This window comes from Tinamus guttatus, unplaced genomic scaffold (genome assembly GCF_059628265.1).
Source record: "Tinamus guttatus ecotype Peru unplaced genomic scaffold, ASM5962826v1 Tinamus_guttatus_pri_ptg000065l, whole genome shotgun sequence".
In the NCBI taxonomy this organism is placed as follows: domain Eukaryota; kingdom Metazoa; phylum Chordata; class Aves; order Tinamiformes; family Tinamidae; genus Tinamus; species Tinamus guttatus.
This window is the reverse complement of record NW_028288599.1, coordinates 913,476-1,190,000: the sequence shown is the minus strand read 5'-3', so window position 1 is coordinate 1,190,000 and position 276,525 is coordinate 913,476. Positions and strand designations below refer to the sequence as shown.

At 39.7% G+C, this 276,525-nt stretch overlaps 2 protein-coding genes and 1 pseudogene across 2 annotated transcripts; 2 read left to right on the top strand and 1 right to left on the bottom strand.

Moving 5' to 3' along the window:
- The first annotated feature begins 50,179 nt into the window (after positions 1-50,179).
- LOC148595767 (uncharacterized) lies at positions 50,180-181,372 on the top strand (annotated as a pseudogene).
- A 71,661-nt stretch (positions 181,373-253,033) lies between these two features.
- Positions 253,034-268,391, top strand: LOC104573480 (uncharacterized). Its single transcript, XM_088519633.1, has 22 exons — positions 253,034-253,135; positions 253,230-253,288; positions 253,434-253,526; positions 255,218-255,345; positions 256,747-256,893; positions 257,561-257,632; positions 258,503-258,670; positions 258,772-258,868; positions 259,471-259,688; positions 261,208-261,361; positions 262,239-262,447; positions 263,687-263,804; positions 264,664-264,869; positions 265,523-265,640; positions 265,718-265,884; positions 266,006-266,106; positions 266,196-266,323; positions 266,440-266,490; positions 266,592-266,775; positions 266,858-266,981; positions 268,017-268,113; positions 268,309-268,391. Exons 1-22 carry the CDS (start codon positions 253,107-253,109, stop codon positions 268,389-268,391), a joined length of 2,751 nt encoding a protein of 916 aa, XP_088375759.1. The 5' UTR covers positions 253,034-253,106.
- Positions 268,392-274,043: 5,652 nt separating this feature from the next.
- TTC32 (tetratricopeptide repeat domain 32) lies at positions 274,044-275,528 on the bottom strand. The gene is made up of 3 exons (XM_088519625.1): positions 275,413-275,528; positions 275,162-275,322; positions 274,044-274,173 (listed from the first exon to the last, which is right to left on the bottom strand). The coding sequence occupies exons 1-3, from the start codon at positions 275,526-275,528 to the stop codon at positions 274,046-274,048; spliced, it is 405 nt and encodes a 134-aa protein (XP_088375751.1). The 3' UTR covers positions 274,044-274,045.
- Positions 275,529-276,525: the final 997 nt, after the last annotated feature.

Genomic DNA, 276,525 nt, shown 5'->3' with positions numbered 1-276,525 from the left:
AATGATAAGAGAAAGGGCACTTAATGGTTATGCATAGCAACTCTCTGTTGAATGTATAAAATAAGTCATGAGGCAGTAGGCCAAAAGGAATGCTGGATAGAAATGGAGTTTAAGAATACGAAAGAAAGGCTCTTTTATATTCTTAAAGAAATAAAGGAACTTTTTGATGTAGAAAGGGATTTAAAGCAGAATAAGAGCTGCCACTTTGAGGTTCTCTCTTTACTTATCAAAGTAAAGTCATTTTAATAAGTGTCCAAGTGCTAAGTGAATCTTGAGGGAGTAAACCAGGGGTTATTCATACATTGCATGGCACATACATATGAAGTCTTCAAAGTAATTAATGATCAAGCAAGGGATTTTTGGGGGGCAGCTAGCATATAAAAGCATTAGGGCTCTCTAGCTTAAAGTCTATGAGCAATTTTGAGGATAACTGGATAGTCAAGAGACTTTTTCCAATGAAGGGTCTATTCCCATCTCTGTTAGAGATGCCCATGCTACTGAGTACCTTCTTGTCGCTATGTTCCAGATTTCCCTCCTGTTAAAGAGATAATAAAACCAGTAGGTTTCATGAGGTTTAAAGTATTAAGGTTGTGAAATCCTTGGAAAGCTTAAAGGGTGAAGGTCTATAGATGTGCAAAATATTCTTATACAGAAAGATATATATGTGGCATATTAGGCACAGCAGGAGCCCTCATTTGTTGTGAATCAGAGGAACTATAAATCTACTTGTGTCAGGTCATAAATCTTTTTGACTAGACTTTGATAATAATGTGTCCTTGGATGTATTTGATCTCTTACTCCTCTGACATCACAAAGAAGGTTGTTCCTGAATAGGGATGTATTAAGTAGGACTGGGCGAAAGAAAACCCACTACGTTTGACTCCTTGTATTGATTCTGTCCACCTTGCCTTAGGTAGCTGGGATATCTTCATTAGAAACATAGTCACATCATCTACACTTTCCTAAAAAGAAAATAGATGCTCTAGTAATAGGGAAGTCAGAGACACAGCCAGAGATTTTATCTGTAATTTTTTCTCTGGGCATATCTACTTACGGTGACTAACATATCAGACCAGTGCCCAAAGTTACGTGTGATGAATCCAAGATATAGACCTTTTTACCCAACTCCCTGAGGACAGTGTTGGTGGGATTCATCTTCAGGTGTAGAAACTTCAATGTAGACATCTAGAGAAAAAGATGTTAAGGAAAACACCCTTCACAATGAGATTAGTCAGGAACAGGCTTTTAGGCTAACATGAGGCATACAGGGCAAGGTATTTTTCTCACTGAAGAGATTTGTTTTGGCATGATCAGAGTTGGTTGGCATTTCCATATTTCCCGTGGAAAGAAAAAAATGAAAATCCAACTTTTAATGAAAAAAAAGTAAAATTTCTGTAAAATTTCTGCTGTGATGCTTCAGGCAATTTGCAGTCCTGGAGTCCTTTGCTCTTCCTTTTAGCAAAAGTTCAGATTTTCTGACTGAGCTGGGCCTCCTGAAGGGTAGGATGGGATAAAGATGAGGTGATATATTATCAGAGCCTCCAGTATGTGCCACTATGATCTGTGGCGCTGCAGGACTTGGAAATTCATTCGTGTTTGGTTGAGCTTAAATCAGCATTGCAGCAGCAAATCCAAGTAAAATATTGTGACTGTCTCAAATACAGTTTCAGAGGAATATTTGATCAAAATGAAACAAGCAGACAACCCCTCAAATCCTCAAAACACCACGCACAGGCAGGGCATTTTTCACCAACAATAAAATGTTTAATCCAAAGTTTAGACAATAATTTAGACAGACTGTTTTAGTCAGCTTCTGGATATAGTATAATAAAAATGCACAAATCGTAACTAAAATTTTTATTTTTTATAGATGATTATCAGTGAGTCAAAAGAGCTTGATTATCCTCACATTTTCCATTTTCACTTGAATAATCAGCTCTCTGAAATGGAATTATTTCTGTTTTACACAAGTACCAGATGTATAAAAATGCATAAACATACCCACAGAGCTGAAGCATTGTAGGTTGAAGTTTGTCCTTCTGATTGCCTCTCCGTTGTTCCAAAAAAAAAAAAAGAAAAAAAAAAGAAAACTATATCTAGTTTAGTGTATCATTTAATCTCTGAGATAGATAGCTGAATTAATTCTGGTTCAGGAGTGGCAAACAGTGAATGTGGAGGATGAGAATGAAGAGCAACTCTGTGGGATAAGCCTCTTCCCTCCTTCTGCAGCCTGATTTTCAAGACAAACTACTTTTAGAAAGCTGGCTTCCTCTAAAAGAGAAGATGGCACAGCAGCAGACCTAACCTATCAAAGTTTTCTGAAGGTATAAAATACATATAGGGATTCTTCCTCGCCTTTTGTAAATAAACAAAGTCCTAAGTGAAAATCTGACCCAACATTTAAAGTTTATGACTAGCTAGGCAATATTCTGCAAAGCAATGACTGCTGAGTGGGGAAGCCTTAGGAGTCCAATAAATTGATTTCCCTGCCTACCTAATAGATCATGCCTAGTACCCTCTCCATAATGCAGTGCTTTTGAAATAGAGACTAATCAGGATTTGGGCTGGGAAAGTTTTACATTTCTGCATTAAAGCAAGATGTCAGCTAATATGCAGGAAGCTGTTCAGCTTCTGGTCATTCAATATTTCTTAAAAACAATCAATGGAAAAAGATCAGAGGTTTAAAAGCTAGACTGCTAAATTTCCTGAAGACTTTCTGCCAAATATCCAATGAAATAATCACAGCAATGAGCATTACCTTACCAATCTGCATTTTGTTAAATAGCCAAATAATGAAAATTTGATAAAACACATTTTTTAAGAAAAAAAAACTCATTTTACATTCCAGATGTCAAAATTGGGGAAAATGGGCAATGAAATGCTAGAAAAGGGCCAAAGACTTGCTTGTTTTTCCAAGACTGGGTTAGGTTTTAAAAAAGCATGGCTCAATCCCTTGTAATCAAAGAAATATACCACCAGAATTAAAGTTTCTCAGATCTCGCAAGTCACTAAGCAGACATTAAGTGTATAAATAACAGCCAGACATTTTACTAGTTTTTCTCCAAATTCTTCAGTTTTCAGGAATCATAAACTGAGATTTGTTTTTTAGGTGTTTGGGTGCTTGTAAAATATTAGTTCTGAACATTTCTTTAGAAGGTATTAAGAGCATTACAATTATAACTAAGGCCAAAGTTTGTTCTTGTAAACATCCTACTCAGCCCCACTGAAGGATACAAATCAGAGAAGAATTAGGTCTTTTAATTCATGATGTTCAAAAAAAAAAAAAAAAAAGATTGCTTGCAGGAAGGGGAACTAACTGGCATACTTAAAGGTTGGGGAATCATTAAATGTCTGAAGGGAGTCTGTCATGAGCTGTTCCAGACAGCACTTATTCCATGGCATTTCCATATGGTTTACAGGGAAACCAGAACAGCATGATAGTAAGGCAACACTTGACCTAAAACACATGGCAGACTTAGGAGATGGCAAGTGCAGGTCAACATGGACAAAAAACCTTGTTTGCATGGAACCAGGGATCCAAGCAGCAACATGGTGACAGAAAACCACTGTCTTTGGGAGACAGGAAGGGCAATTAAGATTACACTTCCATTTTCTGCATCCCATGGTTAGGGAGATGTGACAGAAGTTTAAAACTCAAGCTGCAGCCCACTGTTGTAAGGATCCCATGCAAGATCTCAAGCAAGTGAACTAATCTAGGGAATTTGGAGAGAAGCAGCTATCCTCATCAAGCAGACCGCTAAAGAGAGGCTGGTTGTCCAGGAGCGTACGCACCTACTCTTAATTCATCTATGAGCACAAGTTATAGTAGGACACAGGAACATAAATTAAGATCATCTGAACAAAACTCTTTGCTTGCTGCACATGAAAATTTAGACTAGTAAATATACGATAGGTCCATTCCTGTTTTGACAGTTCTGCGAGTCTAGCAGTAAATTTTAGACCAGATTTTATTTGATCCTCGCATTGTCTAACGATAAATTTGTGCCAGCACAAACTCTCAAAGTAAGGATTATATGCTTCCCTTTCACATCAAGAGACATTAAAGTCCACATATATCACACATTTATAGCAGATGTTCCTAAACAGACAAACCAGGTGCTAAACATATTTTATTCTGATGGGTAATTTTTGAAATTATTGCAATCAATGAGCTAATAATACTGGTGGTAATGATGAAGTCAAGTTATTATTACCCATTACATTTAATCATTGACAGCAAGTTAATTGGACCTAATTGGAGAAATCATCATAAATAACATAGAGCAGATGGTAGATGTTTGTTTTTCCACTTCCAAATCTATGTAGCAGCTATAGATAAAGTTCTGATGAACCAAGGTAAAAGGGCAGACAACATATATATTCTCCTGTGAAGTTATGGTTCACATTGGCAGTGCTGCAAGTCTAACACGCACAGACATCTCTGACAAGGCTGGGTAGATAAACACAGCTTCTTAGCTGTTAACTGTCTCTCAGCACTTTTTAAACACTGAAATCTTGTGTGTTTTCTCCGTTATAGCAACAAAGTTCAGGAATTACTGATGTAAAAGGGTGAAAATTAACAAAGCAGGAAAGGGCAATATGATCTGCCCAAACAGATGTGTTTAAAATACAGACCTCTGCATCTGCCTTCAGCACTGGAGAATCCCTTTGGAGAAAAATAGGTGCTTCCTTGGTGTGATGTGACTGATCTTATCCTAACATAGATTTCTTAAAGAGGCTAGACCAGCAAGACAAATGATCTATTACTCCCTAGCAAGTGTAAATGGTGCCAAATGCAAATGTCTACACACAGATGCCTAGGTGAGAGGATTGCATGCAGCTTGCATACAAACCAAGTCAAAGGCTAGGGAGCAAAGCAATGAATTATGCTCCTCTTCTTGCAGTGTGTCTACACAGGGCGAGGAGCAGTGACTGCAGGAATGAGATGGACCTGGTACAGCTACAGTAGGACTGGATTTCAGCACAGCCTGGGTTTGCACTCATAAGTATATCTTCATTACTAAGGACAAGGAAGCTTAGTCCAGTTAAAATGCTTGAATGGTCCATTGCACGTTCAGGGCCAAATAATGCTCTCCCAGATGATGTCCGGGCATGGCATAAGAGTTAGAGCAAAGACATTAAGTAGCTGGGGGTAGGCACCCAGTTTTGTAGGGCAGCACAGTTTACAAGTGTAGAAGCAGACAGACCAGTGCAGTTGGCCTTAGGGCCAGAAAACAGACCCTGCCACTATTTGCTTTGCTAGTTCAACAATGCCCACAGACTTTTTTTTTTTTTTTTTCTGAAGTTCATGTTATTCATTGTTGGTGTTGTCCTTGATCCTGGAAGAGGAAATAGATATGAAAGTGTGATACAACTTCCCTTTTATGGGGTCACTCATCCTTTTGTTCCACCTGGTCAGCTTCATTATATTCATGTGTATTTCAGGCTTTCTCCCTGTCTAATAACTATTTGCCAATTGCCAGATTTAAATGGGAAGCATTTTACCTACTTATTTATACTGCATCTAACCCTGCAAGCAAATGAGGCATGCAAAATGTAGAGGAGCACTGAGGGGTGACAGAGTCATAAATCTAGAACCATTACTCCACTTTTTACAGCATGGCTTTTATTCATTTCTGCATGCTCCCAAGCTGTTAGTAGGGCACTTGACAGCAGCGTAACAATTATCTTCTCTCAGATGCATTTTGTGACCAGTGCACAAGTCACTGTCTTGCTTAAGAAGTCAGTAATTCATGCTTGGCTATCCTCTTGTGCTTCTAGTTCAATCTTCATTTTATCTTATTCATTAGTCTTTATTCATATATTCATGGATACTCAATTTATATCTTACAGAAGAGGCCTTCCAAACCAAAATGAATTTTAAGAAAACTCATTTTGACTCATTAAGATTCTGAGTCTTAATAAGAAATTAAATGTATGCAGGCTTATCTTTTCCCAACCCAAATTCAAATTATATCTGTCCTGTTATTTCATGACTCTATTTAGCTCAGGTACCAGCACATCAGAAAAATACAGTGTGTGAAGAAGTGCATGAGAAATCTTCCTCTCTTCTTGTTTTCTCATTTGTTTTTGTTTGCTTTTTTTTTTACTGCAATATCTTTTAAAATATCATAGATGAAAATCCTGATCTCTAATTTCAGCCATCTAAAGTTAGAAATCTTGTCTAATTAAGAGTTTAGACTGTCTTCAAAAAGTTGATTTATCCCATCCTTCATGGGTTGTGCAAATCTTTCCAGAAATTTCTAGTAATTCAGTGTGTGAACTAATCCTTATGCTTGATACAAGGGATTTTTCTTTCCTTTTTTTGTCTTTTATTACAAACAACCGAGGTGAATTAGATTAGACACCACCCTGAAAATAGTTATTCCTCAACCATCAATGCAGAAAGAATGTTAATGACTGATTTAGACTAACCCTGGATGATCCACCCAGTTTCATGTTTTGCAAGGCGAATTTTGTATTTATAGTCATTTCCCATAATGGAAAGCTAAAGAAGATGCTGACGTCAACAACCTAGAAAACATTTCAACATAGACGGAGTTACTTCACCAGTCATGAAACCTGACAGAGAGACAGAGGTGGTAAAATAGGGGGATCTACCTTGGAGATATGCAAGTTAACTGTGCCCAAATGTACTTTTTATTTTTGTTAGCAACATAAGGATAACCGAGCTTTGGAAATGGGTGCCCACAAAGACTGTGCAGTCCCCAGTCTCAGAGGTGTCCAAGACACAAGAAGGGAAAGTCCTGGGCAACCTGATCTAAGCCCATAGCCGACCTTGCAGTGAGTAGGAGGTTGGACTAGAGACCATCCAAAGTCCCTTGCAACCTGAATCATTCTAGTATTCTAGGATTAGAACTAAATAAAAATTACCAGAAGACATTCCCAATTCCATAGAAGTGATTTCCAATAGCATATCTGTATTGTTTATAGACGCAACTGTTGCTTTATTTGTACAGTTGCGGTAGGATCACAAGAATTTTTTTCAATAAAGTAAGAACCCATTCAAACACTTGGCATTCACTGACTGAATTACCAAATTTAGTCAACACATTTTTGAGATTTTAATACTTGGGGAAGAGTTTTCCTACCAGAACAAGCTAGGGAACCTCAGCTCCTGCAAGTACACTCTCTCCATAGACCACATAAAATAGTAAAAAATCTTATTACTGAGACCAAAATTTTATCTGCCCCAGCGACCAAGAGCCATTCTCTATGAAAGGTTATAAGAATAGAGCTGGTTGGCACACAGTAATAATTTCTATCATGTTCTCTCCCAGCCTCCGGTATTTTGCGGCTTGAAGTCTTCCAGCATGTTCATAACGTCCATTAAGATGCCTCAATTCAACTTCTGTACTCACTTGAGAACCTGAAGTTACAAGGATGAACCTGGGCCCTGTTCATTTCATAAACTATAATGGTTTCCAGTGAGCAATGCTCATCTTTCTGAGAAGCATGAGAGTGGTAGAGACCAAATAAATGAGCTCAGTCATAAGCATGTTCTCTGGGCTAGTTTTTCAGTGGGCAACAGCAGCAAACCATGAACAAGAAGAGCTGGACAAAGTACAGAAGGAACACTGCCAAGGTGAGTGGCAGTGAAGTGAAGGTCATCTATATAAAGCAAGGAACATAAACCAGGTAGTTATTATGCAGCAATAAACTTTGATCAGGACCTATTTACATCCAAAATATATTTTAGGAAAAAAAGGCTTTGTATTTCATTCATCTTACACTTCTGATATCTTTAGTTTCCTTACTTTGCTGAGTAGGAGGATTTTTGTTAAACTCAAGAAGCATTAACTCAGGTGAAACTTTCAATAACACCCCAGCTACACTTGCAGACATTTTTACTTTATTGTTTTTAAGAAGAATGCGAAGTGGAAACCTTTAATCAATTGCCAATTTATTATTTTCTTAAGAAAAACTAAAGCTGTTCTAATGTCCACCGGTAAAAATTCTGCTATTAGTCAGTATGGAGGAAAGGAATCCAAAGACTGAAGAGGTTTTGGAAGCATAAAACTGCTGGGAATCCTAGACTAATAGAAATCAGATACAAAAAAGATCGATCAAGTCCTCTAATCAGTTTTCAATCTAATATAAAACTGTTCCCAACAACACCGTTTCTAGTGCTTTGTCCAAATTGGGTTTAAATGATATGAGCAATGAGGTTTTTGCCACTTCCACACATTCCTGTAGGTCACTGCCAGGATTTTTCCCCTGTTATTCTGCTTTTCCCACTGTTCTATGTATGTTAATGCTCCTAAAGTATTTCCTTTTCTTTTCTTTACCATCAAATATTTTTACAAGATTTTCATTAATTTTAATTAACCAATCTGCTTATTTTTATTTTAATGTTCTAAGAAGAAAAAATAATAAAAAAGAGAGAGTTAACCACTTCTGAATTATGGGTTATTTGGAACATCCACTGAGTTTTTGATCCAAATGTCACAGCTAGTCAGTAACAGTTTGAAACTCTTTAATCTTCAAAGTATTTGTGATGTTTTGTTTTTTAGTTGGACATATATTTTTCAGGTAAAAAGTTTTTTCAGGTAAAAAGTATTTTATTGGAATCGATCATTTCTCCTTCTTTATCTGATAATTCAGGCTTTCTCTGACACTTCTGGGGAAATAACTTCATAAAAAGCATAAGCTTTCCTGCTGCTCATTACCATTTTTTTGCATAAAAATGTAACCAATAATAAGTGAGTTTGAGGGACAATTAACATTTGCATATATCTGAAGATTCGCCTAGGACAGACAGCAGTCACCTCCACTGAGGCAGAAAATGATAAATGTAGCCTTTATATTTTATCAATATATCATGCCGTGACAGTCTGAACCACTTGATTCTTCCAAGTGCTTTCCTTCCAAGATCTTTCCAGGACGGATCTCCTCCATTAAAAAAAAAAAAAAAAAGTAGATCACTAGTGTTTTTAGAAATTCAGAAATGGAAAAACAAACAAACAACAACAAAAAAACCTGATCCAGTACTGTGAAAATGTGTATTATGCCTGAGAAAAACTAAATTTTGATCGCCATGCACAAGATAAAATGGAAGTCAAATAATATCCTCCCCCCGGATAGTTTTAAAGGATTTTAAGAGAGTTTATTGGCTTCTGACTGACTCTTTTAAGTTTAGAACCATTGTGGTTTTAGTCTAAAGGTGAGACTGAGGTTAAACTTGCCTATTTAATAGACAAGACTAACTTCCTGACTGACAGCCTTTAATTATTAATATTGAAGTAATGTGATTAACATTTTTTTGACAAGGAAAAAAGGGTCTGGTTAAGATACTAAGTGGAATTCAAATTAATTTCCTGCCCTGGTACATATTCTCTGTCCAACTTTGACTATACATTCTTACCTGTAAGCATTCATTCAGATTATCTAATTAAATTCCCTCTAACATTAAACTAATGAGGTAGGTTTTTTTTCCTAGGTATTTGAAATCTCCTTCAGTCTCCACTGCCTGTAGAAGAAGTTAAGGTATCTAAATTTGTTGGTGTGAGGACATGTCACCTTCTCTTTAGTGATTTCCCTACCTGTAATAAGTACCAAGAATATGTCTCATACTCTACTTACAATGGTACTGGGCTTTGAGCACCATCAGAGAGAAATTTAAACTACTCACAGTTCATTATAACTTCTTTCTAGATATTCTTGAAATCAATCATTGCCTTTGTTTTAGGCCACACTGCTTCCTTACGAACCAATGCGAATTCCGGTGAAAAAGAGTATTGATACTAACAGCAAAAATATCTAATTTCAAGAGAACTTACCAGAATAGAAGTAAATCATAATAATTCTTTTGAGCAATGCATTATTTGGATAGAAATCCAAGGACACTCTTGCAGAAGCAAAAGTCAGAGCTCTCCAAATATGTCTCATTTAGCAACAGAGGCTCTTGCTGCATCTGTTACCTCAGAGTCTGCATATAGGCTCTATAGCCCACAGAGTATTTTTTCATTCAATTTCCAGTGCCACAGTATTTGCTGGTCTGTACCTACTATACCACTATAATTCACAGTTTAACAAAATTCCCATTAATTCTGAATGCTGCCAGAAAATATTGTATCATACCTTAGGATTTTGGTATGGTATTTTTCATGATAGTAAATAGGTAAGCTTTCAGTGAGTAGACAAGTAATAACAAGTGAAGTATTGCTGCAGTCCTGTCTATTATTTCACTTAAACATAAGTAAGTGTCTAAAATTCTCAGGCTCATCTGTTCACTTTTCTGGCTTTGGTTACAGCACTGAAGAAAATGACTTGTCAGTAACACACAGAAAATCATGGGAAGTTTTCAGAAATGTTCTTCTGCATGAGTGAAGATAGATGGTGTTTTTTAGCTGTGTAAAACATAGGCATTTTGTCAAAGCTAGTCATCCGCATTTTCTTTATAGTCAGTGCAGAGAGAGCGCCATCCCCACAGGAAGACTCATCCTATTCTAAAACAAATTATTAAGAGTTAACTTTATTTTCAGAAGTGCTTTTGTTTCCACTGACTACACAGAAATAATAGCCAGGGCTAAGGCTAGATGCCTTACAGCAGAGATTAGCTCAGATGAATCCCACCTGGTTACTGGTTTTGTCTTTTAAGGCCTGTGTACTTAGGAACCTAATTATCTTGTTAGTTATAATCATGGAACTCTGATTAAAGCCAATAAAAGCTCAACAGAAACAATGGATTGAACAGTGTAACCTCAGAGGAACTCCTGGCTCTAGGTGACATTGTGATTGGAAAAATAAATCCTTCTAAACAATCTCATGCTAGAGGGGATATGTATAATGCACATTTCCTCTTATCTGAATGCTGAACTACAGCTTGGGAATGCTCAGGATCCAAACAGGGTGTTTTCATGTGGCAGAAATGCCTATAAACTCTCCCAGCTCTTGTTTCAAAATCAGTAAAGCTTTCCTTCTGGATGAAATGATAATCAAGGTAGCTTGTACCAGCCAGATTGTGGCGGTCTAACCCTTGTTATCTTGTTCTTTGGCACCCTCCCTCCAGGGATTCAGGTCAGCAAAGCTGGGAACCGTGCCTGGGATGTTCTGCTGCAGAGCAGCTCCCATGCACATCTTAAGCTGGTGAGTTTCAGAGTGTGCTTTGCAGACCGCACGTTTCCCTCAGCCTCTCCATTCATCGGAGAGGATAACATAGCCTAGTTGTGACGTGACTAAAGCTGTGCATGTCCATAAATCATGTGTGTTCTTCCTCATCAAACTGGGGGCCTTGGACTGTGTTAATTTCATCTGGGATTCTCTGTTTTGCCAATATGTTTTTCAGCTGATTTATGACACTTGCACTAAAAAGTGTGTATCTCTAAATATCTGGAAGGGAAGCCAACCGCAACCAAGTACCTTCCCCTTTAACTCACAGATGTCAGTCCCTATGCTTTTGAGGGTGTGAGTTGTTATTAATGGCCTCTTATGCTGGCTTTCTTAACAAAACTCACACTGGCTACAATCACAGAATAAATAATATGTCTGTGTTTCCTAACCTCTGGCTGCAAAACAGTGCTGTTTCACAAATGTTAGGAAGGCCCAAATACCCCATCTTGCTCCCTGGAAAAGGATCTATATGAAAGTTCTGTTGGAAAAAATAAACTTACAACACAAAGTAACTTTTATTTCTTTTATTTTTGGCTCTCTGAACTATTTATTTTCAAGAAAGAAAAAAAAAAGAAAGAAAGAAAAAGGATTCTCTTGGGCATGTTTTAATATTCCCTAAGAAAGAACTTTGAACTTTTTACATAACAATGGCCTTCTGCCTTTCTGCAGAGTTCTTCAGTAGCAGGCAGCTTCATATTTGTAATCATCCTTTACGAGCAGTCCCTGTGTTTTACACATTGCTTTGAAAGTTATGAATCATCATGCAATGGCAAATTTCATGCAATTCCAAATTTGTATACTGGCATGCACAATTAACGTGTCCTCACCAGGCATTTCATCCACCTTTATTTCATATTTCATCATGCATTGAAATCCTAGTTACTTCTCAGGTATACATAAGCATACTCTACAGTAAGACGAACAACCTGTATCTTTCTTATTTTAACTTATTGTAGCTTTCTTCATGACATGTTAGTTACTTTCAGCGGATCATCATCATTATAAATTTCTCTGTGGTATCTGCATTTGCAAGAAGAGCCGCACAAGCTTGAATTAAGAGAGAACTGAGGCCACATGTTAAGATGTCATTTGCACACCTTGCTGCTATCTTCTGCATTAGTATCATCAGTTTCCCTTGGAATTACTTCTGTGCAATGATAATAGAAATTCTGCAGCACCAGAATTATCCTAGAAGTGATATTCACAGTTATCTTGGCCTTGCTTGAGTGCAGAAATTGATTTGCTATGAAACACGTGTGGTATTTTTGAGGTAAAAATAGCTGGTCACTGAGTAGCCTTGGAATGCTGCCATCTTTGGTAGATGAGATGTATTCCACCACTGGAATGAGCATACTTGGTTGTTTCAGTGGAGTGTATTTTTTCTGAGATTCATAAATATGCATGCACAGAAAGCACTAGACTGTGATTCCTTTTGCAGCCCCTCTATATGTTCATTTGGTCTGCCTTTCTGCTGCCATTTCATTTACCTAATTGAGCATGTCCTCTGGACTTGGAATTCTTTTAATTGAATTTGTGCCATAAAGTTTTCAAAATCTTAATTAAGAGAAATGATCACAATCATGAGTGTTATTGCACCAACATATTTTTCTTTTTCTGTCTTTCAGTGATAAAGATTGCAATGCTACTTGGTATATTGGAATACTGAAGATAGAGAAAAGTAGCATAATAAACAAAATAGCCTTATTTTAAAGGTGTTATCTAAGAGTTTCTTTACTGGCCAACTAGTTCAAAATATCCACATGCAGTTGCTCCTCTCAGAGTATTGTGGTCTTAAGTAACAGCAGCCATGAAACAAAATATAATGTGATTGTATTTATAGTCCAGATAACTATATCTTTACAGAATTACATCAATTCCAGTCAAGACTCAAACTACACATTCAACTACCTCAGGTTTAAAACATCTTTGATACAAACCACAGAGCCTTGTCTGTGAATAGAAGTCAGTGTAGAGTCTGCATCAAAATTTTTACCTTGTCATTGCAGAGAAGGTAAGATACCTGGGTGTACTCCAAAGCTACCTTGGGGAACATGGATGACCACACAAATGGCATTGAGAGTTTTTACTGTATTTAAAAAAAATATTATTCATATCTTTTCTCCTGGCTGATACAGTTCGAGTTAAGATCACTATTTTCAGATTCCAAAGATGGTGCCTAAGGCAGGGAGGGGAGAATGAGGACTAATAATCAAAATGCTGTAGAGAAGTGAAGAGAAAATTTTTGCACTCACAAAATAAGCAAAAATGAGCACTCCATGAAAATATCACATAGAAAGTTTAACAAACATTTTTATTATTTTTCCAGAGAATGAAATTGCACTGTTGTTTATCTCCACAGAAAATTTTGGAGGCTGGAAGCACAGATTAGCTGAAAAGGGAGATAAGCAAATTCAAGGGAATTCAGAGAGAACTATTATAAATAATGGGCCAAAGGCAAATTCTTTCAGGACATCCCAAACCTGATGATAGCAGGATGCTGGAATGGGGTGAAAGAGAAAGTTCTCTCTCCCTGGCAGTTTCCCTGTGCATTAACAATCACTGTCACAGGGAGATTGCAGGGCAAGATGGAAATCATTCTGCAAAACTATTATAAGCCTTTCCCAGTAGCGAAAAGTGTGTATCTGAGAGTTATCTAATTGTGACAGACCACATCCATGTAGGTCAGTAGTAGATTTTTATTAAAAATAAAATATTTTCAGGTCCTTTCATTTGGGAGAAAACCTCAAAACAGCTTGCAACATAGAAATGGTCTCATTATGTGCAGCACTGCTTGATGTTTAGGCCCCTTCCCTTCATCAAAATCATTATGTCTCGTTATGATTCGTTGATGATAAAGATTTGTTATGAATCATTATCCAAGGGTGATACCACAACTTGCTATCAGAAAAGACAGTGTTCTAGCACAACAGACAACGAAAAGCTATAAAACTGCCTTTTCCTACCTGAAACTCTTTGAGAATCTAATCCAAAATGGCTTTGCCAGAGAGAACTTCATGGTTCTGGAATGGGGTTTGTACCTGAAGAGTAACTGTAGGTTGGAACTGGCAGAGGGATGGGTTGAGTTTGCTCATCGGAAGTACAGTATCTAATTTAATGGTGTAAGGGAATAGTACCATATATATAACACCCATACTCTTGCAAAACATGCATAAAGAAGTCAGTCAAAACCTCAGATTCAATTCCTCTTCAGCAGGAATGTAGCCACTGCTACTAGTTCCTTTCTAAAGTCATTGAAATGTTATAAAATTAATCTATGTGGTAACAAACTCTATGATTTTGCCATATTTTGCATGAAGTCACTGCTTTAGCTTTACTATAGGTTTGAAGTGTTTCACCTAAGTTTGAACCTCAGCCTATCACAATTACAGTATTAGAGCTGATCTGACTTCTCCCCAAAGTCTTGGTGGGCTACTTTAATTTTTTTTGCCTGATGAAAGTGCGGAAATATCATTCTGTTGCTGCTGCTGACCTAATGTTCATGTATTTGATTGGGTGGCACTGAAAAGCTCATATCACATTCAGGAAAAGGACAACCATAAAAATTAACCTTGTGTTGCTTATCCAGAAAAAAAAAAGTTTAAATAGCTAGCCTTGGCATGCCCCAGAGGAACTGTGAAATGGATTTGGAGTCAGCCTCTTCATCAGTTAAACTATGTGTGAAATCCAAATAAAGGAACCTGGGTGAAAGGTGAAAAAAGAAAACAGCTAATTAAGTATTAGAAAAAAAAGGGGAAAATAAATTTGATTTATACTTCTTTTAATGTTCTTTGGCTAAAACAAAATTCATGGAACATGTAATTGAGTTGACAAATATAACAGGAGACAGAGGTTAAATAAATAATCTCTGGTGAAAACTATATAGAGTAACTTAGCATAATAAATTGTTTCATGAAGCAGAAAATTCTATGACAGTTTGGTACACAGGGTATTCCCTCTCCTTCAGTTATAGGGCATTTATTACCCAATAACTGTGTCTTGATGCTCAAGCAAGACAGATGATGTGGTGACAGATATTTAAGGTTGTGAACTAATGTTCCATCTTTTAGACAGAACAAGAGAAGGCAGTAGAAAGTTTGGGGTGTGGCTTGTTTTGTTTTTTTTTGTTTGTTTGTTTATTTTTGCTAGCAGCTTGCCTTCTTATTGCTTGAGCAATAAATGGAATTTAGCAATGGTTCCTCCAGGGCTGGAATGCGTCTTAGGGATGAGGACACAAGAGATTCCAATACACTCTCTTCAGTTTTTGTTTTACACCCTGTGTGTCTTTAAACCTCTAACAACCCAGGGCTGTGACTGTTTTCCAGTGTTTTTAAAAACAGCTTTTAAAGAGCTGCATATCTTCCATTTCAGTGTAACACAGGATAAGAGCATGTTGTGTTCTTTTAAAATGATAGCATTTGTGAGGCAGGACTCTATTTTAAAGGAAATCATTAAACTGCACATGGGATTTATTCCTAGACTGTAAGTAGCTGAATAACTTGGCTGAGCAGTAAGGAACTCTATTTAGAGTCCATCTAGGTAACTCTGGTCTTGCAATAAAGCAAAGGCTACAATTATATTAACACTGATTTACAGCTTTTCATCTGATCATCTGAGGGTATATTAGCGTGAGATGAATCATTCAGTGTATTCCTTAAGATATATTGAATAATTGTCTTAATTATGTCCATATGTAGGCATCTAATTCTTGAGATCCTCTAAATTATCTCATTTGGTGTCCAGCAATTTCAGAAGAGCATAGGTCTTCTATATTCATGTGTTATCTTCAGTCAGACTTCTCAGTTATCTTAGGTATCACAGGGAGTGCAGAGGACGGTCATGGTCTCTTTTCAGTGGTGGCCACTGATAGGACTAGAGGAAATGGCCGGAAACTGAAACATCAAAAATTCCATAGGAATTTAAGGAAAAATTTCTTAACAGTGAGGGTGACAGAGCACTGGAACAGGCTGCCCAGAGAGGTTGTGGAGTCTCCTTCTCTGGAGATCTTCAAAACCCGCTTGGATGCAGTCCTGCGCCACGTGCTTTAGGTGTCCCTGCGTGTGCAGGGGGGTTGGACTAGATGATCTCTAGAGGTCCCTTCCAACCCTAAGCATTCTATGATTCTATGATTCTATGAAAAAATATTGGCTGTTTTGTGATCATCTGAAGATAATCTGAATCCCTATGTCCCTGCTGATTGCAATGGGGTCTTAGATACCCAGCTCACATGCAGCATCCTAATTTGTAGATACTTAGATCTTGAAACTAATCCTGCTCTAGATTTTACTCTCCCCCCAGAGAAATAAAATAAGAAGTAATTTTGTTACATATTTCTCTAACTTTGATGTATTCTACAAAACCTTGGGATAAGTTGTATGAATTCATTACTCACACACAAATTGAGTGTGATTAAATCGATCCTTTTGAGTAGGTAGCGCACTTAAGACTAAGTTCTCCTGTTGACTTCAAACAGTTTTGGATCATTTGCCTAAGGCTATTCATGCAAATCATGAATGAGTATCAACATGGTTCTATAACCTTGTAGGGATGCAGAATTGCCTTCCCACTAACCTCAATAACTGTTTCCAGGTTCATTTTATATGGCAGTCCAGCATAGGCAAAATGCTGAGAAGGATATCCCTGAAGTTACAGGTGATTTTTTTTTTACTTTTTATCACTACATAAACCATTTCAAAACTGTCAAAAGTCTACACTAGTTCTACCTTCTATGTCATTCAACTCTTGGCAGTCAGAATATCACATGCGGTACACATGAGGGGAAGTAAGAGGACTGGTTTTACAGCCTTGTTCTTTGAAACTACCCATGGGATTAGTGATATCTATCATGGTTTTCTTTCCAGGATACCTCGCTAACCACTTAAATTAGGATCACTTCCCAGAGCCATTCTGCCAGGCAAAATAAAAAGTCACGTAAAAAGGAATCTCAGGCTCTGGAACATCCTAATCTAGAATATTTTGATAATATCACAAGATTCTTGGAGCTGAATCTTAAAGAGAGAAATTCTTCAGGCCTGTTGCCTCACTATAAATAAATAGTATTGCAACCAGATTCAACCCAATACTAGAATAAAAAATATTTTCACATATTGTGCCTAAAGCCTGCAGTTTGAGTACATCCAAGAAACAATTCTGTCTTTCAAACAGTGCTCTCCTTTCATGGTACTGTTAGCCTAGGAATTTTTCTCCAAGTAGTAATCATTCCCTCCTTTGAGAAGCATGAAGCATTCATCCTGTTACCTCCTAATAGTGAAACAAAGATAATTAATTCCCCCAACAAAGACATCTAAAGCTATTCTTCCTTCCCCAATTGCTCTTTCTGAGCCATGATGTATATATAAAAAGTCCAGAAACTGCATTTCTGTTGAGAGCATAAGTTTGGAAACTCCTTGTGTCATCTCCAACTCCTTAAAAGCCTAAAGCAGCAGCCCAGACCTGACCCTATTGATCAGAAGGGCAGCAAAGAGACTACTCATCCCACAGTCCTCAACCACAGGATAGATGACCTGCGAGAAACAAGGGAGGCCCTGATCTTAAGCCTTTGGATCACACAAAACAACGCACAGAGCAAACCTTCGTGCCAGAAATTCCCCTCTCTCTAACTGAGATTATCTTAACGAACTGACTTTTGCAAACAGTGTTTGCAAACCCCCTTAGGCAGACTCTCCCCTCTTCAAGCTTCCCAAGGGTATTGTCTGCCTCTCTGAGACACTTTAAAGGCATAGAAATAGCCTTGGGGAACAAAAATTTGGCTGTATGACCATTACGGGAAAAAATAAAAGCTGATCATTCAATCTCCACTATCAAACACTTCTAAGAGTGAAGAAGATGAAATGATCAGTTAATAGCTTCAGCAACTTGTCTTTGAGCCTTGCCTGAGATCCTGCAAAATAATGCACATTGTAGACAGCATAAGCAAACATAAGTGAACTGCCATTTTTTTTAAGTTCTCCATGACTTCAGAAGAAGTAGAAATAGATAAAAAAAAATAGACACAGTGAGGGCTTATGAGCCAACACATCCTAGTTGACATGTCAACCATCATGCAGGGAACAGGAAAAAAGCTTATATTAATATAACCAAGGCAAGTGTCTTTAATTTTGCTAACTGTCCCTTCACTTCTTAAGCATTCCTCTAAATGTTTGATATCAGCCTCTGTTGGAGATGTGAGGCTGGCCTAGCTTGAACACAGATTTAAACCACCGTGGGAGCTCCAGTGTTGCCACAACTGTAAGACAACGGAATCAACTGAAGCCAAGGAAATGATTAACAGCTGAGCCCGTCTCCAACCAAAACTAAGCTATACCAATCTGAAATAAGAAGACTTGGATTTTCACCTATTTTCTTTCTCTGATATAAGTTTTTCATTGTTCTCTGCTCTTAAGGAGATTTGTGGTTTGGATTGAAATAATTCACAAAAGATTATGCTATAACTTCAAATCTTTCCTGTGATGCCCACTATTGTTTAAGGTGCTTCTAAAGATTTTTTTTTTTTTTGTAACATAGAAGTAAAAAATTCCACTCAATTGTATAGACATTTTTGAGAGCTATTTTTGTGGTTACTTTTGCTGTCACGCATCTTCCACCCCTTGATGGCCACAAATAACAAGGAATGACCTTTGAAACAAAGTTTCCCTGAATATGCATCTCAGAGGGTTTGCAATCTGAAAATCATTGCCTACGGACCAAAACAAAGAAAGTAGAAGCATATGGATGGCTTGGGCCCCCTATTCCATTCTGTGAGATCTAAACAGCTGATACATTACCATGAAAGAACAGAATGTTTGAACACCTGTGCCAATGGAGTACCCGTCCAAGATGTTTCATAATCATGCTTATTTATGGAATCTGAATAGGATGCCAAGTCAGGTGGGAAAATAGGAGACGGCACTTAAGTCATAGTAAATATTACCCAGTAAGGGGCAGGGGGAAGTAGTGCTGTTGTCAAGTTGAGACGAGGGGGTGAGAGGGAGCAGGAAATTACAGAGGGAGATTAGATCCCATATATAGCCAGAGGAGTCATCAGGGAGAGGTATGCGGTAGAAGAAAAATGGAAGGTTTTCTGAAAGCCAGGGGTAAAGGAAATAAACCGAACGCCATAAAAACAGCTTACAGAGTCCCAGGCTCTGAAAGCTGCACCAGCAGTTAGAGAAAACAGTCAGACAGTGTTAGCCTCCCCAAGCATGGATGGATGCCACAAGACTGAATGCAAAAGAAAACACTAACCTGGACTAAGGGAAAATGATGAGGTATCCTATCTGCTCCCTGGCTTTCAGGGGATGTTATTCAAAGGTAGGAGAGAGGAAGCACCTGGGCACCTGGTTGACTTAAGCCTTGGAATGTCATTTCACAGGAAAAAAAAAGTCACTAGAGAGGCAAACCACCAGAGTAACAAATGATGAGTAAACGAGAAGCTGAAATAAGAGAAGAACAGACTTGAAATGGTTGATAGGGATGCTTTCAAACACAGCCGGTCACCTCATATATTCTCCACAAAACTTTCAGTTTCCCCCTTGAGTCCTGCGCATTCAGTCTTTGTTTGACACTCTTACCAATCTATGTTTCCTAACAGCTTTTCCAACTCCCATTCCCTTTTCTGACATCCTTGCCAAATCCAGGCAGTATCTTTCACTTGTTCCCTTCCCCACATCACATACCAGAACATAATTTTCACAACCTGAGGGTGCCAGCTCTGTGCCGTGCATTAAAAGGACATTAAGCATTATGTGGATCAACAGAAGCTAGAATATTTTTTCTGATGGACTGAGGGTGGAGGGATGGGAGAGAAGGAAGAGGCCTTGTGAATGGGCCTTCCTTAGCAGAACATCCTATAAGAAACATATGATAATGTAATCATCACAGATATTTGACAAATGCTATTCTGTTCATTTTTTTCCCCTACTGATGACATATCCCAGGCTTTACTCTGAGTTTCCCAAAGATAGATTGTGCATACAGGAAGTATCTAGAGGAATGCAAAAGCGAAAAACAGAAACACTACATTCAGATTCCTTCACACTGTCTTCTTCAGCAAGTTCTTTAAAAGAAGTTACTAAAATAGTTAACACAATCCAAGGTCCTCTGAAAGCAAATAAGTATTTTATCATGAATACTAGCATTGCTAAGTGTTAGAAATTAAGTCACAATCCATAGAATGGCTGGTGGCATTATTTACCCTTAATTTGACTGACTGGGAAAATCTAAAGGAAATCCTTGCATTCAAAAAAAATATTGAAAAGAAAAATCTACTGAAAATTGCATCATGCCATTTTTGATTAGCATTGTATTAATTGTTTATGATTAATATTGTACTGATTTGTAGCAATAAGTGCTTTAAAAAAATGGATAGTCGCGAAGCTGCAAATGAAAAAGCCTTAGAAGCTGCAAATTAAAAAAAATGCAGAGTACTTTTCAAGACAAAACTAGGAATAATGCTCATTTCAGTTGGTGATTATTAACATTTTAAAGTGTTTTAGCAGTAAATAAGGTAAATTTGGAAATGTCATTTTGACTTCCTGGGTTTTTAAAATAAATATGAATAAATATGAATAGAAAATTCTGGAGAATTTCCACAGAAAAAAAAATCTGTTTTAAGTTATTTTCTGCTGCTTTCTTCCTGATTTACACCTTTTGTTGAACGGGAACCAGTTACAAAGTGTGAAAGGCATTTTCCCACATTTTCAACTTGTTACCCAACTGGAAAGAATAGAAAACAAAGAATCACAGGAAGTGCATATGATAGAAGACAAGGAAGGACTGCCATTTCTCAGAATTTCATCAGGTAAAGCGGCTTTTTCTGAGGGGAAAAAGTAAAAAAAAAAAAAAAAAAAAAAAATTATCAAAATAATCTGCTTTTCCAAACAGATTTTCATGTTACTTCTACCTCAGGTTACTTCTGAACTTTAATTTGTCTCCCTTGGCAGCAGGAGCTAATAGGACTATACCCTTAAAACCGTCATCTTGTTGAGTCATCTTGTTGAGTTAAATTTGCTTGGGCAATACTCAGAGAGAGACCAAAGCCTCACATTCCCCTAATTCTCTACCCAGACTGAGAAAGCCACATTTCAATGCCTGGACTTTGTTGCTGAAAAGATTTTAGAATCTCTCCTTAAGATGTCTTACTCCTTACAATTTTACATTTTTAGCCCTACTTAACAATGCATGAGTTTTATCTTTGGACCCCCAAATGCCAGAGGAGAGGGAGGATATTCAGAAAGTCCCTGTGTTTATTTGACATTCCAGAATGAATACATGTTGTGTGGACAAAGGCAATGTTTTACAAGTTTTCACATCACATTCTGAAAGGAGTGTTTTCTTTATAATCTATGTATCTTTACATAGGCTGTAGGCCAGGCTAAGCAGTGTGATGCAAAGCCTGGGCAGAGGGCCTCTATTCACAAAGGAGCACTTATTTCACTTCATTTTACATGGCTATCTGTACCGCTAAGATCACTCTGAGGGATATTTTATACACATCACACAGTGTGTGTTGTGCTCCTGTATCAGGCCTATATTTTAATCTCAATTGTGAAAACTAGTTGGTGGGACCAACATATCAAACCAACAATAGCAATAATGGGCCAGAAGACAACCTTTAAAGGAAGCCTGCAATCTTCACTGTTTGACATATCTTGCCAACAACCCTTGTCGTTGTCAAACATAATTTCTCTAGTTTCACAGTGCTGTGCTCTGAAAGAGATCATTTGAAAAGTGGTAGCAGAGCAGACCATTCTGGAAGGATGATATAGTGATGCTAACAGCCATAACATGGCATAATGCCATGCTCTCTCTTTGAAATGTGCACTGAGAAATGGCCTGTACTTCCACGGAAATATATTATCTGCCTGAGAAGCAAATGTTGCAAAACACAGAAATTCAACCCTTATCCATCACTAACACAGATATTTTAGCATAAAAAAGGGTTACTGATATAGTAGAGACATTTAACAGAAAGATAGTTACTGGTAGCGATCCCAATATCCTTAATGAGGGCTGTATAAGATGCTGTTCAACAAAAGGTTCTTTTGTAGTGCTTCAGCTTTCTCATTTAGAATTAAAGAATGAGTAAAAGGAGGATTCCTGAGGGCTCTGGGGTATTTCTTTTAAGATGCATGTTCAACACCTTGCTGGCCCTTTGGTTTCTTAGGTAGCTTTGAATGAGTTGGTAAACATCTAGATAAAAATGCAAGGGTCTAAAGCAAAACTAAAGTAGATTTGCAGAATTAAGGCCCAACATTTTGATCCCAAACCTACCTCCTGCATTGCTATTCCTGCAAGGTTTTAAAGTCACATAATGTTTACTTTCTAGACTTTTAATGCTATATTTCTGTGTGTCCTCCATGCAGCTGTCTTGGTACACCTCCCCCATATGCCTTTGACTTATCAGTAAAATACAACATTGATGCACAAGCTCAGAGCATGCCTTATTTGCCTACTGATTGACTTGAGCTTTACATCAAAGCCAATACAGCCACTTCCAAAAATATTTGAAGAGGTTCTTCCTCCACCTTTGCTATGCGATATCTCACCAACTACAGCAGCTGCTTGGGCTGTGGGAGACACCAGGATAAGCCTCATAGCACCTCAGCTACTTGAGTCAAGTGAGGAAGCAAAAGTGAGTGGACATCCATGACCCCACAGAGAGAGGCAGGATGAAACAGGGCACAACCCAATGGTCTAGTGACTAAGGTTGCCAAAGGCTACTTGGCTGAGGGATAGGCAGGATTTTGTTTCTTGTTCCTAGACATTTTTTGAATGAAAGAGACATTGCACAATGGGCGTAATTATATGTAATTACACATAATTGCAGTGTTGGAAGTAGGGCTGGAAGGTAAATTCCCCATAAAGTCCCCAGTGGAGTAGTCAAGTTTCCTGCATCTTTCTCCCTATAGATCTCATACTCCCTTCTGCATAGCAGCATGGTCTTTACAGGAGCAAAAGAAACTACCTGCAGTCCCAGTTTCATTTACTTATAGCTCAGCATGGTAAGACTGGCCTAAACCGTCTCTGACAGAGGAGCCCCTGATACCCCACTCTCTTCTTCTTTGGCAGCTGCTTGACTATCACATAAGACCCGCAGGCAGGCTGATCTGTTACCGCCACTGCTGGCAATGGCTGAACAGCTTGAAGTCAGCTAATGAGCCTCCCTGAAGGAATATTAGCTACATGCCTCTAAAAAAAGGGCAGGATTTAAAAATGTAGCCCTTCAGCATTTCCTGTTGAGTAAGTTTGACATTCATATGGCACTGATGTTGCATACAGCCAGGGAGTACTTCTAACAGCATCTGCAGATAAAAGTTAATTCCTGCTTAGTTTAGAAATTAGTGGGGATGGTGAAGATTTGTCCTTTCTCACAGTGTCACTTGGAGAAGAACCATCTCTGCGCAACCACAATAACCAAGTCTGATGTAATCATGATAGCATTACTTAGCTTTGAAAGGCTGCCACTGAAATGGGGCTATGGAGGATACATCCACAGCACCAAGCAAAACAAGCAGATTGAATGACCCTGCTACAGTCCATCTCTACTACTAACTAAAAACAAACCTAATGAGCTGCATGCAGGACTCTCCAAATTAAATTACATAATACATTTCCTCTATGCTTCATAAACTATCTTATAGTATGCAATTTTCTTTTCTGGATGATATATTTCAGGTATTACATGAAATTTTTTAAAAAGAACACTAATTTTATTAATGTGCAAAATATTCTTCTGCCAAGCAGCATATTTATTTTTACAATTAGGCTCATACGCATTTACCACATGCACTCTGTGGTTAGATTTCAGGACAGTTACAGAAGAAGTCATTCCTGATCAGTTAAAAGGAATTCAATCCAAAGCCAAGGGAAGAAAGGCAGAAAGAGAGGGAACTAACACGCACAGCAGGCTGCAGTGAACTGGAACCAGGTGGACTCTCAGACATTTTGCACTTAGAACCTGAAATAACTTTTCTGAAATTTTTATCACTATGACCAAAGCTGGAGCTTAAGATGGCAGGAGTAATTCTGATGCTGAACTATGAAATAGTGAAGCCCTCACACTTTCTCTATTTCTTTTATGGTCAGGGTGCCTTGAAGTCCATAATTCTAGAAGACAGAGCGTTCCCCTGACAAGAAAGATAGTTTTAAGGACATGTTTCAAGCCCCAGTTTCAACTCTTGGCTCTAGTTTCATTGGGTTTATCTGCATGCTTGAGGTTTATACATTAAAAACGTTTTAGAGTACTGACAACTTTGCAATAGAGAAGTTTTTCAGTGTATTGGAGGACAGTAATACTAGAGCTGTTTTTTATTAAATTCACTGATTGTTCCATTTTTTTTTCTTCTTTTCCTTCCAGTGGGAATTTCACTGAGAACAGGTAAGCCTGTGAATTTTACTTCATTTTGTTTGTAAACATGTTGTCACCTTCATGCAACAATGTTCAAAACGAGGAAATACAGGCAAATATTTCTCCTTATTGTGGGAAAAAAAAAGGAAAACAAGGAAATTTTAAAGCTTCAGACATTTCACAGGGCAAGTGAAATGAAGCATTAATTTCACCTTTATTTTTAATGGAAATGTTAAAAACAATAAAAATAAAGTGCCAAACTATGACATCTCGCATCAGAACTTTGTTATTGCTGTCGAGGACAGGATAAGTCTTTGGTCTCTTACAGGCAGACAGCTTCACAATGTGCACATAGACAATGAAGTTTTTGTCATCATCTAGCACTGCTGAAATTGTCTTCTTACTGATTTCACTAGTCAGATCAATAATGAGCACTTATAAAATTCCACTCAAGTTACTTACATTAAAAATGTGTGCTATAAATCACTTCCTGTTTAATGTTCTGAGCTCTACTAATTAAGAAAGAGGCAGAAGGGAAGTGAAACTACTGCTGAAAGCTGGGCAGACCAAATAAGTATATATTTACTCACTGATGCAAAGAGAAAAAGGCCAGCTGAGATCCAAAGTCAGAAGAGTTACACTGTCTGTGTCTGAAATTTTAGGAGACCAGTTCTATTAGAATGAAGAAAATGTCCTTCAGAAGATCAGTCCTTCTACAGGTTTGTTTTGCCGAACAGTCTAAAAAACTGCCTCTTCCCACAAGAAAGGAGCAAGTTTGGGCGTAAGAATTCATAGTTCCTACCACCTCACCTGGAAAAACATTTTGATCTGTTTCAGTAGATATTCGTGAGATTTAATTGTGATAATCACTTTGAAATAACAGTGTGAAGTACTTCAGTACCTTCACTACTGAAATTACTCTGTGTCTTAAAAGCTTGGCTATTACAAAGAAGTAAGAGACTTGTTACATTTATCTCTTTTGAGTCAAATGACAGTTTCTGTCCTGGAACAATGATTTTCAGATTATGACCTGTAGACCCCTGTGATGTCCATGAACTACTTCAAAAGAATCTGTGCAAGGTAAGAATGAAAAGCTGGGGCTTAAATTCAGTGCGTAGGGAAACATACATTTACAGAAATTTTTCTGGGTGGGTCCAGCAATCAAAAGGACAAAACCCACTGTACTGAGATATATCTGCTCCAGTCCACCCTGTGGGGGTTAATGGTTTATACAGGAGTTCTGCTAAATGTCACAGTAGTTACTATGTTCTAATCCTGATCCCCAACCTACTGTAGCTGCTGTAAAATATATAGTAATAATTTCCTGAGGCAGGGTAATGTATAAGGAATGTCAGACCAGGCTCTGGACATATTTGCCTTAGCTCTGTTTTATTAAAGTGAAACTTTTATTAAGGCATGTGGTGAATTGAGCAATCTGCATGATTCATGCAGTTATAAACCTATTGCTACACTCACAATAAATCAATGAGCCATTGTTGTATGTTCACTGTACAGTAGATTAAATAATAAGGGGAAAAATCAATGTGGAAGTATTATTTGGCCATATGAAAGTATTAAAAATGTACTCTAGATGTATTAAATGCACCAAACTGTAGTTCAGTTAAGCTTTATTCAATAAACATATTTCCTTGTACACAGGGTATTTATTTACTCATGGCCTATATAAGAGTCAATATAATTAAGCAAGTTAAATTATGCCTTTCACTGAGTTATTTCTGGTTAGAGCATTCTCTTATGATTCACACAGTAAAACTGTGGGCCAAGGCTCCAGCCTGACCTCTGCATACCCTCAGCTGCACTGCTCAAGGGAAACGTGAGAAGGAACTACTCTATCAGGACTACACTGTCATAGGAAGATGCTGATTCATCATTCAGAGTTGCAAAGGGTCATTTTGGGTTGGGGCTACATGAAATGGTTGTGGCTTCTCTGATTCTATCCACATTCCTCTGATTTTCTTCTTTCTTCCTTCCTTTCCTCCTTCTTTCCTTCTTTTCTTTTTTTTCCTTCCTTCCTTCTTTTCTTTTTCTTCCTTCCTTCCTTCCTTCCTTCCTTCCTTCCTTCCTTCCTTCCTTCCTTCCTTCCTTCCTTCCTTCCTTCCTTCCTTCCTTCCTTCCTTCCTTCCTTCCTTCCTTCCTTCCTTCCTTCCTTCCTTCCTTCCTTCCTTCCTTCCTTCCTTCCTTCCTTCCTTCCTTTCCTCCCTCCTTCCCTCCCTCCTTCCTTTCCTCCTTCCTTCCCTCCTTCCTTCCCTCCTTCCCTTCTCTCTTTTTGGGCACAAGAAGGCTCTGCCCAAACGGAACACCTGAGATTGAAACACATTGAATGAGAGGAAACGGATGAAAGACTTTCACCAGTTGCGGCCTGAAGCTGAGGTCCCCATTAATTCAAAGCAGTAATACAGGAGTGCACACCTTCCATCGACATCTATGCAGCATAAAGAAAGAAATCAACACCTTCATGATCAGAATCTGCACACAGCTCATATTATTTCCTAATAAGAAGTATATGTTTCAATCATAAAACTAAATGTTTCTTACCAACTGTCTATAATACCCACTTGCTGTGCTGTGTATTTAGTTTATTTTAAAGCTTATTCTAATTCCATCTGTATAATCACTATTTGTTTCCATTATATTTCAAAAATCTCCATCAGCAGAAGTTTGTATATTCACTGTTTAAGAATGTAATGCTGAAAGGAGTCTAAAATTACAAATTTAATCAATGCAGATTCATTTTCTTTCCAATCTTTCATGCAACTTGTCTCCATTACCATGCTTAAATTTCGGATTGGTTGAATGGATTCCTCATCTTACCTCAGGGACAACCATTCACCATCCAGGAGTGGAAAGATCTGTGTGTCCTAGGGACTAACAGCTTCCTACATGTCAACTATAGCTCTCCAAATTCATAACCAAAATTTTCTTTAAAATCCATAGACTCTTTACTTAATAACCCCCTTAAGGATGAATGGTCAGGAGGTAAATGTGAGAGCTGAGTCTTGGTTCTGATTAATCATCTTTAATCATCTCAAACAGCCATTCTCAGGAGTATGTTTCCTGATTGTAAATTGGAGCAAAGACAAACTCTCCTCAGATGGGTGAGCAGCTGGGACCTGCTCTGTATGACATTTTGTACATCCTTCAGCAAAAGCAGAAAGTCAAATGCAGCATCCAATGCTATGGGCATGATATGGATATGGGCATGATACTGGCTCTTTCCTCAGAAGAACATGGAATCCACAAATCAGTGCATGTTCTACTCACAGTCATCTGTGCTTCCTTATTGTTGGCTTTGAGAATTAGGGTAAGATTTTTGATTTATGTAATAATTGAATCTGCTCTTAAAAACAGTTTATTAAAAACAACAACAACAACAACAACAACAAAGTAATTCCACTTAGTAATTAATTTGCTCTATATATCCAAGGGAACCCAATGTATGGTCACTTGCTAGCTGTAACTTAAAAAAACTGTGATAGACATTCCTCAACTCCAATCCCACTCACAAACAAAAACATTTCACTCTTTCTCACAAAAGGCCCAGGTCTTTCTTTGAAAAGAGCAGCTTGAACTACAAGAAAGGTTGAATGAACATTTGAATTGCTATCACCCCCAGATGAGGACCCCATGGCCTTGTTTTTGGGATGCACTTATTAGCTGTGGCATATTGGACCAGTTAAAGAACTGGACAACATCTTCAGTCTCCTTTCAAGCTAATAGACTAGTGACATTTACAAAGCCATATTTAAAATTTTCAGGACACACACAACGACACTTGACTATGGAATAAATGTCACTTAAATTGGTTAAAGCTGAAAAGGTCAGTCCCACTGGTTTGCAGGCTACAAAGATGAGCTTGCAAACTCTGTGAATTCTGACAGATTTATGATTATTTGGCACTGAGTTTCTCTAATTTTTGAGAAAAGATAGAAAAAAATAAACCATCTATTTTTCCCCACTAAAAAAGTTAATTAATAGGGAGACAAGAATCTGAGGCTGCACTGATACTCTGGCTCTACAGACACAACCATTGGCACCAATTTCTTCACAGTTAACTAAAAATACTCATGGACCTGAACCAAAAGTCATTATATCAATTTACTGAACCTTTAAAGTCATGATTCCACCCTCAAATACTTCAAAGCTTCATATTTTAAGGAAATTTTATTGATTTCTAAGTGATTAAGCTTTCAGTGAGACTCAGTCTTTTCAAAACTTAAGCCACTTTTTAAAATTCCACAAAAACAAGCAAGTTTCCTCCAAGGAACTATGGGACCTAAGTATGGAATGGCATTCCTGATACATATTCCCATTGGGCACTTACTGGATGTTCCAAATGAAAGACAAAAGCAAGAATAGGAGCAATTACTAATAATTCTGAGATAGTGGCATTCTAATTGCATGATGACCTGATTTTCTCACATGCCCATGAAAGAAGAGTGTGTAACTTAGTCTGAGCAAGTTAGCACTGTAATGAAAAATAGTATGATTAAATACTTGTAGATTTGTGCCACGTATAATAGTTTCTCTCAAGGAACCATGAGTGCTCTCATGGTGCCCTCAGTGTGCTGCACTCAACCTCCTGCATCAATTTGGAGAAAAGGCTGGTATTTGGGGATGGCAACGCATGGTGTCCTGTAGATATTTCAGCTGTGAGGTATCACAGGAATCAATACGCCACACTAACACACTGTTTAATTGCATTGAACGGATGTGCTAAAAATGTTTTATTCTGGAGCATTTCTCAGATATGGAAACACAGGGCCAAAAAAGTTCACTCTGCTATTCAAGATGAGATAACTAGTCAGTTGTCTGAGTACATGCAGAATTCACCTCCTGACTCCATCATCAGTGGCTTCTTTATTAGAGAAATGCTTACATATTTGTGCTGCACTTTTATTTAAATGACCAGGAAATGTAGAAACAGACTTAATTTCAACGCATCAAGTATTAACCAAATATTTACAAATACAAATAATCAAGAGAAGGCCAAAGTGTGGACTCATAACTATTGATGAAATATTCGCCTACACAGGTTTGCAGCTTTTTACTGCTGATTACTCTGGTTCCCAAAAGCTTATGAAACTCATCTCCTTTTTTCCCTTTTCAAGGACTTACTCCCTTTTAACCTAAACCAGTGGATTTTATCTGGTTGGGGGTCAAACCACTGCATTTTCCCTGGCTTGCACCTGAAACCATAACTCAGCATAGACTTGCTTCCTCTAACCTCAATTCTTCAGAGCTCTGAACTTTGACGAACCTTTTAGGGAACCTGTTGTGCTTTTCACGTTTGTAATGAAACTCAAGCCTGGGCGGGTTTTGGGTTTCATTACAAAAGTTTTGCACAGCTGCACTAAAAACTCAAACCAGGTTTCATAAAAGTACCTGTTGTATTTAAGCCAAGGAGTCGCACTGGGAACTATATTTAATAAGTAAGAAGTTGTAGGAGTGTTGATGTAACTGTGTAAAAATGGTTTTTAAAATGTAGGAGATTTGACATGGAAGCCCCTTTTAAAAGATGTGGAATACACGATCCAGGAGTGTTGTCCCTCTAAAACCAGCACCGTTTTAGCCCCCTGCAGAGTCACTCCCTAGAGGAAGGACTGTAGGCCCTGCAAAATTCAGCTTTTGAATTCACTATTATCCTTCATTTCCTAATTGCCACCAAACAAACAGAGGAGATTTATAGCAACTATGGTGGGTAAGCTGCTTCTATCACAACTGATTGCAAAACCCCCAGAGGAGACACTGTCACAGCTTTTCTCTGGGCCAAAATAGTGTTGTTCTGCACGACTATCTGCTGGGTTACATAGGCTAATTTTTTTTGCAAGAAAATCCAGATGCAGCCAAATTACCTAGCCCAGCTCTGGTTAGTAATAGTTTCTACCCTGTGCAAGATAACTAAATTCTTTCACTTCCTGGTCTGTTGTCCACGTATGCTGTGAAGCGGCTAGAAGAGGCTACATGCTCTTCAGCCCAGCTCTGTGCCTGGAGTTCTCAGAGGAGAAATAACATTGAGTCTTTTAACTCTGTTTTTGTGTCATATTAAGTGCCACAGGTTGCTAGTCTATGACTGGAATTATTATGTTTTACATAATAATAGTAATAATGACAATGGCAATAAGTAGCAACTTGTTGCTACTTATTGCAGCTGCTCCAAGATTGAAAGAGATTGCTAGAGCTTAGATACCCCAAGCTGCTTTAAGCATCTGGATAGGTCAGTTCATTTAATTAAAAGCTAGTTGAGCACACATTTAGACTGATTGACAACCTGAGGCCCCAAAAGGGAGGTGCAAAAAGCAGATGACATCCTTTTGTAATCTAGGCAGTGAGAGCACGCATATGGTGAGATCCAGGCTCTGATAATGATCTGGGTCCACTCTCCACATGCGGAGACTGATTTGTTAGGAGATTCAAGTACAGAGAGAATTACTGGAGGATTTAAAGAGAAGCTGAAGTCATGAATAGCATTTTTGGGTGGGGAGAAAGAATGTGAGTGAGGGAGTTAAGACAGGGAACATCTAGCAAGAGAATAGCATCCTCAAAGCACAGACTGTGCAAAACTGAACTTAGTTGCATTAAGAATTTCAAAAGTAACCTGGGAAGTGTTTTTCTTTTAAAAGAAAAAAAAAAATGCTGCCTATTGTCCACCAGGTTACCTAGGTTTAAGTTGCAACCCTGTGAGTGTTTTGTTTATTTGAAATGGGGGACATTATGGGGCTATTCTAGTCTAAAACATTTTTCAATGGATCAGCACAAATATTCAGCAAGGCTGTTTCTGCAATTGTGTGACACTGAGAAAATCCAGTACTTAATGACTCTCTGATGAATACTTACACCTCTGAAGTGGTACAGTGATGTAGTTGACTAATGTTATTGCACTGCGCAAAAACATTAAAAGAGTTGGAAAATTGGCTGGTTCAACACTTGTTGAGCGTTTTTTTTCTTTTGACACTGTCAGTAATTATGAATCTGGATATGAGGTTTTTTTAAGTTTTACATTTATTTTAAAAACACTTATTTAAAAAAAAAAATTAAATAAGCATCTGACCAAACATCTGCCAAAATTTCTTCATGACATGACATGAAGATTAACTCACATGATCTACAACAGTTTCTTCTGCTAGAGGTATGGTATGCCATACCTTAATGATCAAAAGGTATGACATAAAGGTACGACATTTGCAAGCAATTTCTCTTGCTCTCGTTTTATATCCCGATTTTCAAACTCTACTTCTCTTTTCTTTATATAGGTTATAAATTCTTCAGACCTGACACTTTTTATTTCTGAAACATTCAGTGTATTTCATCATATATTCCCATTCTTAAGTGTCTTTGTCTTGGAGCAAATAATACATAAAATAATTAAAAAAAAGTATTAGATGAGAATCCATTCATGAGTACTTGAATACTCCATTCATGAGTATTAAAATTCATGGCAGTGAAAATGGCTACCATTCTTCACATACACAAGTTAAATATTTAGTCAGCTCTACCTCTACTGACCTGTTCTATTGAACAGAAATTCTTGAAACATTTTGCTGCTGTAAACTTAACTATTATGCTGCAAACACTTAGAATATGCATGTTTATATATGTATATATATAAATAGATAGATATAGATATCTATCTATATAGATATATCTAGATATAGATACATAAATAGATGCATATGTAACACATTTATATGTGTATAGAACATCCCATTGACAGGAGTCTAAGATCAGGCTCTGTGTTGGTTGACAGCTTCCACAATTCAGTACTTACAATATAGATCGGCACATATTTCATGGGCCCTTGTTTCTTCGTCCATCTGTACATAGGCTTAGACTTTTCTCCAGTAACTGTGTTTGTTCTTGAATATAAGACTGTCAACTGCCAAGAATATTGTGAATTAAATCATCCATCAATTTAGGCCATAGTACATCAGATTTTGAGGTGAGACCTACGAAGTTAACAGAAGTAGCTCCTTTAAAGTCCAAGATGTCACACTGTGCCACGTGCTCTAGGTGTCCCTGCTGGAGCAGGGGGGTTGGACTAGATGATCTCTAGAGGTCCCTTTCAACCTTAACCATTCTGTGATTCTGTGTGGTCTCTGCATTGAAAAGCAAGAGTTGTACCTGATAAGATATAAAGCCTTCCTTGTTTTTCACTACTCCCACATGAAAATAAAAGCCTTAGTGAAGACATAGGGGTTTTCACTTAAGATCTTCTACTCCCTTTGTACAGGTTAATTAGAAGTGGAGGAGGAGTCAAGCAACACCAGCCTCCATCTGTTCTGCAGCTGCCACAACCGAGGCTAAAGGTGCTGATTTTTTTCCAGTGTCATGCTAAACAGTAGGTGTGTGGGTTGGGAAGCATTATGTTGCTACTAGTATGAGACCTACTGCTCCCTTTAAAAATTTTGAGAAAAAGCCCAAGAGGTTTATTTGGCTCTAGAAGATAAATAACTTTCCATTTATTCTCTTCTGCATTGTAAATTTGATCATGTTAACTGTTTAGTTTACTGCCTTATTCAGTAGTTCTGATTTCAGCATAGCTTCACAGAGAGATAAGCCACTGAAAACTCTGATGCATGATAGGGTTAACGTGACACCCAGTTTTGGGGCACAAGCAGAGTTACACCACGTTATTGTAGTCAGATTTTTTAGTCCTTTTTCTCTATTGTTGGAATACGAATTTTACTTTGCACTTGCTACAAGCTAAAAGCAGACAAATATGGGGATTTGTCCTACAACTGTAGGCATCCATGCCTGAGCAGTCACTATAAACATTGGAGATCTAGTTAATGTAGTCACTGCAAGGCACAAATCATCTTGTCCTATAGTAAATGTCCAATATAAGTTAGGTGACTAACCCTGAAACTTTCTATTTCTCTCTATTGACAATAAAAGGAACTGAGAATGACTAGTTCAAATGTAGTTGTTCCCATTGCACACACCAAAGGTTAAGTAAAATTACTTTTCCCTTCATTCACTTATTAAGACATAACAGTTTAATTTTGTTTGACAGACTTAGTGCAATCATTGCAATTGCTATTATTTGCATTGCAATAACCTCTAGAGGCTAGGTCCAGGACCTACTTGTAATGAGCCCTATACGGACAATTTTTTTTTGTCTTAGTTACAGATAAGGTCATCCTCCAAGTCTGTATGCCAAGAAGGAACAACACAGAGTCTGTACATGTTGGAAACATGCACGTTTAGGACGGGATAGGATGCATCCAAGTGTAATAAAAGTGTTGACTGACATTATCCCAAAGACACTCTACCATTTTTTTGTAGAGCCATGAAGGTCATGAAGATCAGAGGAAGTCCCAGATGACTAGAAAAGTACAAATATTATTTCCATCTACATTAACGAAAAACAAAAAGATTTAGGAAACTGCAAACAAGTAAGCCTTGTTTCAGTCTCTGAGAAAAGTACGGAAAAGAACCTAATGGAAGCTATTTCCAGGCATATGAAGTGCTTAAAGAAAATGAATAGGAAAGCCAGCATGGATTTACCAAGAATAATTCATAGTGGACCAATATATTTGCCTTCCGTAATGAAACAATTTGCTCAGTCAACAGGAGCACAGCTATGGATGTCATCTACCTCTATTTTAGCTTAAACTTTTGGCATATTGTCCCACAACATCATAGTTGACCACCTGGTCAGATGTGGATTGGGAAAGAGGACAATAAATTGAATGGAAAACTGGCTAAAATACCACACTTAGTAGGTATGAATGCTCCCTCACCAGCCCCATGGATAAAATGTGCCAGCATACAGAGAGATCTCAGCAGGCTAAAAGATTGGGCAAACAAAATTGTTTGAGGTTTAAGAAAGATAAACACAAAGTCCTACACTTTCTATGGAATAATCCCAAGCAGCTGTACAGACTGGGGTCTTACAAGCTGAGGAGCAGTTCTGCTCATAAATCCTTGGAGGTACCAGCAAACTAAGCATAGACCAGCAACATGTATAGGAAGTGGTGAGGGCTAATAACCACCTTCCCTGCACCCACAAGCGTGTAGCCTGCAGATGTGATTTTTAAACTCTGTTCAGAACTCATTAAGCCATATCAAAACTGTCCGGTTTTGGTCCCTGCAGTATAACAGACATTGAAAAAATAGAGAAGGTCCATGAGAGGTCCACCAAGAGGAATGGAGAATTTGACGTACGAAGACAGGTTGAAGGAATTATATTTACTCAGTCCAGAGAGAAGATTGAAGGGCAATCTATCACAGCCTTCTAACTCATAAAAGATAGAGAATATGGAACTACCCTCTTCATAAGGACTAACCATGACAAGACTGAAGGTAAAAAGCATAAATTGCTTGAGGGGAAATTCTACTGGATATAGGAGAAAGAAAAGTTTTCTAAATGAGAATGGAAAAGACAGGCCAGAGCAGTGTTGGAGCCTCCTTCTCTGAAAATGTCGGGGATTGCAGCGGGTCTGCCGGTGGGCTCAGAGACTGGCGCCCCCGGAGGCGGCCATGACCTCTGCGGGGCGGAGCGCATGCCCGGAGCCCTGCGCAGACCGCCCCCTCTCTCGGGGCGGGTACATAAGATGGCGGCAGGCAGCCGGCGGCCCACCCAGATGGCACCGGCAGAACAGCCTGCAGCACCGGCCGGGCCTCCCTCCACGGCAGCCCGGCGGTACCAGCGGGAGAGGCAGGGGCTGGCCAGGGGCAGGGGCTGGCCAGGGCAGCAACCATCTACTGCATGACCGAGGCAGAGATGGTGGACGTGGCACTGGGGGTTCTGGCCGAGGTCAGAAGCTGCAGCGCGAGGAAGCGCAGAAGAAGACCTGCAGCACAGCCAGCATAGAGGAGCGCAGCAACTGCGACATGAAAACACTGAAAAACTGGTTTTGCTCTGAGTAATCTAACTCAAGGTCCTGCTTTCAATAGGAGGTTGGGCCACATGATCTCCAGATGATACCTCTGCCCTGGATTTTTCTGTGGTTCTGTGATTCTAAAATATTTTCCTTTCCCCCATCAGCAGATCCTGGATAATTAAAATCTAAGCCTAAATGAGTTACTTACACTTAACTAGGCAAATTTTTAGTTGGGAATCCTTTGCCTTAGAGCTGCATTGACAGTCATGGGGATAAAAATTTCTGGGACATGTATAGACCTCCACATGGAGACCAGAGAAAGAAAGGCTAGGAAAAACAGAGTAAAGGGGCAGAAATCTCTTAAAACAAATATACTGAGAGAGCAAATATCACTGGAGAATTTTCCTATTCACTGATGGCTGCTGTGCTTCACCAGCTGCTCCTATCACTCCCACAGAGAAATAGAGAGGTCTCTACTCTATTGTCCATGCCAAGTTCTAGATCAGTTCTGTGTTTTGCCTTATTCTAACTGAAGAAATGGAAATCTCCTGTGGGATCTGTGATTTCATGGAAACCTTACAAACTTTGGTGTGTGTATGTATATATGTATGTATATATATATGTGTGTGTGTATATATATATATATATATACATAAAACCCTAATAAACCATTTGTGGAACATTAATTAGTAAATCAGTTACCATCTAATGAGTCAAAAAATGAGACAAGATACCAATAGGACAGGAAATAAAAGATTGGAATAACTCAGAGAGGTATTACAAGCACTGGATAAATACTTTGTATTAAGAGGAGTGCTGGTGATATAGTTAAGTAATTTTTCACTGAAATACCTCCATAGTCACACATCAGTCTTCCCCTCAGGATTTACAATGGTGTGAATGGAAGCTGCAGCCACAGCTCTAAGGCACTATGTTACCTCTAAATCAAGGTGCAATATGTTACAAAAGGTACTACTTTTCACATGGGACCTAAAGTGCAAAGTCCAGAGTTTGACTGTTCATCATTAAAGATTGAATGACACTTTTCATAAGAAGAAAGGTGTCAAACTTAAAGTTCAAGCCAAATTCCAAAATTTGAAATATGGGTGATTTTTAATGGCTTGTAACTCAGGTGCAGTTTGGTGGCTTTTCAGCAAACTCCACAGAAGAATTCTGCTTTGCCCTCAGAGTAAAAACAGTCATTATCAAACCAAATCTCACCCCCACCTCCCCGAGTGAAAGTTATAAAGTGGCAAAAATAAAGCCTTGGAATGGAAGGCAATGGCCAGTGTAATTATGGAGAGCCCATTATTTCTTAATAATACGTTCATAAATCTGTTTATGTCCTTTAGGGCAAACGAAACTGCCTAAAAGTAAGTTGTTATTAATTACACTAAGTGGAAAAAATATACACAATATAAATGTCTTATAACCCTAGGTGGAGTGAAAAATTATTTGGCTAAACACATAAGCTAGCACTTCCCAGATAGGTCAGATGTGTGTTTTAATTCTGAAAGCTAAGTCTTTTTAGATCAAAATAGAGCAAATCAATCCTTATGGTTGGAAAAGACCTTCAAGATCATCAGGTCCAACTGTAAACCCATCACCACCATGCCTACTAAACCATTTCCCTAAGTGCCTCATCTACATGTTTCTTGAACACTGCCAGGGATGGTGACTTCCCCACTTCCCTGGGCAACCTGTTCCAATGCTTACCACTCTTTCCATGTAGAAATTTTTCCTAATATCTAGCCTGAACCTCCCCTGGCGCAACTTGAGTCCATTTCCTCTTGTCCTATTTTCAGTTGTTATTTTGGAGAAGAGACTGATCCCCAACTCACTACAACCTTGTTTCAGGTAGTTGTAGAGAGCAATAAGGGTCACCCCGATCCTCCTCTTCTCCAGACTAAACAACCCCAGCTCCCTCGGGTGCTCCTCATAAGGTCTGTGCCATGAGTCTTGCAGCTCCTTGGTGCAGCCTCAGCTCAATGGGCACCTGGGCCAGCCACCCAGGATTTGGGACTTCAGGATAAAACAGGAAAGGGGCTCGGTAGTGGCAAGCTGGCACCAGCTCCCACCCAGTCCACGATCACAGCGCTTCCTGGATTGCAAACAGCCTTCTGTGTGGGGAGTGGGACTACCAAAGGGGATCACACTCCAGTTTCTCATCTTTCCACGCCTACATGTTTCCTTTCCTGCCTGCATCCCTGTCGCTTCGGAACATGGAAATGGACAGCTAGGATGGGGCCAGTGGGGCTGTAAGGCAGATAACCACTAAGCGCCTGGTGCAAAAACGCCAGGGCCGTTGCAGCATGGAGGCCCTGATATCCCCCGGGGCTCAAATCTGGGGCCAAGGTGCCCCTGTGGGAGCACGGTACATGGGATGCCCCACAGGTATCTCACGGCCTCCACTCACCTGGCCTGTGTTGCCATCCAGCACGCACGTCTGCCCCGGGAGCCAGCAACTGGTTAAGCCACATTACAGCAAAATAAGAAAAAAATAAAGAAGGAAAAGAGAAGCCTGCAGTACTTTCCAAAAGCAAAACTGCTACATCACTGTCTTCTTTGCACATAAAACGCCCGAGTCACCACAGGGATGTGTCATACTTTTTATAGAGTCCAAAGTGTCTTAATGGGCCTAGAGTTTAACAACTGTCTTTTCAGGGGCTTTGATTTATTCTATCTTTACTCACAGAGGCTGGTGCTGCTAACACATTCCCATCCTGGCCTGCCCACATAAGGATCCCTGTGCCATCACCATCAGTCAGGGTTACAAACAGTTCTTCAAAGCCATCGGCCTCCGGGGTAAATCCGATGTTTGTTTTCCCTCAATGTCCTGAAACGAGACCTAATAGACTCGTGGTACTGAAGCCTGAGCGCTCCCTCTGCCTCACCAGGTAGTAGCAGCCAGTGTTGGACATCACGCAGGCCAGGGAAGATGTGCACAGACTGACTCTCTCCACACCAGTGGCCTTATTCATGCTTCGCTAAATATTTTTTTGGAATGTAAAAATAGCAATGGCCCCATTGGGATGAGGCAGCCATGAGTGAGCAGGTTGTGATATTGATTCAAAAGAGCTATGGAAATAAATGGTGGGATTCGGAGTAAAATTAGGTTTCACACAACCTTAAAATGAACAGGAAAGGTGGAAAAGCTCAGCCAGCCATGGGTTGGAGAGTGTGCAGAGAGATGGCATCTCCCACTGTGATCCTGTTCTTACATGCAGAAAGACTGGGGCGTTTCCAAGAGTGAAAATAAGCAGCCAGCACAGAGGTTTCTCTGATCCTGGATGGCTTGTGAGAAAAAAGGAACAACATTTTGCAGGGCAAGAAGCAGGGACATTGAACATGATGAGTAGCACAAAGTTCTGCACCTCCAAAAATCCTTACTGCAGGACAAGCTGGAGGCTGAAAGATGATGAGAAAGGGCTAGGAGTAAAAATGGGGGAAAAAAGTCTAAAAAATCCAGAATGGGCAATTAAACCCTCCCTGCCACCACCTTCTACTGGCCAGGGCTGCAAAAGGGAATGTGGCTGCATCCTCACTGAGGGTCATCCCTTCCTGTCTTGGCTTCATCCACCAGCTCCATTTGGAGCCAGGATTTGGAGTTGAGAGGCTCTGGTCCCACTGTGCTCACATGAGGGTGACCACACTCCTCTGGACCCAGAGGAGATGGGAAAATCCTCGACACAGCGACTGTGCTGTAGCAAGGACATGGCCAGGTCTTGTCTGGAGATGACACTTGCCAAAATTAAAGAATCATGGCATCTGGCACCTGCTGCGGGGACAGAGCTGGCACAACGCTCTCCCATGAAGCAGTCTCTCCATCAAGATACGCAAAACCAAGAACATGCTGCTTGCCCTTGTGCAAAGCCCAGCAGGCTGTGCTGCTGGTGTTGGCAGGAACCACAGCGAGCCGTGAGTCCCCTCTCATCCTGCCAGCTGTCAGGGATTGCAGCGGGTCTGCCGGTGGGCTCGGGGACTGGCGCCCCCGGAGGCGGCCATGACCTCTGCGGGGCGGAGCGCATGCCCGGAGCCCTGCGCAGACCGCCCCCTCTCTCGGGGCGGGTACATAAGATGGCGGCAGGCAGCCAGCAGTGGCGGCCCGCCCAGATGGCACCGGCAGAACAGCCTGCAGCACCGGCCGGGCCTCCCCCCACGGCAGCCCGGCGGTGCCAGGGCCAGGGCCAGGGCCAGGGCCAGGGCCAGGGGCAGGGCCAGGGGCAGGGGCTGGCCAGGGCAGCAACCATCTACTGCATGACCGAGGCAGAGATGGTGGACGTGGCACTGGGGGTTCTGGCCGAGGTCAGAAGCTGCAGCGCGAGGAAGCGCAGGAGAAGACCTGCAGCACAGCCAGCATAGAGGAGCGCAGCAACTGTGACAGCCAGCAGATGCCCGGTTTCATCCGGGTTTCTCTCTCTCCCTTTAGGGGTCCTTATTTCTTTTCAGCCATTGGAGGATCACTCTTTGCTGCTGCTGGTTGGGACTTGCAATCCCATCTTCCCCACGGAGGTTGCATGCTCTGGCTCAGGTATCAGCCATAAATCTGTTCCTTTTCTAGCAAACAAGTCCTGTTTCCTGGGCTTTTGCAAAGCCAGCTGTTGCCTGGCCACCTCACGGTGGACATGCTTTGGCCTGTGGCTTGAAAGCACTTGTCTATCTTTGAAGGTTTCCTACAGGGCAATGTACCGTGTCTTGTCCTCTCCTGTAGGGCTGTCCTGGATGGCCCATGCTTTTTACGAATGATGAAGGCCAAGTCAAGAGCTTCTGGGCAAGGATTAAAGCGCAGGTAGCCATGGTGACACTGCTGTGAGGGCTCACGAGGATGGGGAAGTCAATTAGGCTTCCAGACAGCTGGAGTAGCCTCAGGATCATGGGCTCTCATTTTCATGGAGGACTTCAACTCATGCTTGACCACTCTTACATCACACTAAGATGGAATGACAGGCTGGATCAATGACAGCAGTAGATCTTACTCATGATTTTCTCTTAGGAATCAACGCTGGGCTACTGCAGGCTTTTTTCAGGGAGCTGAGACTGACAGGCCTGCAGTTGCTAAGGGGCAGTGCCTGGCCTGGCAGAAGCTGGTCCCGCAGCCAGATTCCCTCAGTGGGCAGCACTGGGGAGAGAGCTCAGAGAGGCACTACTGCCATGAGAAGACCAGGAGGAGGGCTTCCTGTGGCTCTGTCCCAATGGTCCCTGCCTATGGGACTGTTACGATCAAGGAGAGGGTGAGGTTGAGAAAGAAGAATCACTTTCGACTCCCACCTCACAGTGCACAAACGTTTATTGCATGTTTATTGCACTGACCCGAGGTGACAGGTACACTGGCCTCAGCCGAGGGCTGGTTAGAAAAGCTTCTGGCCCAGCACTGAGCTCTCTGGAATCCCACAGTAGCCATTCCTGGTTCGGCAGCTCTATCGAGTTCAACTGGACCAAAGGCATGAGGTGTTGGGGAAGCCCCTGATAGCCACAGACCTCCCCTAATTCTCTGCACCCTGAGCACAACCCTGAGATCTGCTGTTCTGCCACTTCTCAGGCCACCTCTTGGCTGCTCGTCTCATCCGAGGTGGCCGAGGATGTTGCTATGGGACTATGGGGTTGCTATGGATGTCACTGTTGCCAGGAGCAGGGCTTGGAGCAGGACTTCCTGGGGCTCTATCCTGGTGGTCCCTGCCTGCCAGGATGTCTGGCGAAGGTGAGAGTTTTTGCGGGCAGAGGCTGGTGTCCTGCACCTCTCCCTGATGTTGGGGGCTTCAAATCCCCCAGTGTGACGCACAGATGTTTGCTGCACTGCTCTGAGGGGCCAGAAGGCCTAGGGGGAGGCACTGATGTCCTGCGCCTCTCCCCAGTGACGATGGCCTCACATCCTCCATCCCGGTGACACAGATGTTTCTTGCACGGCCCCAAGGGGACAGGAGCGCCGGGTCAGCGAGACGCTGCTCAGCGCAGCCTCTGAGCAGGGGCTGCGCTTCACAGTGTCCCGCGGGCGACTCTCCTGGCCCGGCGTTCCAGGCGCTGCCGCCTCCTCTGGAGCCCGGCCACGCATCGCCGGAGCCCCCTGCGCAGCGCCCGCCAGCCCCCGCAGGCGCAGCCGGGGCGGAGCAGGGAGCCCAGTGCCGCTCTCCAGCCGGTGCCGGTGCCGGGTGCGTCCCCGGAGCAGAGCCCGATGGTGCCTTGGCTCTGCAGGCCCGGGGCGCTGGAGGGCTCCTCGCTGCCGGCGCTGCTGGTCAGCTCAGGCGATGACGGGGCCCGAGTGGCCAGCAGCGCGGGTGCCCGGGTGCGCTGCAAGATCGATCTGCGCACCAGGTTCGGGGGCCAGTCCAGGTGGGGCTCCTTAGGGACGCAGTCGAGGAGCTCGTGCTCCTCGCCCTCCCCCAGGAGCACCACCTGGTTGGCCCTGAACCGCACGCGACGGCGAGGTGGGGATGCGCCGTGAGGCTCTCCAGCCACCTCACCGTCCGTGCCTGGGCACCTGGGAGGGAGAAGGGAGGTTAGGAAGGAGCCTGGGGCTGCCCGGTGTCCCCAGCAGGAGACCTTGGTGCTGTTGGGCCCAAGGAGACCCAGTTCCAGCTCTTTGAGGGTCTCCCAGCCCTGAATGCATCCTGCTCCTGCCCAAGCCAGCACCCTGTGGCAGCCCTGAACAGACTGGGCTCCACTTACCCTGCTGGCTCCCTCCCTGCAGGCTCCTCCGGCACCGTGGGGAGCAAGGAGGCTGCCGGAGAGGGGGCGAGAGGCCGTGAGTGCCCTGCAGCAGCCCCTGTGCAGCCCCGGCCGGCAGCGAGGTGGGCGCCAGCTGCGGGGGTGCTGGCAGGGAGCCGCTGCTGCGGCTGCGCTTGGGGATGGGGCTGCTCACCTTGGGGCTCCTCAATGGTGCCGCTGCTGCCCTGGCCACCAGAAGTGCCCGGGGGACCCTGTGGAGGCCCAGGGAGTGCTGAGTTAGTGGGGACCAGCACCCAGGCCTGTGCTGGGCAGGGCTGCACAGGGAGGGAGAGCATGGGTGGGAGGCAGCCCACGCGCCCCGCACGCCTACCTGGGGCCAGCGCAGCCTCATGTCTGGCACAAGCACCACGACCATGTAAAAGGTCGTGAGGACACTAGTGCCGAAGGGACATCGAGCAGGCAGAAGATGACAAAACTCACTGCCATGAGCTCACACACAGCTCGCACACGAGGGTCCATGTTGCCGAGGCGATGGGCCCTCGGTGCGCAGCCGTGTGCGAGCTCTGTGCCCAACTCCTATTTGTAGAGAGTAAGGAAAACACGGCACCCAGATCATGTTAGTGCCCCTCTGGCATGACCCCTCACCCTACCAGCTCCAGGCCCAGCAACAGCAGCAGCCACAGTCCTGCTCAGCAGCTCCCTTTCCACCCACTGAACCCTCCTCCTTGCCCCTCTGCTCTGTGCTCACCCTTGGCACGGGTGTCCGCGCTGGAAGATAAACCAAGCAATCAGCCAGAGAGGAGTGAAGGCTGAGGAGAAGAAATCTGGAAAGAGAAAGGCACCATGCACTCAATCCATGTGCCATCCCTGGTGCGTGCTGCCAGGGCTGGTTTCCCACAGCCGTGCCGAGATCCCCCATCCTTGGCAGCAAGTCCCCAGAATGGAGCCCAAGGCTGCGGGGCCTTGCTGTGGGGACCTTCACGTGACTCTGGCCCTTGTTCGGGACATCTTGAGGCAGGGGCAGCCCATGCCCAGCTGCAGTCCAATCATCAGTGCATCCCCTGGCTCCTCCGCTCACTCCTGGGGTGGTTGCTGCCCCAGAGGAGCGTGCAGCCATTGGTGGCTCTGGAGAGGCCACCAAGGACAGAGAGAGACACAAGGTGAGGGAGGTTGAGAAGAGAGCCCAGGAGCTGGCTCTTACCCCACTGCCTTGCTCCTCCGTCTGGTGGTCAGGCTCTTTGTCCGCTCACTCGCACACTCGCTCGCTCACGGACAAAGTGACGCCTGAGTCTGCCCCAGCACCTCCTTTATAACAGGCCTGGGTTTGTGATGCGATGGCAATGCCATGGCGACACCCTTAGACCTCAGAGCCCAGGGTTGTGATGCAATATGGACGCCATGGGGACACCCCAGGGCTGGGATTCTGATGCGAAGGTGACATCACGGCGACAGCCCTGGAACTGGTGACACCCCTGTGATGTGCTGACACTCCTGTCACCTAAACACCAACATCTCTCAGTGCTGCAAGGAGAAGCCCAAGGCAGCTCCAGCAGCAGAACCCCAGAAGCACCTGAGACACATCACGGTCAAGCACATGCACAGGCTGTGGCCTTTGCCTGGCATTCCAACGCGTTATAATAGAGGGACATTCCACCTCTGAGAAATTTTCTGTCAGTGCTGAATTGGAGGCCTATTTTCAGCACTAAAACAAATGATGCTCCACATCATTGACTATAGAGATCAAATAAATTGACAAGTACTTTGAGGCCAGTGGTTTATGCAGAAGAGTCTTTAAATCCCAAATAAAGGTCAAGCATTGACCCAGTTCATGAAAATAAAATAAAAACCAAACAAAATCTCCTTTCCTATGAAAAGGTAACAAAAATATGATACCCAAATCACAAAATGTGGGCTATTCCTACCATACCGTAAGGAGAGGAAACAGATGAAGAGTTGCAGAAATAATCTTTTCATAAGTTTTTACATAATCATGGAAAAATCCAAGTTCTCAGCACAAGTCCTGGACCTTGCACGTTCCTGTAGCAGTGTTCTTTTCCATATCATACTTTGGTATGATCACTCATGTAGATGTGCTGCACTTCATGTGAAGATATTTTCTCTGGTGAACTTTATTCTGCAAAGCATTCAGGCTAAATAACAGCAATATCATGGGTCTGTAGTGAGGCCTAGACTCACAAACACTTTGTCGGGAAAGTGTTTCTGGCTGGATCATCCCATCCTACCTCCTGCTAAATGACTGCTGTGACTAGATCGGGTCAGCTGTGACTTTGTTTAGTCAGTGTTGAAAAAGTCTTAAGGATGAAGTTCCCACCACTCTTTGGGGTGCCTGTTCTAGCGCTGCACTACTCTCTTACTGAAAAAAAAAAAAAAAGAAGTTTTCCCAGTGTCTAATCTGAACCTCAATTCTTCTAGTGTAAATGATACCCCAGGGACCACTCTTCCACCAAACCACACACATGGCCCCAGGGTGCACCTCTGCACTTCTGCAGCCCAGCGCCCGTGGAAAACTTTCAGTTTCACACGGTGACAGTCTCACAGGGAGGAAGCAAATTTCCTCTAAGTAATGAGAAACAGGGAGAAAAAGAGAGGAAGACAAAGAGGCTTACTCACTTCCCTGTTACTTTTGGTGAGGAGGTTTTTGACACCATAGAGGAACACTGTTCAGTTGCTCTTTCTCAATGCTTTCATCACTTTCATCACTTTTTATCAAACAGTATCTCTCCATCCTCTGTGTATTTTTTATGATCAATAACCAAGGTGTCCATGATTTAAAGGTGAACTTACAGTAACTGCTGACTGCTTTAGTGCAAAAAAGTCTGTCTCTCATTTTTACTATGCAATTGGTAGAAGCACTACATGTTCTTGGCAGGAGAAATAGCTAGAAACCTCAGGAATGTGTGATTTCTAATTTCAACAGAGTGGTAGTTGATTATAAGTATTAGCATAGCTTAACTTTATCCACTATCCAAACTTAATATTATCCTTTGTTTAATGCACTGATAGAAAAAGAGCACACTCCTGTGTATGACTCTGTTGTTTTCATTCTCTGAGGCCAAAGTCAGTGTTGACATAAGCAGGCTCAAGTCCACTGAAGTGAGTGAAGTAAAACCTCATTTTGCCAGCAGTGAAAGTTAGCCTCTGGAGCAATGCTAATTATGGTTTGTTTGCATCAATTAATCAACACAAGGTCAACTTTCAATCAGCATGTGAAAAAAGGAAAAAAGAACAATATTAATTAAGAAATAGCCTCTTGATTTACTATGAAGTTCAGTCGTTCTATAATCAGTACAAACTCAGGAATAGATAACCAAACTAGCCCTGAACAAGCAGCTCTCAGAACCACATGGCATAGCTGTGTCAGCAGGGACTGCATAGCCATACCGCTGACCTGCTCTGCTTCTTAGATTGGAACTGCTGTCTTATGTGGCACCACGCTATCCCATGAGGATATACTAGCTCATTTACATCAACCTGACTTGTTTAAAGTGCAGTGCTCTGTTGTGTAATGTAGATATGCCCAGAATGTTAGACTCAATTAAGGAATGAAAGCACCCACCAGAATTATGTGACCAATTCTATAGAATGGAAATAATAGTCTAGATTTCAGAAGCTGCCTAAAAGACAATGGAAAATAGCATCCACAGAATCACAGAATGGTTAAGGTTGGAAGGGACCTCTAGAGATCACCTAGTACAATTCCCCCTCTCAAGCAGGGACACCCAGAGGACGTGGCACAGGGTGGCATCCATGTGGGTTTGGAAGATCTCCAGAGAAGGAGACTCCACAACCTCTCTCTGGGCAGCCTGTTCCAGGGCTCTGTCACCCTCACAGGAAAGAAGTTCTTCCTTATATGGAAATGGAATTTCCTGTGTTTCAATTTGTACCCATTGTCCTGTCACTGGCCACCACCAAGAAGAGTTTGGCCCTGTCATCTTTACATTCTCCCTTTTGTAGGTATTTATACATATTGATCAGACCTATACAATACACGACTAAAGGTACTGAAGAAATTGTAGATGCGGAAAAGAAAGTATCAGCCATTTACCTGACATTTCACTTTGTTATCTATTATTCACCTTTTCTAGCCAAAAAATCTGCTAAGTGAAGTGATGCCACTGCATTTTTGGCTAAATGCTGTGCCCAAGACATGGAAGACTTTGTTTCATCAAGATTCTTTTAAAATAGTTTACAGCAGACAAAAGTGAACTCCTTGAAAAGTGTTCTCATGCATTGCAGTTATGGTGTAAAGATATCAAACTGGTGAAGTTATTTCTCAGCTTTATACACAAGAATGAACACTGAATTGGATTGATTGATTAAAGAATATAAAAAATGTATTTAGCACTCTCTATGTCTAAAGTATATCACAAGAACTTTACGGATGCTACACAACATTGTAGGGACCAGGTGCAGTAAGATGTAGCTTGATCATCAAGTGAACCAAAAGATGAACAGAGAATTTAGAGGATAAAGGGAATTTTGCTTTAGAGAAGGCACATTGCCAATGAGAGTTATGTATTTCGAAGAACAGTCAAATGAGATGTGATCTTTAGGTTACAGGTAAATGTTGAGAAGATAGAGCTCCTGATTCCCCCTTGCCTGTTCTCAGTAAAGAATATAAGAGCAAGCAGACTCCAGAGAGAATGGAGAGAAATTATGTCTGCAAATGTTCCAGTATCTATCATTCCAATAACATAACTCCACGTGCTGCCCGAGCAGGGCAGGGGCTGCTCCAGGCTCGGAAGCTGTGTAAGTTGTGTTTAACCCTAAATAAGGGTATTTGGCTCACCATGACAGTCTGCTCTTCAATACTCCAGAAAAAGGTTACTTCTTCCAAGGGCTTTGCAGCTGGATGTACGCTAGAGATGTAATGGGTGAAGTATTTGAACGTAATTATTATCTAACCTCCAGTATCCCTTTAACGGACATCAATATCCATTATAAATAAGACTAGAATGTGATAGACTAAGGCTGGAAACAAGTTACTAATCACAGACGAACAGAGCTCAATTCAGCTGCCTGAACGTAGGTGCCTTACGGAATTCAATACATACACATGGACTGTCAGATGTGACACAGCACCTACCCTAAACTCAATTTTTTAGACAGCAAATGATAGTTAGCAAAGATGTTCTAGAATACGTTAAATGGCATGAGATATCTGTGAATTGAATTCAGATCCTGGCTGTTCTCCTAAATGAGGTTCCTGCTTCGAATAGTTTTATAAGTAGTTTATCTGTCTCTGTTAGCTGTAAAGAAAGGGAGCTGAGAAAATCAGCTTCCTAACTTCAGGCATCTATAATAGTGTGAGTTCTGATTCTTTGTTCATTAACTCCCATCCTTGCAGTCTGAACATCCTCAAAGGCCTCTCAGAGGAACTCCAGAGACAATGAACACAACAAATCATCCCCCAAATGACCAGGGACTAGAGGTGACATCTCCTTTCTTATCAGGTTGGCTGTAGAAACATCACAGACGGACGTGTGACTATGGTGGTATTTCAGTGAAAAAGATTTCACATAGTTTTCTGGAAGTAAACAGATAAAAGAGCTCAAAAAGACGTGTTTGAGAGACAGAATTTTGGGTTTTATGTTTCTTGAAATGGTATGTGACGCTGAGCTGCTAGTTTATTTTTATTAATATAAACTTACTGTCTTAAAGCATGGGCTCTTCAAGAGATACCAGTAGAACTGTTTTAATACTTGAGATAGCATATCTGTAATGAAAAGGTAGGATGTTGTCAAGAGTAACAGCATCCTAATCTACATTCAGTAAAAGTGTCTTCTGGAAAAAAAAATACAGATGATTTCGTCCAGAAAACAGAATATTCATAGAGAAATTTACTGCATTACTTAGGAAGAGCAGGAACATTGGACAAGAAAACAATGGTTCTTAAGTGAAAGACACCAGCCAGAATAATGATGGAGACAGTTCATCATGTTGTAATTTGCAGGTCTTTTAGTGCTATTGGATCACCAAAGGACATCTGTGTAACATTTTCATCAGTCTGACAAGAGAGCCAACATCAACATTTGTCCACAGGAACCAAGCTAAATATTTAAAGGTGAACTGCAAAGCTAAAATGAAAATTGAGTTAATCATGGAAATATGCACTGAATGACCCTATTAACCAGGTTGTTGGAGGCAATTCATCATAGAAATAAGCTGGAGCTCCTATTTATCAAGATTTTTTTTTTCTGGTTTTCTGATTTTTTTTCATTATTTTCTTATCAAAGGATATTAAAAAACATATCCTGCAAGGGTAACAAAAATGTACTATTACCATAAATACTTATTGTGAAAAAACAGCATAATGTGTGATCTTTAGTGAATGAAGAAAAGCCAGCGGCCATCTTCAGATAAAAATATAAGGACAATACTAACATTATAACTAGCATCATTTCACTCCAGGTTTCAGGAAAGCGCAAAAGATAGGCACACATACCTGCACCCAGATTTTTGCTTTGCATCTTTGTGTTTTGAGTGAACAAATGGATCTTCACTGATGAATTTTTTATAGAGAACCTATTAAAGAAATAGCAACTGCTTCTTCCAGCATTTATGTGATTGCTAAGTGTCTTTTCACTCAGGGTTGTGAAAGGGCTGAGCAGTAGTTAGCAATTAGTTAGCAAATACAGGGAAAGAAAGAAAATAATTTGTTAAAGGTAGATTCAGCGGGGGCGGGAGGGAGGTGGTATGATTGGGGAAGAAGGTGATACAGCCTGTGAAGGGTGCCCAAACCCTGAAGAGGCTAGGTGGGAAAATATGAGAACTTTCAAAGACCCACATAGTCGAGAGGCACCTAACTCAAAAGCCCCTATGTAAAAACACAGAGCATGGAGAATAAACAAGGGCATTTGGAGGTACATGTGTGATTGCAGGGCCATGATCTCACTGCAATTACTGAGACATGGTGGGACAGCTCTCATTACTGGAATGTGGCCATTGGCTTCCTGTGTGCACTTGGTCTTCCTGTGGCCTTAGGCTTTTCAGGAAGGACAGGCCAGGAAGCCGAGGTGGTGCAGTTGCTCTTTACGTGAGAGAGCAGCTGGAATGTATGGAGCTCAACATAGGGGTGGACAAAGCACGAGTTGAGAGCCTGTGGGTTTAAATATAAATGTAGGATTAAATATAGGGCAGGCCAACAGGATATTGTCATGGGAGTTTACTACAGGCTTCCTGACCAGGAAGGAGAAGTGGATGAGGCCTTCTACAGGTAGCTGCAAGAAGCCTCACGATCCCAGGCCTTGGTCCTTGTGGGAGACTTCAACTGCCCTGATGTCTACTGGCATAATCACACAGCTAGCAACAGACAGTCCAGAAGGTTCCTGCAGAACATTGCAGATAACTTCTTGATGCAGGTGGTCGCATCAAGAAGGGCCAAGGGGAGGGGTGCTGCCAGACATGATACTAACACAGAGATGGTCTAGTTGGGAGTGTGAAGGTTGGGGGCAGTCTTGGCTGCAGTGGCCACGAGATGTTGGAATTCACAATCCTGCGAGGAGGAAGCTGGACAAGAAGTAGGACTGCAACCCTGAAATTTAAGAGAATTAACACTGACCTCTTCAGAGAGCTCCTTGGAGGAATCCCCTGGGCAACAAGGGTCCTAGAAGGAAAGAGGGTCCAGGAGAGTCAGGTAATATTCAAACACCACTTTCTCCAAGCTCAGGATCGGTGCATTCCTACAAGAAAGAAGTTGAGCAAGGGGACGAGACCTGCATGGAAGGGCAAGGAGCTGCTAGGTAAACTTACTGAGAAAAAGAGCACATACATAATGTGGAAAAAGGGACAGACCACATGGGAAGAATGTAGTAACATCGTCAGAGAGTGCAGGGAGGAAACAAGGAAGGCCAAGGCCCATTTGGAATTAGTGAGAGATGTCAGGGACAACAGGAAGGACTTCTATACTTTTATAAATACATAAGCAGCAAAAGGAAGACTAGGAAAAATATTAGTCTGCTGCTGAATGAGGAGGGTGCCTTGGTGGTAGAGGATGCAGTGAAGGCAGAATTACGAAGTGCCTTCTTTGCTTCTGTCTTCACTACTAAGGCTAGTCCGTATGAACTACAGAGCCCAGAGACAGAGAACCGGGAGAGAGGAAGATTATCAGGAGGATTGGGTTAGAGATTATTTAGGCAACCTGGACACCCATAAATCTAGGGGCCCAGATGGTATGAACCCAAGAGCGCTGAGAGAACTGGCGGAGCTTATTGCTCAGCTGCTCTCCATCATTTTCAAGAAGTCGTAGAGGAAGAGGGAGGTGCCGGAAGACTGGAAGAAAGCCAATGTCACTCCAGTCTTCAAAAAGGGCAAGAGGGAGTTGCTGGGAAGCTGCAGGCTGGTCAGCCTCAACTCCATCCCCGGAAAGGTGGTGGAGCAGCTCATCCTAGCAACCATCTCTAGGTATGTCAAGGAAAAGAAGGTCATCAGGAGTAGTCAGCATGGATTCATGGAGGGGAAGCTGTGTTTGATGAACCTGATAGCCTTCTACGATGGGGTGACTGGCTGGATGGATGATGGGAAAGCTGTGGATGTTGTCTGCCTTGACTTCAGCAAGGCTTTCAACATAATCTGCCATAACATCCTCATAAGAAAGCTCAGAAAGTGTGGACTGGGTGAGTGGACAGTGAGGTAGATTGAGAACTGGCTGCATGGCAGAGCTCAGCGTGTGGTGATAAATAGGGCTGAGCCTAGTTGGAGGCCTGTGGCCAGTGGTGTCCCCCAGGCGTCAGTACGGGGCTCAATACCATTCAACTTGTTCATCAGTAAGTAGGACGAGGGCACAGAGTGCAGCCTCAGCAAGTTTGTGGATGATACCAAACTGAGTGGAGTGGCCAACACTCCAGAGGGCTGTGCTGCCATTCAGAGAGACCTAGACAGGATGGAGAGTTGGGCAGAGAGGAACGTTAGGAGATTCAGCAAGGACAAGTGCAGGGTCCTGCACCTGGGGAGGAATAACCCCAGGCACCAGTACAGATTAGGGGTTGACCTTTTGGAAAGCAGCTTCATGGAGAGGGATTAGGTTCTGGCTGACAAGGTAACCTTGAGTCAGCTGTGTGCCCTTGTGGCCAAGAAGGCCAGTGGGCTCCTGGCTGCATCAGGACGAGCGTCGCCAGCAGGTCGAGGGAGGGGATTCTGCCCCTCTACTCAGCTCTGGTGAGGCCGTACCTGGAGTATTGGCTGCAGTTCTGGCCTGCCCTGTACAAGAGGGAGTTGGAGCTTCTAGAGAGGGTCCAGCATAGAGCAACAAAGATGATTAAGGGACTGGAGCATCTATTGCATGAGGAAGGACTAAGTGAGTTGGGCTTGTTTAGCCTAGAGAAGAGGAGACAGAGGAGATCCATATGTATAAGTATCTGAGAGGTAAATATAGGGAGGATGGGGCCAAACTCTTCTCGGTAGCGGACAGTGATAGGACAAGGGGTAATGGGTACAAGTTGAAACACAGGAAGTTCCATCTCCATGTGAGGAAGAACCTCCTTACTGTGAGGGTGACAGAGCCCTGGCACAGGCTGCCCAGAGAGGTTGTGGAGTCTCCTCCTCTGGAGATCTTCCAAACCTGCCTGGATGCCACCCTGTGCCACGTGCTCTTGGTGTCCCTGCTTGACCAGTAGGGTTGGACTAGGTGGTTTCTAGAGGTCCCTCCCAACCTTAACCATTCCGTGATTCTGTGATCAAAGGATTTTCAAAATGAAATTTCATATTCAGTTGAAATAGGTTCCTGGAGTCAGATTATTGGATTTTCTTGGCACTTTCTGGACTTGCATTATTCTTATAGCCATAAAGTTCCCCATAAACCATTTTTTTTTATTTGAACAGCAGTATTCAATCTATCACACACATACTGACTGCCACATAGTAAGGACACGGTCCAGATCATAATCCATCCCCTGCTCCCTTTAGAAGAATAGAAACACGCAGAAATAAACACATGCAGAAAAATCAGAACATACTGACTCAGAATTTTGAGTCCAGAAAGACATGGGCTTCTCCAAAACATGAAAACCCAAAACACATATTCCAAGGCCTAGACAAAACAATGGAAGTCTGGACGCTGATTTCAGTAGGCCTTGAAACATGCAGACAGTGAGAGTTCGTCTGCGCAATCAGCTGCAGGAAGTTCAAAATGATATCAGCTTCTGAAGGTGGCTGCTCTCCACCAAAGGAGAGTTGAGAGCTGAGCAGCACCAGTAACCTGGGTTAGCATGTGCTGCCTTGGGGTTTCCCATGCCAGTGGGATTTCCCACCACACTTACACAGCTCTCCAGCTTCTAGATCAGCTTTCCCGCTCTTTGGGGAACCTGGGCAGAATGGGCATGCAGTCCTCTCTAATTGGTACCAAAAAGGCTCCTTGGTGCCTGGTAAAGGACTAGGTCAGAATTATGACTATGTGCAGGAGCCAGAGAAGCCTATTCACCATTACAGGGGAACCTTTCTTCCATCTTAGTTTTTACATAGACAACCAACGTCATATCCAATTTTTGGTGCTCATTTACAAATTTGGTTTATTCATATAGGTATAAAGAGAATTTATAAAGAGAAAGGGAACCCAAAGCTTGAGACAAGATTTTGGCAATTCAGGCTGAGATTCAAGCACAGTTAAGCAAAACAACTGTGAAAGTATTTAATCATTACGTAATACTTAATAATCAATAGTTAATCAGAAAATACAGGAAACTGAAATGTTCACATCTGATGGAAAAATCTAGCAGAAAATGATGGCTGCATATGAAATTTGTTATTCATTTTCCATCTATTTGTTATTTAGAGTTGATACTCAAAAGGAGAAAAATTTTCAAAATGAGAGGATATACAAAGTATGAGTAAGTTCCTGGGGACTGAATAGAGACTCTCATCAGAAAGAAATCTCTCGAGTACAATTATTAGTAAAAGCTCTATAGAGTTCTAAAAACATAGGTCTTTTCTGGAGCTCAGAGAAACTGATGGGGGTTTGGCCACTGATTTAAATAAGCATTGGAACAGATTTACTGTTAGCCAAGCAAGCAGCTATCAGTGTGGCACTGAGCCTGACTAGGTTAACAGAGTCAGCCTCTCATTAGGACTTGTTTCATGAAGTGTCTCAAGAAAGTCTCAAAGCTAGTAATTTACAAAGCGTGCTCAAAAATACATGGATGGAGGTATTTGAGGATGATTCAGAGAAGTGTCACAAGAACATTTAAAGGACTGTATAGTCTGTCTCTCATTGTCTTTCACGAGTCACAAGGATTTAGCTGGGATTAGCATAACAAGGGGATAGAAGCTAAGAAATGATTTTATTGCAATCTATAAAAAGAGACAGTGAATTGTATAAAACAAGAGAATAATATATTAGCAGATAAAATGTCTTCCAGCAGCTGGAAACTGGAGCAGCACAACTCAGGCATGAAATTACAGTGAGGATTAACTAAGGGAACAACAACTACAGACTGCTGTGGATTCATCATCAATGGAAATATGTTCGTCATATTGGCCTTTTTAGTGAAATATATCCAGGGAGCTCCTGGATCCTCAGACATCCAGGGAATTCCTGTGTCTTGTGCTAAGCAGGAAGTCAAGTTAGTTCCAATGTACTAAAACTTACAACTCCTTGAATAAAACACAATGTCAGAAAAGACAATATCCAAAATATTCATATGTCATTCCTTACTCTCAGACCTGTCTTACTATGTTTTGAGCAAGCAGTACAGAACTAAAGAGAATTCTACCCTAGATCCTCTCCAGTTGTTGGCTTCATCAGTGGTCGTGAAGGAAAGGAAACATGAGAGAACCAGCTGACAAACAGCTTGTTGACAAGACTACATGTAACCAGAACAACAGCAGGACAATCATCCAGGGAAAAATTGACACCTGCTGTAGCAGAAATTAAGAGTTTACAGATGTTGCAGTTAGGGTAGTCAGCCTCTAATCCACACCCCCGTAATTCAAGACTCAAAAATTCTCCAAACAATTGTAGTAAAGAAGAATCCAAGCAGTTAGGAAACTGAAGCAAATAGGGTAGAGCAGCTGTTTTAATTAGAGCTTTCCTTAACCTGAGAACCATACCCTTACACACTGGGATCATTAAAATAGATCGAGTTTTGCATGGGTACTGGCGTTTTATTTTTCTCTTCTGTAACATCACTACAACAGATCAGTATTCACAGGGAAAGGCTAGCAATATTGCACCAAATCTTCATCATAAAAAGAAATCAAACTAATTCCCAATCACTTGCCAGCTAACACTAGGATAAGGAATTTCCTGGATTCATCTTTATGTTTTCATCCTCTTTTTTTCTTTCTTTTTTTGCACTGAACAATTAAATTTAAACTGAAGTTGATCTCCGCTATCATAATTCCTGGAGAAAGTTCTACCTAGTTTTCTAAAATCTAGTTTAAAAAGAGTGAGTGCAAGTATACTCACATGCCCGTCCCTAATGATATATTGGAATCCTGATAGCACAGTGAAGAGCAGGTAGCTACTGGAATGGCCCGTTAGCATAGCATGCTTCATTTGGTTAAAATCCAGTTATCTAAATCTTTCAAGATCAATTCTATAATATTATCTGTTTAATTAGCATACGTAGATGTGGCATGGTCAAAGGGGTGAAGAGAGGACCTAGCTACCAGCCTGTGAAGATTCCAAGCGAAGTTTTGGGATGTCACACAGTTACGCCGGTGCAGGTACTGCGTGGAGCTGCTCTGTGTTTTAACATGCATTAGCTGCATGGGGGGTGCAAATGCAATGCGGAATGAATAAGCATTAAAAGGCAATTTGGTAGAAAAAATATTTGTGAGCACTTTTTCCATTCTTTGACAGCTAGAAAATCCCTTACCCAATTTGAGGAAGAAAACAACTTTCTCAAAGCTGGAAAGTTCTAATATTTTGGAACTCTTCTTTGTTTATGTTTGGAAGAGTTGTGGAACAGCAATAAGAAATGAAAGCATATATTGGCACAATTAAGTCTGGTAACTTAAGAAGCCAGATATTGTTTTCAGTTCTACAGTCATTTTAGTTGAAATTTGCCAACCCACTTGAATAGGCTATTTTGGAAAACAGTGGTGACAACATGTGAATAAAGTTCTGCTCTGCTACTTACCAAATAGAGGAGTCTTTGGCTGGAAAAATGATGATTTGTGAACTGAAATGAAAGGAGGCAAGATGAACCTCGGGAGACATATTGAAAACAAGAAAAACTACATATAGAAATAGTTCTCAGGAGATACTTTCTGCAAAGTAAAGTGTATCTACTTCATAGGGGATGGAAAGATCCTCACATATTAGCATCATCAAGACATCATATTTTGAAAATAATAAATAAACAAATGGAAGAGGCCTTCTCCTCCAAAGATCTTGCCCAATATAATCAACAGTGGCCAATTATTCCCTTTTTCTGGAAAAAAACACAAAACCTTAAGAAACTTGTCTATGCCTAACAATTTAAAAGAAATCTCTCTCTTGCTCGATGGGGCATTAAGAAGAGACAGCAGGCAATATCAGGATAGAGCATAACGCATTAGCAAATGGAACACCAATAACCTGTAATGAAGAGGTTTTGTAAAACAAAACTTTTCCTCAGTTACAAATTTTAAAGAAGCACCAAGAGAGGAAAAAGTGCAGTGACAATGAGACTAACTTTAAATGAAACAGTCTTGCAATACAAAACAGATGCTTAAAATGGTGTCCTGTACTTGAGGCCTGTACTTAGAGTGCATGATCCAATCCTGTCCTTGTGCCATGTCTCATTTAGACTCACATTTCGTAAGAGACACCAAATTTCAATTTGGTTCAATTTATTCATCAATGACCTGGATGAAGGCACAGAGTGCTCGCTCAGCAAGTTTGCTGATGACACAAAACTGGGAGGAGTAGCCGATACCCCAGAGGGCTGCGCTGCCATCCAGAGGGACCTGGACAGACTGGACAACTGGGCAGTGAAAAACCTCATGCAATTCAACAAGGCCAAGTACAAGGTCCTGCACCTGGGGAGGAATAACCCTAGACACCAGTACAGGCTGGGGACTGACCTTCTGGAGAGCAGCTCTGCGGAGAAAGACCTGAGTGTCGTGGTGGATGATAAGTTGACCATGAGGCAGCAGTGTGCCCTCGTGGCCAAGAAGGCCAATGGGATCCTGGGGTGCATTAAGAAGAGCGTCTCCAGCAGATCGAGGGAGGTGATCCTGCCCCTCTACTCAGCCCTGGTGAGGCCACATCTGGAGTATTGTGTCCAGTTCTGGGCCTCACAGTATAAGAGGGATGTGGAGCTGCTGGAGAGAGTCCAACGCAGAGCTACAAGGATGATCAGGGGCCTGGAACATCTGCCCTATGAGGAGAGGCTGAGGGAGCTGGGCCTGTTCAGCCCGGAGAAGAGAAGGCTGAGAGGGGATCTAATCAGTGTGTATAAGTACCTCAAAGGAGGGAGTGCAGAGGATGGTGCTGGTCTCTTTTCAGTGGTGGCCACAAACTGAAACACCAAAAGTTCCACAGGAACTTAAGGAAAAATTTCTTGACAGTGAGGGTGACAGAGCACTGGAACAGGCTGCCCAGAGAGGTTGTGGAGTCTCCTTCTCTGGAGATCTTCAAAACCCGCTTGGATGCAGTCCTGTGCCACGTGCTTTAGGTGACCCTGCGTATGCAGGGGGGTTGGACTAGATGATCTCTAGAGGTCCCTTCCAACCCTAAGCATTCTATGATTCTATGAAATCAGTACATGTGTACCATTTCTGAATACTTCAGATGAAATTTACCTCTCAGTAAAGAGCCAGCAAAGTCATGCTTTAAAATTCTTGACACAACACTGAGATTTTGTGTGGAGTCTTGTTCAGACTGATTCTAATCATTGTCTCTTATTCTATCTTCGGTAGTCATTTCTTGGAAATGTTCTTTTTTAAAGAACATTTTATGCAGTAGCTAGCACAATAGACTCCTCATATGTTGGATTCCTAGATGGTTTATTAAAAAACAACCAGCCAAGTATTTCCAAATATATAAAAAGTTAAGTGTTATGTGACCCATGAATTTACTGTATTTTGTCCAGGCTTTGGGATTAGTATTATTTGTACTTCTGTACACCAGAATAACAACAGCCTATTTGATAGATGGCTCAAACCCTGATGACATTACTCATGGAACAGTCTTAAAAGCTGATAAGAGTTAGAGCAGGACATGTTGGTGCAATCTGAAATGTATTTTATTTGAATGGCTGTACAATAGGTTTCGGAGTAAGTTCTTTACTATTTAAAGCCACTGTGTTGTGTGTATAGTGCCAGATAAAATTTTGGCACTGCTGACATGTAAAAGATAACAGTTTTGTCAAAAATATCAAAAGGGCAGTTCACTGAATATCTTTAGTGGAGGAACTATATTCAAAGAGTAGTTACAGTGCCTTTTCCCTACACACGCGCACACTGAACTGTTTACCATGCATGACCAGTCTGTCAGTTGATGTAATTGTGAAAGGTTTTCAGTATTGGTCTAGCTCTGCTGTCTGTAGAGTCAACTCAGGTCTTATTTTTGGCTCCCTGGTGAGCAGAGACAGGCCAGCAATGACTGAGATTTTTAGAACAGCCCATCTTGTATATCAAATGATGTGCAATTCAATATCAGTTTTCTTGGATTTAAGTGAAGGTGTGCTACCACATGCAATCATTATACTGTGTGTAGGATCTGGAAATGCAGTGGAGTGCATTTCTGTGACTGCTAAAACTATAACATCTGGAATGCCATCCTGGAAATTTTCCAGGTGATTTCCAGGAGGAGCACTTTGTAAAAGTTGTTACCCTTATAGGCTTTTCAAAATTATCTGAGCAGAATATGTTCCCAGGCCCGCATAGGAGCAGAGATTGGATTATAAAACGCTAAATGTTTTTTGCAACTGTATATAAGCAACAATACTGTATGGATAAATATTCAAGGGAAAGTATTTTTACAGGCAATTTCAATGGATTTGTTCCAGCGCTCAATTAGATTCATATTTCTAGAATTCCAAAATGTAAGATATCGTCTCCTTTACTCATCACATAATGAAATCAGGATATCCATCCTAGGACAAATCTCTTCAGTCTTCCTATTCTCTGTCATTTTCACATGATGTTTTCAAAACCTTGGACATGAGCAAAAAATTATGAGAGCACATAAAATTTAACTCTTCTGCAAATTTACGGAGTTTGTGCAAGTCATTCTTTGTGGCATGGAGAGAAAATTAGTTGAGCATTTGGCAGAGTAGACAAGTAAATGATTATAAGTACAGGGAATAAAAGGTGTTTTTGGATATTCCGGGGCTTTAAGGGCTGTTTCAGATGTTCACAAGGTGGAGAAATGAGATGTCTCAGTTTCATTGGAGCTGATGTACTGAGGTGCTAGTTCTGTCTTTAGTGTCTGTTGATTTTGAACCATTAGTGAAGGGATCCTGTCCACCCACCACACACATACCACAAACACATTCGATGCTAGAGGAAGAAAAAAGTATTAAATAGGACTAGTTTAATTAGATAAGAAAAGGAGTCATAGGTTAAGCAATACATCAGAAAAAGCAAATGGGAGTCTATCTGAAGGCTCTATGACAGGTCATACTGCAAGTTAGAAACCACAAGTCTGAGGATGGTAAATGGAGTATACAGACAATAATACAAAAAAAGAGGAAAAAAAAATAGGAAGCTAAGGAAAATCAAATAGAGGCAATTTTGGCCTAACTGAGCATTGATGAAGCTGAACTCATGAATCTCAAAATGATGTTCAGCATGAATTGCTCGAGGAAATTTGGATGTAGTGAGAAAATCCACCTCAGAGAGATGCACAGATCCTCGCTTCCTCTAGTCTTGTTGCTATGTGTCCTTTAAGAACACTGTTTCACTGGTAATTCCAGAAATTTTAAGTGATGGAAGCCAAGGGAAATCTTACCACAGACCAACAGATGCCGCTGAATTTTCCCCATGATTTATGCCTCTAAGACTATCCGTGCAATTTAGTCTTGTGGGTAACTTCCGATATGCTTTCCAAATAATTTTTTTCAGGAAACTATACAAATTAATGTGATATTATTCACAGAGTTGCCAAATATGAGGGATATTTACAAGAATATAAGATGGCGAAATATCTACTGTTTTTTTCTGTAGACATTTTGCATTGTATTGTTTAAACCTTTTTCTTCATTAAAGAACTGTAGTCAGCAACTGGATTTACAAATTAGAATTATTTGCCAAGGAAAATACTTCATGTTGCATGTTTCTGAAATTATTGGTGATAGAACAATTAGTGTCTTTTGAGAAAAAAAATGTATTCTGTATTTTAGTTACATTTTCAGCAAGAACTCTCTTAGACCGTGATGAATTGTGGGTAAACTGGTGAAGTCTAGGAGATTGCCTGACTACAAATCTTACCCTACTTAAATTGCATTTTTGACTATGTATCAACTAAACTCAATGAGGTTTATATATATATATTTCAATATATCTTTTAAATTACCTGATAACAAAGCAAATGAGAGAGTTCTGCTGTTTTCTTAGGGTTATATGTCCTGGCAGCCTGAAAGCTGTGCTCAGTTTGGAAGGGGATCATATGCATTTTTAAAAGTGCCACAGCTCAGTGCCTTCGAATCTAAATTATATTTGACATTGCAATTGCAGAAGCTCAATGACTTTTAAGTGTAAATACTACCATTTAGCTAGGAAACTACTTAATTGTTTCTGGAAAAAAAGAAGAAGACTGAGAGTTTAATTGAGAAACTGTTCAACAGAACTGTCATTTGAATTTGAAATGCTCATCTATAGAACAGCCACTTCTGTGAGCCCTGCATGGCAGACAGCTCTGAGTAGGGGAAGTTGAAGAAAACAACCTCATGTTCTCAAAGTAATTTTTGAAATATATATTATTATTGCTGAAATAAGAAACCAGGTCAGCCCGAAAAAGGAGGAATGAGAGCTGGACGCATGAAAGACACCATTTCACAAAGAATACAATAATGCAACTTTTTTTTTTTTTCTTTAAAATAAAAAAGAGTCACTCCTTATAGATGAGGTCATTGAACTGGTCGTTGAATAGACAGAAAGGATCTATATCAGAGCTAGAAGTGCATCCTGAAAAGAAACCAATACCCACAACTTCTTTGGAATTCACAGGACTGTAGTTAATTATGATAGACACCTAGTCTGGAAGAACTGCAGCCTAAGTTTGTAGATTTAATTCATACAAATGTGGGCATCTGAATGTCGGAAGGGATGAATCCCTCTCTACCCCCAGTGAGGCTGATGCAAAATTCATATCAAAGCTCACTTAGGAACCATGGGTTTCCTGTTTTTAAAATGGCATTACATCTGTAGTTACATATGTAGCCCCTTTCTTTGGCACTTTCTCGGCGCCTTTATTTTGTAAAAGGTATGAGAAGAAGTGGCTTAACCTCGTGGTTGTACACCAAGGGTCACTGTGCTGTATCAATCTGCTCATCAGACAAAGGGAAAAAATGGGATAAAGTTAAAGAAACAAAATATTTCAGGATTAGCCTCCCAGTGCAAATCAGCTTGTGGAACTACACTGGGTCACATGAAAACCTTACGCTCACATTTAATTTGCCCATCCTGAAGTATTTTTCCTCCTAATGCCAAATACCATAATGCTCTCTGTCAGTGATTTGAAATTATTGTATAAGCTACATATCGGGTACACTATTGTTAATGAAATGCACACAAGATGATGAACAACTTCCTTTTCCTGCTGGAGCCCAGCTGCAACCAGGCCCTGTATCCTTGATGCTGTAAATCAGGCCTTTGTACTCCGGGAGGATTCAATCAGCTGCAGGTGTGGGCCCGCCAAGGCCCGCCTGGGATTAGGTAGCAGTATTTGATATGAGATCCCAAACAGCACCAGCAATCTACACACCACATGTGGCCAGTCTTTGGAGAAAGCAAAGGAAAAACGCTGATGAAATGTGGCACAGGACCATGGAATGCAATTTCAAACTTCCACATCTGCAGGAAAGAGAGAAAGAAAGTTCCTAATTTTACAATGATGATGTCATTGAGAATACATGATAGTGAAAATGATGTGCCAAGGCTTTCATAAATTTAACTGCTTACAATGCTGCTAACTGAGGGTTGAGAGCTGTGTGTGATATTTGTAGTTACAAATGCATTAAAGTGCTGCAAAGCAACGTGCTGTTCTGATGATGCGCTGAAGGGTACTGTGCTTGTTGGTGTGTTTGTATGGCGAATGGAGCCCGCAGACCCATCGTTACCGTGAGGCTTGAATTCTGCAGGAGTGCAAAGCTGAACCATTGCTAAAGCCTGTTCAATAAGTACTCTCTTATTAAACAGAGGTGATTTGATTTTACCTAAAAAGGTAAAATCTCATGCCTTTAGCATGAAACAACAAAAATTGCTGTTTAGGTCACTCCTGGAGGTTAAAAGTTGTGAAGAGTTTATTTTTAACATATATTCTTGATATCTGAGGGATAAAGAAATGTTAAAACAGGTCTGGTTTTGTTATTACCATAAAGATAAAATATATTGAAAGGAGTATGTCCTTAATTTTTTTTCTTAAAAAAAATCTGTTTTCCATTAGCTTATCTTGATAGCTGAAGTTAATCATTATTTTCAAGCATATATGATTTAGATATTATGTCATTAATTCATGTACAATCCATCTGAATAATGATTGTGGTTTTCTGCTTTACAAATTCATCTACTTCACTGAGAAACCAAGAGAGTCAAATTCCATGCAACATCTGGTTTCCATTTTATGTAATTGCTATTTTCAGAGTTATAATCATGTGTTATTGTAAGGACCACAGTGTCAATCATGCTGCTAATGGGGAAAATTCAATGCCTAAATACCTGAGAGAACAAGAAGCTGACTTAAACAGGTGCATTTAGACACTTGGTTTTAAGTATAATTCTAGTCTACCAATTTAAATAAATCATTTTAAGAAGAAACTATATTCTTTCCATACCCTCTAGTGAACCTAAGTTTAATACAAGCTTCTATACTATGGGCCTGGTTTTGTTCCCACCAGTTTAGAAGGAGCAGGAGTGGATCCCATGTAAGTTCTAGTACCATTAACCCAATGCAGCTCTTAGGCCAGTTCCATTAGCCTGAGTTAGTATATAACTTTAACTACTTTCTACAAATAGAGGCAGAGGAGAGAAAAATTTAGCCCTTTTTAAAGAATATAAGACACACATGGTTCATTTATCACATTTATAAAAAGGTGCTGGACATAGACATTTAGACATAGGAAATACATGGCAATTCATGTGTTCAGGAAAACTACTGCACCAGGATGCAGTGAAAAATATTTATTTTAAGAGCTTAACTTACACTTTAATATATTGAAAATGTTGCAAAGTGTTCTTCAACATTCAGAGCAGTATCATGACACGTACCATGACAAATGGAGCTTTCTGATAAATAATCCTTATCTTTGCTCCTCTTTCTTTGCTTTTTTACTCTTTTTATAATCATGTTCATGCAAATTTTGGGGTAGAAGTGACTAGCTACTACTTAGAAATAAAGTTAGAAGACCAATATGCATTTATATGTTATACATCATATTCTATCAGGGATAATATATTTTATGTATTTTTTTAGTGTATTTTAATATAATAGTATATTTTTTCTATCATTTATGATAGTATAGATATTCAAAACCTGACTGGACATCGTCTGGGGCAACCTGATTTAGTGTAATCCTGCTTGAGCACAGGGCTTGAATCAGATGATCTCCAAAGCTGCTTTCCAAACCCAACTGTGATGTGACTCGGTAGTTCTATAATATCTATATTATGAGCACATGTGAAGTAATTTTGCATAGTTGGGGAGGAAGAAATTGTACTTGGATCAATTTGGGGGGTTAAAATGCATCCAGTTTTGTTTCAGTACTTGTAATATCAGCTAGCTGATGTTCTTTCATTACATTTGGGCAGCAACACTGTGTAAATATAGAAAGTATTTCTAATCTCTGCTTTTGGAAACAGGACAAAGAGGAACAGTGACAAGAGCTACAAAGATCACAGCAGAGGGTTTCTGTGAAAATTACCCTCAGAAGTTGTTTAAAAAAAAAAAAAGATTTTTTAACCTAAGAAAGCAAACTTGCTCTCTTTACCCTGGTGAATAGAATTTTGAAAAGACAATAGTTTGTATCAATTAGACAACTTTCTGAGCTCCTCTTCTGCAGAATGATATCTCAAAGGGGAAAAGCCTCAGACATCTGTAAATACATGCACTCTTTTTTTGATACCTTTTGAATACACGCATACTTCATATCACCTATCTTCCTCAAAACCTTAATGTATGCAGATGGAGAAGAATGCGTGGCATTCAGGGTAGAAGTAAGATTGGGACCAATTTTCATGGCCTAATCCTGGAGTTAATCCCCACTAGCTCCTCTTGTGACCACTTGGAGGTCAGGCTGTGACAAACTGCCAGGTTGGAAGCTGCTCCTGATGTTGCCATGAAAGCCACACACCAATGCACATCTCTGGTCCTGCAGGTTGAAATTCAGTGCAGTTGCATCCACACAAGTAGTTTCGCAGGCATGTGCAGCCTTAGCTCTGCAGGGGTGGCTGGAGCCTTTCCTGGCTTCAGTAAGTACCTCTGTGCATTGTGAGGAATGAGCTACATTTACCCATCTGGCAATTTTAACGCCATGCTTAATTGACCCCAAGTAAATTTCTGCATTTTCAGATATGTACACATCAGCCAGCCATGATTATGAAGGATGCAAACACGGGTGACTGAAAGAGCTAAACAAGACTATGATACTATGGAAGTCCTGAGCAGCAGTCAACCAAGTTGGAGGAGAACAGTCTATTCCTAATAGGAACAGTCAAGAAAAGGTAGTTCATTTTTTCGCTGTGCTGAAACAACTGAGATGAATATTAATCAATAGTGTTTACAGAGAATGCAAAAACATAAAAATAGGCACAGTGCATTAGTCCTGCACATGAGGGAGAGCACTGTAACAAATTCTAGAGTATTTTCCTATCTGAATTAGCAAAGTTAGATGGCAAAAACAAATACGCACTTTTACACAAATGAAGTATGTTTGGGGAATGAGTGCCTAAATGGTAGCTTGAGCCCTTATAGTTTGCATAAGGGATCACTAATAGAAGAGCATGTGCTTATTTTTTTTTTTCTTTCTCGAGTTACTTTTTTGTCCAGGTTTAACTGCAAACCTTAGATTTTTCTTTTCAAAAAGGACAAGCCTGAAGAAACTCCTGAAGACTTCAAAGCTAACAGCTCGGATGACAGAAAGTAAATCAAATGAATTCCAGATTTATGATTTTTTTTTAATCTTATGATTTTGAGAGGATGAGGCTCATGATTTGTAATGCTCAGGGTCAGCAGCAATGCAGACACTCTGCCTTGCAAGTCTCATGTAAAAGCACAAGGCACATACTACACCAGAGGTAGCTTTTTACTTCTTAGGGTTGACAGAAAAATTCCAGTGTCTGTATTTTCAAATGGATTTTATTTCTACTTCTAATTTCAGAACCATTATTACATGACTAACTGCAAAGGTGAGTTTGTGGTTACAAGTTCTGAAATATTATATAGACTGTTAATATATGCAAAACATTGTCTTAGAGTAAAACAATAGAATTGTTTTCATATGCAAACCAAGGCAAGCTTACTGTTTTTTTCCCTTAAAAGCCATTATAACCCTTACTAAAGCAGTAAATAACTTTCACTTTTTCTTCCTGAATTTATTTATTCTTGTTATGCAAATTATCTTCTCTGTTAAGTCTGAACTTTTGCCTACATATTTTTTCCCACATTTATTAATGCAAGGGGAACATAAAGCTTTTCTCTAAGAGCTCTTCATATCCAAATATGGCAGGGAAAAAGATCTAATGCAACTCCTCATAATGAAGCAAAACAGAACAAATTTGGCATTTTCTATCTCAAACGTGAAGACATGGAGAAGGTGAATGTATTATAATGTTCACGGACTAATTCCAATTCAGTAATCCAATAAAAATAGTTTTGTTTGGACTTTCTAGAAACAAAATTAGTTGAAAGGCAAAGCACAAATTATTCATATGCAATCAGTTCAACTGCACTAGAGTCAACTAAAAGCCAAACAATAAGCAGGGTAAACAATTCTCATCCTAACAAACACCTTGCTTTCCGAGTACACTGTTACCAGATATTGGTAATGAAGTGTCTGCTGCAGTCCACTTCTTGGGACTCATCACTGCACTATTGTGCAGTGCCCTTCATAGAGGAAGCTCAGTTTTCAGAAATAAGCATCCAAATAACAAAGTTCCCGAACTCTGTTGTGATAGTTACGCACTACTGATTTTTGGCTTTCATCTCAGGTGATAGACCATCCATGCTTAGTTGCTTGGTTCCCTCAGTTCAGGGGTCAGAGGAAGCCATGTCCAATCAGGTACTTCAGCTCGATGATAACTAAATGGCAATGCAAATATTTCAGATACCCCAGACCCAATGTAATCATTTATTTGTCATCTTCCTGCTTTGGCCATCATTTTTAAGCATAGATATATCGGTATTAGGTATCAAGATATCAATTAGGTATCATTCTACTATCTTTTTTTTTTTACCACTACCCAACCAACCAGAAACTAGAGCTCACATGGGAAGTAAAAGGCATTAAACACACCAAAAATGACCTTGTTTAGTAAATTAATTCAATAAATAAAATTCTTTGAAAACTGTGTGTCATCTGTACATACACAGGGTATGTAGCACCATTTTAAATATTCTGAAATCCCCTAGATGTCCTTCACCTCTCTCCACCAGCCACTTCAGAAGCACCTTGTCCCTATGTAGGTTTTGTGCTATTGATATTACAGACTGTGTAGCTAGTTGGGATATGCTAGGGCATTTCATATGTCACCTGGCATGTATGTGTAGGCAGCTAGATTTTGCCAGAAAGATTCAGCTCACATAACAAGAGATGCTGTATTTAAGCTGGTGAATTGCACCAGAATGTCCTGGTTGAGAGAGGCCTGTGTTCCGTTGACTGTAGTAGTGCTCATTAAGGTATCTTGCTCTGTAAGGTACACAAGTACTAAATCAGCTTTTCCTTTGAGAAATTATGAGGCACAGGACATCCTCAGTTAGAACATCATCCCTAGCCTTAGGCTTGAACTCCTCCATGTTATTAAGAAGACTATTCATAAGATTTAGCATTTAGTCTTAACATACTTACCTTACGTATAAGACTTAGGTCCTTAAAATGGAGACTTGCGGTACAGATCAGCTACCTACACACAAGTACCAAATGCCATTTGAGACAATCTCAGAGACATCTTTGTAAGGCTGGCAGCTCTGACACAGGCCGTTCTGGAGCAGCAGCAGGAGGCAAGGCAAATCACCATACTGAGCTTAAAATGACACAAGGTGCTCACTGGCCGGCAACCAACTCAAGCCCCAGCTAGACCCCGTAATATCTAGTCCTCCTCAACATTCTGATGATGTTTTAGGTGGATTTTTTCTCTTTACATGAAGAAGCTGACATCATTGTAAATCAAAAAAAAAAAAAAGGTGATACAGAGCACAACTATGCAGGAAAAAATAGTCTAAATAGCAGTATCGTGTTCTTAATGATGAGGTCTACTAGCCAGTGGAACTTTCCCAAGGGAACTCATGGTAGAACCATTGATCAGTTACTTAAAACAAGGCAAAACAAAACTCTAAAGAACAAATATTTCTGTAGGGAATGATTCTGTATGTGTAGGGAAATCAGCGTGATGACCTCTTAGGTCCAGTCCATAGACATTTTCTTTGAGTGTGTGATACCAAGTAATGAATGTACAGACTCAGTGTAAAAATTAGCTGGCTTAGGAGGATTTAAAAAGCAAACATGTGGAACACAGTTTGAAATACTCATGTTTTCCTCTCATAACAGGCCAATGTAAATATTATTTCACATGTTATCAAGTAATTCCAAAGCTAAATGTACTCACCCCAAGAATGGTCATGATCAAAATCTAACAAAGTTCTTTTGAAAGGGCTCATTTCATATAAATTAAAGGTATCCCTAAGTTATGACTCCATTTCAGCTCCTGGGGAAAGAACTACAGGCCACTTAGGTTTGCTAGTCCCTAAAGCATGCTGATTGCTGGTCCAAGTCTGAAGTCAAAGCAATCCATGCACAAGGTAAGGAACAACCTATCTAAACCACAGCCAGCCTTCTTAATTGCTATTGATTAGGTTAAGTCCCTCAGAGAAAGGCAACTCTGCATTTGAACCCCTACCACTGGGAAGGAGACTGAGACCAGGTCTTCATTTCCATGAGTTTTTATAGAGGTGTCAGAAGTTTCGTGATGAAGGAACTGCCTTCTCCTAACCAACGATGAAGAAGACTAATTAGCATCCAAGCATTAAGACTTGCAGTTTGAAAAAAGATGTTAGCTCTAAGATTCTGACCTTGGTTTATCCTATCGGCTAGTTTTAAATAGCTTATACTCAATGTTCAGGGTAAGGAATTCCTTGCTGGAGGTGGTTGCGCCTCCGAGGGACCACATAAGTATTTCCCTCCTCTATCTAAATACAAGCTTTATAGACACAGCCCTGCCAGAAACAGATACCCAAGAAGGAATTCTGAACCTAGACAAAATGGAGATAATAATTTCATGCTTGTGACAAAGTAATCTTAATGTCACAGATGGCCAAACAATACTGTATTGATTCGATTTATCTTTGCTGTTTCTCCACTTTTGTCTTTCAATAAATTAGTATCCTCATTAGATGTCAGAAAATATTCCCAGAAGAGAAAAAAAACAGCTTTTATTGTTCCTATCTACACCCTTTCTATTACTGCTACTTTGCTTTAGTAATTTTAGTTCCAAAACCTTAAGTATAAATTCTTGTCTCTGATAGATTCCATTTCTTACAGAGCTAAGATTCTTTAATAAGTACACTCTTAAAATAGTCTCTCAGTTTTACTTCACGGAATCTCTTTCTGGGGCAATGTTATTGGTAGTGAAGAATCTTTGCTACCAGTTACAATACTTTCATCAGTCCCATAAAAGGAAGAGAAGCTGCTTGAGCAGGAATCATTTATAGAGGAAACTTCTGAGTATATGCACAGCTTCACCAGGATGCTGCAAGCCCATCTCTTTCAGTCAATCCAAGATTCAGAAGCACGAGAGGATGTGACTTCAGCACTGCCAACTCTCATAATTTGCATCCTGAGTCTTACGACAGTTTGCCATTTCTTTTCTATTAAGCTTCAGCTCTTGGGGCATATGATAAAGCAAGAATCTCAGTTTTTCTCTTATCAAATAAATAGATTTAAGTTTCTAGACTAGATCTACAAGACAGAAAACAGGAATACAAGGCAGAAAATGAGGAGTTTTCCGATTTTATTAAATCCCATTATTATTATTATTATTATTATTTTACCATTTGAAGAACAGTGTAATTTCTGGATACCAGTAACTAGCAGTCTTGTGGTCTCATCTCACTAAAAAAAGGGAACTGTAGGTGCTTATTTGGAGGGTTGCTTTACTGTATGACAAAATCCGGTGAGGCTAATTGAAATGCTGAACCAGTTGTTAAATGTATATTATCTAAAGGCCACCTGCCTTGCAGATCAAGGCAACAAATCCCTACAGAACTATTGAAGGTGCTGATTTTTGCACTTCCTTTACTTCAGTATGGTTTTATTTAACACATACACCTGCGTAATTGAAATCAATCCAACCATAAGTGATACTCAGGCACAAAAAAAAATACAGAAAACAAAACAGAAAAAAAAGATAGAGTTAACAAGACCGGCATTAGACCAGTAAAAATAGCTGATGAACCTTGCCAGCTGTTGGAAAACTGTCTGTGGGATCAGTTCCTTTGTTCTTCTCTAATAATAGTTTTGGTTTATGTTTCTTTTTTCCCCCCTTCTTTTCTTTTACTTTTACTGTTTTCATTTCTCTTTGATGTTGAAAACAGCCACAGCTGCAATACAAAAATTATTGTTCCCACTTTCATACACAAGTTCATGCACTCAGAGGCAACTTCATGCATATATATTACATGTGCAAATCCACATTCATGCATTTAAATATATGCATGCACCGATACTTAGACATAATACATCGTTTGCAAATGTATCCTGATCAATGTCAAAGCTGTACAAATAAATAAGGTAAGGTCTGTTAACAAATAAAGAAAAATTGTTGACCAGAAGATCCTATCTATTACAAACTTTTAATGACACATAAAAAATGTTCGAATGTATGAAACTCTACAAGATCCCTCCAAGAGTTTCAGTTCCCTTTACAGATATTATTGATTTTTTTTTATTTGCTGCATATACTCTGGGTCACCTAGACAACCTGTTAAATATGAACTAACATTCACAAGAATGACCCCAGCTCAGATCAGCAACCATGTAAAGATGATAGAAAACAACCTTCCCAGATGCACAGTACCAAGTAACAGAACCACTCCCACACAGCTTTATTAATATAATTCTTCATATGCAGAGGACATGAGATAGACCCTCCAGAGTGCTCTGAAGTCTAATGTTCTGAGCATATTGAGGACATGAGGTTATGGAGTAAGTTCTGAGAGCCAGAACACTCGAACAGGTTGTTCCTCTCTTAAGTCAGTTCTCATGGATCTCCTGCAATGTTGGTGGATATAATTATTTCTTTTTTTGATGGGAGGAAAGAGAAGAACTGGGAAATGTAAATGGCTTATTCAAGGTGACACAGGAAGTCTGTGAAGAGCTGCAAATTGAACCCAGGTCTTCCAACTCCCAGTTCAGTCTTTACATCAATCACAAAATCTTCCTTCCTCCACGCTGAACATTTAAAAACAAAATCATTTATAACCTGACAAACAGTTTCTTTCTTTATGCATCAAATAAACGTTTATCCCTCTTAAAATGAATCAATTTACTGCATAGTCCTAATTACCACAATATTTCTTAGAATACTGAAATGATAACAGTCCTAACTTCTGATACATACCTTAGAAATATTTACATTGTAATATATTTACACAAAAAAAATGGGAGGAGGAGGTCGAGTTTTTTTAGTTGTGTTCCTTATTATTATTATTATTAATAATAATTATTATTATACAGTACTAAAATTTTAGTTCAGGATCTTGTGGCATTTTGTATTACCAAAGCAATATAAAAAACTACAGTTCCTAATATCCAGAGTTTACATTTGAAGGGATGACTTTATAGTCTGCTACAGCAATGGTGTCAAGTATTTTTGGTAAATTAAATCTACTTTCTGCTTTTTTTTTTCTTTTTCTTTTCTTTGTGAATAGACAATAATAACCACTTCTCTAGCAGTTCAGTTACAAGATGATTTTGTCTTTATAACTTGTAACAGAGTCACTGGTACAATTTGCAAGAGAAAAGACCACAGGATTGCACTCCAAATATAGGACTAAATTTCTAAATGAATATTGCTTTTCACAAAATTTCAACAGTGCTGAAATGTATAGATATGCTACATACATATATACAAGCAGATAAAAAGTCAAGAAAAAAGGGCTAGTAACAGTGTGGAAATGCATATGCATATACATGCACACACAAATTTTTATACATATATATGTATATGTTGAAAACTCTTGTACCTCTTGTATCTTGGAAATTGCCTAAGAATGGTTTCAGGTTCTAGAAATTATCACCATTAATTCACCTCTCCAGAAAGATAAAAAAAAAGTTTTATCTGAATAAAGAAATTGAGTTCATGAAGATGACACAAACACAGCAAGAAGTAACATCTTATTTGAAATGCTTAACCATTTCTGTATTTCTCTTCTAAATTACTCTTAGTACTTTTTACAGTGCCAGCAGCTAGAGTGAACTCTTTTTTTCCTTTCATCCTGTCAGCTTCCTTTGGACATTTCCCATCCCTGCTAAAAACATTCTGTAATGTTCAGTGATGTTGTAGATCTGCAACAGGATACAGCTGGTATTGGCAGCTGTCAGGCAGAGGACAGCGGCAAGTTGGGCCTCTGATCCCACCATAGATATTCCTATGACCTAACACATTCTGCAGCTTCGGGTTAATTATTATGTGGCGAACTCTTCCCAAAAACAGTAGCCTGGCTATCAGGGAAGGCATACCCCTGCTGTGAAACAATACTGACCTCTGACAGGTGGCGTGGATCATGTGAAAAGAGGAGAAAAATAGGATCTAGTTCTCACCAGGGCTGGCTGCTGCAATTTAGATGGTTGATAATACAGTTTATCAGTGCACTCTGTAGTCACGGCATTCATAACTTCTTGTACACCAGAAAGCAAACATGATTTTTGAGAGGTAAGCTAGAGTATTTCAGCTACAGCAAAAGCCACCAGCACAGCAAGAGCAGCTTGCCCTCACTGTTTATCACATGCCACTCTTCCTGCCCCAGGGAAGAGGAGCTAATGAGGGAAAGCTGGCTTCTTTCCCGCTCCACTGAGGAATGAAAGTTGTTCTTACAGGAGAGAGGAGAGAGCAGAAAGACCCACAGCTTCTTAGAGAGCAACTTCCTCTAGATTTCTGTCTCTTTTGTCCCTCCATCCTGCTCCAACAGAAGAAAGAACGAAGGAGTCCTAATTATTAGGAATTGGCTGGATGGCAGAGCTCAGAGGGTGGTGATCAGTGGTGCAGAGTCTATTTGGAGGCCTGTAGCTAGAGGTGTCCCCCGGGGTCAGTCCTCGGTCCAGTCCTGTTCAATTTATTCATCAATGACCTGGATGAAGGCACAGAGTGCTCCCTCAGCAAGTTTGCTGATGATACCAAACTGCTGATACCCCAGAGGGCTGCGCTGCCGTCCAGAGAGACCTGGACAGACTGGACAACTGGGCGATGAAAAACCTCATGCAATTCAACAAGGCCAAGTGCAAGGTCCTGCACCTGGGGAGGAATAACCCCAGACACCAGTACAGGCTGGGGACTGACCTTCTGGAGAGCAGCTCTGCGGAGAAAGACCTGGGTGTCATGGTGGACGACAAGTTGACCATGAGGCAGCAGTGTGCCCTTGTGGCCAAGAAGGCCAATGGAATCCTGGGCTGCATTAAGAAGAACATCTCCAGCAGGTCGAGGGAGGTGATCCTGCCCCTCTACTGAGCCCTGGTGAGGCCACATCTGGAGTATTGTGTCCAGTTCTGCGCTCCACAGTACAAGAGGGATGTGGAGCTGCTGGAGAGAGTCCAGCGCAGGCTACAAGGATGATCAAGGGCCTGGAACATCTGCCCTGTGAGGAGAGGCTGAGGGAGCTGGGCCTGTTCAGCCTGGAGAAAAGAAGGCTGAGAGGGGACCTGATATAAGTACCTCAAGGGAGGGAGTGAGGAGGATGGTGCTGGTCTTCATGGATCCTTAATGCTCTTCTGTGCTATCTAAACATCATTCACTGAAGTCTTCCTGCATTGGTCATTTCTCTCACACTGCACAGACATGGAAATGGTACTAATTTACAACCTAGGATGAAATCAGGCAAGTCTTGTATGGAACCTTTTTAGTGAGGCAAGAAGCATCTTCCTTGTTTTCCTTCTGTTTTTTATGCAGCTAGTTCTCTTATGACTACTTCTATCTAATTAGAAGATTTGATTTCTTTTGCTGGAATAGAATTAAGCAAATGGTTGGATAATGTCATAGTTCAGGTATCATGTTCTCCTTCCTTTCAACTGTAGCCTGAATACTAGACCTTTTCACATTGCTTTTCTTTGACCTAGCTTCTCTATAACCTGTGCCGATTTGCCTTTGGTCCTTTTGCTCCCTTATCTGGATCTGGATAAGTAAGACACCAGAATTGTGTATTAGAATATGCCCATATCTAGGTTGTGGTCAGTATCTACTATGTGGTCTTATCGAGATCTACCTTCTGACTTTTTCCTCAAATGTGGTAATGAAGTACTTCTCTGAAGCAATGAGAAGAGTTTTGGCATTGTAACTTTCACTAAAGACACACTTTAAACAGGTGTGTTAAAAAGCAGCAGAGTTAAAAAATAGATAAATACTAACGAGCCAGAAGAAGCTGGGTGATGATTTGGCCTGAGCCATTGGCTAATATCACAAAGTGACCTTTCACTAGTTGTTTGACCTCTTTGTGCCTTAGCAAGTTCAGCTGGAAATAAAAGCAAGACTTCACTGGAAACCAGACATTGAGTGTAAACTGTGGTTTCCTAGATAAATAAATTACAAAAGAAAGTTTTATAGGAGTCACACGGCCAGTGTCTAGCACTTTGAACAGACAATGGGTAACGAAAACCGTATGTGGGAATGCTGTGTGGTAACACTGCTGTACTACAGATTCCCAAACACAATTTACAAATGATCTAAACAGCTCTTTTTTGAGCCTTTGAAATAACAGTGAGCCAAGGTAAGATCCCCTTGTCCCATTATCTTATCACTCCAGTCCACCAGTTGGACTAAGATCTTTCACAGTATTAAGTAATACTTGATGGCCAGAACAGGACAAAATCTACCCCTTCATACCATAAACAAACATGAATCTAAATGGTGCTAATTTTGCCTGTATAATACTAGTTCACACTGATAAGCGTTTACTCAAATGAAATTGAGCTCAGTGCAATTTTCTGCAGACTGTGTGATTTGGAGGAAGTTGGAGGATGTTCCTGGACATTTCTATCACTGGACAGAGACTGAGATTTTGAATTTTTTTTTCCAAATTTGGTCATGTAAGTAACCACTTAAATTTGGGTGAATGGAAAGCACAGCCCAAGGGCTCAGGGAAACTGTAACAGGAAGGCTGATTCCTCAAGGTCTCAGTTGAGAAACTTAAGGTTCCAAAATACAGCCAATTTTTTTTTGAACTTTTGCATCATCAGTCTCTCTAAAAGTCTATAATCTCCAATGAGGTCTGGTTTAGCACTCAGTCTCAGGTCATTTGCTACCAATTTTGATATGGTTAGTCATGTTTTATTACTGCCCACACTGTATATGAAGACGAGTGCTTCAAAATGTGTGTTTTTCAAACTCAAAAAAGCCTATGGAATTCAGGAGATTAATGTTGCATGGAGGAAACATGTGCCGCACTCAGACTATCTTGATTTCATTCCTGGTAGGACACTAACATCCTGTGACATCTCATAAAATTGGCTGCCAAAATTAAGACCAATAGTAATCTAGTGGGTTAGCATGATTTACTAGCTGAGCATTCTGATTCTACCTGGGTGTCTTGAACCTTTGCTCTTCAGGCCCTTACACTCGACCTATGCTACAAATTTTCAGGATATTGGACTCCACTCTGGCCCCCTCAATTCACATTTGGTTGATTGATGTGCAACACCACATGAAGACCATGCATCATATCAGGTAGTATACAACCCATATGCCTGCCATGCCCAGTCCCGTCTCACATTCACTGTGAAGACACTTCAGCCAGAATAGTGGCATGTGTTGATAGCTCACCTGACCTCCCACCACACCAAAATCCCTTTTACCTCCTATAGCTCACATCAAATCATAACAACCCTTTAATTCATCTTTTTCACACCAGGACTTTTCAGTGAGATTCCTTAGCAGAAAGAATGTGACTGTCAGCTGCGGCAAGCCACTTTCTTGCTGGGAATCTTGCTGTTTGGCAACCAGCATTTAAACGCCTCAGAAACACACTGAATTGTTTCCACTCTGGTCAAAGCTAGCGAGCATTGCCAGCAGACACAGATGGGATTGTCAAGAAAATCTGAAGCGCTGATATGGCCACGTGCAGACTATGACTCACAGTAGAAGACTACCCTCTAGATCAGCAGAGTTGAGGCTGACAATTCTGCCACCAAGAATGCTGTGACTTGGCTTGTGCAAATGCTAGGAATATTTATATGACCTACATGTTTAAGAATCACACAAAAGACCTCTAAGACATTGTTCTTAGAGTGCAGTCTACATGTCACTAATTCTAAGGAATTTTAGCTGTTGAATCAGCTAATACAAGGGCAACACATGGAAAAAAATCATTTCTACTTCTGGATTAAAGCATATTCTTACATTAGGCACCCCATATAAAGGACTTAGAGGGAAATACCTTTCTGTGGCTCAAATAGGCAGTGCTCCACCAGCTACTGGGATAAGACTTGAAAAAATTGAGCTCAAATTTATCAGACCCTGGCTAGGTACAATTATTGCAGCAGAGGTAGTACTGCCTAATGTGTGTTTCTATAACCCTACCTGGCCTTCTTTTACATTCGCCTCCATTCATCTGCTGCCTGAGAAGCAGAAAACACAGGCAGGTCTGGCTGCAAGTGGTCTTAGCCTAGCCTTGGTTGCACATGTGGAGGAAGAAAAAGAGGTTTCTTAATATACACAGAGTTCTTCCCCTAATTGCTTTCACCAGGGATGATCAGAATGCAGGGCTCCAAGTGTGTGTGAGTGAGTTGCATTCCAGATTGCTGGCTATCTATTGTTTTTCCCCTTGCTGTGTGAAAAGAGCAATTCTGTATATAAAAAGCCTGTTGGGAGAAACATGTTTTTCTTCCCCAACAGTGAGCAGATGGCCCACAGATTTTGTGCATCATTTGTAAATTATTTCAAAGTCTATTTATCTATTCCAAAGAGATTACTGGAATCTACATCTGCACTTTCATGTAATTGTTTCCATGTCACATGAATGAGGCATAAGGGGGTTACAAAGAAAAGATGATCACCTATAACATAACTGGCTGACAGCTGCAAGAATTTGGGGAACCTATCAACTAAGCTCTGCTTTTATGCACCTCTTTCCTTATTCCTATTTACTGTTTATTTTTTTTTTTCAGGAGGGAGCTAGAAATCAATATAAGTGAAAAATTCTTAAGATAATAAATCACTGACAGAATATGGGGCAGCAGGGGTCTGGTAATGATCAAGAGATCATCTATTCCAACCCCTCCCCTCCAGGTGAGATCAATTCATAGAACTGTATTCTATGAAAATAAGAAAGGAACAGAAGGAAACTGTTAGGTACCCTGAGAGATTTCACTGCAGATCCATATCAAGACTTTTCTGGGATGCCAAAATACAATTTTTTTTTCTGAATTATCATGACCAGGATAATTTGATTCTGTCCTACACACAAACTAGACTACTTGTCAATGGGTGGAGAAGGAAATTTTTTAAAGCAGCTTGTCCATTTTGGAATGAGATAACAAGAGATAAGATTTCTCAGAGGTGCTGAAAAAAGATAGGCCAAGGGTAGGTAGCTAAATAAATGGTGGCAGAATAATACAGGGCATCTGTGGGGTTACAGAAAGTTTCTGAGGTAGCCTTGAAAAAGCCAATGCCACAAGGCTGTTTTGAAGAAAGTATAGGACCAAACTGTGACTTTGGGCTTATGAAGAATAGATACAAATGGGCTCGACTTAACAGGTCTTCTAAGGAAAGACTTGAATTCAGGTCAAGAGAGCTCATTTAGTGAATTCCCCATTTAAATTAATTTTTTAGCCACATTGAAATGCAGACGTGCTCAATCTGTTTACTGAAGATGGAAAAGTGACCAGATCATTCAGTACAGGAGCTCACAGTTGAAAAAGATACCTTGTGGAGGGGGCAGAAGGGAAGCACTCGGAGTCTTGTTGATGAAGTCATGCTGCAATTCAATGTGAAGATGGAGACAGATTAATTCAAGTCAAATAAATTAAAACATTGTGACTTATTTCTGCACCTTGAAAGATAGATAAGTCAAAGTGTTTGTTCAGTTAAACCATAACACCTTGGGAAAAACATTTCATCAGCTTTGCAAAATGTTGAAAACCTTAATAATATTCTACCTGGTGATTTAGTTTCAAGTATTAGTTTTAGATCAAGCTGTAATGATTTACAAGTTAAATAAATAAATAAATACATAGATAGATAGATGATGTAAACTCTCTGAAGCGCAGATAGGGGTAAGGAATTTAAATAAAGAAGAGATACCATGAATGAGGACATGGACCTAGCTAGCCATACCTTCCCATAAAGATACTTAGGAAATCCATCATTATACAATATTCATTTTAGTTCTGTATGATCTTGTATTATCCCAAATCTGCTGTCATCCAGTGCTCACAGGAATTCCTGCCTTCAGAACACAGATATAGTTAAGAATAGATATTATAGACTGGTTGTTAAGGGATAAATAAGGACATTGGGGAATTTTGTAGAGGATTTCGCTTGAATGGGAGGAAGGATGCTGTGGTCTCAATATAATCCAAGATACTGGGAGGAAAGAGAGACAATACAGAATACAAATGGCTCCTTTGATTAGTAAATCAAAACATCAGTGAGTTGAATCTGTGCTAACAAACCCTGGGATCTTCTTGGGTTTTCCTGGGCTCTTAGTGCTATGAATGCACATGGAAAGAGCATGGAGGGTTGCAGAGGAGTGGAACAGGGTGCACTTTCCATCCTGCTGGCAAAAAAACAGAGATAGTGAGTTGCATAGAGTGAGATCTTCTGTACTTTCAGTCTTCTTAAAGTTTAGGAAATGACACAAATGATCATGAATATTTTGGGCAACTTGCCCCTTTATCTTTCCCATAAGAGGGTGCAACCTCAACAGATCTCCACACAGACAATGATTCACCTTCACCTCTCAGTGCTATCAACTGTCATGTTACTCCTCTTAGTCTAACTTAATTCTCTGCACTCAGAGGACAAGGCAGTGAACATTGGTATGCGTGTCAGCCAATGTACTTTTCTGTCCTTAACTCTTTGAAACTGTACAGTATAAAGGTAAGCTCATATTTTTAAGAACATTTTAGATTCATTTCAGGTAGGCATGCTTAATTTGGGATTTTCTTGAGTGTGTTCTTCAAATTACATTTCTACACACATTAAATTCTCTTGTTCTGTGTTTAAGAAAACAAATAACATGGGTCATGGCTAAAATGAAAAATAAAATACAAAAGAGCTGGGGAGTCTTATCTTGCCAAGATAAGGCATGTATCTTTCCAAGATAAGGAAATGTATTATTTACAGACTTATTCATCCACTTTTACACCTGCAGGTGTCTTTATTATTATAAGAATCATACAGTAATTGTAATTATTCATAGTGATAAATATTTAGTGGGTATTTTACAGACTCTGATTTGATGGGGAGGGAGTATCTTTTCCTCTTAGGTATGTGTCCTGCTTCGCACCGAGGTCCAGATCCCTGACCAAAATTGTTAAATTTTACTGTCGTACTGATGAAACTTTCTGGTCTGTCACCAACTCAGAAGCCGCATATCCTGGAATTGTACAAATTGAATTTGTTTAGATTGTTCTGCTGAAGAAATATTCAGACATTTTAAGCATTCAGACCTCTAAAGCCACTGATCCAATCTACTTAAAACTTGACATAAACTTGAGCATCCAGTGGAACAGGTGTAAGCCAGGCTTAAAGTACAAATTTTATTGTTGTAGCCATTGTGAAGAGCATACTGCTTCATATTTATAACTAAACTTTGCAAAATATTTGCTTGCAGTCTAGGCCAGGGCCAAACATTATAGTTTAATAAGACTTAATTTGTTAGAAATAGAAAGGAAGGTAGACTCTGTATCTAAACCAGAATAGAGAAACTAAGAATAGACCACAGGAAAAGCTGTGTATGCAAAAAACCCTAGACTACCAACTTATTATTAACACAGACTTTAAAGTACTGCAGGAAATTCTCTTGAAGTTTCTGGGTGAACGTTTGGATGATGGAGTATGTTTTTTCCTTTCCAGCTTCAGTGATTTTTCAGTGATTTTTCCTCATATTTCTGTTTTTGAAGAAAGTCCTTACATTCATAACCACTGACTTCTTTGGTACAATACGCTGCAGTCAGCAACCCATGTTCATTTGTCTATGAGCTCCTGCAAATGAGACATCCCCAAATACTGCTCTCTCCCCAAAGCATGAAGTCACAGTTCCACAATTTTTCCTTTATTATTGTAATATTATGAAACAGAGCTAGTGAATATTATGAAACAGAACTAGTTCGTAAAGAAACTGTTCCAGGCAGGAGTGGGAGGCAAAGGTGGAGGCTGAGGGATCTGGCAGCAGCCTTTATCTTGGAGTTAAAATGACGCACCTCCACCTAGTGGCTAAATGTTCTTCAAGGAAATGTTCATATGAAATTAGATCCTCTTGTAAACTCAATTCAATGAGAAGAGTATAGGGGTTGGACAGAGTCTTCTTTAAATGCTGTGCATTTTGTACATCCTCATATCAATATTTTTAGCTCATTAGCACTGTAGAAATGTCTAGAATTCAGCAACATTATTTAGCCTTTAATTCAAGAAAAGCTTCAAGAAGAATAGAAGAAAAAAAGATAAGAAATTTTTTCCTCCTTTTTTTGTTTTTTCAGGCAACTCCAAATTGCACTTTTTAAGCACGTATTGTAGCTGCACTGTGTTCTTTGGATATTTTACATCACAATTTCCTTCACTATAAAATCTATTTTGTTCCTACATTCTTCTAGCGTTTTCTGATGAGTCCTGCACGAGAATCATTGAGGTGTTATGACACCCCATGTGATGACCCATAGCACCAATAATAGCCAAATCCTATGCTCAGCTAGGTTATTCTGATTTGATATTTGCACATTGGTCAGGTAAAACACTTTTTGATCAGCATCTGTCTACAAGCCAGTGGATTGATTCTTCCCTTTGCAGAGAGTTTTACGTTCTGAAATTTCAAGGCAGGACCACATCCTGTGTAAATTCTACTCACTGTGATTTAAAAATTCTGTTCACTTTTGTCTTTGGATGCACATGAAAGGGAAATAATCTTTATTAAATTCCTGTGGTTAGAACCCCTAAAGAACAAATTTTTTTCCTACCTATTTAGGTCCAGATCTTATACCTAAAACTTTTTAAGCCAGCTTGTTTAAACCAACTGTTTAAACAAACTGTTTTAAACAAATTCTTAACAATATATTGTTTGGTACTCGTATTTATCAGAATTAATGAATATCATTTTTCAACTCTCCAATTATTTCATTCCTAGTTGATAAATTGTCTAGAATGAAAACTATCAAATGTTGAAGGAATAGTTAGCTCCCTTTCCTTCAGTAGCAGAAATACTGAGACCTAATCTGATTACAAAATTGCTGCCTTCTTTATGCAAATTTGGGAGCATTTTTTATGTTGTGCAGCATATTCTTTTGCATTTCCCCAAACCGTTTGAATGCATACAGCTTTGAGAAAACTTGGTGCTTCTTCTTTCCCATGTAATACTTATATTCTAATGAAGATTACTCTTACTCTTTTAATGGAGATGCTAACATAGCTGAGTAAATTCCTAACTCCTTAGGGTAAGTGTATACTGTGAAATTTGTCTATAAATTACCAGAATGCTGATATGGAGGAAATCATAAGAATGAGGGGAGTAGCACTGTTCATGGGAATGCTGGTCAACCACCTAAAGAGCACATCTATAGCCATTGATTAAAATCAAATATACGTGCACATCACATGCTCATTGCCCTTACAAAATGCAGCTTTGCATTTTGTAAAAAAAAAAAAAAAACAGCCTCTTCAAGAAAAAAAGACCCTACATTAAATTGTTGCTCTTGCTTCTGTGCTTGAATTCATCACTTCCATAATATGTATCAATGAATCTTCAAAACTAACACCCTCACCATTTCAGCAAGTAGGAAAAAAAACATCCATCTACTAGAAAAGAATAATAGCTTGTCCTTTTTCATGTCTTAACACATGCTGGTGCACATTTACCCGTGCAAGCCATGCTATTGAGGTCTGAGTGACATAACAGTGTAATGCAATCTCCACTCAGATGAACTAAGCAGAGCCAGAACGAAAATCCATATAGATAATGGCCATGAATGCTAGTCTTTAAAGATCTTTCAAAAAAAATATGTATCTAGATTACTTCATCTAATCGTTTTCTGCAAAGTGCACACGCTTTTGCTTTTCTTGTATGTTCCCAAAGACATTTTCAAGCATTTTCTCTGTGTTTCTGGACTCGTAGCTACTGCAGCCGCATGACCATTAGTAATGGGTAATTTGACTTCTTGGATTCACTGCTGAGATAAAAATAGAACATATGTGGCCAATACATAATGAAGCAGATACTTCACCAAATTAGTGTTATTTTAGAGGGTCGGGAATACTTGCTGCAGTGTAACTCATGTGGGGAAGGATGAAATCAAGCAACAAAACTTAAAACTTTATTTGCATCCCAAGTTTTGTTGGGGGACTCTCTGTATTTTTTTGGCACAATTAGTATTTGGTAAAGGGTAGCCCATTATAAACATAAGCACGAAGTGACACTATTGCTCAGGCCAGGAACAAAGCAATCAATTACTAGCAAACAGCAGCAACAACAGCTGGTAGGGAACATTGTATAAGAGTAGTACTGAATAAGCCTAGGGTAAATGAAATGTGTCTTTGATAGAAATCGTATGTCAGACCTTCACTGATGAAGCTGCAGTATTTCCCATGGTTCATACTAATGAGAAACAGTCCTCATGTCTTCCGGGAAAAGTTACTCCTTTTCAGCAAAATATTTTTGTTTAAATTTTGTTATTTTTATGGATGTTTTCTGGAAGAGAAAAAAATCACTGTTAATTATCATCAACAGGTTGCTATTTATAGCTCAGATCATTTCTTCATCATGCAGAAAGTATGTTCATTTAACTAGCCTTCAAGTCACAGTTTAACAAAACATACCACCAAAAAAAATGGTGTTCAAGTTCAGGTACCTAAAATTATGTGTATATGACCTGCTTTAGTACCCCCTAAAATAAATGTGCTTTACTTTACCTACCTATTATGCTGCTTTTATTTTGGTGACTAAATGCGGATTTGGGGGTCTGAGGTACACATTTTGAGAAATTTGACTTGAGCTCACAGTTCAGCCATAAATGCCATTTTGACAAACTGCCTTAGTTCATGACAAGTTCAAGCAAACTGTGATTGATCTTTCTCAGTTTAATCAGCAGATAATATAAATAACATGGGCTACAAATTAGGGAACATATAGGAATCAGTGTTTGCGGGTTCTTGGTATAGCCACTCCTGATAGAAAGAGGATATAAGCAGAATAAATGATGCTTCAAATAAAACCATACAGCTCTATCTATACAGTTATCTTCAAGGGACAGCCCTGAATCTCGGTTAGTTTCCCAAAGCACCAGAATCATGACACACAACAAAAATTATATTGAAAGATGCCTAGATAATCCTGTGGTTCAAACGACAAAGCTTGTCACCTCTTGACTACCAGCTCTGAGCTGGGCTATGTCAGGCAAAGAGACCGAAAGTCCTGAAAATCCTCCAAATTTAGTAGACATTTATCATCAACTAAAGCATCAAAAGTTCCACAGGAACTTAAGGAAAAAATTCTTAACAGTGAGGGTGACAGAGCACTGGAACAGGCTGCCCAGAGAGGTTGTGGAGTCTCCTTCTCTGGAGATCTTCAAAACCCTCTTGGACACAGTCCTGTGCCACATGCTCTAGGTGACCCTGTGTGTGCAGGGGGGTTGGACTAGATGACCTCTAGAGGTCCCTTCCAACCTTAAGCATTCTATGATTCTATGATCCTATATGAAACCAGTGGGGATTCAGCTGAAAACAGAATTCAGGTCCCAGAGCAGGTCTGTGTATTTGTCGTTGAGAGAATGGTCACTTTAAGCAGAACAAGTTGCTACTCTCTACTTTTGGTTGAGTACTGTTGCCCTTCTAAAATGGTGACTAAAATATGTCCTTTCCAAAATTACAGCATCAGCTCATTGATCATTAGTGATACTTCCAAAGACCAAGAGCTACAACTGAATAAAAGACATCTTTAAAAAAATCAGACTTTGAGTTATATTTGCTGATAAACACAATGCATGGTATTACTACCAAGTAGAATCAAGACTAATTGGGCACTTTTAAAGTGAATCTATGTAATTTGTATGTTTGCAATTCATTTTAAGTCTATCTTTTGAGTCACAGTTTTGTGAAGCTTCCAGAGTAGTTGCAATCAGTTTAATTGATCTTCCTGTCACATTAATGTGGACAACAGAATAAATAAAAGCTACTTTTATAGAGAGAGTTTCTCAGATGGGTAAAAGGATATGATGACTGCTTCAGAAGAGAAAAAGGAGGCTTCTAGCTCCTGTGGCCAGCACTTCTCATGAGCACTAACCTCATGCAAATTTAAGTGTTTTTTTAAAGAGAAGATAGGAAAAAAAACCCTGTCTCCTACTATGAAAATATCTGAGTAAAGGCCACTAACTCCTTGTCATTTGCTGAGTATCCCATGGATCTAAAGCAACCAGGTGAAATGTGCAAAACATTTCCCCAAACTGTTGGGCTTGAACCTTAAGAGATTTGTCATTGCTCTACTAATAGAAAAGTGGGATATTCATAAATCCATAGCAATGAGCTAACATTTCAGCCCCACAGATACAATTCCCTGACATCTAGATGTATGAGTTGTAGCAAGTGTTGCATCCCCAGAAGTGTTATAAAGCTCAAATCCCACTGTACTCTTTTTCATATTGTAAATCCGTGATCCTGGTGTAAGTGTCTCCTGTTATAGGAGAGAGAGTGGGATTCCGAATGGCAGCCAGCAGGAGGCTTGGAGACTTCTGCACCTTTAATGACTTGCAAATCAAAAGCATGAAAACCAAGCTGCACTTCTCAAACTGTTTTCCCGTTCAGCCTCAAAAGTCTGCATCATTTTCTCCTATACCATTCCTGTTATTCTCAATACTAGATGTCAGTCTTTTCGGGGCATTTTTTAAAGTGGAGAGAAGGGGGTAGGGTGGGAGAAGGGATCTGTCCAATGATCTCAAAGCATATGTTTTTGATTCTAATAAGATTATGGATACCAAAGGAATAAAAATGGAAATCACTACTGCCAAGATATGAAAGAAAGTTTGCATAGTAAAATAATTTAAACCCTAACATTTGGACCCAATAAGGCTAACAGAACGTTTATTCCATATTTTTGGAAAGTATGCTTTTTCTGCACATTAAGTGGTACCAATAAAAAATAATGATTCTCACTCAGTTTATTTCTATAAATTATATTGTTTTATAGTTTTCCAGGGCACGGTTATGTGTCAGATTCTATGGCAAACACCTGGGTGTAAAATGCAATAAGCTAGTTACTTCCAGTGGAGGTTGGGGAAGGAGAGCAATAACCTTGTCTTCTCTCCAAAATGTACCTATTTCCAAGAAAATTTGATTGCAGCTCATCTAAAAACAGCCAAATTCTTTTTCACACTTTAGGAGTTATCATTTGCATCTCCTTTTGACTAGGTAGTGATATAAACTGAATCCTTAAGGAACTTGCAATCAGACATACTAACAGCTTCAGACATGAGTTTGAGTTTGATGTCTGCTGAATGTCCAAAGGGTGACTACTCTTGCCATGGTTTTGCCCTTTAATTTAGTACAGGTCAGTGTAGATAGAATAAAATAGAATCTATTTATGTGGGAATTTTAAAAATTATGAATGTCACAAACTTTCATAATTTTCAAAAGATACGATGCTACAAAGACTAGGATTCATAGATTATGGATAGACTGCATTTGGAAATGCCCTTACAACAATTTGGCCTCTTTTATGTATGCACTATAATTACAGCTGGTTGGAAATGTTCCATCAAAATGTTTTTTTTTAGTTTGTTTTCTTTTTCAGTGAAAAACTGTCCTGTGGGAAAATATTGGGGGGGGGTTAAATTTATTTTCCAGAAATGCTTCAAATTTCCATAAGGAAAATGTAAGCAAAATGCATCGTTTTGGGTCAAGTCAGCTAGATTCTAAATATTTCAACTTGTCAAGCTGAATAAAAACATTTCATTTTAGGTCAACTTGGTATTAATGTGAATCTGCCAGCATTGCATCACCGGCAGCTTAGACCAGGTCCTCTGCTGCAGGATGTGCACAGTGCAGTTGCCCCTCTTTCTGTCTTCCCTGTCCTCCTGTAAGCAGGACCACAAAGTACCCACCCCGAAAGCACCTAGTTTCAGTACAGCAGCTTTAGAGTTATGTTGTATGTTAATCAAACTAAAACAAAATGTAGGGTTCATTTCATCATACCCTTACTATCTAAAAATAAGATTAATCAAGGTCACTAAAATCCTTTAATTAAGAGGATCCCTCCAGAATCTTTCCAGAAGACAGTTTATCCCCCTCAAACAAGGATAGATGATTAAAATAAGTGTCACAGAAGGGGACATGCGAGCTATCCTTCTCCACTTGTTAATGAGAGTATGTACAGGACACTAACCCAGCCGAAGGTAGATGCCTCTGCCCTTTGGGGATCCCTCTTAATCATCTTTCTCTTCAGATAACCATCCTCTCACAGGATTATCAGTCCTTGACTTTGAACAGAGCCTAGATAATTTCACTGCAGGTTCACACTAGCAAAGAAGAAAGTCTGCCTAGGCCCAGGACAGTGCGACTTAAGCTGAATCCATCACATACTTTAGCAAAAGTGTAACCCCTTATGTATAAAGCAAGATGCATAGTTCTAGAAAAACTGAAATAATTTAGGTATGCAACGAGAGCTTATACTTGCCAAAAAAAAAGTAATCTCTTTTCTATTACAAGTTAGCAATTGCTTAACTAGATGCAAATGCATATCATAACACATACATTTAGAGAGATAGTAAGTGTTGAACTCTGTTTGCTACAGAAGTATCCAAAAAAAATGACCATGAGCAACATCCTAATGTGCATCCCTGTCCATCCTCCACACAGTGGATCCCTTTCCACTGCGGAACCTACAGTCTGACTAGACAGGACAGAAAGATGGTAAGAAAGAAGTCAATATAATAATACAAGTTCAAGATGGTGCTCAGTGCCGTGACAGAGCCGTGTTTCAATAGACAGATGGTGTGGGAGGTGCTACCTGTGAAGAAGGAAGGCTAGAGAGAGAGGAAAGACACTGAAGAGAGAAGGAGAAGGAATATATGAGGAACAAATGGGGAGTGAAGAGGAAGTGGAAGGTGTATATGGCCAATTACACCAGAGAGCGAGTCCAAAGTGTATGGCTCAATAACTTTTGCATTTCTTGAATTTACAGTACTCACTTTTGCAACCTTATAAAATGTTCATAATATTGTTTTAGAATACAGAATATAAACCATATGTGCCTGTGTCAAACTGCATATAATATACATGTCCTGGGTATTGTGTTTTGCAAATTTAGCAACAGTCTCACACACACGGCTCTCATTAGCATATGTGCAACCACAGTGAAGTTAATAGGATTAGAGCTTGTCAGGAATTTTTCAATTAAACCTTTTTTCATTGGAAAATATCACTTCATTGAAATCTAAACTGTTCATGAGAATATAGCAGTTCTGGTGCAATTTGCTTTGGGAAAGGTTTCTCAGGTCCTGGAATTTCTGATTGAAACTGGAAAAAGAACACCCGGAGCAATGCTGCAGTCAGAGTAATGTCCTGGCTGGACACAGGAGGTGACTGCCTGCCACATGGTTCACACACTGCTGAAGTCCTGACTCAGCCACTCCTTATCCAGGGATGAGTTTTTTCTTTTCAGTTTGAAGTAGATTCAATCAAGTCCTGAGTGACCATAAACCTTTATGCAAAGGGGTAGTCTCTCCCTTGAATAGGTTTCACATATTCTAAGAAAGCTTGGAGAAATGACAAAAAAAAATCCCACTCTATTCTGTGCAGACCTATGTGTAAAACTCTCAGAAAACTTCACACCAGCATCTTTGCTTTAACAAACTTTACTCTCATGATTCAAGAAACATGTGTTATACTAAGCCAAAGGACTCAAACAAATACATAAAAAGAAAATAACAAATGAAAAATTCTGATGCTACTGTCTGTCATCTATATCCTTCAGAAATTTAAATATATATTTTTTAATTTTCCCACTACTGCACAGAACAGAACTGTGCCATATCTGCCTAAGCTTGTACATGCACTTTGGCTGTCAAGTGTCTGTTTGCAGATAAGAATATATGGCAATAAGCCTGTGAACTGTCCCCTCATCTTTTGGTTTTAATTTAGATTTTGGGCTTTCTTCCTGCCCCCTCAAAAGCATTTCCTTTAAAAGAAAGGTAAAATAGTTTGTAATCAACAAGGTTAAGGTTCGCTGAAATAAATTCTAAATTTTCTGCCATGAACTGAAGGCTCTGTCAGAGTGCGGTATCTCTTTAAAGAACAGCAGATATGCTGGAAAGGCACCAAAGAAACCTCTATCCTTCTGAACAGCATCTTTAAAACAGCAGCACTAGAACAGAAGAGGAGCTCAGGGGAATGCGCAGAGCCACTTACTCTCCAAAAATAAAACTAGTAATGCTTTACTTTGTTGAAGTTACCAGCGGTCGGTCATTGTTGGTTGAAAACTAAAAATGTATACTTTTACATTCTTAGCACACGTACACAGTGCCAGCTGGCTTTATGGCTTAGCTTTGCAACCTAGGGGGCTTACAGGATCTCAACATCTGCAAAATTATGCTTTGATTTCTGGCACTGTCAGATCTCCAGGGAATGAAACCAAAGCAATCGCCAGCCAGAACTCACATTTTGACATGTTAAGAAAGGGGCTGTTCCTCAGAGCCTTTGCCATTTGGAGAAGAGCAGTAAGCCATATACTTGAAGGGGAGAGGAGGAAAAAAAAGGGAAGCCGACAGACATCAATGTTACAGTATTTCTGCTACTAGAGAGAGTGGCTATTGGAACCAGCGTAAAGGAACAAATTATGAGAGGGATGGGAATGGAAGGAAATTGGCAGGATCGCTACATTAATGCTTATTTTTCAGTTGCACCATGTTCGTTATAATCACTGAAGATGTAGAAAAGTATAATTATTTAGTGCTGAGCCTGATGCTAAAAGACAAAGAAAATAATATGGGCTCTAATGTGAGAGAAAATAATATAGGCTATTATCTTTCACAAAGGCTTCTTTTTAATTTCTTTCCTCTCCAGCAACCTGGGATTCTGTTTAAAGATTAATGGCCATGCAAACAAAAATTTGACAGGTATATATTAAAAACCAGCACAAGAGTTTAGCAGATTAGGAAAAGATGGGTACAGTACCTATGTGCTTTATAGTCTTTATTGGACAAAGGAAAAAAAAAAAAAAAAAGAAAAACCCTGAAACCTGTAGGTAGAAACTTCATTTTCCCTAAGTTTTTCCACGCTCAACACTTCAGGAATTGCAGCTCTGCAACACTGGAATTACTGTCCAGCACCAATTAGAGCTGCTTGTTCATTTCTGTGATATACAATAGATCACTGGCATTTAGTGACCAGTAACTCCTACTGCCCTTTCTCACAACAAGCTCAATACAGAACAGTTACGCTGGAATACTTTTTAGGATAGAGACTGTAGTGATTTTTTTCTCTGTATTTGTGCAAAAGCATCATTTCAATTTATATGAACTTATAATGTCCCTTGGAAAGTCATTACTCCTGTCCATCACTTTTACCACAGCACTTTTTTCTCTCTTTTCTCTGCTTCCTTCCTCAAAACCTTTTCTTTATTTTATCCTCAAGTTTTTTCCCCCTGCATTGCTCATCTATCTCAGCATTCATGTTGTCTTTTGTTGTACAAGGACCTCTCTCCCCCTACTTCATGCTCAGACGGAATGTTTGGAACTATCTAAAACAATAAGATGATTTAAAAGATTTAAAATAAAAGCAAGAAGATGACAAGGAGACAGTGAACTTTTTCATTGTCCTTCCTTCACAAGAAGCATTCCCAAAGACCTTCTGCTTAACTTCCCTCTGCTCTACAAAAATGGAAATCTGTAGATGCTGAGGTTGGTAATGTCTCACTGTTGCTCTTCCTTCTTCTATATTAATACATATAATCTGTTTTCTGTACCACCATTGCAAGCCCACAGTCAGTGCTGTCTTCGTGGGGCAGAAAGGGCCCTTTTGTCAATGGTTGGCAAAGCACCTATCACTGTGATTAGCCTGCATATGGTCTTCACTAATGCAAACAAAATTAATTTTAGAAAGGCATTGTACTTGACTTAAACTTAGGACCCACAAGATGTTGCCTTGTGCTCAGGAAATCCCAGATTGCTGGAAGCTTGGGGCTGGCTGGGAAGAGAGAGAAGACAAAAATATCTCTGCATGACCTTCTTTGGCTCCAGACTCTTCCCTTGGCCTTAGAGGCAGGATACAAGGATAAATGGGCCTTAGTCTGATCCAACAGAGCCATTCTTATATGTTTGTGTCCTTTCCCATCACTCGCCTAATGGACAGAAACAGGCACTGAAGTGACCCCCAAAGAGGATGAGAAGAGGTAGATTTAATGTTTTCAGTACTTGGACTTCTCTCATCATCTCAAAGGCAAGTGCAAAGCTTTGGGCTATGAAACACTGAGGACTGCTAGAGAAACTGAAGTGATTTCTCTGGCAAAAGGGAACTGCACCATGAAAAGGTCCTCCCAGAGTCCTCCCAGAAAAAAATAATTTTGTCTTCACAAATCTTCAGCACCAAAGAAATCCTGAAACAAGCCTCATTCTCCTCTAGACAGGGCTAAGTCTCATGAAAGAAGATTCAGGTGTTTTGTGAATAGGAATCCATTCACCTTCAACTTAACAAAGAAGGGAAAATACCAGTGACTAGACAGTTACAATATGATATAAAAAGAAATATTGTGACAAAAACACTAGCAATTTAAATAATTGTTATTGGAATCCACAGGCAGGGGGGGTCTCATCTTTCAAAGTCTAAACTCATCTCTAAACTGTAGCTGAATAAGCAAGTGCTAGGGACTTCAACCAATGCACAGGAGAGCTCAATTCTGTCTAATTTATAACATAGCTGCCTTAAATCAGTAGTCTCTTTTTCATTGTCTACTTTATTTATTTCATGGGTGGATGTCTTGGAGGGAAAACCAAAAGTTTATTCAGTAATATGGAATAACATCATCAATCTGTTCTACTTTCTAGTCCTCAAAATCTACACTACCTTGAATCAAGCGTTAAAAAAAAATAATAAAAAGACTCAAAGAGGTTAGAGGTTAGAGAGGCAAAAGACCTTCAAATGGTCACTTAGGAGAAGCCAGAGGTCAGTTCAGAGGGAAACTGGGGACTGCTAGGCTGAAGGATAAATGGACTTGAAGGTGATGTGGAAGAACACCTTTAAATCGCTCTTTTCCAAAAATGACAGCCTCAGGAGAACCAGCCTTAAAAGCGCACACACTGTAATTTGTTCCCATTCTCTCCCTTTCTTTACCTGGATTTCGGTCCAACACAGTTTTGTCTTCTCCCATCACATACCACCAGCCCCCCACTGGCAGTATTTTGGCTCCACTGTCCAGGAAAACAAGTGTTTAACATCTTTCAGTCTCGGGTAGTGAATAAATCCCAGCCCACCCACTTCCTCCCAGGGGAAAGCTTCAAAGCAAGAGCAGAGGCTGCGCTCCTCCGAGTGACCTCCCCAAGGGGCGCTGGCAGGGATGCAGGATGGGAGACGAGCAGGCTCTAACAAACAGGATAACCCTGTGTGATCACGTTGTGCATTGCTCTCCTCTCATCCTCTCCAGCAGCAGCTCCAAAATCCCCTCATTTTGTGGGCAGCATCACTATAGCAGTGGGCTGAATAGCATTTCAAATACTCATCAACCACATTCAGGGTCCAGCCAAAGACAAGAACAACTGGAAATGGCTTTGATGACTATGAAGTTGCCTCACACAAGGAAAGACTCATAGAATGGGATAGCGTATATTTGCTATCCATGATTGACAGATCTTTAATTCCTGTTTCCTGACTGGCAGGATCATAAGGCAGGCTGTAAAGGGGGCTGCCAGGCAGGATGGAGAGCAGAGACAGTCAACAGATGCTTTGGTTGTTTTCTTTCTCCATTTTATTTTTAACCTTTCAGAACATTTCCCTTAAGATGACATTACCTCAGTCTTTTCATTATTTCTCTGCAGGAGGGAAGGTCAGCATGGCCTCACAGAACAGGCACTGGTCTGCCTACCTGCTTGGTGAAGATTTGCAGGCTGGGTTTTTCTCATTGAACTGTAGACATATCAAAGTTATTTTTTTCCAAATACAAACCAGTCAATCTTCCTAAGCACCCTTTCAGTAAACTAAGAGAAAGCCTTGACTGCGGAGACAACTCATCTTGTCTGTCTCAGATACTGTAGCCTTCCTTACTATGAGCCTTCTCATCCTTTGGAAGTGTCTGTATCTTTCCAGCCTCTGAAAGACAGAGCATCTTTAGTCCTGGACTGTTACCTGTCACATGCAACCCTGCCGAGGTCAGGGCACGTGGCCTGAGCACTGCACCCGCAAACAAGTTACTGGATCTGCCATCACACTGTGCCCCAGGTCCCTTCTGCATGCTGGGTGAACTGCCTTCAGCAGCTGCTTCTGTTTCCACATCTGCAGAAGGCAGATTTAACCACTTTCCTTTTTTCTTTTGTCACTGTGAGTAATTATCTTAAAGAGATCTGAGGTTTTTCAGGAATCATTTACTGGAATAAAAAGATGATGAAATAAAAACCTCAGGAAGCTATGACTATTATGCTGCAAATCTGAATGCTGGTGATATTTTTGAGCAAATTATAGAAATTATAGATGAGCTAATAAAACTAAAAAACAAATAAACAAACAAGTTCCATGCAACTCCAGGATGGGATTTAATAATACTAAGAAAATAGTCGAAAAGATTGACTGTATTGCTGTTTCATTTCCGCTAGAAATGGGCTTTTGAAGTCTTCTACCATCTCTACTTATGGCACTAAGAACTGAAGTTCTCTGGGATGAAACTAACCTAGAAATTGACCTCCACGATGGTACACCACATGCTCCAGCACTAATGATTAATTTGATTCCAAAAACCAGACGGGGGTTATTTTGAGGTAAACCATAAACTCTGCCTGTTTCACTCTCCAGAGCCTCTTCTGACTGTACAGTCTATTGATATCCACAATATTGCCGTGTTAATCCCCTTCTCTTATTTATGACCAGCAGCCAATTCCAACAATACCTTTGTCCACAGAGGACCATGCGGCGTTACCCACGTTCACATCTCTGGAGCAGAAATTAAAAGAGCTGACAGGGCAGACCTGCAAACCTGCCTGGTCTGCAGGGGCAACCCAGATCACCCGGTGCCCTCAGCAAAGCCGGGCTAACCGAGGACCTGCAGAGGTTACATGGGTACCTGCAGATTGAGAGCTCAGTGTTGGGGACAGTTTAGGGGGCTTCTCCCAGGTCTGGCCATGCAGGAGAGGCAGGAGCAGAACATTAGGTCCTAAAAGAGGGTCCTGCCCCACACACGATGCTTAAACACAAACACACTTAGTAAAATCAAAAGCAGGATCCCACCTCCAGTTGTAAATATTTCCTGTGAGCATCTCTAGGTGAAAAGATCCAGAGATGTGAGAATTAAACCGACAGAGTGAGATCAGGCCACATAAAAAGAGAAAGACATAAAGCTGTCGTGTCCTGATCTTAAAACCACTGTTGTTTTAACACCAAAGAAATCTCACCATATATATCTGGTCTGAAACCAGAAGTGACTTTTAGCACCCATCATAATAACATGACAAATTGTCCAAACTCCTTTAACAAGAATGACCTCCGTCTCACCTGTGCATGATTTCTCAGATGGTAAAAGGATAAATTGGTGACTTATTGAATCCACAGTTTCTGTTCATATTTAACTGCAAGTGTACAAGCTACTGACTCAGCATAAAGGGCCCCATACTTAAAGAAAAAGAAAACACTATTCAAAAGAAAAGATGCCTGACACAGTGAGATATTTGAGGAAATTAACTTGACCCCTATATAACATCCAATAGTAGCACATCTGTAAAAAATAAACAGTTCCTACTGCCTACAGGTGGCATATTTAATAAGTAAATATGAACGCAGCAGCAAAAAAAATGAAACCCAATCATCACTTCACCGTGACCCTGCATGGTCCTCTTTCCATAGAGACCTAGCAAATAGTTCATAACTAATTCAGTACTTTTCTTTCAAAAATTTTAAGATAAATTACAAATTATTCCTATGTCCATTTTATACATGGGGAAAAGGAATAAAAGCTTCTTTCTCAGAGTCACACATATATTAGTTACAGAGCTGGAAGAAAAAACACATTTCCACTTTTCACAATCACCATGTGATCTAGAAATTTCATTGTATTTCTTATTAATTATTGATTGAAAAATAATTAATAGTATTCCATAATATTAATAACAATGATAGCATTAGCATTTGGTGCTAATGCCTAGAGACCTGATTAAGCTATGAATTCTGCCATTCTAAATATAGTCTTGAACTAATGGCCTTGTGACAAAAAGTGGGTAAAGGATAAACCTCCTTCTTCAAATGTGAACCTAAGGGAAACACTGTGTTGGAAAAAAAAAAGGAAGAAGCAAAAAAGAAACACCCAGGAAAATCCTGGTACTTAGGAAAAGAGTGCCCATGCTCTTTCCTTATTTTTCCTGAAGATTTATCACACTTGATAATGCTTTCTAGAAAGAATAGACATTTTAAATTAAGTTACTTCATTTGAAATGAAGCTCATATTAGACTATTGTATTGCATGATTTTTTTTGTTGTTGTTGTTTGAAAATCAAAAATATTGATACTTAAAATTTTCAACATTTTGCTATTCTAATTTCAGGTTTATTTCAACAGGTAAAAAAATGCATATACTGCTCATCATGACACTAATCTCACTTAATTTAGCTGCATTACATTGCTTAATTTAAACTTATACCCAGTGCCAGTAAATCACAGAATCACAGAATGGTTGGAAGGGACCTCTAGAGGTCATCTAGTCCAACCCCTGCTCCAGCAGGGACACCTAGAGCACGTGGCACAGGGTGGCATCCAGGTGGGTTTGGAAGCTCTCCAGAGAAGGAGACTCCACAACTTCTCTGGGCAGCCTATGCCAGTGCTCTGTCACGCTCAGAGTAAAGTTGTTCTTCGTGAAATGAAATTTGGGTCTGTGCAATCACTTGGTGAATCAGATCAGGCAATAGATCCCACTTGAAAATAATTCTTATTATTCACTCATTTTAATTTCTGGAGCCAGTTCTTCATGCAGTGCTGTCATTTTAAAGCTATGACTATCTAAGCGCTGAAGATCTGAGGAAACTTTTTGTAGCTAAAAGTAAGTTTTGCCAGTGCTACAGTTTGCTGCCTGCTAAACAGGGCGTTTTTCTCCACTCTTTTCTGTGTTGTCTCACCCCAGTCAGGGGACAGTGAGGGTGACAGCAAGGGATAGGGAGATTTAATCTGTAGACCAGCAAACCAATACACAATCTAATGTAAGAGGGAAGAACCAAAGCATACAGACACCAGTGATCCCAGGTGGCTCATAGACATCCAACAAGGATTTGAGAGGTCCACACAAAAATAACTAATAGGTGAGTCAGGTTCCATCAGGTCCTGCAGGCATTTACTGCTGCAATGTTATTCAATACAGATTTGTACATTACACATAGATTTATGCATCATACATAGATTCATACATTATAAAATATTGTAAATTTATCCATTTCCATATGTTTGAGAAGAATAGCATAAACGCAATCAAAAGAAGAAAGCTGGTCATTACTTAGGATGACCTGACCTCACTTTTCTACAGTGTCTTACTTGCCCTGTGCGGCAGATGGAGGGAGCTACATCCTGGGCTCATCCCTGCAGTGTCCCGAAATTGCCTGCTGCCAAAACTTTTATCATTAGGGAATCTTAACATCAATTTGAGAGAGAAAACATGCACTAATTAAAAATAATACTCCAAAATGAACCTGGCAAAGTAATGCTGCTGAATGAGTAATGAGAGTTAGTCCTTATCCTCCTTAGCTCCTTTTCCCCTTCTTCTTTCCCTTTTTTTTTTTTTTTTTTTTATTCTTTTTGTGAGTGGATACCCCAAGAGTAAGAAAGATCTTGTTTCTTTAAGGCAAGAAAAAAAAAAAAAAAGATACATTTCAAATGTCAAAGCTGTGCTCGGTTTCAGAATCACCCCGAGACTTTAAAAGGTTGGGACTAAAAGGGCAGCCATGTGAGGAAATCTCTACTGCTGGTTATAAATCTGTTTGAAACTATCTAGTTAAGGATGGGGAATGCCACCATTTTGAATATAACCTTTTTATGTCTGTGCTGACAAAGTGTCGTTATGTTTCTTGTCTGAGGTGGTACTTAATGTCAGAGACAGGAAGCATGTTACTAATTATGTCTTTAGCATCCTAAAGAAGAGGAGGGGAAGGAGAAGCTTTTAAAACCCTCCCGGTATCGGATTGCATGTGTCTGTCCTCAGAGTTTTCAGCATTTCGTTTTACCTCTTAAGAGTCATCATTAATAACTATTTACAAGCTCTGTTGTTAAGCATAGCAAGGGGCAGTGCTTGCCACCAGGAAGCCAATGAATAACAGGTCAGGAGAAGACATAAAAGGAGGAGGGAAAAGATTATCTTACCTTCATTTTATAGTAGGAGCATCCAGATATTAACTGGCTTTCTTGAAGCCATAGGGAAAAATGCCCCTTTCTGAATCCCCACCACAGGGGCAGATGAGCTGAATGCTAGCTGTGATACCTGCCCTAGTGGCACCCTTTTTTTCTTTGCCATCTATCACACTTGGGTCTCTCTTTCAGCCCTGCTGTGAAAATGCTGCTCTTTCTTAGGCAGGAAGGAAAATAAGCAACACTCATCTCTCCCAGCATCAACTGTTTAAAAATTTGATGCATGAAAAATGAGTAATCTGGTCCTGCAAGAAACCAGCTCACCTCGAGTCCTTGAATGTCCCACTACTAAGTGAGGAATTCAGCCAGAAACAGAAAAATAAGGAAAAGTGCACTACTATGTGAGAGCACACTAGAATAATAGTAATACTACAGCCCAGAGAATTAGTAGCCAACAACTCCCACTGAATTGCTGTTGCTAAACACAAAAGTTAGTTACTCGCATATTAAGGGTATCATGGTTACAGACCTCCTTAGCTGGTTCCTTAGTTCAGCTCCTAACTTCCACAAATGACATTCTAAGAATGCTTTTTGCTGGCTGAGAGGAGACTCAGCCCCCTGTCCAAGAAGATGTTAATAAAGCTTTCCCTCTCCAGGTAGAATGAGCCAGTATTTCTGCCGTTATCAGGTTACAAATAAGAAAATTGAGGCCTAAATACCAACTTGGGGACATTATTCAGATCCCTAATTCCCACAGAATTTAATACACATTAGATATTGAAACATGTTTAAAGCTTAGAAATGAAAAGCCATACTTTTGCCTCTGTACTGTATATTAAATTCCTAGTCAACATATGGCTGGTTTTAAGAAACTCTGAATGGCCATCACCACATCAGCTTGAATACAAGCTGCAAATATTCAGTACAACTGATATTTTATTTTTAAATACTAGTTGTAAGTCTCTAGTTATGCAGGAATTTCAGTCTAAGCAACATGCTTAGTGCCCCTGGCTTCTATATGGGGTAGGATAGAAAAAACATGACAGGGAGATCTTACACGTGCAAAGCCAAAATGGGCCAAAATGTTCAGATTTCTGCATCCTTGCACCCTGCAGAGAAGACTCTGATCATCACATTAGGACACTGCACTTCAAAGCCACCTGAGTCTTTTCATCGACTCTATAGGGATCTTCGACAGTCTGAGACTTACAAAATGAACACTTAAGACTTCGTTGCAAGTTATGTGTTTTAGCTAGGCAAATAGCTAACAACTGCTCCCAAAGCTGATCAGTCTAAAAAGTTCAGAGCCAGATGAGATCTATACATCATCTAAACTGACCTTGTGTTTGTCACAGGTCATTAAATTTCACCGCCTTACTTCTGTACAATAAATTAAGCAAGCTTTTAAAGAGGCTAAAAGAAAATAATGAGTCAAAATATAAAGAAAGACTGCAAGTACGCATGCCAAAGGATAGAACTGACTAAGTTACTGTCCAAAAAAGAGTACTTTATGCAGAAAAACATGAAGATTGTTTTGGAACATTTCAGCCATCTCCACCATGGACTGTAATGCATGTCAGCCAAGATATCAGGGATGTGTTCTGCCTCTTGGGTCATCCTTCCGAATGCGTCCCTTTGCTATTGATCCTGGCGCAGGCACATTGCAGAGGGAACTTGCCAGGACACATGTAGCTGAGAAAATATCCTTTTCCCCATATCACATCCCAGGGAAGTTCTGACCCTTCTTTAAAAGTTCCTCAGCTCCCTGGAGAGGTGCCCCTCCAAAAGAAACCTGTTGACTTAATACATTACCTGCCATGAAAGAAAACATAAATAAGACAAAGATTTCCTACTTGAGGACTGTGAGAGCTTTTGAAAGTATGGATGTATCTGTGTACACTTTGGGTGCGTGTTTAAATTTATATTGGTTTACCTTGGACCTAGAGAATATGCATTTCTGTGAGACAATGTCAAAGGGAAATTAGTGTTTTAGTGCCTGTGCAATCAGGAGGCTTGAGGAGAAGTATCTCTGATCTTTGCCGCCGCTTTCAGGAAAACATTCCCCCAAATCACTTTACTTTCTGTATATTAAATGGATTTGGGGAATATTTTCCAGGCTGTTTAAATACTTTTATATGAAAAAGTTTCTCAAAACATTTTCAGAGGGAAGCAAAATTGTTCTTCATCCAGAATAGTAGCCCAATATCTTCCCAGATAAAACTCATATGGTTTGCAAAGGTAAAAAGAAAAAGGAAAATAGCAATTCCAAATATGCAAATGCCCAGTCCAGAAGATCCTCCTCTGAAGTGCCTGAAAAAAGTCAGTGTAGAAGCAAAAGAAAAATATTTTACATTGTTGAGCATGCTATCATTAAGAAAGTGGTATGTACCTCAGTATACTGAAAATGGCTTCTTTTTTAGAATAATAAAACAAAAATTTTATAAAAGCTGTAGTTGCTACATTTCTTCAAGTTTGCTTAGTAATGCTGACATTTCTTTAACCTCCACAACAAACCACACACTTATTCAATAACCCTTTTGCATGTCACACTGCCCCACCGTTACTGTTATGTGATCACTCAGTGAAAGACTGTCATAAAATATAATATACACAATGGGAACAGAATTAAGGTTGCCAAGGAGCCTTAATTCAGAATTTCCTGACTCTTGTGGGTTTAAATCTCAAACTTAACGTTGTATTAACATATTTTTAATTGAGCAAGACAGGGAAGAAAAGTGCACATTAAAGGCCTTTATTAGTTAAAGATGAGAATTTTCCAACAAACTTGTTTTTATCTCTCCGTTTTTCATTCCAAGTTTTTCTGTAATTCAGAACTAGCTGAACCAGCCTTCTTGCAAAGGATTGCCTTAAAATTAAGACTTGTGATATGACATCTCAACTTTCTAATACATCTGATCTTGCAGTCTCTAATCTTGAGGGATTAAACACCCTAGAAGGCATCCCCTAGCTACTGCTCAACAAAGCATGATCTGTTCCTTTATCATTTAGATATTATTATTACATGTTTTTTAAATATATAATAGGGGGTTGGAGGAGTAAGGTCGTCTGGCAAAAAAATCTATTTGGAGCTAGTGTGACAATCTACCTAGGAAGGCTTGATTTGCTCAGTTCATTTAACAAACCTGGTGCGTTTAGATATTGATTAGATATTGAGGTATCTAATATATTTCATTTTCAAGAACAGAAAGAAAACACTACTTATTTCTTCTTTCACTCCTCTTTTTCTTTTAAGACAATAATTTTTACGAGAGGGCTTCAGGTTTTTTAAGACTTTTTAAATCTCATATAGCATTTTAAGCTGCAAAAAGAGAATTTGTTTGTATTTTCATTATTTATTCATATCATTCCATTTTACTCCCCCTGTGGAAAAATCAAAAGCTTTGACATGTCACTGAAAATATGATAGATCTGTTGTGTTTGGAGAAAAACCCACTTAATTGCCTGATGTAAAAAACTTTTTATGGATATAAATTCTCAGTATATGCTTCATTTAAGGTTAATTTAAATCAGAGAGAGCTTTTTTTGCTATTTCTATTTTTTTTTCCTTCTGGTCATTTTCTTCTTTTTTTCTTTTTATTTCCCTTTCCTTTTTTACCCCTGCTGATCTTCTTTAGCTATTCTTATAATGTCACTATTTGTTGAAGCTATTGACTAATGCTCTACCAGAGGCACTCCTTTTGAAGGAAAAAAAATCTCCCTTATCACCAAAGAAAACCTAGAGCAAAATAACATAAATTTCCAGTGTTGGTGATTTATTTCCAGTGCTCTTGTCAACATTTATAGAAATTCACCACTAGAGGTGAATTTTTAGTGAGGCAGCTCTCTGTGAAAGAGGAATCCAGTCTGAGCTCATAAGAAGGTCCAGCTGATAAGAGTAACCTATACATTCAGTCTCCAAAAAGAAACCAGTGTTATTTTGGTGCTAGAAATCAGTGTATCACCCAGCCCAGTCAAGTGTCCTCTGAGGACCCTACTGGGAAATCAATAGAGTTTTACGAGGTTTTGTGTGAAGACCATAACATTTTATGACAGAAAATATAGTCTTTCTCTTTATATGTAAAAATGGTATTAATTAGGCTTTTTATGCCTTATGCATCTGAATTTGGAGGAGAGGCTCTTATATATGCTGTGATTTGAAAATCCTGCCATGCAACAGTTGATAATGCTTTATTTAGATATTTCTTGACATCTGTTCAAACACACTGATATTTGGGGCTTTTAAACCAGTGACATAATGAGATTTTGTTTTCAAAGTCTAAATTCTTAGGAGATAATTTACATTATAAAATGATTACTTGCGCATTCATTTTTACTGCATCCCAAACTTGTGTGAGATGAAAGATTGGCTAGTGTAATTTCTAACACTATTTTTTTTGAGGGAAGATTTCATTCATACTGCATATCAGGTCACAACATGGGCATTAGAGATGACTCCTGTCTTCATTTTCAGCAGGTGTGGGCTTACTGCTATCTTTTTTATGAGGACTCAAATTGTGTTTTAAAAGTTTTGCAGAAAGAAAAGTATGAGTTTTCCCAGAAATCTAATGGAAGTTGAGTAATTCTTCACCACTTTCCTTGGGTACAGCAATAGGCAGTACTGGCCACTTTGAAGAATGATGTCTGAGTTCACCTACCCAAACACAAGAAGCCAGATAGTCTCGTTCATGTCTGCTCTTAGAAAGGACTGCAATCCAGTACCAAACTCTCTCCCTGCAAAGACCAGGATGGAAGAATAGAAAATGCCCAGCTTTGTGAAGAAAAAGTGTCCAGCTAAGTTCAGGCAATTACAACTTTTGTTGCATGAATTGTCCAAGACATATTGAGAGGTCCAAAATTTTCCAGACCATGGTATGCTGCTGTATATATTGATTATATATCCATAAAGTCAATAAGTACAACATGTGATTTCCAATGCTGATAAGGTAAAATGCTATATTTAAAACCAGAAACATGGGGAGTTTCTGGGGGAACTAGAATGGGGAGTTTCTATGGAAAACTTCACAGCCTCTCCAGGAAACATTTGTGACGTATGTCGTGGTTCCAGATGAAAAAAATATATATATCTCAAAAACAACACTGCCATTCATACAGTGTGAAATAAAACTCACTAAACATCCTTGCTCATCCAGTCCAAACTAAAACTACTCCTGGCAGACAGCAGCAAATTTCACGTATGGTAATTAAAAATCAATGACACATTCATAATGTAATAGTTATATATTTCTCCCCACCAACCCCTTATTAAAGGTGGAATGGTCAAGGTTTGTGTGAAACTATTTCACTCTGCACCAAAGTAGCTTTTTAATTATACTCCAGTGAATAGAGAAAAAACACGTGTATTCATCTCCTGAGGTCTCTTTCTTTCAATTTTTTCTTCTGAACAGTTTCAGGGCCTCTTCTTTCAAGCTCTATCTGATTATTTAGTTAAAAAATTAGAAACTGAGCCTTTTATTTGTGCCCAGAACTTGCAGCCGCAGGGTGAGGGGCTGCCCTTGGAACGACCTCAGCGCTGACCTGCAGGACCCCCTTAGGGGAGGCGCGAAGTGCCTTGGGCTCCCTTCTCACCTCGCCTGGGCCTCCCCCAAGCAGAAACTGCTGTTTTATGAGACAATCACGTGCAGGTGAGAGACAAAGTTGAGGCCTCCATGTAAATTTTGGTTCAAGCCACAAAGGTAAGGAAACAGCAGTTTATCACCGAGCCACCCAAGTCCTCAATGCAATTCCCATTTATTTAAGAGCAAACATAAAAAGGCTGCGGGCCAAATTCTTCCCCAGTTTCACCCCAGCAGCCTCATTGCCTCCGCTTACGTCCTCTCAAAGGGGTTGCAAAGAGTGCAAATCAGTGGAGAATCTGATCTACTTTATTTCTTTTAATTTGCCCCATAGAGTTTTATTTACCCAGGAGATCAATTTCTTTTTTACTTTAAAAAATACATTTACCTGTCAAAACTTCCCTCCAGTTATGCAACAGAAATGAAATAAGATTTTAAAAACCTCAAGGCAAGATTTGGTGCAGCTGAAAAATTTAGGCCTCTTAGAAGCTGATTAATTTTTAGGATCTTAAACAAGCCATACACAGTTGCTTTAAATAGCAATGAAAGGCTGATTCAAGCCGTTAAATTTTATGTTGTGCGTAATGTTGTAATTGATGTCAAGCCTTTCCCATATTCTTCACACTGACATTGGGCAGTCTCCTAAATACTAAGGGTGCAGTTACAAGAGTTCAGACCAAGCAAAGTACCATGAAATGGGTAGTAGAATGGGACTTTACTGCTTCAAGTGGAGAGATTCAAACGTAAAATGATTAAACCTGAGCCAAATGCCAAAGTTTCTTTCCCATCCATTTATTTTGGGGGATAATTGGGTGCATTAAGTATTTTGCTGCAAACTGTTTCTTCTGTATATGCATATAAAAGTTTATTACCCTTGTTAAAAGCATGCTGTGAATTCTGATGCTTCTGTGTGTTTGGGAGCATATAATTGTTCTCTTTGCAGGAAAGCACACGTATCCAGGTCCCAACCTGAAGCAGCCGAAGTCCAAAGCTCCTCTTGCTTGAAAGCAATGTGCTAAACTCAGGGAGTATTTGAGTTAAAGGCAGATCCAGCTCAGAGCTGAATGAAGTCCTCTCACAAGAGATTTTAATACAATGCTTTGTTTCACCTTTGCTGTTTTTCCTGGAAAGTCTTAAGCATTTTAAAAAGAAGGCCTATAACTTTTTAAGGTCTTAATCCTGACAACATCAAGACAAGTTGAGTAAACTTATTCATGCAAGAGCTACCTCGGAGGTTAGGAAAAGCAGTCTGCATATAAAGTTACAGAGATGCCACTGTCAAATGAGGAGAAAAATCAGGGGACTAAGGAAAAAAGATTTTCCATTCACTGTACTGTGTTCTCGTAGGGTATGTCCAAACCAGTAAATTAAACTGAACCAGTCCTCTAGCATGTTTGGATGTTAAAGCAAGTCTGATTCATGCAAACTGCCTGCTGGGCATCCTCTGTCAAAGGAGAAGGAGATTTGTCACTTGGGATGTGCGCAGATCATACCCATGGCCCCACACTCACAGAACAAGTCGCTAGTTCGGATGCATTCAAGCTCGTCACCTTGGTCACAAAACAAGCAGCGACCTGGCTCCAGCTAATCTACAGGGGAGGTGGCCCTGCGGTCCAGAGAGGGGCCACAGCTCACGTAGGGACACCTGACCTGGTGTCGACTAGCATTCCAGTTGCCAAATGCTGAATTTGGGCTGTGTGCTCAAATCTTTACCTGGGAGCTTGTCAGCTTTCCAAGCTAGATTTGGTTGTGGTCTGGGCTGCTTGTGCTGACATAAACTGAAATCAATCATTTAACTGCTTCACAGCCATACCCATAAAGAACATCTAACTAGGCAGGTTTAGGATTTTTCTCTTTTGTGCTTCTCCCTGGTGTGGCTGTTTCATAGCACAAAAGTAAAGTGTGCTTATGAACTTTCTCAAGGCAAAACAAACTCCCACTGGGATTAAAGGCCATCACTGCTGGCACCTCTCCTCCCCTGAGTGCAAGCTGTAGTTCTTCACTCTGTCCTCTCTTACATTTCATGTACTTTTAAAAGAATATGACCAAAACCAGAACACTCTACTAGACAGATTTAATTCGATCATTTTGATAGAGGATGCAAAACAGGACAAACCACACGCAACAGATGTTAATCACGTCATTTAATACACAACTAGAAGATGTGCAGTTACCATAGTAACAGGGAAGACTGCTAAAATAAAGTATAATAAATTTTAAAGATGCAATAGAGCATTGAACTGGCCCTACAAATGAATCCAGTTGTCTTTACATTAATGTCATCCAGCAAGGCTAAGATGTAGGCAGTTCTCTTGTGAGATATTAGCAACTGCAATAAAGAAAGAGTGAATAGACTTGAATAAAAGGTAGAAACGGTCCTGCAAAGAGAATGTTGGTGTGAGAAGTTAACAACCGTGTAGGTACTTGGGATTCAGAGATTGGACTGGAAGTGTCCCCCAGTTTTACTTGCTGGCAGTCTTGTCTTCCACCCCTTGAGATACAGAGCGAGCTAAGAAAGGAAATGCAGCTTAAACAGTCTGCAACGTGCTAAGGGAGGAGGAGCAGGAAGAGGACAATCTTTCTGTAATTTTGGTGTGTGTTTGGCCCAAGGTCTATCTGCCAAGGGAATGGTTCTTTTTCCTTCAGCAGCCAATAGTTCTAGAAATAATTATGTACATTTTTGCCTTAAAGGATAAAAGCATAGTTTGGATGAAAAGCCACAGGCCTGCTTTGACATATCCCTGTGCAAAAAGCTTGCTTTCTCTGTCTCCTGTGATGGCCAAGAACCTCTCACAGGATCATAATACAGATCTTTTGCTTTCTATAACTCCTCCAACCTGGCACCCTTGGGTGCTTTTACAGCCAGTGACTGCTTTTACAGCCAGGGGCACAGTTTGTGCCACCTTAAAATGGGCATTTTTCTCTGGATTGTACTACCTCTGGACATACATCCTTGAAGTCCTAGAAGTCACAACTTGTACATTGCTGATACACCAGACTGCAGTGTAGTATCATCTTTTTCGTTTTTAGCACAGAACGCACAAATCAGTCTTACAAATCTCTATGCACATGCCAATTCCTTCTCATTGAGGCTGGTGGCTCTACTCTTCAGTGTATAAATAACTTGGGTGAATAGAGATTTGCAGAATGGAGCCCCAGATATCAGGGGCCCCAAATAAGGCCCTATATAAGGAGGCCGCACTCCAATTTCTGACTTAAGAACACAAATCTTTTAGTTTTAAATCAGTCTGTACTGTGACTTTTAACCTTAGTACTAAAATCTAAGTTCCAGGCACTGCTGCCCATGGCTTGGAGGCACCAAAAAGGCTAATTATTTCTCACCGTGTTACTTGCCAGATCTCATCTCTCAAAAAGTGCAGTGTGTATTTCCTGGAATATACTCCTCTCTTTTTCTTTTTATGCCAAAATAATTCATTTTTTATTTCATAAGTCCTTTGGAGATTTAATAAATATCTATAGTCAGAAAAGGGCAGCTGCTTCTTGCATTGCACTAAAATCTTAAAATGTCAAAATCAGCAGGACGGTCACCTCTTCAGATCTTTAATTTCACCCTAAGCAGATCTGATTTGTTGGAGGAAGTAACAGTTTACACATTGCAAAAATAAATGGTGCAGCAGGCTTTCGTACACAGTAGGAGGTGTGAAAAATGGGGAGAGGGGGAAGGGAAACTGATGGAAACAATCAACTAATGCAGAATGAAAGCGTTTTTCTCTCTCCAAGTGGAACTAATAGGAACATCAAATACTTTAAACTAAAACAGAAACATGAATGACAAAATTGTTTTCTATTTTTTTAAAAGAAGCCTTTTAAAAAGTGGTCACACACACTTGTGGAAGGAAAAAAGTAATAAAAAATAAAACAAAGGCTTTGCATCTAACAGAGACAATCAGTTTCAAGTGTCTGCTTCAGAAAAAAAATGTCTTTTGTTGATCTATGCATCTCATAAGTCTCCAAGTGTTATCTGAGAGCGAACCAAATCTGTGGTGATGACGGGTGCTACTGTATTCAGAGGAAGTGCCACCTAGATGCTGGCACCATCGATCTATAATTTTGAACATCCTCTAGGTCTCCAGTCTGCAATTTCCAGTGGGTTCAGTATCTGTGTTTAATATTTCATTCTATTGTAGACCATGCAGGAAGAAAACTAAAACAATGTTTGTTCTATATCAAGGATCTGGCCAAGGGGATAGGCATAAAAATGCCAGCTTAATTTTTGTCAAGTATTGCCCACAAATGCTGCTGACACACCAAAACCAAGTGGTGGCTCCATCTATTCACCTGACAGTAAATTCAATATATCAAAGATGTTTCTTTTTTATTAGAAACCAGAAACCATTTCATCAATATCACTGTTTGGAAGCAACAAGAATTCCAATGGGGCAAGGGCAAATTCTTGAAGGAAGCATATTGGTCTCAAGGGTGTAAAGACTAATATAAGGAAAAAAAAAAGTGAGTGACACGTTAGCTCTGCTTCATTAAACAACACCCAAGTTAATGTTCATGTCAGAGAGTTAAATTATAGATATTCATGTATGATGTTATGGAAATATCCTATAAGCTACAAGAAAAACAGAACCAAATGTTTTTCTGAAAATGTCAAATGGAAAGAACTCTGGCCCTGATGGTGAATGCAGTTGAATGGCTTATTATAGAAACCATCATGTTCATTATCAAATGTTCATCCTTCTAGAAGAGATCAAAGACAACTTTAAGGCATCCAGTCCTGTGACCTTCTCCAGGGTTTCTTCATAAGCTTGTCATTACAGCAGACTTTGGTTTGTCAGAGGTCTCCACTTCTACTCATCTTTCAGAGCCCTGACACAGTGTACACCCATGTTCTAGCTCTCAGGGATAAGGAACACGACAGGAAAGAAAGGTCAGCGTCAAACAGCCTCCCCAACTGCACTGTGTGCAGTACAACCATTGCAACTCCTCAGCATCCAGTGTTGTTGGAGCTCTTGTGACTGATACATATATAATGGCTTCATCTATACTAGGACATGATAAGGGCATGGAGCTTGAATTGCCTATACAATCCTTTGCTTAAAAGATACTCTTTGAGGCCTGTGCCAACCAATATACTCCCAAACAATTCCCAGGCATCACAGAGTAGTTAGTTTGGAGCAGGACCAAGAGAAAATATGGATGAAACTCACCTATTTTGGAAAACTAGAGATTTTAATTGTATGGACATGAACAGACTGGGTCATTGAAGCTTGGAGCCATATTATAGGCCCTAGCACAGCTGAATTTTCTAATACGGATGTAGCTAGTACATATTTGTACAGGTCATGTCCTGTACAAATATGGAAAACCTGGACAAGTTCATATGTGGTGAATTACTGTCCCTCTGCCAGGAAGAATCACCATTCTGGCTAGTCATTACTCAATTTCTTTGCTCCAAAGAAACACTCAAGTTGGTATTGTGCTGCTTTAGCAGTGTGCTGTAAATAGCAGTGTGCTGATAGTTGTCTGGATCTAGCTAAACATGGAAGCAGAATGCAAGGCAGTGCACTGCAGAGATTTGACCTGATCAGATCCAAAGTAGCTCAAGAAAGCCAAACTGGAACATGTCTGTAGATTAAACCTTAATAAATGCAATGAAAGCCTTTTAGTCATGTAAAGCTACCTCATGCTCACATATTAATTAATGCACCTAAGTTTGTCATGACATCACTTTGGAGAGCAAACAAAGTGAACCCCAAGTATGATGCATGTGTTCTAAGCCATTGAAGACACATGCAAATTTTTATTTGGACAGAAGTAACTTCCTTGAATCAGAGCTTATATGTACATTTTGGAAACAAAGTATGAGCAAGCCAAAAAATCCTCCCTAAAACAAAGATTGCATTTAGCCAGACAGCCTTCAATTCCATAAATGATCACCAATCTGTGTCTCTATTGCTAGCCACCCTCAAGATTAAATAGCTCATATAAATAAATTCATATAAAGTAATATATCTGTAGTTAAAATGCTAATTAATTCTAGGATGAGCTGATGATTTTTAGGCAAATATTTTCTTCATACTGAAAAAGTCCTTTTGGAGATGACATCATAATGCTACATTTTTTTCTAATACAAAGCAAAGTTAAACAGAAATCTGATTGAAATACCAGTTTATATTTGGCACAGATTATTCTTGGTGCCTAACCATTATACTCATCTAATTACTTAAGTTTTTCTTGTGAACTCCTTGAGTGTAAACAAACTGTGTTATTGTCCTTTAGCCATGGGCTTCAAAAGACCTACAATTACAAATTTTATTGCTCAGCATTACAAAATGATGGTATCTCAAGAGAAGGTGACAGTGAGTTAATAGATAGGTCCCCAAGGGCAACTGGCCCAGACCTACAGGCTCCCTTCTCCAAACAGAGAAACAGGCACAATTAGCAACTTTCAGAATGATAAATCTCTTTCCTTCATTCACTCAGCCTAATGTGGTTGAGTGGACTCTCTTTCTTTCACATTTTGGTACTAATTAACTCATAACATTTGGCTTTGTCTCATAAGAAATCCTAGTTCTTTAGATGCCATCTCTTACAGCATCAGCCAAAGTCACAATAAATAATGTAAGAACAAACCAATTACAAAGGTATTTTGTAACTATTGCTATAATATCTAAAAAGCTATTTTGAAGCTTTTGCTGGTAGGGTGTTAGGAGGCACACTATATTGACTCTAGGTGCACATTTATTTTAAGTTTTTCTAATGTGATCTCAGCACAGAATAGCAGTATCAACAATAGACATAGCTTAAGTATTTCCAGAAGTAACATTCCCATTACTACAACACCAAATCATAAGAATGATGTTATTAAAAAACACAGCATGGGCATGTAAATTACCTATTTTTTATTACCCTAAATTACTTCTATTTTTAATAAAGTGGGATAAAAATGGAGATATGGACATTTGGATCTAGATCTTAATAGGATTTATGTGTGAGTCTACTTTGACATTGGGCTAACATTTATAATATGGTTCAGAAGTGAATAAATCATCTTCAGTCATGTTTGGAAGGCTATCGATTTTCACTGAAGCCCATTGATAATTTTTGACATCTGCTGGGCACAGTCAGACTTTGTCAGGAGCCTGAACAAAACATTTTGAAGAAGATAATATCCCGAATCTCCTCTGTTTCCTTTCTTCACCTCATGATATGAGGCAGAGACATGACTGGGCAGTGAAAGTGGCATCATATAGAAAATAATCCAGGAAAGACACAAGAAATACCACAATATTTACAGAATTTCTGGGATATCATTCCACCACCATCATGAGACATTAGCTGTGGAAGAGAGTCTTAAATGTCCTGCAACCAATTCATAGGAGAAGTCTTTATTCCATTTCCGACCAGATCCTCAGTGACAGATAAATCTAGAGGAAACTAGACTTTGACCATTTTCTGTATATATTCTCCAAAAAATTAGTCAGTAAAGAGTGAGACTAATAATTCTGTCATAGTCAGACTTAACTCCAGTTTGTGTCACCAAAACCTATCCCCAGTGGTTTGCTAGGAATGATTCCATGAAGGTTTGACATGTCTTTTATAGTTACAAACCCCCGACCACTCTTTATTCACCCAGAATAAGCCATCTATTACTTCCGAGGAGGTAAAAATTGACCTGTGCTTCACATATTCTTTAGAAATACTTGAAATATATAGATTAGTATTTCTCTACTTTTTATTGTCTCTTTTTCCTAAGTAGAAGGATAATTTGTCTCTCAATCGGTGAAAAAAAAAATCATTTCTTAAATGATTTCTTAAAAAAAGTTTAATTCTTAATTTTTAGAAATGGATTAGAACAGAAATGCTGGATCTGGATCCCTGAATCTACACTTTCATGAACACAGTGCATAATTTAGTGTCCAAAATTTCCCCCTGGTGGGCTGGTTTTCTACAGCCTAGATGATAAGTAATTGAGAGAGAAAAACAACTCTACATCTGATTGTTCTAGTTTGAAAGTTCTAAAGCAAAAGTTACTAATTTCTACAGCTCTTTTGTACTGATTTCTTTAGGTCACGTAAGTTCAGGTCCCATGCAGTCATAACAGAAATTTCACCAAACTGCCTAAGGTTTGCCCATCGCTATTTCAAGCAGAGAATAAACAGTATGTGTGATGCTCTTGGCACCTGCAAACATAGCAACATAACTAATAGAAAGACATCTGTTTCTGTTATGATGGAAGGATGTTTACATTATGGCAGATTTGCAAATTCTACAGAGCAGAGGCCCTTTATTGGTAAAGGAAGTCATCATTTAGTTTTTTTAGCACCGAACGCTTATAAGGGGCCACCTCAATTAGTAATCTGGAAGCCAGAAAAGGTTGTGGATCTTGGCTTCCCAACAGGCTGAGCTATTGAGCAGAAGTTTTGGCCAGAGAGAAGAATCCATCTTCCTCATTTTCGACAGCAGTGACTTTGGTAAATTGCAGGGAAAGAAGAGGTCTCTTCCTCCAGTAGCTCTCTGCACTTGATTTGTCAAGTGGTTAAAATCCAGATCTGTGCTGCAAACTCGATTTCCACAATTTAGAGGTTCCAAGGTCAACAAGCTGATGGACATGGAAAGTATCTTACACTTCCCCTCTGAGAAGAACCGTCCAAAGCAGCAGGTTGAGTAATAGCAGGGGGAAAGGGAAAACTCAGGCTGCTGGGCACAGGAGGAGAAGGTAGGAAAACAAAGGCATTAAGTGGCTACCTCACATGAACAAGTAACTTGAGTGCAGCAGTGACCTAATGAAAAGTAAAGCTAGGAGCAAAGGTTAAAAATACATGACAAAAGAACAGGTTCTTCAGGATTCACTGAATTTTCTTAAAGCAGAGGTGTCCAGCTAGAGCAGAGTTAGACTTCTCTCTGAAATGGATAACATGTAAGGCTCTTTATGTGTGCTTTAACAATAACCATAGCAAATCAGTCTGTAAGAAACCTTCAGAGGTCCATCTAGTCTATCACCCACCCCACTGCAGATTCACTCCTACCTTCTTCGTCCTAAAGAGATGTTTTTAAAATTATTTTTAAAGACCAGTTCTGTAAACCCTTCAACCTTCCGAGGAAATTTCTCCCAAGCTTTAATCTCTTTTTTTTCATACTTAATTTAAAACTCATGTGCTTCAATTTAGGCCAATTACTCCTTCTACTATCCCTAATGACACAGAGAAAAAAATATTCCTTTATTCCTTGTAACAGTCTTTTATGAATCCAAAATCTATTTTCATGTGTCTTCTGGGGCATCTCTTCTCTATATTAAGACAGTTTTTTGGTCTTATGTGTTGCCAAACCTCCACTCACTTTATTATTATCCCCAGGACTTTTTCTAAACAAGCCCTTATCTTTCTTAAAAGTGACCCAAACTGGCCACAGAATTTCAGAGGAGATTCCACAGGTGCTGAGTGGTAGGTAAACATTTCGTAATAGGTCCTGTTTATCTCTGTTTGATATTGTTTTGTTTCCTCAAAACAGCATACCACTGCTGAGCAGTTTGAAATAGATAAATCTTATTTTAAATATCAAAACTTTCAAGGCAAATTTAAATGCAGTGCTCACCAAACTTTAGACTTGTAGTTTTGGGAACTACAAGCATGAAAGGTGTAATTTCTTCATTCAGACATATGGCAGAGAAGGGCAAATAGATTTGAAGCATTTTCCTGGTTTGCAAACCATCTGAGGAGCAGCATGGTCCTCAGTACAGGTAAATATTCTCAGTCAGAGCCAATATTGCTCTGACTTGGGCTATGGCTGCAAGTATTCAGGCTCAGGGCATCACTTCATGGTTCAAAATACCAAATATATTGCATGTTCTAGGAGTATGTCTCCTATTTCCAGTGAGAATTTTTCTGTTTATAAAATGCAGTTTAATATCCATCACTGTTGACAGCAAAATTTTGAAACACCACTGACAATCTCTACTTCACCTAAAATTTGAAGAGGAGATGAGATATGATGATTTAGATCTGGCAATTGAATCTTCTTCCAGAGACTGTATATTATGGACATATTATAGGGATACAGTTTAAAAAGAAAAACTTGATAGTTTTGATTTTGCCAAGGGGAAGTTAATTAGCAGAACTTTGCATTAAACAATTGCAGGTCTCCTGTGAAGAACTAAGTGCCTTTACTCATGTGCTTAAAAATTTTTAACCTCAAACTAAAAAGAAAAGCACATTCATGTTCTCTACATTTATGTGTTTGTGATTGATAAATTCTTTTAGGATTGACTTAGAAAGGAAAGACAACATGGACTTAAAACTAGTTTAAATTCTTCATTTGTGTTTTCTGCAGTTCTCTGATCCAAACATGCTATCCCCTATAAAATTCACATTGCTGAAGAAAATTTACTACTAACCTTTCTCAAAGGAAAGCTAGCACTGCAAAAGCAGATCAGAGGATATGATAATCGCGACACTAGTCAAATTATTGTTGGCAAAATACTTCAAAACAAACACTGCTGTTGAGGAAATGCAATAAAAAATAATTGTACTATTCTATTAAGTGGCACTTTTCATCAACAGAGTTCAAAGACCTGTGCATTTTATAGATTGGGAAACTGAGGCAGGCTGATAACATTTGCTCTATTCATCAAACAGATGGCAATGCTTGTTACAGAACAGAGAATGACATCTAAGTCTTATCCTCTAAATATTAACATTTTCTTATTTATTGAATTAGCCATACAAAGGATTTAAACATGATGACTATTTTTTTCAAAATAAACTCCCTGTAGGAAAAGAATATGTCCACTCTATGCACAAGAGTACAGTGAACATCTCTTACTGCAAACATTGCACGTCAGTTAAAATACACATGATTTTATGTTACCAATCTCCAGGCTGCTTAGTCCACAGCAGAGTAGTACTGAAAGCACAGAAAAACTTTTATTTCAAATGGACCAATGCACAATTTAAAACAAAATAAAGTGAAGGTTATTTATTGCTGGCACATTCATTTATCACATTCAAAATTATTTTGTGTATCAGTAAAAAATCCATGGCAGAATTCCAATTGACATCTGAAAGATCAAGATATTGTCTTAGGATGTTAAACTTCATCACTACAAATTGCAAGTCTTGACCTCAAATTTTCTCCTAACTCTACACACTGGGGCCAAACTAAGCTATAGTCCATCACTGCACGCTCCCTCCACTGCTTTCCAGCCGAGCCGTGCCAGGTCTGTTTGGCTTATTGAGCAATACTTCATTTCTCAAGTAGCCCGTCTGGAGAAAAACAAGCACTCAAAGAAGAACTGGATTCATTCCACCTACATTTTGACACTTCGCCTATTCTATGCGTCCAGGCGCATGCTGCAGAGAACAGGGGAAAAAAAGGAGTATCTGTGGTTGATAGTACCACAGAGCTGGATGAGACCCTTGACTCATCTAGACATTTCTCTGCCCTGAGGACATTTCTGGCAGACAGTTTTCTAATCTCTTTTTTTCATAATTCTTGTAGTAGAGACCAAACAATCTTGTTGGCAACTTTTTTTTTCTCCAGTTTTTCACTGTTGTTCACAGCCAGAAGAAGGAAAAAAAAAAAAAAAAAAAAAAAAAAGTATGGTCTTTTCTGTAACATCAGCTCATTATTTTTCTTGTCTACTCATGTCACAACAAGCAAACTTTTCCATTTTTCCTTATATGTACATCTTATATTCACATTTTCCCTTGGTCTTCTTTGCTCTGATAACCCCAGATCATTCAGCATTAACTGATTAGTCATATTTTCTTTTACATAGGCTTTGAAGAATTATCATTGAAGCTCTTTATGCTCTTTCCAGCAGGTCCATATCCTTCTTGAAGTGGACTCAGAGCGCCTGCCAGGATCTTGGCCAAGCCTGGATTATTTCATCTCCAATATAATCTTCTTCTATGCTGACTTCCCAGCATACTGTTCTAAGAGCATCACATTAACTCATGTTCATCTTGTGAAACACTGTAGTCTTCATAGCCCTAAACCTGTTTTTTTTTTCTGCAAAATTTTTTTTATTCAATGGCCCATTATTTGTGCAACTGGCTATTCTTACCTAAGATTATTAGTTTGTATTAAATATTTTCCTTCCTTTTTCTCTCCTTAAAATTTCTTATCTCTGATTCGTCAACATTATTTTGAATTCATCTTGATCTCTAGGGTAGTAAAGCAGTTAAAAGTCACTGCCAGAAGCATTAAAATTTTGGCCTTATTAATTAGCATCATCATCAACACATGTTCAGCACCTTTTAAGTTGCTCTAGGTTATCCCACCCAACTATAAAAACAGCAGCCAATAAATAAAGTGGCAATTAAAAAAGACAAGGATATCGACTCATCATTACCAAATCATCATGGCTTCTAGAATAAGAAATGTCCAGTAGTAATGATATATACTAAGAAGGATAAAGAGGCAGAGAGAAGTCAGTAAAGTTGGGCTGATGATGCCTACTTTACATTTAAAATAAAGAAAAAACACAGCACAGAATCAAAACCAAGAAAGTTTGCAATCTTAGAAAATTACAGGGATGACAAAATTAATTCTGGTGATGTCTCTCTCTCATTTCTTTGGCTTACTAAATAATAGAAGTGGTAGATTTTTCCAAAATTCAGTAAGATAATTTTTACAGCAGGTTCACACACAAAGAAAATACAAACAGATGGCAAAATATGGTAAATCACAGTCTGGCAAAAATACCGGAAAAGGTTGTTCTCCCATATTCATATTCAGAAAGATTTTAAGCTTAAAAAGTAGTAAGCAAGATGGATCATAGGCATACAAATGAGGAAGGACAACCTGATTTATACGTGGACTTACTGCAGCTAGGCCACCAAACTGGAGATTTTATATGAAGGTGAAACATAGTACGAGTCTGATATGAAGACTCAAGGACAAGACAATTAGGAATCCTTGCCTTTCATTGCCACAGATGAAATCTGTGATCTGTTGAAGCCATTCAGCCTGTTCAAACCTGACTCTCCCGCTTGTGTAAACTGAAACTCACTTAGTCCCTTTGGTAAACTGCTTTCCTGAGCTGCAGATTGGAAGTGATGCTTGCACAGCACTGGCCAAATGCTCATTCCTTTCAAGCTCATGGCAAAATTTCTCCGGGCCTCTTTGGCAAAGTCGATACTAATAAATGTGCCCAGCACCATTCTCTGGTCCTGCAGCCAGCTGGCAGAAACAGCTTTCATCTATATTACTAAACCCTTTTACCCTTTTGAATAGGGTGGTCATATCCAATCCAAATTTGCTAAATCCCAAACCATTCCCAGGAACTGCAAACTTTATGCAAGCAGGCTGGTTAACCCAAATCTAGACTATGCCCAACTCCGTTCCAACATTTCAGGCACACAGAAAATCAAGTTCCTGTGCCAACTTGACTAGTTCTGAGTAACTCTTGAGACAGACACTTGACATATTCTTTTTAATATACAGCACAATTAGAACCAATACCTCCTCCTACATAGCTTTGAAGTGTTCAGTTCATTTCCTTTTATAATATTGGTAATTATTTCAAATATTCTGAGGGACCTTGGAGAATACCAGCAATGTTCAACCAGAACCTAATTCGATTTCCTGAGGAAAGTGCCAGGCTTTGGGGTGTCCAATTTGGATTCCCCTCACCAGCTTGTTCTGCAAAGCTGCTTTTACATCCTAGCAGGAACATCCTGCACACTCTGGATTTGTGAACTCTTGTGCTGTTCAGATGAGTGGTAGAACACAGAGGTTAAACTAAAATCTGATCCACAGCCAAGGAGGGCTGGTAAACTCCAGCCAAGCATAAGGAGCTAAATTATTAAGGCAAAGCAGGTTTTTACACAGCATCACCCACTGAGCACAAGCAAAATAGTGTAAGCCCCAAGCTACCAGAATCAGTTGGCTATTTCCAAAAGCCAACAGCAGCAAGAAAGCTATCGCATGACTTCTTTTCGAATAACAGAAGGAAGGGTAGGAGAAAGGAGGGGCTGGGTGGAAGCAGAGCGGTTTGACAACTAATCTATCATTTTTATTAGGCTGGCTCTGCAGACATTTGAATTGCATTTTCCTCACTTTTTAAATAAAATGGAGAATGGTAACACTAACAGCGTAGTTCCTCATGAGTGATAGAGTAATTTAAACTTCATAAAGCCTCCTATTTCAGATAGTGCTAATTTATATGTGAAAGAACCTGCAATAGTAGAATTTGTGCTGAAAGAAAAAACCCTACAGGGTGCTTTAACACATCTGTCAGAGGGCACAAATAAAAGATTTAGCAGGAAACTCCGGAAAAAAATAACGACCTCCAAACGCACCTATGATTCCACACTTACATGCATACAAAATGACCGAGAAGATGACAGAACAGTGTGGAGGCTGGGCACTTTGTGGAAGCTGTTTTCTTAACCTCTGTGATGGCCCAGCCTCCCTGCTGTGTTCCCCCCACCAGCTCTCTCCGGGTGCTGCACAATGTCATCCAAAGCACCAACAACAGCTTGAGTAAAAACAGCTTTCACTGAGAACGGGAGAGATAGGAAAGAGATTAGTGCTTTTCATATATAAACCTTATGGTTGGTGACCAAAGCTGAAGACAAACTACAGGAGTGGGATGAGGGGAGTGCCTGCAAGGAGAGGCAAAAACTGGGTGACTCAGAAGATAGTTTAAATCCATCAACAGGCAGCTAAGATCTGAACAAGTCGTCTGCAACCAGGGGAGAAATCACAGTCCCAGTGTCAATGGCTACAAATCTCACTGCCTTTGATGTGGTCGGTATTTTACCCCAAAGTTACTACCTAAGATTGTTATCTGGCTACTCGCTGGTCTGTGTGAGACAAATTGGCAGTCTTCATCGAGATCCTGGTAGACTAATTCCACAACACTACATTTGGCATTCATTAGCTGTCCTGGCTGTGGGGCTAAGTAGGAACAGTTGGAAAGGCTGAACCTCCATTTCACCCCTCAAAGGTGGTCTTTCCAGCACAGATTTGAGACCCACTGATAAATCAGTGTAGGACAGAGAGTCCTGCAGTTGGTACATGGGTAATTAGGTGACTTAAACCCTTGAAGGCTTTGAATATTTCTCTTCATCAGCGCTGCGTATAATTATATACTCCTTGTGGATTGTTAATAGTACACTGAAACTGGGTAAAATAAATCTTTCCTTTCCCTTTAGGCTTTCTGAGGGGGGGTAGAGGAGAAAGGAAGAGGAAGAGTCGTAGTACCTACTTCAGAGAAAGCTGCCTATTTCAAGGAGAAGAAAAGCTCAGAAACACAAGTAATGGTATATTAAATATTTGTTCAGCTCTTTCAGTTTTACTGAGAGGTTTTTTTTTTTTGACATTCCTACAGAAAAATTGACGTTGGAAAAAATCCTGATGCTTAGGATCGATCTTTATTCATAAGGTTTACTTGAACTGACTGCTGCTACAGTGGCAGCAAAGAGATAAATGTTCTCCTGAAGTACTCTTACTGTAAATACAATGCAACCCGAGTAAAATGAAGTCAATCAGCACTGCACTTGCATTCTGAATAACCTGCTACAAGGCACTTTTAATGCTTTAAATACCTATTCATCGCTGCCACACTAGAAGAAAAATTACAGTTCACTTCAGCTAAGTGGTGTCTCCCTTCAACAATGTAAAAAGCTTCTGAACTCCTGCTTTTATTCTGACCTTGTAAAGCAGTTTTCTGCAAGTTAAGAATGGGAAAGGAGGGAAAGGGCAGGAGTCATGGTGATGCTTTCAACCTTGGAGACAAATGGAATGGCTTAAGGTTATTAAGAGGATAAATAATAAAGGGATAAATAGATGTGAAGACCCCAAATGCAGTGCTGCCTCTAGGTCCCTCATTCAGGTGATTACTTTGGCTGTCCTAAAGATGAATCTCATGTCTGTGCAAGACTAACAGTCTATAGGTCCCAATGCAGATACAACAGTGTTTGCCAAAGACTGACGGCTACTAGGTAGAAAACTGATTAGCAGACTATGCAAGATCAAACAGAGGAAGAGAGGTGACCATGGCAAAGCCTTTTCTGTAGCCTGATCTTTGGAAGAGCAAAGGTTGGTAATGACTTATTTGTGAAATGGGGCATGAGCAGGGAAGGACCTCAGGGATGCTCTGATGCACATTTTTAAGTGTGAGAAAGTTTCTTCTTTGCTGTTCCTCTCTGCTCATGTTCTTTCTTGACCTGAAGGTTTTAGGTAATTTCCACTCCTACACTATTTCAGAGAATCGCAGATCAGCTGGGATTGGAAGGAGGTCATCATGCAGGGTCAGTTTGAACAAGCTGCCCAGGACTATGTCCATTTGGGTTTTGAATACTTCCAAGGATGGAGACTTCACAGCCTTTCTGGGTGACCTCTGTCAGCACCCAACTACCCTCACAGTAAAGTGTTTTCTTACATTCAAGGGGAATTTCCTGTGTTTCAGTCTGTGCCCATTGCTCCTCATCTTGTCACTGGGCACCACTGGCAGATATTTATACACATTGACAGAATTCCCCCAAGCCAATCCAGGCTAAACAGTCCCAGTTCCCCCCAGCCTCTTGCCATTTATCTTATTCATTTCATGCTTAATCATGTGCTCAGGATTGTGCTTGGTCTATTTGCGGATTTAGGCAGCAAAACAAATTCTCAAGCATGCTAAAATGTCCAGTATCATGCCCAGCAGTAATCTGGAAGGAGCCTCAAAATACTGTCAATCCTTTATTCCTCTACCTTGAGCTCTTACTTGCTTAAGCTGTTCTCTGCAGCCTTTTTTTTTTTTTTTTTCTTTTCGCATTACACATCTTTTATACCAGAAAGTGTCTTGCTTTGATTTTCTACGTGATTACAGCATTGCAAGTATGCTACTTCTAGCTGCTGGCTCAGAAGAAGGAGCTGGGTGGCCTGTGATGAATGATGCCCAGTAAGAGAGCTCTTAACCATCAGATGACTTCTCTGCTCGGGACAGAGAGAGAGACTATTTCTCTCTGTGAGCAGACCTTTCATCTTGCAGCACTCCTGAAAACTCAAATCTGCTTTTCACTCAAGTCTTTCTTTCTAATATCCATCTAGTTTTGAGCAGTAAAGTTCACAGGAAAAAAAAAAAAAAAGAGAGAGAGAGAGAGAGACAGAGAATACAGCTTATAGCTTTACATCTTTAACTACAACATTCTGATAAGGATATATGAAATTCCCATTAACACAGGAGCCATGCACTCATTCATGGTTATTTTATTCAGTGGACAGTAAGTGACCATAGAGGTTTTTCCTACCGTTAAGGATAATTTCCTCCTTAGTGTCCCAGATACTTTTGTCCCTGTTAGTGTCACAGATACTTTTGTCAAGAAGACAAAGCCCCATTAAAGTTGATAGTTTTTTTCCATGCAGATTTAGGGAATTATTTTTTAAAATACTGAACATTTTCTATACACTGAATAGTGACTAGATACATACTTTCATATTCTGCAATTTTGAAAAATGATTTTTGTAAATTTGTATTATTCTCAGAATTAAAAAATGTAATAGTTTCAAAGCAATTTAAATAAAAAATCCAAAAAATCTGGTAAAACATTCTCATCATTGTAGTAACATAGGAACTATTTCCAACGTGCAGTTATTTTTATTTTTACTTTTAAAAAGTCAGTTTTAAGCAAAGTCACTCCTTGTATGCATTTTTTATGACCAACTCAAGACAAAACTGAATGCACCAGTAAATTAAATAAACACAATGTTTTATTATTGTGTTTTCCTTTGTGATACCTATCTGTGTTAAATCATTCCGGAGTCCAAGTGTAGTAGTTTTTTGCTGTGATAAAACACAATGGAGAAAAGCCTATTTAAAAAACAAATAATTTAATTCCTTGATGCAGCCCAGAGAAAGTAAGCATGGATAATAAAGCAGGTTGAATACAACCTTAAATGTTTTTTCATTTGTTTTCATAATTTAGCAATTGCTTTTCCATAGTGGAAAGAAATAGTTAACAACATAAAATATACTTTGCTAGAATGTGTAAATTAAGTGAATTATTTTGATACTTATTTTTTGCAGGCTGTCTCCAATTTCCATTAGCAATTTAAAATGAATACTAAAGGAAGGAACTGTTCTTTACCAGCTTAATACTTACACATCTATTATGTGTTCATCTCCTGCAGGTGAATTCAGATCATTCTTACAAAACTTAAACTTAGTTTACCACTTCGCCTGAACAGAAAGTCAAATTGACCAGGACTAAAAAGGACTTACAGACATTTAGTTAAAGAAGACAAAATATTGCATCTTTTTGTCACGTATTATAATTCAGAACAGCAGTGACAGACTTTTCCCTAAGCTCCCATAATTTGAGAAATGTGAATTCTTAATTCATCTCCACTAACAATGCAAACAGAAATGTAAGATAGGATAGAAATATAAGCTTTCTGTGTGGCTATGGATACAGTTCTCACCTCCAGAGACATTAAAAAAAAATGAAAAGAATACAGCATCCTAGATTCAGGCAGGATTATTTCCATCCACTATCATCTCGTACAGAATTTTAAAAGCCTCTGATAAGGCGAGTTACTCCTAGGGAGTTCACTTTCTGGAATATATACTACTGAGTCGTTGCCAGACTAACAGGTCTGAGTCAGCCCTATCCTAATCACTTCATCCATAGCCTGATTGTCCATGTGCCTTATAATGTTGGACTTTGTTCAAAATAAATAATGGCAGTAACAAGCCACAGGCTGAACTTTCCTCTGAAATTTTTTTAAGACAACATCTTCTTGCATAAGGCAAGCAACATCTGCTTGACAATGAGAAAGAAAGGCATAATGGTTGGGGTTGAGAAGAGGAAAATAAAAGCAGTACGATCAAGGCAAAGTCCTGCTGTACTGAAACCAAAGGGATCGTGGCCTCCCACTCCAGCCAAGCTGGGAATGGGCTCACAACATCTCTTTCTGCTGCAGCTTTGATCTGACCATACCATCTAACTCTTCTGTGGCTTTATTTCTCCCAGCTGAAGGTGAGTGATGCTGTTTAAACTCTTCAATCTGCTAATAGAAAATGCGGCCCCTTTGACTGCAGTTTACTGAATTGGAGTTCAAAAGCCCTCAACATTTCCCTGATGCTTCCTAAGTTGCAGACACTACAGCCCCTACATCACAACCCTCCTGGAAGGCTGGTCTTCTGTATTTGACCTACTGATAGTTTTACAACCTGATATGTTTTCCATAAATCTACAAAAAGGCTCCTCATTAATGTCTTCCTCTACAGTAAGCCTGATTATTTACCCCTGTTGACTAGATTATTTTTCAGATTAGAAACTCAGACAGATCTCTCAGACAGACATTATAGCCTGTCACATACTTTCATTACTTGTAGGATGCAAAAGACCTCTTCTGAGACAAGAACACTTTTGCCAGTGTCAGTGAGAACATGCTCGGCAGACAGGAGAGCACGTTGAGAGGTGTGTCCCATAGTTTGGAATTTCCTTTTATGTTAGCGTTGTGTTGGGGGATGTCACATTTAATCAGTTGTAATCCTTCTCATGCTGCATTTTCCTACATGGAAGTATAACACAAAGTACAATGACATCCAACCATTGCTGAAGTTAGAGTAGTTCAGCGATCCAATTGTGTATAATTCAAACTCACCAGATTTATTTCTTTCCACTAGAGAATGTCTGTCAGAGCCAGGAAAAAATTTTATCACCAGGCTAAATTCATATCAACAATTAAATAATCGTTTACAGAAATGGCAATTTTGCAAATAGCACAATGACTCCCTGAAGCCTTTTTTTTTTTTTTTTTTGAATCTCCCATCCTTTTTCCCTTTCGCATCTTTGTACATTTTTAGTTCATGGCAGCAAACTTTTGTTTGCCTGGGATTATAACTTTTAGCTATCTTTCATATAAAAAAACACACATAGCTATTTGTATCTGAGGTTGGAGAAGTATTTGTTTTCATTTGAATTGATTAGCTGTTAGCAATAAAACAAAATCTAAATAAACAAAAGAAGATGATTCGGACAGCAACATTCCGTTTTGCCTCTGGTATCAGATCTGGATAAGACAGGAGAAAGGAAAGCTAAATCTCCATTTTTGTTTTCCCTGAGTATGCTGAATATTTTTGCAAATTTAGTGATATGTTAGAATAGGTTTGGAATCTCTAAAGGGGAAAGATATGGGATATCGAATTGGGAGTAGGAGTGTTTTCTAAGGAAAGCACAGGGCTGCATGAACCATTACAACTGAACAGGTTTCAGCACTAAGTCTCCCAGAGCTGCAAATACTCTGTCTCTGCCTAAAACCACACTGAGGTTATGGGGAAAACTGTTAGCACAGTGAGGCAACCTCTGGAGGGAGGGGAATCTAAAAATGGAAGAGCATTTGTACATGATTATCTATTGTAAACTCATAATCCAGGCCATCCTTAATAAAAGCACTGAGTGTCTACAGACCTTTCTACATGCTCAGGAATGCAGATCTGGAAGGGAGCTCTGAATCAGTCTTTTTTTTTCTGCTACTTTGGGCACCTTATTGCAAGATATCTTTCATATACTTGAAGAAGATTCCAAAGTCCTTTATGGAAGATGTCATTCTTATGATCTCCATTTTACAGATGAAGATACTTAGAGGGGTGAAATGGCTAACTCATGACCACCCAATAGCCCAGTAGAAATGCTGGGAGCAACTCCCCATTTCCTGAGTCTACACTCTGTGTTTTAGTCACTGCACCGCACAGGGTCTTCTGGAGGCTCTTCCCAGATTGCAAAGATCTGCATCCCACAACACCATTGTTATTCATGCTTGTAATGTCTTACCGTACTGATTTATGTAAAAAAAAGGACTCAGCGCGCTGCAGCAATATTGGATAAATTCTTCAGTACACATTTTTGTCTGGCATTTCTCAGAACACAGAATTGGTCCCAAAGTGCCTGGCTTCTGGAAACTATTGGAAAACAACAGGAATCCTTCGGTTTCTGAATAAAACTTTCCACCTGTCCTTATGGATGCTGAAAATTAAAGAGTGCAATTTTGTCAATTACAATAGAAAATACCAGGGCCATTACTTGAGAGGGTCATGTATTAAATACAGACCACCCCAGAATGCCTTTAAACACGAGCAGGAAAGAGATTACTATTCATAGGGCTAGGACCTGCCAATCAGAGCAGGACTGAATGCCTGTCACTCTCCTTCATATTTGACTTGGAAGCAGCTCATATCAATATGTAGTCAGGAAATGGCTCTTTAATCACTGCAAAGTCTCTCCTGATTTTAAAGATTAAACCAACCACAGGCTGCTTAGGTCTCTATTTATTTTATTTTTTTTAGCTCCTCCAGATAACTGATGATAGCATTTGAGAATGATTAGCCATGCTGCATGGCCTAAGCATACAGCTTGCTCTGATTTCATGCATTATGGGCCATGCAGCACAACATTGATCTCAGATAACAGCACATCCAAAGAGATCTGACAGACCTGTCTATGAATGATATATGGGGGGAAGACAACTTGAAATACAGAAGGAAAACAAATTACCCAATATATTAACAATGATCCTGTCAGAAATTCCATAGGAAGGTGGGCCAGGAGAAGAAAAGGGTTTCCACAGAAATCCCAGTGAGTTGGGATTCAGAAGGTACCTCCTTGCACGGCTAAGCAGCAGCTGCACAAAATGCTATTGCTCTAGAAGAAATATCAAGCAGAACAGATACATGATCATAAAGATATATTTAAATTTACAGAAAACTTACTATGAAAATGACAATGGAACTATTTGATGGTGTCAGCAGGTCTAGAAGAGCAGGCAACAGCCAAAGCCATCAGTGTTTCAGGAAAGCAGAGTAGATAAGAGAGAAGATAGAGCAAGGGGTGTCATCAGCTGGAGAGAGCCAAAAATGAGATCTTCAGGTGGGGGAAGAAGAGCAGACTTGTCCCATGGGACTGTGACAAGAAGCTGGAGTTTGAGATGGGAGGACAGCCACATTGGCCATTCATAATGATGTGTGTCCTGAAGAATGAAGATTGGAGATGCATGGGAAGGCACACAATGCGCAGATGTTCTTCATATGAGAGCCTGCATTATAGGGGAAAACCAGGTTATTACAGCGCAAAGGAGAGGACAGTACAGCCTAAAACTTTTGAGTGACCTGAATCACTGAATTCACACAGGGAAGACTTAAATTCTCACACAAAGAAGGACCAAATCTACCCTGCAAGCTCATGCTAGGGTTGGAAAGGGGCATGAGGGCTGACAGCTCTGGCTATGCTGTCACCTGATGCTTGGTCGCAAGGATCGCAAGGACTATTCATCAACCCTGTTTTTCTGCTTCTGGAGTGAGCAGTGATCTGGCTCAGTTCTGAGCAGAGAAATACTCCCCAGTCTGACATACAACAAATAAATCTTGTTGGAAATTACTTTTCTCAGATTCTGCATTGCTCTAAAAACATGTGCCATGTTTCACCCATCCTCCTCTGCACTTTTTTCTCCTGTATTAGATTTACAGTGGAAACAAGGTATTGCGGTGGAAGTCCCTCAACCCACTCCTCCCACTAAACTTTATTCTTTCCATGGCATTTAAATGATAAAAAATGAATTGTCAGATAAAATTTAATAGTAAAAGCCTTTCCTTTTGCTTTAAGGGCTTTTTGTTTCCCAGAGAAAATGTCTATTTTCAAAGTTGCTGGTATTTTAACATATGTTAAAACATACTCAACCACTTCATCTAAACTTAGAAAACATACGGCCAAATGGGCCACATCATTCTACATTTCTGCCATTCAAGCTTCGGTCCAAAATGAAATGGAGAAAAGGCAGAAGGCATTTGGTTCCTCAAAGCTTCTTGAAAAGCCACTGAAATCAGCAGCATGACTCCCTCTTAACATGTGTGGAGTGAGTCAGTCTGTACAATTTCAGCTAGAAATACCAGCGGGACCACGTAAGGGTGGGAGTGGTATGCACAGAAAAGCTGGAACTGCACATTTATGGCCATTTCAGAAAGATGCATTCAAAGTACTTAGAAACCCCGAAATCGTTGACATACATCAAGAGAAAAAACACCTTCAACTCTGATGTTTGCCCCCTGCGAGTGTCTCTAAGTGCAACCTGCTCTTGAAAAGTTAACACTTCATTTGAAACGTCACACTGGACATACTTTCAGATTCCTCCCAGAGTCTTTTGCCTTTCTGCTTTAGAAATTGAAAAACTTGAGCTTTTTCTAAAAAAATAGCTCTGGTATGACGAGATCATGGTCTCACTTGGCATTCCCAAGACACTCATTGTGACACAGAGGTAAAATTTCATCTTGACATATCACTATAATGTCAGTAAAACAGACTCTGAAGAGAAATTTCCAAACAGTCTTTCAGTAAATTAATGAGAACAGTAGGCTGCAATTATTCCTGTTTTCAAGATAACCACTGCAATTTCAGATTTCTCAGTTAATTCACCTCGCTGATATCTCCTGCTTCATACCAAGTCTTTTCATTAAACACAAGGAAAAAGAATATATTGACTCATCGACTCCTCAAAATCAGTTCTTCAAGATTACTGACTTTAATCATTTGAATAGCTGACAGTACACTCTGGATAGGTAATTTTTTCCATGAAATACTTCCAGCTGTGATATTGCCTCATGTCAGATTGGACTAGCAAACACATGCGAGCCAATCTCCACAGTTGATGATGAACTGAAAAGATTTGATACGGGGAATTAAAAGATAAGGATGAATGAACAAGCAGTAACGTACAGGCAGGAATGAATAGCCTATTGAACCTAATTTGTTCCCATATGTGTACAAGTGGTTCTGCTTATGATTTGCTATTCTTATTTTTTTATTTCTTTTATCACTAATTTATACGATCATCTTGTAAGTTATACCTTCCTCTAGGCAGTTTGTTGTGAGCATTTGTGTTATTGTCACTGTTACAGAGTCACAGAATGGCTGAGGTTGGGAGGGACCTCTAGAGATCATCTAGTCCAACCCCCTGCTCCAGCAGGGACACCTAGAGCACGTGGCACAGGGTGGCATCCAGGCGGGTTTGGAAGATCTCCAGAGAAGGAGACTCCACAACCTCTCTGGGCAGCCTGTTCCAGGGCTCTGTCACCCTCACAGGAAAGAAGTTCTTCCTCACATGGAGATGGAACTTCCTGTGTTTCAACTTGCGCCCGCTACCCCTTGTTCCATTGCTGGCATGAGAAGACTTTGGCCCCATCCTCCCTACAGTCACTCCTCAGGTACTTGAACATGTTGATCAAATCTCCTCTCAGTTCTCTTAAATAAATATAGCAAGGCTTTGAATTAATATTATAAATAGTTCACTTCAAATATAGCAGATAGTCATGAGATTTATTTTTTTAATGACTTGGTCTCAAAACAACAGGTGTCTACAGGAGATTTCAGAAGTGGAAGGCTCGTAACAGAATGAAAGTACCAGTAATAACTCATAAATACGCATATACGTATAGAAACTACCTTACTTAGATGTCAGTATAGATTGGATAAAATGTTTGGAATTTTGGCTTTAAATCCCCTTAACCATGCACTTTTTTCACTTCATCCTGCTAAATTTTGTGTTTAATTAGATGTGACAACTGCTGCTAAAAATACTGGAGTTTGTGGCCTGACAGTACAACTCCAATCCACACAAGAGGGCCAAATTCAGCTCTCCTCAGAAGATATAAATCCTGAAATACTCTGATTAGAGTTAGGACAGCAAGTGCAAATTTGCACCCTGAGAGAACAAAAACTGGCTCGTGAAGCTGAGGAGTGCAATTCAGCTGGCAGTCCCGTATCAGTTTTTTTGCTTGGGCTGTGTTCCTGCCAGCATGTTTTACAACTTTGCTTCTTTTCTGATATTGACAAGCTCTGCATTTTATGGGAAGAGGAGTGCCTTTGCCATTTTACTCGTATTCAGTTCCTCTGACCCTTCCACTCAGGAGAAGTGGCTGGACAGGAGATTCATGAGGCTGGCCTGTGCTGGACATTCAGTGCTTGGTAGCTGTGCCAGCTAAGCTTCATGATGCAGACAGACAAAAAAAGTCCCATAATTTGCAAACACAACAGAGCAGTTTTTGCTGTTAAGCTGCATCAGTGCAAATCACCATTTGTAGTTATTTGGTGAGTCTGCTCCCAGGCTTTGTATGGGCATTTAAATGAGGCTTGTTTCTAAAAGTTCTTTCCTTCTTCCTTCTGCGCCTCATTGCTGTCTCACCGACACAAAGGGCTACAAGGAACCATCCTTCCAATGTCCCGATCCTTGTTCTTTAGGAGGAAAAGCCTCTCTTGGTGCGAGACACACAGGGCACGTCTCTGCCACTCAAAGTGCAACCATCTAGCAGCTGCAATCCAACACCCTTCCCCTGGCTCACACAAGTAGGATGTTAGCTATCCAGTTAGCTATCCAGGCATGCCTGTGTTGCCAGGGGGAGTATAAACATATTCTTGCACTTCAAGGAGCATAGACCTTGTTTCTTGATATCATCACTCTGTCGGCTCTAGGTAGCCCACCGCATAGAGGCAAGGTAAGTAATAATTCATGTCTTGTTTATACAGAGCAAATGTCCTTTGCTAGAGCTGATAGCATGAGAAGGACTATAGTTTCAGGGTTGACGATTTTGGAACTGTAAATAAAAAAATATCTTAAGTAAAAGAGACAAAAGAAAAGGTAATAAGAACTGCCCTTCAGCTAATTAAGAGTCCCAGCTTCCTCTCTCGATCCTGATAGCCCAATCTGAAAGAAGTTTTTGGGGTTGTTCTGACAGCAAAGTAGCAGCTCATGATGTCTGGAGTAGATTCAAATGTCCCATCGGGATAATGCCATGCTTTCCTTAGTAAAGCATCCAACAGCAGAAACAGAATTCACAGGGTTTTATCTTTCCCCATATAATGGATCACAGCCATGCTTTTGCATTAGCTACCAAAGGCAAATGTAAATTCTCTGCCACTGCTGCAGTGGTATATATATAAGCAGAATCATTATATGTTACCTTGCTTTCAAATATATTAATGCTCTCCACAGAAGCTTAAACAAGGCCTCCCAGGACTTGTCAAATGCAAGGGAAGGAATAAACAGAAGCTTTAAGCTTTGGCATCCTTAGGAATTTCATACAGTACAAAATGCCTAGCTTTCATAATGGTTTCACAAGCCTCCAGAAGTTCAAAGCGATAAATATAAGTAGCCAGACTATTCCACAGTTGTCGGCACAATATGGTATCAAAGTCCTATATTAAAATGAACAGCCATCAAAATAAAGGAATGAATTTTTAGTTGTATCCCACAGGAATTTCTGCATCCAGATCCCATTAATCATCACAGCTCTGCATGAAGTTCCCTTTAACATTAAGCTTAGTATGGTAACTTATGACAAGCATGGGACCAGGGCCAAATTCTGCCCTTTATATCTCAGCAATACCATTAACTGTCAAGTCATCCAGCTGCAGTCAAAGTCAGGTCTGGTCATTTGTCTGGTGTGTAACTATCACTGCATATTGGCTTCAATGGTTCATTTATTTGCACGTAACTAGTGCAAATAGTTACGTGCAAATAGAAGAAGCACGTAACTAGTGATCAGGTAAACTGGGAACCCAAATGAAGTTTCTCGTGTGTCTTCTTACACCAGGAAGGGTTCAACATTTAGATTTCTGCCAGAATACACAAGTCCAACACTATCAAATGAAGAATGGCATGGAATATTTAATCACCAAAATTAGCCAGAAGGATTCAGGTTTTGGGTCTCGACAGAGAAAAAACATATGAAACGTATCCTGCATGTTTACATTTTCTGAACACCTTCTCTTTATTTTATCAGAACTATGGATTTTTTAGTGCTTACACACAGATACATACAAAATATTTGAAGTTACAAAATATTCACAACGTTATTTTACTTGGCTTCTTTTCACTGGAAGGCAAAAGGAGTGGTTGAGATTTAAAGCGTGGATTTTACAGTACCTATTTACCATACATGGACAATAGTGGGGACAATCAAGACTTGAAAGCTGCAATATAAAATAAATAATTGCACACAAAAGGAAAATATTGCATCTGCAGCCCTCACCACAGAGATCTGTGCATGGTATTTTCTTGCTAAGTACTCCAGTTAAAGCTCAACCAATGCATCATCTAGTGTTTCTTCTGTGACTTGTGCAGCTTGAAATGTGCTACTTTTTGGCAGTAAATTTTTGATGGTCAAAAAAGAATGTAAACCAAACACTGTAGGGTCAGATCAGTGAACTTAAGGAGAAGTAAGAGAGCTAATACTTCTGGGAGGCATGGAATTTGTGAATTGTGTCAACATGGAAATCAGAAATGAAAAAACATTATGCACTGGCAAAATTGTCTATGAACTTGTGATATTTATAAGTAAAAAGATCTCAACTTGGAGCATTTCAACATGGAGATAAATGCATATATGCATACATAATCACATGTGTGCATTCACTCAGTATTGTGTGCATTCATGCAGTATTAGATTCCATAAATGTAAATCTAAATTGTATCGGCATAGCTCAGGCACTCACTCAACACCTAAATTTAAGTTTCTTGGTGACATTGAGCTCAGTGCTCAAATTCCCTTTTCATTCAGCAGAAACACAGATTTCTTTGAAGGGCTGCAGAAGGAAGGGGTCTGTCCCCTTAGATACACTCTCTCTGGAAACCCTCAAAGTCACCTGTCCTGTTGACTACAACAGCAGCTTGCATAGTGCCTAGTTACTTCGGAAGAGCTACTGCACTGGATTCACAAAGTATTAAAACCAGCTAGATGCCTAAACTAGGCTGGAGCTCATGTTGATTTCAGATTGAGATTAGCAAACTAATTAAGCTGCAAAGCCCCACTGGACTGCGTGTGCAGTACAAGAAAAGGAAAGCAATCCGTGAAATCAAGGTCCAACAAAAATACCACTAATCAGAGGACTATTTTACCAAGACTATCACAAGATATAGCAGATGTCAAAAACTCAAGGATTCCAGAAGGATTAGAACTGCGTCTGCACAATAAAAATATCCACAATCTCTGGGAATCACTTCTATGTAGCTACAAGGATTTGTATTATTAATTATCAATAGTACTATCTATCATTAAGCTTGTCCAGCATTTTCCCACCATAAAAGAGTTTCCAGTGACTTATAACATTGCTAAACTTTAACCACTCAAGCTGTTTAAGACTGAATTTTAGCTGCCTTCGACTGGGTGTCCTTTGAGAACTTCTTAGCCAAAAGACATCAAGGATTTCCAAGAGTTCAGCCAGAAGAAAATAAGTGTTTTTGTCCATATTAAAAAAAAGTCTGGCAGATATTTTCCTTTGAGCAATTTTACCCCCCTTGTGAAAAGACATAACTTTGGACAGGGAAAGTCCTTTGTGTTAAGAATGCGCTTTCAACTCTCCCTAAAAAACATCTACCTTCACAATGGAACTGATTGTCCTCTGGGATACTGTTCTCTCTCAGTGACTGAAAAGAGCTGCCACAACCTAAGCTGATACTCATTTTTAACAAGTCAGGTTAGGTAAGATTGACTGCCTATTCAATATATCACATATATGCAGTTTAGATAGGCATTATACACTAAGTACGTAGTTATGTCAAAATGTAATGGCAAAGTAATGGCAAAAGGTATTCAGTAGTTAAGTAGTGCATACCAGGCAATACCAGGCTCATAATTCCAAAATCCCCAGTCGCATTATGGAAGGACTCACCTTTTCCCAAAGACTCTATAGGGCATCTGGGCTCCTCACCCTACCAACATGGGAAAGGTGTCAAAGTCCAGAGTATGAACACCCCTTTAATACAATATCAATGTGAATTTTGTGGTCTAGCTTGAGGAAAGGCATAAGCTAAACTGAAAAAAAATAGTCTTTTACACCAAAAGGAGTCTCCACACACTCAAAGATATTCGAGGTGTGGTTGCACCAGCTTAACTTTGTCTATATAACTGGTAAAACTTTCCCATGTCAACAGGGCTTTATCTTCAGGAAATCTAACTGTACAAGGGAATGTGAGTTCAAGGGGGCCTAAATTACTGTATGACCATCTTAAATTACAACCAAACATGAATTTGGCTGAAGTGCTTTCAGTACAGGAAGCATTATAGCCCTGCTTTGCTATGGCTCTGTTTTTGTCAGTGCTCAAGCCGAGCCTACTGAGGGATAGAGCAGAAAGCAAAAATATGCAGCAGTTTGGCAGAAGGAAGACAGACAAAAATTGCCTTTAGTGGCGAAGGATAACAGGGCTCCAACAATACCTCCCTGGAGCGCCACAAAGTGAATCACCAACTTGGCTCTCAGTTCGTTAGCTTGTACTGCTGTGACTTCACTCTCCCCTCACTGGAGCAGGACAGGCAGGTGTCTCGCTTGTGTCTAGCTGAGACACTCTGCCCTCACAACTTGATTTCCTCTTCTGCACAGTCTCTGCCTGAAAGTCTAATCCTGTGTTTAGGACACCGTGCTCTGTTGCTATGGAAGTTATTGGGATGTTAGAGATTTAATATAATGACTTCACTGTAGGGCTAGATGCGGGGATAAGGGAGAAGCTTAACTGTGAAAAAAGCCAGCATTGTAAATGTGATTGCTTGATTACTAGAATGGATGGAAATATTCTCTGAGACCCTATACACCCCTAAGAAAAAGAAAAAAAAAAGTATTCTGAAGAGTGTTTTGTACTTCAACTTCTCTTTGTATCAGTTTTTCTTAGACAGATCTTGTGCTCTTTCAGGTTTCCCAAAGCAGTATAGTTGCTTACTTCATCCCATACAGACCCTCACACACTTCCCAAACCTACTACTTCTGTATGTGTGGTAAAGCAAGTTAAGTTCCAGAGGACTTTTCTATAGCCAAGACATCAGTTTCCCTTTCTCGTTGCTGGAATCTGGTGTTTAAGTCCTTATTGATTGCCTCCGTTTGTATAAGTGACATCTATAAGTCCCTATCTTGTTTGGTAATTTTCACTCTAAATCTCAGCTCAAATCACCTTGTGATAAATCCCTTTCCCTCATCATTCTCACCCCATCTGCTCTCCCTGAGGAGACCTTTATTTTCCATCTTCCAAGCTCATCTCTTCGAACAGTAAGGAAGCTGTCAGCTGCTGTGAAGATTTGTTAAGGCACTAAATCTCATACTTTAAACCTTTAAATACATTTATCCAGGTAAAACATTTTGAAGCAAGACAGCAAACTCTGAAGGTTCGCTAGCATATGGCATAATGATTAAGCAGCCAGATACCAATGATTTGCATTCTCCTTATTATCATTGTTTTAACAGGGTGAAATCTACTTTCCATGTATCAATTTATTTGAAAAATATTTTACTCAGTTTATCCTTCATCAGTTTGATCATTCTTGTTACTGAATAATGGCTGAACCCAGAAGTCATGAATTTCATTAGGTTAAGTACCCTGCAGCATGGATTCTGACCCTAGTTTGTCCAAACCAATTCTTCTAATTAAGCTTTCTTTCAGAGTAAATGGAGCATCAGAATTATCAATGTCATTCTTCTGGCATTTCAGGCCTGATTAGTCACCAAAGAAGTACAGAGTACAAAAAATAGATAAGGATTTGTTCTAGATTGCATTTTCCTGAGTCTTCTGAGTTTCATTTCAAGGGATGAATCACAGCATTGTCTGATTCTTTCCTCGTCCAACTTCATTTGTCCATTGTCTGTGTACAAAATGAATCATTCACAGAATTTGTGCACCAGGATTCCTGCCTACCGTAAGTTTTTAATATCTGCCACTATATCAAAAAACAACTGATTTTTTTTTCTCAACAGATTACTCTTCTATTTCATTTTTCTTTATTTAGGAATAAAAGGGCTCTGAGATCTTCTGGAAAATATGATAGAAGAGTCAAGCCTGTATTAGTGTTTCTCTACGATGTAGTTGGGCACTGGCAGGGTTAACAGTGAGGAAAAAATAAAGAGAAGAAATCACAGATTTTGTGATAGAAAGTGACTGTGAAGTCATCCAGTCCATCCTTTGCCAATATAGGCCTGTTCCCTACAGTATATCAATGAACTAGTGCTTTAAACAATCTTTTTGTAAACGATGAGGAAGCATCTTGAGCTAGCAGCAAGTGTGACTCCAGAAGGAGGAATAGGTGGCTTAAGGTGATGCAAGGGTAGGTTTGTGCAACAGCCTTGCTGAAGAATGACCTGAGTACTTCACTGAGACGAGCTGATTACAAGTGGATTACTGTATCCTGAAAAGTACAGACTTTCTCAGTATATATGTTCTCAATCTTCTCTCCCTTTGGGAGGAGCACCGGGATGCTAGTTTATTCCAGTTTCTGAAATATACTCTTATTTCCAGCTTGGACTTTTCTTGAAGCTGTCAGATTGTGCTGTTAATTGCAAGTTGTTTTTACTGAAGGGACAAACTCGGCAGCCCAGTTCCATTGCATAAGAATGAACCCACTGATTTTGGCTCCTTTAGCGCTTCAGTCAGGCTTCTCCTTTATAGATGTCTTCTCTACTGCAGAACTGAAGCAATACGAACTACCAAATTTAACTGCACAACACAGCTCATGTGCTGTGAAATAAATGTGGTAAACCACCAATGATTCATCATTTACTTATTGCAGAAAACAAACAGGTTTTCTTATGAGTCACATTCAGGCTGAGATTTTTTTCCTTCTCAAGCAAAACAGAAAACATTGTTATTTCAATGCTGGGTGAAAAAGGTTCAGCTAAAATAAGAACTTCTTGAATCTTTGTTCAAATCTGGAACCTGGACATAAACTTATTTGATGTTCTGAGAGATTTAGGAATTTCATTTTCCACCCCATGTTGCTGCAGGGCAATTGCATATTGTGAAACTGAAGGCCACAGAGGGTGGTGGAATATGAATATGCTGGGATCCCTCTCAAGGTCATGAGAAATCCTTTTTCCCTTCCCATTCCTGCTTTTAAAGAATCAGAGTATGTTTTAAATAACAATGCAAATATGTTACATTCAAAACTGACTTGAGATCTGAGTCCTTGTGAAATCTGCACCATTGGTCATGAAATGCCAGTAAAGGATTCTCTTAAAAAAAAAAAAAAAAAGAAACATTGAGCTTGGTTCTGATTGTCAAGTTATTCTGTAAAGCTATTTAATCCTTTTCTGGAGCACGCTTTTTACTTTTATCCAGACTATGAGAAAATTTGGACTATAAACTCTGTTGCTTTCTTGCAGTAGAAAAGTACTACTACATTTTAGACCTATCTGCTGTGGGCTTCAGACTATGAATTTTGTATGAATTTTTTGCCTCTTGCTTAAGAAACTCACATGGCTATTGCTTGCCACAAATTTCAATATTAATCAGAGATTAGTGTGTTGCATTAAAGAGGTGCATATCACCTCAGGGAATCCAATGTAGGCTTTTCAGAGGAAGGAAAGCAACTAATTTTTTCAACAAGTCCATATAAGAAATTCTTGAAAAATGATAGGCTTCCAAACACCATATGAAATTCAGGACTTGTTTTAGTGCCACCTTCAGTATAAATACTGCCGTCAATAGCCAAGCCTGCAAAAGAAGTCGCATAGTCTAAGCTTAACTCTCAGAAGGAGGTTATGTAATACTAAGCGTGAGAACAAGAGAAGTTGGTATTCATCTAGAGAAGGTCTCAGGGAAGGCAAAGGAGAAGGAATTAGAGTGTAGTGTTTGCATTCGCTAGAGCAAAAGTACATCCTTCAGGGGCACCTCATCCTAGTCTCATCCTAGTGCAAACACCTAAGCGCAGGTACAATGAATCACATACTAAAAATGTCAGCTTCCCTCCATTAACTATAGAAGAAGTCCAGGCATAACCATTGTCATTATCCAAACCTACTGATTTTGTATGGAGGGAAAAAGAGGATACTGGGAGGGAAAGGTGGAAAGAGCTAAAACACTAGATACTGAATGCTGAGTAGAAAAGGAAGAAGGGAAGCAGGATGTAAAAGAGATCTTAAGGCTTCTATAAGACTTCTTCTAGGCAGAAAAAGGCTGTAATTAATATCCAAGGTCCCATCCAAAGATGATCCAGCTCTCTCCTCAGAAACCTATGAAATGAAGGGCACTAGCACTTGTAGGTAGACCCAACTTGTTCTGCTCATGCTGATTCCAGAAGCATAAGTAGGCAGGTGGGTCATGAGGAGATATGGATCCTGAGTAGACATAAGCTATTATTACCCCAGGTGTGCTGTATTAGCACTTTCGTAGTACTGTACCCAAGCAATACAGGTCTCGCGAAGAAAATAAATAGGTTAAAGGCAGCCCAAAACGAACATGCTTACACTACTTCCAGAGTCAAACTTACAAATCCCCATTCAAGTTGTGGCCTGGAACATGCAGATGCACTATTCAGGTCCTTACTAGTCCTGGACTCTCTGCCTCTGGTCAACATGACCTAAAGTGCACCATCTGGATACTTGAGAATGAGCAATGCTTCTCCACTCATAAACAACAGTTTTAAACAAATAGAACTTTCTTGGGGGAACAGGCCAAAGAAGAGAAACATAATACTAAATTGGAAAGGCTGAAAAATTACCAGTTGAAAAGGCTGTCCTCTTCCAGGATGATCTGGCAACAGTTCTCAATCTTTCCGTTGTCTGTAGCTAAGGCTGTCTGCTGAGTAAGTCATCACCTTCCTTGCTGTACCACCACCAGCTCGATGTCCAAGCTTGGAAGCATTCATGGACATGGAATTTACAGGACTTTTCCTACTGAACTTAGCTGAAATTATCATTAAGGAGACACAAACCAGGATCAAGAAAGCAGAAAAACTACTGTTTCTGCCATCCTTGAGCTGCTGAGGGTTTTGCAGCCCTCCAGAGCAGAGCTCAACAGGACTAGTCAGGAATAAGAAGAGATAGCAATCGTTTTTTCCAAGGAGTAAAAGTCTCCCCATGTTGACTATATAGAGAGGTCCATGCCTGAACTTCTGAACCAGTCTCCTCTGGGCTCAGTCTCATGCCAGCTCCTCTAACAATTCTGCAGCATCTTGGCAGCATGAAGAAGAACCTGTAGCCCAAGACGACACTTCCACTGACTCCTATTCAATGCAGGTAACAGCCTGGAAATACTTTCTTCCTTCTCATCCTCCTTCTGGTCTGTGCCGTTTCAGGGAGTCCCTTATTCTACCACTGACGGGCTCCTCAGTCAGACATTTTGAAAGCTTTCATCAAAAAATATTGTACTTATAGAGAAAAAGTTCAAGACTGTTATGTAAAAGAAATGAAAATGAGGCCTTAGCTATTCAGCCAACTTTTCACTTTTCCAATAGATACTGGCAGATAGTTCCTTCTTTTGGGGACATTGCTACTTATTTGGATGTTGTCATGGAGGAACTGCTTTTCTCCCTCCCTTAGATGCTAGCATCACCATCCTCACTCTTCATGGAGGAAAGCAGGACTGTAAGTGCATGGATGTAGTGAAGGAATAGAACAAGCAATATAGCAAAGCCAAATGAAGAGCAGACATTGAGGAATAAAGAAAATTATCACAATGACTGTTGTCCTTCAGCAACTTCAGCAAATGGTGCAGGCAACAAAAAAAGTATATTTCCTTTCTTTGCTCTACCAGGTGCATAGCATGGGTGGCATGCACAATGGCCTGCCTTTGCGGGAGACTCCAGAAAGACCTATGATTACATGTGAATGCTGCAGGTGATAGACTGGATTCTAATGGGAGCTGCAAATAAATACATTTGCTGGACCCATGGGCTCAAGATTCAGCAGCTGTGATTTAAAACAGTTTGCAACCATAAGCAAAGAGCACAAGTATTTAGAGAAGAGACAGGTAAGCTAGGTGAAAAGAGCTCCTGCAAAGGTCTAGATGTGGCTGGAGCACCTGGGATTGTGACGATGTAGGGCAGCAGGCCCTGTCCCTGAGTGCTGCAAGCTGGACTTATGCTGACGTCAGTGGAAGTTCAAGGCACTTAACACCTCACAGGCCTGGGCCATAAGAACGACTTCCAGAAGGAAACTATCTTGAAAACAGATCATGTGCTGTTAAATGTAGCATAGATGCAAAAGGACAGAGCAGTGTGTGTTGCAAACTGTATCTTCCTCAATGCAGTATCCGCAAGCTGCGAGCTTATTCACTCTTGGCTCACTCTTCTCTCTGTCTTATCTGTTATGATGTTGGCACAGAGCTAAGTCCAGTGGGATTGTTGAGCTGGAACAAAACCGTAAATGTTCTCCAGGTTTTCTTTTCTTACAGAATTCCCCAACTCCCAACCTACTTAAGGGGGAGCCATGAGCTGAAGTAAAATTATAGTTTTGTCTTCTTCTCAAGCCAGATATCCCCGGAGGGAATACTGCTTGCATTGTACTTTTTCTCCAGAACTACTACCACTGCTACAGCACCTTGCATGGAAAACAGATTCTTTCTGCTCCCTGATGAAGATTTCAATTAACAAACGTAGATTAAATGAACAGCCTTTAGTCAATTCAATTTTGCTGTTCTTTACTTCTGCACACTGGAATTTCATAATTAATCTTTTATAGGCAGTCTGAACATTTATATAATGTTATAAAGTCTGCAGCTGTTACATGTGATCTGGCAAAGAAAGGACAGCAGAGTATGTTTAAAAATAAAAATAAAAATAAATTTAAAAATACTTCCAAGTCTACTTATGTATTTTTAGAAATGAAAAGATACAAGTTAAAATAAAGTTTAATCAAATATAAAGTTTTGAATGAGATAGATAGCCTCAGTTTTAGAGTTCTTTATCTCAAAGATGATTATCTCAAAGATGATTTCTAACATTGGTGGCAGAAAAATTATGAAACTGTTGCTTTCTGTACAAGACAATAAAAAGATTAAAGAATTCTATGGCTTTCAGTGGGTCTTCTTTTGTGTTCTTGGTTGTGTTTGAATGCCTCAGACACTTCCATTCTAGATGCCAAAAATAAAAACAATACCATCTTCTTAATTTAGGAAAGAGGATTTAAATATATACACATATATGCATGTATCCTTCCAGCAGATATCGTATACTATTGCAGATGCCTGATCCCACATATCTATCTATATCTATACCTATATCAATGTCAATAATACAGATATAGAATCATAGAATCATAGAATGCTTAAGGTTGGAAGGGACCTTTAGAGGTCATCTAGTCCAACCCCCCTGCACATGCAGGGTCAGCTAGAGCACGTGGCACAGGACTGCATCCAAGCGGGTTTTGAAGATCTCCAGAGAAGGAGACTCCACAACCTCTCTGGGCAGCCTGTCCCAGTGCTCTGTCACCCTCACTGTTAAGTTTTTCCTTAAGTTCCTGTGGAACTTTTGGTGTTTCAGTTGATGGCCATTACCTCTAGTTCTGTCAGTGGCCGCCACTGAAAAGAGGCCAGCACCATCCTCCTCACTGCCTCCCTTGAGGTATTTACAGACACTGTTTAGATCCCCTCTCAGCCTTCTCTTCTCCAGGGTGAACAGGCCCAGCTCCCTCAGCCTCTCCTCATAGGGCAGATGTTCCAGGCCCCTGATCATCCCTGTAGCCCTGCGCTGGACTCTCTCCAGCAGCTCCACATCCCTCTTGTACTGTGGAGTCCAGAACTGGACACAATACTCCAGATGCGGCCTCACCAGGGCTGAGTAGAGGGACAGGATCACCTCCCTCGACCTGCTGGAGACGCTCTTCTTAATGCACCCCAGGATCCCATTGGCCTTCTTGGCCACGAGGGCACCCTGCTGCCTCATGGTCAACTTGTCACCCACCACGATGCCCAGGTCCCTCTCTGCAGAGCTGCTCTCCAGAAGGTCAGTCCCCAGCCTGTACTGGTGTCTGGGGTTATTTCTCCCCAGGTGCAGGACCTTGCACTTGGCCTTGTTGAATTTCATGAGGTTTTTCACCGCCCAATTGTCCAGTCTGTTCATGGCCCTCTGGGGTATCAGCTACTCCTTCCAGTCTGGTATCATCAGCAAACTTACTGAGGGAGCACTCTGTGCTTTCATCCAGGTCATTGATGAAGAAATTGAACAGGACTGGACCGAGGATGGACCCCTGGGGGACACCGCTAGCTACAGCCCTCCAACTAGACTCTACACCGCTGATCACCAATATATATATATTAATATGTAGATATATTTATATACTTATGTATAGTGCGATAAAGAGGTAGGATATAGCATCCACTGGATAGATTCTCCCTCCTTCTTTAACTATTGGGATAATGACCACAAAAAATACAATTATATTTCTCATTGACAGGTAAGATAAGGACCTTACTTGGTTTTATTAGAGGTGAAATATATTTGATATGATAAGGAGTTGCTCCTGGCATACATGGCATTCATGTAAAAATCTCAGGACATGATCTCTAGATCCAGCACAGAAACTGGGACACGGGCATGTGAATTAAGGTTACTCTGGTCCTGCAAAAAGTATTCCAACCATGCAAGAAATAAAACAGACTTAACATCAACTCTACATCAGCCAAACAGTTGACTGAGTGAAAGCTGACCCAACCTGCCATTACAAGAGCACAGGGCAACTTTGGACTTCTTCTCATTGGAAATACTCTGTCAAGACAAGAGAGTTAGGAAGCATGGGCATCAATTGTGGCAGATGACACCAAGGAATGTACTACTTTGGGAGGCTCTCCAATCTCCTTTCCCTTCATACTCCTGGAAAAAGGCACAAAGACGGAGCAAAGAATAGGAAAAGAGAGTCAGAAACAGTCTGGACAAAGTGTTTAGGATCGCAGAAAATAAAATCTGAGCTCTGATGTCAGAAATACTGTCAAAGCTTCTCTGTGGATATTCATTTCTGCCTGGCGTATATTTACAGAAGTAGCCTAGAGGAGAGAGAGTGTATTCGAGCAGAGGCAGTGGGGTATTTCATAATTTTTTAATTAATTAGAGCGTTCTAGCTTGAGTCTGATCTCATGGGAAACACAACGGAGGATCAAATGGCAGCAAAGATCACACTGTATTCCCTGTATATTAATGTCCAGATGAGTTGTTTGCAACAGTGCTGAAATATTCAAAACAAAACAAAATACAAAACAAACAAGCAAACAAAAAAAAAGGCAAAAACAAACAAACAAACAATGCTGAGCATGTGGGGGATCAGCATAAGAAGAGGGTCGGCTGGACTCAACTTGACCTTTTTTTTGCAATAAACTAACACTTGTGTGTTTGGGAACAATGAACTAAATATGGACTTCACTCAAACAAAGACAGATTCAGGGTTAAGGGGGAGCTTTTGGTGTATTATGCAATGTTCTGGTATAGACTGTTGTTGGTCCTTGCTGTGCAGATGTAGCCATGGCTGATTATCCCTACTCCCAAATCTCTTTACTCACCCGGACTATTTGGTTTCCAAGAGAATGATTCTCTAGTGACTGATTTATTTCTGCAGAAATGTGTATGTAAAACTAACTTATTTTACAACTGTTCTATATTCAGCGTCGTGCATCCTCTACCCTTAGCAACAAGCAAATAGAAAAAAAGAGAGGTTACAGAGTAGATACTATTTCACTATAGGGTGGAATTTTTTTTGGTTTGTTTTGTGTTTTTTGTCTTTTGAATACTGTGTATAATGTGAAGCATTTATATCTTGTAATAATAATTCAGTGGACATAGAATCCAGAATGAAAGCTATAGAAGGGAAATTAATAGTGGGACATCTCCTAGTGTCACTGAAATAAAAAGAGAAAAGTAAGTTTTATAACAAAATAGTTTTGAGTTTCTATAGTACTTATAAAAGTCTATGCTAAATTCTAAACATAATATAGGGCCCCAAATCGTGCTATAGGCACCAAGCAATTTGCTCTAGAGTAATGTAAAAAATCCACTAGCACAGATTACATGCTAGCGTACATGTAAGGGCTACGTAGAATGGAAAGAAGTGGAGCATGCAAAACTTAGATGAATAAAATCTTACTATATAAAAAAGACAGCCCTGCATTGTTCCAATCTAGACAAAGTGGCAGCTCTGTGTTTCATATACAGTGAATTGAGTAGTTCCTAAAGTAATTAAAGAGTTGTCCCAGAAGCATTCTGTGTTTTCAAAATATTACTTGAGAAGAAAACATTTAAAATAAATAACTCCATGAAGGTTTCTAACATAAACTCACCTTACAAAGGCATCAAAAGAAACAATATGCTAAAACTCAGGACTTGGATATTGCTAGAGAAGCTTATTTAGGAAAGAAGAGAGTTTAAAAAGGGAGCAACGGTTCAATACACAACCACCATGCAGACGTATTTTCTCTGAAATTCAAGAGAAGGCAAGAAGCAGTATATTTTTCTGTCTCCTGCATTTTCAGCAAAAAAGAAGGCAGTGTACTATAAAATATCTAAAAAGAAGTAAAATATGAACAAGACCTTCTAACCACAAACATCAGAAGTATCCAAAGAGGAAGATATTCTGGAAATTACTGACTTTATTCAATTGGCTATCAGCTGGGATGGGACAGGCAGGATGCAGAGCATTTAGTAAAATCACAACATATGTTGGGGACAACTGGTTGCTTCAGGGAGTAGAAGATAAGGAAAGATAAGGAGTGGTAAGAAAGAAGATCAGTCATGATTCATGGGATTTCATTAAACAACATAATAAGGATCATGGGATACAAAGAACTCAAAGCAGTGGAAGACCTTTTGAGGAAAATGAAATGAAAAACAAAGAAAAGAGAGAGAGAGCTTTCTAAACAAGAAAATATGAAAGGCCCAGCTCCATTAGACAAAACTAGACAGAACTAGAGGAAACGGCCAGAAACTGAAGCATCAAAAGTTCCACAAGAACTTAAGGAAAAAATTCTTAACAGTGAGGGTGACAGAGCACTGGGACAGGCTGCCCAGAGAGGTTGTGGAGTCTCCTTCTCTGGAGATCTTCAACACCTGCTTGGACGCAGTCCTGTGCCACGTGCTCTAGGTGTCCCTGTGTGTGCAGCAGGGTTGGACTAGATGACCTCTCGAGGTCCCTTCCAACCTTGAGCATTCTATGATTCTATGCTTAGGAACTCCTGAAGGATCTGCAAGTCAGAAACAGTTCCTACAAAAAATGAGATTCAAAGAAATAAGGATGGGAACAAAAAACAAATGGATAAAATTAGAAAGGCCATAGTAAGAATATGACATACAGAAAACAAGAAAAAAATCTAACTATGTTCTAGAAAGCAGATGAAGACAAAAAACAGGAAGGAGAAGCACAAAGAATAAGTCTAAGCCTTATTTGTTTCACTATTCACAAGAATTTCTAATTATATCATAATTAGTCAGATACTTAGCATGAATATTTTTTAAAACATGGAGAAGTTGGAAAGTAAAAGAATGTGTTTAAAAAATAAAATAAGTCACATGCCATCAAATTATCACAAAAATCCTGGTTATCCAGGTTTAGAAACTAGAGCTAAATAGCTATCCTGGTTTAGAAATGAGCTAAAACAACCTCTGCACCAGTGGTGATTATTTTTGAAAACTCTTGGATAACTGTATGACTCTCAAAAGAGTCAATTCCCCCTCTTTTAGAGGAGGAGTTAAAAGATCAACAAGCCTAACTCTAATTCCCAAAATAATATAAATATATAGAAAAATAATAAAAGGAGAATTCAGTAAGTGTATCAAAATTACATCTTATCAAACCCACCAAATTTCCTCTTCTTTCAAAGCATCTTCCATGAGCCTATCAATCCTTCTATGATTGAATATGAATATAGAGACTACAGAAATAGACTCTAAAATTTATCAGATACAAGGTGAAAGGTACATACCACCTTATAAACAAACCTGGGCAGTAGAATTTAGGTAAACACCCCCCAAAGATATTGTGTAGCTACTTGAAAGCCCTACTTGGCATAGCTGTCAATAAGGGAGACTATTTAAAGACAGTTACTATAAAGAGGTCCTTTACATAACGCATGAATGCCACCAAAGTGAAAATCTTTAGAAGTGTTCAAACAACATTCTCAGAATTGAATGTGATCTTGAGGGAGCAAAGATCTGTTGTAAAGTCAACCCAAATAAATTCTTCAAAGACAAGCTGCAATAGTTTATGCAAAATTCAGGTGCCCCACGGACCAATGTCTCAGACAGTTGGGGTAAATTGGCCTCTAAATACATCTGTGTCAGTGCTTTGCAGAGATGAATCTCAGAGAGCTATATAGACAAAATGCTTAGCTTTTGGGTGGCTGTTGTGAGGTGAGATATAGCCTCCAATTGAGAAGAGATGAAATGCACAGAGACAAAATGGAGAACATTTGTGGCTGGGCAACAGTTCAGCAGAAAAGATCTCAGAATTACTGTGGATCACAAACACATGATGAGTCAAATGCGGTGTATTGCAGAAGAAACATTTCTCATTCTGGGCTATACTAAGAGGAGTGTCCTATAAGAGACCTGCATTACTTATTCAGTCCTTGTTGGAATTAACAAAATGTCATCTTAAATAGTGTGCCCAGTTTTGAAGTGATAGTAGAAAGAATCCAGAAGGGAGAACTTGAAAAATATCATGTGTTGATATTTCCTTCAACCTTATGGCTGTATACTACTTTAGCAGAAAAACCTTCTGTCAGCTGCATGATTCACTTAATAAAATATCCTTGGACATTAAAGTGTTCTAGTAAAATAATTTATGTAGCAGAGAAAACTATTGTTTGAACTGTGGAAACCAGTTGCAAAGAGACAACTTTGGCTTCCCTACACAAGAAAATTTTCTCCAAAGGCTATATTTACCCTACTTGAAAACTGTCTGGCTCCAGCACTGATTTCTCCAGCTCAGGGAGAAGTCTCTGCATGCAGATGTGGCAGATGTATCAGATTCTTGATTTGTACCCTCAAGAAACAGGACAAGGCTCACAGGCTGCTCACATATCTCCAGATTTGTCAGTCTGGCACTTTTTGTGATCATTACATTTGCATTAAAATTACCATCAGAATTTTTTTAAGCAGCATATAAATTCTGGGGCAAAACAGAACTCCAAGGATGCTCAAAACATGCTCATGGCAAGAATGGAGTATCTTATAGCTGATGTCTTATTGAGGTCAGCCTAGGGCCAGGGATATGCTCTGCCCAAAATTATCCATACATCCTGCTAGGAAAGATGGAACAAAGCATTTAAACAAGGTAACATTTTTACTATTCCAAAGAGAGTTCAGCACATGGACTATTGCCTGCCCTGGAAAAGTCTGAGACAAAAGCAGTAACTGAGATGAGTTAGAAGCCTGATGCTGATGATACTACATATGTCATCTTGAAGAGTAGGGGAAGGAATATTAATTGCCTTGACCCATAAAAATGTTGAAAAGGTTCAGATCTGAAATATTGGAATCAGGTGGGAATATGACCAGAAGTTCTGTGTTTGGGGTTGTTTGGAATTTTCCAGGGAGCACTTCAGAAATCGACAAAGTAAAGAGACTTAGAATCCTCTCTCTCAACACGGTGAAGGCAGCCATTCCTTCTATGAAGCACAACCAGCTTCATAGCACAGTACATAGTACAGTAATTTTGAATTATTCGTTAATTATCTCATAAAAGCTGCAAAGAATACATATTATGCCAGCTCATCAGCTGGTATAAATTTATATAAATCCAGTCTCTCCCACATGAAGCCCACTAAATGCATTAAAAGTTATTTTACTGACATTTTTTCAGTCCAGATTTGTTTATTTTATAGAGCCAAATAGAGGCTAAATGAAACATTTGCACTGTAGGCAGAGCCAGAGAAGAAGTGTGATTTTTGGGAGGCACAGTGGACAGGGGAGACCAAGCCTCGCATTTAGCTCCCCTCTTTCTTAGCATTGCTCAGCACACCATGGATAATGATGGGAATGGTATCACGGGGCTAATCATGTGTCCCTGGCAAAAGATGCTTTGGATTCCTGGCTTCTCACCTCCTCTTGGCTATCCCAGGCAAGAGCAGTGCTTTATCTTTCAGATGAGCTCCTTATATTTCAAAGCACAAGTTTTCAAAGTATACTTTTTCCTCTGTTAAAAAAGGGAAAAGAAAGTATCTTCACAAATATTTTGATGCATTCTTTTTTTTTTCTGAAAATTCTGTTAGTTGAATATTGCTTCACAATTCAAGTATAATAAACTAAAAGACATACAAAGAAGATAAAATAACTAAGCTCTGATTCGCCAAGGCATTCAGTCACATGCTAGCTTTAAAATGCATGAAATGACTGTACTTTTTAATTTTTGAGATACAAACTCATGCATTTGAAACACATTTAACATAGAATTAGTAAGAAAATGTTGCAAAGACAGTATTCATAGTCTGTTAGATAAAAATGAGTTTAATCTTCATGTAAAAACTGAAACAGTTCTCCCTGCTTAATCTGAATTTCTCTCATTTTACACTATGGTTCATTAATTTCTTGCAATTGACATGTAAAATTAGCAGTCTCTTAGCTGATGTGAATTAGTTTCCCAAACATCAGTTTCTGTCTCATGAATCTTGTTCAGCTGGGCTGAATTTTCCACCAGAAGATAAACTGTTATACACTTGAATATATTCATACTGCAGCCTTTTCTATAAACATTTTCAATGTAATACTTACCAAAGACGAAAGAATGTACTTAATTATTTTGCAAGAAAGACAGCTGTATTTTAATGCTGGGCTTCAGACATTTAGACATTTAAGCAGAACATCCAATCACTGGTCAAAGGAAAGAAAATATAGCTAATGTTTACTTTTGATTGCCGCAAACTTGTAGAGCATACATTTTCAGTCTTAGGGGGTGATTTTTCAGCCTTTTTTTAACTAATGGCTAATGGCAATGATTTTTGAAGAGGTCTCAAAAACAACATGTTTTCTAGCCTTTGAATAGATACATTAAATAGCAAGAAAAGAATTAAGGAAATTGGGATATAGGTATGAAAAATATAAAGGTTGACAGGTTTGCTTCTTTTTTGTGGTGGTTTCTAGGCTTTTTCTCCTTTGGATGTAGAAGCTGCAGTTGTAACACACATTTTTTTTGTGTGTAAATTAACCTGCAATTAACATAAATACGCAACCATAATTTTGGAACACTGACACATGCACAAGAGGGCATATAACCAAATATTGCCTGTCTGGAAAATGCAAGAGGGGTCCAGGGTGGAAACTGAACCTTGATTGTTAACAGAAGGGAAGCTTGACCCTGCTTAAGTGATCAGTCCCATACGGACAAAATACATCTTCAAATAAACCATCCCATCTAACCTGGGCTGAGCTTTCTGTTTGCTTTTTCTCATTTAGAATATCAACCTGAAGCCAAATATCAAATTAGGTATACCCAAATTAGGACAAATTAGTAAATAATAAGCTGAAGAGAAATTGGTTACACTCACTTCAGTGTCAAGTCCTAGAAAATGATCATAGATCTATAGATACACAGCTCATTCATACAGAGGTTCATAGATTTGCATTACTATTTCTTCAAACCATATCTTCCATAAATGTACTGTTAATTATAACATAAGGAGAGCCAAAGTATCCATCTTTGTCCTTGATCTCTGGCTTTTTTTTTTTTCTATGTATGTATCCGTGCTCACTAAGCACTGAGGTCAAAGAAGCTAAAATGATTCAATCTTTTCAGAGCCTGGCCCCTCCTTCTCTCTGTGTTGGAGATTTTGTTCATCTTTTATTGATGTATGACTTTACACAAGTAATTAAGTTGAAATAACAGAGCTCACCCTTTCAGTCTGTGCTCTGCCACACATTGCAAGAACTATATAGGAGCAAATAAGCTATATACTGAGAATCGTAACCTTAATAACTGAAATCAGTAAACTGACTATGCAAAGGAAAATAAAGTTCAACAGCCTTAGAGACACTGGTAAATATTTCCCCACCCACCCCATCTTGCTCACTGCTGAAAATCCATGAGAACTGTCTAACTGGAATGTTTTGGTTTGAAGCCTGATTGAATCTTGGACAAGATGCTGCACAAAAAGCATTTTCTTCCAGCAACTACCAATCATACTAACAGCTGTTGATTTCAGATTTATCACTCCTTTTAAGAAGTGAAAATCTCTATCCTTACTGCTTCCAAGACTAGGAAAATCTGCCAGAGGTAAGAGACATAGTGAAGATAATTAAGATTGAAGGAATATAATTTTATTTTTAATGAATGTTGATTATGCATATTTATGCTTATTTCCCTTTATTTCTTCAAATTTTATTGTAAATCTTTCCACCAGCAGCAAATGACTCTGTATTTTAATTGTTCTTTTTTCTTACTAGATCGGCTACGCAAGTTAAAATTCATAACAGATTCATAAATAAAATATGATTTTATAACATAAAGTTCTGATAGTTTGCCAGATAAGACTTCAAGTAAAGATACCAATTGTCCACAAATGCTACATTTCATATGTTTTCAACTATCCCTCTATAAAATTTCACATATTAACGATGGCATTTTTAAATCAATTTAAATGGAAAGAAAAAAGTCAATGATCATTTACAACCTCAGGTTCAAATATAATCTTTACAATCCTTTTAAAATTGAGAGACTAATAAAATTGATTATATCCTTGATGATTCCTATGTTGAAATTAGAGGAGTTTAGCTATAAATTTAAAACACAGAATAAGATGATCAGATTTCATCAAGCACAGATTGGTACAACCCATTAAAATGCTAGACTGTAAAGTTTTCCCTTCGGCTTTAAAGAATCCTTCATTCCAGTTAAAGCTGGTGGAAATTCCTATTACGTTCTGTGTGCAGAGATGGGCAGTGCAGTTTCCAAGTATAATTTTGTTTCTTTACTAGAAAAATGCATGTCAGCTAGGCACTGAACTGAAACCCATTTTTTTTATACATTTTCAAAGTATCATGAGATTTAACTTATTTTCGGGTGTGTCTCTTTTAAAAATAACTGAAAGTGTCAAGGCAGTGTTTTCTAAAACAGAATCTCCAAATCAAACTCTGAAATCTAGTCCTAATTTTGCCACTCAGAGATGTGTCCTGCTATTACAAAATGTTAAGGGCTCTTCAGCTCTCTCTTATTTTCATAAATAACAACTGCTAAGCTTTTTGTTAAGTAAAATTCATAAAAAGCCCACCTTCAAAAAACAAACATACTGAAAAGCATAAAAGAAACCATCCCACTATTCTGATTCTCTCATGAACATGTCTGTCATGAAAAAAAAAAAGAAAAAAAAAACACAGAGAAGTGGTAGGGACTCTGTAAAACTTGGTTATTACCTTATTAGTATTACTTTACCTGAAAGTCACTTAGATATAACTATAACAACAGTTACACCAACTTAACTAAGACGTTTCGTAGATCTTTGACTGACCCAAAGTGACGAAATCCCAAGATAACAACTTCTCAGAGCTGCAATTTGGATTATTTTACATTGTTTACAGATGGTAGCATTTCAGTAAGATTTTCCAAAGGGAAAAGAGCTATTTTAGCAAGCAAAGTGTTTTGGGCTAGGCTCATAATTACCTCATCCAACACAGATACAAAAGCAGCTATGATGAGAAGTTTCTCAATGTTCCTTGTACAGAAACACTTCTCCTTTTTAGCTGTCATAACCTGGATTTTTTGAAGACACTTATCATCCAAGCCTTTCAGAAGGCCCCTTTTCTCTCCTGTAAATAGGTTAATTTTACTAGATTTTCATAGGGCATCAAGCTCTATTTTGTGCAATGTGCTCTGTTTTGTGCAAGTCCTGTAGATCTCTAGGGTCACTGCTTGGTTAATGGTGCACAACAGACCACCTCTTTAACACGTAAAAATCACTGCCTTCAGGTTGGCTCTAAAAGGTAGTTGAGTGAAAAAAAAAAAGGGAGCAGGAGGATGTGAATATCGCCTGCAACCATGTGCTGTGCATAGCAATGTATTTCTAACTGCATTACTACTTACATGCTGAAATACTGTGAGACACGGCTAAGCCCAGGAGAGGAATGAATTTCTCTCTCCAACAAGTGGTAAAATCAGCCTGGGATTCACAGTATATAATGGAAGGAGATGGAGCCAATTCTAACCTTTGAGCACATATATGCAAGGGGCCCAACCAAGGTACTTCTCCTACCGGTATATGAATCAGTTTTGCTCCTACCTCATGCATCTCCCTTTTGCCTGGAAGGAGGAAGAACTCTTTTCCCCTTCTTCTTCCCTACAGTATCTAGAATTGGGCAGTGATAATCAGACTTTAAGCTTCTAGAAGTAACTTAGCTGACTGGTGGACCTTTTCTTACAGAAAGGAGCTCTCTGTGTAGAAGGAAAAAAGAAAATAAACCCCACCATGTTTTCTAATCACTCGCAGCAACTAAAAATTGAAGATCATTATAAACATCAGGCTTGGCAGCATACTAAAATTTCTTCCCCCTTCTAATATAGCTGATGCTGGAGGGCTTCTATTTTGGGATGTGAAAGAAGGTAGTCACTGAAGCACTATTAAGAACAGAATTTCTTCAAGATATTTGCATCACTTAAGTAGGTCATAAACAAAGGCAGAAGCAGTATGTACTGTGCTATTAAGGTAAACAAAAATAGCAACCCACAGGTAATTATGAAGCAGATTGGTTCTGGCAGGTGGGGTTCCAGCAGTCTGGTTTTGATTTTCAAACAAGAGATTAGAGCCAAACTATAGACCTGCCATAATAAATTAACTATATTCCTATACTTACGTGGCTTGTTTCTTTTCACTTCTACTTTCATTTAACATTAGCAGCGCTTGGCGCTCTGATTTAAAAGCCTTCTCATTTCTTTGTCACATCCGAGCCCAGAGTTTGGCTTTGAGCAGAGCTCCGGACACTGCACAGAAGCTGATGTGAGGCCAGGCTGCTAGTCCATACCTGTGGGCTCTGACCCCAGTACCTGGCACCTGCACTCCATTCACCCAAAACTGAAAAAGAGAAGATGCTCTTACACTTCTGAGAGGAAATGGCTTGCCAGGAAAATGATGAGTCTCATGAGCAAAAGCTACATAAAAAAAAATTAAAAAAATCCATGATGAAAAGAATAGATGGGGTACAAGCAATGCCCCTCAAGTGAATTGCGCGTGGGTCAAAGAGGGAGGTCAGAGAAGGTGTGAAGGTTTGTAGGGTACACAACGCCATGGAGTGTGTTTGATTTTACTTTCTACTGTGATCTGGAACACAAACTGGCATGCCTCTTAGAGGGACATTTTCAGCAGTGAGGCGGACATTAAAGGATTCTGGCTTTATGCACCACAGAGTAGTGACTGCTGACCACATGCAAACCTACGAAGCAGTTTGCATGCGAAGGACAATGGTGCGGACAGCTCAGGACCGCTTGCGGCACAGTTTGATATTGGTTTATGTACTCTACTGACTGCCAGGACTTCGTTCTGCTTGTGGGACTTCTACCCTTGCTATCTCTGTCTGACTTTGAATACTGTTAGTGCAGGTATAACTACTTGGGCTGGGGTGACAGCTCAGCTTACAGAGCAGATATGATGACCCAGAACTTCCAGGGCCCAGAGATATGTATGAAAATAGGACTTAAACACTCTGTGTACTGTTGCACCCACTTTACTCACTGGCCTGCTGCTAACATTTGCTGTCCAGTAAGAAAGTTCTGAGCAAGTCTAACCCTGCAGACCATGATGAAAATCAGCCGTCCTGCACAAAAGAGTAGCACTGAGAACAACTGCAAACTATTCAAATATCAAGCATCCTATACCAAAAGAGGAGGAGAAAGAAAGCAGAGCAAGTAGTATTTACCTTCAAAACAGGCAACTGATGTAACAATCGCTTTGCCTGCTGTAACTTAGTGTACGTCTCTTTTAATTCCTTTTGCTTAGACCAAAATCCATTAACAAGACCCGAGAGATTAAGAACTGAGAAATGACAAAGGTGAATTACTACTGCCAATTTTCAGTAGTAGAACAATAAAAAATGCAGAGATGGTGATTTTTTTAATTTAGGGTTTACTGCAGTTTCAGATTTTAATGAATAAATTAAGCTTCTGTGAGACTTTGCCAAACATTTTGTTGTATTTCTGCTTTCAGCTCTGTTTTTTTGGCTTGCAAGTATAAGAATCCAAAATTGCGTTTAAAAATACAATTGCATTTTTCACATAAACTTTGATTTGGCTCAACAATATGCAATGCTTCATCTATGAACAAAGAATATCAGCTGAATTGCAAATTCATTGGCATAATAGAATTTTATAAAATGTGTTTTGTTGGAGTCTTTAAAGAAAAGAAAAATATACAGTAGTATCTGAGGGATTTATATTTTTGTGAAAGGGGCAACAGTAGAGGACCCTGAGAGAACACGAAAAGAGACCATCTTCAAAGACCATCTTCTAGAAAAAGCTTCAGCCCCTTAGAGACCTACATTGCTCTGCATAGGCTCTGCACAATACTAAATTCTTAGCCTTTGGAAGGAGACAGAATCTGTTAAAAGAAAGCACCATACCTGTTTAACTTGTTAATCTGCAACAAGCATTAAATTATGCATCCCGTAGGACTCCTTTTAGTTACCACCAGCATCAGTGTGTGAAACACTTCTTTCTCAAAAACCTTCCAATCCCACATGTTGTCTCGTGACTGCTGCTTTGAAAAAGTTCCCAGACCACATTGGTAGACTAGAGAGGTGTGCCAGACTGCCCACTATGCCGGGCAATATTGTTTTGGCCTTCCACAAGCTCCCACATTTCTGTTTATATCTACTATTTCTTGTGCAATGCCTAGAATATAACCTCTCTGAGACACAGACCATTTCTACAACTGTGTGTTTCTACAGAATCTACCACACTAGGTTGCCAATCCACAATTAGACCTCCTAGGTGACATGATACAAATAAAGACTGTGGCCACAGAAGTCTTTCCACCAAAAAACACATCATGCTCCTACTGCTTATGAAAAAATAAGAGATACAATTTATTAAATCAATACACAAAAATACACACTCTTTATTACTTTAAAGTAGAACAATGATCTTATTTTAGTAGATCTTACTTTAGAGGAGTATTTGTCATTTCATTTTCCTCTAATGGGACAAACTACCCAATAAAAAGCAGAAAAAGGCATGAACTAAATCACTCTACCTGAAATAAACTGGTCTAGGTCCCTTACCATCTTCATCAGCTTTGCTAATGACTTGTGGAATGCGTTGAAACTAATGCACATTTTGTCTTTGTGCCTGAGGTTGTTTTTCTTTGAGGAAGAAAATATGACTAATGCTCACTTTCCCTGTAAAATCCAAAGCACTTTATTAAAACATTATTGTTATTTAACAGCAAAAAAATGCAGAAAATAAAAACAGGTAATAGAGCAGAAAATCATTCCTCATGAAAGCAAAGAAAATTCTTTCTTTTCACAGTGGAATTTTGTTGATCTGAATGCTGAATAAGCATTGTAAACCTGCCATGCCAAGTCAGAAACTGTTTTTATCCTACCTGGAATTAAAAGACAAGAGTTCAGGTTTTCCACCACAATGTAGAGGGGCCACAAGAGGGGCCACAAGTTTTTGATGCCTGATAGTCACAGCAAAAAGGAAATGAGTCTTGATGCAATACGCATTACTAATATCATTTAATATCATTAAGAACAAAGGTGCAGCAAGCTTGGACTGAACAAGAAAGACAGCTTGGCTGCTCAGAAGGATAATCATCACAGTTATAACATCTAAAGTTAAACTGCACATGTCTAAGGTAACAAAACCTTACCTGCCAGGGATTAATCTCCAGATATTTGATATTAAGGGATTGGCGCATGTGACAAATACCTTATTTCTGCCAATTGTGGGAGTTCATATATGTCCACTGATGCCCCCACTCATATATCTCCACTCAGCCCCTGATGCTCATCAAACTGCAGCATGCTAGTCTGAAGAGACTGCAAGGCTAAGCTGGTTAGAAACACACTATGTTCCTATTCAAAGGCAGGAGCTGGGGGAAATTCCATCACAAATCAAATGGAAACTGAACAGAGAAGTCATCTATTCATGTTCACACTATTGAACATGAGCTTACTTTGGATGTCCAGTTTGGATACATGAGCCCCACATGACTAATTCCTTGCACAGATGTGGTTGTGCATTTCTGCTAACACCTCTGCATGCTCTTCTGAGAATGCAGAAGCAGAGGCTGAGCTGTACCTTGAAAAATTGCCTGCCTTACAAACACTTCTTTTAGGGTAGCAAACATGAGTTTGCGAATATTTTTTATTCATGCTGTCATTCAGCTTTTGAACCCTGTTGTACTATTTACGGTCGCACTGTGTGATAACTAAACCCGGCTTTGAAAGACATCTAAGTCTATATGACTAAGCATGAGCACCCCCTTTTTGTTCCTATAGAAATCACCACCCGCATTTTCAGTAAGGTAAATCAGCTGTTCAAAGAAAAGGAAGACTTCTTTGTGGCTGTAGCTGACAACTTTCTCATGGTATTTATTCCATGTTTGGAGAATACTCAAGCAATATGAAAACAGTATGAAAGTATAGTTTGTTAAGAAACAGGCTCTCCATGAATGTCAGCTTCTGAAACTAATGATATATAAACAAGGGGTCTAACAGGAGATTCACTATGAAAAGTCCTGGCAAAATCTGGTGCTAGTAAAACTGGATATATGGATAATCTAGAAATGGATAAGGTGATGGAACCTTTTTTAACTATCTGGAAACAGGTTTGAGCTCCTTCACGGACTTTCTGTCATGGCTTCCAGACATGCCCTGTTCTCTGTGAGAGGGAAAGAGTTTTATCTCTTTGAATAAACAGCTTCTACACCTTTCATCTCTTGATGACTAATTGCTGACAGCTCCCTTAAGTTAAACAGCCTGCTACTTGTGAGGTACAGCCCCTTTTAGAGAACAAATCTTATTGCAAAAGTGATATACTAAATTTATTCCCATTAGAAAAAAAAAAAAAAAACTTTTACTGAGGCCCCAGATAATTCTGAAATATTTTAAATGACCCTTAAGTCTGCTATTGGAAATGACTTGCTTCTCAACCATACTTTAAACTTAATCTGTAACAATTACAAATATTACTTCTAATGTAGAGGCATGTCAATAAGAAAATGATTAGCACTTGAGCAAACAACCAGTACTTAAGATCACCAAAAAACATCAAAACTTCTCTGGCCTCCTCTCCTTTGGAAGAATCCATTACTAACCCCTTTTTCACAAACAGAAGTTAAATAAATCCTTAAAGTCATCTACTCTGTTAATTTAACTATGGGAATTGAGTTATATATCTGATAAAAAAAAGGTATAATTTCAGTATTGAGAGCTGGCTCAAGATATAAAAACTCTCTAATAAGTGATGTGTAATAGTCATACAGCTGTAGCTTCCTGCCTATCTGGAGCAAAGAAAACTTCCTTGCAATAGTTTTCACATCTTTCCAAAGAAAGAGTAAGACAGAGCAACATAATCTAAACCTACCCTTTTCACTCCTCTACAGAGCTGAGTGGTGTTTTATAAGGCTTTTGGTGCATGTATTTGTGTTGTTGAAATGAGTCTTCCCGGAGCCTTCCCAGAGTTCAGCTGAAGGTATTATCTCTACTAAGAAGTTCAACTCGAAATGAAAAAGAGATTAAATGAGCACTAATCACATGTGTCATCTAAAGAACTGGATCTTGACTGTCACTTGTCTCAGTGCCCAAGGCTGAATGCAGGTGTCCTCTATCCTGGAAGGGGAGATGGATATGAGAAACTGGGAAGCCTTGACACAGAGTTGAGAGCAGAAGCCACTCAAGGTGGTGCAATCAGTGCTGCCCTTGGAGCCCTTTTCCCTCCTCTATTCTAGTCTCCACTTTTGACAGATGTCAAGATGTTGAATTCAAGAAAGGGACAGGGGACGTGGGTTGGAAGATGTACTAGCTGATAGAATAAGGCCATCAGGACTAAAGTATTAAGAGGGTCACAAAAGTCAAAGTTAAAGGAATACCATTTAGTAGAAATATTTATTAATGAAGGTGATATTTGATAGTTTCCTGTATTGGTTCACTCTAAAGGAAGGCACAAAGCGTCAGTCCACACTATTGTTGCACAGACAACAGTCCTTGCTTCACTTCAGCCTCCCCAAGTCATAAGCACCTATATTATAACAAGACACCTCCAAAACCAAGCAGATGCTGATTCTTGAACTGCTGAAGTGGGTTTTATTGGCTTCAGTATCATTAGCTGAGCACAGCTGGTTTTGGAGAGGAAGCCACAAGGTCATTGCCAAAAGCCTCAAATCTCAAGAAGTAAAAAAGGGAGAAGGGGAGGGTACAGAGTTAAACTGGTAGTATAAGGCATAAATCAGTTGGTGTTGAGATGTCTTCATCTGTATTTTATGCAGTTCATGAGGTTACTTGGGATTAGATTGAGTCTGGTTCCATGGACCTAACTTCACTACTGCACATGTGGTCTGAAGCTGTGTGAAGGACCAATGATTGGTCTGGATATCTATGTTCCCCTTAGGATTTGGAAGGCAGGTTTGGTAGAAAGCAAACCTGCTTTCCAAACCTGGAGCAAAAGTTTCACTCTAGTCTCCTCTAAAATGAACTTGATGAATGCTAATCCTGCTCTGCGGATGCAGGAGGCATGCGGCAAATGGGACAATCTGGGGAGTCACTTCAAAAGAACAGTGTTGCTTCCAGCCAAAACTCTAACGCAGGCACAACTGCAAAAAGATTACTTGAAAATTTATAATCCTCCCTGTTGATCTCACCTTTTTCCACATTAATATCTCTGAAGAACCAAAGAAAGCAAAAGGTTATAATGCTTTGCAACTTGTGACCACAGCAAGTATGAAAAACTAGCTTTTGTACCACTGAAAATGATGTTTTTTATGACATTATGATTAATTAACTCATTTTTCAAGTGCCTCATTTCATCTTAAAAATAGCTAAATCAGACTATATTTTAATCCATCACCTTTCTACTGTCACCCTTGGCACAACTCTACTCTTTGACCTTCTCTTTTCAACTTCCTGCTAAGATGTGTGTTTAATGAAAGAAAAATCTGCCTAATTTTCAAATTTAGATCCAAGTCCTTCCCTATCACAATCATCAGCTAATTTCCTTAAAACATCATCACATAATCAAAGTGGACTCTGGGGACCAGTGTCCTAACCCTGTCCTCTCTGACAGATGGAAGATTCCTTTATTACAAGTCTAAGCTCAAGGTTGATGGGATTCCTTCAGGGAACAATACTCATTTTTTCCAAGCCCATACCAGCTCCAGGTCAGCTATGGCACTAACTACAAAACAAAACAAAGACTTTTCCTGTCTCTCTGTCAATGCTTTTTAATGTTAACCTGAAGGGAGTACCCATTCCTCACACAATTGCACTAATCACCAACAAAAGTGCATACATGCATATTATTTCGTGAGCTGAACATTTGACCTCCTTTATTGTTGCCCAGTTTACTTTGGACAGAAATATCCAAGTTATTTGTGCTTGGCCAGCTCCCTCCTCCTAGTTCCCTCAATGCTCAAACTAGATGTTAAAGAACAAACTGGTAACCTTCACTGGTGCAGCTACTTACCTCTAAAACTCAATAATTAATCCCAAGTGGATGACAAATACTAAGCAATTTATTCTCTGCTTGGCTGAAGCTTGAAGAAGCATGGACTCTGAATTAGTGAGCTCTTTGGATTCAAATCTGGAAAGCATATGTTTCCCTTCCATCATTCAATCCATCAAAATGCAAGGGGAAAAAAAGGCATGGGAAAGGCACATGGCACATTTTGATATTATTCATTAACATTAATGTCTTGTTATAAAGATATGTTTTATTTGCAGGTAACAACAGCCTCATGGGCATCTGGGAACACTTTGAATGATTGCCAAAAAAAAGAAATTTGGGTCATAACTAATGATCAACATCCCCTTTTAATCAAATGAAGCCATCATAATGTGTCAGTCCTCCAGGGGAACAAGGACCTTTCACCTTGCTGAGGCCTGCTGAGGCCAGCAGTAGCAATAAGCAAGGCTGGCAAATGGCCTTTTGCTTCAGAGAGGGAAAACTGGGATCTATCCTTCAACACACTCACTTGTGACACTGAATGCATGAAAGAAACAGTGACTGAGGAGTGGTGTTGCCTTCAAATTAATGCATTTGTGGAACTCCTATTTAAGATTTTCTTGGTGCCAGAGTAGTTCTCCCGTATCACCACTGGTGGGGATGTCCTTTGCTCTAACACCGAACCACCGCCTCTCAGAGGAGATCTTCTCTGAGAGGATCTTCTGTAAAAATTTCGAGTCCTGGCTGCAACTCTGACACAAAGGGATACCTTAGGACACTAAAGGTAGCTCCCACTCTTCAATGTTAGTTCTTCCATAGAGTGAAAAGCTTTTCAGGTGAGTGGATTTCCATTTTTTCTTTTTTTTCAATCAGAAAATTTTAATCAAGACACTTTTTCTCAATAACTCTTGAAGAGATTTAAAAACTAAACAAAAACTTTACCTGAAAACAAGACCAAAATAAAGACAGAAAAGAAGTTTGTTTTCACAGATTAAAAAAACAGAGGCCATAGTTAAAAGCTCTAATTTCAGAAAGAAGATTTTCATGTGACTCCTGAATCCTGCAGTTCTCTGCCAGTCATACCACTTGATAGGCCTGTATCCCCCCAAAATGCTCCTGCCTACATTAGACTCCTACACACCTTGCAGATGCCCTACACAGAATATGTGTTTTGCACTTCACACTGTAGGAAGAAATGATTGCACTACAAGAGCCTGAAAGCCTGGTGGAGGAAGCAAGATTACTATGTTTTTTTCCTGAGGCATCAGAGAAGGAGGTTAATTAAATGCTGAGCTGCATATTTCACTGTGAAATTTTAGTTAACTGTACTCTGGCTTTTTTCACTGCCACTCAGAACCCCTTCGGTGAACTATAATATTTAATCTTTGGTGTTGCTCAAACTGAAATGACTCCCTAGATTTGCGTGAGAGCCTAATGAATATCTCAGACTGGTCCCTGAATAGCCCTTTATCTATCAAAGAAAACAGCATTCTGGTGAGAGCTTTCCTATTAGCTTACCCTGAAGGGCAGGTATTGGCTTTCAACACCCATATTTCTCTGTAGCTGAGTGCCCCTGTTCCTGTAGCATCTGAGTGCTTCATGTTCTATCATATATTAATGACCACTTCATTTCTGTGAGGTGAGGCTGGACTATCACCACTAGTAGACTAAAAGGAGATCCAAGCACACACATATCGTGTTGCTCAGCAAACACTTCAAGCCAACAATCACTGCCAAAAGAAGCAGCCCAGTTTCCTCCTTCCCCAGGCCACTCATTTCCACTCACCTCCCAGGTTTGCAAAGGCGTGTGGTTAACACCACTGATGATCCAGATACAAAATAGCTATGAAGGTATTCAGAGGAAGGCTAGAAAAGGGATTTTATATTGGTTCTCCCATTCCACTTTGGTGTAGAGCTGCACAAGTACTTGCACTGGCAAAATGAGGTGCCTCAAGGTGCGACTCCATCTTTCAGTAGCCAGGACATCTTAGCCTCTTCCTTGGGCAAGACCGTCAGGGACCTGCCCAGCACCAGAGGAGGCATCTGATCTCAGGACAGTTGCAGGGTCTCAAATAAATAGAGCACCTTATCTCACCACAAAACTTTCTAGGGTCAGGTGACAAACTCACCAATAATGCTGTTATTCTAATTACTGTTAAATAAATCAGCTACTGACACATTATAAAAGATGATTAAGCTGCCTCAGGCTGCAATGAGTCAACATGGAGGCCCACATACATATCATCATTCCCCTTTTGCTCCCTTACTGTATCTGCTGGCTTGTGTTTTCTTTCTGAATAAACTGAGGGCTGGGCAGCTCTTTTTAAGAACTCTTCCCAGGCTATTGAGTTTTCCAGCTGAGTGTAACGTTAACCATTCTGTCAGCACTGTATAAGCTCACAGCAATTTTACATTATGGCTTCTAGCACAGCACAGCAAGAGAAGCCCAGTATGGGAGTTTAATATCTAGAGGCAGGGATGAAGTGGCAAGTGCTGAATTTGATAGCTTTGGATTTGGCACCATTTCTGAATAGTGGTACTTTCTAACAGCCCCCTAAAACCCACTGATCTGGAGAGAAAGTACACAGACCTGCCCTAACGCCCAAGGCATTAAAGCCAGTTGGCAGGCCTGTCTCCGAGGCTATTAGTGTTCCTGAACACTAGAAAACTCCTGTCCCAAGATATTGCATTTACTTACGTCTCCTTTCCAAACTGGAAATGCTTTTGAGCTTCATTCCATGCCTGTTTTTTGTTTCAGTTAGAAAATCTGGAAATACAAAGAAGAAACACTTAGAGTTTGCAGCACTCAGCAAAGACCAGGAGCCTGACTAAAAAAAAAAGGCAAGAACTGGTAGCAAATCTCGCAGATTCATTAAATGCTCCCAATTATAGTTCCAATTCTTTGCCTTCTGATCATACTGACAGTCTTCCCACTGAGCATTTTCAGTGGAAAAAGTCCCACAGGAAAAAAGAACAGCTGTATTAAAAAGTTGCTCTGTGGAGAGAGAAAAAAATCCCTGGCTGAGTGAGAAAATCAATAAACATTAAAGCACTGCAGATAATTGCAAAACGATGTTGCTTTATTTAAAACTCCTCCTATTTTTTTGGAAATTAGTTCTGCAAATGTTGCATGTGAAGGAATAAGCTTCCCCATGAGCATCACTGAAGATGATGGACGGGAGTAGGAAAGAATGCACAATTGTGTTTTCTTCCTCCCAGAGAGAGGGCATTAATCACACGTTCCTCCATAATCCTCCTTCCAAGGCCCCTGAAGGAAAGGGAAGAACCTGTCATAGCTCTAGCATCAGACTCTTCTGGTCTTCAGTGCGGATATTTCTACTGGGTCTGTGACAGAACGGAATGCATCCCAGAGCAAAGAGTGGGAAACTGAGGATGGCATTTCTGAGCTGGGCTACTTACTTTCATCTGGGCCTTTGTCTGTTGTCTTCTCCATCCAGCACTTTTCCCTTTCTGTTTGGTCATAACCAGATGCTTATTTCAGAATAACACAGCTTCCTAAACCATCTCACAACTGTTTTTAACACCTCACATGTCAGCTGCTGTGAGTGCTCTTTTTTCACTCCAGCACAAGACAGAGAGCTCAGTAGAAGCAGCAAGCTGGGACATGGGCCAAAAGCAAGCCCTGGGGCAAGGGAAAGCCCAGATGGAGAATCAGGGCATCTGCAAGACATATCACTGTTGCCCACCTTGTCACATGTTCCTCAAAGAGGCTTGATTTCTGGGTTCGATGGCACCATAAGTAGGCTTATTATTTCCCCAGCATCCACGGTTGGTGAGTTAGGACAAAAATGCAGATTCCAACTGAAGGTTGAAGTGACAATGTACCCAGAGCAGTTCTCAAGAGGGGAAGAAGGTAGTCAAGAAAATGCGAGGAAGGTTTTGATTTGAATATTTTGAAGGTCTCTATTAACAACTGTAGTCTCCCTGCTGGGGCAATTGAGTAGAGGAAATAATAATGGAGATTGAAAGGTATTCACCATTCGACCTCTTGTAACCCTGACATTCTTCAGTAGAATATGATTGGAATTGGGCACATCTGCTCTCAATAACAAATATAAAACATTACCTGCAGCTTTAAAGCCTGAAAAACATAAAGTTGGGCTAAAAGAAGGACATAAATATGTATATCTGTAGACTCAATATAACTTTAACAGTTTAAAAATAACCGTAATTGTGGACACAACATTTCTTGGAATGTTTTGTTTCCTGGAAATTCTGGGAGGTGAAAAGCCGACCTCCATTTACAACTGCCAAGCAAATGCACAGCTAGCTTCAGACATTGTGCAGGTGCAGATCGTGTGCATCCTACCATCTGATCTGGTAGCCACCACTGAACACCGCTCAGACCAGCAACTGACCTTGCACCTTCTGCCTTATCTGCCTTATTCTTGGGCCAAAGAGGTTGACACTGTGCAGTGGAGTGCAGTGCTGAGATCTCTGAGGTGGTGCCAGGTAGGCTAGTCCTGGACCTTCGTGTGGGATGGTTGTATCACTGTCGTCTATATCCAAGTCTATATCCCAGCTACTTAGCCCAAGAGTGCCACAGCACTTGTGTTAACGGCTCACAAAGTAACTCTGCAAAGCTTTATGTGGTGCCACGCAACATATCATTTCACCCTGAATCAAAGCATGGGTCTCTAGCCCAGTTCTGCTGGGCTGTCAGGGCTTCTCAGGGCCCTGAGAAGTAAGTGTTACTACTAAACAGGATTGGGAATACTTTCAGAGTTGGACTGTGCAAGTCCTTCTAGGCAAGATCATGAGCTAGGCTGAACAAGAAGTTTCTCCTTGTCTTGGAGAGCATGCACTAGATCCTGTCCCTGGCAACCCTTTCACAGAGAAATAGGGAACCATTTTTCTCAGCTGCCTCCCAGGAGTATCTGGAGGCCCTCCAAAAAAGCAAAAACAACTCTACAGGAGCTTCTACCCAGTTCTGATCTCTTCTTGCAATGCAACCAGCCCTGCCACTCTGTCATCTGAAGAAGCCAGTCTTACTGGTGACAAGACTGCAAAGAGCTGAAAGATGGAACATGTCCAGTCTCTGCAGACACAGATGCTTGAACAGGGACTGTGCTACAAATCAGATGGTGTTGCTGATTCATCCCATTCTCAGTAGCACATGTGAGTCATCTGTCCATCCCAGCTTGCTCACTGCTGAAAAGTTTATTTTTAATGATTACTGGTTAAAAATAAATGTATACTTCACACAAGTGAATAAACCACTCAGCTCCAAATCGGTATGAATGTGCCTTGAGAAAAAATATCTAGTTTGAATGCTAAAGGAAAACTGAGAACTCGCGCTTCTCTTACACTGGCATAAATGAGGAATAACCCCACTGTGATCAGTTATTGTTTTTATAAAGGAAGCATTTTAAGGACTCTGATTGAGATCTTTCTCCCTTAGGCTGTAATCCTTTCAGATGTTTTATTATTAGCCAGTATCTATAAAAAGGGAACTCAGACATTGAGGTTTTAAATGTGGGGTTTGTTTCACCTTCAGCATTATAAAAGTCAGCAATCTAATCTATGCTTTTGATTCAACCTCCCTCAACATGTCGTAATAATACCATGTCCAACCCATCCTACTATGGATCTCAAACAACGGAAAAAGGTGACCCTTGCAGGTGCACATATATAGACAGAATCCACATAATTGTCTCGGACTACACAATCCAAAGCGTGACAAGAGGAGCTATACTTTAATTGATCACAGCAGAGGGAAGACTTGAAGTCTGCTCCTCTCAACTCTAAGCCGATGCTGTACATGGCTGAAGCAGTTGAGGATTTTAAAACCGTTGTCTAGAAAATGGACTTTGATAAAGAGTATGGGCAAAAGTTTATGATCTGGGACATGAAGCAGGGCAAACCCATAAGATTGCCTGGTCATTAACTCTGGAAATAGTACACATCAAGGGACACTACTCTGTTTTCCTATATGGATTACAAACCGCGGGAAAGCTGCATATCAGCCATCGGGTTTATCCTGGTTCAAGAGAAAACACATTCGTACCACATGTACAACCTGACAGTTGCCCTCCCCTTATGGACACCGTGGTACTTTCATATCTGAACACACACAACAGCAGCATGGTGAAGGCACATGTGGTCTCCTACCCAAAGAACTGATACCCCGAGAAGATGTTCAATGAATGAAGTATGGAAAGGTGCGAGAAAACATGTCTGTTCAAAAATAAAATAATTGACACATACATACATTTGGATCACAGAAACAAGGCAGAAGCACCAATAATTTCCCCTCCATATTTGTTACAGCAGATGGCATATGATGGCAGGGCTTTGAAGCAACCTGCTCTTTCAAAGCATGAGGCTGAAATAAACTTTTAAGAGCAGAGCACTTCCTTCCTATTGTCTTTTGGATGAGGCAAGCAAGCTGCAGGGAGAGATGGTCTCCCCTTCCTCACCAAGCATTAAAGGCAGCCCAGCTATGTTATTCTTTGCATTAAAGCATTAGCATGGGAAGCTCTTCAGGACAGGCACCATCTACTCTTCTTCCTGTGAGCCCTGCCTTCTCACTGAGTGCATGGCCCTCAATGAAAAAATCACCGCAGGGAGGAGCAGCTGATGTTGTCCTGAGGACTCCATCTGTCTCTGCACCCTAGGAGCCTGCTTTCCACCCTGGAGAACAACTCATCCTAATCTGCACCCACATCTCCCACCGCGCAGGTGCCCCGTCCAGCTGCCTCCTCCCATCCCAACACAGAAGTGACTGCTCTACACAATGCACAGAAAGACAATGCTCCTGGGGATCAGCACCCAGAGATACTCTCATGTGGATTACCAGCAGATCAGGGTCAATGGGAGCAAGCTCTCGCTTTGTTCATGGTACTATATGAGATGGTAGGAGAAGACACATGACATGGTCAAGGACAGCCTCAGGCGTTGTCTGTTATGGACAGTCCTCTGGACAGGGAAAGGGGTCACAGCTTCCAAGCATCATATATCTGCCCTATGGCACACAGTTAATATACCTGTGCTTCTCTGGAAGATGATCTTCATACCAGCCCATGTCCTGCTGCATTTCTCACTTCTGCTTCCCCACATACCACAGGGGGAGGCCTTCTGTACTGCAATAGCCTGGATGAATTCCATCCTTAACTAATATTTGCAGGAAACCAATCTCCAACATCCAAGATGGTTGCTAAAGGCATATGTTAATTAGATTTACAGTAGACCAGAGCATTAATTTCTTTTTGTTAATTTTATAATACACTATTTTGTTCTTAACTTCCTACAAAGAGTAACTGCAATTTAAAAGTAATACAAAGAGTTATTAAGAGTAACTACAAGTACCACTGCAACTTTGGAGAGAGAAAAACATTTTCTTTAGGAAGCATTTCCTGTGTCCTTCCGAGTGCCTTATCTGACCAGCATCTTTCACTTTTATTTACATTTTATCTTCTTTAGGAACACTTGTGATATGGACTGAGTCATCAATAAGGGCACAACATGAAAGGAAGGATGAAAAATAAGCTGTCTAAAGAGCACTACTCTGCAGGAATTTTATTAACATTTATTGTGTGGTATCAAGTTACCAGAGTTGAATGGAAAGAACAAAGTGTTTATTTAAGTGGCATAAAACACAACTCACTGGAAGTCACATTCAAGTATTTTGAAAATACATGATGGAAATGGACATAAGAGAAATCTCTCAGATTTTGTAGAAGCCAATAACAGGTACAAGTTGGCCAGGAGGGCAGTAAAGTTCATGAGAATGACAGTATTTTTAAGAAAAAGCTCTTGGATAAGGGAAATGCCATGGAATTAGGGAAGAAGGTGTAATTTACAATAGAAGAAATCCCAGGGCTATCACATTCATAATCTACATGCACAAAGCCTATGTCTTGTCGTTCCCTCCTGCCCCCTCCCAAGCAAGCAAAAGAGACATACTTAAGAAACAGCTCAGTGTATTTCCAAAGCTGATTCCTGCATCTGGAAGACTTCTGAGCTTTTTCACTGGCCAAGTCACAAACCTCACTCCCACATTAATAGAATCTGATTGCTACTGATGTAGACTGTAGGAAAACCTTCGAAGTCTCTGTAGGAGTAAAGCAGGATATACATTTGCAGATGACATGCATGTGCTGCCATAAGCAAGGCACACAATTAGAACTGAGGCTAGATTTACAGATTTGAGCTCTCCTTGGCTTGGATAATTACACAGCACGAATAGCTGACTTTTAACTCCAAGAAAGCAAAAAATACACGCAGAGAGAGAACTTTACCTTGCTGTAGGAGATGATCTTATTCCTCCCTGACTTTGTTCTCTCAGAGTAGAAGGTCATGATCTGAACTTCCATTATGGCTGTGCAAAAATGCATCAAAGGTTCAATGGATAAAAGAATGTTATTTTCCAAAACCGCTGGGACACTTCCTGTCAGTTCACATAATTGAGTATTACAGTATTTAAATTACAGATTGAAGGTTATTTTTACAGGTGTCATTTTAAATATAATATGAAATTTCTTGACATTACCTCAGCCATGCTACACAACCCAGCTGCACTCAGACTTGCATGTGTGATGCACATGGCTGAAATTTTGTCATATTACATCATGGACTACAAAAACACGCAGTATAAATAGACGATGTAATATCTGAGAGAGCAAAAACACATAGTGCTGGCCTTGCTTTATGGAACCCCAGATCTAATATGGACATGGAAATGTAAACTGTTATAAGAGTTCAGATCAAAAATCTTAGAAAAGGGTCATGTAGAAGAGCAGGTTGCAGTCAGATAGACAGTGCTAGATTGCCCTCCAGTGGACTCCAGCCGATTCTGCCTCCTCATCTCCAAACCTGTCTGAGGAAGGAGAACCAAGCCACATGACTTCATGAAGCTAAACAAATGAGACAGCCCATGAGAAAGACTTAAGTTATTCACGCTGGCATATCTGCAGACCAACAAGAAAATGTTAAATTAATTAAGAAATAGATCTTTAAAAATCCTCTTGGACTTTTTCCACAAGTTGGTATTAGCGGCTGCAAAGAATTTGCCTTTGACTGTTCTAATTTAATGTGGCTTTCTAAAATGCTATTATCTCCATTCTGTAATTTGTTATTTCACTTTTATGGTTTCCAAAAAAATGCCATATACACCTTTTCTTCTACTCCATTGTGACGTGCAATTTGCCCTTCATTCTGGGTGAAGCATTCCTTTCCCACTGAAGAATTCTAAGATGAAATAAAAAAAAGAAGAAAAAAATAACTAGTTTCCTAATGTTGTTAACACAAACAAAGCTAACAACACTTACTAGATAAATTAAAATTCCCTTGTCCTTTCACTACTCTCCTCCAACAAAAGTGGAATATAGTTTTACTGGCATGAAGCTTTAAGTCCAATCCAACCTTTCTATTCAGCTCCAGTTGCAGCATGCAGTGCCCACAGACAACCTGGGGCAGCTGGACAGTCATTCAGAAACATCGCCAAACTCACAAGCAGGGAGATGGCATTTCATCTACAAGCCTGTACATGCACTGGCAATTTTTATTTTCTGTATGCCTGGGCTTCCTCACAGAAAAGAACAAAGTTTTGGGGATTCAAGAAGCAAATTTGTAATGGTACAGACATCACATCACATCTTCTAAGCAAAGTTTGGATTATAAGGCCTTCTGTTCATCAGTAATTAGTAAAAAGAAGGTCCATAACAAAATTATCACCCCTTTCTTGTGAGAAATCGGGTTACACTTCTTAGTGATTTGGTGCAAATATTCTCATTGCCCTCATTTCATGTGTTTTTGTTTAAATTCCTCTTCCTCCAAAGAGACTGAGAGAAAAAAAAAAAGAGAGCGAGAAAAGAAAAATGGAAAAAAGTTACTATTTCTCTTTTTTAATTTCTGCTGAAAAAACATAAGTATCTAAATAGAATGGAAAAATGTCTTGAAGTGTTCCCGTTCTATAATGAAAGACATTTTCAACAAAGGAACATAGTCTATGTCAGGCAATTTGAGTTATCTCCCTAAACAGAGTCTACTCTTTAAATGGAGACAGAAATAGAAACTACACACAAATGAGTGAGTGAAAAGTTCCTTATTGTGAACAGAAGGTATCTCGAGGCTACCCTGGATTTAACCTGAAAAATGAGCATACTGCGATGTGTCTGATAGAAGAAAAATCCAGCCATCCAGATGTGCAGGTCAGAACCAGGGCCATAGCCTAAAATAGATTAAAACAGGAGGGGGAGCTCTCACTCAGTCTGTCAAGGTATAAAGGTGTTCCCAGGTACTTTACTCCAGACGAAAAAAAAACAGTCCCAAACCCCTTAAAATTATTTTTAAAAGTCAACTGTTTTGTTAGGAAAATGAAGCACTTGTTTTCTCAGCTAGATGAATCATCACGGGTAAGTAAGCATTCAAGTGAGCATTTAGGCTTTGTGGATTTTACCCCAAACTACACAAAATTTTTGTTTTGTTTCAAGGATACATAAAATTAAATCACTGGAGCTGATTTTTGCCTTCTGTGATGTTTGGTTTGTTCACATCTGAAATTCAAAGTAAAAAATATCAAGGAATGGGAGCTCTTATGGACGAAACCCAAAACAAATGTTTGCAGGAACCTCTGAGAAATGGAAGTGCTGTGTTCACACAGTTCTAATTATAACATTGCATTTGTAGGCTTCATATGACCTAGATCTCATATAAGAGAAACATAAAGGAAAGCTGACATAAAGGGAATATGGAATACCCTATGGAATTTCAGCTGGAATCTAGGAAATCCACTGCAGAAAAGTGGGGACTACTTAGAAAACAGCTGGAAAAGACCACAAGTGAAATTCATCTTGGTTATAATCTAAACACAGAAAAGGGCAACAAAGGCCAGTTCAGTTAAGCAAGGATATAAAGTCTTATACATCGTGTGCAACAATCATAATAAAGGCTGTTTAGAACATAAATAGCACAGGGAACTACATAAAAAGTAGATAGAAGCTAGTTAAAATGAAAAACTAGCGGGTGAAGGGATTCTAATGAAAGGTAAACTGCAAGGAATAGTTCAGTTAATCACACAGTTTCTTGCACATATCCAATGCAAAGACAAAAAGGAATGCAGAAAACTGAACCACTTAAACTGATAGTGAAAGAGATGGTGCATTAAATCTACTCTTCATGTTGAAATAGTATTGTTCCTGATTTAAAGCAGAATCAGACTTACACCATAGAGCTTTCAGTGGAGATAAGAGAGATTCCTCTCCTCTTTCTGTAACCGTGTAGAAGTGGGGCATGTTGTCTAATCATTCATTCAGATATTGACTATAGGCAATGGAGGTAGGTATCCACGCTAGGTCAGGAGAGGCATCGCTCTCAAGCTGCCTATTTCCCAGCAGGAGCTAGACAGAAAACCAGGTGCTGTGGGGACATAACTCTGCATCTTCACAGACATAATTTTAATGCAGTTACAAATATCCAGGGAAATTACCTCGTGACTTGAATTCAATGAATCCTACTCATTAACAGAAACCAGGAATACCTGGGATACCATATTATGCCTCATAATAATAAATGACAATAGCAAAAGTACTAGCAAATTTGTCTCCAGAATGAAAAAAAAAAAAAAAAGATTCTGCCTATAAATGGCATCCTTCCACGCCAAACTGATGAACTTCATCTGGGAGTCACTTCCCATGGAATAGTAAAGTTAGAAGGGGAAATGTCTTGCTAGCCAGCACACCTGCTTGAACTGAGTATCTGGAAGGAGGCTACTAGTTAGTGTCTTTGCAGAGTGGTTGGTTCTGGAGCTCTCTCTCATGATTATTTCCAACTATTCAGCTTTATGCCTTTCCACATCACCAACTTAATATATTTCAAAGAGTAAAAATGCATGGCAAAAATCAGCCTCCAATTCTTCTTATATTTCTACAGCATACATATGAGTTATGTAAAGGGTAATCTGCAAAATTTTTGAGGAGGACCTTAAAATGAGACCAGAGACCATCAGCAGGGAGTAAAGTACTTGACAATCCAGACTAGGGCTTAGTCTGATCTCTGATGAAAACAATATTCTTTTTTTCTGTTTGTTTAAATTCTTCTATTTAGTTTTAATGTCATAATTAAATGTCTTTTAAACATAAAATTGGAAAGTGTCCTGGTTTTTACTTGAAATCAGAGACAATTCTGGAGGAAAGAACTTCAACTTTACTCTAAGCAAAGCTTTTATCTTGCAGTAGTAATGCATGAGATTTTGAACTGTGAAATTCAGATTTTCAATGAATTTGAAATGAGGTTTTTTGCACATAATCAGGGAAGCCTACTGATCAATGCTTGGCTTGTTGTTGGTGCCATTTTCCTATATCCTGTAGAATGTTTAGGATTGAGAGTGATTAAAATGGTCTTCTTTATAACTAGGGGAGCAGGGAGGAAGAATTTTATGAGGTCTCATTCATAAGAACTGTTGAGCTTCAAACTACTGTAATTTGTAAATATTGTAGTTATTACAGTAGTAAATACTTTCACTAAGGGTAATGAGACCTGGATCAGCAGCATCTGGTAACGTAGGAGCAAAAAGCTCCAAAACGAAATTAGTAATTTGTTGTACATTTTTTTCCCAGGCTACCCTGATCCAACTGTGGATCTCCCTGAAGACAAAGTAGTTTTCCTGGATGGTGCTTTTTGAAAGAGAGCCATTTTGAAACATTGATGTGACTACTAGATTAATATAAAATGTTGTTGTTTTACATGTTAGGTGTCCATATCAAATAATAATAAATGTTGCTTTATAAATACTCCCAATCAAGGTCCACAAGGCCTTAAAACACATGTGAACCAAAAACATAAGAAAATTGTCTTCACAAGAGCTCAGACTCATAAGGCACCAAAAGAATATGATTTACTTTGACTGAAACAAGAGTTTTGAGGCTTCTTACTGTGCTGTAAACCAATAAATATTACCAATGAAGTTATGCAACTGACTTCCCTAGGTTCCAGATGAGACCTGAATAGAGCACAGTGACATGTAACACAGGCTAGTCCACAAGTCCTCAAAGTCTATGGGAACCACTAACTTCCAGCTTTCTGTCTCAGAGAGCAGGGAAGGGAAATAATGCATGCCTTAGAAGAATACAAAATTGTAGTTAAAAAGCAGGAAAAAGGAAGGCCAAATTCAGAGAACTCCGAAGTCAACACACTGTTGACAATCCTCTCAAAATCTGGATATCAACTGTGTGAATAAATCAAGAGGGATGATCCACACGGGTGGTGCCATCACTCTTCTAGCTATACACTCATATACAAAGTTTAAATTAGAAATCTGGTAGAAGATTTTTCAGGTGCAGAGTGACCTTTTTAATATTCTGTGGAAGATTTTTTTTGTATTTGTTTTTAGAAGTCATTAATCAGAGCTATGGGAAGAAAAGAGAAATAGAATATCGCTTAATGAGCTTGCAATTAGTAGACTAACAAGTCTGTTATTTTTGTACTTTTTCCCATTGTATGACCTAACAGAATACTAGTAAGCATTAAACACACCACAGCTTCAGCAAAAATATTGTGGTCTTTCATGACACACACAACTGTACTGGAAGTCTCTGTGAATTTAGCTGTTGTAGAGCTAAAATGCACTTGATGTCTTGTCCATCTCAATTTATCATGAACTGTATGTCAAGAGCTCAGTACTGATGAAGATAGCATATGAAAAGGCATGTGCTTGGATACTTTCCAGCGTTTAAGTATAATAGAAATCTTAAGGAATTTAGTCATATCTTGATATTTGAAGAACAATGAAAAATAATATCAGATTTCACGGCCATAAGAAATGCTTTACCACAGAGCCAAACCAGAAAAATCTACAGGTGTCTTTTCCTGATCATTTCCAAAGCCAGTTTGTCCCCCTACATTTTTAGATTTTGCTCATTTGAGAAAAGAGGGGGAGGGCAAATGCTTTTTGATTAGCAAAACTAAGTTGTGCAACAACGCAAAGGAAAGGTCAGGGTTCAAATTCAACATGCTGGATTGCTTGTCTCCCTCAATCCAATTCACTAAATCAGCAGCAATGAACTGCTATGATGACAGAAAGAATTTGGAAGGGGAGGAAAGTTGCACTTATATGGAAGACAAGAAATAGATCTATAAAATGATCGTCCTAATCTCCTTCCAAAGTCAAAGGAATACGTCCATTAAAAAAAATGAATAATTTCTACCTTCACTCAAAAAGGATGAATACGCAGTTAAGTGTCAAGGATGAGTACTCACTGTTAGGTTTTGTTTGATTTTTACCCAAAATCTGTTAGATGGAAAATTTTTCCCAGACATAAAAATGCTTCTCATATAAAATATCTATTAAATGCAACAAATATTTTCCCTGAAAGTTTTTGATCCAAGTAATGTCATTATAAGAACCTGCTACAAAACAGCTAAACATTGACTTTTGCCTAGATTACCAAAAGCATTTACACATAAAAATGTCAAATTTGAAAAACATATATACATTCTTACTGAGAAATAAGATCAAACCATGAGATTAATGCTTACTCCTATTTTAAAAAATACTGTCTTACTAAGAAATTAACATAGCAACCTAAAGGCAAATAAACTGAAAATATGTAATTTTGGAACTCTTTCTAATCTTGAGATTCTCAGGAATCATCAGAACTTCATAGTAATCCTATCTTTTCTGACTATTTGAAAGTAATAGATACAATTTTCAAAACTTTTTAGATCCTTAGTGAGAGTATGTACTTTGAATACTTAATATTAACATAGTAGGATGTAAAAATCAAGCTCTTGGCCCAGAAAAGGCAAAGGTAGCAACTGAGGTTCAGTGGATAAAATGAGGTTTCTCTGAAGCTTTAGAGAGTGGTGACTCATTCATCCAGTTTGGAAACCTGTCTATATCCGTGGATTTTTAGGTAACACTACAACATGGTTTGGTGTTTCGGCCCTGCATGAAAAAAACACCTTGAGGCTAGGCCAGAGATGATCTCTTAATCAAAGCTTCTTGTGCTGCCCAGAGAATGCCTGAGAACTTTTAAAGGGAGCAAGGGCAACTCAGATAACTAACTCCCTCTTTTTTTCGTTAGCAATAACTTCCCGGATATTTTTCCTTTGGGTGCTGTAGACATCCAACTCTTGGAAATCAGTTCTAGCACAGAGCAAGTCACCTTGACTGGGATTGACTTTGTTAATTTGGAACCCTTTAACATTGTGTCCAGTGTAAAATAGCCAGAAAGCTCCATTCCAAAGTCCATGCAAAGCGACGAATCTGTCCAGGGAAGAATTTATTCCATTTATCCTAGACATTCTTCTTAACAACTTATTATGCAAGAAATTATGTGCATGCTGCTGTGCAGGATTGGTGAACCAGCTATTAGCATTGTTTCAGCTCCTGCTGATCTCAACATATGGACTACTGAAAACATACTCAACTACCAAACGTAGAGTGCTTTTAAACTACAATATTTTGCACACTGCCAGCATCTTTTCCATATCTTTTCAGTGTTATCACACATTTAAGTACATCTTTTTCATAAATTAACAGCAGAACGAGCGCTTTTTTTTTTAGCTGAGGGTATTCTCATAGTTCAAGAGTTAAAGGTATTTTTCTGTGACCCATATATATCAGCCTTCCAGAGTCAATGAAAAGTCATTCCTCGACAAGAAAAAAGATTCCTATTTTTTAAACAATTGGCCGTCTTTCCTTTTTTCCATAGCAGAGAAAAGAGGATCAAGAAATTTAAAGATGCTCTTATCCCCAAGGTTACTAAAAAGCAAATGAACACACATAAAAACACAGTCTAAAAAGAACACTGAAATGAAACTGAGACACAAGGGAGAATCCAAGCAGCATTTACAAACCTTCACAACCCTATGTTGTCTTATGGTATGATCTTTTCTTATATATGCAGCTGATATGCAATTCAATGTGTCATTTTTTTGGATGTGATAGTAAGAAATTCCAAGATTCGTTCAGCCAGAGGTAACTGTTAGTATAATATCATGTGTGGGTATAAATACTGAAACCCATATTTTTGTGAAGCACTCCACAGAACATTTGAAAAATCCACCTTCCACTAGAGCCAAATTCCAACCTCAGATACACACTCAGGGCTCTCATTAAAGGCATCAGGAGCCAGAAGTACTTTGTCGAGGGCAGACTTCAACCAATTTTGGTATTTATCCTTACAGAGTCACTCTACTGAAACCTTGATTAGCCAAATGGAACAGAGACATGAAAGAAGTTTAGATTAACAGGGTTTGGATAAGTAGGAGAGGTTTTAATGTTTTGTTATGCACTTTAATAGATATGACCTTAGGCCACAAATCAGCATGGCTCCTGGGCACATGCATAACATTAACCATATGAGTAGCTGACTGAAGTCAGCAGAACTACTGGCAATCTTAAATGTAGGCATATGTGTAAGTACAAGTAAAAACTGGATCCCAAACTTGAATAAAGAAGAGGAAGGTGATAAATAAAAACTGCAGTTTTATCCTTAACCCTAAACAAAAGCTTAAAGCAGAGACATCACATATTTGAGAACAGATGACCCATTTATGCCAAGTCAATGAAGTTAAATCAGCTGGCTTTGGGTGCAAGGTGAGAAAAATCCAGACAGAAACCATTAACACTTTGCCAACAGAGCTTAAAAGAAAAATCCCAACAAGTCTAGAAATGTGTGTTCAAATGCTCAGAGAGATATGAGAAGTGCTTGCTGGTGGTTTTGCTGCCCCTACTCATCAAATTAATTCTCCTCCTTAGGATTCACAATTCAGAGTTGTTAATACACACTCATTTTTATCCCGGTTTCCAAGGAAAAGTAGACGTTTGGAGTAACTGTCTGTATTCCAACCCTCCACCAATAACCTTTTCATCAAGATGTAGAGACAGCAATAGTCATTGAAATCCTAAAATTTTCACAAAATATGCACTCAGACAGAGGAGGAAGAGTTCCTAAAGGCTGAAGCTCACACCACCATATTTTGAGTGAAGCCCTTTACAAATGCCTCAGCCTTAAGGAGAGCTTCTGTTTAAATTCACCAAACCTAGTTTTACACCAGTATTCACTGAATGTTTGGAAACTGTGTTCTTTTTGGTTCCTCTTTTAAAGGTCTGCACACAAAATAAGACTGAGCTGTTTATTCATTTGCCAACACTTGCTGTTAGATTCATTTATTTTTCTCTTCACAATAAGCCAACTTGAGAAAAAATAGTCTTGTGGTTATTATATAATTTGGGATGCACAGAAGCAAGGCTTGCAGTCCTATTCTGTCTGGACAACCCCCTTCACTTTACTCATCCTCACCTCCTGCAAGAGCCTCTCGCCTATGTGGGTAGCCAGACTAGACCCTGATTGACTCTCAAATGCTGCACTAATGGAGTTCAAAAGTTCTAAGGACAGCTTTGTTATTTATTTTAAGTTTATATAGTCTCTTTTCTCAAAAATCCCAGACTTCTCTATCCAGTAATAACTACCATTTTATAAAGAGAAATAATAACAGCAATATTGATATGCAAAGGCATATGCCAACCCTAAGAAGATTTTGAAATCTGGAACAGGGAGAATAAAAAACTGCAACAAACTGAGCCTTCTCCCAACATTATCTCGTAATTTTTTCCCCACAATGGTTAATAATAATTGTTTCCTATATGATCACCAGAATTATTCCCATTTACTCTAACACTTTTTGTAGGTAAGTACGTGCATAACCTCTGTGTGTTGCTTTACAGAAAACTGCAGACAAGTTAGTTCCCCCTCATACCACGTCAAGCGATACAGCCACGTTCCTCTCCCCATATGGAGCACCTGGAAGACGGCACATGAGCCAGAAGAATCTGTCACGCTGGCATAAGTCTTGAGGTATTGCAGGATGAATAATCCTGATCCAGACCTTTTCAACAAGTTTAGCCAATTAGTAAGAGGGAAAGAGTTGAAAGCAAAAAAAAAAAAAAAAAAAAAAAGAGTTCTTTGTGTTCCTTGTGGACATTTCCATTTGCTAACTAAGGAGATATGTGCACAACTAGCACATCTGAAGATTTGGAAAGTGTTCATTCTTTTTTTGCTATATTACTCCAGTCATACCGATGCCTTATTAGTAACAGTTAAAATAAAACCTCTGAAAAATATGAATCCAATGTCAATCTATTTTGGAAGAATAAACATCTGTGCCTGATGGGACACGTGCATCAAACTTAGTTCAGCTGCATGACACAGACTGCATGTTTAATCTGCATTTTCAATCTCAATTCCCACTGTGAGTCTATTGCTGAAAAGGAACTGGGGAGAACGTCTATTCCTTTATTAAAGAAAAGCAATACTGTATGTTTTAACAAATATGACAATAGAAACAAAGGGTTTCTTGCTTTTGTTATATGCTTATGAGTTGTGCCCCTATATAAGGATCTTTTCTTGAATCAAAAGCATGTCGAGGGAATTGGGAGCATTGCAATGAAAGCAAGTCAGTTTTGGGATCTAACAAATTGGCGTTGATAACAACAAAATCATAACAAAGAGGCAGCGCATTCCTTGTATGTGTGCAGGCTGCATCCCTCACTGCACAGTGTTCAGTATGAACGGCAGAAGTTCAGTACGAAAATACATTGGAAAACTGCTTGCCCAAGCTATGCTGAAAATACTAAACTGTCCAATGAAAATAAAATCTATGGAGGCTGCAATAAAGGGAGAAGCAGAAAAAAAAAAAAAAAGTGGTAGTGTCATGGTAATAGTGATGAAAAGGTGAAGATGGTAATAAGTACAAGTGTTGCATGAGCCACAGTTATATAAGCACCCTGAAACACCAGCGATACTTGAACAGTGCAGAGTTTCATCTCTGCAGTTTTTCTTCCATGCTGCCCTTCTGTCACTGAGCTAAATGTTGTCCTTGTAAATCTGTCACAGGTCTGTAGCTCTGTGTCATTTTCTGGGTATACTGGAAAATGAAACTGGATCCATACGTTAGTTACCTGTGGGTCACTTCTCCCACTGAGATAGTTTTCCCCACTGGTAATGCCTCAAGACTTGGCAGGTAGAAATAGTAGATGGAGTTACAGAGTTCCCTGGAAGGGTAGAAAATGGCCTGATGGTCTGCCTGAGCTGGTGCAAAATCAGCCTGCTGGGAGAAAATGAGTAAAGGGGAGACACAAAAACAATACCAAAGCTACCACTATTTGTGTGAAGGGCTGGAAAAAAGAGCTCATTGCTATTGTCAAAGATGCTTTTGTGACTATCTACATACAATGAGTTGATTTCCTCCCCTCCCAGATTGTTCCTCCTTTCCCTCTTTCATCTCATTTTTTTCATCTTACATATCACACAGTGCTTTGTGATAGTGAGTGTTGTCTGTGAAAGGCACTCACAGAAGCTGCATTTATTTCCTGGGTTTCTAGATGGGGATCTTGCGCAGCTGTATATGTAAATTTTAAGGGCAATTTGTTTATTTGCATTTGTCCCTCTTTTGCTGTTGATTTTACCTCAAATGCAAGATATTAACCATGAAGATAGCTAAGGAAATAGATCCTGAATAGCCAGACTTTGCTACAGCCCCATTGAAAACTAGCAAATTACTGGCCCATATAATTCTGTAACACAATCTACAAGGGAAAAACCTGTTACCTCAAATGTTTGCTTCTTAGATAGGAAAACATACACCAGATATAATAAAAAATGGGGAAAAAAAAGCAATATCAGATTTAAGTAGGATTTAAGAAACTGTGGGGATGATAAATAGAATAATACAGAAAAGGTCTATTGCGGCAGAAGGGCAAGGCATTTCTGTGATTCTGCAGAACAGTTGAGCTCTTAAACTTTTAGGCTACATCTATAAAACAGTAAACATACCCTGTACCATTTTCTAGCTTAGGATCCAGGTGGCATGGAACATCCCACATCCACCTTCTCAACTCTCCTGCCCTAAAAATTAAGAAAGTTACAACTAGACTGCCTGCTAGGAATAATCTTGTTTCAATTCCTGAAATGCCTGGGAATTTCTTGGGCTAGTGTTGGCCAGCGTGACCTGAAAGCATGTCACAAGACTACACTGAGCAACACTATAAAGTTCCAGTGTGCAGGAAAAGTTCCTGGAACCGTCTTAATAGCATAGACATATCCAAGGAAATTCCAAATACAGGATCTTATGCAACTCCATTGGATACTGCAGTTTCTGAGAAATGAAATGCCAGAGGGCTCATAAGTCCTGTACTGGAAAACGTGCATTTTCCCTGGATCTTTTATGATCTCCAGAAGGACAGCTAGCCGCACTGTAATGAGAAATCCTCTGTAAGCAGTTCTGAGGTGTTTAGGATAAAAACAGGTCTATATTCTGTTTAGCACTGTAGACGGTTGTAGTATTACACATTTTTTTTGCAGTCTGTACAGCTAAAACTTATTTCCTCATCTGGCCACCTATTGCCAACCTGAGTTCATATCAAAACTCTACAGTTCTCTCTCAAGGAGATGTTATTTTCATACTATGGGAAAAGAAGTTGAAGTACTAAACATATTAATTTTGTGTCCGGGAATTCAGGGGCCTTGGCTCCACATCACAAGTGAGCTGGACACTTCTGGGAACCTCTAAAATAACTCTACTACTCTCAAAAGAGTAATCCATGTCACCTGTCTAAAGCATGCTTAAAGCATGCCTAGCACATGTCTAAAGCATTTGGAAGCAGAAATGCCAATTTTTAAGTCTGAGCTTTAACCATAGGACATGCTTCCTGCTTCTGGGGATCTCTATAGCTGGAACCACCTCGCAGAATGACTTTCAGCATCCTTAAAAGAAATATCACTGTAGAATTAGGGACCTTCACATCAAAAGTGTGAAAGTCAAGCTCCTCTATGCAGGATCTTTTCCAGGCACCTCTCATCCATCTCACCCAAGAACCCACAAGTACTATTTGTTATCCTCCTTTTCAGCCTGCACAACCTTGTTTTTTCTGGCTTGTATCCACAAAGGGAAAATATAACAAAGGAAAAGTCAAGAATGGATTATAGCTCTGAAAGAGATTTAACAACAAACACATTGGCATTTGCTCTTTTATTTTTACACTTGATTTTACCGGTTTCATTACAGCATTTTGCTAGGTGACATGTTAGATTTTGTTTAGTGCAAATATCCAAAACCTATGATGTGTTCCTACAGTGCTATTTCACTCTGGCACTTCTCAGCGAATTTCTCTTCCTCCTGACCCCTGTCTTTCCTAGCTTAACTTAAAAAGAAATTTCTAAGGTTTAAAAAACAAATTTTGCTAATTATTAGAAGCTGTTTTTAAAAGAAACCTTATTTTCTTGTTTCCCACAACAAATGCACTGAGGTGTACATATAGCAGTGGATCATGTTAGCTTACAGAGAAACAAGACATAGCTTTTTCTAGGAAAGGCCTATTGTTCTGAAGAGATTGTTTTTGTTATGGACACTAGTATTACAGACAATGCCCCTGCTTCATCCCACATAACTTGAGACATTAAAAAGAGATATCTAAATTGGAGCCTAGAAACCTAGTTTTCATCTATAAGCAACAGATAGAGGCAGATACATTCCTTGCCTGTTTAGGGAGCTGATAAGTATGAACCCCTAGGCAAATTGGTCTGGTGCCTAAAGTTGGGTGGAATAAATCCAAACTGAAGGTAGTTATTTTGCAGACTGTATTTTTCTTAAATGTTAATAAAGCACCTAAGACATAGGATATATACTTTTTTTTTTTTTCTCCTGAGAACAGGAATAAAAGAATTGCAAGATAACGTGACCTTTTGAGATATAAGCAAGGAGACATGGAAGAAAAGTTGATATGGTCCTGATGAGACCATCCCAAGAAGTTTGATAAAGATGATAGGAAGTACATTTTTTTAAAAAAAGAAAGTTCTCTTAAAAAGCTATAGCAGAGTCTGGAATGTCCTTCCCTAAAAAAAAAAAGATAGGGAAGGTCAACCTATAAAATGAGCTATGCTACTCAGTCATATGTTTCCGTAGATGATTTCTAGCACTGTCTCCAATACAACTGCAGTTTCTGTTCTTGTAAACCACACAGCTGGTTGTAACTAGATACATGTCGAGCATAAAAGAGGTGTAAACACACAATAGGGGGTCTTTGCTTGTACTTAACAATGAAAATTATGGCCTCACCATCACACAAACTCTGTGTAACTAGACCAGACATCTTAGACATCTGCCTAAAACAGATTATCCAGTTCAACTGCACTCAATGACGGGATCGCTCTGTGGGAGTCTTACAGCCTAATTTATTCAGGTCAGACAAATAGTTGCTACTGTCTGTAAAATATATGAACCTATGAAAAACCTCTTTCCCTATCCCTAGCCTCCCTTTCTTCCATTGATATTAATACAATGGTACCTTTTTTGATTAATTTGAATCATTTTATTGACTGATAATTGCAACTGTTATTCATTAACTACAGTATAGTAGTGCCTAGTATTTCATTTATCTAGACCTGTGATCACATTTTCACAGGATGCAAAGATAAATTTGCATTGAAATGTGTATGTCAAAAAGAGGTAATTCCATTCTTATGATTAGCCCTTGGGCGGCTAGCCTGTTACTCTAGAACAATATACAGTTTGGGATAGTTCCTACAGCAGAATTATAGCAAATGTTTAACAGTGCTAAACAGGCAAAGAATATGGGCACACACACGTACTGAAACCTTTGATGCAAGGTAGGCCAGAAGGAGCAGCAAAGTCTGGCCAATATAAATCTGCAACAAAGTATTGGAACCCAAGGGGAATCACCATCAGCAACTGCCTATGAAACACTCTAAAGAGCTTCCCCTCTCCTTGATTCTCCAGGTCTTGTGACTCTTGGTTGTACAGAGATCTTGCAAGATTGGGAAGTTTGACCACTCCTGAAGCAGAGATGCTATGTTCCTTTGCAGAGAAAAGATATATGAAAGAGGCAATGATATAATACACATAAAGCAATAGAGACACATAAAAGAAGATGCAGAAGAACATACAGATTGGAGAGGGGACATTTCTGAAGATTCTGCCTACAACCTATCTGCTTCTTGACAAGTCATCAAGGTGAGTTGTGTATCAAACCAAGCTGAAACCTTCTTATTGCTAAAAATTAGAGTAACTAGTCTCATCTTTTCCACACATGAACATGCACTCTTTCCAGTAATGTCCCCATATCTGTGTTATTTATTTTCCTCAGTAAGAACTACAGGACCATCTCCTCCAAAGTGTTGCATTAGTGAATGATCCCTTCAGTTCCCTTTAGAAGACACTGACTATAGATTAAAAGAGCCTAAATATTTCCATCGTCACAATTAGAGCAGTTATTCTTCAAACATCTCTCATAATTTACACTATTTTGCTATTTCAAAGTCAGGCACTGCTTGTACACTAATGAGCTTTGTGGAGTTTTAGAGGACTGACTTATAACACTGGCAAACTATAAGCAAGACCTTAGTGCTTTTATTACTATGAAAACATTTATCTCTGAAAGTATTTTGCAGTCACAAGCTCTGAATCTCCATCATCACTTCTGTACTTCATTATATTAATTTTGAAAAAGCACTTTTATCTTACAATCTTGTTCATTTCACAAGTACGTTCATCTTTGGATTAACTGTACATTTCAAGTATATAGATGAAATCACAAAATGGTTGAGGTTGGAAGGGAGTCTAGAGGTCATCTGGGCCAACCCCTCTGCTCAGATGACTCCACTTTTCTAGGTGATGTGTTATATTGACTCCCCAGTGTTATATCGTATATATTGTGTTATATTGGTAGCCCAGTTCAGCCACATAATATTCATATACTTAGAATTTACATGCCTTAAGGGTACAAAAGACCTTACACAACTCACAACAGCCAAACAGCCAAGTTCTTTCTCCTTTTTTTTGCAGCATGACATAACTATAGTGCTTCCAAAAATCCTTCTATGCAACTGTTCTTATTTCAGTAGGCTAAGCTAAGGAATTAGTGTTTTCTCCCTCTGCATAAAATTCTGGTCAAAGCTGCACATACACTTGAGTCAAAGCTCCAGTGGTATAAACTGAGGAGAGCTGAGGTGTGATCAGTAGACACAATAGCCCTTATTGAGAATTCGTCCTTCCCTTGATCTGATAGCGAATAAACTTTCGAGCACCAACAAAACACCTTCATCTTGAGTTATTATTCATTGGATTTTGAAGTGTCGTGCTTCCGGAATATTCATTTGTTCAATTTTGTTTATTTCAAGGCCACCTGACTCATACGGATAAACAATCTTTCTACCCAAGGCATAAATCTAACCAAGCAATTTGATCTTTACACTTAGACTAAGTAAGTGTGTTGATTTGTTAGAATCAGCAGTGAGTGTGGAATGAGAAAAAACGGTTCTATCTCCCTTTTTATTTCAGGAAAAATATCTCAGTAGGAAAATGACTGTTCCAAAGGTTTCATTTTATTAATTCCAATAAAGGGCAAGCTAAACCCAGTTTTTCTGACTTTACAATTAGGCCTGTGAGAAATGAAATAAAATAAGCACTATATTTCAATGTAAGTGCTGAAAAAAACACGGTACTTGAGATAAAAAACACCATAGCCCCTCCATCACTGGGCATCTTTTCCTCCTGAATGATTTTTTTGTAACTCTGGTCAGACTATATCCCTGAAATTCTCTTCCCAGTTAAAGAATCAACAGTGGTGGAAAACTACTATGAGAAAAAGTTCTTTTATTAGACTAAGTCTTCAGTCACTATGGAGGAATTTCCATAACGTCATGGCTTCAAGACTCTGGTACTTAATGCAAGGCTATCGTGCAAATGTGTTCCTGGATGTCAGTGAGGGATATTTCAGCACCAACATAACCAATTAAGGCTATAATAAAAGTAAAATTATCCAACTTTCATACTCATACAACACCCCATACATCCTCAGGTTTTTTGAATTCAAGTTCAACAAAAGGAAGCACCAAGCGCTGTCCCTGGGGAGGAATAACACCAGGACTGGCTGGAGGCTGAAAAGCAGCTTGGTGGAAAAGCAGGGAAGAGCAGCTGGGTACTTGACAGCTGCATGGTGGTGACTTTTGGATGAGCGTGGGCCACATGTCGTGCATGAGCCCAGTCCTGCTCCCTGTAGCGCAGCTCCGGCCTGGGGTCTCTGCCTGCAGGGCAGGAGCCCTGTGAGGCCAGAGCTGTGGCTGAGGAGCAGGAGGAGCTGTGCGGCTCACGCCAGCTCTCCTCGGTGTTGTCACCTGGCAGAGGTCACAGGAGAAGCACCTCTGCAGGGACACTCTGCTTCAGTGAACCCTGACGGGGAAAGGGGCTGTGTGTGGGGCTGGGCCCTGGGTAGTGCGGGGCTGGTGGGCATCAGGGAGAGCAGCCAGGCCTGGGGCTGAACCCCTGTGCACAAGCAGAGCCCAGGAGCCAGGCTCACCGAAGTGCGCTCCCTCAGCTCCTCACTGAGATCGTTGGCTTCTCCAGCCCCAGAAGTCCTGGCACTCCTTGCTCACCCAGCAACACCTCAGTTTTAGTCCACTGTTGGGAATTTGTCCAGTGATCTTGGCTTTGCTTTTGCTTGCAGCAGAGCAAGGATCTTCTGTCAACAGGACCAACCCAGGTCAGCTACCCTTGGGTCCCAAGCTGCCCCTCTTTGGCTGCTGTCTGCAGGTGACATGGTGGTCTGGCCCAGACAGGCCAGGTAAGCACAGGTAAGCAAGCCTGGGCACAGAGACCTCCTGCTCCTGCCTTCTCCTGCAAGGCAACAAGAATGGTCTGCTTTAGGAAACACCAGGTTGCTGCTAGGGTGGTCTTTGTGAAGCCAGAAGGAGATACTAAAACACGCAAAGCAGAGTGTGCCCCCAAGTCCATTTCTTCCTTTAGGATATCCTGGCTATATTGTATGAGAAAGGGCTTGAAACTGAGGGAATCTTCATGAAAGCAGTGAATGAGAAGGCCCACAAGGAGCTGAAGGAGGTCCTCAACCAGGGCCAGGACACTGACCTGGACTGCAGACCTGTGCACCTCCCGGTCATGATGATGAAAGTGAATTCTGCTGACTTGGAGATTTCAGAGAACTGGGCCCTGTCAGTGCCTTCACCAACCTTGGTGGCACTGAGAGCTAAAGTTGAAGCCAAACGCAGTGCTTCAGACTCAGAACAGCTGAACATTTATTTTCTCTATTATGTTCTCACTTTCCCTAGTTCTGATCCTGATTCCCCTCATGCACACAAGAAATACTTCCTGTGCCTCTTCATTATCATCCTCCTCTGCTCACTGAGGACTACTGAAGTGGAGGACTGGTCCCCTGCACCAGTGCACCTGGCATGCACTGGCTCATCGCCCTGGTGCTCTCAGTGCTCAGCAGCATCTTTGAGAGTAGGGAGTTCCAAGCAATTTGCCTGCTCATGAGCTCAAGTCATGTGGATACTCCATCTCTTCTCACCAGCATCAGTGCGGTGAGCATCATGCAAGTATTTTGGCCTTCCAGGACTTCCTTTGGAGTAACCTCTTCAAGCTCCTCTTGGACAAGCTCTGTAAGGAATGGATGCAAGCACTGGAGAAGCCCAGCCAGCAGGGGAAATTGACCAATGGAAAGAGTAAGAGTTTTACCCAGTCCTATCATTTAGGAGTGGAACTCAAGCTTGCTCCCAGGCAGAAGGAGTGGCCGCTGCATCCTGCATTAGTAACATGACATTTGGTTTGTATTTGCTAGGATGGCTGGCTGCCTGCCCAGAGCAAGACTCCTGTTGCTCCAGCACTTGTTTGTTGCACTCCATTATATCTGTGAGAACATAAAGACCAGTAGGATGGATGCCAGTAAGCTGGCCATCTGCATAGGGCCAAACATGCAGAGCCCCGGTACAGGCAATGTGCTCTGGCAGATGCAACGTGCATCTACAGATGGAGAGGAACAAGAAGATCTTCAGCCCCTTGATACCAACTTCGGGATAGCTCTGGGTCATTCCCACATACTCACCTGCCCTTGCAAAAGTTCAGGAAAGAAGTGCCACTGGACACTAGGGGTGCCTCTCATTGAGGCTACCTGCAATGGGGCAGGCAAATCTCCAAAAGCAATGGTTTTCTGTGTGCAGGTGATGGCTCTGGTCAAACTCCTAATAAACAACTGCCAAGGTATTTTTGGGGAGAACAACACCTTGTGAAGGTTCCTCAGCCAGGGAGGCCCACGCAAACACAGCTCCACAGATAGACAGATAGACAGCTCCACTAATGTCTGTGGCAGGCCAGGGCAGGCGAGGGGTCAGGGTACATATTTGGATTGGCCATTAGAAGACATCTGTGTAAATGCAGAGAGGTCCAGAGGGTTTCACATGATATTACAGAGATTTTCTATTGCAATGCTTTCAAAAGGAAAGTACTTGCAAAATGGCATGCCTTATACATAGGAAATGTCTGTTCACTTTTGCTCTTTACCTGGGTGCTACCTATGGCCTAGGACTGCACTCTTGCAGGGCATTGCCCTTGGAGATTCTTGTTTTCCTATGTGCATGGTTCCACAGGGGTGGTCCCCTTGTACCTTCCAGCGCCTCCCTATTTTTCAGTGCCCAGAGCCAGTAACTGAAGGCAGTCCCCCAGCCCCGCAGATGGAGCAACCTCAGGGGAGGAGCAGCAGTTTTAAAAGGCCATATCCAAGAGGATACCAAAACAACCTCCAGCGGCTCCCTAGAGAGGTCCTTTCCTCATCTGATGTGCCTGTCTTCACCAGTTCTGCATTAATTTTGTCTTCTACCCCACGAAGAAAATTTTACAATAGGCCCCAGCCTTTTTCCATCAAGCACGCTGAGGACAGCAGAACACACTCCATGTCATGCTCCTGTTTACTGTAGAAAAGATGACTTATTTGGCACTGTTTTATGCATCAGTAACATTTGGAGTGACCTCCCATCAACAGATTAAAAAAAAGTGGAAAAGAAAACCTGCTGACTAAACATCATGATGATAGCGTGAAAGGTTGGTCACCAAAAGCTATCAGTGCATTGCAACTGATGTGACATCCCGTGCTCACGCTGTTCTAATAAACACTGCATTGTTATCTGCTGTCATGTTCATTTTGTCCTGTTAATTTCAAATTCGAGTAGTTCACCTCCCATGTATGCAGTATCCAACAGAAGCTGGTCGAGGGGATAGGACCTGACATAGATCCCTCCTAAGATGTGTTCTAGGCAGATGGCTGTTTCCCCACTGCCCTGAAGACACTGCAGGGCCACTGAGAGCTGGGCAAAGCAGGCCTGAAATGCTGGTTCCCTGGGGCACATTCTCTCAGCAAGGCTGAATGACTCTGTCTCACCTCACAGGTGAATTACTGCCTGTGTCACCTGGACAGAGAGGGACTCACTGGAGCTCAGCTTCATCTTCCACGGAGGAATAGGAGGAGGTTTTCCAGGCTGCAAACACACACTTTAGCCAAGCAGCAAGTCACAGACCTCTGTTCCTGTGGCTGCTCCAAACTCATCATTCCTACCGCTCACAGTCCTCCCACTAGCTTCCTGCACAGAGGCCCCCACCCAGATGCAAACCCTGCAGCTCTAGGGTCACCCTTGCAGTATTGGCAGCATGGAACAGGGTCTATGAAACTGTAAGACCCAAACTGTAAGGCCTGTGCTCCAAGGAGGACAAGTCATCCCATGACACCACCCACACTGTGAGTAACAGGCACCAGGAGACATGTCATTGGAGGAGTCCTGGGTGTGCAAAGGAGAAGAGTTGTTGCTCCTTCTGCATAATTGGCCAGGGAGGAGAGCCTTGCTGGAGACTGGTTAAAAAAAAAAAAAAAAAAAAAAAGGTATTGATTTCATTTCCAGCCTTTTTTTCTCTCACAGCCTTCCTGCACAGCCTGACAGTCCAGCTCAGGCTCCACCAATCCCTCCCAGGCTAAGGAGACACCAAACCCTCCTGCTCCTCAGCACCCGGTCACTTAGTTGCATTGCTCTTTCCTGAGTCTCACCAGACAGGCAAAGAGTGTCCACACCTCTATAAAAAGCCTCTATCTCTAGAGCAGATTTGTAGTACTACATAAAAGACTCCATCTCTGTAAGAACTGCTGTGAAACACCAGCAGAGCAAGGTTGGACTCTGGCAAAGCCTGCATTACCTATAAGGCCGAGTTCATTGCCAGCCCTGGCACGGAACATCTGCTTCCTGTGGATATACTCACCTAACTGCCTGGAAGCACATGGTCAGTTCAGATACCTCACACCCCATGCAGTTTCATACCTCTCTGAACACTGCATCACAAGATCATGAGTTATGAAGAAAAGAATAAATGGAACAGAAGCTGAAAGACAAAACAAAATTCATATGGATGTATTTGAAATACAGACATAGCTCATCTCTCTGATAATCAAATAATTTTTTTATACAAGGGAAATCTTGTGAGCTAATCTGACATGAAACAATCTACAATCTAAAAGCTAATCTAAACAAAAAAAGAAAAACAGAGCCAAACTAGAAATTATTGTTTATAATTATAGAGATTGGTACAGTAATTTTTAGGCAGATACTTGTTTGGCTGAAGAGATATAGCAGACAATACAAAAAAAAAGAGGAGTTGTCAATCAAATTATACTTTCATTGAGCAGTCTTGAGACTTTTTTTGATTTCAGTGCTCATTAATTATCTAAAAACTGTCTGAAAATTACAAGTGGCTGAACTAGGGATTTTACCTCCCCCAAAAAACTCCTACCAGATCATTCTGAAGACTAGCAGACAAAGGTTGAAAGTTCATAGTAAGTTTAAGTCACACATGAGCAGAGACATTGCTCTTTAGAGGTTAGCTGTCAAGCATGGGATTCTGAATCATCTTGGGAGGCTGCAGCTTCTCTTTGTTCATTATATAAAAGCCTTATAGTCCCTAAGTTATGGGTGTAAAACAAGCTGATATGAATATCCCTACTACAGATATAAGTATACAGATATAAGTATACGGATATAAGATCTCTTGGTTCAAGCTGTAGAGTCCATGCTTGGATATGACTAAGATGAAAAAGAACTGGGTGAAATGCTAAATCAATATTAAGGCCTAGCATGTAGGAGAAGTATTTCATGCAGAGATAGGGAAATATAAACACCGTTGTCAGAAGCAACATCAAGACAACATTACTGTACTATCTGCAATTCCACTGACCCAGAAACATAGTTTTGAATCTTGACAGGTGACATGTGAGTAGAGAAAAGATGAAAGACTAGGCATTAGGATGTTGAGAGGAAAAGAAGAACCTGTCTTATGAAAGGAAATTAAATGACTTGGCTTGTTTAGTCTAGCACAAAAAGACTGACAGTAGCCTGTTCCATAAATACATCAAAAACATAAACTCTGAGAGGAAGAAGTACTATTTAACCTGAAAGTCAAGTCTAGCTCAAGAAATAATTAACCACATTACATTTGACATGTAGAAGAAGGTTTGTAACCAGAGTTCTGCAACAGTCTTCCAGTAGCAATAAAACTGGCTAACATCAGAACGAAGTTTGACCCTCTTACAAGAGGGTGGATGGAATATCAGGGGACAAGACATAGCAATCAATCAGGAGTGTTTTCCAGACCTCTTTCTTACTTTCTCCTCTTCCCAAATCACAAGTGGTTTCTCTGTAACTCCTTAAGCATGACAGCAAATTAATGGATAAAGAAACAGCAGCTGATATTATTTATTTGGATATTCAAATAATGAGAGTGACTTTGTGAATCTGAAACATACAGCAAAAGATTAATAGTGGGATATACCAAAATTCTGTTTTTCAGAATATAATTCTCTGTTTGTGTTCTTTCACTTTTACGTCTAAAATATCTGGCACAGGGTGTTTTGAGAAACTAGACTAGATAACCCACTACAGTCACAGGACTTTGCCTATATGGCAAGTGCTTAATTCATGTATTTCCAAAGGTTATACAGCTGAAATATATTATCTTCATCTTGGATTCCTTGCTCTTTCTGCTGTGATTTTCTCTGACATAAACCATAGTAAAAAAAAAGCCTACACAATTTCAACACTAGGAGATTGCAAAGTAAACCATTTTTACATACCATGTCTGGTAACACTTTAAAATAATAGCCCAGTTAATTAATGATGAACTACAGTGAATATTCTTATACAAGTACATATGACATTCCTATTAGTGCCAAATGAGTTCATCATGATTAATGTTATTACAGTACATACCAGTGAAATTCATAAAAGCCATTATGCTGCATGGTTACCCAACACCAAAAAGCATTCCCCTGCAGCCAGCGGCCCACACTCAATAAGGCAGATGAACAAAGTTCTATTCTAAGATCCATGGAGTTACATTATTATCAGCTTGGTATGACATACAGGCCTTTAAAGGAGATCTGCAGAAGAACCTTCAGCTTTAGGAATTCATTCACTGCAGGCACCGGGGCTTAAGTGTTACAAGCAACTAAAATTTGGAATTTCAGGACTTGATTTATTAGAGTTAGCAGGTAGCTGTACTGCTTGTTCAGGTAGACCCTGTGGAGGCTCTGTGCATGCTCATTCTCTTTGGACATCAGCCATCTTTTATGATGAAGTGAAGTTTTAAGCGTCTATGACTGAGAACAGAGGCCGCGACAGGACCTGTGTGAGGAAGGGTACTCATCTTTGCATGAGTTGCATGAGAGGGTATGTTGGCCTCCTGGGCACTATAGGGGCAGCAGGGGCAGTACTGCTTAGCCCAGATTTGACCACAAAAAAAAACAGCCACAGAGGCAGTCTCTGTGTTAATAAGCTCGACAGGACCTGCGCATGGGCCAGAGCACTGCTCACACTGCTAACTGTTAGCATCATTCCTTGGCAGATTTTTGAGCTGCAGTAATTTGCACTCTGCCAGACACCACACCGGCACAGTTCAGGCATTAACACAGCCAAAGACCATTCCTAGTAGTCAGCTTGGACACAGCTACTCACTTCTAGGGGAAGGTCAGTGAGTTTGGGTGTAAGCACCCAATCTATGACACACCATTTGAACTGCCTGCCGGAGAACCGTCCATGATACATGTATTTGTGTCCTAGCCAGAAAGATTGTGCTTCTTAAGATCCATACCAACCCTGAATCACTGGAGAGCACTTTTGGCTATCCCTCATTCCCAGCTCATAGCAGAAATTCATACACAACCACTTCTGGCAGTACCAGTACAGCTACTGAGGAGCAAGAGATCGAATTAAAGGCAGAGCTAAAGCTCCACGAAGCTCTAAAAGAATAACCAGCAAAAGCCCAAAGATCTGGCACTAACACCTAAATAGCATATTCTTTTAGCTTAGCTAAGAGATTATTGTGTTGTTTAACTAAAGTTCCTGGAGTGTAGATCTCAGGAGTTTCACATCAGGATATCTGAGATACTTGCTATTGGGTTTTGTAATCACTGACATAAAATGAATGTATTAAGGTTTTGACATGAAAACTGAACCCATCTTATTTAAATGATGCTAAAAATCAATGCTTAAATTCTAAGACCCAAAAGAAAGGACTGATTTTCCATCTTAGCATTTCTGAGGCTCAATAAAATAGTTTATATATATATATATGCTGAAGTTGTCATTAGAAATGTTCAGTTAAAGGCCTGAATATGGAGATGGAGGGATCCCAGAAAACAGGATATTTAGCTTTGAAATAGCTAGAATATCAGAGAAGATTAATACTAAGTCTTAGATATTTTAACTGGAAATATTGCTAGTGATAGTAATTGTCCCCATTATTTATATTGAGATGCAATTAAGATAATTATAAGGGGATTTTTATCACTTAAGCTTAAGGAAAGACAAAACCTATTAGAAGTATCTTGCTGAGTAAAAAGTAGTCTCAAAATTTGTCGATGCATAAGCAAAACAAAACCCTTAGAAACAAATCTATATTTGGCTAAAGAAAAAGTGTTCTTGTTGAATTGGTGTTACTTAGTATTCATAACTTTCTTGCCTTCTTTTGCAATCTGGAACATTTGCCATTCCTACCTCCAGTTCATTTGTCTGATCTTATTTTTTTCTGTTTTAATGTTACTTCTGTTCCTGTACAAATGGTCCTACACTCTCAAATGTTTAAGCATGAGTTTAGCATTAAGCCTGTGAGTAGTTCCAGGGACTTCAGTCTCAACTTATACACTGATAATGAACACCTCCTTAAATGCAAGAATTTTGATACAGTTCCTCTTCAGTCCTCGTCCCCCGTAACTGAAATCAGCCTTCAGTTTCTCCATGCCCTGCAAAGGCCCTTTGCAAGCCTGGTTATACTATTGCATTTAAACTCATAAGAAATAATTTGCTTGTGACTTTTTTCACCTAATCCAGTACATGCACTCAAGAAAGACTCTTTATAGTCTCAGAACCTCAAAAAAGGTAGTCCATGTACCATAGAATTTATTTCACCATTTTCAGGACATACCACACGAAGAGTTATAAAATTCAGCCAGTGTCCTCTTTAATATCCTGTTAATCTTCCTTAATGTTTCACCATAAAACGTAGTGTCTCAGGTGAGGAGAATCCACATAACTTAGTGCTTAATATGTCATAACCAACCAGTGAACTCCAATTAGATATGCGTCCACAAGCTACAACCTGACACGGTACTGATGGCCATCTATATTCCAAGAAAGACATTTGGAATATAGATCTGAATGCAAAACATTGACACACTGGTGTGGCTGAAGGAGGACTCTATGTAAGGAAAAGGGTGACAGCTTGAGAACCTGATCTAAATTCTAATCTTGTCTCTGTCATTCATTCATTCTAGCCCATATGTGGTTTAGTTTTCTAAAGGACAATGCATGGGTGATACTTTTCCATTTAAGTAAAGTGCTATGATTACATGGATGATCAGACAAATGTATTATTTTTAGGATATACAGCAATGCTGGAGTCATGGAATTCTCCAACCTAAATGAATAATACAAAATAACTGGACTCAAACACAGACACTCACTGTCAAAGTTAGCTCTGTTCCGACCAGCTGCACAGCTGGTGACACTGACTATTAACAAGATTCAAATTTCCCATTTTAAGCCCATTGCCACAGTTTGAGTTTTGACTTTATTTTTTTCCCTGTGCAGTAGGTGCATATCACAAGTTTCAACTAACACAGCTAGAAGTTTTGGCAAAAAAAAAAACCCCACAGAAGTATCTGAAAGCACCGTTTCAGGAGAGCTATGGTCTAGATCATTTAAGCAACTTAAATTTTGTCAGAAAAGGGAGTTTGGTACAATAGGGGTGCCATTTTGCTCTCCCAAGGGAAAAAATTGGTCAAATTGTGAGATTCAGAAAATAGTCTATACTTGCCTGTAGTTGACAAAATGGGACACCTTCAGCACTAGCATCTTAGAAGCACCCATTCTCTGTGAGCATACTTGGATTTCCTCATAGTTGCTGTATTCTATATTATATGTGCTAGACTCTGCACAGCAACTGAAAATGAGTACTGTCTACAGAGATGAAATTGAGCTTTAATACTATTGTTTCTCGTAGCAGCTGGGAATCAAAACTGACTTCAGTTTCTACTAAACAAAATAAAGCTGTTCTAGGAACAATTTAGAAAGCCCCTGCAATATGCCTGATATTCTTGCATAGTGAATAAAGCAAAAGAGCACTGGACACCTTCTTATAGTCAAAAACTTGCAGTTGTTTATATTTGTTGCCTATACATCTCCACTGGCCACGTCTGGAGAAAACACACAAGGTCAGGAGGAACTCTGTTCTCATCAGCATGATCACTCTTACGTTTCTATTTTACGCATCTTGCAGAGCGATTTGGTCCTGTCTCTGCAACAGGAGGCAAGACATTCATACGACGTTTTCCCAGGCAGGCACTAGTACTATATTCTTCACTACAGGAGTGACTAAATGATTTGCATAACTGAAGATTCATACCTGTTACAAACGACAAGAAGACTTGTATTTTGTGATATGCAAATATTGTGATAAATTAGAATCTGGTTATCTCAAACTGGCACCTAAAATATGGTATATAATATTTCACTTCATTTCTCAAAACTTTTGTAATAATTCCGCCCTACCCAATAGGAGTGTGGAAAAGGTAATTACTCTTCTGAAGCTTTGATCTATGCAACCTTTGGATATTAAAGTAATGAGCAGAAGAGAAACACGAGCAAAGCAATAACTCTGTCTTCATAGTTTGGATAAGTGCTTAGCCATATGTTAAACAATATCTCTTCTCTGAATATCTTCCTTTCCTTCTACTAAAAGTGGCAAAGGTCCCACTGAAACAAAACACGCTGGATCATGCAATTAGTGACTGTATCATAAGCACATGAGATTTTAATTCACATTGTAAGGTCAAGAAATTTCCAAAGTCTTGAGCACTTGACTTTGCAACCTGAGTAGTATATTCTTAATATAAATTTGGGCAGTTAATTTGCATTTAAAGACTCTGGAACACTTGGGAAAAGGGCAGACTGACACATTGGTCAGGCTTTTCCTTTGATGATCGGGATCTTATTGTTGTATAGTTTTTGTTGTAGTGTAGTAGTTGTAGTTTTAGTAGTTGTAGTGTAGTGTTGTAGTGTAGTAGCTGTTGTAGTTTTAGTTCTATGAGAGCACTTATTCTCCATTTTTCCATAGTTACACCTTTATGTCAAGCCACTTATGAACATATTTCCAAACGGAAAGCAGCCCAAAGTTCAACCGGAGCAAGCTTTATACCAAAATGTGGAAAGCAGAAATTAATTCTGACATATCTGATCAGCAATTTGTGGCATCATTCATCTCAAATTCCCCAGACAACTGAAACTAACAAAAGATGATAATCATTTTTAAGTACAATTCAACCGGAAATAATTTTCTAACTTCCACAGCTCCTCTACTCCCCCCCAAATATAAAGTTTTTTACAGAGTAACGTCTTTAATCTTTTGTCTCCCTAGCACATAATACAGATGGGCTGTGATAGGAAAACCTGGCCCCAGTCCAATTCTCTCCAAAAGAATGAGAAACAAAAAATTATTGAAAGTAACCTAACCTGCTCAATATGCTACTTTCGAAAGAAAAGAAAAAATACAAAACTTTTCTATGCTTTGGAAGTTTTTGTTTGTGTATTATTTTTACTTTTGCTATTCACTTATAATCACGCTAAAGATCCTAAAACATATCAGTGGTTTCATACTAGTTACTGTGAGAGATACCAAAGGTATCTTACAGTCACATTTTCACTATGGAAATGGATGGGTGTGTGCAACTGAGGATGTGAAACTAAGGAGAGGTGATGTAGGAGGAAGTTTGTGGCTAGAACACAATATTGGGGCAGGAGATATATGATCAAATGTACATTCTCTCTTAATATTAATCAGAGGAGAGAAATATGCCTTCCTAGGGTAAAATTTATTTCATGGCCACACAAATATCTAAAATGGATGAGAAGTTTTACATCCTAAAGGTGTCTATTTCTTTCACCTGAGATCGAACAGATGGCAGGTGACAAACTGAGTGTAGCTATATACATCATTAAGTTTAAAACTAAGTGGGATTCACCCTGTTTTCTCAATATCTTCTAGAAAAAGATATGCAATGAAATTAGGACTTGAAACAAGTAAATCAACCACCTGGCAATGATGAGTAGAATTTCAGAAAGTGTGTACTCTCTGAATAAACAAAGAACATTGGTTTTATCTACATTTATGCTTATCTACACTCCAGTAAATGGCACTTTGAGTTATTCCTTCCTTCTCAATAGATAGCACAGTGATTAACATTCCTTGGCAAATCTCAGAGAATTTCTGGTGTCAATAAAATGTCACTGAATTGAGTGGAGTTCAAATGAAAAATGTTTCATTCTTTTCTATCCCAGTTTTATTATCAGTACGATTGGCCAATAATTTGTCTCAGGTTAAAGCACCAACTTACTTAGCTCCCTTCACCATCAGCTCCAAATGTTTGAAAATGTTAGTGAACTACTCCTAAAACAGTTGATCTCTAGTTACTACACATAAGCTCCAAGTTTTAATGTGGCTTATGTATCATAGTCCAGTTGTACAAACAAATAAGTAAAATTTGAAACACATTCTATTTTGAATACCACGGTTTCCTTAAGGGCAGTTCAGTGCAGCATATTTTTCAGATTTCCTGTGTGTTGCATGCCACTGTGATGTAATCTAGCAAGATGCTCCAAACTGTGACAGACATTTTAAAATGTGAAAAATATGTTCAAAAAAGTTAATATCACATCAGACTTCAGCAACCAAAATGGCTGGACTGACAGAGTTCAACTACATTTTTATGCCATCTTAAATCATTAAGTATCATGTGTATAGTGTAAGAGCCTAAACTTACCGCAACAAAAACAAATGAGCTTTCAGTTACTGAACAGATTAGACTCCATTTTTGAGTGCTCAATATCTGACTAAATATCTTCTAAAAGGTCCTGGGTCAATAGGAATATATGCAAAAATTAATCGATACTTCTGCTTTAATTCTTAGCAAGACTTTAGCAATGTACTTGTGCAATGTACAGTTTGGGACATGACACTTCAAGGAAAGCTAATCTTATTTGACAACATGAATTTGAGCCGAGATCTAGGAAACAAGACTTCCAAGAGAAAATTCACAGAACTGCCATGGTATGTGGAGGAAAAGACCAGCTCCAAATAGTCAAAAGTCTGAGGCAAAGAGGGCAATAATAATCTGCTCTCCTTGTCTGCAAGAACAAAAAAAAATATGGATCTCGGTTGTAGTGAGGAAGATTCAGATACTATGGAAAACTTCCTAGTGATGAAGATAATAAAGGATTGACATAGATTTACTCAGGAAACCGTAGGCTCTCTGGAGGATTTTAGGAGCAAGTTAGGTAAGCATCTGGCAGGAATGCCACGCTCTTAGCTGATTCTGCCTTGAGGCATAGAACAAGATGACCTCTGGAGGTCTCATACAGCTTATTTTCTGTGAATCTCTGTTTCAGAACCTCACAGCTGAATTCATACAAATATGCTTTGATTGACATTTATTTTCACACAACACCTGGACATTGGGCTTCTTTGGCTTAGTCGTTACTTCTTCATTTTGATTACCTATTCTGGCTGCACAGCCAGTTAAAGTGGCAACTTGACTATAAAATTTAAAAATGCTTGTGATGAATAAAAGTAGCAGGCTTTAAATGATTACTGCAATGTAAGTTCATAAGAGGAGTCAACAGCTGTATTCAAAAGCCAGAAACTTTCAAAGTAGAAGAAAACTGCAAGTTGCTAATGGTATGAGTGATTAACCACTGAAAATTTCTAATAAGGAGAAGAATGGATTTGTAGACTTTGACTAAAGACTCCATACCTTTTTGGAAGCTAATGTTTAATTATATTAATTATTAGATTAGATAACAAAATAATTTAGTTACAAATGATCAGATTTATTGTTATATCAGTAATCTTTTTTGTCTTTCCTAGTATTCTATCCTCTTGATTGAAATTGCTCATATTTTATAATCAATTAATCTCTCTCTCACTGTTTCTCTAAACAGAAAAATTTCTCAAAACAGGTATCTTTCCCATATCAGATATCAAACACTTTCACAATCAAATTCTTAAAAAAAAAATAAGGATTTCAAAATCCTTTATATTTTTAGATTTTAATATGATTTATATTTATATAATTTTATCATCTTTACATCTCCCTATCACTATAATTAGCTTGCATTTCAAAACAATGAGTCATTTTAGAGCCTAATAATGGACTTTTAGGTCTCAAAAATGTTAATATGAAACAGGGCAACAACTTAAAAACATCTTTCTGAAGATTCTGCCAAATAAAAATATATTATCAAAGAAAAAGATATGTCCACAAAACATCATTTTCCAGTTAAATATTTACTGCTATATATTCTCAAACCACTTGCATCTTATTTTTTTTAATAAAATGTACTGCTCTTGTTATTTAATTCTGTTACTGAAGGTCTTTTTCTCCAGCATTCTTATGTTTTTTTTTTTTTTTTTTTTTTTTGCAAAATCATCTTTCTTTTCAAAATGCGGGTCCATACAGAATAAACGAAATAAAATATCTTTCTAATCTCTGGGTCGGCTATAGAAATTATAATTTATTTAACTAATTATCTATATTACTCTATATAATCATCATCATAAATCAGTTTACTACTGTTCGTATTTTTCACAAATGTTGGCAGTAATAGTCACAATTATTTTCCCAGCATTGAGGAAAATATTGGATCAAATTGAAGCCTACCATTCTGTAGTTGTTCTGAAAACCTTCAGACATTTTTTTTTTAATTTTGTCAAGTAGATCATAATAGACTCAAAAGTTTAGATTGTTGATGTCATATGATGCTGACTCGTTAGTCAGAATGACACTTGGGACAGACTAAAACACTGTAACACACACTTCATCTCTGCTGTTACCAAAGTGAAATTGCCATCTTAAGGAGTAAAACACACATTATTTCCCTAAACCACTTTTTCAGGCTTTCCTTTCATCCAAATAAACATTAATTTCTTATCAGTTGAATCCTGTACCAGATTATCCCTCATTTGGCTGGAATTGATATGAGGTATACCAACTTACAACAGTCTGGAGCAGGTCACTTCCCATATCTGCATCATATTGCAACTCTTCTTCTGTTCTGGAGATTCCCCAAGATTCCAAGACTTATTAAAAATGAACAGCTGTGAAACAGAGATATCCTCAGCCAACTCTTCTAGGATTATTAGATATGAGTTAGCCAAGATAGAAGATTTACACATTTTTATCCTTCGTAGATCTTCTCCATTGTCTGCTTTGCATACCGATGAGCTAAGAAGTGATAAAGTATGCCACAGTGCATATTTACAAATGGAGGTAAAAAATCTTTATTTCTGCTTTTTTATCTTTATCACTGTCAATTTCCGCTGAGTGTTCTAGTAAAAAGCCTGTACCACTCCTAAGGTTTCTTCTGTTCTTGATATCCTTGTCCCTGTCCTGTCCCCAGGGAGTTTTCTATAATGGGTTTCATTTCTCTATCAATTAGACAGTTTTCATAGCTTCTACTTTATACATCTTGTTTTCAACTTTCTCTCTTTTTTTCTTATATATTAAATATCTGGGAAGATGACTGCAGCTTTGTTTCTCCACTGGACCAGAATTTATTTCAGTAAATTATGTCCTCTGAATATGGAATCAGGACTTACCAGCCAAATAATAAAATATTCTCAGGGAACTCCCAGTTTTCATTCATATTTTTGCATCTCTAGTTTTCCTCTGAGGCAGCTTTCTTCATCATTTCTCATAACTTTCACAAATACGCTAGTTGCCGGGATTCACTTAAAAGTTCTCTTTTAATATATTGTTACATATTACTTGCAACCAGACCAGAATCATCAGACCCATAGCCACTAAAGGCTGCTGCTGAGCATTTAATTCATCTATATCCGTCAGAAAAAGATCCAGAGCAGAATCACTCATTGTCAAACCCAGTATGTTTTGCGTTAGAAAACCATCAGCTATCATCCATCATTTTTAGAAGCTTTACTACCCTCTTCATGAAGTGAAGCTTCCATCATTGTGTCCTGGCCTCAAGTCCCTTATGACAATTATTCTTTTTTATATATTAAAGGCAGGTGTTGCTTTGGCTCAATTCAGTGTGCTGTAACTGATGTGCATTAGTGCACTGTCCTGGCCTTTGTTAATTAGTACATAAATTCATTGGCATTTAAGACTGTATATTTCAGAGTTCTCTCTAGCCTCAGAAATTTCAGAACTTCACGACATTCAACCTTATTGCTATTTACAACTACATTTCTGTATTTTTCATTTACTCCTACAGACAGCAATTGTGTTAATGAAAATCACAGGTGGAAGCCATAAAAATACACTTTTTTCACCTGTAATTGACTTACTTATAATACATGTCTGTTCATAAACTTTAAAGGACTCTTAAGAATTTTACCCAAACCTGCTGAATAACACAGATTCCCTTACCTGTTCCTCTCTGAGCAAAATTTGTTCTTAACTGAGCTCTTTTAAAATGACTGATTATCTATCACTGGTAGACTGGCAATAAGTACTTTGCACGAACTTTGTCTCCATTATGAGATAAGCTGTGAAAGGGCAGGCTATAGATTATATTGTGAAACTCAGCATCTTTTCTTTAAATTTAAATTAACCAAAAACTCACCTGCCTACTGTCCTCTGGAGTTTCCTCTCTAAGAACCTACTGTAACTAGTTTAGGTTAAAGATATCACTTTATTGTCACCCTTAAATTCTACCTGTACTGCTGAGGATTTCATCCTCTAATACTATGATTCTGAATATCAAAGTTCTTTAGTAAATGAGCAATATCATCAAATCAAATGCAACTTCAGTCAATATTTATTCATAATATTCCTTTCTGGCTTCTTAACTGGAATTACTATAATGCACATAAATAATATTTTAATCAAAATATAACAGTACCTCAGGAGTCTTGGATCCTTACGTTAATAATGACTTATTTTTAAGTGCCATGGATTTCTGCATTGGAACAGCATCCACTTTTGACAGGCTCTTAATTAAAAGAGTCGGCAAGGCTCCACCATTTCACAAGCTGCAAAGCAATTTTCATAATTATAATTGCACAGAAGCATGCACATAAACTTGGCAATCCCCATCGAAGCAACCAGCTCAGACTAAACCTAAATTGTTAGTGCTTCTTTGCATTGAACCAAGCCAAAGGGAGTTGAGAAAACTGATTTTCCTACCAAAGCTGATTATCTGAGATACTGCCCACTAACTGCCTTGTAAATCATAAATAATCTCCAGAGCAAATAATATTGTTTATGCACATTCTTTCTGTTGTAAATGATTATGCTTTTGCCTACAGACAATGTACTGAAATCTTTTAAGCCATGTCAGTACCACTGATGAAGCAGCAAGGATAAGTCCTGTTGCACATAACAAGCCATGGGGCCAAATCAATCTCCATGAACTGGCGCAATGTTGAGGTTTTCATGTCCTGAACGCATGCTGTATATCCTCTGGCCAAGGGAAAGGAATGACACGGGAGACTCCACACCAACTCTCCATGTCTTAAAGCCCTGGCTATGCTGATGTGATGAGCCCAGACACACTGGCTTGAGAATGAGATTGCACTACAGGTTCATCACAAAACATCCATAACACCCTGGGGAGTCTGACTGTGGTTATCCTGTTGAGGAACTGAAGCCAAACTCTAATGCTATCCACACTTGTGCTGCGGGTTGGAGCATGAACTCCTTGCCCCTCTTCCTTGCTAGAACAGGTCAAGTCAAAATCTAAAGCTCTCTGAAAAGGTGATGAAGCTTTAGTGTGAATTAATAATTTTAAGATGATTTTGAGCTGCTTCTCCTTTATAATATGAGCCATAACATGAGGCATAAATCTTTGGTAGTGAGAGACTTGGGGATTGAACCCATGTTACTCCAATCATCTATATGATACTGATGCAATGCAAAAACCTCTAGTTCCTAGTGTCACTGGGTATGCAGATACAAGGCCATCACAATAAGTCAAATATTCTGCCAGCTCTGAAAAAAAATGACATTTTAATTTCACTTCTCATCTATGCAAGGAGTCTGGAGACTTTCCTAGTTGCTATATTTTCAGCAAAGAGAAAAATACAAGTGAAATTTTCAGCAAAAAAATCACCGACACATACACACAAAACCCTTATTTGTGCCTTGTAAGCAGAGCAATTCAAGGTCATGAATATCATGGTCATTTTTTCTTTTTTCGCTTACAGAATGGGTCCCAGGAATACAGCTGGAAAGAAAAAGGCTATCGATGAATGAAACTGGTGCCAAAACTCAGATATGAAAGCGAATGAATTTAAACCATAGTATACGAATCTTACTGGACCACAGAGCATGTTCCAGCTGGTTCCTCTATAAGAGGATGTATTTTTGGTCCATAGTGCACTCCTTACCTCTACATTGTGTTGCTCCTGTGGAAGGCAGACATCTTTTAAGCACCTTAAAAAAAATTAAAAAAGAGAGAGAGAAAGAGAACTTGTGGGTGCTGTTTAGTTTCATGGTTGCAGAGAGACATGGAGCCAGTTTCTAAGATGTAAATCCTCAAATGTTTTGCCATGTATAAGCACTGATAGGATGAGGGGTTTATTGGAATACAGATATTAGAACAGTTACAGTAATATAGAGAAACTAATTGATTTTAATGCCTTGTATGATTTCCAACACCTTAAATAATTGCATAGTATTCTTCCTGAAGCAAATAGTCAAGCTTTTTGACTTGAAAGAATCAAGTCAATGATGAAAAGACTAATTCTGATCTCCTGAACCATTAGCCTTTTCCAAAAGCAAAGTCTAACTGATCTTTACTGCATTTCCCAAAGGCTTAGTCAATCGGCAAGTATCTCTGCCCTCAAGCACGCAGTTCTGCTCGGGGGTCACCACTTCTTGGCTGGCAGTCATCATGTTGGTGCACATGCAGTTGTGCTCTAAAAGGGCTGGAGTGGGATTTAAAAATCTATGAGATATTAACCTATCACAAACAGACAACAGCAGCATGGGAACACACAATTGGATACATCTGGCACTCCTTGACCTATCCACAACTCTCCTGCATTTCACTGTGATGTTTTAAATGATGCATGCATCAAGATCTGGTTTACAGTCTACAAAAACTCTTCATAATCTTTCAAAAGGAAAGAAATTGTGTAAATGCAACATCAGCCTAATCCCACACCTGACCAAACTCAGTGATTTCTATTGTGGTAGTTTAACTATATTCAGGGTAACTGCAGTATCTTTTCTATAGCAGGTTTATGGGGTTTGCAGAAATAAGCTTTCCAAAATTGGATAAAACAATTCTGAAATCTGTTTCTAGTAAATTAATGTGTCTCATTGCATGAAAAAGACATTTTAAAAGCTTATGAAGACAGGACTCATTGCAGTGCACTGTTGGCTGACCTTCATATGCTTCTTCTATTCTGTGCCCCAAAAGGCATTATATGCATGTAATTTCCAATATGGGAACAATTTGAGTTGTAATTAGGCAAATCTCAGAAGGTTCCGCCACTGATTTGTTCATTCTTTCAATATTATTCTATAGGACACACCAAAAACATTACATTAGGTTCAAGCAGGGGACAATTAAGAAAACTTTAATCCTGTTACAAGGGTATGTAAACATATCATCACTTCATAATGGTGTTATTATACTTTACATATTGGGCAGATTGGTCATATTGGCATTCTTGCATTTAATTTGCACATGCTGTCTCCAGATATAATTTGCCACATTAACAGAAACATTTCCTATTATCAGACCAATAGTATGACACTTTTCTGCTAAAAGCTGTATTAACAAAATATGTATTTATTAAAATAAGTGAAATTATTATTTTCAGTAAGCCTTTTATCATGATGAAAAGAAGTAAACCCACTAATATTATATTGGGAACGGGTATTTTCACAAGATAATTGTAGTTAAAAAAAGAGTTCTTCTATTTATAGCAAATGAAAAGTGTCATCTGCTTTCCTTGGTGTGCAATGTTATGTATAATGCATTACTGTATGTACTAGTTGAATCTAAAAGGTCAAGCTTTTCATATACTGTATAGTTTAGCTAAATTTAACTGAAAGACATTATGAAGACACATAATTTTCATTTGATATCCATTACTGTAGAATGCTTTCTCCATTCTTTAAACTCAGAAAGACAATTTCTTCTTCAGGTAACATATAAGAAAAGTACCCTAAAGACATTCTTGCAGGCACAAGTAGACAGACAAACAAACAAACAAACAAAAAATAATTGCATAAATATTAATCTCTTCTTGTTGATGAGCTCTTTTTTTATAATGCTATAGGTGACAGAGATTGTTTCAATTTACTTGAATTTCAAAGCAATTAATCTATTATGGCAACTGTTTTAACAACAGAGTAATATTACACATTATTTGAAATAAATAAAAAAGATTAATAATTTTTAAAAATATGTAGAGGAGCTGTTTATCAACCTAAAGTTGCAGAGAAATACAAGTGAAGAAAATTTAACAATTTTGGTGTGAGCCAAGTTAAGCTCCAGCTGCTAGTATAAAATGAAATCAGTAGTATTAGATGAAGTGGAACTCCAAATTTATGTCCCATGTGCTATAAGTTTAACACCAGTTTATATTCACCATTGTGAGTATGATCTTCATTTTACAACAGCTCACACCAAAGATTCATTTAGGTGTGTGACCAGCAGAGGATATCGAGGAAAGAGCAGAATAACAGGGCAAATGTACCTTGATATTTCTCCTGGCATTTTCTCTCTCCTGCCAGTAATCAGAGGCTTATGGACTTTCTGAGCCTGAGATTGTTTCTTTGTATTGTTAGTCTTTGAATAGCCTTTTTTTTCCTCCACAAATTAATCTAAATCCTTTTTAAAATCCACAAAATCTCTCAGCCAGCAGATTTTCAGGGATGTTAAGTTCCATCGTTTAACTGTCCACTGTTTATTTTGAATTTGCCATCCCCTCATTTCCACAAAAAACAAACAAACAAACAACAGCAACAAAAAACCCTACATGATAAACAGTGAGTAATCATTTCCCGGTCACTAACATCAGGCTGCTTTTAATTCCTGACATGTTTTCTACCCTCAATCATCTAGCATTTTATCTGCTATTACCATCTAGCTTTTTATCTGCTGATAATTCATCTGAATTATCAAAACTGTGCGCTAAGAAGATCTGAATACATAGAAAAGTCTTAAAACTAAGTATGCTTTGACTGCTTAATTAGATTATCTCTTAAAGTGAAAAGTGTTTATCTTTCTTCTCTGGAATAAATGTGTATGTTTTTCTTTCTGAGAAACTGCACTGCGTTTCTTAGAGTTGTATAGTGAAATCCAACAACATCTGAGCAAACTGATGGCAAAGACAAATAATAGCACCACTGTGTGGTTATAATTCAAAGTGTATGAAGCAAAACACAGCTCATTTATAAAGCATGTGTATGTATGTGACAACTGTCAAAGAATCTCTTTTAGAAATAGAATGGGTTATGTAGACCTAGCAGGTGAAATCTCCTCTGCAATATGCTGTCTTTGGGCATAAACCATCCATCAGTTAAAAACAAACAAACAAACAAAAAACTGTTCTCCTCTTCCACAAAATGAACCATATCTCAGACTTGGTATTTGGGCACCACTCTTTCAAGTGTGTCTGTTTTTCCAACTGAATCTGTCAAAGTCCATGTGGTGGTAGCATTCAGAGGCTGCAGCCAACAGAAAATGGTGAGAACAAAAGAATACGTCCTCCCTACCAACCAAAACAAAACACAAACAAACAAACAAAAACCTGCTATTCATTAGGCTGATGCATGGATTCCAATTTTTTTAAAAAAATCCATTTTCATTGCTGAACTCTTAACATAAACTGTCATATAAAATTACATTCTATAGGTGTTTGACTGAATCTTATTTATTTCTGAAAAGGAAAACACTTAACAGCTCTACAGACCAGGTTTTGTGGCTTCACACATTTTTCTTTTTCATATACAGATCTAATTAAATGCATTTAAGAAAAAGCACTTCTTTTTTCATTGAGTTATTTGCAAATAGGCTCAGAGTAAACCTTTGACCAACTGGAACAGACATAGCAACCACTTCCAAGTGGTTAAATGCTCATTCTTTTCCAGATGTGTGGCTGAAAGTAATATTAAATTATGAGCTCAGAACAGCAGAAGGAGGAGAAAAAAAAATGTTATGACTTGAAGTGTTCAGGACTGGGACCTCACATAGATCATGAGAAAAAGATGTGCTCAGCAAATTGCAGTTGCCTTCTTTGGATTCTGCTTCAGGTTCATTGGTCTGAGCTGAGAACGTGCATACACGAGATGAGTTTGGTTGGAAAAGGTGTTTCAGCAGCCATAGCAAGGTGCTGAAGTGGGATGTCCCTTATGCCACCTGTAGCCCAACCAGTGCCTCAGATGCCCTCTCTCTCTGACTGTGTGACTCCATAGGCCAGTCACCCATTGGTCTCAAATCTCATATACCTACTGCAACTTCTAGCCTAGCTAGAACTTCTAGACTAGCTGTGGAACTGCTCTCTAACCCCAGAGCCTGCAATTTGACAATGTCATGCCCCAAGGAGCTCTGTCAAAAGACAATTCCTCTACAGCTACAATTTGCTACTCTGATCCCTTTCCACTCAGTCAACACACCCAGGACATCCCCCACATACACACATGAGATCCATCACACAGTGGAAGAAAAGAAAAATTAAAGATGTGCCTCAGTTGAATGAGTAGGGAATAGGGCTGGGAAGAAGGACAAGTCCTGATAACCCAGACTGGAAACTACTTGAGGACCAGCCATCTGTGACAAGGAGATGCCTAGAAGACCACTGAAGTTTCAAACAAATTACTCAGAGAAACCTTATTATTTAACCTTATTACTTACCACCCAATCTTGAAGGATCATCTTGCAAGAAAGAGAAATGTTATTTAAATGCACAAGCACAAAGTAACCTTGACATGCCACAGCCCAAAGCTAAGCTCATCTCTGGTTCCCAGCACTCAGCCATTGTCACTGTAGCAAATGGCAGTTAAATCAGAGCTACTTCCCTGTCTATATCCCCTTTAATGTCCAAGTACTCAGTGACTGAATAGACTTTTATGACACCTACATCTCAGCATAGCAGTACCTCTAACAAGGTCAGAGTAACACAGTGGTCAGATTCTATAACAAAACTGGAATACAGGAATGACCTACTTATTAGGGTGCTTTGGCCAACATAAAACAACATAAATGTTCCTCCAGAGCTAGTCACAGGCAGCTGCAAAAGCACTGTTTTCTAAAGCCACAGCCATGAAATCTTTTTTTTTTTTCAAAATAACTGAGTGCTAAACAACATTGTGTACACACAGAACTTGGACCACACAGGCATATATTGGAAACAAATACTAGCTAGGATCTAATTAACACCTTTATACATGTTCATATGCATATTAACAACACTTAACTTTATAATACTGGCCTGAAATTTAAGCAGATGTCCCAAATCTAGTTTATCGAACATGTAGATTTTTATATACTGACTTTCTGATAATATTTAATTCTCCAAAGCTTTCTTAATTGCCTATACAAATGTGAAATTTTAATCATCTGACAGAATTGGTCATTTATTTTAATTCCTCAAATGTTTAATTTTCTCTGTCTAGCTCAATGCTTAGTGAAACTGTGAACTTTTGAATTATTGATCTTTTAAAAAGTGTTACTGGTGTCTGGTTTGGCCATGTTTCATCTGCTGTTTGCATCACAGTAGAAGAAGTGAGAGCTTCACAAGTTGCAGTGGGCTCTCAGACACGATGACTACATCCATACCAATAAACTAGGCAGCTCCAGGCCCTGTTCTCTGGCCCTAGGAGCAGAATCATGCTGTCATAATATGGCCACATACATTTATTAAACTCTCCTGGCCTCTAAAATAGCGAGGCCACATCCAAACTACCTTTTTGATGGTCCCTGGCCCAGGCTAACTCCTGAACTAGACCCAGGAATAGTATAAGAGACCTTTCAGTAAGCCCAAGCCAAAATCATGCCAAGGACCGCTCTAACAATTTAACAACTGAGTTCCGGGGCCAAGGCCAGACCTCTGGCACTCTTATTTTATTACTGTAGACACAGCAAATGGATATGGCTAACTGCCTGAAAAAGATAGGTAATTCTGGGCTATTCTATTCAGCCAAGATGAACACAAGCAGCCCCTCAAGCGCAGTGCAAGCCCCCCTGGGAAGAGTGTATGAGGAACTCAGGGATCCCTCTGCCCTCCATATGCTACAGTGTTAATCTCCTTTCAGGTGTGGTGTTGCACATTCTTTTAAGGAGCACAAACTGCACTGTAACCCTGGTACAGTCCCATTTTATTTCTTAGTGGGGTCTTCTGCTGCTCCCCATTTCCTCTACAGTGCTGCCCTGCACCAGCAATACTCCCCCAGCATCTCTGAGGCGACAGATTTGAGCTAGCAGAGACCTAGCACTGCATAAAGATTAACAAGACTGAATATATTCACTGCATGTATGTGTGCAAACACACCCCACTGAAGCCAGGGAGAGCTACAGGAAAACAACCAAAGAAAGAACTCACTCCAGCAAGATTTGGATCTGCAACATACTCTATTATGGTAACATCACGCGATTATGTTACTAGCAGTGCCTGAAATATCTGCTGCTGAAAGATAGATTCATATTAACAGCATGCGCCATTTGTTGGGAGCATTGTGATAAAAACAACTGTCATATTGCTGGAAGTTTGATGCTTTATAAAGGCTATGTGTCATGCGGCAGTGTTATATCATGCAGCAGGAGAGACTTACATGATACTTCCTGGCTTGAGCGAGGAAAGTCTAGCGCTTAAACTGGAAAAGTTACAAAGCCCCTGCAGTTCACACTCTAATATCTACTTTTTGTTTTTCCCTCCTTGTGTGTCCCTATGCCTACAGGGACTGAAGGGCCTGGCTCTCCAACCCCATAAAAAAGAGACCTTGTCTGCTGCTTGTGATCTTGAATATACAACACTGAACCAGCCTGTGAAAGAGCAGGTTGCACCATCTGCTTTCTCTCTCCTTCTTTAATATTTTCCTGCTGAATCTGCAATTCTGCCTCAAGGAACAGGCTCAAAAGCAGGGAAAAGTATGGTTTTATGCTTCTTTTGCCCTTTCCCAAACAGCCTAGTGGGTAAAACATTTTTCAAGGAAAAGAGAGGTAGGCTCCTGCCAGACCAAGGTAGATGCGAAACACAAATCACTCATGACCTGGAAAACTACTCCAGTTGCTCATGAGAGAAGAGCAATTGGCAGCATCACCTTTACTGCCTGTTCTTTGTGTCTCATCACAGAATACTTGGGTTTGGAAGGGACCTCTGGAGATCATTTAATCCAAAGCCCCTGCTTGAGCTGGGTTACCTATAGAGGGTTGTCCAGGACCATTTCCAGTTTGGTCATGAATATCTCCTAGGATAGACTGGTGGAGAGCGCTGGGTGTTTTCTATGGAGCTCACTCCTGTCAGGTTATGATTAGCCTGTTTTGAGCATGTCTTACAGGATTTAACATGTCTCCTTGGCTGACAAATCACCATTGGCTTAAGCTTAAGGGCCTCTCTGAGCTACTCTGGTATCTGCAGGATGAGAAATTTAAGCACCCATCTGTTTCAAAAGTGACTTTGAGGTTCACTCTTCTAAACTTGGCTCCTCAGTTCCTGGCAAGTCCCTAAGAGCCAAAGCTCTGATGTTTCTGGCCAAATCTGCATAAAAAGGGTGACACTTCAGACTGACTTTATTTAATGTAATGCTCAGGTGAGAATATACATTTACCTAACAAAATCTTTCAAACGGGTCTAATTTGGGCTACTGTAATATTTTCCCACATTAAAGAAAATCTTTCTCTTCTCCACCAAAGCTCACCATAGTCACATTTATTTTAGTAGCAATCAATAACAATTGTGGCTTCATCATTAAGTTATCCATTGCTTTTCTAGCAGTTTGCTCACACAAAAACTAAAAAGCAGTGATTTTTTGATGGAGCAAATCACTTCTCAAAGGGTGACCATTTTAAAACTATACTGCCATTAGAAGAGGGCATATGTAAGATTAACTCACAACAGGTATTTCAGTGGCTTTTTGATCAAGAATCATCTGGATCCTACAATGGTCCCTTCTGACAGAGAATCCACTGAGACAAGAGAAGAGCTTTCACACTAAAATTATCCTCACGAGGACTGAAAAGAAGTGCCCAGCAAATCTTTTCAGAAAACTGTCATTGGCACCAGAAAACATTAAGACGGAGCACTTACCCAGAACAAATCAGAATTACCTAATCTCTAAAAACCCTTATATTTTTGGTTTCTTTTGCCAGGTCAGATGTTTTCTCATTCCTCTATTTGGACACATCTCAGAACTTCAGTTCTGATTGTTGTTCTTTGCCACACCATAGCTCTACGCTATATGTGATTTCATGGTTCTTTTCCAGTAATTAACATAGTACCAAAGGGCAAGTAAGGGTTGTGGCTGAAAATTAATGCTATAGCAAAGGCCCATTAATCACAAGTTTCTACAAGCCAAATTAACTACAGAAGGTAGTGCTGATAACATGACAAAAATTAAGTACAGAAAGCTGCTAAAAAAATGTAAATAGAGCCTAAGCCCTTGGAACCTTTGCCTTAAAAAGCTTTAAAAGGAACAAAACAATGATTTTGGTTATAGAAAACAACTTGTCAACTCTTTTCTATGCAGTATTAGAAACAGAAGAGCAGCGCAACAAAAAAATGAATATAATAACTTAGTGGGTTTGTTTTCTGTTTATTCGTTTCTAACCAGGATCTAATCTGTCAAGAAAAAAAAAAAAAAAAAAAGCTTTCATTTCTGATGCAATCCTGTTGTTTGTAGATATGAATTTATTTATGAACTGTTATTGACTATTACAGACACATGAAGCTGCAAGAAGAAAAAACAACTTTCTCAATATAATTAATTTATTTCATTTAAAAATCACAATGCCCTTAACATTCGACAACATCTTACATTTCCTGAATAACAGAAAAATTCTTGTTTTAGGTGAATGCTGAATACATTTCACTGTGATCGACATACCACTAAAGTCAATAGAAAGACTCGGACTTTGGATCATTTTCCCAAGGAAAGGAAGAGAAGAGTCTGTATTTCTGAGGTGAAAGAAAGTAACCAAGAGTAGCAAAATAGAGCAGCAAAAAGAGAGGCTCGCTTATCTCTGAAAGGCAGCCATAAAGGGCACAAAGGATCTTTAGTTTGCAATTTTATTTTTACAAGAATTTCATAAAGTATCTATCTATCTGAATTAAAAAAAAAAATTAAGCAAGTTGAAGAGATTAGTTGATTTTCTCAGAAAGTCAATTAACAGTTCTAAGAACTTTGTGCAGGATTTATTTGCTATAACTTAAACATCTGAAAATTAGCTGCCTCAGCCTGAACAAGTTCTCCAGGGTCCTTTCATGATGAAAGAAAGAATAGCTGCCTCATCCTACAGCAGACACCTCAGGAAGTCAGAAGTATATGCTGGAATTGCCCAGTTCTCAGGCTGAAAGCTAAAGGCGATAATCTCAATTTTATACATATAATTTAGGTCCATACAGTTAGGGTGAACAAGATTCTAGGTGTTTGAAGACTGATGATTAAGTCATAAGGACATATAAACAAGCACTGGTCAAAAGAAGACAGATCTGTGGGCTTCATCATGAAAAGTGAACAAGAAAAACAAAGGGAATTTAGCACAAAACCTACTTGAAAACAGATTACTTTCTATAGAGCACTGCAAGGGAAATAGGTTATGAAAATGTGAAAGAAAAAGAAAAAAAAGATTTTCTACAGAAAAAAAATACTTTTGGAGTGAAACTCAATAAAAATCAATTTTGTATTGAAAATAATTAGAATGTATGGAAGAAAAAATATAACCAAAGACTTTTAATCAAAAACATAGTGTTCCTTCAACTAACACATTATCTTAATTTCTTAAGGAGGAAAATATTTTCTGTACAATTTCTTCAGTAATTTTAATAAAAATTTGATCTAAATTTTCTGAAATTCAAGGTGGATATGTTCTATGTGTGTATATGTGTTTAAGAGAGTCTTATCAAAATTATGTGAAAGATTTAAATCAGACCCTGACATGTGAAGCCAAAACAGATGTTTGAAGAAACAAAAAGCTTTTCACAAAAACGCTTGAGGCTTTGTTTTCCTTCCAATGTAAAATTAAATATTCATATTTTGAAATTGTTTTGGAAAGAGATTCCACCAGAAAGTCTTTTTTTAGCCTAACTTGTTTTGGCTTTATCACAGGCATCATCAATATATCATATAACTGCACTTCCCTTTGCCATCCTCTGCCCTCCTCTACCAACCACGTTTTTTTGGCCTTAAAGTAACAGTGGATGAAGGATGAACGAGGGAAAAAGCCTGACAGACTCTGGTTAACCCCGGTGTGAATTCAGAACAGCTCTTCTGACCACAGGAACATTCCACTGGATTTTCACTGAAGCAAATTAGAGAAGAATTCACTGCAATAATATAAAACTGTTTAGAATTTTAATAGGAAAGAAGGTTAAAAACACAAAGGGAACACTGAGGCATCTTTTTCACATTACTCTTGTTTTTAAAACTTTATCAGACTCAAATTTAGCCTTTAAATATAGGTCAGAATCAGAACCAGGTTTCAAGTTCACCATGTTTTGTGTTTTCTGCTACAAAGGAGAGTAAGTTTATTAAATTAAAGTACATGGAACTGGAATTGATGAACCCAAATTCAAATATCCAGATTATTGTTCACTGTTGATTTGTTTTTTCATGATTTAGAATCACTGCAAGGCAAAACAAGTGTCAAAAGAAACACTGAAAAAATAAAAAGCAAAAGAATTTCTTAATATGTACATATGCCCCCTTGAAAAGAAACGCACAGAAACTTGTCTAAAAGAGCAAGGTTACTAGTCCATGGAGAAGGAAGCACACTTACTCTATCCCTGTAAATTCTGGAGTTGACTGGCCTCATGGTGGACCATTAAAATCACTGGGAATCTCTCCATTGACTACAATAGGCTTTGGATCAGGTCTCTTTTCCTTTTTTAGGCAAAGCAACAGAAGATGGGGTGAAATCCTATATCCACTGAAGTCAAAGGGAGTTTTGTCACTGACTTCATTTGGACCAGGATTTCACTTCTCCTCCATTATCAGAATATAAAGTGTGTTTTCCGGATCTAATCTGCTGGTTGTAAAAGGAGACAGGAACAAAAAAACTGCCTCTGCATCCAAAACACAGCATGCATCATGAAATGACAATAGTACTACGTTTCCTTGCAGTGTGATAAACTCAAATGAAAATGACAACGGAAAAAGAAGGAGCACAAGTGCATGCTACAAAGTTTTGCCCACGTTGCCAGTAAATAGTGCTTTATAATGCAAACTGTGGGCAATGAACATATGTGGCAACTCCAAATCAGGAGTTACATTTCCAAAAAAAAAAAATGACCTAACGATATAGTCCTGCGGGCACTTCTGTAGTTAGTTATCTTGCTAATCTTACACACACAGCCTCAGAAAAAAAAACATTTAGGTCTGTTTTTTCATGCTTAATGATCACTCTCCATGCTCAGATAAAAAAAAAATCCGTCTAAAGCATTTTCTTTTCTTAAATTATTACTAGATATTCTCTGGATATGTTGTATGGATATATAACTTTAAAAAAGGCAAAACCACTAGATGGATGCCTGTAAATATCTGCTATTTTTCTACATCTGAAGCTCTGGGGGAGTAACAGGGCAATTGCATTTCTTTCAGAGCAGCCCTTGAATAGCCTCATCCTGAGGTCAAATAATTTCACTAATCGGAGACAGGGGAAATAGAGAGTGGGACTGCATCTTTCAGAGCTCATCCTCGTATCAACTAACACTCCTGTGAATCCACAGCTCCAGGTGTGGACTCTACTGCAATTACAAAGAGAAAGGTCAGTGCAGCTGCACTTGCTCCAGGGTACATCACCCCGAGCAGCAGAGGGAAGAGCCTCTCGCCACCTCCACTGAATTTGAAGCAAACCTGCTTGTTCATTAGGAGTCAGCTGGGGAAACGCATTGGAAAGCAAAAACGATACATAGCAAAATGAAACATCTGACATCTCTAGCTACCCAGGCGCAGGCACGTGAAAAAGGAAGCAATAAGGCTGTCCGTCTTTTTCGGCATACACTGCACATCAGAGACTCAAGAGTGGGCCCCAGATGAAAACGGCAGGATACGGCTGACAATGCACTGACTCATGTATCCACTGACAAGTAGCACTATTAAAACAGGGCGTAAAGATGCCACAGCTCTGCGTGAGCGACTCATCAGCCAAGGCAGATACAAGTGAGAGCATCAGCAAAGCTAGCGGTTTCCAACTGGTAAGGCACGAGAATATTACAGATGCAAGGCTATGTAAAGACCGGATCTATCTCAATACTAGTAAAATAAACGAGCCCTTTGGCTCTGTCTGCATTGCCTGTACAGCTCTTGCTTTCACAAAACAGGCCAGCTGCATCCCAGCTGCCTGTTGCGCCATGCTACTCCCCAAAAAGAGCCTAAGAGAGCTGCTTGGTGCTTGTCAGAAACCAACATGACAATTTAACAGAAGAGTTCACCATGAACTGGCTGGTCTCAGCCTTCTGGAGCCCTCCTGATCCACCCAGTCATATTCCTTGAAAACCCCACTAGCCCTACAGAGCTTCTAAGTAGCCTCACACCTTTACGTCTCCCAGACCACAGACCACTTCCAGACTACTACTCTTACAACAATCCTATGGCTACTGTTGTCAGATTAAATATTAACATCAACACCTGAGCCTAAGAACTAAAGAAGCTTAACTTAGGACAGCACTAATGCCTCCTGAGGTGAGAGTACAGAAACTTTTTGGAGTGAGAGTCAGTTACAGAAAGCCCGGCAACAATGGAACAAAATCTGGAGGCCAGGAAAAGAAAGAGGTTAAAAGGAAACTTCAGACAAGAGTGGAAGGATACGAGGTCAGAGAGGTAGCATAGAGAGATGCCATCAGGTGCTCTGAAAGCAAAGTCACTCTGAAGTGATTTCAGGAATAAAGAGCAAGCCCAAGGAGATTTGAGGATGTGGTGCTAATTTCAGTCATTTTGCTGTGATGTTCTGCACCCTCAGGATTTGGAATGAGACCAGATTGAAAACTTTCAGAGAGAAAAACATTAAATACTTCAATCTGAGCTTGCAAGTGATGCCAGAACTAGTCACATTCAAATGGAACAGAAGATGGTCATTGCTGTTTGTCAGAGATAACAGGTATATCTTCATAGAAAAATACATAACAATTTAAACACCAAGTGCCAGAACATTAATAGCAAATTTCAGACATTGCCAGTAGTCCTATGGCAATGGGCAACCTACCTACCTACCTGGGCTTCAAAAGGGAGAGGTGAGCATGATATATGGGACACCAGCTGTCAGACAAACCCATCTGGGGACAAAGCCACATGCACAACAGTTTGTTTGCATCTCCAGATGTGCATCAGCAAATATGCAGGTCAGTCTGAAAGCTTTTTTTCCTGACACTTTTTTCCTGGATGTGATTTTGGCAGTTAGTTCCCTGGTAATCAGATCTCTTAGTCATTGTCTGTTACGATTAAGCCAGTGTTCCCTCACACTATAATTGCATCCCCTATGTAAAGTTACTCCTAAAAGCTGTGTTTGATAATTGCTTTTTTTCTTTGTATCAGGCGATCATTAAAGACCCAGGCACAAGTGAAACAATAGACTATTACGAATTCTTTCTGACGCATTCACATGGATTTAATCCAGTTGGCTATTCACAGTATTTTAAAGACAGTGTATATTTACACACTCAGTTCAGCTCCAAGGTAAGCACCTACTCTCATTGCTAGAGTGCTGACAGGCTTTATTTACTTTTGCTGTAATGGAGTGAATTCTGCCTCAAAACTGACCTTTGTTAACAACAGGGGTACACACAGCAAAAAGATTGACACCACAGAGTTGCATTGTGGATCATGGGAATCTGCTACAGGAATCATGTTCTGTAACCAGTAGAGCAAAGAAAAAAAAAAGGGAAAAAAAGCAGAAAAAAATCACTTAAATTCCATGTTAAAAATAGTGATGCTCTGGTTTAAATATAGCAATATCATCTCTGCACATGGTTTTGTAAGAACCCTACACAATATGTCCAGCTCTGGAATTCGGTTTTTAAAAGCAGAATAAAAGTTGTAAAGGTTCTGGAAAGCGCATCTTCCAGTGATAGATGTAATGAGTTCATTCAGTTTAGACCCTCTAAGAAACAAAAATCCATTTTTAATGCTTCTGAAATGGGGAAGCATGGCATGAGCAAGCCATTAACTATAACAAAGGAAGGGTTCAACAGGATCAACTGGCTGGAAGTGAAAAGTAGAAAAACGTAAACTTGAAATAAGGCACAAATTCCTAACAGTGAGAGAGTAATTAATCATTGGAACATATTGCCCAGGGAAGTGTTAAATTCATCATCACTTGGAGCCTTTAAATATAGATTGGATGTTTAAGTGACATGCTCTAGCAGCTCAACTTCATGTTAACAGTCATAGTATCATAGTTTCATATACTTGTCTAAAAGTAAAATAATTCCCCATACTGCAAAATTACTGCCTGGAATTTGGTGGACTCTGTCATAGAGTAGGTCATACAACTATAGCTGTGTCCTCCCACAAAATGCATGAACCCAACATCTCTTTAGCCTGTAAGTCTTTAAGTCGTTACATCACCCACCTTTAATACATTTTTGTTATGCTGAGATTAAAGTTAGCATTTAAAGAGAAGCTACAAAATGAAATAAGAACAAGCAACAGACTTAATTTGCAACAACAGCTCTAGCTTTGGAATGTCTTGTCTTCTGAGTGCCAACTCTTCAATCTTAGCACTTCAAAAATTAATTATGGGAAGTTTTGCTTTTGTTATTTTTAAAACCTATGAATCATTTGTTAGTGGATTCATAAATCTCACTGCTTCAGATGTTAGAATATAAAGGTTTCTGTACTTTGTTAATCAGAAAGACCTAACTGGCTTAACAGAGACATCTTAAATTTAGCTTTTCCCTAGTTGACTGAGTACATTACCTTAAATGGGAATTTTCAGACTGTGGAGTTGCAGTCCCTATTGACCATATGAGAAGACTTTTTAAATTGGAAATATTGCTGGATAATATTAAAAGATAAATCAGTTAAATAAGATAAATCAGATACCTGATAGCTCATCATAGAGTTCTGGTATCTCAAAAGTGCAGGATCCTGAACACTGATGCACCAACAAAGCTAGCAAAGTCCAAAGGAAGTTATGATGGAGAGAGGGAGGAAGGCTCTTAGCCGCTAGAAATATCAAAGAAGACAAGGAGGAAACAGCTGCCTGTTAATGGGAAAAAAATGTATGAGCCCTCCCATGAAGTAGTTCTATGTGGTAGCTTTTTATGATGGATAAAGATGAATTTAATTCTGGACAGTAAAACAGTAATTGATTAGAAACTGCAGTTTGTGACTTTATATTTGATGTTAGCAAACACAGTACAGTTCATATTACAAAAATATTGAGGTGAATATTGAGGTGTTCCCAGCCAGAAAAAAAAAAAATGTAAAGTTGAGAAAATAGCCACTAATCAGAAAATATAGTCAAAAAAAGACAAATGACAGTTCTTAAAGAACTTGTTACATGACCATATAGCCTCATACGAGCAGCAAAAAAGCAAAATACCACCTGGAAGCTTGCTTTGGTTCAGTGTTTTACTGAATGGTTAGACTTTAAGAAATATTATTCAAGAAGAGAATAGTGATACCAAACACAAATCAAACCATATTGATTATCAATTGTAAAGAGCAGAAAATTCATTAAAAAGGCAAAAAATCTCCCCCCCCCAAAAAAATTGAGTGGCAAAACTAGTAAGGCACATTTCTCAATACAATAGCAAAACTAATACCAATACGTAAACAAAGACATATTCAATAAATATCTGTCTTCAGTTTGACTATGAATTGTTTTGATTACTTAAGTAGAATTAGACAATTTCTAGTTAATCTGTCCAAACAAGGGAGTTAAATAATATCTAGGGATGCCTATTTTAAAGTCATCAGCTTGGATAACCGGAACTCAAGGATCTTGAAGATGTTGCCTAAAGAAATCACTGGTCATGTCTTCTTTAATTATAACAAATCCCAGAATGCCAAAGAAGTCCCAAATAACACAAGAATGATTGACTTGTGCAAACATTTCAGAGAAGCAATCTGTATCTACCAGGGATACTATATTGATTATCCTGACATCAGTCTGATAAAGAATATAATATAATGAATACCAGACAACACAAAATGCTTTATGGAAAATAATATTGCTTAAACGAATCTGAATTCATTCTCAGCAAAGCTTCTTTTTGGATAAATGTAACTGTGTAGATGTAATAAAATATCATAGAGTGTTTGACTTGGTACAACACAACATTCTGATTCAAAAATCTTCTGTTTATAGTACCAAGAAAGTACATGCAAAATTTATTGAGAATTAGATAACTGATATATCTCAAATACTTATAAGTAGCGTCACTAAATAGAGCTTTCTCAAGGAGGGTCACAAAATGTTTTCCATTTACATAGATGTAAGTGGATCCAGAGTCATTTAATAATAGACAGAAGCTAGGATAAGACTTGAACTGCTAGGTAATCTGGATCTACTGAAAGAAAAGGCTGTTCACAATGTCATAGCAAAAGAAGTCAAAAAAAAAAAAAGTCTGCTCCAAAAAATAAAAGGGCATGGTCTTCAGGAAAGCAGCAATTCTGAGAAGGTTTTTGAAGCCAGAAAGGGCCAGGCTGAGGTCCCAATGCCATGTTATGGCAAAAAAAAAAAAAAAATGCTGCTGCAGTTCTAATATGACTCACAAAGGAAATAGTTTGTAGGGAGATTAAATTTCTCCTGTATCTTTGTTGAGACCAATGACACTACACTGGAAATAATTCAGATGTATTCAGAGCATATTGAAATAACTCCTCCTTTCCAGCACAGACAGAGACTAAAAGAACTCTTATTTCTACCAGCAAATTAATATTAACATTCATTCAACTTTTGATAATTTGATGATAATATAAAAGAACTTTGTGAGAAGAAAGTACTTGATTTCAAAGGTGGTCTTTACCAGATAATGTGCACGAAGAAGTATTGCCAACAGCTAAAACAAAACAAATTTTCAGTTAAAGACTTAATTAATTTTAATTCTTATGCTGATTAACGCCACAGAAACATCAATTTGAAAAAGTGGCCTGTCTGCAAACAAAGTTTAAATGTTTTTCTGGTAACTGTGATTTAGCCAATCATGAGTTTTGGGCTCAGAGAGGGGTTAATTGAGCTAAATATAAGGAGGCCAAACTAGATGATCTCATGGTCTCTACTGATTTTGAACACCATGGAAAAGGACTTTGCAATTGGAATGAGATGTTCTCAGATGGGTAATCCCAAATTGAGGCATTAAAAAGATATCACTGGAGAGGTTCTAATAAGTACATGAATAGTTGCTGAATTTAAACTTTTGTAACTTCAAAACTACAGATCCAAATTTCTTAGATTTTTGTCAGTTTACATTATATTCCCTTTGAGGCAAGGATTGTTTCTCGCCTATCTATAAAATGCCTCACGCTAAAGCTAGTTGGACTTTTCCTTTCTCACAATGGAAAATTTTGTCTTTTCATTAGATTATGAAAAATGAAAAAAATTCAGTTTTCAGCCAAAAGTCTGTTTTCAAGGAAAGCTTGTCCCTTTCCCAAGAGTGAACATTTTTCACCAAAATGAATCACTCTGTCAAAAACAAAATTTTCATCCAAAAACAATTTTGACAGAAAATTTTCAACCCTATCTGCAATACTGGTAGTACTATAAATAAACAGAGCAAAAATACATTTGCTTTATTTAGTCACATGCCAGATAAAATAAATGATCCCTTCACTTTGCACTGAAGCTTGCTCATTTTGAGCTGTGTGGGACATTGAACAAAAGACTATCTTTTGTTTGTGTCCTGTGGCTATAAACTAGATGAGCTTTTTACCTCTTGCTTGTCTACAGCAGGGACTGTCATTTAAGTTTTGCTGGGGGGGAAAAAAAAGTGAATGCTGTTTTTTTTCTGTGCATAGGAAAGCTAATTGATCTAAATATGCAGGTCTCAGCTGTGATATCTTATTGCTATTTTTTGAAGGATAGGCGGATTCCTGGAAGAACAGAAAGGAGATTGGGAGTTGTATCCCATGGCATGTGTATAATCACAGAACTTGGTCCCAACCAGAAGCTACCATTTCAGTGACTAACAACAAGAGCACTGACTGCATCAGATTATTTCAAATTCTACTACATGTTCAAAATATGGATGACCTTCAGTATGGAAAGAACTGGAAAAAAAATCCACTGTGACAATTTCCAGCCTTGATTTCTAATTATCTTGCTTCAGTTAATTTGTGTCAGAAATCATACTATTTACTTTATGGTCAGTCATCCATTTCAGTCAATGCAACACACATTTTAGTTATATAAATTAAATTATATAAATTATTTTTTAAAAAAAGCGGCATAATGTGATGCACCTAATGCAGTGTCACCTGCTAAGAGTTACCCTATAATCATACTTCCAAACCATTCTGGATCCCACTTTTAAAACAGGACAAAAATAGGTGCCAGTTTAAGAATGATAGACAAATTATTCCAGGCTCCAAAAAAAAGTAGTAAAAAAGAATGAAAACCACATGTAGTCATCTCTGAAAGAACAAACAGAAGATAAAAGTGCTGATAGATCTCACATGATAAGACTATTGCAGTTGGCTAGCAGAAAGGAGAAAAAAATAGGTTTTGCCACTCATTTAGGTAGAAGCAAATAACAACGTTGGTAAAAATTCAACTCTCTTTTTTCCTGAGGTTACTTATGATATAATTAAACTGAGCACAGTTTGTCCTGCAGTGTGTGATGTCTGGTGATTTAAAATAAATCTCTAATAAGTCAGAAGGGAATAGATCTGAGCCTAGGATTTTCAGGATGGAAATACCAAGCCCTACCTCTAGAATTAGCATCATCCTCAAACAAAGGCTTCTAGGATGGACAGGGTTTGCCAGTTCTGAGAGACTCTGCATCCATTATGATCCCTGAAGTTTGAATTCTGTGCTCTTCCTTCTTCCCCTCCTTCTCTGGTCCTTTCTGTACTACATCAACATTTCTCCATAGGTATATGGATACCACTGCATCAGTCTGCAAAGGGAGCTGCAGAAATGATTTAAGATTCTTGTTGGCAAGATTGGCTTTAAGCTTTACCTGGCCACTGAGCTGCAATTGTATAAGCAGTACTGTCTGAAGACAGAGCACACAAACCTACCCTCAAAATGAAGCATTTCTGGAAAGAAAAAGACTTATGGAAGTGTAACAGAGAAAGGGTTTCTGAAAGGAGGAAAAGGCACAAGGCATGAAGTTCCTTTTCAGAGTAGGAGTCTTGCTACTAGTTTCAGCTTGTTCCCATGGCTGAGGGAATGCTTGTCGAGCCTTTGTCCTTGTGAAGAAATGACTGCCCCCGATGAATCCTCCATTGAGCCCTGAAGGCCTCGGGAAACCTGGTTGCAGTGCTGGTTCTGACTGTTTATTAAGGTGATTATTTAGCCTTCACAGATGGCGAGATAGTGGGGACACGAACAACAGTATCCAAAGATTTCAAGCAGCAAGCACGACAGTGACAAATGATATGTGAGAGAGAACATCATGCAGTAGTAAATAACTGAAGTGTTTATGACACAGAATGATAAAGCAAGCGGCATAGCTCACAGCAACGCACCCAGGCAGTCTAGCTCCTTCCATATTACTTGGCAAGCACTGTTTGGATATACAGGCCAAGCATACTCCCCTGAAACGCAAGCTGTCAGCGTAAATTCAAAGAAGAAAGCAATCTCAGTCACCAGCTACAAGAGTTCAATAGTTAGGATATAAATCTTAGCTTTACCACTGATGTCAGTGTGAAGGCTTGGATAGGTGTTTTCAAACAAATCCACATCTGTCCTTCACAGGGAGATTTCACTGAAGGCCCAACCCTGTGAGTCTCATTGAATCAACAGTCTTCTTGGCTTCTTTTGGGGATTTGTTTGTCTTGAAAAACCGGGATAAAATCCTTAAAGTTTTCTCCGCAATTATTCAGTCTATTGCCAGTTAATTCTCAGTACAAATTGCAGCCCTCAAAATTCTGGATGAATTCAAAGATATGAAGTCAAAGTAAGAAAAAAAAATGTTCTGGCAACCATCCAGTCACCAATGGAACTGGAGGAAACCCTATCATATGAATCATTTAAAAATAAGATCAGTCTGGACAAAGCGCTGGAAAATGTACCGTGGGGAGCAGACTTGTATTGGCGGGGGAATGAACATAATGATCTCATCCTGTAGGTCTCTTCCATCTCTGGTTTCTGAGGGCCCAGTCCTCAAGGGACCTTATAGGTTGGGCCCAAGGCATGTCAGATTGTTTCAGAGAACGTTGAAACAACAACTACATTAAAACTATAATGGCACTATCCAATGAGCACCTTTGCAAAGGTCTCCCAGTTGATAAGACCTGGTCTGAAAGGTCCAAAAGTATCTTTGAAAAGGTTTGGTTAAGGCTGTATTAGAAAGTATCTCTTCTTTGACCAGGCAGAGGCCCAAGACTCAAAATCCATATCTGATACTTCAGAAAGACTGAGTCTGTTTGGAGTTGGGATTTTGGTTCAACGTATCCTAAGAGACAAGGCTCAGCTGTGAAGCTTGGAACTGGTCAGACTACTACAGTGTCTGTTTACATGCAGAAACTTGATTTGGGATGTTATCTGGTCAGAATATACTGGCAACCTGCCTCATTCCATTCAAAACAAATGCCCTGAATATTGCTAAGTCCAAACAGGAGAAGAAATTTTTTTGGAGAAGATGATGGAGTATGAAAAGACCATGAGCCTTCTTCCCAATCACCACTTCAATAAACTAATGTCAAGGGATTGATTTGATTAGTATCAAAATCTCATATCTGCCCTTCTCTACTTTGCTCATACTCAACTCCAGGAGGAAAATCTCCAAATTTCGGGAAATATAAATTTCACTGGAAAGGTGAGAACAGACTTTCATCTACAAAGGCAACTAAACAAGCTAGAAAATGTGAACTTCGTGTCTGGTTCTAGTCATCACTCACTCGCACAGCTCCATAAGTTCTTTTAGTAATGGAGGTAAAGGAAGCAGTAGCATCTACTTTTTGCAAAATGCTTTCAAATCCTCAGCTGCACTGGTGCGTTAGCAGTATGGAGTGCTAGTGGTGTTAATGAGAAGGAAGGAAAGGAACTGATGAGGGTGGTGCAAGTGGGTAATGGGATAAAACTAAGCAAAGGGATATTTTAGGCTAGAAATCAGGAAAAAATTAACAATGAAGCCCATTAGACTGTGGAATAGGCTCCCACAGGGAACTGCTGGCAGCCCCACCACTTGAGTCATTTCAAATAAGACTGGACAAAGCGCTAGAAAATACACTGTGGGGAACAGCCCTGGGCTGACCTTCAGGGAACGGAGGGGAGGGAGGGGGGAAACGGACTGCATGACCTAACGGGTCTTTTCCATCCTTAACTTCTATGAATCTATTACTGGCTATTGAAAAATGTGATGTAAGGGCAGCCTGCAGTGATTGGCAGACTAAATGAAGGTCAGGAGTAATTTTTTGGATGCCTTGAGCAGAGTGCGTGTCCCAAGCACTGACCACACTCACTCGGCATGTTTAGCCACCTGGCAGCTCCACTCTAGCCAACCAAAATAGTTCATATAAAATTGAAATGAAATAGCAAACAACCATCGTTCTCAGAAACGTTCACTTTTCCTGGGATTTTTTTTCTCCATTTTTTTTGTTTCAGACAATCTGAAAACAAGTACTTAAGTTGAGGTTCTTGCTAAGTGAACTCCAGCCCAATCAAGACTGACTGGTGGAACCCTTGTTGGAAACAATTAGGCATTTACAAGAGGAAAGTCCATCTGCTGTAATTGGATACAAGCTCAGGCTACTCCTAGGGCAGCAGATTGCTCCTTGAACTGACAGACAGAATTGTAAACATGGGCTAGAAAATCACGCTAGTCGCCTTACAGATAGACATGCATTGCCACAGACTGTTCATGTTTCCTCGTCAGTGTCTTCTTTGCACAGAGTCCTTGGAAATAAAGCTGTATGTTGCAAGCACCTGGAAAGGCCTAACGATCTCATTCCCCTGCATTGCCAAAAACACACTGTCTCACTTGATTCCTTAAACTCCCTTGTTCCTGGGGCAAGGTTCTGGTGGCAAAACTGTTTACTCGGTCACATGTGCTGGTTTTGTATATTTTGTTGGTGCACTTGGACCACTTTTCCTAAACCAGCCTTAGCCTTTTCCAGGCTTATCTGCTGGAAAGAGGCGAGATGAGTGTCAGGCATCGCTAACGCAGAGAACGCTCACTCACAAAGGATCTTGGTAATGCACCAGAAGAAAGATGGGGCAAAAATTATTGACAAGAGGGTGTGGAGAGAAGTGGAATCAGCCAGTAAAGGAAAAAGAGGTGTGATTTTAACCAGAGTATGATGAAAGAGAAGATAATTGCCAATGAAAGGGGAATTTAAGGAAGCAAAGAAAAATAAAAAGAGGTGTAGAGTTAATGCACATGATATCACAGATGAAACAGGAGGATTCTCCTTCAACTCAGGAGCATTTGCTTTTTCTTTACTTTGAAATGCCACGCAAATTTTATGCCAATTTTTATGGAGGTATTTTTATGGATTCCCAAGTGGTAAAATCCATGACCTGACAGACCCATACATTCCCTGTGTACAGCCCGTCAGGTCCTTGGTATGTGTCAGTGCCATCATACAGGGGGTCAGACTTACTGGAGGAAGCAGCAGTCCTGCACTCCCACTGCACAATCTGAGGATAACCAGGAATGCAGCTCCTGCTCTAGCTGCCTTCAAAATGCAAACACCATAGCTGACCATCATCTAGGGAAGCAGAGTTCCCTCCCTTTGATGGTCCCTTTTCATAGTTCTTCAAGTATTAGCAGGGTAATGGAAAGTTGCTGTAACTATACATATATACCATATACCATAATGAACTCCCAATGAATTTTGGCCCAGTCTTCTGAAAGTTTCCTCTTCAGTTACAAGAAGAAAGAAGGAGAGAAGAAGTCAGCTTTATTTTCCTCCTTTGTTTACCTGGCAAACTATCTGTAGGTTTATTTTTCTTACCTGTGATTTTACTTGCCAGTCCAAGTATATCACATCAAGCATAAGTTTTTGTCAGGGTGGATCTTGAAAGGAATGTGATACTTTCTCTCAATATTTTGTAGATCAGAAGAAATTAAACAATGACTGCAATTGCAGTGCTGTAAGCAGCAAATGATGTGGAAAAAAGGATCAGATGATGACAGAAAATTAATTATGTTCAGCAAGACCAATATACCAGAGTCTGCTATAGGGAAGAAAGAGCCAACTTTCACATGTAACCTATGTGGAACAGAATACATACTCCACAAATTTAGCAAAACGAAAAAGCAACATTGCCTTTTTTACAGATAGGATCTTCAAAGAAATACCTAAAGGGAGAGTGTTTCTCAGACTCGTCCAGCACCTGGCAACGGTTTTATTTTAACCATTTTCTTATCAGAGAGCAGTCCAAACAATAGAAGTCTACATGAAATCATGATCTAAGTGACTTTTAGTCATTGCTTAAAATTAAGCCCTCCCAAGTTGGAATCATGCTGTTAGCCTGTTCAATTTACCTATATATATATATATATAATACAATAATAATAATAATAATAATAATCTTTAATACCTGTCTCTGAACAACAAAGGGAGTAGACCACAACCACACTAGTTGTTTTCAAACTTTTTTGTTTTGGAGGTCCCTGAAATTTTCCCACTGGAGAAATGTATCTCTAAGTAGAAAATGTACATATTGTGCCATTTCTCTCTGCAGAAAAGAGACCCCATCACTATGCTACATGGTGGAAGAAAACAGAACCTGTCTACCCCCAACAAAGTGTCCTCTTAGGGTGCACTACAGAGCACACTCAAATACTGCACACAGAGTTATTGCCATTCCAAAGCGTTATCTTCATTTTGTCAGCTTGTGTCATTAGCCTGCATCTTAAAAAGCAGGACCTTATCCTGCTTTCAGTACAAATATGTTTAGAGTATCCTTGCTTAGGACTTCAGGGAGCCTGTTTGGTGCCAGTCTTGACCCTGCCATTAACCTTCCATATGATCCCATGCAAACCACTGCACCTCCAAATCCCATTCTGCAGAAGCAGGGATATGAACTCTTTTTTATTCATCTCTCTCACATCTTTCAGCATCTCTAACACACTTCATGAAGAGCCCTCCCCCGAAAAAAGGCCTCTCACAGGAGGTGAGGCTTTCATTGCAGAAAATACCAGATCCTGTCCCCACGGACTGGCAGGTCCCCCCTTTGCACACATCTGCAGTTTGTCACTCTGAAGCACAGGTTCCAAGTAAGAATGAAAAGCTGTCTCTGTCAGGCCAGCTGCAGGATGTGAGAGCAAGCATGAATCTCTCTCAGTCCAAGGCTTAACAACTAATTCATTTTAAATTTATTGAATATCAAGAGGACAGAGAAAAAAGTTGCTAATCTGTTTCCAGTGGTGTTCTTTTTCTATCTGAAGACATGGCTCATAGGCATTTTGATAGCAAAACTCCCTTTTTCCCTTTTCAATCAACTAAATGCAAGTCTCGCTCATCAGTGAACTATGCTGGAGAAGGCTGTTTTGCATTTGATAATGAATTGCACACTATCTTTAGATAGAGATCTTTTGGACTCTTGTTTTTGGCATCTCTCAGGAAATATGCTCTCCACCTGCTGCTCTGTCCCATATAAACACCATCCCCACGCAGCCACATCTCTTGTGTCGCGAGCAGACCCTGCCACCTAGTGCATCCAGATGTGGATGCACTATGCTTAAAAACACCTACAACAGCTGCCCAGACCCCCATACCACCTGCAGCAGCAATTTGTCTACAAGACAGAGCTGTGTGAATAATCCTCCCACAACCTAGATTAACTCCCAAATAGGGTCATTTATATTTAGATTTTTAAAATGGCATCTCTCTCCATAATAAAAAAGTAAGCAGAGACAGAGGCATCTTACATTGATCTTTGATACCTATTAGGTTATTTCCAATTGTTCTGACTTGCTAGATTCAGCATCCAGGAAATTATACTATCATCTCTGCAGCTTTGATCATTCTGTCAAGCTTCATGGCTTGCAAAAAAGCACAGAGTACATAGTCACTGACTGCTTTAGAGGTTGTCAGCAAACAAAATCGGACTTAGGCATCCAAGTATGGCCTGTCCTCCCTTTATAGGAGTGAGCTGTTGTCCATGTGCATAATACAAAACACACTGACTTCCTCTGAAGAATCAGGCTTGGGCCATTGTTGCAGAAGGAATATCAAACTGGACAAAAAGGATATGATTTGATCTCACAATTTCTGTTTATCAAAGCAAAATTCTCATTTCTTTTTATAAGAACAGTTCATAAATCTTCAGGTTTGAAAGTCTTAACTCTTCTGCTTTTTCCTCCTCACAGATCCAAGAATCCTCTGTTGCCTGACAAGACAATGATCATCTTTTTTTTTTTACAATTGAAGATTGAATGAATATTCCCTTCTTTCCTCATATTTCATCTCTAGGAGGAAGGCATTTATTTTGCTCCACAGTAGCAGTATAATAGATTGCTTCAGACCTTCATTAGTTGCCTAATCCAGTCCATGTCAGCTTGGTCTCTTCTCTCCTCCCCTCTCCCTCTCCCTCTCCTCTCCCTCTCCCTCTCCCTCGCCCTCTTTTGTATGAAAGCAGAGCCTAATCAAGGAGGCAGCAGTCCTGAGCTTCAAGCAGCAGCAAACAGGTGGCCTTACCTTGTAATGACAGAAAAGAGAGAAACTTCCCAGCTAAACTATGGTACAGCTCAGCCAGACAGTGAGTAGTGGAGGCAAAGCTCACACTCAAGTACATCTAGCCCCATCCTCATGCTCCCAGAAGCAGAAAGCCACACTCTCCAAGTCTTCTTCAGCAATATGCCTGCCTTTGGATCTCTTCTTCATCCATTTTCTTTTACTTTCTTGGGGTGTGATGGAACACATAGGACCTGTTCCAGGAGAAGGCGGGGCCCATTTTTGCCAAGGGAGGTGGAGGGAAGACAGGCTGCTGTGTGAAGCATGGGCTGGGTTGGGGAGCTCACATCCCAGAAAAATGGGAGAGCAGTAAATCAAGTAGAGAGGGAAAGGGTCATACCAGGGAATAGAGCAGAAGGATCTTTGCTACTAATGTAAACCTTCTGAAACTTCCCATCTGTTCAACAATCAGAGCTCTCCCAAGAGCTTCTACACTTCCATCCAAGTCTCTGGAAACCATGACCAGTTTCTTCTTCATCTCCTACCTGAAATGCCTCTACCTGAAACTATTTGGCCTTGTGACCCTTTTAACAATCATACACTCACTAAAATAGAACCTTAATCACCTACAAATCTTCTCTGTGACTTGTCTTTACCCTGTTTCATACTCACAGCCTCCAAAATCTCATATCACACTTGCCTCCTGCAGTACTCCTGACCTGTCCCGGTGTCCTTCTGCACATCTCCTGAAATCCTCCAGCCTTCCCCCTCTCAAAACCCTGCTCCTGCTGCCCCAAAGAGAAATTTTGTCTACACTGCCAAAAAGCTTTGAGCCATCTCCGATCACAATGGAAAACATCCTGCAAGTGCTCCCTCACCCAGCTGCGAGCAATCCCATGGGTAATATTCGACAACCTCTGTAATAAAGTAAATCAGATCAGAAAACCACAATAAGTGTTTCTGGAGTTAAAGCTCTCCCACAACACAAACCATATGATCGAGCACACATAGTAACATGGATTAATATGGAGATGCAAGGAGGTCTCTTCCAGTCTCATGTTCCTAAAACTTCTGAAACTACAGATGCCAACATCACAGTCTAATGTAGTCTGCAAAGCTAATCACAGAATCACAGAATCACAGAATGGCTGAGGTTGGAAGGGACCTCTAGAGATCATCTAGTCCAACCCCTCTGGTCCAGCAGGGACATCTATAGATCCAAAGGAGGAAAACAAGCATAAGTTCAAAGGATCTATGTATCCCTGATAATACCATTACACCTAATTCATTTGTTTTGCATTATTAAACAAGTTATATAGACATCCTGTATTCCATAGTTTGAAATAGCAAAATGCCAATGGACAAAGAAAAAAAACACAAAGTTTATTTTTGTAGGAATAATGCGATGACACATTTTCAGCAATATATACTGTATTGTCAAGCCCTGATTAGACAAGCCAAATATTTTTGTGTAATTTCTGCAATAAAATATGAAAGCAGCAACATTCAGACACAGAGGCTGGCTTTTGTTAAAGCGGGACTCCAAGAATAACAGCTTGTGAATTACCAACACCATTGTTTGGGGGAAGAAAGTTTCTTGATATTAACAAATTCATTAAGCCAACACTGGCACGCTGGTTAAAGCAGCTGTTAGCAGTCTCACTCTTTACAGACCTGCATCCCAAGCGTACTGAGCAATGCCAATCATGGGTCTTGTGTCAAGTGCTCTGACAGGGTGACCTACAACCGCCAGGGCACTGATACATTTTCCAGCAGATGTTAATGATGATTTATGATTCACTTTTCTTCAGTGTACTATGGCAGACATAAAACTCGTTTGTGTTACATGCTTGTAAGAGTCATTTCACCCACACGTAACACCATCGAGATGCAACTCCCCGCAAGTTGGAGTCAAGTAAGCGTTGTAGCTGTTATACGGGTGTTTAGAATAGGGAATAAGGAAGGGATGAAGAGTCCTTCCATCTGGTAAGGCCCTCACTGCAAAGGAGTCTTTGAGCTTCTCCTTAATTTAGATTCTGATTAGACCATCCAAAGTTAGTATCCCAATGGTAATTAACCCACAGAGCAAGTAAGCATTGCCTTTCTCAGACAGGGAATACACAAAAAGACAGGGATTAAACCCAGATCTAAGCACAGTCCAAAGCCTCACTGCATGGCTTTTTTTTTTTTTTTTAAGAAGCTGGAAGATGGATAGTAAATTACGCAAGACAAATTTGGCAAGACACTAGTGTGAACATTCCAATTTATGATGAACTTCATATATAACAGCTTTAAATACCTGATATCAGGGCCTGGCCACACAAATTCAAGGTTTGTTTGTTTGTTTTCTTTATCTGAAGAACAGGGTCTCCCTTTCCACAGTGTCCCATATCTTTGAAGGATCTGATCCTAGATAACATGAGATAAAAGTGTCTCTCAGAGAAACATCAAGGGAAATTACAGCTGTGTCACAATATATATTTGAAGTACATATACTACTGAATTTTCATTTTATTTGTTAGCAACTACTTTTCCAAACTCGGGACTTCAGTTTTCTGCTTCTGTTGAAACTCATGTCAGCACAGGTCTCCTCCACATCTCCTTGCTGCTATGTATGACATTCACATTAAGCAGCCAGCTTTGCCTCTGGAAGGTCATGAAGTTTAGTGACCACAGCTATTGTGGAAAAGCTCTTCTCATCCATTATGAATTTATAAGAACATAAATAGATGCAGAGCCCTTAGGCGATCAAAGCTTTTACAGATGCTTTTAATGGAAGCAAATCATTAAGGTAGAGGTTAGCCCAGGTTTCATCCCTGTTCGCCAAGGTCTGTGAACCCTCTTGAAGTTCATAAATGTGGATAATCTATTTTAGACCTTCACCTTCTTACCTGTCCACACACACCTATCGTTTTCCTTCGAACAAGTCTAATTGTCAAAGAGATCCCATGAATAGTGTAGAGATGCTTGACTCCCACCATAGATAACTGACACCCTACAACACTGTTTATGGAGCACTGTCATCTGGAAACATCTCTTCTCTGCAGTAGTTTATATAGAAGAAAAATGTCATGTTTGGAGTGACAGAGACTTAAGTAAAAAAGAAACTTAAGGTTCACTTTAATCCTTTGGTCCCTGGGAAATTCATCTGCCAAATATCTGTCCTACCCAAAAAGGAAAGCCAAAGAAGCTTTGCTTCTACATGTCACTGTCTTTTACCAGTCAAGCTTTAGCTGGATTAAAGCAAAGCTGTACAAATCACCAGAGACAGATTATCAAACAACCCTTAGACAGCATGGAGACTGCCACGGCAGGATCAGATAGAAAAGACAGATCAGTGTATTATGTTTTTGTGTAACCAAATAGTAGTATGAAGTAGTAGCAAATCATCTGTGTTATTCCTCCATCCTCCTCCGGGAACGCATGTCCAGATGAATCCAAATCCACTTATTTTGCAGACCTTTCAAACAGCCACTAGACACTCTGCTTCCATAATTGCTCCATCACCAGTAACATAACTTTCTACCAAAGCACCTGCTCTCCCAAAATCTGTTGGTATTGACAGTTGCTAAGAGGCAGGAACAGGCCACAGAGCCTTCTCTTCCAGACTTCCCTTCCCTTTTAAGCCTGTCCTATACCAGTAGTGTTTGATAAAATATGTAATGTGCCAGTTATCTGAGTACAGATCCTACTAGCCAAAAAAAATACAGAAAAAAATGTACTTATGACATCTGCTGTTTGCATCCAAACAGAGACATGGGACACAAAGAGCAAACTGCAGTAGTCACTATTAAAAATCTATTCCATTTTTTGAAGAAATGTTCAATTGTAATTGCGAACAGAAAGAAGAGTAGATAATGAGTTGCAATCTCTTATGCTAACATTTTACTGGTAAACACGGATCATACTGACACTGAAGGCAGTTCATTCTGTCACTGCCATTTGTTGCATTTGTACAGTGTGCTCATTAAAGTTTATGGCACACAGGATGTTTGTGAGCACGAAGTCCCACAAACTAACACTAGCAATTACAATCACACAAGAAAATTAATGAACATATCAATTGCATATTAGGGAAGTTTGTTATGAAAAGGTTGAAGATGATGCTGTAGGACTTCTCAAAGGCATACCTCTTGTAGCACTGAGCTGAAACAGCCCAGGAAAATCCTGTTAGGAAATGTTCATAGAGTTCCTTGTTTGCCATTTTACTGTATCCCTCCATTACTCTCTCTGCTTTTGGTCCCACGTGCAGCAGCTGAGCCCCCTCCAAGTCTCCCCATCATGGGAATACGGACCCGGTTTTGGAATCAGAATGACCACATGGCACTTATAACATTTCCAGACAGACATAAATACACAGATTAGTCTTTGCTGCATTTTTCCTCATAAAAACAACAGCAGCTTCGAAGTGCATTGGCACAAGCACTAAGATTAAGTATTGCAACCTGCTATTGTTGGCAGGACTGCACTGGCTTCTTCTGCTTTCCCCACCTCCTTGTAATTCTCTCTTCTCTTGGAGAGTAGTTAAATGCTATGTCCATTCATGTCACCACGGAGTAGTCTTGGCAGATGCATGCCCCAAGGCTGGGATGTTTTTACGAGAACCGTTTTCATATTTCATTGTTTGCCTGGCTGATCTTTTATCTGTTCTAGCAGTTATACAACTAAACATACTGAACCCTCTGTCAGATTATTACATATTCCATGCTGAATTGCAGGATATGGAAATACTGCCAAATGCAGTCCTGGTCTTACTCTGTCAACTTCAGTGCACAACCAAGAATGAATTCAGCCCTTAAAACTCCTTCACATTAGTCTTGGAGAATAAATAAAAGCAAAATCACCAGTAATATGTCTTGTGTTTTGTGTATCTATAGCTCTTTCTATCTAAATGTTCTTGTGGATACCCTCTTGCTCTCAGTGACTTGCTTTTACATACTACTCTGCTCAGAGGTACGTAGGTGGGATGACAGAGCTCCCAGTTTAAAGATGAAGCATTTGAGTTTGGAAGTAACAGTGACCAGGGTCCTATCAAAGAAAAAAAAAAAAAAGTCCTTAGTAGGCAGAGGCTTTTCCTATTGACACCAGCAAAGCTCAGAGGAAGGTGGTGGGGAGTGAGGGATGCAGGAGCAGAGAAGCTTGTTTCTCTTACTGACTTGACAGCAGTTTTCCTTTGCTGCCTGCTTCTGGCTAACACAGCAAGAACTCTCTGTCCTACTGAGAACTATTGGCAGACTTGCATTTGCTTGTTGCAGAAAATTTCAGAGGATTTTTCAAATTTCTTTTAAACATTCCCGAGCTAAAGGAAAACCTTTTTTTCTTTCCTGAAGAAATTCCTGGGTTTATTATTATTATTGTTATTATAAAGTCATTGTACCTTAAACCTCAGATGACAGTTACAGGAGAAAACTGCTGGTCTGATCCTATTCCTCTATTGCTACTAAATAGAACAATTTCATACTTGAAGAAGTTGGTTGATGAGAAGTGAAGCAGAAGACAGACAGCTATAGCTGTACAGGAAGGGGTTTTCTGCTCAGGAGAATTCTAAGGGAGAAGGGACATGTGGACAGAAGGAAAAGCAAAATGCACTGGTGATATGTGTTTTAAAAAACAGCTATCAAAATGTTTCACACCTTGGATTTTCAAGGTTCTTTCAAGGATTGTCAAAGCCTTTTGTGCCGCTATGGACACCCAGATACCTCCCAACAACTTTAGTCAGTTTTGTCATGGATTTACCAGTTGCTTTCCTTACTGTTACTCTCATTCCAGCTGTCTACACGTAGCAAACATTTCTGCTAAAGAGTTTGAAGGTTTCTTTATTTATTCATTTGTTTCAGCAAGGGTGGCTCCTGATAGGAGTATCAGTGAATAAAACACAAAAAAGCTTTAAAACCAAGGGAAAACACAATCGTAAAAGCTGTGAAGGAAAGTTTTCAGCAGGACAGCACTATTGTGGATAGTGGCTGTGTAACCATTTTTAGGACCCTTTGTGAGTCGCAAATTTAAAAGCTAATGGAAAAGACAGATCCTTCTAACATCACAGTTCCTCAGTCCCCAAAGATGGGGGACCACTGGGTGGTTCGTCTCTACTAAATATTTTTCCCTGTCTGACTTCTGTCCAGCCCCTCAATATCCCTGCTTCTCTTGACCCTAACAATAACTTGTGTGAACAACTGGTTTAATGAGGACTGCGTGTTGCTGGCTATTTAGCTGGATCTAGCTATAATTAGACAGCTGACAAAGACTAACTTGGTTTGTGCTCTGTGATATCATATTTGGTCTGTATGCAGGACAAAAGATGATTTTTCTTCTTTGTCACTCTCCAAAATCCTCAGCGGAGTTGATAATCAAATTGGCTGCTTTCTGCCACTTACCTCACAACCAGTAACAAGACATTGTCATTACTAAGCTGATAAGTGCGTTGTTGTACATGTCAAGGAATTCAGTCAGCCTCCTACCTATGCCAGTGTTTTTCCCCTTTTTTGGAAAAAAATGTTGCCTCTATGAGAAAAAATAATAAATATTTTAATTTTGTTTGCCTACTTCATGGTCTCTTGTCTTGCATCTCCTGAATAGGCGAACAGATGTCCTTCCTTAGCAAAGGGAAGCAATTGCAGCACAGGAAACCCGTGCTATGCACACAGAGATGGGGAGCCAGGGCCATACGAGAAAGCAAGGACTTGAAGATGGCCTGAAACATCTCTTTTTAGGGATAATGTGTTTTTTTTTTCACTTGCAATATTTCCTTTTTTATTATTATTCAAACAATTGTGTTTTTCATACAGAAGGTCCAATCTATCCATGAAATTAGAGTCTTTTAACAAAAAAGTCAATGAAAATATTTTTAAACAAAACTTGTTACTAGAAATATTTTAAGTACACCAAAATAAAATATGAAATGATGGACAATAATAATTTAAACTCACAAACAACCTAGAGCAGATATCCTGAGTAGGAAGATGAATTTTTCAAGACAGCTACTTTTCTAATCATAATTCAGGACCATGTGATCAACAGCTGGCTCTGAAAACTATCTGTAAAAGTACTTATAACCATTCTTCATTTTCATTTCATTGAAAAAATTAGCAGAATGTTATTACCAAGATAAATGAGTAAAATGAATTCCTGAAAAATAAGGCCAAATTAGGAAAAAAAAAAAAAAAAAAAAAAAAAAAAAAAAAAAAAGGCAAGAAGAGACTTTTAATCACTAGTCAGTAAAATCTCCCACTGAAAGCAATGGAAATTATGCACAGATTAGGACAAGCCTACCCTGCCAAAATGGCCTTAAATATAGAGAAACATTGGTGTTACAGATCCTAACAAGCTGTAGATGTTGCAGAACACACTACATTTCTCCAGCGAGAGCCTGCCCACAAAAAGGCAGGAGGACTATTCCTCCCAAGAGAAGCATAAATCTTCTATTAACTGTCTTCCCCAAACATATAGTCCGAAAAAGGAACATCTCCACAGAAACTATTCAGAAACACTACCATTATTACATTGCATTAGGCGTTATTTCATTGCATCAGAGGGACAGAGGAGGAATAGAAGTAAAGTCTATAAGCAGATGCTTTTCAGGGAAAAATTGCATTGTTAATTCCACACTGTGACCTTAATTTAAGGTGTTATGGATTTTCTGCCAGGTTGCTTTTGGCACAGCAGCAACAGAAAATAACTTACTAGTTTTAGCAACCACCACCAGTTTCTACTTTTCTTGCTCTGTCAAGAATGCCCCAGCTACTGCTTAGGTAGCATACTAATCATAAAACCTTTCCCACTGCCTCTCCTGTTTCCTACCTCTATTATATATTTCAGCTCAGCAAGGACCTTGTTACACTCAAAATGACACCTCAGAGTGCAAGTTCCCCCAGTAGCTGCCCCCACTTGCCTTTTGGTCAGACCTCCTCACAGCTCAAATGAGTTGGTAAAAATAGCTCTCCCTGTCTGCCCCACTTCTGATTCATGGTCCACTTAGGTAACGTCTCTTTCGCTTACACGGAATGGCTGGGGCCTCCTGGACCCCAGGGACATTACATCTTCATAAATAAGAAGATTTATTTACAGATATAAATCAAGACACGATGTTTAGAACATGCTACAGGGAAAGAATAAAATGTAAGAAGTTAAAAAAAAAAGAAGAAGAAGAAGAAGAAGAAGAAGAATCAAACGTCAAGGATTCTGGCCAAATTCCTCTTAAAATATCTCTTCCAAGACATAGGGAATATTGTATCAAACTCATGCAGGCTCTCTAGCCAGCATCTTGGCTTCTTTCACTTAGAGTAACAATTTCCTCCCTAGCCACTGACTAAAATGGCTAAGACTAGGTGGATACTGTTCAATGCATTGTGATTGATTGGGTTCCATGATAGGGGAAACAGTGTATTTCATCAAATGCTACTGTACATCAAAATGTCATTGTCAAGAAAATCATCCTCTTTCACTCACACCCCCACTGCCTCAAAGCCAGATCATCACCTGCTAATGTTAACATGCACACCAGCAATTACAGAACAGACATCTGTTTAGGATGTTGCTCACAGGATCAGCATCTTGTTGTTGAGATGTCTGCAAGTCTTTGAAGCCCTTATACTCTAACTCTATGCTGTCTACAAATGTAGGGCAGCTTCTCTGCAAATTTAACTTGTACAGCATTCATTGGCATGAACTTCTCTGGTGCAGCACTTCAGTCACAATGCTAATAGGGCGAAAGTCAGATTTGTATAGACAGATAAGATTAAGCCTACTTCTTCAAATTATTTCTACCTGGGAATGAGGAAGGCCTACATGGTCCTTTGCATGGGATAATGTTTTTCTGTTTTTCCTGCAAATAGTAAAAGAGTTTATGTACCATCTCCTGTTTGCCAAGATGGTCACAGTTTCAAGGAAGTCAGATAATGATTTGGGAAAAAAAAATAGCACTCAAATTTATACTCAAATTTAAAACTTTTCCTCAGAACAAATGCCAAAGCAAAGTTTGAGTTTTCACTGTGCTTTCTGAATACTGGCTGATGCAACTCTCAATGAGGGCATTGGTAAAATCTTGTGATTGGCCTCCAGAGTAATTAAAAATTAAACTGGACAATGACTGCCAAGAGCTGGTGAATGCCCTCGCCAACTCCCCGGTCATCTGTCCCCACATGTTGGTAGTGTTGGAAAACAGGTCTGGAAAGTGTAGAGGTCATCTCTCTTCATATAATGCTATTCACAGATGTCAATTCTTCCTCTATGGCTCAACTTTAAAAAAAAAAAAAAAAAAAGAAAAGAAAAGAAAAAAGAAATACTTGTGAACTAGATTTTATCCTGACTTCACCACTCCTGGCCTCAGCTGGGCATCAATATCCATGGGCATCCCAGCATGCTTCTTCCCAGCATGTTCAGTTGAACTGCTTCTTCTCAAATAGGCTGAGAACCAGTCTCATGTGGTTTTCTGCACAGTCCACCATGACTGTGAGAACAGAGCATAGTTGCGTTTTCCCTTCAAGCAAGAAATTGCCTTTCACCAAGTTGAGCAAGTTCATTCCACTCGGTTCATCCAAACACACGGCAGCAGGAGGGCTCCATTCTCCAAAGCATTAAACTAAATTGCTTAAGATGTCGGCACTTAGGCGTTTATTTTGAGGAAGCTGGTTCACTAAGTTCCCTATCTAGTTAAGATGGAGAAAGAGGTAACACTGAGTACCTGCAGAGAAAGGTGCTTTGTGCCAAATTTCTGTCCTTTTCCACATCACTGCTATTCCACAGTGGTGGCTATGGTTGCATGAATAAGAACAAGGGAGGCAGCAGCCACACTCACCTGCCCTCACTTTGGGAACCACCTCTAAGCATGTTCTCTTGTTCCTTGTTCACACTGTGATGGACAATGTCTTTTCCTGGATGTGTTTAGAGATTCCTCATCCGATGCATGGAAAATGCCATAGAAAAGGGAGGCAGGGAGAGAGGAGAACAGGGCAGAGGGAAAGAAGAGAGATAGACAGACAAAGAAGAAAAGAGAGAGAAAGGGAAGGAAGGAAGGAAGGAAGGAAGGAAGGAAGGAAGGAAGGAAGGAAGGAAGGAAGGAAGGAAGGAAGGAAGGAAGGAAGGAAGGAAGGAAGGAAGGAAGGAAGGAAGGAAGGAAGGAAGGAAGGAAGGAAGGAAGGAAGGAAGGAAGGAAGGAAGGAAGGAAGGAAGGAAGGAAGGAAGGAAGGAAGGAAGGAAAGAATATCTAATACATGCACAAATTTTCTAGATATATTAGAGATAATGTATACATTATGTATAGATACAATATGATATGCACTAGGTGATGGCTGTAATTCTGTCTGTACTGACAGAATAAGCCTGTACTGACTCCAAACATCACTTCCATGTACAGACATGTGCCATGCAGCGTGGGCAGCACTTTGCAGTCAGCTGGCACAGGATGGATTGAAGGACCCACACAGTCACCAGCTCCCCCAGGGAAAAAGGCAGATTCCCCCAAAGCTCTTAGAACTGGCTAACCAAAGAAGCATTTTCCATTTGGTTAGAAAGACACACACCAGCACATGGGAATAGCATCGTGGCTGTGCATTTGCTCAGTTTCGAAACCGAGGTGGAATTATACACACAGCACGAGTGCGGCCCTGAGGCTTTTGGCAAACCCCACAGCTGCAAAGCACCCAGGCCTCCCTTTCATGTTTATTGCCATGCTGTATTTTTAGCCCGAGCAGATATTTAATGCAGCCTGGCCTTTCAGCCCCTGCCATTGTGCTGCGGTGGCTGCGGTTTGCGGCTTTGCTGAACTGATGTGCACGGCGAGGGGAGGGATGGCCGACACTTCATTCAGTGATTGCAGCCCTCCTCCAAGGCTCAGACTTTGAAACAAGACATTGGCAAGCCTGTTTATAAAAATGATTTCATCCATGTATGAATGAAGCCAAAGAACACAGTACTTGTCCCTTTGGTGTTTATTTTAAAATAATTATTACATGTTCCCTTTTCTTTCAGGAACATTAAACACAATGCTGCACATCATTTTGTTCAGGAGAGCTGCAGATGGCTGAGATGAGGGAAAGTCAGTGGCAAATACTGCCATATGCACTATGGCAAGTAATCAAAAATGAACTCCTCATTCTCTGCAGCCTGAGGAATGTGAAGTCGAATACTTTTTTTTTTTCGAAAACTAAGATCAATAATAGCTAGTTGATTTATTTGGTTGATGATTTTCTAGTATCGGGCTTTGTTATCCACAAGTTCTGTTGTATTTCAAATTTTTTAAATCGAGTGCAGATCTCTACTACCAAGTGCCAGCATTTGGTAGCAAGGGAGGCTTCCCTCAAGCAGCTTTCTTCTGAAAAACATGCAGTGGTTTGAAAATGTGGTTGCAAAATGTGGACAATGTGCACAGGAGTTATTAATGTTCACAAGAAAATGTGCTGCTTCATCTCCATTACAGTCATTAACCGCAGCTGTGGTTTTGCAAGGGAGGAAGTCTACTCTCATTCTTAGAGTTTGAATGTGGATGTTCACAAGCATTTTGCAGAGACACAGGTAGTTCCTAGAATACCCTTTCCAGTTATAACGAGAACATACAGGGATACTGGAAAAAAAGGCTTTCTTTTATCTTAATAGTACAAAGATAGCAGGAGGAATTTAAAACAAGGCTTTAATGTCAGATGTTTCATATAGACCACATTTCTCACAGTGAAAGGGGAATAAAAATATATAGAGGGGGAAAAAAAAAGACAATACACTGTCCAGGAAAACAAAGCAGCTCAGCCAGCTCTACAACCATTTGACTAGGAGACGGTTCCAGAGTCATTCCAGTACTGGCAGTACAGCTAAGCCAGAATTCTCCAATAAGCCAGATGACACAGTTGGAAAAATATATTCCAGAGCTTGTTATCCATCCCCTCAACCTGCCAAATTTGCCCATATGGGACCACAGGTGTTGGCTCAACCCAAGGAGGAAAAGGATGGAAAAAAGACAGAAGAAGAATATCAGGAACTGGAGTAAAAAGTATCATCAAGTCAGTGCTGAAGTTACTTCAAGTGCCAATTTCTGATGAACCAACCGTGATCTTTACAAAGTCCAATCCAGGTAAGAGAGTGCATAGAGATATGTGCACAGGTGGACATTTACAAGTCCAAGACATAAATGGAAAATCCAACCTGAAATGACCCATTAATGAACACATATGAACATGACAATGTCAAACATTTGCAGGCACAGCACACTCGAAAGCATGGTCTTCAGATTCAATCACAAAGGGACCCTTCTGGCAGTTTAACACAAAGAAGCAATTCCCTGAGTTCTGTTAAGATAAGTCTACTTACAGTGGTGCAGACAGGCCAATGCACTCTACCCTAAATTCCAAGCTGGCCAGATGCAATTCAGCTCCCGTCTGGAAGTCGTATAGCTGTATTAGCTCAGCACAGCGCCCAAGCAAACTACAAGGCTGAAAAGAAGGATATATTAACCAGAGTGTATTGCTATGTTAACATCACTGTGTGGCTTCTGGAGCGGAGACCAAAGAAGCCAAGGTCTCACTGAGCCATCCATGAAGATGTAACCAGACAGGAATTCACTTAACACCTGCACAGGTCTGATTTTTCATCCAAATAAGCAAACTTAAGTAGAGTTGTCCTTGACTAAGTGCAACATACCTGGATGTCAGTTCCACAGGCTGGTTAAACTGTTGGCTGTAGATTAGATGATTTCCTAGCAGCATAGAGATCAGCGCTATATTTGTCATTGGGAATCAAACATGAGAATTTTAGCATCGAATGTACAAAAGTCCAGCACTTGAATAGAAACAGCATCTCTTACATAGCCAACTTGAGTCATCCAAAAGTTACAGACAGGTTCCCATATTCATGAACTTGTCTTTAAATAAAAATCAGACTATGAGATATGATTTTAATAACACATTTGGGGCTGATTGTATTTACTTTCTGAAGTTTTAACCACTGGGGTCCACTTCCAAGCATTTTCACAACAGGAAGGCTCAGAATGTGTTATTTTATGTTATTTTTCAAATGAAAGCTGAGGTTCCTATGCATTCATCTTAACTCCAGGAGCTGTGTTTTTTAAGGCACACAGCAAATGTCAAGAGACTCACAATAAAATCACAAGAATTGGCAACACCACCTTCACTGGCTTGGGGAATGAGCAGGTTGTTGTTGGAGCCACACATTAGAGGGAGACATATTCACATGTTCTTAACAAGTGAATTATGCACAGAGGTATAATGGCATCCTGCCCAGCACTGACATACAGCAACTAGAACAGGATGCACAAAATTCCCAGGCCTCTTAAGCTAATGGAGAAGCTTTGTTAGTTTTCCTGACAAGGGAACCAATGACATAACCTGTCATAAACATGTTGGGACCATTATATCCACAGACATGAGATATATTTAAACTATAAAAATTCATTTAATAACCAAGAAGACAGCTGCATAATCTGCACATTACACTCACAAAAAGGAAATAAAAGTAAAATGAATTGGAACATGTGTGTCTGGAGAAAGTGAGGGAGAGACATAGAGCGGACTAAAGACCTTTCAAAGAAATTCTTCTAGGGCCTGCTGCAGCAGGAAAGCATTCATTTCCACCATTCTCTTCAGTGCTTGGTAGGAGCCTTTTGAGTTTTTTTACAACTTAAAAAAAAAAGAAACAGAATAGTTAGAACACACCAACAATGGAACATTTTGCTTAGTACAACACAGCTTTGTAACGTTTTCAAACGAGGATAAGAAACTGGGAGCAGGACCTTATTACCTCCATTGAGAAGGGGAAACTCAATGTTTATGCACCAGCTAGCTACCATTATAAGACAAGAAAATCCAATGAAATCAGTGAATTGGTCCATATTTTTCATGCACTGAAGTGCAAACAGTATAGTTGCAAGTACCGCATGGCAGAAAAGAAGGATCTCTTCTTTTATTCATCTGTCTCTGCCTTTTGTCTTAAACACTTTGCAGATTTGTTACTTAAAAAATAACTAAAAATCATTTACATGGGACTATGCTTACAGTGTGTGTGGTGTTACTTTTGAGCATGGAAGTTTGAATAATCACATCGGTTACTTATGTTTTCCCATTTCTATAAAGGGCAGGCTTAGTTGCATAGTAAGTTACTGAGATTTTGTCAGGATCAATTTCCATTTGTCAGATGCTCTGTAATCTCTAGAAGAAAGTTGCAAACAATGGCACGGCATCAGTGTTTCATTTTTTTAAATATTATGATTTATAGTTCATAGAAAGATGGGGCGAGAGGCAATGGAGTGATATATTTCTCTCCCAACTTCAAGCACTGATCTTCTCAAGAGAGGAACCAATATACAAAACCTGTCCCTAATACCAAAATAGAGATTGAAAAAAGAAAAGGAACTTCTGATGTGCCTACAAGTCTGTATCTAATTTATGGGTAATTTACAATGGAAATAGACTATATAAAAATGTATACAAATTTGTAGTCTTGCACATCAGGGTAGATAGATAGTTTAACTAAGAAATAATGAACATGAAGTGTCTCTTGTGAGCTGCCAGGTAGACATTTTGATTGCCCAGATTTCATTAAACTCAAACCAGAGAGAGTTTGAAGTCTTCCAAACATTGTTTAACTCTATCAAGTGTGTCGGTGCGCTACAGCCGATGACAATATATTTCACCAGAGCTGCCAAAAAATTGTTTAATTTTAAGCGATGCCTGTATTGCATTACTTCTTACATGCTGAGCCAACATGTAGGGCACGATCAGCTCTGTAGAAGAATAAGCCCATTGCCAATGTTTTCTTTGCATACCAAAAGCCAATTTCACACGGCCATTCCTTAAAACAAGAAGAGAGACAACAAAAACAATAAAATCCCTATTGTGTCCATCTGTCCTCTAGCCCTCAGATCAGCTTTGCCTTTCCCAACTTTGCCAATCAGACTCAAGCAAATGAAGAGTTACAGAGAACATCTATGCTGCCAAGAGCTATTTCCAGTGGACTTTGATCAAATGATGCTGTAATCCCTAATGGGAAGCATACTTCATTTATAAGGTATTCTTTGGTGTCATTCCCAAGGAGCAGGCATAGGAGTTCTTTGTGCAGTGGAGTTTCTTCTACAGTAAGTGCCTACTTGTGGCAGGATAGCACTATCCTGCTCAGCTTGAGTGTACAGACCTGATAAGTGTGCTTTCAGTGTTAGTCATTCCTATGGTCAGAAAAGACAGAGGTGGCCAGAGAGATGGAGAACTAAATCTTAGTGATAGAATTTCTTCAGACTTAGCTCTTCATCTTACAGCACTAACTAAAGCACAGCAAGGCTCTGGTCTTTTATCGTTTCCAGTGGGGAACACAACAAAAGGCTGTTCTGACATTTGCATGTTGCTGCAACTCTGTTGAACTTGAAAGATGGCTTATTTGGAACTGCATTTTATCTTCACTGATGTCTTATTCCAAAACCAAGGACAATTAGCTCACATTTTAACAAGGAAGCAATTAAACATCATGATATTCATAAAAATGATTTATTGAGCTTATTAACTTAGGCTAAATATCCTATTGAATAATAGCCAAAAATATTAAATATACAGTACGAATAAAAATGGAAGAATGTTTTAGTCCAGATATGTGCCGTTTTGTGATGATAACTGCTTTGAATCTCAATTTTGATTTATGTGTAAGAACCAGTTGAAAAGTCAATGAAGAAGGTAAAGGCACAAGGAAATGAATAATCCTTTTTTTTACCCCCTCTTAGAACAGTGCTTTTTGGAAGGCCAGAAATTCATGGACAGCTGCAGAAGGGAAGAAGCACAAGGATGTTAATCCCTCAGCAAACATGCTGGAACCAGATGTCCTACCAGACACCAGGAGAGCTTCTTGCACCCTACATCCTTGTGCTTCTTCCTTCTGCAGCTGTCCATGAATTTCTGGCCTTCCAAAAAGACTGTTCTAAGAGGGGGTAAAAAAAAAAGGATTATTCTTTTCCTTGTGCCTTTACCTTCTTCATTGACTTTTCAACTGGTTTTACACATAAATCAAAAAGATTAAGAAGTTTTCATCAAAAAGGCAATTTCAGACTAAAACATTCCTCCCATTTTTATTCGTACTGTATCTTTAAATATTATAGGTATTTATTCAATAGGATATATAGATACGTTAATAACTCAAGAAGGAAAAAGAAGCAATGAGAACACACATTCAACTGGGAGCATTATGGAACTAGAGATCAGGAGCTGTCTCTACCACTGGCTGCCTCTGTGATAGAGGGGGGGGGAAAGTTTTCTGTGCCTTAGCTTTGTTGTTATTGAAGTAGGGAAACATTAACTGTCTCATTGGGTTCCTATCTGGAAAAGATTTGGGCATTTTCTATAAAGAACTATGTTCTCAAAACAAGATTTTCTAACCAATTAAGATTTTCCTTTCATTTTAGTATATAGAAGGTCCTTTTAGTATCTTTCCGCTCTCCATTTGACTGCCATCTTTCATAAAAAGCCTTCCTGCATTCTTACTACAATCCATAATATTTTGGTCAGAGAACAGCCTTCAAAGGCTGACAAAATCGGCATCTCAACAGCAAGTCCAGTTTGAATGAACTTTAGGGATGCTGCCGCCTTACCAGATGTTACAAGCCTGCTGTCCTTAGGGATATTGCAAGGTGCGAAAACCTACCTGACTACAAATTGCATATAGGTCCCTGACCAGTGGAATCATCAGAAAAAAAAGCTATCACTGAAGCTAATAGGTGAGCTTCAGTTCAGATAACCTGTGCTGCTATTCAGAACCTAAATTTTAAGCGTATGAGAAAGCAGGTCTCTGAAAGCAAGTGCCTTAGTAACTGGAAAGATTTCTGATTCGGATGCCTAACCTTCATTACAGCAACGGAATTCATTATACATTTAATTTAAGGGGATTCTTCATCTACTTAAATACATGTTAAAGTGATTTACTGAATAGGGGGCTGAGATTTAATGTCATATCTATTATCTGAATACCACTTCTCCTACTATAACTTGTTAACCTTTTTTTTTTAATTTACTTTACAATTTGCAAGTAAGTTTTATAGATTTCTTTTAAAGGTCCATTCATGAAAGTATCGTGCACTATTACACCAATGAAAAGAAACTTTTTAAGAACATAAGTACATCTGTCTTCTGGAAAATTAAATTAGAAAAAAATGTGTTTAAATTTCCCATTTCCTTAGTAAATAATCCTCACTTGTTTGAGGAAAGGAAAGCATTAAGTGTTCTGCTTCAATGATGAGTTTTAAATAGATATTTTCAACAAATTATCCTGATTAAGCTGCCTGTCAAGATAATGGTATAAACTGCTACTTCAATCTACATTTACAAACTGATTCAAACAACTTCAGTTAAGACTCAGACAAAAGTTAAAAGAATTTGATGTAAATCAACAATGAGATTAGTGTTCAGATCTCCTTTAACAGGCAGGCTGTGCCCCAGCTGAACAGACTCACGTTTCATTTTCTTTTCTGCTTTTGCTTTAACTTCCCCATTTCAACTCTGTTTAAATTAAAAGTACATGAGTGACAGTCTAGAAAAAGTGCTCTTAAATAGATAATGAAATATTTCCAGAAATTCAGGTATTGTGTTTTAAAAGCTTGCATTCACAGAATAAAGAACTGGATTATATACACGGGAAATATGTTCAAAAGTTGAAATGCCTGAAAAATCAGGGCTAAATTGGGGATTTTAGACTAAGTAGTTTTTAAGTTTTTATATCATAAGGGTTTAAAAACTACATAGGAAACATCTTCCAAGACAAAAGTGTTATTGATTTTATTTCTACTTCATATAGAAAATGTTATTCTTTTTAGTTTTTAATTTCCCTGCTGTAAAAAAAAACAAAAACAAAAACAAAAATTATTTTTCTTACTGTGTTAACTTTAGTTTTATGTTTTATATCATTTGAGTATTATGCTGATCTCCATTATATTTGTTTTATTATTATAAAGATTTTAAGTCTTTTAACACCTTTTTAACCTTTAAATTACTTTTCTTCATTTTTAGAGGAAAAGAACAATAATAATTTGGATATGGTTGCACTATTTCTCTTTTCTAAAATATCATTGGAAGCCTTGAAAAATATTGACATACCTTACTATTCTGTTTTGTTCTGTTTTAAATATTGGTGTATTTATTAAAGCTGGTTGGAAAATTTAATCATATATAATATTTTTGTTTTTCATCAGATCTGAATTCTTTCCAGGTTCTTCAGAACTCTCATTTTTCTACACATCTCAGAAAATCTGTATTAAATGAGGTAGGATTTATTCCAAGTTAGCCAGTGCAAATCTTCAAAGAAATATGTTATGTATATATCTTTTTAAAAAGTTATTATGTAAATAGTTATTAATACAGAATTGATGGGAAAAGATTACTTTAAAAATGTTAATGTCTTTTAAAACACTGAATGAGAGAGATTTCAACAAATGTATCTTGAGTTATAGTTCATACAGAATTTTATATTCATCAGATTTAACTCTTAAGGTATTTTATCATATTTTATTGTGAATACATGTTATCTGTTGTATTCCACAGCCAAAAATTAATTCCTGAAGGGCAGGATCTTTGTCTTTTTAACTTTCTGCATGATACATGATTCTTCACTGAAAATAATCTATTTATTTCGTACATGCAGTGCAAAATCATCTGCGTGGAGAATGTGGATGCTCAGACTCTGATCTCACAGCTCTCGGCACAGAGGAGAGACTGCAGTAGTCACCCTTAGCCATGCTGAAACCCATGGCTCTGATTCAGGACCCATACAAAGAGCCGGAGCAGGATTAGGACCAATTCAGTAATCCGGAACCACTAGTGCAGCAGGAGTTTTGGGTGCAAGGACTTTAAAAATAAACTTACAGGTGATTCTTACACTTTAAGACCTGAAATCATCTTCTTCTGCTCCCAGCTTTAGGAACTTAATTGAAACACTTAATTTTAGAGTCCAATCACTGTAAATTCCCAGTATGAATCCTGAAGAGAGCCTTCCTCACTACTTCCAGAAAAGAGCTGATCTGAGATCAGCCTTCTTGTCTGGAAAAGCTAACTTCTCTCTACTATCACAAGGGAGTGCAACATCGGTGTTTACTTACGTGCTTTGAAAGATTTTGTAGAGGCAGGCTGGATGAATCCAGGCACAAATGTATTGCAAGACAAGTGGCAAAGCTGGGTCACGAACAAGCAGGGAGGACTATAGATGGTAATTATACTGATATCTCCCTCACCAAGGAAATGAGCTGCTGCAGTGTCACATAGGATATTCCAACCGACAGGTTCTCCTCAAACTTCTAAAAACATCAGAAATACTGCTAAAAATTGTATTTTAGTTTGATTTTAGGGAGAAAAGGATAAATCATGCACAAGCAATGAAAAACTACATCAAACAAATACAAAGGCGTAAAGAAGGAAATAATTATCTTTGTTTCAAAGCCTGGCCTACACAGCTGGAGCGGTTCTGATGGAGATCTTGGACTAAGTATGACACTCAAATGCAAATAAGGGCGACCTTGACTGAGTTAATGTTGATTCCAACTTCAAACATTGATAAATTCCCTTTAGTTTAAATGGTTCCAACTGCTGGTTCCAAGCCACAGATTTTGCCACAAGTGTAGCATCATGATTTTTTGGGGTGAACCTGCAAGATCATTATTGAAAAATACCAAGAGACCTAAACTGAGAAGATGACCTAAACTACATCCAAGAGACAGGACAGGGTAGAGTCAGGCAGTGATCAGACAGAAACCAGAACAACTGCTCACAGCAGGGCAGCACCATGGGAAGGGAACAGGCTCAGGCAGGTTGATAAGAAACAGACAGCAAGGCTAAGGTCAAGAAAGACATTATCGAAGTTGGGGATGAAGACTGAGTCCAAGTAAGTGTAGGAGCCAAGCACAGAAATGGGCCTCAACAGGCTCACTAAATACATTTATGCTAGTAAACTTGTGCTTTCCCTATTTATATCGATACTGTTAAGCACTCTTAGCCCTCGTTCCAAATCTCTTATCTGCCTGTGCTATCTCTCAAACCATGTTTGGGAAGTTTGTAGACTGCAAATTTGTCCAGGGCACAAGTGTGCTAGAACCCAATGCCTATGCTCTGACACAGTTTATATAACATAACAATATAGATGGTCCAAGACTCTTTACCCACACGCCCATTCACTAACCATCTGCTAGTTACCAGACTTAATCTAGAACAGGATTCTTTTCCTGGGTATACTGGAGACAAGAGCAGTTAGGCAGTATCTTGTTACACAGAATCACATATTCCAGAATGGTTGAGGTTGGAAGGGACCTCTAGAGATCATCTAGTCCAACTTCCCTGCTCAAGCAGGGACTCCTAGAGCACAGGGTGGTGTCCAGGTGGGTTTGGAAGATCTCCAGAGAAGGAGACTCCACAACCTCTCTGGGCAGCCTGTTCCAGGGCTCTGTGTTACCAAATAGTAAAAGGAAGAATTTGTAGGGTAACTTTGTAGAATTAATACTCTTCTAATTCTGGAGATTTCAAGCTACATAAAAATGGTCAATGTGCTTTTCTTGTATTAGAGAAGATTTGTTTGTCATTTATTTGCATCATCTTGATATTGAAACACGGTCATCAGGGAGCAAAGTCATTGCGGGATAGATCCTGTCTCAAGGTTACCACCACCTTTTCTGCAGAAATTGTGGTTTCCTAATCCCAACTTTACCAAGTCTGAGAAACAAAGCTTGACAGGTTTGTTCATTAACAGACCATGGGGTATTTGTTAAACAATAAAACTAAATAATCTTTTTGCATGGAAGGCTGTGTTGAAAAATGGCTTTCCCTTTATAAACTCATTCTCTTTCAGTCATGTCTGCTTTCTATGTGTGATCATTGCAGGGGAGGGCACGGAGTCTAAATGATTCAGTGCTTGGAATCTAATCCAAGACTCTCTACAGCTTGGATCATCATCATATGGAGAAGCAGAAGGATGACAGGAGACTCCACTAGCAGAATGCCTCAGATGCCCTTGCACTTAATGCAGTTCATGCTTCCTCTCATGCCAACACTAGCAGCAACCAGCAGCTCTGAAACATTGGAGTTTATGTGTATTTCTTGCATACCATTTTACTAAAATTTTTCATCTCAGAGAAAAAGTTTTTTCTTCTTTTTTTTTCTCTGTGGTGGTTATGAAAGGTGTGCCTGTGAAAACAATATTGACAAGAGATCCAGTTTAAGTTGCCAGGGAATTATATCTATGGTATCCAGCTATTGTAGAATCATGGAATAAATTAGGTTGGAAGGGATCTCTGGAAATTGTCTTGTCAAAATGCCCACTCAAAGCTTCAGAGTTAGATCAGGCTGTTCAAGACTTTGTTCAGTCATGTTTTGAAAATCTTCTGGGATGGAGATTGCAATCTGGGAAATTTATGCCACTGGTTAATGGGGCAGTTTATGCCACCAATTATGATTTTTTCTTCCTTATATTCAATTAGAATTTCTCTTGTTACATATAGTGACCATTGATACCTGTCTTTTTTCTATGCACATCTGAGAAAAGTCTGCTTCTACCTTCTTTATAGCTCTCTTTTAGACATTTAGACGCAAAAGTTAGATATGTCCTTAGTCTCAGCTCCCTGCTAAACAAACTCAGCTTTTAATCTCTCCTCCACAGGTGTTCTAGCCGCCAGATCACTCTCACGGCCTTGGCTGAACTCATTTTGCTTTGTCAATGTCCTTCTTCTACCAACTCGCAAATGTCCTTCTTGTACCATCTCACAAGTGATAAACAGAATAATCACATCCCTCAACCTGTTGGCTACACTCTAGCAGATACAGTCTAATAGACAGTTGCCTTTGCCTTTACAACCAGCTGTATTTTGAGTGTCGAACAGCAGAAATCCGTTCCCAAAATCAGGATTCAGAAAACTTGACTAATTTTACATATCCATGAAATGTCATGGGGACTCCACAGGGAGTCAAACTGATCAGAGGAGAGGTAGGTTCAGAGATGAGTTGCAGAACAGAAGGGCAAACGTCTCCCTGAACAGGAATATTAACAACCTTGACATTGGTTTAGTCAGAATTTTACATCTCATTGCCACAAAGGCCTGAGGGACCTTTCTCCCTGCATATGAATATCATTGAGATATACAATGTTAGCTGACCATTTAGGTGTATGTTCAAAATATCATTGCCACCATTTAATATGGGAGATGCAGGCAACAATCCTTGTGCATCACTAGTAGCATGTCCCTTTTGGCATTTGCTTTATATACCTTTAACAGAGGGGAGCATCTTCGGCCCCAAAGACAGAACATCCTATGTAGCAGAGTAAGACAAGGTAACAATTCCTTATTTAAGCTCTTCTTCCATGTTACTGACTTGGTTTCCTGTTGGGCAGTAACATCTCTGCGGAATCAGGGCTCAACCTGAAATCTGGTGTCAGTAATTTGGTAGAGCTACAGCATGACCCCACTGGAGGATCGGCTGTTTCCCACACAAGTGCTGTCAGTCAGCACTTCTGCTACATGCAAACACATGTGCTTCTTTGGACAGGGCTGCTGTCAGCCCAAAACCACAGAGAGCCCTAAGGAACACACCCCGGCTGTCCAAGAGCTGTGAAGAGGGAGAGAAGGCAGATCTGCACTGGCAGAGGCCAGGGGCAGCGTTCAGCTTCCTTATCCTGCCACAGAAATTTCCTGCTCAAAGACCAGATCTCTGAGCAAAATCTGGCCTTCTTATGACAACATGGCACAAGCCAGAAATTCTTCCTCCAAGGGAAAGCATATCCCTGACCCACAGTGCTCCCACCGGGCTCCCCAGTCCAGAGCAGTGCCACGAGGAGTGCTCGCTGCCAAGTACAACTCCAGTTTTTCCAAAAGGAGGAAAAGGGAGACACCTAACGGGAACAGGCGAAAAAAGCACCCACTGGAAAAATGAACCAGGGAAAGAGAAGTGTGAATGAAAGGCAAAGCCCTGCAGCTTCGTCCCTACTGGCGCGGAGAGGTGGAAAGATGAAAGAGCAGAGAGGACAAACACCACATCAAAGTCTAGGGCAGCTATTGCTCTTAACATTGCTCTTTGAAAATATGTCAAGCTAAATCCACCACTGCCCTGCCCCACACAAAAACGGCAATGTCATGATCACAGATTACAACAGCATTGCACATAGGAATCTATCTGGATAACTAGGGAAACTCAATAGCAGAGTTGTTTAGGGCAGCAGTCCCCATATCCTCAAGGCTACAAAACAGTATCCTGCAAGCAGCTCTGTACCTCACTCTCCCCCTCACTCTGGACCATGAAGGCAGCTTTTTGTGACTCAAGTCATAATGAGAGCAAGGGAAGCCTGACAGGTTCTCTATGAAACCCAGATCAACAATGAGTTGCTACTCTAGTACCAAATTTACCTCAACATTTTCTGGCATTAGAAAGATCCAGTATCAAAATTATCTCACCATTTTCTGGCATTAGGAAAGTCATATAAGCTGCCAGCAATTTGAGACAAAGAATCCACTGACCATCTTTCCAAATAGACCTTTGCTTACTGGAAAATTGAGCATAGTGAATTATAGCTGTTCTAGAGTTATTTTGCAAGCATTAAGCACTAACTAGCATCACGACTGTCCTGGAAAACAAGTATTATTCCCATTTTACAGATAAAAGAATTGAAGCTATCACCCTCATCTTCAGTGCTTGAGGAGATTCAGAAGGAATCAGGATGACAGAAATAGCACATGATCCCCCCAAAATGAAAGAACAAGAACAATTAGCAAGTGATTCCATGTGGTAGATCACCTCAACAGCTAGACAAGTGAAGAGATCTCATAAGAGAAGAAAGTAGAAGAAATCAGAAAGTGAAATTGGAAAGAAATCTCACAGATCACTGTTAACGACAGCTGCTCAGCAAGGAACAAAGTGCTTCATACTGGTCATGGGCTGAAGCCCATGGTTGTCCACGCTGGCCGTCATCTTAGACAGATGTACAGTGTTAGTTTGCCAAGGATTTCAAGCTTTTGTAGTCCTAACCCATGTTGCCGTAACTTGAGATAGGAAATAAAGAGCAACCTCTTGCCAGCATTCCTGGATGCGCTTCAGGCTGAGAGCTGTCTGCTCCTCTCTGGCCAAGCAGTGCCTATAACAGTGTGACTCGTAGGAACATGAGTTTTTGTGGTGAAAATATAACTCAGCAAGTTCTGAACTCAGCTGGATTTTGGAGACAGCCATTGATGTCTGACAGAGAGGCAAAATAACAACTGGCTGATAATATCTGGCTTCCATGGGAGGCAGCTTCTCCATCTGCATGAATGGCAGTGTGAGCAGGTGCCAGTACCTGTTGGGAGGAGAGGGATGGGAGTGGGATAAGGGATGGGAGAGACATTGTGATAGGCAGTGAAGAGCTAATGGAGCTATTACAATAACAGATGGTAGATAAATAGTCCAGTAGATAAATTAGTGATATTCAAGGAAAAGATTATGGCAAAGTAAGTAAAATAGGGTTCATCTGAGGAAGAATGAGAGAGAGGAGGGACACGTTAAGACCGGGTATTTTAGGAGGAAGCAGGGATGTTTTGAAAATAACAGGCTATCTTTGATGGTACTAATGGCGGTACGAATATCAATGAAATATCTAACTCTCTCAACACAGCCCCTTTTTTTTTCTTGCCTCTTGCCTGTACATGATGGAACACACTTGGCACAGGACACTAGAGAAAATATAAATAGGAAAGGTAAGGGGTTCTGTATACCCATCTTCTGGGAAGTATTTAGTTGTAAGTTTTAATCTTATTGAAACAAATGAGATTTAAGCAAAGACTTAACTGCTGTACTGAATGGAAATGCATTCTTGAATCAGCCCCTTCACTGCTCTGTGGTTCAGATCTATATGAGTTATATGTGTTCCTTTTCTAAGATGTCCATGACAAGGCTTATAACTACTAGATATACCCGAACCTCTGAGACCCCAGTTCTGCCACTGGTGGTCATGACTAATAATTTATTTCCTGGAAATAGCCATCTACCTCAGCAAAACTACTGCTCAATACAGCACTACTCATCAGGAGAAAGATGACAGTTCCATTCTTAGGCTGCCAAATGATTCATACCAAGACTTTATAGACAACTCAGAGGACAACCATCACGCTGGCATTACAGGCACTGTAAGAGCACACACTGGGTGCTCCACCACTGCCACATACCTTTATTGGTCAGAAAATAAACCTATGCAATTCAATACCAGAGCAAGGTGGGGGAAAAGCCAGACAAATTAAATAAATGGCTTAGATAGATTCCAACCCTCCCTGAAGATCACTCTATTCGGGGTCTACTAGAGAGAAGGTAAGGGCAGAGTCACTTCTCCATGGAGGGTGACAAGTTACTAGCCTCTTTTCAATTAATCCCAGGGAGTAACAAGCAAGAATGAACACCCCACAAATTGTAAATGTGGTGATGGGGCATTGGGGCCATATATATGCATCATTAGTCATCTACAAGAATTTTGTTTTTGTAACCTCTGCATTTTTATCTGTCACTTCTAGCAATAAATATGCACTCCCGCCAGTAATTTGACATTACACTTGCTTTGGATGGTTGCCTTTCCCAAATATTAATAGTAACTCATTGTGGACACAGCATTGGTATTTAGTTAGATCAGACCAGCTTCTTTTAAAAAACAACTTTTCATATAAAGAGAACAGATGTTTTTAATTCACACAAAGAACAAAAACAAAGTTCTATTGTTCAGTTACACTGAACACAAACATTGCAGGCACACAGAAATTAACACCGATAGCACGTTAAAAAAATTAAAAGCTCATCATTATACAGGTCCACTTATTTGTGCTTTTTCCACTACTTTAACAAATTAATGGCATGCAATGATAACAACTGTTGCTCTTTGGAATTCATATGAATTTGAGTGTGGCATATTTTAAAGATAAAAATGGCATAAACATAAGGGCACTTTCTAAACACATATTATCCAGGCAATAATAACAATAATAATAGTTTTATAAAAACAAACTAGGCATGTGAACCCTCACAGTCCAGGGTATAAGCCAACTACTAGCTCATGGAGATAGGAAGAAATTGCCTCTTTGAGCAGATTATTCTATAATTGTACCTTGCAGGGTACTTTATCCTCTGTAACATCTGCATCCAACAGTAAGTACATTTAGGCCTCAGCCCTCCAGAACACTGTGTGTTTATGAAAAGGGACAGAGTATTTTAGTCTTATCAACGAGATTATCTTGCAGTATTACATAAATTTAAATCAGAGCTATGCTTATGCTATGCTATTTTCCCCATAATGATTTAAAAGCTCTTAGAAAACACTTACAAACTAATGATGTATACAGAGAGTAGCAGTGGGCAAAGCCTGATAGTCTGGGCCCTCTTCCATGCAAAGGTGATTAAAGTCTTTGCAGAACAGGATTGCTTCCCAGCAGACAGATGTCACTTACATCTCTTTGAGCCTTGTGGGGCATCCTACAAACACACTTGTCAAAGATAAAACTTATTGTCATTCCCATTTTGCATCCAGTGAACCTGCAACTTAGATATCTGATCCTCAGCTTCCCACAAGGCATATATCTCCCCAGCAAAAAGTATCTATCTTTGCTAGCACCTCCTGATTTTCTTCATGATTCTCTCTAATTTATTGTCACTTCTTAGGTCACCATCTTGGGCAGATATTTGTAGGTTTAGAAATACTGAAATAACAATATTTCTATCAGTATTTCAGATTCATTAGTCCTGCAGATACAAGAAGATAAGGAGAGCAGGGACTTGTACTCAGTGCCTGTCTAGGCTCTCCAAGGGTTTTGTGTTTTCCTCAGTCTCTAATTCAAAGGCCAGCCAGATCACTGCATCCCACCCTCTCTGCTGCTGCACTGGGCTGCTGTTCTCTTCCAGAAAACAGATTACTTACAGGAAGCTGAAACAAATCATTGGAAGGAACTAATAGCAAATTTTGCCCTATTCTGGAACATTTTTTCCCTTCTTCTCCACTGCCCAATGAGGAGCAATGACTGTTCAGTCACCCAAGGATAAGAGACAAGGGAAAGTTTGAATACAGCCATACACTTAAAATATTCTCATCCTGCCTAACGGTTTCTAAGTGAAATTATCTTGCTTTACTATACCATCCTTTATCTTGGCTTTTCACATCTCTATATAGCAAAGATTTTGCTTTTGCTATATTAAAAAGAGACTTCACCCCATTCTCTTTTCCATTTATTGTCGATCAAGTATTTGTCCATGAATCGGTACCATTTCACTCTATTCTACATTTACATTATGTATGAAAGTATTAGGTTTACTTAAATCATGATGTGGGACCTAGCGAAAAAAAAATCCTTCTATTTTAGTCTGTTGGAAAACAAAGAAGTAAAGTTATCATTAATGGACTTGGGACAGAAAAAAAAAAGTCCCTGTAACATTCAGGTAAGCTGGAAATTTCAATGCCACAGAAAAACAGAAAGATAAAGTCCTGCTCAAAGGGTAGAACACTTTTTCCACCATCAAAAGCAAGTCTCACTGGGAGAGCTGCTATATATATATGCTGCTCCAAGTATCCTTCTTTAAACTTTAAATTACTTTATATAACATAAAATCCAGTTCCAGACCCCTGCTGAAAAAAAAGGAAAACCAAAACTTATTCATACAGTATCTTTCAACTCAGAAGTACTCAAATCATGAATCATCTTATCCACCACAGAATGCTATCACCTCAACACCAAAACACAGCGGCTGTTTATTAATCTAGAAGAACATTAGGATGGGTGTTCTTATTCTGACAAAAGAGCCAAGAGAATTGAGTAGACAAAATATAATAATCTGGAATGCACAAGTCTGTCCTCCCTACCTTTATAATGAGTACCAGAGAGGCTTTAGGGACCGCAAGCAGCTGATGCTTCCAGATGCCCCATGTTAACAATGCTTTCCGCAGCAGCTATGCGATCCTTGGAAGCCAAAAGGATTTGACCTGGTCTTGCTTTGCTTTGCTTGGTTGACAATGAGGCCAAATGCTGGCTATTGCACACTGACCACAATTGCTATGTCACATCCAAAGTCTTGTCTTCCATATTTAGCACCACAATTAATGCCAACAACAAAGTAATCTTGAAGCTCTTAGGTCTCCAAAGATCTGGAAATCCATCTCCCTACCGCTTGTGAAAAGAAGTCAGGTACCTGTCCTGATGGCTGGCTTGCTCTTGATTAATAAACTGCAGTAACACTTTCACAAACATGGTTCCTTCAGACCCTGACCCTCAGTATCTCAAAAAGATGCTACATGACTCTTGGAAGCTGCTTATCAGAACTGGAACAGTTTGCTATCCAAGTATACTGAGGTTTTTCACTCAAAATTCAAAATCTCATTGTTACACCACACTCATCACTGTGGTATCTAAATACAGCCTTTCCAGCTGAATTCCAGTCACAGCTGGATTCAATGAAGAGCCACTCTGAATCCCAGCAAAGCAAAATTAACATAGGCCAGGATCATGCAGTAACTTTTCTGTGGGCTCACAACAAGAAGTTTGCTCCAGAAGTTGGACTTTGGCTTCTATTGTAGGGGAGAGGGTCTTGTGGCCAAAGACCGTTATTTATGAGATAGCTGAAGTCCTGTGGCTCTGCTCCAGAGCACTTACATAAGAGAGCCACCGTTTCCTGTTGTGTAAAGTGAACATGCCTATCTCACAAGGACAGTTGCGTGGATACTGCTGTTAATGCAGAGGCCCTCAGAGAAAGGAGGACAGAGAAAGGAAAGCTGATTATGTTTTGTCCTTAATGATTTTTGTTGATCATGAAGCAGTGCAAACTATACCTTAAAATCAATCTCGCTTCCTCAGCACAGCTCTGTTCACACATGTGAACCAAAGTAAGGTAAGGTTGTAACTGCATAAGGATTATCTGGGTAACATCACAGAAGAGACGAGAAGGAGATTAAACTTTATGTTTTTGTGACTAAAATATCAGCTTTCCTGTATTTCTTAGCCTTACAGCCTTGCCCCACAAGCTGCATTTTGGTTCCTCAAACCTTGGCATTTCCAATCAAAGGCACAACAACCGGCTCTTCCCAGTGAGTGTGTTTGGCCACTTACTGACCAGACCTGCGTTTGGTCTGACTGATTCAGTGACACTGGAGCACTTCTAAAAACATGATGTTTTTTACCGAAACAATACATTTGGAGAAAAGTAAAGTACTTTTGGAGAGTAAATGCAATTTACTCTCCAATAATCAAACAAATCAAAGGGTAAACTACCTGGGTCCATTAAAGTGAAACATGTAGCTGCCAAAGAACTGCTGTTATCTCTGGCATTGCTGGGTCATTAGGACATTTCACAGAAACAAAAATATATTTCCTACATAGACCAAGTTAAAATTCCTCTGGGGAAATGCTGCAAATGCACTTCAGACCTGAAGCTAATGCTACCCAACAGTCTAGGGGATGTTCTTTCTTCCTAAGAGTCGATGGAAAGTAGAGAGCACCTCGTGCTGCGCTCATCACAGTTAGGCTCAGGAGTAATGTCTGACCTTGTAAATACCTGGTGCTCTGCCCTGGCTGAGGGAGAGGGACATTGCCTCCCACTGTGGGGAGCTCAGATAACGTTGGAGGGCACTGCATGATTCAACTCAGCCTTCCCTCTGGGACAGGAAGTTTCCTTCCCGATTCACACAAAGTTTGGAGAAGACAGAGTAATATCTCCTTTGTATTGGTTGGATATACTTTTCTTCCTAAGTCTGACCAAGACTCCTCTCCATAGCTGCATCAGCTTTACTTCAAAGTGAGGAGGACTCTGCTGCACATGCACAGGTCTCTGGGGACATATGGAGGCTGCAGGTTACTCACTGTGCAGGTAAAAGGTCTTTAATTTCTGCCTCTTTCATTTTTCTACCTTCATCTGTGTTTCTCTGTTTATCCCATCATTTGTTTGTACATTTACACTGCAGGATCTGGCTGCTTTTCTTGTTGTTCTGGCTGGTACAAGGGAGGCGGATGGCTCCCCCAGGTTGGTGAAACATGATAAAAGGATAGCAGGGAGTGGCAAGGATAGTTCTCAAGGGAGAACTAGGTAATTCTACTCAAAATGACATATGTCTCTCCTCTAGTCTCTGGTCCTCCTGGCTCATCTGTTCTCCGTGTGCTTCCACCAGGTTTTGTAGAGAGCAGTTGCCACTCCAGGATTTTTTGGATGAAACTGAATAAACTCTTTCTCCAAGGAAAGTTCTTCCAGCTGGAAATCAATGGTGAGTCACAAAGTGGTTGCCCTGAGCAAGATGAAGGCTGGAGTACAACCTAAGTTGGTGTCTATGAGATGGATGCTGCTGCCACATTACTTACTATGCGTTACTTACCCTGAAAGAACTGACAGAATGTCCTTGCTGCCTGCGCCTAAACCTGGCCACAATTAATTTGCCTAATATCCCTACAGATAGTTTATATCTACAGCCATAGTCCCCTTTGCCCCTTCTGCCTAGCATGCCTGAGAAAAGGAGAAAGGACAGTCCAATAAGGAACAACTGGTATTTGGGTCTTCCTTTCTCTGCTGAAAGCTTACACATCTAGCTAGGAAAACAGAGGTGAAATTGTAGTTTGGGTGTATCTTGAATGTCACAGGTGACAACAGCGGCATTTGCTGAGTAATAGCTAGAAAACACACCCTGGGTGGGTCCTGGGGACTTCAGCAATTAAAAGACCTTTTTTCTTTTTATTTAACATCACAATGACAGTGAAATACTCTGTTTCAAATTGAACAAAGTGTATCCACTTGACTGAGTAAAGGAAAAAAAATCTATTTAACCAAAATGAAAACCAGAAAATGTTCATGCCAAATTGAACAAAGTATGTGATTTCACCCCAAACCATATTTCTTTCTGTTGGGATCAGTTCTTTTTTTTTTTTTTTCGGGGTTTGTCTTCCCCTTCTCCCCGCCACCCTGCAATTAATTTGGAGGCAGAACTGAAAAAATCAAGTACAGCAAGGGTGTGGAGAGAAGTGAGAACTTTTATGAGAGCAACTGATATCTCTGGAAAAAACAGACAAGCCTTGAGGCACACAAAGCTTGTTTGTTTCTTCCAGCTCTATCAGCTGGTCTCATAAAAGCTATTCTCTCTTCTTCCAAAATTCTTCTCACTTATCTCCTACACTATCCTGGCTGCAAGAATATGTCTACTGAAACAGCAGTTACTAGTACTGTCCGACATATAAAGATGACAGATAAATGTTGAAATTACAATGACAGCTAGTAAAACCCTATCTACTTGTACAGATTCTTGTGTCTAACCCAAGACTAAAATAGTTCCTTAATCAGAGGAATAGATAATTAACAGAATACAATGTTATTAACTTTACCAGCATCAAGCGCTGAGCTCAACCGTCTCCCAGACTGCCCGTTACTCAGCTCCCCTCTAGGTTTAACAGTACACAGTGCTTTGTCTGACAGAGATAAGGGGCAAACATGATCAACTTGTAGAAGTGCCCATCCAGAATATGTCCATTACCACATCCTTTGATCATACTGAGCAAGAGAATACCAAACTTCAGGATTTTGAAAACAGATGGACATAATAGTCCATAATTCTTTCTGGAGGGCAAAACTGGAGAGGGAGAAATGTGTGCAATACACACATTCTCAAGGAGAGAAACTCTCCTTGATAGTACTTCAAAGGGGGGCTGTGGCACAAGCTTCTGTAAAAAGTGGGCACTAAAGTGATGATAATTTGTGTGAGCCACTTATCATGTGTGCTTTAACATGTAGCAGTATGGCTTCATTAGCTCCTTAAGAGGAGCAACAAGATGCACTGTTGGAGAGCACCTAATCCACATGGTCCTCTTTTCTGAAGGCAGTTGGGTGAGGAGGCCTCAGCACTGCCTTGCCCAGTGATTTGCCTGAGTTTTTCTTCCCAGATGTCATTCCCCAACATCCTTTTTTCTGTAGATCCTTATGCCGGCCCTGTTCTGCTGGATGAGAAACTAGCATCTCGCTGTGGCTATGTCCTGTCAGAAGATGTATGGGGCAACCCCATCTTCCGGGCGTCAGTGCTTGGCTGTCATGTGGCCAATGAGGTAAGACAGACTGAAAACCATTTCAGACAGTGTATGCTCTCCAAAAACATAAGACTGGGATATTATATGACATTTCAGTGACATGTTTTGAGAACTCAAGAAACAGTGAACTCAAAGACTTAGTATAATGTTGGTGGTGTGTAGACATGAATAGGCAATAGCTCTCCAGTATGAGGTATGTTCAGTGTGACTGACATGGGATTTCCTCTCTCCATGAAATGACACTTAGCATAATTCTGCTGACTAGCTGCCAGCTCTCAAGCATATCCTTGTTGATGCTGATTTGCCAGAGAGTTTCTTGAAAGCCTCTCTGGAAAGAAGTAGGCATCTGCTTGAAAAAGCAACATTTGCAGTGTGATTCTGGCAGATCCTTTCCTGGCTTAATTTATGTGGTAATGTGCCTGTTAACACATGCCTAGGAACGTAGATCACACACATCTATTAGACCCAGATTTGTCTCATGTAACTTGAGCCATCTAAAAGATAATGTCTAGTCTAAACTAGTTCTTTACACTTCTGCAATAGTCAATGAAGAAAAACAGGCATCTCTGGAAGGTGATTCACACCATCCTAAAATATGTTTAAAAGTTTAGTGCAGATTTCTGATTTCTAAATGATAGTTGAGATGAATTGTACCCCACCTGACCTAGAAACAGAATATATCAGAACAGAAACTTCGTCTTTTGTCTACGTCTTGTTGATTCTGGAAGCCTCACAGTAAAAATAAGATGAAACTTGCTGGGTAGACCTTATGCTAATAGGAATAAGGGGTACACTGTGCTGTGAAATGACCAGAACATCCAGTTTCTCTGGAAAGGTTTTACATTGTTTTTGTTTAGTTTTGTTTGTAGATAACATTCATGCCTGATTGATAGCAGCACAATCAACGTCTTTATGTTTGGCTCCCATGGAGCTGAAGGACCAAGAGGAGAGGAGATGTCTTAATGGCGCTAATTTAGATAAATGCTAAGCATTTGTAAGAGGGATCTGAATTAGCTACATCAAATTAAAGTCTAGTGCTTTGTCTCCATGAGAATGTACATAGCGATCATGAATGAGAGAAACAAGAACGACATCGTGAAGAAGGTCAGATTAGTGTATCTATCTTCCTCCAACTAGCTGCACATTTAATACTATGGAAATAATATTCCTGAGATCTCATCTAACACAAAGTTTGTAACTACTAAGACAATGTCTGTGTCTCAGAAAGCCCCCGTGCACAAACCAGTGGAAAGCTGTCATTACAGGCCTCAGTCTGCTCTTATCCTTGCAAAGAAGCCCTCAGTACTAGCTGCTCTTGGAAACTGGACAGTAGGCAAAATGGTCCTGTGCTGTCATTCCTGTGTGCATATGAACATGACCTTCTACATGACCCACGAAATTTCTAACTCTTCTTCCTAGGCAGATGAGCTGTTCTCACTTACTGTGAACATCAGGGTGTCTTCGTTTCCAAGCATGAGAGCAGCTGTGACCTACATCTACCCCATGTACTGCTCCTACTCTTCCTGGGCTCCAAGAGAAATTGTGTGTGAAGAAAATTACATGGAGGTAAAAACTTTCCCATCAAAAGCTGAGTTACATCCAAGCTCCCTGCAAGGCACAGCAACCTCCACAAATACAGACTTAGGTCAGAAGTTGATTTTACACTACGCATCCAGGGCCAATAGCAACATGTGGCTATTCAGCAGAAAGCCTAACTGTAGATGCTCATTAATAACACATTTACATGTCATTGGTATTTTGCATGCAGTGAAACTCAGTTATCTGTAAAAAAAAATACTGTAATTCATGTCATTGCAAGCAAAACAGAAGCCCGAAAGACCCTACATATTACATACCTGTTTCCCAGATATGAAACAGGATCATTATTTTACCTAGTTATACACAAAGACTAACAGAAACACAGAATGGTTGAAGTTGGAAGAGATCTCTGGAGACCATCCTGTTCAACCCGCCTGTGCAAGTAGGGTCACCCAAAGCACACTGCCCAGGACTCTTTAGTATACATACATCCCCATAAATACCACAGCTTTAGTTTTCATTTTAAGAGTGCAGAACTTACAGCAGTCCAAGATCTCTGAAGTCAAGAACCTACAGTGAATGTTGCTTGCTAAATCCCAACAGACACTTGGGAAGAAATCTGAAAGGCCTCCTCTCTCACACCTGTGATAATGCGGCAGGTTTTATTTGTTCCTAAACTCATTTGTGTTCCCAGGTATCAGTGAAGACTGATGTCCCTGCAGTTTCAAACGACTACACTGTAGCATGGATGTCAGCATTACCAGAGGTATGGAGAGTCTTTCCTAACAGCTGTTAGCCTGTCTCTTCTCTCTAACATCATGAGCCATAGAAAAAGGGGTATGTCAAAGACGCCCTCAAGTACTGAAAAACCTCTCAAAATTTTTTTTTAAAGCTCAAGACTTCAAAATATGTTTAGGTGGGACAGAAAGGCCATATATGCTTGTAAGAGTTAGTAGCAGCTGAGTTCAGAACAAAACAAAGGTAGATGGTTCTTTACACAGCGGCTAGTGAATCTGTCAAACTCCTTGCCAAAAAGATGCTGTGCCTGCTAAAAGTTGCTTGATCTCAAGGGAATTCAGGAAAATTTCGTAAAGGAGAAATCCAATAAGACTTACAAAATACAAAAAAGCCACAAATACTCAGAACTATTGTTTGAGGATAGAAAGTATTAGGGGAAAATATATGCTTATCCTATTTTTACTCATGCCTCACTTTCTTCTTACATCCATTTTCCTCTCTGGTTAAGAAATACTGTCTAGGACAGACCTCCATCCTAGACCAGTATATTCCTCTCTCCTTATGTGTGACACAGCATGGTTAAATACTATACAAGGTAGTCTGTCTTTTGACCTATAAACTTCTCCAATAATCATTTTGCATGAAGGCAACTTTTTTATTAACAGTACAGGCAATTTAACCAGAGGGATTTGTTCAAGGCTACCAGTCTCTTCTAGGGCTGCTATAACACTTTCTTTATATACATAAAGGATGTTACTCATGGACTAGGGCACTGATATGCCCTGCACACCTCCAGTTATTCTAGTTCCTAATGGGAAAATAAATGTTACAATTTCAGAGAATTTGAAGGGGCTTTTGTATACTTGTACATTATGCAATTTCTCTTTATCTCTTGCAGACTCAAAATCTTGCATACCAGCTATGGCAACTGATGTTTGTTTCTCCATCAGGGAGAAAGAGAATAATGGTAAGCGATGCAGCTAAACTAGGCTACAGCTTCAATAACACACTGTCTCGAGTTTATCTCCGTGCACCCTATCACAGCAATGAGTCTGATTTCAGCACGGTGAGTTGTTGCTCTCAAACAAATACAAAATTGCGTTGCTTTTGTTGCCTCTCTATAACATTTGTTTTCCTTTATTTTTTTTTATCCCTGGATCCCAACAGGTTGGTGGCGTAAATATGAACATGGTCACTTCCACTTCCATGTACAGGCAGCGGTGGCTGCTTTTGCTGATTGACACAACTGTCTCCTGCCCTGTTGGTAAGGATTCATTCCTTGTTCACCAGAAATAACTGCCTGAGGAGCTAGTAAGACACACAGTCTGAGCAGTTCCCTACAACCTGCATTTTAAGAGAAGAGGTTTACAAGCTATCTTCCACGCAGCATGAGCTAAGAGGGTGTTAATGCCTGACAAACATTCTCCCCTGCTGTGGCTTAGTGTAACAGTGGTAACTGGAATATTTGACGAGGAAGTAGGATGCTTTAAATTGTTAAAATCATGAAGCAAACATTCAAAAGAAAAGGCCCAAATGGGTGGCGCTGTGTCCGTGCTCCTGCTGTTGAAGTCTGTAAGGCAAAACTCCTGGGACCAGAAGCAGAACATGGCAAGTAACTGGGAGCACAAGTGGCAGTGCTTCCTAATAAATTAATTATTCATCTGAAATTGGTGATCCAAGTCTGCTTTGAGTGCCACGGTTTCTATAGAATAGCCTTTCTATAGAATAGTCTTCTAACATCATGTAAGGTGTTTTGTTAGCTGTAAATGGCACCCTGATGGAAAGGCGTCAGGGAAAGACAGCTATTGCAGACTGAAGACTCATTGGCAAATCCAATTGCCTGGAACTGTCTTTCTCACTCAACAGATGGTACCAGCTTCACTGATACTACGTTAACATGGACTGTGCCAAGTATTATCCCCACATTAGTGCTTCAAGAATCCACCTTTTTGTCCAAAAGCATTTCAATGGGAGTCAATGGCCAAGTCATAGCAAAACCTCAGGAGAAGAACTACTTACTGGAGCACAACAACACACATATTGGAATAACTATCCCAATTGGAGCAGAAGGAGGGAAACTAAAGGTTAGTATGAACCTTTAAGAGACTAACACAGTTCATGGGATGCTTCATGAAAGAGGTCTTCAAATCATGATTCAGACAGTGCTTCTTAGATACAGAAATACTGGAAGACTTAGATACTCTTTCTCTATGTTCTGTTCTATGCTCTCTATTTCTTAATTAGAAATTAAGTATTTCTTAGGAAAACACAATAGAGGCAAGAGGTTGTATTTTCTGGATGATCTGTACGTTAAAGTAATGCCTGTAGTAATAAATTTAAAATGTTGGAGTTTCTGGGCAGTGGATTTCAATCATCTATTTTGTTACATTATGAAAATGCTCCCTGGAACACTTTTGGCCTGGGTCAGTGACCAATTTTCCAGATAAATCATGCCATTTGCATGAAAACAAGCATGGGACAGAATATACTCCCAATATGTAGTTTGGCTGAAGCTGCCCTTCTTGGGATGCTTGGAAAGTTTTAAGAGTATGGATGTGACTTAAGAGCCAGAAAGCAGGCCCTGGTATTCTATAGTTTACTAGTACAGAAGCAGTGTCCAAAGAAATATTCAGTAGAAAGGAGCGGGCAATATATCTGCATGATTCTTTCTAAAGGGCAGTGACTTTGATTTGTCCCCTTCAGAAGTTCACTTTTTGCCGTATTAGTGGATCTGTACATTATCGTGTGTATTACCATGGAGCAAAATATGACATGGTGCAAGACAGAATTAGTCTGAAGAACCATCTGAAGTACTGATAAAATTTCAAAGTGAACCAGAATAAAATGAAAGGCAAGGCTCATAGTCAAGGCCAAACAAGCAAGGCAGGTGGGGGGACAAAATACTGTTTACTTAGTCAAGTTAATAAGCTATGCTCCCCTGATGTCTCCTTGCTGAGAACATCTGAGCCAAACATGGGCCAGTCAAGTGGTCCAAATAAGCAAGCATTTCACCTAGCAAAATCCATTCCAAACTGTCCTAGAATTCTATTTTCTTTTTCTAGAGTAAGATTTTTAGTCATATTCAGTTATAATTCCACTGAACTATTGAGGAATAAGCTGCTGGAGAGAGTCCAGCGCAGGGCCACAAGGATGATCGAGGCCTGGAACATTTGCCCTATGAGGAGAGGCTGAGGGAGCTGGGCCTGTTCAGCCTGGAGAAGAGAAGGCTGAGAGGGGATCTAATCAGTGTATATAAATACCTCAAGGGAGGGAGTGCAGAGGACGGTGATGGTCTCTTTTCAGTGGTGGCCACTGATAGGACTAGAGGAAATGGCCGGAAACTGAAACATCAAAAATTCCATAGGAACTTAAGGAAAAATTTCTTAACAGTGAGGGTGACAGAGCACTGGAACAGGCTGCCCAGAGAGGTTGTGGAGTCTCCTTCTCTGGAGATCTTCAAAACCCACTTGGATGCAGTCCTGTGCCACGTGCTCTAGGTGACCCTGCGTGTGCAGGGGGGTTGGACTAGATGATCTCTGGAGGTCTCTTCCAACCCTAAGCATTCTATGATTCTATGATTCTTCCTGAATTTTACCTCCTTAGAGCTCTGTATCTGGTGGTGTGTATGGAGTTATTTACAGCATTGACTTGTTCTTGGAGCACACATGGACAGATGCAGATTGGCAAACCACTAAGTATACTGTCATCAAACCAATCGTTACACCTTTTATACCACAAATACCAACTGTTATCAACAGTAAGTCAATCTTCTTACTGGCTTTTACCAGTGCCTTGTTTTTGCTGAGTTACATATTATTCAATTTGACTTCTGCCACAAGCTTAGATTCATTGGAATGTTCTCAATTTGCACTTCCAATTTGTTAGTCAAAGGCAAGATCCAAGTTTTGATAAACCAAAACAATCTTGCCAGCCTTCGTGGATGTTCTATCATCTCCTCTCTTTATGGGATAAATTGAAAAATATGAGTCACTGATAAGAAAAGGAGCATTTCTGCCACTTAAATTGACATTTTTTTTCTATTGAGCACTAAAGCCCTAAAATAAAGATGTTGCATTGTGTAACTGTCACACAACTCTCTGAGGACCATGTCCACTGATGCCATCTTCTCCTCAAAATTGTATTAATTACCCTGAGAGCATAATGAAATCACATTGCCAAACAGTGGTATAGTAAGGGTGTTTTAAAATATTTTCCAATGCACTAAGGAACTACTCATCCAGTGGAGTTATCTGAGTAACTAATATAGAAAGAAAAAAAAAGTGAGACTCTTAGGTTACACTATGATAGTTTTTCCACATTTTATGTGACAGAACTAGATTCTAGATTTCATTATAGGAAAGTCACTGCACATCATAATGCACCTCTAGAAAGTTACTGAACCCTCTTCCTGTAGAGTTGCATGTATTTATTGCTAATCTCCTACAGCTTGAAGCAATTTTCACGTACTCAGAATATCTCAGATCTGACTAGAACACAAACACTCATTAATCAGAGCCATTAAAGAGATAGCTGGATAGCTGGATACGTTTCCTGGAACTTGAATGCAAAGCCACCCTAACTGTCTTTCGTTACTCAATCCACATCAGCAGTAATCTGATGTTCTCTTCCTGCAGATACTCTGCCAGAGGAAAGGATATTTAATGTTGCATTTGGACATTTTCTTCCCGATGTCTCTCTGGTGTCAATCACAGTAGGAAATGTGCCCTTTACCATAAGACAGGCACAACATCAGGGGTATAAGATTTATGAAACTCCTTTTTCTAATACAACAAAGGGATTCATCTTGGAAGTCCCTTTTGATGATCCATATGTTCTAAAGGAGGTAAGATACAGCAGGTCGCTTCAGCAGGTGAGTGGAAGTGGTAGGGCAGTCCCTTTTCAGAATGTCTCTGGCTTTTAATATCCAACAGCTGTTCTACCATTATAGAGCTGTCAATGAGTCTTAGCTCATTTGAATTAAGATTAGAGGTTTGTATGTCCCCACCTTGCTCTCCCTAGGTCTCTGGGAGAAGTGCAACACCAAGTGTGACTAGATGATATGAAATATGACTTCCTTTGGTGTCTGTCAGCATGGCTAATTTTCAAGTGCAACGCCCAGCAGGAAGAGGTTTGTCAAATCTCTATTAAATGTCGTCCCTTGAAACAGGAGCACCTTGGAAAAATAACCATGAGTTATTGCAATCCTGCAAACAGCAGTTACCAACATTCACTTATTCTCAAATCCATGTCTATGCAGAGCCACTTGAACACTTGCATAAGCCATACCCAGTGCAAGTAAGTACAGGCAGGCTCTAGCTATTCAAAATCTAATTTTCTTAAATTTCAAGCCATTTGGACTCTAAAGATTTGTAAAGAGTAAAAATGCACGAAGGGAGTCTAAGCTCTAATTTTAGTGGGAGGACTTGACTGCATGTCCTCTTTGACTCCCTTGGACCAAATCTAACAATGCTGCAATGCTATTTTCTGTTATAAGAAATAACATTTTGAATACCCGAGATTAGGACTTGTGCAAATAATTTTCAATCTGCAGTCAAGACACTATTAAAACGCATCAAGGGTAAAAGCAATACAAAAAAATCAAAGTCAAATGTTTCTTTCAGGTTGAACAGCAGATTTCGGGAAACTTACTGAAGTTAAATGCGGATGTTGAGAAAGGTCTCTTGTAACGACATATCCTCATACCTTCTGCCTTACTGGTTACTCATTCTCCTGGGTCCATGCTCTGAGTAAAGAAGAATACGGATGCGGACTCTAGTCTCCCTCAACAGGCTTTTTTCACCACTGGCGTGTATAGGAAATAGAACTGTGTTCACTTCTGCCTCCATTTTCTGAGCAGGCATTACATTATCCACACTTATGTTTGGCCATAATAGTTATTGAATTCAGTCCAGGTTTCTGAACAGCTTTAGGCCAACTGAAACTATGTTTTTGGAGACTGAGCTCTTTGCTAGGACAGGAGGGTGTTGTAATAATTACTTAGTGCTGCTCAGGATATACATTCCTGTCCATGCTGGAAGCCATTGCTACTACAGCCTAACGCTTCTCCCTTTCTCTCTTTCAGTACGTGAATAAAAATGAAACAAAATATACCCTTCTTCTTAACTACACTCTAAGTGTGGGTCCAGAGATGACACTCTATCACCATTCAGCAGAGTTGGAATGCATAATTGCTGATATCGGTAAGCTTTTCTCTGATACTAACTGGCTTACATTAACAGCATGGATCACTTTTTCACTGAATTCTGTGAGAATGGAGTTAGGCTAAGGATGAGAGCTTTGGGGAAAACCCCACCCTTCAATAGTTCATTATTGGCAACATGGCCAACTTGCTGCTTTTCTGATGGCAGCTCTCTTGCATACTGGCAAGACAGCCTGCCCTCGAGACACTGAGAGCAATAAAAGCTAATGTGTAAAAGGATCTGGCTAGCAAACTCAGCAAACAAGATGCCTCATAACTTGAATATACATCTACTGGCAAAACTTTCAGACATCGCTGTGAGTTTCAGTTTGTCCTCAAATGCAATTTTGCCTCTGTGTCCAGGGCAAGCTCAACTGGATTAAATAAATGTCTTCAAAGACAGCATTTCTCTAAGGAGACAGTCATCTGTTAAAAGATGTACTTAGCAGGTTGGTGGAACAGTCAGGAGCTATGGTTGGTATTTTCTCAAACTTCTTGGACTTTTGGATGCTGTGAAGGTTACAGAGTCACTGTCATATTTTATCTTCAAAACAGCTCTGGGTTCAGCCCAAAGAAGGTTGGCTGACCAAAAATATATTTACATACATAGTTCAGCTTGTCATATTGAAACAGGGGGCTGGCAAACCATTGCTAAACCATGAGGATTCTGATGCCTCCAATTGTGAGCTGTTACATCCCCAACACAGCCAAAAGCCTACAGATGATGCCAGTATGCACGTAAGAACTCTGCTGTGCTGCCAAAGTAAAATTTACCCATGATAGAAATCTGTAACGTAGCCAAACAACATTGCGCAAAGCCTCATTCATTGCTCACTCTTTATCCCACCTTCTCTCCACAGAACTACCAGAAGCAGTTGGTTACTGTGATAAAGAAAACCTGTATTTAGCCATTCCTATTTTAGGCCTGCACCAGTACTGGAACCTATATATTGGTAACAAACTTCTGAACCGGCACACTGTACTTACAAATGGGTATTTTGCAGCTACCAATTCTACCCACCTGATCTTGCAAATACCTTTGTTTGCTATAGGAGTTATCTATGAGGTACATAAACTGTATCATACTGCCTTCTGTAAAGTAAATAGTACTGTTTGCCCATAGACAACTGTCTAGACGTTCTAGAGTCACCATTTGTAGTGCTGTATCAAACGTATTGATACAAAACCTCAAAAAGGAATGACTCCATGCAAGTGTAAGTAGGACAAGAGGAACCGGACATGCGCCCTCCTGGAAACGCCATGTATTGTGTAATCAGCAGTGCTAAGTTGTCTCTAAAAGGTACACAAGAAGTCCTCAAAAACAAACTCCTGAGTATTTTTAGTAGGGTGAGACAAAATGTCCCATCTGTAGTGAGCCAGAAAAAAATATTCCAATATAGCCTTTATGAAAGAAGCTCTTTTAAAGGAACTTACTTTTTTTTTTTTTTCCAGAAATGTTAAAACATGGCAGGAAAAATTGATGCTGTAATAAATATCTGAACTATTCTACAATTACAAGCCAAAAGTTTTCTCTCTGTGACAATAACCAATTAATTCATACCAGAAAACTTCTGCCTCCATGTTGCATCAGACTTTAGTTTTCACACTGACTTAATGCTTATGACTTGCTAGCATTTGAAGTACCACAAGTTGAAAAGATGCACATACAGATCAGTAACATGCTCTGACAGGAGACCTCTTCTTTCACTTCCTTTACAGGAAGTGTCCTTTCAGAAAATCAAAGCAAGGTTTGATGTTGCCCTGAGGAAAGTGAGAACTTTGGAGACCTTAGAGATATTCTCCACTAGATGCAATTTTAATTCTTCAGCATTTATAGGTAAGTTGGACAAGAGATTGATCAGCAGAAAGATCTGTGATACTTCCCTTGAGCTTGTAACTCTCTGGTTTTCTCAGTATGCCACCCAGACGGAACTATAATGATATCCGCCCAAATGAAGACAATTCCTGCTATTGATATGAGTAAAACTAAACTAAGGGACAGCTCTTGCAAGCCTAAAGAATATAATAAAGAACATGCCTTCTTCAAGTTCCATGTCACCACTTGTGGCACTTCCGTAAGGGTAAGGCCATGGCAAGAGCCAAATACATCTGAAGCCTCTGTTTCTCCCAAATTTTATTTTTTGCTCATCTGCCCCATCTCCTGAGAATAATCAGTTTTTAATGAGTTTCTTATACACACAGTTTGAAGGTGATCACATTATTTATGAAAACGAAATCTCTTATGAAAAAGAGACTATCCCAGGACGAAGTCTGTCAACAATCACAAGAGATACAGACTACAGGTAGGAGTTTGCCTATCTCTGCTCACTTAAAACACGTGGGCTGCTACAGCTGATGGAAAAAGTGAATACAAAAACTATTCCTGTTATAGATTAACAGTCTTGTGCTACTATCAAGCAAAGGAGACACTGATGCTGGGTGCCTTCGTTGGTGATTCATCTGCACACACGTCGCCTGCCTTTGGCTCTGGTACAGTGGTGCCAAGATCGAATATTGCAGGTGGGCAATCCTCGTCCATTTTGAAACCTGTGTAACTTTTTCAGTTGTAAGCTCCTTCTTTTAAGACTTAGCCTGCTTCTTACTAAAGATCCTTATGAACATTTTCTTATCTGCAGTATACAGAAGGATAAGACAAGTCCTGAATGTAGTTTCAAGGGTGTCAAAAGGTGAGTTTTCTTCTAAGAAAATCGCAAAAATTCCAAATATGTTTTGATTAAAAATAAATAAATAAATAAATAACAGCAAAATTCCTTGGTGTTTTTTCAAGATGAGTCTTTCCTGGAATTCTATGAACCGAATATGGCCATACTCAGACGATCCTTGGACCCTGTGTTTCTTGAGGTTGAGCTGAAAGATGAAAGTCCTGAAGCAGAATTATTCTTGGATAATTGCTGGGTCACTGAGTCTCTAGACTTTAACAGCACCTCAAGATGGAATATCACTGTGGATGGGCAAGTAGTTACTGAATGACCAACTCGTGCATTGAAGAAGCCTTGATTTCTTCTAGAACTGCTAATCTATTCTCTCAAATAGGTGTGAGATTAACAGCAATGAGTTTGTTGTGGATTTCTGTCCAGTAACTGTTAGCAGCAGAGTGAAACATCCGTCACATTTTAAAAGGCTAGCAGTAAGGATCCTGACACATCCTTTGGAACAGGTAAGATTAAGAGAAAGGATGACCTAGCATTCATGGGCCCTGCCCTGTGAACTCTTCTTGACAGAATATAAACTAAGACCATTTTTCTGAGTCAGATTGCTTAAAATATAGCCAATTTAAGCACCTCACAGACTTAAGGCCTGTAGAGCAGACAGCCAAAGTAGCCTGAGTGATGCGTAGCTTTAATTTAGTTCTCTTCACACAGTCACAGTTTCAGTGATTTAAGATTGAACTGAGTGGAGTAAACAAAAGAGTTTGGTATGTAAATATGATTTTTATATGGTGTTTCTGACTTTTTATAGGGTCATTTCATAGCACTTGAACTCAAAATGTCTAGTACAAAAAAGTCAACTAATGCACCACAGCATGCACAGAAAACAGAGCTTAGCTGTCTCCCATCTATCCCAGGCAGTCACTCATCTCCCCGGATGCTTGCCCAATAGGCAAGTAAGCACAGGCATGTCGGTTTGGCCTTCTGCTATTGTGGTTGTCTTCCTTTAACAGATCTAAAACAGGAAAACAAAGCTGAGGACAGTGAACAGAGTGCTTTATGCTTTCTGCATCCCCCTTGAGTCCGCTCCAGCACCATGTATTGCTACAAGCCATGGCAATACCCCTGCCTGAGCAGCTAAAGTAACCACATCATTTTTTGACTTGGCCCTTCTTAAGGAGTTCAGCTCATGAACTTGCTAGAATTGAACATGATGCAATTCTGGCACATACTGCTTCCTAAGTGGGCAGTTGCATCTAGCACCAGATTGAGTTTCTGTCTAGCTTTGATATGTAGCCTTACTGCAGCTTGTGAGGTTTTAACTTCTCCTGTCTCAGCCTCTCAGTTACCAAACTGCCTGAGGGCTTCTTTGACACCAAATTTGAAATGCAATGCAGGTTCAGCTAGAAGGTGCCACATGCAAGCGTTCAGACAAGCTTAAATCTAGTCAGCTGTAACTTTTGCAAACGGCAGACAAAAGACAAAGCAATGCTCTGTAAGAGGAGATTTTATGTGGACCAAGTAGTATTTTCTCTCATTTTCAGGTGTACGTGCACTGCTCACTGGCAGTCTGCTCTCCTACCAACATATTACATGGCAGCCTCTGCAGAGGACAATGCAGCTCAAGCATGGAGAGGAGGGGTAAGAGAATCATGCAAAACACTTTGGCCTGGTGTTTTTAAGGTAGTTAGGAAACCTTGTCTAAGGGACCAGAAACACCTTGAACACGTGCTTTGTAACATTACTCTTAGCTGGTATTTCAATACATTAATACTTAACATATGGAATTTCTGTATCCTTGAAAAACTACCCAAATGCACTGTATGTCATTCTCAGACTTTCCTGGTCAACATTCAGTCGGTCTCCAGGGCTACATACTTGCTGGACCAATCTGGATTACTGATCCAGATCTAAGATGAAGGATGATTGGTAAGAACCCTTGGCCTTGTATGTTAACCTCTCACCATGTTTTATGGCACAAGCCTTGTCCCTCAAGGGATTAGAACAATTGGCTCTGGGACATTGTCCTCTATCTGGGGTCCGCTGCCCTTTTAAAAGCATTTAGAGCCAGAGGCATGAACAAGGGAACAGTGTTTGGGGTTTCCTTGTCCAGTTGGAGCCCACAAGAGAGCAAACAAGGATAGCTACCTGCCAGGTCAAGCACGAGTGCCACGGCTCTGGAGGTAATGTCAACGGTGGAGTGGGGCATGCTGGAGCTGGGCTGTAGCAGGCAGTTTTGCAATCAACTATTATTTCAACAGATTTTCCACTGGACTGGAGCAAACTGCCCCTAGCAGTTATCACCAGTTAACTGAAAAAAAATGTATGCAAAATATTAAAAACAAAAATTAAGGCACACACCACTGCTGTACCATAAACACTTCCACATGGTCTAAATCCCCTAAACTGTTAGCATTTTCCTCTCTCTTTGAAGGATCAGCACTATGCAGCCGTGTGCTCCTGCCTCACTCCTCATTTTACTGTGTATGGCTGCAACAGCACCTGTAATTTCTGCTGTGCTGCTTACTTTCTGGACATAGAAGTTACCTCTTTCAGAATTATTTTGCTTTAAGTGAAGAGATCAGACTGTGTGATTCAAGACAGCACTACAGCACTGAAAATGGCTAGGGTCTGCTCACAAGATTAGTAAATATTTTAACCTGTTGCCTCTATGAAGTGGCTACAACGCAAAACTTAACAGAAAATAACCCAAGACCGCAAAATAACATTTCCTTTCTCTTCTAGTTATAGAAATACGGACTTGTTGAGCACTAGAATTATCCCAACCCTGATCATGACTTTTTCTTTCAATACTTCATGAGACGACTGCTGATCCACTCAACTGAATATAAAGTACAAATCCGAAAAGTCAAATAAAAGCACATATGAAGTCATGTAACTGCAGAACATCTCCTTGGCAGCCTACCATCTACCATCTCTACTAATGCTGGCTCTGAAGAGTCAAGCAATCTCCTACTCAGAACCTCTTTCACATACAATATAACAGCATGCTTTTTTTTTCCCCAAAAAAAAATTTGGGTTAAAAAATTGCATCTAGCACTGACCTGAGTTTTTCAGAAACATATTTGTCTCCTGTTTTCTTTTAAGCAGACAATGTATGGAGAAGGCTAACTACAAATTGGAAGAGGCTTAGGTGCTCTGAAATCAGTAAAAAGAACAACTCACCCAGCATTTTATTTCTCTATGCCTATCATTAACACATTAACAAAAAAAAAAAAGGAATAGATCAAGGATAGATCAGATTGTACAGATCAAGGACAAACCAGACAAGCTCTCAGAATCAGATGCAGATCACTCTCAGAATATGCCCACAGAGCAACTGAAGGTGACTGCAGCATAGCATAGCATATTGAGTGTGTCAGTGAAATGGAGACTTGCACAGTTGTTAATTCAAGCTAGTAACGCAGAGCCGGTTACAGCTTGTAGAGCTGGTATCTTCACAGGCGGACCAGACTGCATATGCTGCAGTCGTGCCTGAATAAAGAGAGTATTAAAGCTACAGATACTGAAGGACTAAGACACATAAAAGGAAACCGTATGGTACTGAGATCCTCCCCAGAAAGCCCTCAGCGGCAGCCACCTTTCTCTGCTGTATGAGCAGTGCACTCTTCTGGCTGGAGCTAACACTGCAGTGGCACACTAGCCTGCTGCTTCCTCCACACACTCCCAACACGTCACATTCAGCGTCAACAGTAACAAACTCATCACCTCTATTATCCTACAAAGCAATTTGAAAAGAGTAAATTGATAAATAAGAAAGAAACAACTTGTAAACTTGTTTGAAGGCCAAATAATAGTAACTATCTCTGGAGATCTTCAAAAATTGCTTGGACACAGTCCTGTGCCACGTGCTGTAGGTGACCCTGAGTGTGCAGGGGGGTTGGACTAGATGACCTCTAGAGGTCCCTTCCAACCTTAAGCATTTTATGATTCTATGACCTGCTGGCCCCTCTTCTCCCAGTGCTCATGGGGCATTGTCTACAGTTCCACACAGATGAGCATGCGTCTGGTGTTGCACGATTCACTCACCCTACGGTGTTGCCTGCAGCACATGGAATACCCCAGATCTTTGAATTTTGCCCTGGCAAGCCAGAAGTGAGTTGAGCAGTCTGTGTTTGATACCTCTCCACCCAACACCAGGTAGCTGGTGAGACCTCCCTGATTTCCATAGCATTTCAATCTCCAGCATTCCTACCGGCCAGCCAGAGAAATTTAGCATCCTTGATTGCCTGCTCCTGGTTTTGTTCTTTTGTCAATGAAACAATTCTTTTACACTTTGCTACATTAGCATGTTAGACTTACTTGGGTACTCATTGCTTAGCTTTGAGGGCATCTCTCTCCCACCCTGTGATTGTGGCACACTATTGGCATGGCACTTGGTCCACATCCGAAGGCTATTCTTAGACAGCCTCTTCTCAGGCACAGCAAATGGAGCCTCATCATCTAATTCATGTCCTAGATTCTAGTTCGGACCTGCAGGCTTAAGATCTTTCTAAGATTTGGCCCTCAGAAACTAGATCTTGTCACCATGGCTGTGAGAGATTTTATTATTCAACCAGTGTAGAGAAAAGGCATTACAGAGATGTGAGAGACCTGTTAAATAAAAATTAATAGGCACACAGGAGTCTGCATGCAATCTTGAAAATCATTGAACTTTGGATCAGCTTTCACAGCAACACAGTGCACACAGGGACCTTGACTTGAAGGCTACTGCTGCAGTGCTTGTCTATGACCAGGATAAAATAGCTCCTCCTTCCTGGGTGTTGTAGTTGTCTGTCCAGTGCACTTGTCAGGCCACATTTATTGTACAACACGAAGACATGAATGATGAAAAATCTGACAGACAGAAGCTGTAAATTGCTTCCAAACCCTGCTCACGGACAGGGATCCAACAAGGAAAACCTTGGAAACAGCTCAGCTTCAGACACAAATTACAGTTCAACCTAAAATATCTTAACATGCTCCTTAAGTGGACTGTCACTTTGACCTGCCCTCAGAGCAAACTTCCCTCATCAATGAGACCTTACCTTGTGAGAACAGGGACCAAGCTGAGGCTGAATCTGTTCTGCACACTCAGGAACTGCCTCTACTAAAAGGCGAAACTAAAACAAAGCAGTGCCGTGTAAATGCTGATTGCTACAGATTATGAATGCAGAAACACTAGTATAGGAATTGCCAGAATTCATTGGACCCTACCATGTCCTGTGGCAGTACCAAAATGGAAAATGTAAGAGAAGATGGAAATTGCAGAATAATCTCCTCATAAACAAAAAGGTCATCCTCCTACTAGTAGCCTTTTTTTTTCTCTTTCTGAATTTTTCCCTGATAGTCTAAGGACAGTAGTGCATGTATGGACTGGATATAATGGTGTTAAGTCCCTGCATGCTATTCCAACATGCAGGGATTTCACATATCTTTCACTACTTACTTTTTATCAAGGTTATCTATTAAATGTGACATTGCACAGTGCAGTCCTCTCTCTTCTTACAGTCAAGGACGTTATTTTTTTTTAACACTGACTTACTCTTGCTATCCTTTTACAGAATAGGAGTTTTCTTGTCACTTGACAAGCCCTTTTTCCCCCATCAGCGTGCCACAACTTTCACTTCAGAATGATTCTCCTCGTTCTCCATTCTGCATTTCAAAAGTATTGTACAAGACATGTAAAACATAAAACTGTTCTGTTGTCCACTTTTGGGCTGCTAGTCCATACTTTTGTCATGTTTTCCTACCTTTCTTTAAAAGCCCTGCCACACTGTAAAAGGAACAAGCGATGCAACTCCTCATCCTGTGTTTCCGCAGAAGGGAAAAAGGGGGTACAAGGAAAAAACATAGGACGATGATGTTAATCTTTGCCAGGTTCCCTGAACATGTAAAATCTTAAAAAGAGGCTGTTGTTCCAAATACTGAAAGGAAAAACCATTCTGTAAAGTGCTAAGGAAATTGAGTACTTTTCGTAAGCTTAGAGACAGCAGCCCATTGGATGAGAACACTCTTTCTTGCTGCCAGGATAATCCCAGCCACGGAGAACTGAATGATGGAGCTGCCAGCAAAGGCCTGCCTGAAGTAGAGTGGCAATGTGCTTTGGAGAGTAGGTTTATAGGTTGGAAACCTTGGGGCTGTGAATTATTGACGTCTGCAACGTTTTTGGCCCAGGTAAATGCTTACATTAGCATCAACCTCCTGCTGGATCTCTGTGCAGCACCATGATCGTGACAAGGGAACGCTGAGCAAGGGCAACAGAGAAAGAAGCCAGGACTGACACGGATGCTCTACAGTGGTTTATGATTTTTAGGCAGACACAACCTCCAAAGACTAGTGAAAAGCCACGCTCCTCGCTATTGCAAAAGTGTCCAAAGCACATTATTCGTGCTTTTACAAGCCGATTCTCTTAAGTTTCATAGAGAAACACTACATAAATATAATTTTACAACTCTCCATTATACTTTCAATTCTTAAGGATTACAAATAGTAAACCTTGCAGGACAGGACTTATTAAACATATCCTTGCTTAAGTTTTTTGACATCGTTAATTATGTTTTATGATACCCTTTCAACAGTCCTGACTGAGAACACCATTCTACACTTGGTAATTTCAGACTGAAAACCCTGATCAGGCTTAGGTGTGACAAAACGCCTAAACCAGTAACTCATGTGTGCATCTGAGAGAGAAGTATGTGTGTAAGGATTTTACTGGCTGAAACTACTTTGAAATCATTCCAAATTACGCCAAAATACACCACAAGAATTCATTCCTTTACAAAAGAGACAAGGAAATTCTGTGGAGAATCTGCTATAAAAGTGTTCCCAATTTGATGAAAGAGACCTTCACCAACAATGAATATGTTAGAACTGAGCAGCACTCATAAAGTGACATGATCTGGGAAATATGAGGAATACTATTACTTGAATCCTTGTTTTGTTTTCAAAATTTGTGTTTCTTACCAATCTTCTATCCATCTTCATCTATATGCTATCATTTAAACAGTGTACTGTGCAGACCTGTGGTCTTTCCTTTAAAGGGTCCTGTTTCAGTGATCCCTGCACATGTGAATGCTACAGAATCATGCATAAACTCACCATAAGCAGAATTTTCATTAGCAACATTTATAAAATCTATGCATATTCTAATGCTTACAGACAAGCAATCAAAAAGCATTTCTTTTAATGAAACTTTTATTCCCATGAACAACACCATGGAATTTCTTGTATGTTATTAGATTTCAACAATTGTTTCTCCTATAACGCACAAAAAATAACACCATTGGGTATTTGGTCAGCTGAATCAAATAGATTTCATATTATAATTTTCTGCAATTGATCTTTTCAATAAAAGAAGAAAGCCAAGACTCCTGCCGTGATTAGCTCAATTGCACTCACTACCATAAACTCTTTACAGATAAATATGAGATTCATCTTACATTTACATTCCTTATTTACCCAAGAATTAGTTTTCTTCAGTAAAGCACAAAATATGCAAATGATCTTGCACTTCATCCATCATTTGCAAAAATCATGTAGATATTCAACAAAACATTTTTACATTTCACTTTCAATAACCTCTCTTTTGTTTTGCTTCTTTATCAAGAATAGCCTGCTTTAGACTCAATGCAGCATCTTCAAACTGAGGGTTTAACTCTAAAGCTTTCCTGAAATCTGCCATGGCCTCATCAAAGCATCCTGTTCCAAAAAAAAAAAAAAAAAGAGAGAAAGAATTATTTTTCAGTAACTGCTCAATCTCAGAAACCACAACTGACTTGAATGACTTTTTGACTTGTGCTTATTGGGCCTCTTATAATATTTGTTTTCTCCTTAAGTTCAAATGGGAGTTGAAGGTCTACAGATCACAAGCCTGAGTGCTCACTTTAGCACTAAAAATGGGAGAATTCTGGCTATTTATTCCAAGAGAAAAGGCCAACTAATGGCAAGAAACCAATAGCAGAGCTACTTTAAATCGAGAAAGTCGGCATGCTGCTTCCAGATGGTGGTCTCGGTCAGGCTTCTTTCTAAGCGCTCTCCCTCTCTAGCCCCTCAGCATCTGGATCTTGACCATGCAACAGCCTAGCTCCATCAAAAGGGGCAGCGGTGTCATTTCCTGATGGCATATTCGAAGCTTGGGCAGCAAATCCCCAGAGCTGACTGACTGCAAGTGAGATGGCTGTGCTCACTACTGCAGCACCTATGTAAGAGTCACTTTATCCTAGATTTAATGGTAATGTCATGAATTTGCGAACTTTAGTCTCATGGAAATCTTTCCAAAAATATATTTAAACTGCACCTTTCCCCTACTAAACAATACCAGCTCAAATGACACAAAAGCATCGCTTCAAACAGGGATATCTAACTGCCTGAGTGTGGCAGACCTCTAGGCAGAACCTCCCCCAACTAAAGGGAAAGAAACCTCTTTCTGATAGTAGCAGAGAGTGTCAGTCAGGAGTCTCCCCCTCTACAATGCTATTATTTTTTTCCCAGCCTCTGGTGACCCTTGGCACACAAGAGCTCCCACAATTCCCACTCGGTTCTGTGAAGGCTTCCTGCTTTTGCCTCCCGGCCGGCAGGCCCCGACCCAGGCAGGGGGCAGCCAGGGTCAGGCTGACCCTCGAGGGCCAGGGGCGGCCGCTGGGCTCGCAGGGCGCGCTGCCCCGGTCAGGCCGCGCTGCGCACGCACCGAGCCGGTAGAGCACCAGGCCGCGGTTGTAGTAGGGCACCTCGAAGTCGGGCTGGCTCGCGATGGCGGCCGCGTAGTCCTCCACGGCGGCGGCGAACTCCACGCGCAGGTACTTGAGGTGGCCGCGGTTGTTGAGGGCCGTGGCGAGGTCGCGGCCGGCGCTGGAGGGGCGGAGGGAGGGGAAAGGAGGCCGAGCGGCCTCAGCGCGGCCGTTACGGCGAGCACCCCCCTCCCGCCCTCCCTGCCGTTACCCGCCGGGGGCGCTGCGGGCGATGAAGCGCCCGTAGAGCTCCTCGGCCGCCGCCAGCTCCCGCGCCGCGAGCCGCGCGTGCGCGGCCGCCAGCAGCTCCGCCGCGCCGCGCTCCATGGCGGCCGTTCAACCGCCCCGCCCCGCGGCCGTTCAACCGCCGCCCTGCCCCGCCCCGCGGCCGTTCAACCGTCCCGCCCTGCCCCGCCCCGCGGCCGTTCAACCGCCGCCCCGCCCCGCCCCGCGGCCGTTCAACCGCCGCCCCTCGGTGCCGCCGCGTAAGTGGCGCCCGGGCCGGCAGGGGGCAGCGCGTGGCCGCTTTCCATGGCGGCCGTCAGGCCACCGTAGCCTCCACATACGTTAAGGAGGCGCGAAGGAACCTGGGCGCTTTCAAAAGGAATTCACACAAGTTGAAGCAAAATTATAAAAACTGGAGCCCTTGTTGAAACACGCGCTAGGGCTGAGCCGTGGTCCTACTTGAGCTGCAGGATGCCATGTCAAGTCCCTTCTACTCCAGCTACTTTCACAGCACATTCCTGGTATACCCTTCAAATTTAAATTTTAACCAAGGAAAAAGAAAGCTCAAATACCTGAATAAAAATATATTTAATTATGTATATTTTACATATGATTTTTCCCAACATAAAAATGTTTGCATCAAAAGAAATCTTAGTAGTAGAAGCAGGACAATCCTCACAATCTTTTTTTCCCCCTCAAAGAAAAAATGGCATAAAAGTAAATTTTAATGTTAGCAGTCCGCCAAGTGCTGACTCTTTGTGGAACAAACTCATAACATAGGTAAGTGACCTGCAACATTTTCATAGCGTACCATGAAAGCAGTCGCTAAAAAAATCTAGCAATAAAATAGAAAAGCTCCCTTCTAAATGAGAGTTCCCGTCCTTTCAATCTTCATGTGTAACAAGGATGGCTTACAGCTCCTGAGATCTGCTCAGCAGATGTGACCTGCTCGCTTCAAGCTACTAAAGCTTGTAAAAAGTAGCCCATTAACAGCTTCTAGTCTGAAAGTTCATATTGGTTTCCTTAGATGATTAAACAAATCGCCACAGGAAAAAAATAAATCTTAAGAACTCCAATTCCTACTGAAGGCATTGATTTC

Excerpts from the sequence above, each read along its gene's own strand:
- LOC104573480 (XM_088519633.1), top strand. The coding sequence starts at position 253,107 with ATGGAGGCTGCAGGTTACTCACTGTGCAG. Across the intron at positions 253,289-253,433 it reads GAGGCGGATGGCTCCCCCAG|GTTTTGTAGAGAGCAGTTGC; the intron begins GTTGGTGAAACA and ends TGCTTCCACCAG. Across the intron at positions 262,448-263,686 it reads ATCCATATGTTCTAAAGGAG|TACGTGAATAAAAATGAAAC; the intron begins GTAAGATACAGC and ends TCTCTCTTTCAG.
- TTC32 (XM_088519625.1), bottom strand. The coding sequence starts at position 275,528 with ATGGAGCGCGGCGCGGCGGAGCTGCTGGCGGCCGCGCACGCGCGGCTC. Across the intron at positions 275,323-275,412 it reads GCCCGCAGCGCCCCCGGCGG|CGCCGGCCGCGACCTCGCCA; the intron begins GTAACGGCAGGG and ends CCGCCCCTCCAG. Across the intron at positions 274,174-275,161 it reads CCTGGTGCTCTACCGGCTCG|GATGCTTTGATGAGGCCATG; the intron begins GTGCGTGCGCAG and ends TTTTTGGAACAG.